This window comes from Scyliorhinus torazame, chromosome 6, assembly GCF_047496885.1.
Source record: "Scyliorhinus torazame isolate Kashiwa2021f chromosome 6, sScyTor2.1, whole genome shotgun sequence".
In the NCBI taxonomy this organism is placed as follows: Eukaryota; Metazoa; Chordata; class Chondrichthyes; order Carcharhiniformes; family Scyliorhinidae; genus Scyliorhinus; species Scyliorhinus torazame.
The window spans coordinates 126,813,384-127,101,741 of NC_092712.1; the positions used below are offsets into that span (position 1 = coordinate 126,813,384).

The 288,358-nt window shown below is 47.8% G+C and overlaps 3 protein-coding genes and 1 long non-coding RNA gene across 4 annotated transcripts; 3 read left to right on the plus strand and 1 right to left on the minus strand.

Annotated features, from left to right (window-relative positions):
- Positions 1–56,406: 56,406 nt before the first annotated feature.
- LOC140425007 (uncharacterized) lies at positions 56,407–75,650 on the plus strand. Its single transcript, XR_011947742.1, has 2 exons — positions 56,407–56,527; positions 75,269–75,650. It is a non-coding gene; the product is annotated as an uncharacterized lncRNA (long non-coding RNA).
- A 2,121-nt stretch (positions 75,651–77,771) lies between these two features.
- LOC140425003 (serine/threonine-protein phosphatase 6 regulatory ankyrin repeat subunit A-like) lies at positions 77,772–206,658 on the plus strand. Its single transcript, XM_072508772.1, has 23 exons — positions 77,772–77,939; positions 94,949–95,053; positions 95,154–95,194; positions 95,303–95,383; positions 102,005–102,119; positions 106,794–106,876; positions 109,829–109,892; positions 119,422–119,490; positions 127,002–127,142; positions 143,390–143,501; positions 147,041–147,067; positions 147,735–147,809; positions 153,830–154,031; positions 163,162–163,249; positions 166,384–166,498; positions 167,748–167,967; positions 174,652–174,739; positions 174,833–174,916; positions 177,672–177,817; positions 183,099–183,181; positions 186,602–186,684; positions 203,211–203,302; positions 204,418–206,658. Exons 6-23 carry the CDS (start codon positions 106,810–106,812, stop codon positions 204,702–204,704), a joined length of 2,043 nt encoding a protein of 680 aa, XP_072364873.1. The 5' UTR covers positions 77,772–77,939; positions 94,949–95,053; positions 95,154–95,194; positions 95,303–95,383; positions 102,005–102,119; positions 106,794–106,809; the 3' UTR covers positions 204,705–206,658.
- Positions 206,659–222,165: 15,507 nt separating this feature from the next.
- LOC140425008 (biotinidase-like) lies at positions 222,166–282,729 on the minus strand. The gene is made up of 3 exons (XM_072508775.1): positions 282,347–282,729; positions 238,396–238,545; positions 222,166–224,124 (listed from the first exon to the last, which is right to left on the minus strand). Exons 1-3 carry the CDS (start codon positions 282,557–282,559, stop codon positions 222,958–222,960), a joined length of 1,530 nt encoding a protein of 509 aa, XP_072364876.1. The 5' UTR covers positions 282,560–282,729; the 3' UTR covers positions 222,166–222,957.
- On the plus strand, positions 252,086–257,850 carry LOC140425009 (uncharacterized). Its single transcript, XM_072508776.1, has 2 exons — positions 252,086–252,452; positions 255,535–257,850. The coding sequence occupies exon 2, from the start codon at positions 255,557–255,559 to the stop codon at positions 256,772–256,774; it is 1,218 nt and encodes a 405-aa protein (XP_072364877.1). The 5' UTR covers positions 252,086–252,452; positions 255,535–255,556; the 3' UTR covers positions 256,775–257,850.
- Positions 282,730–288,358: the final 5,629 nt, after the last annotated feature.

Sequence of the window (288,358 nt, forward strand, 5' to 3'; positions counted from 1 at the left end):
TCCCTCCAGGGCTTTTTCATGCCCACTTCTAGCTTTCCTAAGTCCATTTTTGAGTTCCTTCCTGGCTACCTTGTAACCCTCTAGAGCTATGCCAGATCCTTGCTTCCTCAACCTTACGTAAACTTCTTTCTTCCTCTTGACTAGAAGCTCCACTTCTCTTGTCATCCAAGGCTCCTTCACCTTACCATTCCTTCCTCGTCTCAGTGGGACAAAACTATCCAGCACTCACAGCAAGTGCTCCTTAACCAACCCCCACATTACTGTTGTGCATTTCCCCAAGAACAACTGTTCCCATTTTATGCTCCTTAGCTCCTGTCTAGTAGCAGTATAATTCTCCCTCCCCCAATTAAATATTTCCCATACTGTCTATTCTTATCCCTCTCCATGACTATGGTAAAGGTCAAGAAGTTGTGGTCACTGTCACCGAAAGACTCTCCAACCGAGACGTCTGACACCTGGCCTGGTTCGTTGCCAAGCATCAAATCCAATATGACCTCCCCCCCCCTAGACAGCCTATCTACATATTGAGTCAGGAATCCTTCCTGTACACACCTGACAAAATCTGCTTCATCCAAACCATTTGTACTAAGGAGGTTCCAGTCAATATTAGGGAAGTTGAAGTCACCCATGACGACTGTTACCTCTGCACCTTTCCAAGATCTGCCGCCCAATCTGTTCCTCCATCTCTCTGCTGCTATTGGAGGGTCTATAGAAAACTCCCATTAAAGTAACTGCTCCTTTCTTGTTTCCACCCATGCCGACTCAGTAGGCAAACCCTCCTCGACTACCTCCTTTTCTGCAGCTGTGATGCACTCCCTAATTAATAGTGCTACTCCCCCTCCTCTTTTACCTCTCTCCCTATTCTTCTTAAAACATCTAAACACCGGAACATCTAACAATCATTCCTGTCCCTGTGAAATCCATGTCGCCGTAATGGCCACAACATCGTAGTTCCAAGTACTGATCCATTCTCTAAGTTCATCTCCCTTATTCCTGACACTCTTTGCATTGAATCAGACACACATTAATCCATCCTACTGAGTGCAACTTTGTCCTATCAACTGTTTTTCCTTGTTCACAGACTCGCTGCATACTATTTCTGCCTGTTCAACAGCTACCCTATCCTCTGATCCATAGCTCTGGTTCCCATCCTCCTGCCAAACTAGTTTAAACCCTCCCGAAGAGCTCGAGCAAACCTCCCACCCAGGATATTGGTGCCCCTCCAGTTTAGGTGCAACCCATCCTTCACGTACAGGTCCCACCTTCCCCAAAAGGTGTCCCAAAGATCAACATATCTGGAGCCTTCACTCCTGCACCAGCCCAGTAGCCACGTGTTCAGCGTTCTCTGTTCCTTGCCTCATTAGCACGTGGCACCGGTAGCAATCCTGAGATCATTACTCTGCTCATCCTGCTCTTTAGCTTCCAACCTAACTCCTTAAAATCACTTTTTAGATCATCATCCCTTTTCTTAGCTATGTCGCTGGTGCCTATGTGCACCACGACTTCTGGTAGCTTACCCTCCCCCTTAAGAATTCTGTAGACTCGATCCGTGATATCCCTGACCCTGGCACCCGGGAGGCAACATACCGTTGTAAGGTTTTCGGGCAATTCGGCCTTTTTGGACTGCCCAAGGATAAAACCCAGAGACTGTAAACTGACTTTTCAGCCAAGAGAACGTAACCAGATTTCCCAGCAGGCTTGATCCGCTGAGCTGAGTAGGGGCATAGGTATTTACAAACCCCCCCCTAGGAGCTACAAGGAAGAAGGAGCCAGACAACGAGATAAGATTAACACACAGACAAAGGGGCACGGGAATACACAGGGGGCCTGCCTACAAGCAGGACAATGGGATGGTCATAGCCCCATGCAGATGTAAATGACTTGGCCTCCACCAGAGCAGAATCCAATTAACACCCCATCAACATAGCAAGGTGAGAATAGCAGCCATCTCCGGAGCAGCTGGAAGACTTTGAAAATCTTCACAAGAGAGCTTAACCTTGTTATCCCAAAAAGCAGACTGTCTGGGCTCAGTATATTGCGCTGGAAAAGCCCCTTGAAGATAAACGGCAGAAAAAACCAAGTTGGAGGCGGACCTGGGGGAGGTACTCCAATCTTGACAGAAGCCACCGGCAGGAACTCACTGGGTGGAGGGGGCGGAGTCGGCGCCAAATTCAAATCGCGGCAGGTCTGCCTGGCTGGAAGGAGCGGACCTGCGAGGAAAACCCGGAAGCGAACAGCTCTGACCGGCTCAAAGGGGGCGGGACCAGCGGGAACTTTAAACTTGGACCGATACAACGCAAAGGGGGAGGAAAACCCGGAAGTCGACAGCTCTGACCGGCTCAAAGGGGGCGGGACCAGCGGGAACTTTAAACCTTACCAATTCAATGCAAAAGGGGCTGGCCGAACACAGGAAAAGGCCAGGTAAAACGGATATAAAAGGGGCTGTGTTTCGATTGAGGGTCTCTTGGCTTGACCTCTCCACCTTTGACTTGACCTCCTGCAGCCTGTGACTGTAAGTACCCTGCAGCAGCTTGCGAAACTCCCTTGACCTTGATAGTGGTAGAGGCTTTGGGGAAGGGGACTTGATTTGTGTTCTGTGTCATTGCTAAAACTGTGTAACAATAAGATTTTACGTTGTGTCCGTTATAGTACTTTCTGAATAGACTTAGTTTGTGTTAGAGTTTAAGATTTTATTATAATTTCTTCTGTTTGATGATTTTGACCTGGGTTTTGCAATAAACCTTGATTTGCTGATAATTGGAGTCGTTTAAATTCTTCAATCTCTCACCAGCGATCTCTGACCAAGTCATTGTTAAGATATTCCTCACCTTAATTCCGGGTTCGAGAATCTAGGGTCATCTTCAACGATTCACTCAGGACAGGCTGCTGGTTAGGTAATAAACAGCAGTGTCCTATTCTCTCTCTTGGGAAAGCTACTCCAGCGAAGTAGGAACCGGGTGGGTGTTGCACCACCGGCAAGAGAGAGAATCACCTGGGCATTGGTGGGGGTCTGGATATCTGTGTGATATAAGCCTCAGGCTTCCGGTTAGGGATAAACGGCAGGCTTGATTCAGTGCTCTCTCCCGTGGAGGTGTCCCAGTGCGGCATCCCCTGGCCTCTGAAGTTTCAGTGCCAGCTGGAGAGAGACACACACAGATACTCAAACCCCAGATATCGGCCCAGTAGTGGAGTAGCAGAGATGGCACCCTCTACACCGTCCGGGAGTCTCGTTCGCGACCACAGAATCTCCTATCCGTTCCCTTAACCACTGAGTCTCCTATCACTATCGCTTTTCTATTCTCCCTCCTTCCCTTCTGAGTCACAGAGCCAGGCTCAGTGCCAGAGACCTGGCCACGAGGGCCTTCCCCTGGTAGGTCACCCCCCCCAACAGCATCCAAAACTGCATACTTGTTTTGAAGGAAAACGGCCATGGGGGATTCCTGCACTGTCTGTCCATTCCCTTTCCTTCCCCTGAATGTAACCCAGCTACTCTTGACCTGAACCTCCCTGTAACTCCTCTCGATCACCCCCTCTGCCTCCGTGATGATCCGAAGTTCATCCAGCTCCAGCTCCAGTTCCCTAATCTGAAGTGCTGGGTGCACTTCCCGCAGGTGTAGTCAGTGTGGACACTAGTGGTATCCCTTACCTCCCACACCCTACAGGAGGAGCATACTTAACTTCCATCCCCTCTGATCTGAATTCACAAAGAGATTTAAAAGGGGGAAAAAAATAATGATTATACACCCATTAGGACCTTTAAAAAAACAACTCTTAACTTTCAGAATGTAGCTGAGATTCTGCCCTGTGAACCAGCTGGAACTCCATCCTCCGACTGTGCTTGCAGTCAGCTGCACTCTTTGTAAATTCCTGGCTCCCCTCATGTTCTTTGAGGAAATGTAGGAAATGAAAGGAGCACCTTGCTCCCTGCTACCTAACTCTCTCAGTCACCTCAGTATACAGGTTTGTCTCCTGTCACGATGATGTGACCTGCACATGAATGAAATTAATCTGTAGGTTCACTTGCTGGCCAAACACACACTGAACTGTTTAAAAAATACTTTTTAAAGCCAAGAAAGGATGCTGAGTAAAGATGGCTGCGACAAGTCACCTGCCATCTGGTGCTGCTGGTGACCAGCTTCTGAATGTTTACATGCAGAATTACAGTTCAGACGACCAGCCAGCAGAAAATACAACTTGCGTTCCACTCAAGTGGGATGAAAAGTAACAGACTCTTAACAAACTCCCTAGGGAGCATGGAAGAGCCCATCTCCTATTGACCTTTACAGTATTAATCTTTAAACATTTCTTTTTTTTAAAAATATTTTTTTATTCGCCTTCTTTTTCACATTTTTTCCCAACAATAAACAATAATCAGTAACGAATGTAATGTCAATCCCCATATCAATAACAACGATCCCATCCTCCCACCAAACCCCCAAATATTAGCCCGCATGTTAACATAAACAAATGACAAAGAGGAATCACCCATAGTCACCATTAACACATACAGTCCCCTCTCCCCCCAACCCTCCCAGCCCCCAAGCCCCCTAATGTTCGATGTGTTCCAATTCTCGAAAGTGCATAATGAATAATACCCATGAATTATAAAATCCCTCCATCCTTCTCCGCAGTTAAAATTTGACATTTTCAAGTGTCAAGAATTCCAGCAGGTCTCCCCACCACGCCAGGGCACAGGGTGGAGAGATCGAGCGATCAACGAGGCGAAGGCGAAGGCTACAACATCTGCCTCCGTGCCCGTTTGCAATCCTGGCTGGTCCGACACCCTGAATATGGCCTCCCGAGGGCCCGGGCCCAGTTTCACGTGCACCACTTTAGAGATTACCCTGAACAACTCCTTCCAGTAATCCTTCAGCTTTGGACAGGACCAAAACATATGAACATGGTTTGCGAGAACCCCCCCCCCCCCCCACCTGCAGCATTCACATACATCTTCTACCCCCTCAAAGAGCCAGCTCATCCTCGCCCTTGTGAGGTGCGCTCTATACACCACCTTCAGCTGTATCAGCCCCAACCTCGCACACGAGGTGGAGGCGTTCACCCTCCAGAGCACCTCACACCAGAACCCCTTCTCCATACCCTCTCCCAACTCTTCCTCCCACTTTGCCTTGATCCCTTCTAGCGGTGCCTTCTCCTCCTCCAAGATAGACCCGTAAACCGCCGATATCACCCCCTTCTCCAGTCCCCCTGTCGTCAACACCTCCTCCAGCAATGTGGAAGCCGGCTCTGCATCTCCTTTCTGGCAAAGTCTCGAACCTGCATGTATCTAAATATTTCCCCCTTCTCCAGCCCATACTTTGCTCCCAGCTCCTTCATTCCTGCAAAACAACCCCCAAGAAACAAATCTTTTAGTGCCCTTCAAACATTTCTGAGATGAGACATCAAAAATGTAATTGCCAGTTCTGAAACACAATAACACCAAGAGAAATGGTCATCAAATTCCTCTGGAATATACAGCCAGCCAGAACTACGAGAGAGAGATTGCAGGAAAGATTTCAGCAGAGGAAACAGGTTGAAAGCTGGGTTCTCTCCCTCTCTCTCTCCTTTGGAATAACTGGTTCGAGAGGTCAACTACCATAAACCTACTGGCAAACCAAGATCTCGTAATAATTGCAACATCTTCTACATCTGACAGCACCCAAGAAACCAGTCAACATAAATAGGCCAGAACATTTAACATCTATGCCTCAAGGACAATCAATGGATACTTAACTGTATACTCTTTTACCTTTCTTATTTCGCTGCTGGATCCCTTGTTGTTTGTAGTATAAATTAATGATGCGAATGTAGGAAGTATGATAAGAAAGTTCACAGATGACACAAAAATTAGCGGTGTGGTAAATAGTGAGGAACAGGGATCACATAGATGGGCTGGTTAGATGGGCAGAAGAGTGGGAAATGGAACTTAACCAGGAGAAATGTGAGGTGATGCATTTTGGGAGGACTAACAAGGCAAGGAAATATTACAGTCCCACACCTACTACCACCGAGAAGGACATGAGCAGCAGATACCTGATAACCCCCATCACCTGAAGATTGCCCTCCAAGTCACTCACCATCCTGACTTGGGAATATATCGCCATTCCTTCACTGTCGCTGGGGCAACATCCTGGAACTCCCTCCCGAACAGCACTGTGGGTGTACCTACACCTCAAGGACTGCAGTGGTTCAAGAAGGCAACTCACCACCACCTTCTGAAGGGCAACTAGGGATGGGCAATAAATGCTGGCCTAACCAGCGACACCCACATCTGGTAAATGAATAAAAAATACATTTTAAAAATAAATGGTCAGACCGTAGAAAGTACAGAGGATCAAAGCGATCTAGGTTTGAATGTACACATAGCTCTGAAGACAGCAGGACAAGTAGATAGATGGTTAAGAAGGCCTATGGGGGGGGCGACATGTGGCGCAGTGGTTAGCACTGGGACTGCGGGGCTGAGAACCCGGGTTCGAATCACGGCCCTGGGTCACTGTCCATGTGGAGTTTGCACATTCTCCCCATGTCTGCGTGGGTTTCATCCCCACAACCCAAAGATGTGCCGGTTAGGTGGATTGGCCGCGCTAAATTGCCCCTTAATTGGAGAAAATATAATTGGGTACTCTTAATTTATTTTTTAAAAAAGCCTACGGGATTCCTGCCTTATTTAAAAAATTCTATGAAATAACCGAGGCATTGAATATAAGAGCAGGGAGGTTATGCGGGAGCTGTATAAAATGCTGGTTAGCCCCAGCTGGAGTACTGTGTACAGTTCTGGTCACCACACTATAGAAAGGAAGTGATTGCATTGGAGAGGGTTCAGAGGAGATTCACCAGGATGTTGTTGCCTGGGCTGGAGCATTCCTTTTTTGAAAATATCAAGGCTTTTTATACATATATGCAAAATATCAGAAGAACAATACATCAACCGAAACAAACAACCACAAATCCCCTACCTCCCCTGATACCAACACCCCACCAAATCCTGCCTTCCAATTTTTACCCCCTTACCTCCCAAACACCCCTCCTTGCTGACCCCTCAATCCTCCTTGAAAAAAATCAATGAAAATGATTTCCACCTCCGAGCGAACCCCTCTGCCTTCCTCCTCTGATGCACTATCTTTTAAAAAAATTAAATATGTTTATTCAAATTTTTTCAACAGAATTCTTAACAAACCCCCCCCCCTCGGCAACAAAAAGAAGGAAACACGAACACAACAATCAAAAATTATACAAAACTTATACATTGGGTTTCCCCATATACAGTAACCCCCCCATATGACATTCAAAAGTACCATAGGGAAGCCCCCCCACCCACCCGAATTCCCCCCCCGAAAGAGAACTCCCCTCCCCCCCCACCCTTGGGTTGCTGCTGCTGCTGACCTCCTCCTAACGCTCCGCGAGATAGTCTAGGAACGGTTGCCACCGCCTGAGGAACCCCTGCACAGACCCTCGTAAGGCAAACTTTATCCTCTCCAGCTTGATGAACCCTGCCATGTGCTTGATCCAGGCTTCCACGCTAGGGGGCTTCGCGTCTTTCCATAATAGCAAGCTCCTCCGCCGGGCTACCAGGGACGCAAAGGCCAGGATACCGGCCTCTTTCGCCTCCTGCACTCCCGGCTCGTCCGTTACCCCAAATAGTGCCAGCCCCCAACTCGGCTTGACCTGGACTTTCACCACCTTGGACATAGTCCTCGCGAAACCCCTCCAAAACCCATCCAATGCCGGGCACGACCAGAACATATGGACGTGATTCGCCGGGCTTCCCGTGCACCTCCCACATCTGTCCTCCACCCCAAAGAACCTACTCAACCTCGCCCCTGTCATATGCGCTCTGTGAATAACCTTGAACTGTAATAGGCTGAGCCTGGCACAAGAGGAGGAAGAATTAACCCTACTCAGGGCATCAGCCCACAGACCCTCATCTATCTCCTCCCCAGCTCCTCCTCCCACTTGTCCTTTAACTCCTCCACCGAGGCCTCTTCCTCTTCTTTCAGCTCTTGGTAAATCGCCAAAACCTTGCCTTCTCCAACCCATACACCCAAAATCACCCTGTCCTGGATCCCCTGTGCTGGGAGCAGCGGGAATTCCCTCACCTGCTTCCTCACAAACGCCCTCACTTGCATGTACCTGAAAGCATTTCCCGGGGGTAACCCAAACTTCTCCTCCATGCCCTAGGCTTGCAAACGTCCCATCTATAAACAGGTCCCCATTCTTCTAATCCCTGCCCGATGCCAGCTTCGAAACCCCCCATCTATCTTTCCCGGGACGAACCGATGGTTCTCCCGAATCGGGGACCAAACCGAGGCTCCCACCTCGCCCCTGTGTCGTCTCCACTGCCCCCAGATCTTCAATGTCGCCGCCACCACCGGACTCGTGGTGTACCTTGTCGGCGAGAGCGGCAGCGGTGCCGTTGCCAGCGCCCTCAGGCTCGTGCCCACACAGGACGCCATCTCTAACCTCTTCCACGCTGCCCCATCACCCTCCATTACCCACTTACGGATCATCGCCACATTGGCAGCCCAATAATAGTCGCACAAATTCGGCAGAGCCATCCCTCCCTGTCCCTGCTACGCTCCAGAAACACCCTTTTTACCCTCGGGGTCTTATTTGCCCACACGAAACACATGATGCTCCTACCTACCCGTTTGAAAAAGGCCTTGGGAATCATAATGGGAAGGCACTGGAACACAAAGAGAAACCTCGGGAGGACTGTCATTTTAACCGACTGCACCCTGCCCGCTAGCGAGAGTGGCAGCACATCCCATCTTTTGAAATCCTCCTCCATCTGCTCCACCAACCACGTCAAATTGAGCTTGTGCAGGGCCCCCCAATTCCCAGCCACTTGGATCCCTAAGTACCGAAAGCTCCTTTCCGCCCTCTTCAACGGTAGCTCATCTATCCCCTTTCCCTGGTCCCCTGAATGCACCACAAAGAGCTCACTTTTCCCTACATTGAGCTTATACCCCGAAAAGACCCCAAACTCCCTTAGGATCCGCATGACCTCCACCATCCCCTCCACTGGATCTGCCACATACAGCAACAGGTCGTCCGCATACAGCGACACCCGGTGTTCCTCTCCCCCTCCGACCAATCCCCTCCATTTCCTGGACTCCCTTAGTGCCATGGCCAGAGGCTCAATTGCCAATGCAAACAACAAGGGAGACAGGGGGCACCCCTGCCTCGTCCCTCGGTACAGCCGGAAGTACTCCGACCTCCGCCGATTCGTAGCCACACTCGCCACCGGGCTCTGTATAGCAGCCTGACCCAGCTGATGAACCCCTCCCCAAATCCAAACCTCCGCAGCACTTCCCAGAGCTACTCCCACTCCACCCGGTCGAAGGCCTTCTCCGCGTCCATAGCTGCCACTACCTCCGCTTCTCCCTCCACCGAGGGCATCATGATCACATTGAAGAGCCTCCGCACATTAGTGTTTAGCTGCCTGCCCTTTACAAATCCCCTTCTAGTCCTCATGAATCACTCCCGGGACACAGTCCTCAATTTTCGTAGCCAGCACTTTTGCCAGCAACTTAGCATCCACATTGAGGAGCGAGATCGGTCTATACGACCCACACTGCAGTGGGTCCTTGTCTCGCTCCAGGATCAGAGAGATCAGCGCCCTGGACATTGTTGGGGGCAAGGTTCCCCCCCTCCGTTGCCTTATTGAACGTCCTCACTAGCAACGGGCCTAGCAGGTCCACGTATTTCCTGTAAAACTCGACCGGGAACCCATCTGGTCCCGGGGCCTTCCCCGCCCGCATACTCCCCAATCCTTTAATCAGCTCCTCCAGCCCAATTGGCGCCCCTAAACCAGCCACCTCCTGCTCCTCCACCCTCGGGAGCCTCAGCTGATCAAAAAAACATCTCATCCCCACTTCCCCCGCTGGGGGCTCAGATCTGTACAGGTCCCCATAGAAGTCCCTAAACACCTCGTTTATTCTCACCGCACTCCGCACCGTATTCCCCCCGCTATCCTTAACTCCACCTATCTCTCTCGCTGCCTCCCTCTTACGAAGCTGGTGTGCCAGCATCCGACTCGCCTTCTCCCCATACTCATACGTCGCCCCCTGCGCTTTCCTCCACTGTGCCTCTGCTTTCCCTGTGGTCAACAGGCCGAACTCCGTCTGGAGGTTCCGCCGCTCCCTAAGTAGTCCCTCCTCGGGGGCCTCTGCATATCCCCTGTCCACCCTTAAAATCTCCCCCACCAACCTCTCCTTCTCCCTGCCCTCTCTCTTCTCCCTGTGGGCCCTGATGGAGGTTAACTCTCCCCTGACCACCGCCTTCAGCGCCTCCCAGACTACCCCCACCTGCACTTCCCCATTGTCGTTGGCCTCCAAATAGCTTTCAATGCACCCCCGCACCCCTCCTCATCCGCCATTAATCCCACATCAAGACACCACAGCGGGCGCTGGTCCCTCTCCTCCCCCAACTCCAGCTCCACCCAATGCGGGGCATGGTCCGAGATGGCTATGGCCGAATACTCCGTTCCCTCCACTTTCGGGATTAGCGCCCTACTCAAAATTTTAAAATCTATCCGGGAGTAGGCTCTATGGACATGGGAAAAGAAGGAAAATTCCCTGGCCAGCGGCCTGACAAACCTCCATGGATCCACTCCCCCCATCTGGTCCATAAACCCCCTAAGCACCTTGGCCGCAGCCGGCCTCTTACCCGTCCTGGACCTAGAACGGTCCAGTGCTGGGTCCAGCACCGTGTTGAAATCCCCCCCCCACCATTATCAAGCTTCCTACCTCCAGGTCCGGAATCCGACCCAGCATGCGTTTCATAAATCCGGCATCATCCCAGTTCGGGGCGTATGCGTTCACCAGTACCACCCGCACCCCCTGCAACCTACCGCTCACCATCACATATCGACCTCCATTGTCCATTACAATATTCATTGCCTCAAACGACACCCGCTTCCCCACCAGTATTGCAACGCCTCTGTTCTTCATATCCAGCCCTGAATGGAATACCTGTCCTACCCATCCCTTCCTCAGCCTAACCTGATCTACCACCTTCAAATGTGTCTCCTGGAGCATAACCACGTCTGCCTTCAGTCCCTTTAAGTGCGCAAACACCCGGGCCCTCTTCACCGGCCCGTTCAGGCCCCTCACATTCCAAGTTATCAGCCGGATTGGGGGGCTGCTCGCCCACCCCCACTGCCGACTAGCCATCTCCTTTTCTAGGCCAGCCACGTGCCTGCGCCTCCCGCACCCTCCAGTCCCCCAGGCGGCGGAACCCCGCCCCGACCACCTCTCCTACTTCCAGCTCCCCTTTGGCCAATGCAGCAGCAACCCTATTCCCCCCCTCCCCCCCCCTCCCCCCGCTAGATCCACATCTAGCCATTTTGCTCCCCCCATAACACTCCCATAAGTCAGCTGACTCCTGCTGACCCCGGCCTCTCCCGCCATTCCATCGACCCCCCCAGTGTGAGAATCCCCCCTCCCCCCCTGGCAGTCAGTGTGCGCTCCTCTCCAGCAGCGCCCATTCCCCCCCCGGCCCCCACCCCCGTCCTTCCCTAGCGCGGGAAAAAGCCCGCGCTTTCCTGAGCCAGCCCCGCCCCCTCTGGCGCAGCTCCTTTTACAGCCTTACCCCAATTCACCATCCCCGGGCCTCCACTCCCCCTCTTCCTTCGTGGGGGTCTGCCCCTCCAACACCGACGCCCACACTATCCCAAAATCTCCCCATCAGATCCATTCACCCATCCCCATCCAGCAGTCAAACCAAGGGAACATTCCCTAAACGTAATAAACACAGTAAACATCCCCCCACAACAAACCCTCAATTTGAGTCCAACATTTCAATCCGTATAAAGCTCCATGCCTCATCAGGCATTTCAAAATAGTGGTGCCGATCCTGGAACGTGATCCATAATCGCGTTGGCTGCAGCATACCGAACTTCACCCCCTTTCGATGGAGCACCGCCTTAGCCCGATTGAAGCCAGCTCTCCTCTTAGCCACCTCTGCACTCCAGTCCTGGTAAATTCGGATCTCCGTGTTCTCCCACCTGCTGCTCCGCTCTTTTTTTGCCCATCTCAGGACACACTCTCTGTCCATAAAGCGGTAAAACCTCACCACTACAGCCCTTGGCGGCTCGTTGGCCTTGGGTCTCCTTGCTAGGACCCGATGAGCCCCATCCAGCTCCAGGGGCCTCGGGAAAGCTGCCGCGCCCATCAGCGAATTGAGCATCGTGCTCACATATGCCCCGGCATCGGGCCCCTCCACTCCTTCAGGGAGACCCAGAATCCGAAGATTCTTCCTCCTCGACCTATTCTCCAGGTCCTCGAATTTTTCCGCCCACCTCTTGTGCAGCGCCTCGTGCGCCTCCACCTTCACCGCCAGGCCCAAGATCTCGTCCTCATTCTCCGAGGCTTTTTGCCGCACCTCCCGAATCGCCGCCCCTTGGGCCTTCTGGGTCTCCACTAGCTTCTCAATCGCTGCCTTCATTGGCGCTAGCATTTCTGTCTTCAGCTCCTCAAAGCAGCGTTTAAGGAACCCCTGCTGCTCCTGCGAACACTGCGCCCATGCTGCTTGGTCTCCACCCGCCGCCATCTTGCTTTTCCTCCCTCGCACTTTTCGCTGCTCCAAGATCACTTTTTTCACCGCTCCTGATCCAATCCATATAATGTCGGGGGGACCTTGCTGTCACCTTCCCACACTGGAAGCCGTCGAACAATTGCCGTTGGGGCCCCTCTAGAGAGCCCAAAGGTCTGTTCCTGGCGGGAGCTGCCGAGCGTGCGACCTACCTAGGCATAGCCGCAACCGGAAGTCTCTGGTGCACTATCAATTACGACGAGACGAGAGTAGTGAGTAATCGAGGCTTTATTAAGGAGAGATGTGTGGCCTCCTACAGCTGCTGCCACAATGGCTGCAGTTCGGTGAGCGCACACATTTATACTCCGCCTACTGGGCGGAGCCAGCAGGCAGGGATCTACCCCCGTACCTGTAGTATAGGAGACTTACCGTATCACATCTCATACGTGCACTATATACAACAGTGGTGACTACCACATTCACCCACTGTTAAAAAGAGTCCAGCGGGGGTGGTGGAAAACTATTTACATGGTATGTGAGCATTTTTAAAGTGTACAGTTCTGGAAAAGTTCACAAATTTAGCCGGTCAGGTGCCTTGATCCTCCGTTGCGAGCGCCGCAGTCCCGGTGGCGATGCAGGTACCAGCTTGGTCGCCGGTGACTCCGGGAGCGTGTAGTCCTCATCTTCATCCCCGGGTGGAACCAATGGGAGGACGGATCGTCCTGGAGCGGGGGCTGTGGTGAGATGCGCTGGGGGGAGGATGGATGGCACCGGGGCAGTTGGGGGGGGGGGGGTGGGGGGGGGACACAGCTGGTGCCAGGTCCCTGAGGGAGACTGTGTCTTGTCGGCCGTCGGGGTACGCCACGTAGGCGTACTGTGGGTTTGCATGGAGTAGCTTTACCCTCTCGACCAACGGGTCCGCCTTGTGGAGCCGCACGTGCTTGTGGAGGAGAACGGGTCCTGGAGCTGCCAGCTACATTGGGAGAGAAACCCCGGAGGTGGACTTCCTAGGGAAGGCAAGGAGACGTTCATGGGGGGTTTCTTTAGTCACGGTGCAGAGGAGCGACCGGATGTAGTGGAGGGCGTCGGGGAGGACCTCCTGCCAGCGGGAGACTGGGAGGTTTTTAGACCGCAGGGCCAGCAGGACGGCCTTCCAGATCGTCCCGTTCTCCCTCTCAACCTGTCCGTTTCCCCGGGGGTTGTAGCTGGTGGTCCTGCTCGAGGCAATGCTCTTGCTGAGCAGGAATTGACGCAGCTCATCACTCAGAAAGGAGGATCCCCGGTCGCTGTGGACGTAAGCGGGGAAGCCGAACAGAGTGAAGATGCTATTGAGGGCTTTGATGACTGTGGCAGACGTCATATCGGGGCATGGGATGGCGAAGGGGAATCTGGAGTATTCGCCAACAATGTTAAGGAAGTACGTATTTCGGGACGAGGGGAGGGGCCCTTTGAAGTCCATGCTGAGACGTTCAAATGGACGGGAGGCCTTCACCATAGATTTCATAGAATTTACAGTGCAGATGGAGGCCATTTGGCCCATCGAGTCTGCACCGGCTCTTGGAAAGAGCACCCTACCCAAGGTCAACACCTCCACCCTATCTCCATAACCCAGTAACCCCACCCAACACTAAGGGCAATTTTGGACACTAAGGGCAATTTATCATGGCCAATCCACCTAAGTTGCACAACTTTGGACTGTGGGAGGAAACCGGAGCACCCGGAGAAAACCCACGCACACACGGGGAGAACGTGCAGACTCCGCACAGACAGGGATCCTAGCCGGGAATTGAACCTGGGACCCTGGAGCTGTGAAGCAATTGTGCTAACCACTATGCTACCGTGCTGCCCCAGGTGCGCACAGTCTGGCCGGTAGAAGTGCGGTTTGCACTCCGCACAGGCCTGGCAGTCTTTGGTGACCGCCTTGACTTCCGCAATGGAGTAGGGGAGGTTGCGGGCCTTAATAAAGTGAAAGAACTGGGTGACCTCTGGGTAACAGAGACCATCGTGTAGGGCCCGGAGTCGGTCCACTTGTGTGCTGGCACATGTACCTCGGGATAGGGCATCGGGGGGGCTCGTTGAGCTTCCCAGGGCGATACAAAATCTCGTAATTGTAGGTGGAGAGCTCGATCCTCCTCCTCAAGATTTTATCATTTTTGATCTTGCCCCGCTGTATATTATTGAACATGAAGGCAACGACCGTTGGTTAGTGAGGAGAGTGAATCTCCTGCCGGCCAGGTAATGCCTCCAATGCCGCACAGCTTCAACGATGGCTTGGGTCTCCTTTTCGACGGAGGAGTGCCGAATTTCGGAGGCATGGAGGGTGCGGGAAAAGAATGCCACGGGTCTGCCTGCCTGGTTGAGAGTGGCGGCCAGAACGACGTCTGATGCATCGCTCTCAATATCAAAGGGGAGGGTCTCGTCAACCGCGTGCATCGCGGCCTTGGTGATGTCGGCCTTGATACGGTTGAAGGACTGGTGACCCTCGGCCGTCAGGGGGAAAACTGTGGAGTGAATGAGTGGGCAGGCCTTGTCCGCATAGTTAGGGTCCCACTGGGCATATTATGAGAAGAACCCCAGGCATTGTTTGAGTGCCTTGGGGCAGTGGGGGAGGGGGAGTTCCATGAGAGGGCGCATGCGATCGGAGTCAGGCCCTAGGACTCCATTTTGCACCACTTAGCCAAGGATGGCTAAGCGGTTGGTGCTGAACACGCACTTCTCCTTATTATACGTTAGGCCGAGTAGCAAGGCAGTGCAGAGGTTGGGGAGGACGTAGAGCCGGAAGTTGCTGAACTCTACGCCGTGGATGGTGAGGGTGGCGGTTCAGTACTCCCAGATCTCCACGGAGTGGGATCCGGGGCCAGGGAGATGCGTTGGGTAATGGGGTGTACTGCAAGGGAGCAGCGCCTTACCGTATCGGGGTGGATGAAGCTCTCCGTGCTACCTGAGTCGTGAAGGCAAGGTGTCTTGTGGCCATCGGCTTTCACCTTCGCTGTTGCAAGGTTATGTGGCCGGGACTGGTCGAGCGTGATGGAGGCGAGCTGCAGCTGGTGTTGGTGGGCCCTGGGCTGGTCGGCGGCGGTTGCGGGCGATGAGTGGCCCAATGAGGTGCCCAACGAGCAGGGGTCCTGAGGTGCCGTCCAAAATGGCGCTGAAGATGGTGGCGTTAAAGATGGCGGTGCCCACAGGCCGAACGAGGTCTGGGAGGAAGATGGCGGTGCCAACGGGCCGCACGAGGTCTGATGAAGGGAAGATGGCAGCACCCACGGGCTGCACGTGGGTTGCAGGGGCAAAAATGACGGTGCCCACGGGTCGCACGTGGGGGTGCAGGAACAATGGGGCTGGTTACAGCGGCGATCGACCGGGCCTGGCACACCACAGCGAAATGTCCTTTCTTCCCGCAGGCCTTGCAGAGTGCGCTCCACACTGCGCAGCGCTGGTGGGGGTGTTTTGTCTGCCCGCAGAAGTAGCACTTGGGCACCCGGGGTTGGCTGGCTGCCGCACGGCGCAGGCTTGGGGTTGGCTGGGGGCGGTCGCTGGTGGGGTCCCCGATGTCCAGGATGGGGTCGCCGTGCGGTCGGGGGCGTACACTTGTACATTACGGGAGGCGACCGTTAGCGAGGTCGCGAGTTTCTTGATCGCCGCAAGGTCGAGCGTACCCCCTTCTAAGAGGCGCTGGCGGATGTAAGCCGACCCTATGCCCGTAACAAAAGCAGCCCTGATTAAGAGTTCGGAAAGCTGAAAGGCCGAAACTGCCTGGCAATCGCAGTTCCTCGCCAGGGCGTGCAGGGCACGCCAGAAATCTTCCAATGACTCACCGGGGAGTTGTTGCCCTGTGGACAGGAGGTGCCTGGCATAGAGTGTGTTGATCGGCAGTGTGTAGTTCTCTTTCAGAAGCGGCATGGCCTCAGTGTAGTTGGGCGTATCCCGGATCAGAGGAAAAATATCGGAGCTCAACCGTGTGTACAGGATCTGTAGTTTCTGTGCCTCTGCGGGTGGTTCTGTGGCTGATCCAATGTCGGCTTCAAAGCAAGCTAGCCAGTGGTCGAAGGCCGACGTGGCGTTGTCTGCTTGAGGGTGCAGCTGCAGGCGATCTGGTTTGATGCGAAGGTCCATCGCTGTAAAATCTCTGCGTAATAAATTGATGCACTATCAATTATGAGGAGACGAGAGTAGTGAGTAATCGAGGCTTTATTACACAGAGATGTGTTGCCTCCTACAGCTGCTGCCGAAATGGCTGCAGCTCGGTGAGCACACACATTCATACTCCGCCTACTGGCAGGGATCTACCCCGTACCTGTAGTACAGGAGCCTTACCGTATTACATCTCATACGTGCACTATATACAACAGTGGTGACTACCACACCCTCAAAGCGAGCTTGATTTTCTCGAACCTCAGGAATTCTGCCAGGCAACTCACCCACACCCAGAGTCCGCCAACATAGCAAAATCCATCTCCAGGCTTTCAGGGAGGCAAAGGCCAATACATCGGCCTCCCTCCCCCACTGGTCTCCCAGATCTTCTGACACACCAAATATCGCTACCTCTCGACTCGGGGCCTGCCCCACACTCAGAACCTCGGACATAAGATCCGAGAAACCCTGCCAGAACCCTCTCAGTCTTAGACATGCCCAGAACATGTGGATGTGATTCGCAGGCCCCCCCCGCATAGCGTCCACACCGTCATGTGGTCCCTATGCACCACTTTAAATTGGATGAGGCTTAACTTTGCACTTGACAAGGACGCGTTCACCCTCCGCCCACATCCCGAACCGCAGCTCCCCTCCCAGCTACTCATCTCACTTACATTTGATCTCCTTCACTGGAACGGCCTCCCTCTCCATCAATTCCTTGTATATATCCCACACCCTCCCCTCCCCAATTTAATCATCTGACAACAGCTTATCTTGTAACACTGGAGACGGCAGCCCTGGGAAGGACGGCACGTCTCTCCTCTCAAAATCCCTCACCTGCAGGTAGCTGAAGCAATTCCCTATGGGCAGCTCATACAATTCCTCTAACTCCTCCAGCCCTGCAAATTTTCCCCCTATAAACAAGTCCCAAAAATACTCGATCCCCACCCGCTGCCAACCCGAAACCTCGCGCCTAGTCCTGCTGGCACAAACCTATGGTTGCCACATATTGGTGCCCACAATGACATGTCCTCCAGTCTCAAATGTTACCTGCACTGATCCAACATCCTTTACACCAACACCACCACTGGGCTCATGGAGCACCTGGCCGGCGAGACGAGGTTCCACTAACAGAGCCCTCAAACTCGGTCCCCTAGATGACGCCGCCTCCATCTGCCCCCATTCCGACCCTGTTCCAGAGCTCATTTCCTCACCATCGCAATATTCACCACGCAATAGTAATTTATCAAATTCGGCAACGGCAGCCCCCACCCCTCACGTCCCCACTCCAAAAACACCTGCCTCACCCGCGGGGTCTTCCCTGCCCACACATACCCCAAAACTATACCGTTAACCTTCCTAAAAAAGCACTTGGGGACAAAGATATGGAGGTTCTGGAACACGAACAGGAACCTGGTCAACACTGTCAATTTCACTGTCTGCACCCTCCCAGCCAGCGACAACGGCAACATATCCCACCTCTTAAAATCTGCCTTCATCCGTTCCACCAATCGAGTGAAGTTCAATCGGTGTAGCTGGGCCCAGCTCCTCATCACCTGCATTCCTAAGTACCTAAAGCTCGTCCCCACCACCCTGAATGGCAACTCCCCGAGACTCTTCTCTTGCCCTCTGGCATTAATCGGGAACACCTCGCTCTTTTCCATGTTCAATTTATACCCAGAAAACCAGCCAAATTCCTCCAAAATCTCTATAATCCCTCCAATGTTGCCCATCGGGTCCAAGATATGTAACAACAAATCATCTGCATATAGCAAAACCCTATGCTCTGCCCCCCACCCCCCCCATCCCCCCTCAATCCCTTTCTAATCTCTGAGGGCCATTGCCAAGGCTCTATCGCCAAGGCAAAAAGCAACGGGGAGAGCGGACACCCTTGTCTCATCCCACAATGAAGCTCAAAGTACCCTGCCACCGGTGCCTAGTACAACAGCTGGACCCAATTCACAAATTCATGCTCAAACACAAACTGCCCCATCATCTCAAACAAATACGCCCACCCCACCCAATCAAAAGCCTTCTCCATGCCCACTTCCACCGCCACTTCCACATCCTGCCCCTCCGAGGGCATCATAATCACGTTAAGAAGCCTGCGCACGTTTGCCGACAACTGCCTTCCCTTCACAAATCCCGTTGGGTCCGTCCCTCTCACCCCCAGCACACAGTGTTCAATTTGCGATGCTAAGACCTTCGGCAACAGTTTAGCATCAATGTTCAACAAGGATATTGGGCGGCATGACCCGCATTGCTCTTGGGCGGGATTCTCCGAGCCGGAATCGCAATCGACGCGAGGGCAGGAAATGGGTGTCAGAGCCAAGATTGGGTCCGACGGCGCTCCCGCGATTCTCTGGTACCCGGAGAATTGCCGCCAATCAGGCGCGCGCAGTCGACGCGGCGCTGGCCGGGGGCCATTGAAAATGTCCTCCGTAGCGAATCTCCAATTGCAGCTGGCCAAGTTCCCGCTGGTTCTCTCATGGTTCCACCTGACGGGCACTCAGTGTGGCAGCTGCGAACTCAGTCCGTGGCCGCCCTAGTGGAGGGCGGAGTGATCATTCACCCGGTGGGAGGGGGGGGGGGCACAGGATGGCCAGGGTTCCGATCGGGGACCACCGATCCGCAGGCGCGCACGATCTGTGGTGGGGGGGGGGGGGGGCTATCTTCTTGGTGCTGGTCCGTGGTGTGGGTTGGCCATGTCGCGCGGGGCAGCCAACACAGGCCGATGCCGTGCGCACGCGCAGACCCTCGGCCGGAGGTGCAGGGCCCTGTATCGGCAGCCGGAGTTACGAGGAGCATTCCGAGGCCCTGCTCGCCCCCTGCAAATCGCAGAATAACCCTGGGCTTACTCCAGAGTGATTCACCCGCGTTTTTCTCTGGGCGTGGGGACATAGCCCCATTATTGGAGAATCCCACTCCTTATCTTTCTTTAAGATTAGGGAGATGGAAGCCTGTGACAATGTAGGGGGAAGCTCCTCCCTGTCCCTCGTCTTATTATGCTTCCTCGCCAGCAGTTGCCACAGCTCTGCCCCAAACGTTTTATAAAACTCTACGGGGAACCGATCTGGCCCCAGGGACTTCCCTGCCTGCATCATACCCATGCCATCCCTCATCTCTCTCAGGCCAATCATGGTCTCCAGGCCCTGAACCCTCTTCCCGTCCACCTTGGGGAACTCCAACCCATTCAGGAACCGGCTCCACGTCCACTATTCCCCCATCGGGAGCTCTAACTCATACAGCATCCTATAGAAGGCATTGAATGCCCCATTCACCCCCTCCAGGTCCGTCACCACTTTCCCCTCTCACCCCTCACCCTATCAATCTCCCTCACCACTGCCTGCTTCCTCAACTGGCGGGCCAGCATCTGACTCCCCTTCTCCCCGTACTCATGCGCTGCCCCTCTGGCCCTCCGTAACTGCCCCATCGCCTTCCCTGTGGACACTAATCAAAACTCCATTTGTCTTTCCCTTATCAGCCTTTCCTCTGGCGCCACCGAGTACCTCCGATCCACCCTCGGAATCTCATCTATCAACCTTGCCCTCTCCTTCCACTCCACCCTCTCCCTATACGCTCGAATCAAAATAAATTCCCCCCTGACTACCGCCTTGAGTGCCTGCCACAGCGTGAGGGCTGTGACCTCCCCCATGTTGTTCAACTCCACATAGTCCCGAATGACAGCCCTTACCCGCTCACACATCCCCTCAGCCGCCGGCAGCCCCACATCTAACCTCCACGGCAATATTTGGGCCTCCCCCTGAACCACCCGCAAATCTACCCAATGTGGCGCGTGGTCTGAAACCACAATCAGCGAATACTCAGAGATGGCCACCCCAGCCAGCTGCGCCTTGCCCATCACAAACAAATCGATCCGGGAGTACACCTGGTGCACCTGGGGTAGTATGAAATCACCTCCCCCCCTTGGCCTCCCAAACTCTACAGGTCTGCACCGTACCCCACCCCCCCACACATACACAACCATGCGCTCCATGAACCCCTTTAACTATTTCATCACCGCCGACACCCTCGATGATTTAGGATTTGATCGATACAGACTTGTGTCCAGGACCGGGTTGAAATCACCCCCCCACTACCCCCGCCCTCATAATCATCCGATGCGTGTCCAGGTGCGGGATCTTCCCTAACATCCACCTCATAAAGTCTACGTCATCCCAATTCGGGGCAAACACATTCACCAGGGCCACTGGCATCCAATCCAGCTTCCTACTAACCATCACATACCTACCCCCCGGATCGACAATGCTCCCCACCTTGAAAGCCACCTTCTTATTAACCAACACCGCCACCCCCCTCATCTTCATATCCAACCCTGAGTGGAACACCTGCCATACCAGCCAACCAGTCGCCACCTGCCGGCGGAGCATCAAGTGGTCCACCCAGGGCAATGCCCACTGTAGCCCCTATGAGAGTGCCAGACAGGGGCCTTGGAGCATACCGCTGGCATGGGCAGTGCCAGCCAACAGTACCTTTGCAGCACGGACAGGTGCCAGGGCCAGAGTCCCCATGGTGCCTGGCACTGTCAGGCCCGGGGTGTGGGGATGGGGTGGAGGAACATGCAGTGGCAGAATCCCGAGTGCCAACCAGGCACCATGCAGCTCGTTGGACCTGGTTGGGCCTGGGGTTACACATAATGTAGACATGTTGGCCTTTCACCTCCTGCAGACAATGGATAATGGAATTCAACCAGCAATGGTGGCCTTCCTCCTAGTCGCTGCAGCCCTGGGGGATGCCCTGCAGCTGTACGAGCTGCAGCAGCAGAGCGCGCAGCAGAGGGACAGGTGGCAGCCGCACAGGATGGAAAGCCAGTCGACCAACAGGCCGAGGATGGTGAGGCTCCGCATGAGGCCTCATGTGTACCGGCAGCGTGTGTCATTCGAGGGCCTGCCGGACCGGGCATGCCGTCGAAGGTTCCGGCTGAGCAGGGAGACAGTGCGACATATCTGCCCCAGAACATGGTGCATCTGGCACCGCAGGGGTATGGAGGAGGCACCTGTTCCCGGTGGTCGTCAAGGTGACAGTCGCCCTGAACATTTACGCCACATTGTCCTTCCAGGCATCAAGTGGGGACCTGTCCTGGATCTCACAGAGCTCAGTAGACAGGTGCACCCGTGCCGTACCGGAGGCCCTATATGCCCGGTCAGCACAATACATTCATTTCAATGCGTGATGCACGATCTATTGCACAAAGACTGTGGACTGAGTCCACCAGGATGCCACGACAGTGGGGTTCGCCACCATCGCTGACATGCCACAGGCCCAGGGGTTGATTGACGGGACGCGTGTTGCAGCTGCAGGTGACAGGCCGCTCTACTCAAAATGAAAAGGGTTCCACTTGATGAACATGCAGCTGGTGTGTGACCATCAGATGAACATCATGCACATCTGCGCCTGATACCCGGGCAATGTGCACGGTGCCTTCATATTGGCACATTCGACAATTCCAGACATGTTCAAGGTGCCCCACCCGGCTGGGGGGTTGGCTCCTGGGTGACAGGGGTTGTCCACTGCGGTCTTGGCTGATGACACCTATCCGTAGGCCATAGACAGGTGCCAAGACCCGCTACAACGACGCCCATACAGCGACCAGGGGTGTGATCAAGCGGTGCTTCGACCTCCTGAAGATGCAGTTCAGGTGCCTGGACCGCTCTAGATGGGCCCTCCAGTATGAGGCTAAAGGTAGCTTGCATTGTGGTGCCCAAACGAGGTGAGTGTCTCCTGGTTTGTGGAGGGTGTAGAAGACAGCTGTGACAGGAAGTCAGTGTCATCCCCGGACTCGGGCTCCGGAGTGTCTTGGGTCTCTTGTCGAGGGCTGCTGTCCATGCTGCTGACATCTTCACTGCTCGGCACACGGGATGGGGGGGCTCTGGCTGTGGCAGTGGCTGGGGGCAGGGGACACCAGATGGAGTCGTCCCATCACCAGCAGGTCCTGCAAGACACATGACAAGACACATGATTAGACCACGGGCTGGGGAGAAGTCGATGTGGTCGGGGTGAGGGTAGTGTGGGGCTGAGGGTGAGTGGGAGGGCAGCTTCTCGAGCTTGGAAGGACTGGTAGACAAGTCCAGCAGGAATGGGGCCCGGTACATACAGATGTGGGACATATGAGGAAACAGGTGCCATCCTTTCCTGACCTGTCGCCGCCGGGGTTGCAGGACAAGGTGGTGTCGAAAATAGAGGTTGCTGAAGTCAGGGTGTCGGAGATCTACTGGGCATGAATGGACTGGGAGGGTGTGCCGATAGGAGAAGTTAAGCGGAAGTGGGAGGAAGAGCTGGGGAGGGTGTTGGAGGCTGGGTTATGGGAGGAGGCTCTGAGGAGGGTGAATGCGTCCTCTTTGCGCACTAAGTATTCAATTTAAAGTATTCCACAGGGCGCATATGATGGTGGCCAGAATGAGCAGGTTTTTTGAGGAGGTGTAGGATAGGAGTGGGCGGTGCGTGTGGGGGGGTGGCGGGGGGGGGGGGGGGGGGGGGGTGCGCCGTGAAACAAGTCCGCACGTTTTGGGCATGTCCAAAACTGGAGGGATTTTGGCGAGGATTCACTAACGTGATATCGGAAGTGCTGAGGGTGAAAGTGTTCCAGAGTCCAGAAGTGGTGATTTTTAGAGTGTCGGACGACCAGGGTGTCCAGGGAGCGAGAGAGGTCAAAGTCTTGGCCTTTGCCTCCCTGGAAGCCCAGAGACGGATTCTGTTGGAACGGGGAGACTCGGGGCCACCAAAACCGGGGGTGTGGGTGAGCGACCTCGCGGAATTTCTTAGATTGGAATAAAATCAAGTTGGTATTGTGAAGGATTGTGGAATGGTTTGCTTGGAAGTGGAAACTGTTTATTGACTTCCTCAAGGATAGTTAAGATGTCAGCAGGGGGAGGGCCGGGCGGCGGTGGTGGTGGGGGGATCATTCAGTTCCACCTGGGAGAGGCACTTGGGGGGCCAGCATTTAACCTCTCATGCAAAAGGGGATGAGATGATGTTATTCACCGGTGAGCCTCGATGGATTCCGTTTGACAGTGGGACGTGGGGTGAGGAGGGGCATTGTGATCAGAGTCTATTGCGTTTCTAGCTTCATCAAACTTCCAAAACTCAGAAATTCTCAGAAAAGGTATTTAGACAGCAATCAGGAGCGAGGGACTTTGCTGATTCTCTCCCAGTCCTACTCCGCTCATAGGTCAACTTTAATGAGAGTAGTTCAGCGCAAAGCATGGTAGCACAGTGGTTAGCACTGTTGCTTCAAAGTGCCAGGGTTCCAGGTTCGATTCCCGACTTGGATCACTGTCTGTGCGGAGTCTGCACATTCCATCCGTTCCTGCGTGGGTTTCCTCCGGGTGCTCCGGTTTCCTCCCACAAGTCCCGAAAGATATGCTGTTAGGTAATTTGGACGTTCTGAATTCTTCCTCCGAGTACCCGAACAGACGGCGGAATGAGGCGACTAAGGGCTTTTCACAATAACGTCATTGTGGTGTTAATGTAAGCTTACTTGTGACACTAATAAAGATGATTATTATTACTAATTAGGTAATCAGCACAGACTGGAGTTCAGACTTTGAATTGTCATTACCCCTGGATTGACTCAGAGACAGTCGATAAATCCAAGTGGGATTTTACACCACTTGATTTCTCAGTTTTAAAATGCACTTGATTTGCTGAAGGTTTCCATTTACTTTCAATGTTATCAGCTCTTTATCGGGATAAAGTACAGGACAGGTTCATTGTGGAGCATAATCACCAGCAATGGATGTGTTCGGCTGTCTCTCTGCTGGAAGCTCTGTGTAATAGGCTGCAGCTTACCCAGATTGTTTAGTTTTTAATTCCAACTAACTTAACCCACAGAAAATCAGGAATTGTTGGATACACTCAGCAGGTCAGGCAGCATCTATGGAGAGAGAAACAAGATAATGTTTCAGGGCAATGACCATTTTGTTAATACTCCATCATGACTTTTAACACCTGAAACATTAATTCGACATTTCTCTCCACGAATGCAACTGTTTACTGTTTGTATTTCAAGATTGCCAGCATCCTTTTTTTTTAAGGTTGTAACCCATTAATTTATATGTCAAGCTGTGTGATACGACCATCAATTCACACGAGACGGAGAGTTGAAGTGAACAGTGGTTTTAATCAGCTAGAACTGTGCCTGCCTGCGACTGCTCTGCACGGAGAGCCGCCTGCAGGGCAGATCTATATACCTCTCCCGAGGGGGCAGAGCCAGGGGAGCACAACCTGTTGAATCCCAAATTTCTTTCCTCTGTCAGTCTGGCCTCAATAAAAGTCGAGATGGATTTGCAAGTAAAAAGAAGTTATTTTATTCAGCTTGCAAGCTACCTAGTCCACAGTGATACAGATAACATGTTGCTGTCTGCAGCCCCGGGAACTAAGTGTAGGTCCCAGACAAAGAGATCAGTACTCATACATTCAAATGGCATCAAGTTTCACATACTCGACACCCATAGGTCATCCTATGTCCCTCCTGACTTGTTTGATCTATTCTGATTGGCTCACTTCCAATCCCTTTCTCCGGCCCCTATCAATGCAGCATCACTCTCATAGACACACCTCTTCCTGCTCTTTCCATGCGGTCTAAAATCCTTTGTCTCTACCTGCCAGAATCAAAGTGGCTTATTTCTACATTACATTAACTAATATCTCTAAAGTAACTATTTTATATCACATTCGTCATTCCCTCCTTTTATCATTCCATGATAACCGAACTATCCAATCCATAGCTACGGTTCCTCATCTAAAAAGATCCGTCGCTGCATTTCCAATTCCTGTCTTAGCCCCCCTTCATCTGCTTCACCCTCATGGATTTTAACAGTTAAATTTTTTTGGGCGGTGATTGGGGCGTTGATCTGATCCAGTGCACCCCGCATTCTACCCATCACACATTTAAGGATGGCCAGGCCCACAAAGATGCAGCCGATAGCTACCACTAGATACATGGCCATATTTATCAACCAGTCCTTCCATCCTCCAAATCCCCAGTTACCCCAAGAGCCAGGATCCTGCATCCCGTCCAAGTGATCCCGTATGCGATCCATAAATTTAGTGATGTTAGCGGTCAAGTCCTGAACTCCCATGATACACTTGCCCTGTACTATGGCGCATACCCCACCCTCACGGGCCAGAAGATAGTCAAGAGCATACCGGTTCTGCATTGCAAACAACCGTAGCTGAGACAATTCCTTGGTTATTGCCCTGAGGGCTCCCAAGGTTTACTACCCGGGTTTTCCTCAGTTTGGCCTTAACTTAAGTGTATCTCCCGGTAACCTACGTTCTAGCTGTACTTCCCTTCTCATACGCCCCATCCTCTCTCTAGTCCCTTTCACTTCCTCATAACCTCTTCCTACGCTCTTCTGACAGCCTGATTTTACCTTTATTGCACCACTCTTAACACATCCAAAATCGAATTTACATGTATTCCAAAAACAAGGCAATGTCCATATAATGTTCCCTTCCCATCGCCGGGACCGGTGCAACTGCTTCATGACTCCTGCATTCTCCTTAACTTTGATGACCTTCCATGAGTCGATACCATGTCCTCGTATATGGGGGCAGCGAAGAACATCACCTTTGCAGAGGTGATGTAACCTTGTAGATTGGTTGGGGCTACACAGATACATAATATTCCCCTTTTCCATGTCCATCGCCAAAAACACGCCAAGCGAAGTGAGGCCAAATATCAGACAGATGATGCGTAGCCACTCCATCATGCTCCACACCTGTAAAATAGCACTGGAGAAGGGAGGCAGGTTAGTATCCAACCTTTTACAGTAGTGGAGATGGACTCAATTTACAGTGATGTAGGTGGACCCAAGCACTTCGCCCCTCCACTTTAACTGCTGTGGGGGTGGTAAGGAGAACTTGGAAGGGCCCGTCCCATCGCGGCTCCGACCCCTTCCTAGTCCAATTTTTGACCATGACATAACTACCGGGCTGGACTGAAAGTGAGCTAGGTACTGGGGGCAATGGCTGGTGAGCCGCGCGGACCTGGCCATGGAGTTCCTTGAGCACTTGCGTGAGGGCTAGAACATAGGTGGTAATTTCTTCAGTCATCTGATGAAACTGAACCAGTCTGGGAACATGCAGGCTCCAGGGAGTTCTAAGGGGCCTGCCATAAAGAATCTCGGCGGGAGAAAGCCGGGCCGGTCCCGCAGGTGTAACCCGCAGCTGGAAGAGGGCAACGGGGAGCAACTTAAGCCATGTCAGTCCCGTGTCTGCTCTTAATTTAGCCAATTTAGTTTTGAGGGTCTGATTGTGTCTCTCAACCAACCCGGCCGCCTGCGGTCTGTAAACACAGTGTAACTGCTGGCGTATGCCCAACTGGGAGCAAAACTCCTTGTTAATTTGTCCAATAAAATGAGGCCCATTATCAGAACTTAACTGAGCTGGTATACCGTACCGGGGAATGATTTCCCTCATCAAGACTTTAACCACAGTAGCAGCTTAATTATCGATAGTCGGATACACCTCGACCCATCTGCTGAACACATCCACAATGACCAAAACATATTTATAACATTGACACCTTTCCAACTCAATGTAATCCATTTGGAGCGTCTCAAAGGGACCACTGGGCAACGGGGTTTGCCCCTTCCCACAAGGGATACCTTTTCCGGTGTTATATTGCTGACAAATTGTGGTAGTATGTATTGGGGGTCATGTGGGACTGGAAGCCCTAATGTCATTGGCTGACAGATCCCGGGTCCTGGTTGGTCGTTGACCTCAAGCTCCGCTCTGAAGGCGAAGTATAAGAAGCCGGTGTCTTCCCCCGCATGCCAGTTTACTATCGGGTTGCTGGGGAACAGACACGCTTAATAAAGCCTCATCGACTTCACTCTATTCGTCTCACGGAGTCTTTGTGCGCTACAATTTATTAAGCGTGCCTAAAAAGGACTATGGAGCTCAGGATCATTCCAGAATGCCTGAGGATCAGCCCCCACGCAGTGAATGCGGCAGCAGCCTTCAAACACTGGCAGACTTGCTTCGAGGCCTACATCAGATCGACCACAGGCCGAGTCTCAGACGAACAAAAACTGCAGGTCCTGCACTCGAGGGTGAGCACGGAGATTTTCACCCTCATTGAAGACACCGACGATTTCCAGACGGCGTTCACAGCACTGAGAAATCTCTACGTTCGCCCAGTTAACCAAATCTACGCTCGCTACCAGCTCGCGACAAGACGGCAAGCTCCCGGAGAATCGATGGACGAGTTCTACGCCGCGCTGCTGATTTTGGGACGAGCCTGCAGCTGCCCGTCGGTGAATGCAAACGAACATACGGACATGTTAATGCGCGACGCTTTTGTGGCAGGTATGCAATCCTCCCAAATCCGCCAAAGACTTCTAGAAAAAGAGTCGCTAGGACTCTCAGAGGCCCGGGCCCTAGCAGCCTCCCTAGACGTGGCCGCGCGTAATACCCGCGCCTACGGCCCCGACCGCGCGGCAGGCCATTGGGCCCCGTACGTACCCGTCGCGGCAAACCCCCTGCCCCCCCCCCCGGACACCCCACAGGCTTGCGCAGTCCAAACGCCGAGTCGCACCGGGGGCGCCCGCTGTTATTTCTGCGGCCAGGCGAACCACCCCTGACAACGCTGTCCGGCCCGCGCAGCCATCTGCAAAAGCTGCGGGAAAAAGGGCCACTATGCGGTGGTGTACCGATCCCGCGAGGTCGCCGCCGACCCGGGGCCACAGGGAGCCCTACAAGCAGTCTATGCGTCCCAACCCCCCCAGCACGCCTTGTACGACCCGCAGGCGCAGCCGCTCTGGGTCCCGACCACCGCGGCCCCGGGAGAACTGGGAGCCCTGCACGCCGCCTACGCTCCCCAACCCCCCTCCCCGCAGTCCATGTACGACCCCCCGCCGGCGCTCCCGCTTTGGGTCCCGGCCAACACTCTCCACGGAGAGCAAGGGGTTTTTCGCGTCCCGAACGCCACCCTCACCCCCGTCCCGCGCCCCACGCCTGACCCGCCGGCGCCACCTACCTGGACCCCGACCACCGCTGTCCCCGGTGAGGAAGCTCCTCGCGCTCCTTGCGCTCGCGGCCCCACGCCTGACCCACCGGCGCCGCCGACTTGGGCCCCGACCACCGCTGTCCCCGGCGAGGGAGCTCCGCGCGGTCCTAGCGCCCGCGGCCCTGGCGCTCGCAGTGAAGGAACTCCGCGCGGTCCTAGCGCTCCCCAGACCCCCCAGCACACCATGTGCGACCCGCAGACGCCGCCATTTTGGGTCCCGACCACCACGAGGGGAGGAGGGTCGCCGTTGTGCGACCCGCAGACGCCGCCATTTTGGGTCCCGACCACCACGAGGGGAGGAGGGGCGCCGCCATCTTGGACCGCCCCCGACCTGTACGACGCATGGGGGCGGCCATTTTGTCCACCCCCGACGCCATCTTGTGACCTCCCAGCCACGTGCGATGTATGGGGGCGGCCATTTTGTCCATCCCCGACGCCATCTTGGACGGCAACAACGGACCCCACCCCACTACTACAACCACGGCTCGCTTCGGTTACGCTCGATCAGGCTCGGCCCCGGACTCTCCAGACGACGACGACAACGGTCCTAATTAACGGCCACGAGACGCCATGCCTAGTCGACTCCGGGAGCACGGAAAGTTTTATACACCCCGACACGGTAAGACACTGTTCCTTAACTACCTACCCCAGCGCACAAAAGATTTGCCTAGCTGCAGGATCCCACTCCGTACAGATCCAGGGATTCTGCATAGTTACCCTAACGGTACAGGGGAGGGAATTCAAAAACTACAAACTTAACGTCCTTCCCCAACTCTGTGCCCCCACCTTGCTGGGCTTAGATTTCCAATGTAACCTACAGAGCTTTACGTTTAAATTCGGCAGCCCCATACCCCCACTCACTATCTGCGGCCTCGCTACCCTCAAGGTGCAACCCCCATCCTTGTTTGCGAACCTCACCCCGGATTGCAAACCCGTCGCCACTAGGAGCAGATGGTACAGCGCCCAGGACCGGACCTTCATTCGCTCCGAAGTCCAGCGGCTACTAAAGGAGGGCATAATCCAGGCCAGCAATAGTCCCTGGAGAGCGCAGGTGGTAGTAGTGAAGACAGGGGAGAAACAAAGGATGGTCATTGACTATAGCCAGACCATCAACAGGTACACACAACTAGACGCGTACCCTCTCCCCCGCATATCCGACATGGTCAATCGGATTGCCCAGTATAAAGTCTTCTCCACCGTGGACCTCAAGTCCGCCTACCATCAGCTCCCCATCCGCCCAAGTGACCGCAAGTACACAGCCTTCGAGGCAGACGGGCGATTATACCATTTCCTACGGGTCCCTTACGGCGTCACAAACAGGGTTTCGGTCTTCCAACGGGAGATGGACCGAATGGTTGATCAACATGGGTTACGGGCCACGTTCCCGTACCTCGACAATGTAACCATCTGCGGCCACGATCAGCAGGACCACGATGCCAACCTCCAAAAATTCCTCCAGACCGCCAAAGCCTTGAACCTCACGGACAACGAGGACAAGTGCATTTTTAGCACCGATCGGCTAGCCATTCTGGGCTACATAGTGCGCAATGGGACAATAGGCCCCGACCCCGAACGTATGCGCGCACTCATGGAATTTCCCCTCCCGCACTGCCCAAAAGCCCTGAAACGCTGCCTGGGGTCCTTTTCGTACTACGCCCAGTGGGTCCCCCAGTACGCAGACAAGGCCCGCCCCCTAATACAGACCACGACCTTCCCTCTGTCGACAGAGGCTTGCCAGGCCTTCAGCCGCATCAAAGCGGACATCGCAAAGGCCACGATGCGCGCCATCGATGAGTCCCTCCCCTTCCAGGTCGAGAGCGACGCCTCCGACGTAGCTCTAGCTAAAGCCTTAACCAAGCGGGCAGACCCGTGGCCTTCTTCTCCCGAACCCTCCACGCCTCAGAAATCCGCCACTCCTCAGTGGAAAAGGAAGCCCAAGCCATAGTGGAAGCTGTGCGACATTGGAGGCATTACCTGGCCGGCAGGAGATTCACTCTCCTCACTGACCAACGGTCGGTAGCCTTCATGTTCGATAATGCACAGCGGGGCAAGATTAAAAATGACAAGATTTTAAGGTGGAGGATCGAGCTCTCCACCTTCAACTATGAGATCTTGTACCGGCCCGGAAAGCTGAACGAGCCGTCCGATGCCCTATCCCGCGGCACATGTGCCAACGCACAAATTGACCGCCTCCAAACCCTCCACGAGGACCTCTGCCACCCGGGGGTCACTCGGTTTTACCACTTCATCAAGTCCCGCAATCTCCCATACTCTTTAGAAGAGGTCCGTACAGTCACAAGGGACTGCCACATCTGCGCGGAATGCAAGCCGCATTTTTTCACGCCAGATGGAGCGCACCTGATTAAGGCTTCCCGCCCCTTTGAACGCCTCAGTCTCGATTTCAAAGGGCCCCTCCCCTCCACCGACCACAACGCATATTTCCTTAATGTAGTGGACGAATACTCCCGCTTCCCCTTTGCCATTCCCTGCTCCGACATGACCGCGGCCACAGTCATTAAAGCCCTGAACAGCATCTTCACGCTGTTCGGTTACCCCGCATACGTCCACAGCGACAGGGGGTCCTCTTTCATGAGTGACGAGCTGCGCCAGTTCCTGCTCAGCAAGGGCATAGCCTCAAGCAGGACGACCAGCTACAACCCCCGGGGGAACGGGCAAGTAGAAAGGGAGAATGGCACGGTCTGGAAGGCCGTCCTACTGGCCCTACGGTCCAGGGATCTCCCAGTTTCACGGTGGCAGGAGGTCCTCCCGGACGCTCTCCATTCCATCCGGTCGTTATTATGTACAAGCACTAATCAAACGCCTCACGAGCGTCTCCTTGTCTTCCCTAGGAGGTCCTCCTCTGGAACGTCGCTGCCGACCTGGCTGGCGGCCCCAGGACCCATCCTGTTCCGAAAGCACGTGCGGGCACATAAGGCGGACCCGTTGGTCGAAAGGGTTCACCTCCTCCACGCAAACCCCCTGTACGCCTACGTGGAGTACCCCGACGGCCGACAGGACACGGTCTCCCTGCGGGATCTGGCGCCCGCCGGCACCACGCACACCCCCCCCGACACCATCAACCCAACCGCCCCCCTTCCTGCCACCGCCGCACCCCGCGACCGCCCCCTTCCCAGGAGGATCAGTCCCCCTCCCCTTTGCACCGACAGCTGAAACCGTGCGGCTCCCGGAGGCGACAGCGCTGGTACAAGCACCACCACCACCGCCGGGGCCGAGGCGATCGACACGGACGACCAGACCGCCCGACCGACTCGTGGCGTCGATGTAAAACAAAGATGGACTGTCCAATGAACATTTTGTTTTTCCTATATCCTCTGTAAATAGTTGTAACAGGACGATACTGTCCAATACTGTACTACCATGTAACTGTTCTATCCTCCCAGGACCAGCCCTGTAAACCCTTACCACCATACGAAGCATCACCCCGCCGGGTTCATTTTTGACAAGGGGTGAATGTGGTAGTATGTATTGGGGGTCATGTGGGACTGGAAGCCCTAATGTCATTGGCTGACAGATCCCGGGTCCTGGTTGGCCGTTGACCTCAAGCTCCGCCCTGAAGGCGAAGTATAAGAAGCCGGTGTCTTCCCCCGCAGGCCAGTTTACTATCGGGCTGCTGGGGAACAGACACGCTTAATAAAGCCTCATCGACTTCACTCTATTCGTCTCACGGAGTCTTTGTGCGCTACACAAATCAAACATGGATTACTGATACTTTGGGCCAACCCCTGCATTTTAGGGTGCCACCAAGTGTCCAGCAACAAATCACTAGTCCCTCAAGCCCCACAATGAGTTGCAAAGTGTACACATTCAATGACCCATAAAGGCAGCACATCAGACATACAAGTCTGATGTGCAGGCGTGGTCCATAAAGAGGAAACAGAATCATATGTACAACCTAACCTTTTCCACATTTGTTTATCACTCTCAGGAGCGTCCTCCTGTAACCTTATGACGTCTTGGATGGTTGGCATTGACTTGTCAGAAGCAGACATATTTATAGTAGATCGTTTAGTCTGACTTAACATCTTCGGCACCATCACTTGCTGAATTTGCGCGGCTGTTCGCGCTGCACAATCTGCTCGTTCATTACCAACGTCAACTGGGGTTGTACCATTCGTGTGGGCAGCGCATTTAATAACGGAAATCTGCGCGGGCATAAGGAGGGCCTGCAGTAGGTCATTAACTAAACCCCGGCGGGATATTTGACTACACATAATCATGTCAGGTTGTTCTGACGAAATGTCACTCAAATCGCCCCTTATTGTGGTAGTTTCCTGAATCAAGGCTAAACAGTCGTGGCCAGGTGCGTCTTCATGGACAGGGGGACCACTAAGAAAACAGGCTGGATTGATAGTGGTACAGTATTTAAATGTCAGACGTGGATTGTTCAAAAGGTATATCTCATACCTATTCTGACGAGCTGCGGTCTGATGCTGAGTCTGCAGTTGCCTCAGTAGTGCGATGACCGAGTGGGAGCTATACACCGTAATATCCTGTTGGAGGGTGAGAGCATGTAACGGCTGTGCGATGGCATTGATTGAACGTAAATCCTGTACTAATCGGTACTGGTCTGGTTTGGCTGGTTTAGGCACAGCAAGTATGGGGGTGTTACATTCTGATTGGCAAGGGACCAAAATACCCTGTTTCAACAGCTCTTGAATTAATTTATCTATTGATGGAGCAGCTTGAGATTTCAGGGGGTATTGTCGAATGGAAGGTAGCTTTACATGATCCTTAATCATCACCTTAATAGGTGTAACATTTGTCTTTCCCACTTGTGATGGGTATTCCGCCCAGACCTGTGGATTGACATATTCCAACACATCATGTCCCCTGTGATGCTGCAGTCGAGTGTTAATCGTTTCAGGGACCTCAAAATATTTTATGGTAGTGCCGTCCGGCATGACTTGAAGTGCGTAGTCTGTTGGATCCGAATGATCCACTGCCCTCCTGACCATTCGCCCCATATCCCTGGCATGGTACTGGTCATGGACCTGACGTGTAATATGAGGGCTTACCGAAGCTGACTGTGGCAGATAAATGTGGTGATATTGTAACAAAATCGGCTGTACCTTCTTTTCCCGTGACTGTGGCTGTAACCTTGACTGGCCATTCGGTCTCAAGTAATGGCCGGTATTTGTCCTCCAACTCCCTGTTTCGTCCAGTTCTGTCATCGGCCAGGGTAACGTGATGCAGTGACTGTTCAACGTCTAACGTCCACCACTGGGGGGTGATAGAAATATAGCACTGTTGTCTCATCCTCCATGATGTAACCGTTACCCCCTCATCTCCGCATTCTAGCTGTAGCTGGAAGATACACAGTAAATCTCGGGCCAACAAGTTACAGTCCAATCCAGTAGTCACTACAACCTGATGCTCTGCAGACTTATTCTCGTAAGTGACTGTCTCAGGTTCAGAAATAGGATACTCACACACCTGTCCTTGGAACCCTGACAATTGCTGCGTGTGGTCGGATAATGGTAATTTAAGTGCTGATTGCACAGAAGACATGGCTGCCCCGTCCTCTTCTTCCAGTAGACCAATGGCCCCTCAGAGGGGGCTGCGGTTGTAGAGCTGTTGATTCGTTCGGTGGGCCATAAAAAGGGGGTGAGGGTCCCTTTGGGTGGGTTTGGTATCCTCCTCTTCGCTGATCCACTCACCCAAAGTCACTATATTGGGGCTCCTGCTGGTAAACTACCATTTCTGCCGCTTGTTGGGGTCGCAGATCATCCTTTTTCATTACATACTCAGTCTTAACCTTTGTAACTGAGCCTCCTTCTTGGCCTACACCCTCCTTCCAGTAAAATCTGACTGCCCTTGCCATCTGGGAAGGGTCGTTCTCTGTCCAATTCATGTTATTACATTTCACAGCAGTAACCACAGAAGGTGGTAGGCAATGCATTAACATAGCACAGTATTGAGGGGAATTCTGACCATTTTGATACAGCAAATCGCCTGACTGCCCCCGGTAGATTTCATTAAAACGCTCCAGAAATTCCTCTGGCTCTTCAGTCTTCTTAGGTTTTAGGTCTAAGATAACAGAAAGATTTATGGGCCTTTGAAATGTGCTATTCAACGCATTCAAGATCTGTGTCCTTCTATCGTCGTCTAACGCATAGGCCTGCTGGAGTGCGGCATGACTAGCATAATTCAGGTGGTTAAGATAATTGCGGTACTCTGCTGGGGTTAAAATCTGCTGGACTAGGGCCCAGAGGTCCCTTGAATCAGCTTGATAAATTGAGATGGTCGTTCTCAAGGAATCCACGAAGGCAGCAGGAGATTTTTTTCTATCTGGGATTGTAGCCATAATAGCCATCATCTCACTGGGTGTCCATGGGAAGTAAACGTCTATCGTGGGGTTCGCTCCCGCAGTCACTGGGTCGGGGTTTCGCATCTTCCTAATCGGTAACTGTCTCCGAATGTCACCAGGGGGCACTCTAGCTATTTCCCCTGGTTGTTCCAAGACTTCAACGTCTCTCCCTGTCACTAGGGGGAGTTCTTTCTCTTCAAAAGAAGTTGTTTCAGCTTCCTTTGTTCCCGAATCTTGTGGTTTCTCCTTAGTTTGGGGAGACTTAGGTGATATGCTTAATTGTTTCTGGTGAGCGTCAAGCCCCTCTCTCGCTGTCCGAGATCTTGTCCTAGAGCTAACTGGGCTTGTGGGACAGAGTTCCTTTTGCTCTTCCGGTTGTGAAGTTGGTAAATCAGGACCCACACTATCACCCAAAAGGGCTTGACTTTCTGGCATATTTGGAATCTGGGGAGCAATGACTGGGTATATATTATTGTACTCTGGTGGTTCTGGAATGAGCGCAGACCATGCTATGGGTGCAGACGGAACTTTTACTGACTTTTCCAAATTATTGAATTTTTCTTCTTCTGTCAATTCAAGGCCAGCCATTGAACTACGTAGCTCATTTCTTGTGTGACCCGTGTCCTTCCTCTACTTGCGCTTTTTTTAAAAAACTTAAAACTGTTTGAAAATTCAAATTGAATTACTGCAACTTGCAAGCTTAGCTCTGATCTCAACTCAGAACTAAATTTACAATTTGCTTAACACAAACTTGTACAACATTTACAACTTAATTATTTCTTTATCTTAACAATTTTTCTTTTAACAAGTTTTTTTTCTTTTACATACACATAAGTATTAGCAAAATCAACTATCATTTCCAGATTTACACTTTTTAAAATGGTGTACATGATCTTCTTTAAGTTTCTATTAATCTCCAGATAAAATGAGATAAACCTAATTTCAAGTAAGTAAAACTTAAGATTCTGGCAATTTCAATCAATTGCTTTCGAAAATAATAACTTTTATCAAAGAGGTGGAGAAACCCACTGGTTTCCTTTAATTAATTCAAAACGTAACTTTGCTGGTGTTCACTGACTCAAAGGAAAGGTATCCGATTACACTACAGACTGGTGCTGTTATCTCAAGGCCTGAGTGAGAAGCACTGTCTGTCTTTTACTTTGCCTGCTGCTATTAACCCTTTGAGAGACTTCTGCTTCAACCAATATGCAGCATTCCCCACAATCTCAACTAGTCCAGGAGGGGCTCTTTTAAATTGATGCTGAGGCGCTCAAAGGGCCGGGATGCCTTTACCAGGTGGGCCTTGCCTGGTCGATAGAAATGCGGCTTACACTTCGCGCAGACTTGACAGTCCCTGGTCATGGCCCTGACCTCCTCGGTGGAGTAGAGCAGGTTGCGGGCCGTGATGTAGTGGATGAGCCGGGTGACTCACGGATGGCAGAGGTCGTTGTGGATGGCCCGGAGTCGGTCATCTTGCGCCCTGGCGCATGTGCCGCGGGACAGGCATCTGGGGGCTCATTGAGCTTCCCAGGACGATATACGATATCGTAATTATAGGTGGAGAGTTTGATCCTCCACCTCAAGATTTTATCATTCTTGATCTTGCCCCGCTGTGTGTTGTCGAACATGAAGGCTACCAATCGTTAGTCGGTGATGAGGGTGAACCTCCTACCAGCGAGGTAGTGCCTCCAATGCCGCACAGCTTCCACAATGGCTTGAGCTTCTTTTTCGACTGAGGAGTGTCGAATCTCGGAGACCATAAGACCATAAGACATAGGAGCGGAAGTAAGGCCATTTGGCCCATCGAGTCCACTCCACCATTCAATCGTGGCTGATTTCAACTCCATTTACCCGCTCTCTCTCCATAGCCCTTAATTCCTCGAGAAATCAAGAATTTATCAACTTCTGTCTTAAAGACACTCAACGTCCCGGCCTCCACCGCTCTCTGTGGCAATGAATTCCACAGACCCACCACTCTCTGGCTGAAGAAATTTCTCCTCATCTCTGTTCTAAAAGACTCCCTTTTATTCTAAGGCTGTGCCCCCGGGTCCTAGTCTCCCCTGCTAATGGAAACAACTTCCCTACGTCCACCCTATCTAAGCCATTCATTATCTTGTAAGTTTCTATTAGATCTCCCCTCAACCTCCTAAACTCCAATGAATTAAATCCCAGGATCCTCAGACGTTCATCGTATGTTAGGCCTACCATTCCTGGGATCATTCGTGTGAATCTCCGCTGGACCCGCTCCAGTGCCAATATGTCCTTCCTGAGGTGTGGGGCCCAAAGTTGCTCACAGTATTCTAAATGGGGCCTAACTAATGCTTTATAAAGCATCAGAAGTATATCCCTGCTTTTATATTCCAAGCCTCTTGAGATGAATGACAACATTGCATTTGCTTTCTTAATTACGGACTCAACCTGCAAGTTTACCTTTAGAGAATCCTCGACTTGGACTCCCAAGTCCCTTTGCACTTCAGCATTATGAATTTTGTCACCGTTTAGAAAATAGTCCACGCCTCTATTCTTTTTTCCAAAGTGCAAGACCTCGCACTTGCCCACGTTGAATTTCATCAGCCATTTCTTGGACCACTCTCCTAAGCTGTCTAAATCTTTCTGCAGCCTCCCCACCTCCTCCATACTACCTGCCCCTCCACCTATCTTTGTATCATCAGCAAACTTAGCCAGAATGCCCCCAGTCCCGTCATCTAGATCGTTAATATATAAAGAGAACAGCTGTGGCCCCAACACTGAACCCTGCGGGACACCACTCGTCACCGGTTGCCATTCCGAAAAAGAACCTTTTATCCCAACTCTCTGCCTTCTGCCTGACAGCCAATCGTCAATCCATGTTAGTACCTTGCCTTGAATACCATGGGCCCTTATTTTACTCAGCAGTCTCCCGTGAGGCACCTTATCAAAGGACTTTTGGAAGTCAAGATAGATAACATCCATTGGCTCTCCTTGGTCTAACCTATTTGATATCTCTTCAAAGAACTCTAACAGGTTTGTCAGGCACGACCTCCCCCTACTAAATCCATGCTGACTTGTCCTAATCCGACCTTGCACTTCCAAGAATTTAGAAGTCTCATCCTTAACAATGGATTCTAGAATCTTGCCAACAACCGAGGTTAGGCTAATTGGCCTATAATTTTCCATCTTTTTCCTTGTTCCCTTCTTGAACAGGGGGGTTACAACAGCGATTTTCTAATCCTCTGGGACTTTCCCTGACTCCAGTGACTTTTGAAAGATCATAACTAACGCCTCCACTATTTCTTCAGCTATCTCCTTTAGAACTCTAGGATATAGCCCACCTGGGCCCGGAGATTTATCAATTTTTAGACCTCTTATTTTCTCTAGCACTTTCTCCTTTGTGATGGCTACCATATTCAACTCTGCTCCCTGACTCTCCGGAATTGTTGGGATATTACTCATGTCTTCTACTGTGAAGACTGACGCAAAGTACTTATTTAGTTCCTCAGCTATTTCCTTGTCTCCCATCACTAGATTACCAGCGTCATTTTGGAGCGGCCCAATGTCAACTTTTGCCTCCCGTTTGTTTTTAATGTATTTAAAGAAACTTTTCCTATCATTCCTAATGTTACTGGCTAGCCTACCTTCATAATTGATCCTCTCTATCCTTATTTCTCTCTTTGTTATCCTCTGTTTGTTTTTGTAGCCTTCCCAAAGACGTTGAGGGTTCAGGAGAAAAAGGCTACGGGCCTGCCTGCCTGATTAAGGGTAGCGGCGAGGGCGACCTCTGATGCGTCGCTCTCCACCTGGAAGGGGATAAAAACAAAGAACAAAGAACAGCACAGGAACAGGCCCTTCGGCCCTCCATGCCCGTGCCAACCATGCTGCCCGACGAAACTACAATCTTCTACACTTCCTGTGTCCGTATCCCTCTATTCCCATCCTATTCATATATTTGTCAAGATGCCCCTTAAATGTCACTATCGTCCCTGCTTCCACCACCTCCTCCGGCAGCGAGTTCCAGGCACCCACTACCCTCTGTGTAAAAAACTTGCCTCGTACATCTCCTCCAAACCTTGCCCCTCACACCTTAAACCTGTGCCCCCTAGTAATTCACCCCTCTACCCTGGGGAAAAGCCTCTGACTATCCACTCTATCTATGCCCCTCATAATTTTGTAGACCTCTATCAGGTCGCCCCTCAACCTCCGTCGTTCCAGTGAGAACAAACTGAGTGTATTCAACCGCTCCTCATAGCTAATGCCCTCCATACCAGGCAACATTCTGGTAAATCTCTTCTGCACCCTCTCTAAAGCCTCCACATCCTTCTGGTAGTGTGGCGACCAGAATTGAACACTATACTCCAAGTGTGGCCTAACTCAGGTTCTATACAGCTGCAACATGACTTGCCAATTCTTATACTCAATGCCCCAGCCAATGAAGGCAAGCATGCCGTATGCCTTCTTGACTACCTTCTCCACCTGTGTTGCACCTTTCAGTGACCTGTGGACCATACACCTAGATCTCTCTGACTTTCAATACCTTTGAGGGTTCTACCATTCACTGTATATTCCCCACCTGCATTAGACCTTCCAAAATGCATTACCTCACGTTTGTCCAGATTAAACTCCACCTGCCATCTCTCCGTCCAAGTCTCCAAACGATCTAAATCCTGCTGTATCCTCATCGCTATCCGCAATTCCACCAACCTTTGTGACGTCTGCAAACTTACTAATCAGACCAGTTTATATATACTACGAACAGCAAAGGTCCCAGCACTGATCCCTGCGGAACACCACTAGTTACAGCCCTCCAATTAGGAAAGCACCCTTCCATTGCTACTCTCTGCCTTCTATGACCTAGCCAGTTCTGTATACACCTTGCCAGCTCACCCCTGATCCCATGTGACTTCACCTTTTGTACCAGTCTACCATGAGGGACCTTGTCAAAGGCCTTACTGAAGTCCATATAGACAACATCCACTGCCCTACCTGCATCAATCATCTTTGTGACCTCCTCGAAAAACTATCAATTTAGTGAGACATGACCTCCCTTTCACAAAACCATGCTGCCTCTCACTAATACGTCCATTTGCTTCCAAATGGGAGTAGATCCTGTCTCGAAGAATTCTCTCCAGTAATTTACCTACCACTGACGTAAGGCTCACCGGACCGTAGCTCCCTGGATTATCCTTGCTACCCTTCTTAAACAAAGGAACAACATTGGCTATTCTCCAGTCCTCCGGGACATCACCTGAAGACAGTAAGGATCCAAAGATTTCTGTCAAGGCCTCAGCAATTTCCTCCCTAGCCTCCTTCAGTATTCTGGGGTTGATCACATCAGGCCCTGGGGACATATCTACCGTAATATTTTTCAAGGCGCCCAACACCTCGTCTTTTTGGATCTCAATGTGACCCAGGCTATCTACACACCCTTCTCCAGACTCAACATCTACCAATTCCTTCTCTTTGGTGAATACTGATGCAAAGTAATCATTTAGTATCTCACCCATTTCCTCTGGCTCCACACATAGATTCCCTTGCCTATCCTTCAGTGAGCCAACCCTTTCCCTGGCTACCCTCTTGCTTTTTATGTACGTGTAAAAAGCCTTGGGATTTTCCTTAACCCTATTTGCCAATGACTTTTCGTGACCCCTTCTAGCCCTCCTGACTCCTTGCTTAAGTTCCTTCCTACTTTCCTTATATTCCACACAGGCTTCGTCTGTTCCCAGCCTTCCAGCCCTGACAAATGCCTCCTTTTTCTTTTTGACGAGGCCTACAATATCTCTCGTTATCCAAGGTTCCTGAAATTTGCTGTATTTATCCTTCTCCCTCACAGGAACAAGCCGGTCCTGAATTCCTTTCAACTGACACTTGAAAGTCTCCCACATGTCAGATGTTGATTTACCCTCAAACATCTGCCCCCAATCTAGGTTCTTCAGTTCCCGCCTAATATTGTTATAATTAGCCTTCCCCCAATTTAGCACATTCACCCTAGGACCACTCTTATCCTTGTCCACCAGCACTTTAAAACTTACTGAATTGTGGTCACTGTTCCCGAAATGCTCCCCTCCTCAAACTTCTACCACCTGACCGGGCTCATTCCCCAATACCAGGTCCAGTACAGCCCCTTCCCTAGTTGGACTGTCTACATATTGTTTTAAGAAGCCCTCCTGAATGCTCCTTACAAATCTGCCCCGTCTAAGCCCCTGGCACTAAGTGAGTCCCAGTCAATATTGGGAAGTTGAAGTCTCCCATCACAACAACCCTGTTGTTTTTACTCTTTTCCAAAATCTGTCTACCTATCTGCTCCTCTATCTCCTGCTGGCTGTTGGGAGGCCTGTAGTAAACCCCCAACATTGTGACTGCACCCTTCTTATTCCTGATTTCTACCCATATAGCCTCACTGCCCTCTGAGGTGTCCTCCCGTAGTACAGCTGTGATATTCTCCCTAACCAGTAGCGCAACTCCGCCACCCCTTCTACATCCCCCTCTATCCTGCCTGAAACATCTAAATCCTGGAACGTTTAGTTGCCAATCCTGTCTTTCCCTCAACCAGGTCTCTGTAATGGCAACAACATCATAGTTCCAAGTACTAATCCAAGCTCTAAGTTCATCTACCTTACCTGTAATACTTCTTGCATGAAAACATATGCACTTCAGACCACCAGACCCGCTGTGTCCAGCAACTTCTCCCTGTCTGCTCTGCCTCAGAGCCATACTGGCCCTATTCCCTAGTTCTCCCTCAATGCTCTCACCTTCTGACCTATTGCTCTGGTGCCCACGCCCTGCCGTCCACCGCGCACATCGCGGCTTTGGCAATATCTGCCTTTTTAAAAAAATATCTATTTATTAAAGTTTTTTGGCAATATCTGCCTTGATGCAGCTGAAGGCCAGGCAGGCCTCAGTCGTCAGTGGGAAGATAGTGGCTTTGATCAGTGGGCGGGCTTTGTCCGCATAGTTGGGGACCCACTGGGCACAATACGAAAAGAACCCGAGGCATCTTTTCAGGGCCTTGAGCAGTGGGGGAGTTGCAGGAGCAGGACCGTTGCATACGGTCGGGGTCGGGCCCTTGGACTCCGTTTTCCACGACATAGCCGAGGATGGCCAGTTGTGTTGTGCGGAAAAAGCATTTCTCCTTGTTATAAGTGAGGTTGAGGGCTTGGGCGGTTTGGAGAAACTTTTGAAGGTTGGCATCGTGGTCCTGCTGATTGTGGCCGCAGATGGTGACGTTGTCCAAGTACGGAAATGTGGCCCGCAGCCAGTACTGGTCCACCATTCGGTCCATCGTTTTTGGAAGACCGAGACCCCGTTGGTGACGCCGAAGGGGACCCGGAGGAAGTGGTAGAGGCGGCCGTCTGTCTCAAAGGCCGTGTAGTTACGATCCTCCGAGCGGATTGGGAGCTGGTGGTATGTGGACTTCAGATCTAACGTGGAGAACACCCGGTAGTGTGCAATCTGGTTCACCGTGTTCGCTATCCGGGGAAGGGGGTACGCATCAAGTGCGTGTACCGGTTTATGGTTTGGCTGTAGTCTACAACCATCCGGTTCTTCTCCCCAGTCCTGACGACCACCACCTGGGCTCTCCATTGGCTATTACTGGCCTCGATGATCCCTTCCCTCAAGAGCCGCTGGACCTCGGACTTGATAAAAGTCCTGTCCTGGATACTGTACCGCCTGCTCCTGATGACGGGTTTACAGTCGGCGGTGAGGTTCGCGAAGAGTGGGGAGGGGGGGTCGACCTTTAGGGTCGCGAGGCTATATACAGTGAGAGGGGGTAGAGGCCTGCCGAACTTCAGGGTCAGGCTCCTGAGGTTGCACTGGGAATCCAGTCCCAACAGGAGAGGAGCGCAGAGATCGGGGAGGACATCTAGTTTAAAATTGGTGTACTCGGCGCCTTATATCGCGAGGTTCGCGACACAATACCCCCGGATCTGCACTGAATATGATCCAGACACAAGGGAGATTGTTTGGGATGCGGGGGAAATTTGGAGAGAACAGCGCCTTATCTTGTCTGGATGTACGAAGCTCTCCGTGCTCCCGGAGTCAAAGAGGCAGGGCGTTTCGTGCCCATTGACCCGGACGGTCATCATCGAGTTCCTGAGGTGCTTGGGGTGTGACTGGTCGAGGGCGCCCGTGCTGAGTTGCAGGTAGCCGGCGTGGTTGGAGGTGGTGGGGTGGTCCCAAGGTGGCTGCCCCCGTTGGTCGCACGAGTTGGGCGACGATAAAGATGGTGGCCAAGATGGCGGCCCCCGTCAGTCGCACGTGTCGGGTGGCGATGAAGATGGCGGCCAAGATGGCGGCCCCCATGAGTCGCAGGTGTTGGGTAGAGTCAAAGATGGCTGCCCCCACGGACAGCACGAGGCAGATGGCGTATCCGGAGGGGGCGGTGCCGGCAGGCACGCAGCCATGCTGCGGGGTCTGCGGGGTCTGCGGGCCTGTGAGTCTGAAAGTTGGGCGTGTGATTTAGAGATTTTGATCTGGCCAGGCAAACTTTGGCAAAGTGTCCTTTCTTGCCACAGTCGCTACAGGTCGCGTTCCGAGCCGGACAACGCTGCCTGGGATGCTGGTGCTGGATGCAGAAATAGCAGGGCAGCTCCCCGGGTTGGACAGGCAGCCGCGCAGCACAGGCCTGGGGCACCCTCTGGTCGGGTGTCCACGAGGGGGTCGTGTGGTCGGAGGGGAAAGCATTGAGGCTCTGAAAAGCTACTTCTAAGGAGGTGGATAGTTTTACCGTCTCTTCTAGGTCGAGGGCGCCCTTTTCGAGCAAGCGCTGTCTGACATAGTTGGACCGGACGCCAGCCACATAGGCGTCCCGGACGGCGAGTTCCATGTGCTGTGAGGCCGTGACGTCCTGGTAGTTGCAGTTTCGCGCGAGTACTTTCAGGTCGCATAGGTATTCCTCCAGCGATTCCCCGGGGCGTTGGCGGCAAGTGGTGAGGAGATGCCGCATGAACACTTCGTTCACCGGCCTCACGTATTGCCTTTTCAGGATCACGACCGTGTCTGCTTACGTGGTCACTTCCTCGATCTGCACGGAGATTCTATGGCTCACCCGGGTGTGGAGGAGGCTCAGTTTCTGTTCCTCAGTGACGGAGGGCGAGGAGGAGGCGGCGGCCTGTGGGTCGAGTTCCAGTCGATCAGGTTTGAGGGCTGCTTCCATCGTGATGTTGTAGCTGATTAAATTGATGCGACCATCAATTCACACGAGATGGAGAATTGAAGTGAACAGTGGTTTTAATCAGCTAGAACTGAGCCTGCCTGCGACTGTTCTGCACTGAGAGCCGCCTGCAGGCAGCAGATCTATATACCTCTCCCAAGGGGGTGGAGCCAGGGGCAGAGCCCACAAGGACACCAACATAGTACAATGTAATGTAATACAGTGGCGAATGGTTGCCGTAATACATTCACCACACCGTGGAAGCTTCCAAAGTGCAAACTGGACTCAAAAGGGTTATCTTTGACTTTGGACATTAGAGTAAAAGGCCCCAACATTTTTTTTTAAAGTGGGTGGGGGTGATGGTAGTGTGGGGGTGAGGGTGGTGTGCGGTGAGAGTGGGGGTGAGGGTGGTGTGGGGGTGAGGGTGATGTGGAGTGAGGGTGGGGGTGAAGGTGGTGTGGGGGTGACAGTGGGGGAGAAGGTTTTGTGGGTATGAGGGTGGCGTGAAGGAAAGGGTGAGGGTGGTATGAGGGTGACGTGAGGGTGAGGCTGGGGTGAGGGTAAGGGTGAGGGTAGTATGAGGGTGAGGTGAGTGTGAGGGTGGGGTATGGGTGAGTGTGGGGTGAGGGTGGGGTGAGGGTGGGCTGAGGATGAAGGTGGGGTGAGGGTGGAGTGAGGGTGAGGGTGGAGTGAGGGTGAGGGTGGGGTGGGGGTAAGGGTGGGTTGGGGGTAAGGGTGAGGGGAGGGTGGGGTGAGGGTGAGGGTTGGGTGGGGGTAAGGGTGGGGTGGGGGTAAGGGTGAGGGTGGCGTGAGGGTGAGGATGGGGTGAGGGTAAGGGTGGGGTGGGGGTAAGGGTGTGGTGGGGGTAAGGGTGAGGGAGAGGTGAGGGTGGGGTGAGGGTGAGGGTGGAGTGAGGGTGATGATGGAGTGAGGGTGAGGGTGGGGTGGGGGTAAGGGTGGGGGTGGGAGTAAGGGTGAGGGTGGGGTGAGGGTGAGGGTGGAGTGAGGGTGAGGGTGGGGGTAAGGGTGAGGGTGGGGTGAGGGTGAGGGTGGGGTGAGGGTAAGGGTGAGGGTGAGGGTGGGGTGAGGGTGGGGTGAGGGTGGCGGTGAGAGTGGGTGAGGGTGTGGTGAGGGTGGTATGAGGGTGGGGTGAGGGTGGGGTGAGGGTGGCGGTGAGAGTGGGTGAGGGTGTGGTGAGGGTGGTATGAGGGTGAGGTTGAGGGTGGGGTGAGGGTGGCGGTGAGAGTGGGTGAGGGTGGGGTGAGGGTAAGGGTGAGGGTGACGGTGAGGGTGGGGTGAGGGTGGGGTAAGGGTGACGGTGAGGGTGGGTGAGGGTGGTGTGAGGGTGAGGGTGAGGGTGGCGGTAAGGGTGGTATGAGGGTGAGGTTGAGGGTGGTGTGGGGGTCATGTTGGAGGGGTTGACACACATGGCATGGGGATCCGCAGCTCAGCGGGGTCTCACTTCCTCGCCCAGAACCGATCTCCACCCCGGCAACTTCCCTTTCCTCGGGCAGCCGACCACGCCCAAGGCCCTCTGCTGAGCCGCAGTGAGGGCCGCAGGTCCAGCGGTCCCCCTCCTGATTTCCCCCGCTCCCGGCGATTATGTGCGGCTTTCTCTTGGGGGGGGGAGGGGGGGGGGAGAGGGGGAGTGGTGGAACCAGAAAAAGAAAGTGTGAGACAGTCTGATGCACAATCAATACTCTTGAGACCACGAGGAGTCATATCGATTCAGCTTTAATCAGATAGAACTGTACCCAGCAGCGATGTTGTAGAAGTGGAGGCTGCTGGGATGGCATTGGTCCTTATACCCCGCCTCTCAGGGCGGGGCTATGTACATTGCCCAATGGTAGACCCCGCAGTCTAGCCAACGGTCATTCCCCTCTCAGGTATTGCAATACCTGGTATTACCACATTCACCCCCTGTTAAAAAAAAGAGCCAGCGGGGTGATGGCCAGTATTACTGTCGCCTTTTCATGGTAGGACCAGGTATTGTAGGTACCATGCTGTCAAGGGTTGCAGAGAAAGTTCTTGTGTTGTTTATTTTCTTCATGGTGCTGCAATCAGACGATCGGGCGGCCTGGTCGTCCTACTGGAGCGTCTAAGTTTTGCCGGCGATCCTGGTGAGTGCCCAAGGCGGTAGTGACTCCGGGAACATGGTGTCTTCCTCCCAGGCAGTTTCGTCACCCCTAGGCGGCGCTGTAGGGTCGAAAAATGGGCAGGAGGAAGGGGTGCCTGTAGGGGGCGTCGGTGCCTGCTCGGCTCTGGGTCGGGGTTCTGGCGGCAGTACTGACCCTCCGGTCATGTGCGGTGGGGGGGGGGGGGGGGGCAGTGGCTCGGGCGCGCGTGGGGCTCCGGCGGGCGCCAGGTCCCGAAGGGAGACCGTATCTTGGCGTCCGTCGGGGAACGCTACGTAGGCGTACTGGGGATTGGCATGCAGCAGGTGGACCCTCTCGACCAACGGGTCCAACTTGTGCGCCCTCACATGTTTCCGCAGCAGGACGGGTCCGGGTGCCGCTAGCCAGGTGGGGAGTGAGGTCCCAGAGGAGGACTTCCTGGGGAAAACCAGGAGACGTTCGTGAGGTGTATCTTCTGCCTTTCCGTGGGGGTGTCGGCAGCCGTATCGAGGTAGCTCTGGAAGCATGCCAGCCAATGCTTAAAAATCGCGGCGGAGTTTTCTGCATGCGGGCTGAGCTGAAGGCACGTCGGCTTGATGCGGAGGTCCATCCTTCAAAAGTACTTATCTGATTAAATTGATGCACAATCAATACTCTTGAGACCACGAGGAGTTATATCGATTCAGCTTTAATCAGATAGAACTGTACCCAGCAGCGATGTTACAGAAGTTGAGGCTGCTGGGACGGCATCGGTTCTTATACCCCGCCTCTCAGGGCGGGGCTATGTACATTGCCCAATGATAGACTCTGCGGTCTAGCCAATGGTCATTCCTCTCTCAGGTACTGCAATACCTGGTATTACCAACCAGTCCAATGCGTGCAGCCCAGTGGGTGGGTAGCTGGTGGCATCAGTAGCCAGGGCACCCTGCCATGATGGTCGGTATGGGAGCAGGGTGGGGGTTCGCCTTCCCTCCAGCAAGGAGATGGGGGGGGAAGGGATCGGCTTATGGGTGTGTGGGACAGGGTTAGTGCTAGGGGCACGGTGCTGTCTACTCACCCTGGCCGGCATGAGGAAGTCGTGCAGTTTCGTCTGGCACTGCTGGCTGGTCCGGATGGTGTTACTGGTGGAGCTCTGCCACCTGCACCCGGGCATGGCAAATGGAGGTGGCAGGTAGGTTCCTTCCCGGGGCAGGATAGAGGGTGGCGTGCTTCACCTGGGGCTAGCCAGAGACTTTTCCCCAGGGCGGAAATGGCTGTCATGAGGGGACATAATTTTAAGGTGATTGGAGGAAGGTATAGGGGAGATAGAACATAGAACATAGAACGATACAGCGCAGTACAGGCCCTTCGGCCCACGATATTGCACCGACATGGGAAGTCAAAAAACAAAAGCCATCCAACCTACACTATGCCATTATCATCCATATGCTTATCCAATAAACTTTTAAATGCCCTCAATGTTGGCGAGTTCACTACTATTGCAGGTAGGGCATTCCACGGCCTCACCACTCTTTGCGTAAAGAACCTACCTCTGACCTCTGTCCTATATCTATTACCCCTCAGTTTAAGGCTATGGCCCCTCGTGCTAGCCATTTCCATCCGCGGGAGAAGGCTCTCACTGTCCACCCTATCTAACCCTCTGATCATTTTGTATGCCTCTATTAAGTCTCCTCTTAACCTTCTTCTCTTGAACGAAAACAACCTCAAGTCCATCAGCCTTTCCTCATAAGATTTTCCCTCCATACCAGGCAACATCCTGGTAAATCTCCTCTGCACCCGTTCCAAAGCTTCCACGTCCTTCCTATAATGAGGTGACCAGAACTGTACGCAATACTCCAAATGCGGCCGTACCAGAGTTTTGTACAGCTGCAACATGACCTCATGACTCCGGAACTCAATCCCTCTACCAATAAAGGCCAACACACCATAGGCCTTCTTCACAACCCTATCAACCTGGGTGGCAACTTTCAGGGATCTATGTACATGGACACCGAGATCCCTCTGCTCATCCACACTTCCAAGAATTTTACCATTAACCAAATATTCTGCATTCCTGTTATTCCTTCCAAAGTGAATCACCTCACACTTCGCTACATTAAACTCAATTTGCCACCTCTCAGCCCAGCTCCGCAGCTTATCTATGTCCCTCTGTAACCTGCAACATCCTTCCGCACTGTCGACAACACCACCGACTTTAGTGTCGTCTGCAAATTTACTCACCCACCCTTCTGCGCCCTCCTCTAGGTCATTTATAAAAATGACAAACAGCAACGGCCCCAGAACAGATCCTTGTGGTACGCCACTTGTAACTGAACTCCATTCTGAACATTTCCCATCAACCACCACCCTCTGTCTTCTTTCAGCTAGCCAATTTCTGATCCACATCTCTAAATCACCCTCAATCCCCAGCCTCCGTATTTTCTGCAATAGCCTACCATGGGGAACCTTATCAAACGCTTTACTGAAATCCATATACACCACATCAACTGCTCTACCCTCGTCTACCTGTTCAGTCACCTTCTCAAAGAACTTGATAAGGTTTGTGAGACATGACCTATCCTTCACAAAGCCATGCTGACTATCCCTAATCATATTATTCCTATCTAGATGATTATAAATCTTGTCTCTTACAATCCCCTCCAAGACTTTACCCACAACAGACGTGAGGCTCACCGGTCTATAGTTGCCGGGGTTGTCTCTACTCCCCTTCTTGAACACAGTACGAAGTCTTACAACACCAGGTTAAAGTCCAACAGGTTTGTTTCGATGTCACTAGCTTTCGGAGCGCTGCTCCTTCCTCAGGTGAATGAAGAGGTCTGTTCCAGAAACACATATATAGACAAATTCAAAGATGCCAAACAATGCTAGGAATGCGAGCATTAGTAGGTGATTAAATCTTTACAGATCCAGAGATGGTTTTTAAAGAGGTGTGAATTGTATCAAGCCAGGACAGTTGGTAGGATTTTGAAGGCCAGATGGTGGGGGATGAATGTAATGTGACATGAATCCCAGGTCCCGGTTGAGGCCGCACTCATGTGTGCGGAACTTGGCTATAAGTTTCTGCTCGGCGATTCTGCGTTGTCGCGGGTCCAAAATGGTCCAAAATCAGTTGCATTCTTGGACACACTCGTCTCCATCAAGGACGGTCACCTCAGCACTTCGCTTTACCGCAAACCCACGGATAACCTCATGATGCTCCACTTCTCCAGCTTCCACCCTAAACACATTAAAGAAGCCATCCCCTATGGACAAGCGCTCCGTATACACAGGATCTGCTCAGACGAGGAGGAGCGTAACAGACATCTACAGACATTGAAAGATGCCCTCGTACGAACGGGATATGGCACTCGACTCATCGATCGACAGTTCCAACGCGCCACAGCGAAAAACCGGACCGACCTCCTCAGAAGACAAACATGGGACACAACCGACAGAATACCCTTCGTCGTCCAGTACTTCCCCAGAGCGGAGAAACTACGTCATCTTCTTCACAGCCTTCAACACGTCATTGATGACGATGAACATCTTGCCAAGGTCATCCCCACAACCCCACTACTTGCCTTCAAACAACCGCGCAACCTCAAACGAACCATTGTTTGCAGCAAACTACCCAGTCTTCAGAACAGTGACCACGACACCACACAACCCTGTCATGGCAATCTCTGCAAGACGTGCCAGATCATCGACATGGATACCACCATTACACGTGAGAACACCACCCACCAGGTACGCGGTACATACTCGTGCAACTCGGCCAACGTTGTCTACCTCATACGCTGCAGGAAAGGATGTCCCGAAGCGTGGTACATTGGCGAGACCATGCAGACGCTGCGACAACGAATGAACGGACATCGCGCAACAATCACCAGGCAGGAATGTTCCCTTCCAGTCGGGGAACACTTCAGCAGTCAAGGGCATTCAGCCTCTGATCTCCGGGTAAGCGTTCTCCAAGGCGGCCTTCAGGACCCGCGACAACGCAGAATCACCGAGCAGAAACTTATAGCCAAGTTCCGCACACATGAGTGCGGCCTCAACCGGGACCTGGGATTCATGTCACATTACATTCATCCCCCACCATCTGGCCTTCAAAATCCTACCAACTGTCCTGGCTTGATACAATTCACACCTCTTTAAAAACCATCTCTGGATCTGTAAAGATTTAATCACCTACTAATGCTCGCATTCCTAGCATTGTTTGGCATCTTTGAATTTGTCTATATATGTGTTTCTGGAACAGACCTCTTCATTCACCTGAGGAAGGAGCAGCGCTCCGAAAGCTAGTGACATCGAAACAAACCTGTTGGACTTTAACCTGGTGTTGTAAGACTTCGTACTGTGCTCACCCCAGTCCAACGCCAGCATCTCCACATCACCCCTTCTTGAACAAAGGGACCACATTTGCTATCCTCCAGTCCTCTGGCACTATTCCTGTAGCCAATGATGACATAAAAATCAAAGCCAAAGGCTCAGCAATCTCTTCCCTGGCTTCCCAGAGAATCCTAGGATAAATCCCATCAGGCCCCGGGCACTTATCTATTTTCAGCCTGTCCAGAATTGCCAACACCTCTTCCCTACGTACCTCAACGCCATCTATTCTAATAGCCTGGGTCTCAGCATTCTCCTCCACAACATTCTCTTTTTCCTGAGTGAAAACTGACGAAAAATATTCATTTAGTATCTCGCCTATCTCTTCAGACAACTTCCCATCCCTGTCCTTGACTGGCCTTACTCTTACCCTAGTCATTCTTTTATTCCTGACATACCTAGAAAGCTTTTGGGTTTTCCTTGATCCTACTTGCCAAATACTTCACATGTCCCCTCCTTGCTCGTCTTAGCTCTCTCTTTAGATCCTTCCTCGCTACCTTGTAACTATCAAGCGCCCCAACTGAAACTTTACACCTCATCTTCACATAGGCCTCCTTCTTCCTCTTAACAAGAGATTTCACTTCTTTGGTAAACCACGGTTCCCTCGCTCGACGCCTTCCTCCCTGCCTGACCGGTACGTACTTATCAAGATCACGCAGTAGCTGTTCCTTGAACAAGCTCCACATATCCAGTGTGCCCAACACTTGCAGCCTACTTCTCCAACCTACCCCTCCCAATTCATGTCTAATGGCATCATAATTGCCCTTCCCCCAGCTATAACTCTTGCCCTGCGGTGTATACTTATCCCTTTCCATCACTAACGTAAACGTCACCGAATTGTGGTCACTGTCCCCAAAGTGCTCACCTACCTCCAAATCTAACACCTGGCCTGGTTCATTACCCAAAACCAAATCCAATGTGGCCTCGCCTCTTGTTGGCCTGTCAACATATTGTGTCAGGAAACCCTCCTGCACACATTGTACAAAAAAACGACCCATCTAATATACTCGAACTATATCTTTTCCAGTCAATATTTGGAAAGTTAAAGTCTCCCATAACAACTACCCTGTTACTTTCACTCTTATCCAGGATCATCCTCGCCATCCTTTCCTCTACATCCCTAGAACTATTTGGAGGCCTATAGAAGACTCCCAACAGTGTGACCTCTCCTTTCATGTTTCTAACCTCAGCCCATGCTCCCTCGGAAGATGAGTCCCCCATCTAGCATCCTCTCCGCCACCGTAATACTGCTCTTGACTAGCAGCGCCACACCTCCCCCTCTTTTGCCTCCTTCTCTGAGCTTACTAAAACACCTAAACCCCGGAACCTGCAACATCCATTCCTGTCCCTGCTCTATCCATGTCTCCGAAATGGCCACAACATCGAAGTCCCAGGTACCAACCCATGCTGGCAGTTCCCCTACCTTATTTCGTATACTCCTGGCATTGAAGTAGACACACTTCAAACCACCTACCTGAACACTGGCCCCCTCCTGCGACGTCAAATCTGTGCTCCTGACCTCTATACTCTCAATCTCCCGTACCCTAAAACTACAATCCAGGTTCCCATGCCCCTGCTGCATTAGTTTAACCCCCCCCAAAGAGCACTAACAAATCTCCCCCCCAGGATATTTGTGCCCCTCAGGTTCAGATGTAGACCATCCTGTCTGTAGAGGTCCCACCTTCCCCAGAAAGAGCCCCAGTTATCCAGAAATCTGAATCCCTCCCGCTTGCACCATCCCTGTAGCCACGTGTTTCATTGCTCTCTCTCCCTATTCCTCATCTCACTATCACGTGGCACGGGCAACAACCCAGAGATAACAACTCTGTTTGTTCTCGTTCTGAGCTTCCATCCTAGCTCCCTGAAAGCCTGCCTGACATCCTTGTCCCCTTTCCTACCTATGTCGTTAGTGCCAATGTGGACCATGCCTTGGGGCTGCTCCCCCTCCCTTAAGGACCCGGAAAACACGATCCGAGACATCACGTACCCTTGCACCTGGGAGGCAACATACCAAACGTGAGTCTCTCTCGCTCCCACAAAATCTCCTATCTGTGCCCCTGACTATCGCGTCCCCAATTACTAATGCTCTGCTCCTCTACCCCCTTCCCTTCTGAGCAACAGGGACAGACTCCATGCCAGAGGCCCGTACCCCATGGCTTACCCCTGGTAAGTCCCCCCCCCCACAAGTATCCAAAGCGGTATACTTGTTACTCAGGGGAACGACCGCAGATGTCAGAGGTAGGTTCTTTACACAGAGAGTGGTGGGTGTGTGGAATGCACTGCCAGCGGAGGTGGTGAAGTCAGAGTCATTAGGGACATTTAAGCGACTCTTAGACAGGCACATGGACATCAGTAAATTGAAGGGGTGTAGGTTAGGTTGATCTTAGATTAGGATAAATGGTCTGCTCAACATCGTGGGCTGAAGGGCCTGTACTGTGCTGTACTGTTCTATGTTCTATGTTTCTCCATCCCGTCCAGGAGGGTCTCCAGCTCAGCATCCGTGAATGTTGGCGCCGCTCTCCTCGCTGCCACCTTGTTGGCTGGGATGGTGTGTGTGGGGAGTGAAGTGTGTTATGCGGCTGCAGCTTGTCAGCCGCCTGAGTATCAATTGGGGTGGCTTTAATGGTAAATCCCATTGACAAGCAGCAGGAAGAGAGAATCTCACCGCCAGCGAATGGCGTACTGCTGCGAAACACCCGGCTGGGGGACTGGAGAATCTTTCCGAAATGCTTTCTACTGGTTAGTGAAGCTGTAGTTACTGGCAAATTGCAGCATTTTAAAATATTCTTCATGTCAGAAATTGGAATCTTAAATAAACAAGAATTTTCTGAATAATATAACATCCCCATAAAATCTTTCTAAAAAGGCAATAATTTTTAAACAGTCTGTGGAAACAAGCATGGTCACTTCGTTTAGCCATGCTGACATTATTAAGTTGTTAGGGTGGTGTCCTATGTACCGCCTTATTTCCCAAATGTTTAAAAAATACCAAGATGACGTTCAGCAGCATGTAAACAGAAAAGCTGACCTTGTGCAGAGTGATGGACAAGATGGGTGGTTTTTGCTGGTCAGAATAGTTCCAATAGGTGATTGACACTGGGTAAGCTACCAGTCCCCCAAAAGGATATTGCAGTAACTTGGCTCCACCAGTTAGTCACAAACAACGAACATTTATTTACACAACATGCTATTTACAGAGTATTGCGGCCTCCATGCTATCAGTCTGCCTCGTGGATTGAACTGAGCAAAAGCCTGCACACTATTCGGGGGATCCCATGAGCTAGGTACCGACTGGACGAGCGGGTCACATGAAGATCGCCCCTTAAAGGGTTCAGCTACTACATGTATGTATGAGGATGTCATACTGAGTTGCCGGGGAGGATGCAGATCTTGTTGGGCAGCTGCCTTCTTCAGATTGAAGTTGAACCAGAGGAGGAGGAGGAGGAAGATCAAGGGAAGAGTTGCCTAACACTTCGACTGAAATCAACACACTGCCAACTGCTCCCAACTGTTATAGTTCATATACTTCTGTTTAGTTAATGTATCATATCTAAACTGTTGTTTCTTAATAAACTGGCTTAAACTTCCTTGTGACTAGTTGTCTGCCTATTTTGAACCCCATGAGATCTTATACTCAGTCCTCATTGTAACTTCCCCAAAGTTTTCAGTTCATGCATTTCCCTTGTAGAGACTGCATGAGATAAAACAGTTTTGGTGTGTAATACAGTTTGTAGCAAGCTAACATATCTGAAATAAAAATAGAAAATGCTGGATAAACTCAGCAGGTCTGGCAGCACCTGCGGAGAGAAACAGAGTTAACATTTCAGATCTAAATGGCCCTTCAGTTCTGTAGAAGCTGCCAGACCTGCTGAGTTCATCCAGCATTTTCTGTTTTTATTTTAGATTTCCAGCATCTGCAGTATTTTGCTTTAAGTTGAGTCGATATATCCATCCTCTCTCTTTAATGACTTAATGCAAGTAAGCATTCAGCTGTTTTAGTTAGCAGTTTTCTGTCCTCTCTAAAATATGAATTGAAGCTAGAAATGTCATTCGTCTGTCTAAAACAACAGCTATTTAATATCTAAAATCGTGGAAGAGGATTAATTACTGGAATGGATGCCAAAAGGAATGGTTGAGCCAGGACACTGGCTCATGAGAAGCAAATAAAGGCTGCATCTGAAAAGACGCAATGAATATAATGAGCTGGACGTCTTCCTCCTAAATCCATTTAATAATCCTGTGAAATGAATTCTGGGGAACAAACAACCCAAAAAACTGTTCCATGTACATGTGTAATCAGATCCAGAGTTCAGATCAACAACAATTCAATCTGTAGGAAGGGCTGGAAGATAAATTTGTAAAATATCCCCTTCGATGGGATGATTATTGGAGGCATGGAATGCACAATTATAATCCCAGTGCTGCCTTGCACGTGCAGTTACCAAAATAATTTGAGTCCAGTTTGATCAGCACACCCAACAAAGCTTCCACATCTCCCAACTTTCCTCACCATGCTCCTCAACTATCTTGTTTTAATTGCAATATTTCACCATCAGATGGTGCAGCTGAGAAATAAATTGTAGAACTGAAAACCTCCCATAATGAAAACTCAACTGGTTTGTTGGTTCTGTAGAAAAATAATCCCAATCACCGACGAGCCTAATGGCGCACTCAGAGGTACGATGTTCTTCAGATTCTGATCTACTGTTTGAAGTGATAACTCTGCTCTTACTCCCAGTCTATCAGAATTAGTGCTGTTGCTTCAAAGAAAATTAGAATAGAAATGCGTAAATTATAAGACGTATGTGTTATTTTAATCAAAACTATATAAAATATTCAAAACTGTCAATATATCTACATGTTCAGAAGAAATGGTTCTATGATTGAAGTCATAAAACTGGCTGGTTAATTGGTGTTTTAAAATTATAATGGCAGTATTCATTAATCTGTATTTATATTTTCAGTGAATAATGTCGGTTTTCTATATATTCATTGGGAACATCTGTTTTAAATATTGTCTACAAAGACAGAGAATAAATTCTGAGATTTTCAAAGTCTGTCTGGTCTGGGTATCTGTGAATGGCATTTTGCCTGTGATTAGTGAGTCATTCAGTCATTGATATATCAGTGAGTGGGTTGGAGAGAGTGTATAAATTGGAGCAATTCTACACATTGAAAATCAGAGGCAGCAGGGCCTTAGCTAATAAACAAGTTTCAATCTCCGAGACAGGTAACAAAGTGTCTTTCTTTTCTTATGCATTCCTTATTTGTTTCAATGTCTATTATCTGCCTTCAAATTCCTCTGTGCAAAAATTCAATTTTTAGCATTATCTCATTGTGCTAATATGAAATGTAGATCTGTTATACTTGGCCGTTGTGAAATATATATTACAATTGCTCCCTTTTATTAATATATTTGTGTTAATTCACCCAATTAGAATATTGCATATATATGTATATTATGATGGTACAATATTCTAAATAGGTGGATTATATAAATATATTGGTATGCTCATTTGTATTCTGCTTTGTGCAATGCAAACATTTAATTTTGTTTCAATTCTTTTTCTCTATTTTATCAGCGCAGTTATAACTGGCAAATATCATTAATTTATAAAAGTTTGCATGTTATCCGTTCAGGTTGGGGAATATTATAGTCCAGGAGGTCCTGTTACTGATTTGAATAACATTTCATTCACTGCATTTCAGTCCTACAGCTGATCACTTGCAATTTCTAAATTCTACATATTTAAAAAAATGTCTTGTGCTTTAGGGTGAAAAATATTCAGCTCCTCATTATCTGTGCATCCATTTTCCTGCTGGTATGTCTGACTGCGGAGCCAGTCATCACTGAAGGTGGATAGAAATCTTTAGATGAACAACAAAATAAGGACCTGGTAAGTAATGTGCAGCCCTGAAATGTCAGGATGGAAATGTAACTTTACTCAGAAGACTTTACATTAGATTGAGATTAAATGAGAAAGGAAGAGTAACTCAAGATGATACAGTTGAGGATTGAAATGTTTGGTGTTAACGTTATGACCCAATTGTATCCTCCGTAATCTCACTAAAAAAATAAATACTGTTACAATTTATATTCACAGCAGCAAATTTCAATATTTAAAAGTGACATTCTACATTTTTTTCAAATGCATACAATGGGGAAAGGTAATTAAGCCAGTTTAACAGGCAATTCACTTTTATTTTACCAATTTTACAAAGTATGTATAGGAACCAAGGGGCTTTAAAACCTTGCCAGGTTTATTATGGCATTCAACTAGCAGGAGGTCAGTACTGCTACCAGACAGTAGTTATTGTGAATGCTAACCTGGTTTGGCAGGTAGGTTGGAACAGCATTGGCATTGACAGAGACAATCAGGAGCAGAAACAAATTTGCCACACAGAGGGACAGACCAGTTCAATGCCACCTCAGACGTAGCACGTGTGAATAGTGTAGGTGAGGAGAAAGGTCCTGGAAAATGAGTGCAGCTATTTTTTCATGGGCATCATTCAGTCAGGCTTTGAGACCTCCAGTGAGAAGGAGTATCAGAGAGGTAGAGAGAGCTGCAGTCACCAGGTGTCGGACAACGGCAATACCAGGACCACCTGTTGCTCTTATTAGCCTTAGTTTTATTAGCTCTAATTCTGTCACCTTTGCTCACGAGTCACCAGGTATCTTTCTGATAAGGCCACGTGGTTCAAGCTCAAGTAATGATTAATAATGCAGCACACCGCTTAGTAAAAGTTAAATCAATGATCATTTATTATATACAGCAATAAATACTTATACAATAATCCTACTTCTAGTCTACTACCTACCACTAAAGGCCAATACTTAACTTTGGAATTGGCCCACCAGGTCAGGGAAACGAATGGTCTTTCGAATTGGGTCTGAGCCTGCGGGATTCAAAGCTGGTACAAGTTGATAGTCAGGAGCACCTATCTGGTAGCGATCGCTGGAGTAAGACTTACTGTTTTCTTTGTCGAAGGGTCTCGAAGGTTGCGAGCAGGAAGAGAAGGGGCGATCTGAACTTGGCCCCTATTTTTATAGTCCCCAGGGGCTTCCCGCCTCTCGGGCGGACCTCGGACCTGGTTCCAAGTGATTGGACTTGGTCCCAATCACTTGGTTCGATATGCTCCAATAATGGGGCGATTCCTTGATCGGGGGGTGGTCGCCTACCTACCTTTGTCACAGCTCCTGCTGGCGCTGAAAGGTCTGGATCGGCTTTATGTTGCTAATGTGTAGCAATTGTTCCCGAGGATGGCTGCTTAATATGCAGATGGCTGGGTTGTTGTGATGTTGATGGCTGCAGGTATCGGTTTGGGCCGACTTCCCCAGAGGCGAATACACTGTTTTACCTGCAGCTGTCCGTTTGAGTCCTGTTGGCTGATTTTCCCATCAGCCTCTTTCGTTCGCCATTTTAGATCGGGGTTTGACCATTCTAATCGGGAATCAGCCATTTTAGGAGACTACACACCGGGAACATTAGTCTCAAAGGGGACACTAAGGAGGAGAAGGTGGAGGGTGAACAACCAGCCTCTTATGTGCAGATGAGGTACCTGCCAGAGCGGATCAAATCTCTGATTAGCATTCTTCTCTCCAAAGAGAATAGTTTCAATCTTTCTAACCTATCCTTATAACTGAAGTTTCTCATCCCTGGAACCAGTTTGTAAACCTCTTCTTGCACTTTCTCCAATGTGTTCACAATGTTCCTATAGTGTAAGAACCTGAGTTGTACACAATGTTCCAGCTGACGCCAAACTGGAGTGTTGTAAAAGTCCAGCATAATGGAAGAAATCGAACAATTACTGTTGCTTTGCAACATTCCACATTTATTGGAGAACAGGGGGGTTGCAAAGCGGCAAGTATTTACAGAAATTGTATCCCGAGTATAGATGTTGCCCCTCTGAAATCACCATATGGTGCTGCCACTGTGCTGCAGTTAAGATGGAAACAAGCTGTTGACCTTGGCACCCTGTGGTTTTCGATGACTTTACTGAGCTCCGGCAAGCTGAGGGACATCTGAACATGGGCAGAACCCTACTCTGTCATTGTAGTTACATGAGGCACCAGTGTCACTGACAGAGGAGCTCAGGAACCACTGTCCACAGCACGAGCACCCTGGCAGGTGAGCCCAGAGTGGAAGGTAGCCACTCCTCTTCCATTTCACTCCTCTACATTTCCCTCCTTGAAGAGTCTGAAGAACTGGTGAAGACTCCAGGAACCTCACATGACCAGACCAACCTTTCCCTCCCCACCCCCCACCAGCCATTTCTCCCGAGAACCCATGGAAATTGCTATGGCATGCACGCCTGCATTCACTGACTTGTCTGCTGGATAAGGTTCTCCATGAGGGTCTCCAATGTCTTAATGGATGAAGTTAAGTGTGCACATGCCTGAGACATGGCTGCGCCCATTGCCTGGATAGACCCTGTCATTGTCCGCACGTGGGTGCACGTAGCCGCTGAAAATTCTGGAAATGTTTCAACACCTCATGCCACAGCTCCAGCATCTACTGCCTGATGATGACTCCAGAGGCAGTTCATCAACTTGGGTCTGAACATGGGCCTGGCTGCCCACAGTTCTCACACTGCCAGCAGGCCTGGCTGTCACAGCCTCCGTGTGCTTCTCGAGTGCATCTGTGCTGAATCTCCATGTGAATGGATACCACCAACATAAGAGTATCTGCACTGGTAGAGGGTGTAGGGAAAATTATACGATGATGCAACCTCTGAGGCTCCAGCCTGCGGCCACGCAGAAACAGCAGTGCAGGCATTAACTTTCACGGAATGGGAACCTTCACACTATCTAGCCTCCAGAAAACAATGTTACTGTGCCAATGATTGAGTTGCCAAGATTACATTCAACTCCTAGACAAATATAGACCTGTAGGATATTCGATGCATGATGCACTCATGTTGGCAGCTTGCATGAGGGTCATTAACCCACTTATGGTACTGCAGCGTGCATTGAGGGATAACTCCAAGACCACTGACCAGCCCCCCCTCCCATTATCATCTCCGTCCAGACTTGCTTCATCTCCTGAAGTCTTCACCTCCTCCTGGCCCAGAAGAACATGACTACATCCTTGCCCCAGCAGCCTGGATGGGAACTTGCAGGGAAACATCGCTGAACCTTGTGGCCACCCTGAGAACAGAATTGTATCTGTGCCATGCTGTTTCCAGTGTTGGAATAGGAAATGTGTACCCACCTACGCTCTGTTGCTTTTTTGCTGGTTCCCATGTGATTACAATGAAAATTAAAAGATTTCACCCCTACTGTTAGTTGACAATCAAGCAGGTATGATTGAGCTACAAAACAGCCTGTTGATTAAATAGGGGGGCTCTTCATCACGATCATAACTTTCCTGTCCATCACTATTACCAATTAACATAAGGGCACAGGATAGCATGCATTTTCAAATTTAAGTTTCACTTGTAAGTATTTTGTAATACATTGGTTACACTTTGTTCATGTGTGCATCATTGTTGTTTGTTGACACTAACTTAGAGACCTAAATGTACTGGCACACCCTCATGGTTGGCACACAATTACGGTTTCAAGGGAATTAGGGCATTTCTTTATTGTGGAATTAAAAATGTTGTGTTTTTAAGTTCACTTTTAATTGAACGTTCATGTTCGTGTTCAGTGTTATATTTGCCACTCTGGGGGGCATGGTGACTTGTCGGCTCAGTTGGCCCTCCCTCCTATGCACTGTAAAGGGCGTTATTGGAGATCCCTTTCAACAGGGCTAAGTGAATTGTCGAAGGTGAGCTCAAGGTCCTGGATGGACTCTGCCAGCCAATATCCTGACATGGACACACTTGAACATTACTGACACCGTCCTTTAGGCCCCTCATTTTCTTACCTTGCCTGACTTTTTCCACCATCCCTAATTATATGCAGGATACCAGACTCTTCTTTCTTCCACTCCGCCATGCTGTCAACCTCACCACACACTATCTCCCCTCTGTTCACTGTCCTTCCCTTGCTGGTCGTGGCCCTCCAGGCAAGCTGGAATTCTGCTCCTCTCCCTTGTGGTGTAGAGTTCAATGAGGAAATCTGTTGCCTTCAGACAAAACTGCACAAAGCTGACTGGTGCGCAAAACCTTGAAATGAACATGAACCAGGTGCCACAAGGCTCTCCTGTGCCGTTAACTTTATCTTGAACGTAGATGTCATTTAAAAGAGGTTTTATATTAATAAGTATTCATGCTATGAAAATGTATTATGTGTGGGAATCCACTAGCTAATGGAGGACGGTCTGACACTCTGCAAATACACCACCTTGTATCTCAACCCACAGTCAGGAAATCAACAGTTTGGCTCCTGTCAAGTTCAGTCACCCGGCATGCCACGTTACCCAGTCTCGCAGGCTCGATTACATCTCCCTCCCTGGATCTTCCCTCAGCCATTCCTCGATAAACCATCTTCTTCGGGGCTTCAATAGGTGTTGATTTATGGGAGGATTGATTTGTCAGAGCACTGCAGCCCTTTCCACCACTTCCAAAGCCAGTAAGACTTGGAAGTGAATGGGACTGGTCCGAACTGGGCTTATATATTTCCAGTTCAGACGACTACCAGTCATTTCCAAGTTTCCCTGTTTTGTTTCCCTTTCTCATGGCGTGATGTCACTCTGCCACCTCCTGGCAGTTATTGGCCAATTCATACTGTGTGGCTAGCTCCGAGTGTGGACATTGGGCCCCCTGCCCTCCCAGAGGTCGAAGTGGCAGCGTCTCCTAATTAGTGTAGGCAAAACTTACATTTAATTGCATTTTTGTTTTATATTTGGCTGGAATTATAACTGGACTATTCAGAAGACAGCTGTTCAAATGTGTGGAGAACAACAATGATAAAAGTACTCCTCTCTGAGCATTTAAAATTGTGCTAAAGGTGGGTTTGAGAAGTGTCCACTTGGAGATGGGGGACTGTGTGGATCCAATTTGAAAGCACAATGTTCAGCATCATTCTGAAACAATCTCTGCTAGGGAATCTCAGTTTACGTCTCCTGGATCCAGTTTGAGACCTGAGTGCGTGACGCCACAACAAGTTTAGGTTAGTGCAAAGCTAATTTGCGTTATGAATACATCTCGGCAGGAACAAGGCCCGGTTGTTGGAACTGATTTGATATTTAATCTCTGTTGTGCCCTCAATAATGACGCTAGAGAATAAAGCGGTAAAGAAGGCTTTAATAAGCTAAGAACTAGCCTGGTGCCGTGACGGGTGCTTACTGGGTGCCGCCCACAAGGCGGCCCCTTATATACAACTCCCAGGTGGGCGGAGCTGGAGGCGGAGTACCCCAGGGTTCCAAGCCCGGTCTGAAAGGGGACATCACCTTACATGATGATAAGGGTACAGTAATACAATAACCGTTCATCACATTCTCCTCAAATGTCTTGCCACTGATGAGAAAAACTAAATAAGTCTCAATCAATCTGATAAATCTCGAGCATAAACCACACCGTGACAATATTTAATTTCCCTGAGCCGTCTTCAAGAATCACCAAAGTTATGCCACCAGTGATGTTCAACTAGTAACAATTTGAATTGTTTTTTATTTGTTCATGGGATGTGGGCATCGCTGGCTGGATGAGAATTTATTGCCCATCCCTAATTAGTTAAGCAGCTGCGAGTCAACCACATTGCAGTGGGTCTGGAGTCACATGTAGGCCAGACCAGGTAAGGATGGCAGATTTCCTTCCCTAAAGGACATTAGTGAACCAGATGGGTTTTTAATGACATGGTCACCATTAGAATTTTAATTCTAGAATTTTATTGAATTCAAACTTCGTCATCTGCCGTGATGGGATTCGAACCCGGGTCCCCAGAGATACTGAGTCTCTGGATTACTTGTTCAATGACAATACCACTACACCACTGTCTACCCACTACATAGAAGATATAATTACAAAGTTTATATTGTGTACATTAGATTTTATATTCCATTAAAAAGTAATACCACTAGTCAATTAATAAATTGTCCCTTTATCCCAAAAATTGGGTTGGGAATTGTAAAAGAATTAGAACCATAGAAAGGTTACGGTGCAGAAAGAGGCCATTCAGTTCATTGTGTCTGTCGGTCAAAAAAGAACTAGCTGAGCCCCCCAACCAGGCTGATCACCTGCAATGTCAGGGGACTAAATGGGCCAGTTAAAGGGGCACGTGTGTTCGTGCATTTGCGGGCTCTAAAGGCAGACGTAATTATGTTGCAGGAGACACATCTGAAAGTGTCTGACCAGACTAGGCTAAGGAAGGGCTGGATCAGCCAGGTCTTCCACTCGGACTTGGATTCTAAATCCAGGGGGGTAGCAATTATGATCAATAAGCGGGTTCAATTTGAGGCGGAGGGCGTAGTCGCAGACGGCGGGGGCAGATTCCTTATGGTAAGGGGCACGCTGGAGGAGAGAAGAGTGGTGCTGGTGAACATATATGCGCCGAACTGGGACGACATTGACTTTATCAAAAGGGTGCTGGGGAAGATCCCGGACCTAGACTCACGTAAGTTGATAATGGTGGGGGGGACTTTAATACGGTCCTTGACCCGGGGCTGGACCGGTCATATCCCAGAACGGGCAGACTCCCAGCAATGGCAAGGGAGCTGAAAGGGTTCCTGGAGCAAATGGGGGCTGTGGACCCATGGAGAGCCAGACAGACGATGGGAAGGGGCTACTCGTTTTATTCGCATGTTCATAAAGTATATTCTAGGATTGATTTTTTTATCGTGAGCAGGGACTGTGTAGGGGAGGTAAAGAATACGGAATACTCGGCAATCACTATCTCGGACCATGCCCCGCACTGGGTGGACCTGCAGGTCGGGGGGGGGCGAATTACCAACGCCCGCAATGGAGGTTAGACGTAGGACTGTTGTCGGAGGAGGGGATATGTGAGAAACTTCGGTAGTGTATGCAAAATTACTTGCAGGTGAATGATACGGGGGAGGTTTCAGCAGCAACCCTGTGGGAGGCGCTGAAGGCAGTAGTGAGGGGGGAGCTGATCTCAATTCGGGCTCACAGGGTCAGGGCGGACAGAGCAGAATTGGACATATTGGTTAGGGAAATTCACCAGTTAGACGAGGAGCATGCGGGGTCCCCGGGGGAGGACCTACTCAGGGAGAGACGGAGATTGCAGCCCGAACTGGGGGTGCTATCCACGGGTAGGGCCGTGGAACAACTTAGGAAGGCGAGGGGAGTGGTGTATGAGCATGGGGAGAAATCCAGTAGATTGCTAGCGCAGCAACTCAGGAAGAGGGAGGCGGCCAGGGAAATAAGTAAAGTGGTTGATGGGGAGGGGAGCAGAGTGGAGGACCCGGCAGGACTGAATAAGGTATTTCGAGACTTCTATAGTAAGCTGTACACTTCAGAACCCCCGGAAGAGCCAGAGGAGATGAATAGGTTCCTGGATGGACTAACCTTCCCAAAAGTAGGCAGGGGACTAGTGGACAGGCTGGGGGCCCCGATTAGAGCAGAGGAGGTATTGGGGGGCCTAAAGGCCATGCGGTTGGGGAAAGCCCCGGGACCGGATGGATACCCAGTAGAGTTTTACAAGAAGTTCTCGGAGATAGTGGGACCGGTCCTGACAAGGGTTTTTAATGAGGCAAGGGACAGAGGGACCCTGCCACCGAAGATGTCGCAAGCCACCATCTCACTGATACTGAAGAGGGACAAGGACCCGGAATCCTGCGTGTCATACAGGCCCATCTCCCTGATCAATGTGGATGCCAAGCTCCTGGCCAAGGTTCTGGCGATTAGAATTGAGGACTGCATACCGGAGGTGATTGGGGACGATCAGACAGGGTTTGTGACAGGCATGCAGCTGACAGCTAACTTGAGAAGATTGCTTAATGTGATCATGATGCCCTCGACGGGCAAGGAGGTGGAGGTAGTGGTGGCAATGGACGCTGAGAAGGCTTTCGACCGGGTGGAGTGGGGCTATTTGTGGGAGGTGCTTGGATGGTTTGGGTTCGGGGAGGGACTGGTTAATTGGGTCAGACTATTGTACCAGGCCCCAAAAGCTAGCGTTAGGACAAACAGGATAATGTCAGATTATTTCAGACTACACCGCGGGACCAGACAGGGGTGCCCACTCTCCCCGTTGCTGTTCACGCTGGCCATAGAGCTGTTGCCGATGGCGTTGAGAGCTGCGAAGGGGTGGAAGGGAATGACTAGGGGGGGTGGGGGGAGGGGGGGGGGGGTGGAACATAGGGTCTCTCTCTATGCGGACGACCTGCTCCTGTACGTGTCGGACCCACTGGCCGGGATGGAAAATATACTGGAAACATTGAGGAAGTTTGGCCGGTTTTCAGGGTACAAATTAAATATGGCCTAGAGTGAGATGTTTGTGGTGCAGGCAAGGGGCCACGAGAATAGACTGAAGGAGCTGCCATTTAGGCTGGTGGAGGAAGGTTTCCGGTACTTGGGGATACAGGTGGCACGGGACTGGGGCAGGTTGCATAAGTTAAATTTGACTAGGGTGGTGGAACAAATGAAGAGGGAGTTTCGGAGATGGGATGCACTCCCGCTGTCACTGGCGGGGAGGGTGCAGACTGTAAAGATGACAATCCTCCCTAGATTTCTGTTCATCTTCCAGTGCCTCCCGATCTTTATCCCACAGTCCTTCTTCAAAAGGACTGGCAAAATCATCATGAGCTTTGTCTGGGCGGGAAAATCCCCGCGGGTGAAGAAGGCAATGCTTGAAAGGAGCCACAGCGAGGGGGGACTGGCATTGCCGAGTCTGATCAACTACTACTGGGCGGCTAACATAGCCATGATAAGGAAGTGGATGGTGGGTACGGGGTCTATCTGGGAGCGAGTGGAGGCGGCTTCGTGCAGGGGCACCAGTTTGGCAGCCCTGGCCACGGCTCGCCTACCGCTGTCGCCGGCCAGGTACTCCACCAGCCCGGTAGTGGGGGCGGCCCTGCGGATATGGGGCCAGTGGAGGAGGCAAGTGGGGGGGGGGGGTTGGGTGCGTCTGTCTGGGCTCCAATATGTGATAACCATCGATTCGCCCCCGGGAACATGGATGGAGGGTTTCGAACATGGCGACGGGCGGGGGTGGGGAGGGTGGGCGATATGTTCCTGGAGGGGAACTTTGCGAGTTTGAGGGACTTGGAGGAGAAATTTGGGCTCTTAAGGGGAAATGACTTTAGGTACTTACAGATGCGGGACTTTGTACGCAGACAGGTCCCATCCTTCCCACGCCTCCCGCCAATAGGGATCCAGGACAGAATAGTCTCTAGAGGAGAAGGAGGAGAGGGTAGAGTCTCGGATATCTACAAGGTGCTCATGAAGGGCAAGAGTCCCAGGCGGAGGAACTGAAACTCAAATGGGAGGAGGAGCTTGGCGGGGAGATGGAGGACGGGCTGTGGGCGGAAGCCCTGAGTAGGGTAAACTCAACCGCAACATGTCAGGCTCGGCCTGATTCAATTTAAGGTCGTTCACATGACGGTAGCTCGGATGAGCAAATTCTTTGGGGTAGAGGACAAGTGCGCTAGATGCGCGGGAGGACCAGCGAACCATGTTCACATGTTTTGGGCATGTCCTAAGCTTAGGGGGTACTGGGAGGGATTTGCGGGGGTCATGTCCCGGGTGCTGAAAACAAGGGTTGTGATGAGTCCAAGGGTGGCAATTTTCTGGGTTTTGGAAGACCCGGGAGTCCAGGGGGAGAAAGAGGCAGATGTTCTGGCCTTTGCTTCCCTAATAGCCCGGGCGGCGAATGCTGCTGGCATGGAGGGACTCAAAACTCCCGAAGACCGAACTATGGCTTTCGGACATGTCAAGTTTTCTGGGTATGGAAAAAAATTAAGTTCGCCTTGAGGGGATCTGTACTGGGGTTCGCCTGAAGGTGGCAACCATTCATCGGGAGAGTGAACATCAGCAGGGGGGAGAGGGGGAGGAAGGGGGGAGGGAGGGGGGAGATTTGAGTAGAGTAGGAGGGATAAATAGGTGGGTCGTGTTTAGGGGAGAGGAGCGGGCATGTGCAGTATGGTTTGATTGAAGTATTGGTTTTATATTGATGTTAGCACATTTCTGTTATCTGTAACTGTTTACAATGCCAAAAAATACCTCAATAAAATTGTTTGTTGAAAAAAAAAGTAACTAGCTGCTTATTTTAATGCCAGTTTCCAGTACCTGGTTCATAGCCTTGCAGGTTGCAGCACTACAGATGCAGATCTAGATCTTAACTAAGTGAGTGTTTTATAATAATAATCATTATTGTCACAAGTAGGTTTACATTGCAATGAAGTTACTGTGAAATGCCCCTAGTCGCCACATTCCGGCACCTGTTTGGGTACACAGAGGGAGAATTCAGAATGTCCAAATTACCTAACAGCACGTCTTTCGGAACTTGTGGGAGGAAACCGGAATACCCGGAGGAAACCCACGCAGGCACGGGGAGAACATGCAGACTCCGCACAGACAGTGACTTAGCCGGGAATCCAACCTGGGACGTTGGCGCTGTGAAGCCACAATGCTAACCATTGTGCTACCGTACTGCCCATACCGTTTCAGCCTCAACCACCAACTTAGGCAATGAATTCGAGACACGCCTCTGGGTGATAGGTTTTTCCTCATATCCCCTCTAATCCTTAATTCTATGCCTGTTACGTATGTTCAAGGCTGAGGCTGAGATAGACAAGTTTTTAATCAGTAAGGGAATCAATGGTTATGGGGATAAGGTGGGAAAGTGGAGTTGAGGATTATATTAGCTCAGCCATGATCTCACTGAATAGTGGAGCAGACTCGATGGGCCGAGTGGTCTACTTCTGCTCCTATGTCTAATTGGTAATTAATCCCTCAGTTTGGGGAAACATGTTTTTCCTGTCTATCCTGTTTATGCCCCTCATAATTAGTTATTTACTGGAATTTGCATTGATATTAATATCGACAATTATTTCTGTAATAGGATAAAATCTTAACAGAATTTCAATTAATATTAAATAAATTAATATTCAACTAATACTAACACGTAATAATAATAATCTTTATTATTGTCACAAGTAGGCTTACATTACATGTATTTGGACTATGGCTTTAATCAGTAAGACTACATTATTTTTGAACCCTGCAAAATGCATAAGAGATTATATTCATGCATGCTGCACTTTAATTTTTCTTCAAAAACGCTATAAAATCTATGATTAGTCATAATTTTCTGCTGATCTCAACTCGAGTCTAGAAGACTATAGTTTAAAAAAATCAGCATCTTTCTTGCTAAATTATCAAGTCTGATGATGAATGTGGAGTTGAATTCGATGATCAGCCCTGCAATTGGTGAATGGCACAGCCGGCTCAGGCCAAATAACCTAACCTAGCTCCTATTTCTTTGCTGTCTCTGACACCAATCATCTCAGTTCTTTAAAAACATTTTACAGTGTACAATCTGTAACCACTAGTAACCACCACATGAATACTGAGCCCACTTTTTAATTCACATTTTTGTGTGAAAAATATTCTTTTCTTTTCACACGTACATGCAGACATCATTGGCCTGGATTTTGTGGCCTTTTGCATTACAATTTATGATAATTTGAGCCATTTCTGCATGGTGCCGTCTACAGCAATCTGGGACCTGTGTGAGCAGGACAAGCCACTCATGTCTCTTCAATCAATTCAATTGAATAATCCTGACTGAGACACACAGAATCTAAATCAAATAAGTTTAATTGTTTTATTCAATGTAAAATCATGAACAGAAAGCAAACATAGAGAGGGAAAGAAACATGAGATTAAGGAAGAAAGGTTAAAAAATTTTTTTTTAATATATTAAAAAATTCTGAATCATTAAAAACTTCAAAAAGTAAATTTCAGCATTAATAATTGTTTGGTAGTAATTAAGACTTATCACACGATTAGAAAATCACGTTAACGACTTCCGGTTGCGGCTATGCTGAGCTAAGTCGCACGTTCGGCAGGTCCTGCCAGAAACGGACATTTGGGCTCTTTTTAGGGGCCCCAGCGGCATTTGTTCGACGGTTCCCAGTGTGGGAAGGTGACAGTACGATTTCCCCGGCACTGTATGGATTGGACCAGGAGTGGAGCGGTGAAAAAGTGATTTTGGTGCAGCGAAAAGTGCGAGGGAGGAAAACAAAGATGGTGGCAGAAGGAGACCAGGCAGTGTGGGCGCAGTGGTCGCAAGAGCAGCAGGAGTTTCCAAGCGCTGCTTAACGGAATTGAAAGCAGAGCTGTTGGAGCCGATGAAGACTTCGATCGACAAGCTGGTCGAGACCCAGAAGGCCCAAGGGGCGGCGATCCGAGAGATGCGGCAGAAGGCCTCGGAGAATGAGGACGAGATATTGGGCCTGGCGGTGAAGGTAGAGGCGCACGAGGCGCTGCATAAGAAATGGCAGGAGAAGTTTGAGGACATGGAGAATTGGTCGAGGAGGAAGAACCTGCGTCTGGGTCTCCCGGAGGGAGTGGAGGGGTCGGATACTGGAGCATACGTGGTCATGATGCTGAACACGTTGATGGGCGCGGGTGCCTTCCCGAGGCCCCTGGAGCTGGATGGGGCCCATCGAGTCCTGGCGAGGAGGCCCAAGTCTAAAGAGCCGCCGCGGGCGGTATTGGTGCGGTTCCACCGCTTGGTAGACAGGGAGTGTGTCCTAAGATGGATAAAAAAGGAGCGGAGCAGCAGGTGGAAGAATGCAGGGGTCCGTATATACCAGGGCTGGAGCGCGGAGGTGGCCAAGAAGAGGGCCGGGTACAATCGGGCTAAGGCGGCTCTGCATCGGAAGGGGGTGAAATTTGGGATGCTGCAGCCGGCGCGACTGTGGGTCACGTTTAAGGACCGGCACCATTACTTTGAGATGCCGGAGGAGGCGTGGACCTTTATCCAGGCCGAAAAGTCGGACTGAGGGTCGGTTGTGAGGGGATGTCGTGGGGGGGTTACTGTGCTTTGGGGGATGTTGGGGGATGTTCTGTTCTGTACTGTTTCCTTGGGTGCTGGGTGGGGTAGGGTGAAATGGTTCGAAGTGGGGGTTTTGTGAGAGTGTGGGTGTTGGTGGTTGGAAAGATGGGCCCCCGTTGGGGGGGAAGGGAAGATGGGAGGCCCGAGGTGGGGGAGCTGGGATTAGGCCGCAAAAGGGAGCTGCGCCAGAGAGGGCGGGCCGGTTTGATGGAAAGCGCAGGCTTTTTCCCGTGCTAGGGAAGGAAGGGGGCGGGGCCGGGGGGGAAGGATGGTGTTGGAGTGAAGCGCCCGCTGATTGACAGGGGGGGGGGAGGAGACTACCACACTGGGGGGGGTCGATGGAGTGGCAGGAGTGGCCGGGGTCAGCTGACTTACGGGAGTGCTATGGGGGGAGCAACGCAGCTAGGGGGGACCTAGCTGGGGAGGGGGGGGAGGGGCAGGGGGGAACTGGGTTGCTGTTGCATTGGCCAACGGGGAGCTGGAGCTCGGAGAGAAAGTCGGGGCAGGGGTCTGCCGCTTTGGGGAATGGAGAGTGTGGGAGGCACGGGCACGTGGCTGGCCTAGAAAAGGGGATGACTAATCAGCAGGGGGTGTGGGGGCAGGAAGCCCCCGGATCCATCTGATAATTTGGAATGTGAGAGGCCTGAATGGGCTGGTCAAGAGGGCCCATGTGTTCGCGCACCTGAAGGGGCTGAAGGAAGATGTGGTTATGCTCCAGGAGACGCATATGAAGTTACTGTGAAAAGCCCCTAGTCCCCACATTCCGGCGCCTGTTCCCGTAACAGCCTCCCCGAATAGGCGCCGGAATGTGGCGACTAGGGGCTTTTCACAGTAACTTCATTTGAAGTCTACTTGTGACAATAAGCGATTTTCATTTCATTTCATTTCATATGAGGGTGGCAGATCAGGTTAGGCTGAGAAAGGGGTGGGTAGGGCGGGTTTTCCACTCGGGGTTGGACGCAAAGAATCGAGGGGTGGCGATTTTGGTGGGGAAGCGGGTGTTGTTTGAGGCGCTGAACATTGTGGCAGACAATGGAGGTAGGTATGTGATGGTGAGTGGTAAGCTGCAGGGGGTGCGGGTGGTATTAGTGAATGTATATGCCCCGAATTGGGACGATGCCAGATTTATGCGGCGCATGTTGGGCCGGATTCCGGACCTAGAGGCAGGGAGCTTGATAATGGGCGGGGGGGGGGACTTTAACACGGTAGTAGATCCAGCATTGGACCGCTCCAGATCCAGGACGGGTAAGAGGCCGGCGGCGGCCAAGGTGCTGAGGGGGTTTATGGACCAGATGGGAGGAGTGGACCCATGGAGGTTTGTCAGCCGGGGGTCAGGGAATTTTCTTTTTTATCCCATGTCCATAAAGCCTACTCCTGGAAAAACTTCTTCGTTATGAGCAAGGCACTAATCCCAAGTGTGGAGGACACGGAGTATTCGGCCATAGCCATCTCAGACCATGCCCCGCATTGGATGGAGCTGGAGCTAGGGGAGGAGAGGGACCAGTGCCCGCTGTGGCGCCTGGATGTGGGCTTGCTGGCGGATGAGGATGTGAGCGGGTGGATCCGGGGGTGTATTGAAAGCTATCTAGAGGCTAACGATAATGGGGAGGTGCAGGTGGGAGTGGTCTGGGAGGTGCTGAAGGTGGTGATTAGGGGAGAGGTAATCTCCACTAGGGCCCACAAGGAGAGAAAGGAGAGGAGAGAGAGGGAGAGATTGGTGGGGGAGATTTTAACGGTGGATAGAAGGTATGCAGAGGTCCCCGAGGAGGGACTAATCAAGGAGCGACGAAGCCTCCAGGCCGAGTTCGACCTGTTGACTGCCAAGAAGGCAGAGGTGCATTGGAGGAAAGCGCAAGGGGCGGTGTATGAGTACGGGGAGAAAGCTAGCCGGATGTTGGCACACCAGCTTCGGAAGCAGGAGGCAGCGAGGGAGATTAGGGGGGGTTAGGGATAAAGGGGGGAACACGGTGCGGAGTGCAGTGGGAATAAATGGGATATTTAGAGACTTTTATGAGGGGCTGTATAGGTCTGAGCCCCCGACCGAGGAGGGGGGGGGGGCGGGATGCGTCGATGTTTGGATCGGCTGAGGTTCCCGAGGGTGGAGGAGGAGCAGGTGGCTGGGCTTGAGGCACCGGTAGGGCTGGAGGAGCTGACTAAGGGGCTGGGGAGTATGCAGGCGGGGAAGGCACCAGGGCCAGATGGGTTCCCGGTGGAATTTTACCGGAAGTACATGGACTTGCTGGGCCCTTTATTAGTGAGGACTTTCAATGAGGCGAGGGAGGGGGGCCCTACCCCCGACGATGTCCAGGGCACTGATCTCGCTGATCTTGAAGTGGGCCAAGGATCCATTACAGTGTGGATCGTATCGGCCAACCCCGCACCTCAACGTGGTCGCGAAGCTGTTAGCGAAGATGTTGGCTACCATAATTGAGGACTGTGTCCCAGGGGTGACTCAAGAGGACCAGACGGGTTTTGTGAAGGGAAGGCAGCTGAATACCAATGTGCGGAGGCTCCTTAACGTAATCATGATGCCTGCAGTGGAGGGGGAAGCGGAGATAGTGGCGGCGATGGATGCGGAGAAGGCCTTCGATAAGGTGGAGTGGGGGTACCTTTGGGAAGTGTTGACGAGGTTTGGGGTCGGGGAGGGCTTCATTAGTTGGGTTAGGCTACTTTACGAAGCCCCGGTGGTGAGTGTGGCCACGAATCGGAGGAGGTCGGAATACTTTCGGCTGTACCGGGGGACGAGGCAGGGGTGCCCCCTATCCCCCTTGCTATTTGCATTGGCAATTGAGCCTTTGGCTATGGCTTTAAGGGAGTCCAGGAACTGGAGGGGCTGGTCCGGAGTGGGGGGGAATACCGGGTATCGTTGTATGCTGATGACCTGTCACTGTATGTGGCGGACCCAGTGGGGGGGATGCCGGAGGTGATGCGGATCCTCAGGGAGTTTGGGGACTTTTCCGTGTATAAGCTCAATGTGGGGAAGAGTGAGCTCTTTGTGGTACACCCAGGGGACCAGGGAAGGGGGATAGATGAGTTTCCATTGAAGAGGGCGGAAAGGAGTTTTCGGTACCTGGGGATGTGGTACCAGGAGCTGGGGGGCCCTACACAAGCTCAACTTGACGCGACTGGTGGAGCAGATGGAGGAGGAGTTTAAAAAGTGGGATATGTTGCCACTGTCGTTGGTGGGTAGGGTGCAGTCGGTGAAAATGACGGTGCTCCCGAGGTTCCTTTTTGTATTCCAGTGCCTCCCCATCCTGATCCCTAAGGCCTATTTTAAGCGGGTCAGCAGGAGCATCATGGGGTTTGTGTGGGCGAAAAAGAGCCCGAGGGTGAGAAGGGTGTTTCTGGAACGGAGTAGGTACAGAGGAGGGTTAGCGTTGCTTAATCTGTGTGGGTACTACTGGGCCGCCAATGTGGCGATAATACGCAAGTGGGTAATGGAGGGGGAGGGGGCGGCGTGGAAGAGGCTGGAGATGGCGTCCTGTGTGGGCACGAGTCTGGGAGCGCTGGTGACAGCACCGCTGCCGCTCCCGCCGACAAGGTACACCACGAGTCCGGTGGTGGCGGCGACTTTGAGGGCAGTGGAGATGCCACAGGGGTGAGGTAGAGGCTACGGTTTGGTCCCCGATCCGAGAGAACCATCGGTTCGTCCCGGGGAGAATGGATGGAGGGTTCCTGAGCTGGCACAGGGCAGGAATTAGAAGGATGGGGGACCTGTTTATAGATGGGACGTTTGCGAGCCTTGGGGCGCTGGAGGAAAAATTTGGGCTTCCCCCCGGAAATGCCTTCAGGTACATGCAGGTAAGGGCGTTTGTAAGACGGCAGGTGAGGGAGTTCCCGCTGCTTCCAGCACGTAGGATCCAGGATAGGGTGCTCTCGGGGGTGTGGGCTGGAGAAGGCAAGGTCTCGGCGATCAACAGGAGATGCAGGAGGAGGAGGAGACCTCGGTGAAGGAGCTAAAGGGTAAATGGGAGGAGGAGCTTGGGGAGGAGATAGATGAGGGTACATGGGCGGATGCCCTGGATAGGATTAATTCTTCCTCCTCTTGCGCCAGGCTTAGCCTGATACAATTTAAGGTTCTTCACAGAACGCATATGACAGGGGCGAGGCTGAGCAGGTTCTTTGGGGTGGAAGACAGGTGTGTGAGGTGCTCGGGGAGCCCAGCAAATCACGCCCATATGTTCTGGGCGTGCCCGGCGCTGGATGGGTTCTGGAGGGGCGTTGCGAGGATGGTGTCTAAGGTGGTGAATTAAAAAAAAAAAGAAAATCACGTTTACATAAATGGATAAACCCTAACTTTTTCTGGTATGCTTATCGGGTATTTAATGGGTAAGTACCCCAACTTCATACCCTTCATGTGTTTCAATGCTGAGTCTATCAGTGAAGTACCATTTACTCCATAATGGTGAACGCAGAGAGTTCCACTGTTATTTCCATTGCTAAGTTTGGACTAGTGGGCTTAATGTTATTTACAATCCGCAATGATATAGAGTTATAAGCATTATTCAGATTTATTAGGATGAGTACATCCTCCTTTGAATAGGATGCTCCCCATAAGGCGTCCCAGCAACTAAAGATGAGTTAAACCACGACTTCCACTGAATAAATTTGGTCTTCGAATTTGATTGGAGTTGCTCCTGCTGACTTTGGAGGATTGTATTTTCAACAGCGTATGTAGGGCACTTAAGTTTGAATACAATAAATATTCAATAAGCTTTGATTGATTAAATATTTAATAAGCTTGAATATAATAAATATGAAACATTTTCCCCCAGAAAGATTGAAAGCAATTCACTACATTATACAGCTGACCAGTGACTGCGAGTATCTGATTTCAAACCACATTGGTCTGTCTACCCATTGTCCAAGGAACATTATTGAAAAAGGAGCTGTAAGAAAACAAACTACCTTGGTCAAATTATAAATAAACACAAATTTGCAAGGCCAATCTTATAGAATAGAGCAACACAAGAGGAATTTGTATTCTCTAAGAGGCTTTAGATATCAGTCAATTGACCAACACCAGTGCGATAAGTTAAAAAGAGGTCTGCTGTGTTTTGGAAGAAGGACAAACTTGCATTTTATAGCATCATTCACAACATCAGGATATCCTTGAATAGTTTAAGGGAATGATTTACATTCACCTGTTAGGTAGAGGGAGCCTCAATTTAACATCCCATCTTAAAGACAACACCATAACAATACACCACTCCCTCAGCAGAATGGCATTCTAGTGCATGAGTGTGGTAGCCTCGGTTATGGGCTGAAGTCACTGGAGTGGAACTTGAACCCACAACTTTCTGATCTAAAGGTGAGAGAGTAATCAATAAGCCATGACTTCTACCTATATTGAATATTATAGTTTCAGACTTAAAATTGTGCAAAGAAAAATCATGCACTAAGCAAATCTGTCTAAAAATCTATTTATATTTACAAAAGGGTGACAAGCCCTTCTGACACACCGATCACCCTATCATTACCTCAGCTTGGAAAAGGCAAATGATATCCATGATAATAAAAGTCACACATAACTATTAACTAATCACACTTTCAACTGAAGGCATCAATTTTGGATTGTTTGTTTGACATATTCCCTCGACTTTTCATCAGCAATTTGTGAGAAATCTGGTGGCATTCTAATTCCCCAAAACTAAATCTTTGTAAAGATTGTGAAGTATTTAGATTTCATTGTTTGTCTGTATAAAAATATTCATTTCTTTCTCCTCCGTAACAGTTTTTCCGAATCCTTCAGTCCTATTTCACTGGCAGAGGGATGAATCTGGGGCTCAGCAGAAAAGAAAAGCTTCAAGGGACATACGGAAGCAAAATCGGTTCATACGCTGACAAATCCAACAACAATTTGTACAATAAAGACAACTTCACTGTTTAAATATCTGAAAGAATATATTGGAGTGTGTGTGCAATAAATATCAATGGATTTTCAGACTGAACAAGTATAATCCTGTCAGATTCAAGCGGAGTTTCTATAGAAGTAGAGAACAAATAAATTGGTGTATGTGAGCATTTGTTGTTTATTTAGCAAAGGTTGCACTCTGATGGAATTATTAAAGCTACATTTTCAGCCAAAGTATAATAAAAGAAGTTCATCAATCAAAGTCGACTTCTTTAGTTTTGAACTGGTCATAATAAATCAATATGTACATCATTTAGATATTGGAGTTTGTTACATACTGCTGTTTGAACATTGCTTGTTAGTGTTCCGGTCACCTCAGCAGTTGAATTCGGAATTCCTCAATCCTATTCATTAAGGTACCAGATAAAATGCATCTTGAAGTGGTTTTATTTTATACAAACTGATATAATCAAAAATATTTGTATTCTATCATCTAGTATTCTCCTACTAAATGACTGTATTATAATAATTATACTTTCCTGGTGCAGTTTGTTAGAATAGTTAAAAGTTGGATCTCTTTCCAAAATTTCCCTAGTCAATTCTGTTTCTTTCTTCTTCCTCCGCAGCCTTTTCAGAAACATAGTTTACCTTACCAAATCTGTTATGTAGAAGTGAAGCCATAGTTATATATGTTTATGCAGTAGGGAAGACAAAATGTAACTTAGGTAAAGTACCTCACCACCACTTTGCTTGCCTCCTGTAACTAAATTCTCAGACTGCTTGACCGACATCCACTACTGATGAGAAAAATTTGCCTCCAATTACACATTGGGAAATTGAAGCCATTATTTTTGGCCCTTGCTCCAAACTATTTTCCCTAGCTACTGACCCCATTCCTCTCCTTGGTAGCCGTTTGAGACTAAAACACACTGTTCACAATCTCAGTGTCATATTTGATCCGGAGATGAACTTCCAGCCACGTATTTGTGCTGTCACTAAGACCACCTATTTTCCACCTCCATAACATCACCCATCTTCACCCTACCTCACTTCATCTGTCACTGAAACCCTCAGCCATGCATGTGTCATCTCTAAGCTTGACTATCCCAACACACTCCTCCATGGACTCCCATATTTAACATATGTACACCCGAGGTTTACATTGCTGCCCATACCTTAACTTACACCAAGTCAAGTTCAGCTATCGCCCCCGGGCTCACCAACCTACATTAACACCCAATCAAGCAATCACGATTTTAAAATTCTCAGCTTTGTTTACAAACCCCACCATGGCTTCATCCCTCCCCAGCTCAAAAGCTCCTCCAGACGTTAGACACTCCCAAGATATCCGCGCTTCTTTGGCCTCTTCCGAGTGCTCCTGAGCTTAATCGCTCCTTGTCCCTGAACTCTGAAGTTCCAGGGCGGCACAGTGGTTAGCATTGCTGCCTCATGGCGCCGAGGTCCCAGGTTCGATCCTGGCCTGGGTCACTGTCCGTGTGGCGTTTGCACATTCTCCCTGTGTTCGTGTGGGCTTTGCCCCCACAACCCAAAAGATGTGCAGGGGAGGTGGATTGGCCACGCTAAATTGCCCCTTAATTAGTTACTCTGAAACATTTTTTTTTAAACCTCTGAAGTTCCCTCCCTAACCTCCTCTGACACTTTTCTTAGTGAAGATACTTCTATCTCTGACCAAGCTTTTGGTCATCTCGCTCCTTATGCGGTTCGGTGTTATATTTTGTTTTATAGTGCTCCTTTGAATTGCCTTGGAAGGTTTTTATTATGTTAAAGGTGCTATAAAAATAATTTGTTATCTTTTAATTCACCCTTTTCCAGCTGAGTTTCTCTCCCCTCATCTCCACGCTTTCCCTCTCTCTCCCAGTGTTCTGCTCTTTTGTTTCCCCTTCACTCCCTTTTGCCCTCTGCAGGGGAAGGTGAACGTGAAGAAATCCCTTTAAAAAAAAAATCAGGGCAGCGACTGAGGCAGTCCTTTTAAGACCAAACGAGAAAAGTCTTCAAGGAAACCACTCCAGCAGCTGGACCGTGTATATTATTGCTGGGACTGTTTGCTCCAGACAGCAAGTTGTGCCAGTCCAGTGGGACTCAGCAATACCAGGTGCTACGATTAAGTAGCAGCCCAAACCATTTTCCCGCCAGCGAGGTAGAAGCGGAACACTGGGTCATCTGTCGGCCTGCAATTTTGCAGACACATCCAAATCCACCGCATCTGGCAGAATTTCAAAACGGCAATTAAAAAGAAAAACTTGTTGCTCAAATATTATTGCTCAAATATTCCCCTTAAAAAAATAAGCGTCCAACAGGAAGTCTATCCTTGCCCGAGCCGTCGCTTCCTCCTTTGCTGGGGTTGGTCCTGCAGCTTGTCAGTCACGGCACTGCAGTGATTTAGCCCTGTCTTTAGGAGCTGGCAAACGCTTTCTTCCTCTACTTGCCCCCAGAGCCTAGGCTGGAAATGGCAGCGCAAGAGGGAGGCGATGGGCTGGAGTTAGAGGAACTGAGCGGAGCCCAGGTTATAGCAAAGGCACTGAGAGATCAGGTGAGGAGTAGCATTCACCAATATGGAGACGAAAGCTGTCAACCCCCACTGGAACAAATGAAGCTGTTCTTCTCGGAGCGAGCTGTACCTAAATGTTGTAACTAACTCGTTGAATTACATTAATATCAGTGCTCTTGCGCTAATCAGGAAATCACAACAACATTGCCCCAGTCTCAGCTCCAGAACTTGAACTTATCCTTCCATCACCTCACACAACATACATTTCAGGCCTGTGACTAATCACCAGATCACTTCTGATGATAGGTCACAGATCTGAAACATTGGCCTCTTTCTTTACAGATACTGCCAGGCCTGTTGGCAATTTTCTGTTTCCATTTCAGATTTGCTTTTGTGTTTGGTCTTTGAGCTGCTCAATGATATGTAGTCCCTTGTTCCTCCAATACCTGTATGTTCTGAGAGGAATTGCTATTGCACATCCCACTCAATTCACTCTTGTGACTTTGGATTGGATTTGAGCCTTTCAAAGCTGCTGGTGCAGCAACCAAATTGGATTGGTTGATAAGATGACAGGGGGTTACTATAGCCCCCTCCCCCCCCTCCCCTCTAAATTCCAGCCTATTAATCCCTGACTGTTCCAGACTTGGATGTGGAAGAACCCATGAGAAAGTTTGGACAGTGGGACTTTATTGAAAAGCAAGTTGATTTAGGCATAGGAGGAGATAATCAGTCTGGTATTAACATTGCAGATCAAATCAAATCCCCCAAAACATGGTGAAACCATAAAACACCCCCACATATTGAGTCATCTTTATTCCCCGAACCTCAGCCAGTCCAACAGATGGCTACAGGTGGATATGCCTGTTTTCTTGGGACCCAGTTGATCATTTCTCTGTTATTTAATGCAGTATCGGAGCCGGTCCTCCTCCTCCCTCTTTCTCTCTTGTGTATGTGATCTGAAATTGGGCACAAGGGACACAATATAAACATTTACAGATTACACCAAAATAGGGAGACTTGTTCGTGTGAAGAAGATATAAATTACATCAAGAGGACATTGGCTGGCAGGCTGAATAAAATATACCAGATTAATTATAATGTTGGAAAATGTGGCATGATACTTTTTGTTTGGGGGGTGGGTGGAATAAGGAGAGGAAATATATACAATGGTAAAATTTGGAAAGGGACAGAGAAGCTCAGGGGTTTAGGTACACAGATCTCTAAGAATTGAAAAAGTTGATAAAGCTGTTCTAAATTAACAAATAAGCAGTGGGATTGTAGGTATAATGAATATGGACAATCTATCTATAATAAGGGGTTGGGTAACATAATGATTATGTTACTGAACTAACGATCTAGAGGCATGAGTTCATATCCCAACACAATATTTGGAATGGAATGAATCTGAAAAAGACAATTAGTATCTGCATTGAAGGCCATGAAACCACTGGGAAGCACTCATCTGCTTCACGGATGTCCTTTGGAGGAGGAAACCTGCCCTACTTACCTAGTCTGTCCAATACGTGACTCCAGATCCACAGTGATGTTGTTGGCTCTAAACTAGCCTATGAATGGCCCAGAAAGCCACTCAGTGTAAAGGGATGGGCAATAAATGCTGGTCTTGCCAGTGACACCCATATCCTGTCAATAAATGTAAAGGAAAAAGATTGTTTAGGCCTCAATTAGAATAATAGCTTTCTCCCTTTTAGGAAGGACAGTAAAGCCTTAGAGTACTTTGAAGAATTTCATTCACTAAGCTTATACCAAGGAAAGAGAATTTCTAGTTATAGAAACATTGAAAATAGGTGTAGGAGTAGGCCACTCGGCTCTTCGAGCCTGCACCACCATTCAATATGTTCATGGCCGATCATGCAAATTCAATATCCCACTCCTGATTTCTCTCCATATCCCTTGATCCCTTTAGACGCAAGGGCAATGTGCAGCTCCCTCTTGAATATTTTCAGCGAACTGGACCCAACCGCTTTCTGTGGGAGAGAATTCCACAAGTTCACAACTTTCTGAGAGAAGAGGTTCTTTCTCATCTCTGTCCTGAATGGCTTACCCCTTATTCTTAGGCTGTGACCCCTAGTTCTGGACGTCCCCAACATCGGGACCATTCTTCCCGCATCTAGTCTGTTCCAGTCCCATCAGGATTTTACATGTTTCTATGAGATCCCCTCTCATTCTTCTAAACTCCAGTAAGTACAAGCCCTGTCAATCCAGTCTTTCTTCATATGTCAGCCCTGCCATCCTGGGAATTAGTCTGGTGAACCTTGGCTGGACACCCTCAACAGCAAGAATGTCATTCTTCAAACCAGGAGACCAAAACTGCACACAATACTCAAGGTGTGGCCTCACCAAGGCCCTGTACAACTGCAGCAAGACATCCCTACTCCTATACTCAAATCCACTCGCTATGAAAGCCAGCATGCCATTAACTTTCCTCACCTCCTGTTGTACCTGCATGCCAACCTTCAGCGACTGTTCCACCATGACACCCAGGTCTCGTTGCACTTCCCCTTTTCCTAAACTACCACCATTCAGATAATAATCTGCCTTCCTGTTTTTGCCACCAAAGTGGATAACCTCACATTTGCCCACATTATATTGCATTTGCCAAATATTTGCCCACGCAGCTCATCTGTCCAAGTCACCCTGCAGCCTCTTTGCTTCCTCCTCACAGCACACACTGCCCGGACCGGTAGCTTAGTGTCATCTGCAAATTTGGAGATATTGCATGCAATTCCTTCATCCAAATTATTAATGTATATTGTGAACAGCTGGGGTCCCAGCACTGAACCCTGCTGTACCCCATTAGTTACTGCCTGCCACCCTGTTCATTCCCAGTCTCTGTTTCCTGTCTGCCAACTAGTTCTCTATCCACGTCAATACATTGTGAGCTGGTACTGGGGTCCTTTTCATTAGAACTAAGAATGGTAAAAGCAGATATGATACATTTTTTCATGATTACGGGTGTTCTCAGGTAGCTAGGGTAAAATGATTTCTACTGGGTTGGGTGAGGGTATAAATTGAAGATCATTACTGGAAAAAGGAAAGGAAAGGTTAGGAGATACGCCTGTTAGGGCATGGAAACTTGCATTAAAAACTGGTGGAAGCATAATCTAATAGAAAATTTAAAAGGAAATTGGATAAAGAATTGAAAGAAAAACAATTTCAAGAGGGAAAGGGCAGGAAATGAGGATAAATATGTAGCTTTGCATAATTTAAATGGTATGCTGACGATTCAAGTCATGGTTTAAAAGAATGCATGGAGAGTGTAGAAGTGTTGGTTTCTAATGATTGGTGATAAAGGCCTTAGAACGATAAAAGTTTATTGTTAACCCTGCGCAGCTCTTACATGCTGTGTGTCTGCCCCGCGCTCCCTGAACCCGTGCGCTATCGACACGTGAATGTACCCGCGTCATTCCAGCTTCCATGTGACCATCCGGTCTACATTTTCTCCATTAATGTTGGGCCAACCGGTAGTGCTGAGGTGTAACAGTCTAAGAGAACAGTCATTGAATGTAAACTATTTACAACATACAAATTGAACAGGTGAACAATATGTAGCTATTTACGTTGTGTGAAACACTGATTGGACTGCTGCAGCTGATGCATAGCCAATCACGTCTCCTTTCCCCCCACTTTAAAAAACATAGGCTAGTTGTAGACTAGTCCATGACATAGTCCTGGAACCCTGTATTTGGTTTACTCATGCACCCTGAGCGGGTGATTGCGGCAGTTGCCTGTGCTGGAGATGTTGTCGGGTTGGTGTCCTCAGCATGGATGGCATCAGGCCTCCTTCCAGTGTAACCAGTGGCTACAGGGCTTGCTGTAATGGCCTCTGGAAGTGCCTCCATTTCCATTGGTGTAAAGGGCCTGGATTCCAGGCTGGATGCATGGGGTACGATGGTGGCTGATTGTGCTAATTCGGGAACCTGCTGTAGGTGATATCGGTTTCCTATGCAATGGGCACTATCTGAGGCAACCACATAACTGTTTGGTTGCAGGACATGGCTGGGTACCACGCCAAATTTGTCATGGCTGTGTGTGGTCTGGATCCTGACCTTTTGACTAGGTGCTAAAGGACAGAGTCTGTGATCAGTCCGATCATAATAGCTCTTTCTCCTAAGTTGGCGCTACATGAAGACCTTGGCAATGGGGATGGTGTTCCTGGTGCGCCAGGCGAACATTCACTGCACTGACGAGGCAGACCTTGTCTTGACACATTTCACATGCTGAGACGTACAGCACAGAAATCTGTGTGGACTTGGACACATTTCTCAAGTAGGTGCTTGGTTGAATGTACCACTCGTTCCGCCAGGCTTTTGCAACGTGGGTACAGGGGGTTCCTCGTGATGTGCTCAAAGTCACATGTCTCACCAGAGACAAAATGGTGAGTGTTGTCCATCATGGGCACAGTGGTTAGCACTGCTACTTCACAGTGCCAGGGATTCTGGCCTTGGGTGACTGTTTATGTGGAGTATGCATGTTCTCCCTGTGCCTGCATAGGTTTCCTCTGGGTGCTCCGGTTTCATCCCACAGTCCAAAGAAGCCCATTTACTTTTTAAAAAATATATATTTTATTCAAATTCCCCCCCCCTCTCCCCCCTGGGTTGTTGCTGTTGCCTTCCCATTTCCTTTATTGTTCTGCGAGGTAGTCAATGAACGGTTGCCACCGCCTGGTGAACCCTTGAGCCGAACCCCTTAATGCGAACTTTTTCCGTTCCAGTTTTATAAACCCTGCCATGTCATTTATCCAGGTCTCCACGCCCGGGGGTTTGGCTTCCTTCCACATAAGCAATATCCTTCGCCGGGCTACTAGGGACGCAAAGGCCAAGACATCAGCCTCTTTCGCCTCCTGCACTCCCGGCTCTTCTGCAACCCCAAATGTAGCCAACCCCCAGCCTGGCTTGACCCGGACCCCCACCACCTTCGAAAGCACCTTTGCCACCCCCACCCAGAACCCCTGCAGTGCCGGGCATGACCAAAACATGTGGCTGTGGTTTGCTGGGCTTCTCGAGCATCTCCCACACCTATCCTCTATCCTGAAAAATTCACTGAGCCTAGCTCCGGTCATATGCGCCCTGTGCAAAACCTTGAATTGTATCAGGCTTAGCCTGGCGCACGAGAACGACGAGTTTACCCTACGTAGGGCATCAGCCCACAGCCCCTCCTCAATCTCTTCCCCCAGCTCTTCTTCCCATTTCCCCTTCAGCTCATCCACCATGATCTCCCCCTCGTCCCTCATTTCCCTGTATATATACGACACCTGACCATCCCCCACCCATGTCCCTGAGATCACTCTATCTTGAATCTCCTGCGTCGGGAGCTGCGGGAATTCCCTCGCAAATGCTCTCAGTTGCATGTACCAAAATGCATTCCCTTGGGGCAACCCATATTTTTCCGTCAGCGCTCCCAGACTCGCAAACGTCCCGTCTACGAACAGATCTCTCAGTTGCACAACCCCAGCTCTCTGCCATGCTCCAAATCCCCCGTCTATTCTCCCCGGGACAAACCTATGATTATTTCTTATCGGGGACCGCACCGAGGCTCCCGTCCTTCCCCTATGTCGTCTCCACTGCCCCCAAATTTTTAGCGTTGCCACCACCACTGGACTTGTGGTGTATTTCTTCGGGGAGAACGGCAACGGCGCCGTCGCCAGTGCTTGTAAGCTGGTTCCTTTGCAGGACGCCATCTCCAATCTCTTCCACGCCGCTCCCTCCCCTTCTCCCATCCACTTACACACCATTGAGATATTGGCGGCCCAGTAGTATTCACTTAGGCTCGGTAGTGCCAGCCCCCCCCCTATCCCTGCTACGCTGCAAGAACCCCCTCCTCACTCTCGGGGTCTTCCCGGCCCACACAAAACGCATGACACTTTTCTCAATTTTCTTGAAAGAAGCCTTCGTGATCATCACCGGAAGGCACTGAAACACAAAAAGGAATCTCGGGAGGACTACCATTTTGACCGCCTGCACCCTACCCACCAGTGACAGGGGCACCATGTCCCATCTCTTAAAATCCTCCTCCATCTGTTCCACCAAGCGTGTTAAATTAAGCCTATGTAAGGTTCCCCAACTCCTGGCTATCTGAATCCCTAAGTACCTGAAATCTCTTATTACCTTCCTCAGCGGTAAATCATCTATTCCCCAGCTCTGCTCCCCCGGATGCACCACAAACAACTCACTCTTTCCCATATTCAATTTGTACCCCGAAAATTCCCCAAACTCCCTGAGTGTCTGCATTATCTCAGGCATCCCCTCCACTGGGTCCGCAACATACAGCAATAAATCATCTGCATACAAAGATACCCGGTGTTCTTCTCCTCCCTTGAGTACTCCCCTCCACTTCCTGGAGCCCCTCAGTGCTATGGCCAGGGGCTCAATCGCCAATGCAAACAGTAACGGAGACAGGGGACACCCCTGCCTCGTCCCTGTATGAAGACGGAAGTAGTCAGACCTCTGCCTGTTCGTGATCACACTCGCCACCAGGGCCCTGTACATCAGCTGTGCCCATCCAATAAACCCTTCTCCAAAACCAAATCTCCTCAGCACCTCCCACAGATAATCCCACTCCACTCTGTCGAATGCTTTCTCGGCGTCCATCGCCACCACTATCTCCGCCTCCCCCTCTGGTGGGGGCATCATCATTGCCCCTAGCAACCTCCGTATGTTCGTGTTCAGCTGTCTACCCTTAACGAACCCAGTTTGATCCTCGTGGACCACCCCCGGGACACAGTCCTCTATCCTCGTCGCCATCACCTTGGCCAGGAGCTTAGCATCTACATTTAAAAGGGAAATGGGCCTGTAGGACCCACACTGCAGCGGGTCTTTATCCTTCTTCAAAAGGAGCGATATCGTCGCCTCCGACATAGTCGGGGGCAACTGCCCCCTTTCCCTGGCCTCATTAAAGGTTCTCGTCAACAGCGGGACCAGTAGGTCCATATATTTCCTATAAAATTCCACCGGGAATCCGTCCGGTCCCGGGGCCTTCCCCGCCTGCATGCTTCCAATCCCTTTCACTACTTCCTCCGTCTCAATCTGTGCTCCCAGTCCCGCCCTCTCCTGCTCCTCCACCTTCGGGAATTCCAGCTGATCCAGGAAACACCTCATTCCCTCCTTCCCTTCCGGGGGCTGAGCCTTATATAACCTCTCATAGAATGCCTTGAACACCCCGTTCACTCTCTCCGCTCCCCGTTCCATCTCTCCCTCCTCATCTCTCACCCCACCTATCTCCCTCGCTGCTCCCCTCTTCCTCAATTGGTGGGCCAGTAGCCGACTCGCCTTCTCTCCATACTCATACTGTACACTCTGTGCCCTCCTCCACTGTGCCTCTGCCTTACCCGTGGTCAGCAGGTCAAACTCCACATGTAACCTTTGTCTTTCCCTGTACAGTCCCTCCTCCGGTGCCTCTGCATATTGCCTGTCGACCCTCAAAAGTTCTTTCAACAATCGCTCCCTTTCTTTACCCTCTTGCTTCCCTTTATGTGCCCTTATGGATATCAGTTCTCCTCTGACCACCGCCTTCAACGCCTCCCAGACCACTCCCACCTGAACCTCCCCATTGTCATTAAGCTCCAAGTACCTTTCAATACACCCCCTCACCCTTAAGCATACCCCCCTCATCCGCCAATAAGCCCATATCCATTCTCCAGAGTGGGTGCTGTTTTTTATCCTCTCCTACCTCCAGGTCTACCCAATGTGGAGCGTGGTCCGAAATGGCTATGGCCGTATATTCCGACCCTGTCACCTTCGGAATCAGTGCCCTTTCCAAGACAAAAAAGTCTATCCGTGAGTATACTTTGTGAACATGGGAAAAAAATGAGAACTCCTTACTCCTAGGCCGACTAAATCTCCAGGGGTCTACCCCTCCCATCTGCTCCATGAAGTCCTTGAGCACCCTGGCCGCTGCCGGCCTCCTCCCGGTCCTGGACCTCAACCGGTCCAGCCCTGGATCAAGCACCGTATAGAAGTCTCCACCCATTACCAACTTTCCCGCCTCCAGGTCCGGGATACGTCCCAACATACGCCTCATAAAATTTGCATCATCCCAGTTCGGGGCGTATACATTCACCAGAACCACCAGAATCACCCCTTGCAATCTGCCACTCACCATCACATATCTACCCCCACTATCCGCCACTATGGTCTTTGCCTCAAACAGTACCCGTTTCCCCACTAAGATAGCCACCCCCCTATTCTTCGCATCTAAACCCGAATGAAACACCTGCCCCACCCATCCTTTACGTAGTCTGACCTGGTCTATCAGTTTCAGGTGCGTCTCCTGCAACATAACCACATCTGCCTTTAATTTTTTTAGGTGTGCGAGTACCCATGCCCTTTTAGTTGGCCCGTTCAGCCCTCTCACGTTCCACGTGATCAGCCGGGTTGGGGGGCTCTTTACCCCCCCCCCCCTTGTCGATTAGCCATCCCCTTTTTTAACCCAGCTCCTCACCCGGTTCCCACGTACCCGTATATCCCCCCGACGGTGCCCTCCCGCCTCGACCATCCCATAACAGCTCCCCCTTCTCCTTAGGAGCAGCAACCCAGTTAACCTCCCCCCCTCCGCTAGATCCCCCTCTAGTGTAGTTGCACCCCCCATGTTGCTCCCAGAAGTCAGCAAACTCTGGCTGACCTCGGCTTCCCCCCTTATCCTCGGCTCCCACTGTGCGAGGCACCCTCCTTCCTGCGTCCCTGTTCCCGCCATAATTACCATAGCGCGGGAACAAAGCGTTTCCCACTCGGCCCCGCCCCTAATGGCCGGCGCCCACAGTTCCTCATGCTCCCCCCCCCCCCAACATGGGGAAGAGAGAAAAGTTACAGGATCACAAGATTAACAAATTGAAAAATCATCCCCCCCCCCCCCCCCCCCTTCTGCCGTCTCAAAGTAGTGGTGCTTCCCTTGGTGTGTGACCCACAATCTCGCCGGTTGCAACATTCCAAACTGGACCTTCTTTTTGTGAAGCACCGCCTTAGCCCGATTGAAACTTGCCCTCCTTCTCGCCACCTCCGCACTCCAATCTTCCATTGGGATACGCGGATCACCGCGTTCTCCCACCTACAGCTCCGAGTTTTCTTCGCCCATCTGAGAACCGTCTCTCATTGTAGCGGAGAAACCTCACCACTATAGCTCGAGGTATTTCTCCAGCCTTTGGTATTCGTGCCAAAACTCGATAAGCTCCCTCCACCTCCAAAGGGCCCGTCGGGGCCTCCGATCCCATTAGCGAGTGAAGCATCGTGCTCACATATGTCCCGACGTCCGCCCCTTCTGCGCCTTCGGGAAGACCCAGGACTCTTAAATTCTTCCTCCTTGAGTTATTCTCCAGCGCTTCCAACCTCTCCACACACCTTTTATGCTGTGCCACGTGGGTTTCTGCCTTCACCACCAGGCCCTGTATTTCATCCTCGTTTTCAGCAGTCTTTGCCTTCACGACCCGAAGCTCCAGCTCTTGGGTCCTCTGCTCCTCTTTTAGTCCTTCAATCCCCTGCAATATCGGGGCCAACAGCTCCTTCTTTAACTCCTTCAGCTCTTCCACACAGCGCCGCAGGAACTCTTGCTGCTCCGGGCCCCATAGCAAACGGCCACCTTCCGACGCCATCATGCTTTGAGCTTCCCTTCCTTGCCGCTGCTCCAGAGGATCCTCCGCAATCCGGCCGCTATCCTCTCCCTTTTCCATGCGAGTCCGGGGGGATTCCCTTCTGGTTTACCGCACAGTGTTTTTGCCGTTTAAATTGCTGTTGGGGCTCCTATCAAGAGCCCAAAAGTCCGTTCCAACGGGAGCTGCCGAAACGTGCGACTCAGCTGGTCATTGCCGCACCCGGAAGTCCCCTCTAAAGCCCATTTACACTATTCCCTTATCGTCCATATGTCTATCCAATGACCATTTGAATACCCTTAGTGTTGGCGAGTCCACTACTGTTGCAGGCAGGGCATTCCACACCCTTACTACTCTCTGAGTAAAGAACCTACCTCTGACGTCTGTCTTATATCTATCTCCCCTCAATTTAAAGCTATGTCCCCTCGTGCTAGACATCACCATCCGAGGAAAAAGGCTCTCACTGTCCACCCTATCCAATCCTCTGATCATCTTGTATGCCTCAATTAAGTCACCTCTTAACCTTCTTCTCTCTAACGAAAACAGCCTCAAGTCCCTCAGCCTTTCCTCATAAGATCTTCCTTCCGTACCAGGCAACATTCTGGTAAATCTCCTCTGCACCCTTTCCAATGCTTCCACATCCTTCCTATAATGCGGTGACCAGAATTGCACGCAATACTCTAAATGCGGCCGCACCAGAGTTTTGTACAGCTGCAACATGACCTCATGGCTCCGAAACTCAATCCCTCTACCAATAAAAGCTAACACACCGTACGCCTTCTTAACAACCCTCTCAACCTGAGTGGCAACTTTCAGGGATCTATGTACATGGACACCGAGATCTCTCTGCTCATCCACACTGCCAAGAATCTTACCATTAGCCCAGTACTCTATCTTCCTGTTATTCCTTCCAAAATGAATCACCTCACACTTTTCTGCATTAAACTCCATTTGCCACCTCTCAGCCCAGCGCTGCAGCTTATCTATGTCCTTCTGTAACTTGTAACATCCTTCCGCACTGTCCACAACTCCACCGACTTTAGTGTCATCTGCAAATTTACTCACCCATCCTTCTACGCCCTCCTCCAGGTCATTTATAAAAATGACAAACAGCAGTGGCCCCAAAACAGATCCTTGTGGTACACCACTAGTAACTGGACTCCAGTCTGAACACTTCCCATCAACCACCACCCTTTGTCTTCTTCCAGCTAGCCAATTCCTGATCCAAACTGCTAAATCTCCCTGAATCCCATGCTTCCGTATTTTCTGCAGTAGCCTACCGTGGGGAACCTTATCAAACGCTTTACTGAAATCCATATACACCACATCAACTGCTCTACCCTCATCCACCTGTTTGGTCACCTTCTCAAAGAACTCAATAAGGTTTGTGAGGCACGACCTACCCTTCACGAAACCGTGTTGACTATGTCTAATCAAATTATTCCTTTCCAGATGATTATACACCGTATCTCTTATAAACCTTTCCAAGAGTTTGCCCACAACAGAAGGAAGGCTCACTGGTCTATAGTTACCGGGGTTGTCTCTACTCCCCTTCTTGAACAAGGGGACAACATTTGCTATCCTCCAGTCTTCTGGCACTATTCCTGTTGACACAGATGACTTAAAGATCAAAGCCAAAGGCTCAGCAATCTCCTCCCTAGCTTCCCAAAGAATCCTAGGATAAATCCCATCCGGCCCAGGGGACTTATCTATTTTCACCCTTTCCAGAATTGTTAACACCTCCTCCTTGTGAACCTCAAGCCCTTCTAGTCTAGTAGCCTGAATCTCAGTATTCTCCTCGACAACATTGTCTTTTTCCTGTGTGAATACTGACGAAAAATATTCATTTAGCCCCTCTCCTATCTCCGCGGACTCCAAGCACAACTTCCCACTACTGTCCTTGACTGGCCCTACTCTTACCCTAGTCATTCTTTTATTCCTGACATATCTATAGACAGCTTTAGGGTTATCCTTGATCCTACCTGCCAAAGACTTCTCATGTCCCCTCCTGGCTCTTCTTAGCTCTCTCTTTAGGTCCTTCCTAGCTAACTTGTAACTCTCGAGTGCCCTAACTGAACCTTCATGTTGCATTGATGTTGGTGACATCAGTCATTTCTGGTGGATTTGATTCCTCTTCTTTGCTTCCTTGGTACTCCTCTTCTAGAGTCATTTCAGGTTCACTTGAATCATCATTGATTTCTTTGTGCTCCTCTTCTGGAGTTATTTCTGGTTCATTTGAATCACCTGTGGTTTCTTGGTGCTCCTCTTCTGGAGTCAAAATCTTCACAATTTCATTTTGTTGTGGGTCCTGGTGCTCTTCTGGAGTCAAAATCTTCAAGATTTCTATTGACGTGGTCTCTCTGGACTCTTGGTGCTCCTCTTCTGGAGTCAAAATCTTCAGGATTTCATTTTGTTGTGGGTTGTGGTGCTCCTCTTCTGGAATCAAAATCTTCAAGATTTCTATTGACGTGGTCTCTCTGGACTCTTGGTGCTCCTCTTCTGGAGTCAAAATCTTCACGATTTCAATTGACGTGTTCTCTCTAGACTCATGAGTAGCCCTCGTCTGATTGTTGAGTGCTTCTGTGCAGACGAGCTGAGGTCTGTCAGTCTCGCTGTGATCCTGCACATCCTGTATGGGAATTGTGATTTCTTCGTCACTTGTCTCACATACAGTGGGTAGACATTCAGTGTCTTCTTGTTGGTTAAATGAGCTGGGTAGACTTTCATAGTCTTCTTCTGGTGGCTCAAATAAGCTGGGTAGACTGTCATAGTCTTCTTCTGGTGGCATGGACTTTGCTATGGAGTCTTGAGTTGCATCCATTTTGGAGTCTGTCAACGAGCTCTCTGTGGAGGCTTGTATCGCTCTCTGTGGAGTCTTTCATTGCTCTCTGTGTGGAGTCGTGCAGTGATCTCGCTGTGGAGTCTTTCATTGATCTCTGTGTGGAGTCGTCTTCTTCTTGGGTATTTGACAGGTTGCCATCATCCAATGTATCGACGATCTGCCATGGCGTCATGGTATTGGATTCATCTACCATGAGTAGAGTCGTGTTGAGCTGTGCAACCGTGTTGCTGATGCTGTGATCAGCATATCCGAATAACTCAGCCATGTCTGAGTAGTATTGTGTGTATTGTTCGATAGACAAATCATCTTTTTGTTTCGGACTTGTCATTGTGCTCTTCATGTTGAGTGGTGCAGACTGCTTGTGCCAGGGTGTTGTAAAAGTTATTTTCAACTGCTGGTGTAAGTTCAGGCATTGTTCTGTCTTTTGAGGTAAGAAAATTGGGTTTTGCAGCTTTAAATGTCTTTTTCTCAATTTTCGTGCATTTCCTTTTTAAGTGGGCGTGGTCCGGGTCCTCTGATGTCATGCCGCTTGTGACGTCATGCGCAGGGCTCGATTGCGCATGCGCAATCCAAGTTTCCTTTACTGTGCGCTCTTGTCGCAACTGCGCATGCGCAGAACACTGTTTTGCCGGCTTGCGTCTTCGCATGGGCGTACTGGCCAGAACGCTCTCGCTCAAGATGGCTGCCAATCAAAAAGTGCTGTTGCATCGAGTGAGATTCTGCCTCTGCCCCGTGGTGAGTATTCGTGCCATTTTTACGGATGTTGTTTAGACTCAAAGTATTGATTTTATTTTTGTTCATAAGCAAGGCATTTTTGTATAGCGATTTCTAATGTTAAATACTTTTTTTTGTGAAAGTTCTTCCCTCAAATTATTTTCAGATAGTCCATAAATGAATTGATCCAATATTATAGCATCTCTGAAATCAGCATAATTAGAGCCTTGTGCTTGTACTTGGAGGTCTGTAATAAAATCAGTGATGGGCTCACCGTTACTCTGGCATCTATGCCAAAAGATAAACCTTTCCAGCATCTCACCAGACTGACTTTTACAGTGTTCTTCAAATTTTGCGATAATCACTTTAAATTTAGTTTTGTCTTCACCTTCCAAGAAATTAAAGGAGTTATATATCTCTATAGCTTCATGTCCTGCTCGTCCGAGTAGTATTGCTATTTTCCTGTCTTCAGAGACCGTGTTTAAATTATTAGCTGCCATATATACTTGGAATTACTTAAGTTACCATCAGTTTTCAGCTGCATTGATACTTGAACGTGGTCCATCGAATCATTTAGTTGTCGAGGATCCATCTGCTGCGAAGTCTTCCACAGTCGAATATCCGGTCTGAATTTTCTTCTCTTTTTTGTCTAACCTAATCTAACTAGTTCTGTTAAAGCCAACACGCCTGGTACCATGTTTTGTTACCTGTGTGATAGGTAACATGCGCTACTCAATCCTTGGTTAATGGTGAGGTGTCTGAATATCGATGAAGAAGACTCGAACTCGTCCAGTAGTAACAAAAGGTTTATTGAGTAACTATAACAATAATTGCTTGAGTTCTTTACTTTAACTTTGATACTAGTGATAAGGTTAACAAGATGTAACTACAGTAACTATACGTAACTCCACTAGCCATCTGAACTAATCTGATACTGCCCTGGTCACAGTGCACCCAAGAGAGAGGAAGAGATACACAATGTGGTGCTTTTTATACCCCTGTTGGTCCAGCCCTCTAGTGATGATGTGGTGCTACTGATTACACATTAACCCCTTATGTACTTGCACATACAGAGATCATTACACTCTGCACAGACTGTGACCCAAGCCGGGAATCAAATCTGGGACCCTGGAGCTGTGAAGCCTCAGTGCTAACCACTGTGCTACCATGACGCCGATATAGGTAGCTTCCCAATGACGTTGCAGTTGAATATGACTTTATATTCCATCATTTCTGGGTCGTAGTGCTGCAGAGTGTGTACATCTGGACTAATATGGATTAACGCCAGTGTGGCTTTACATTCTGGTCGACAATATGAAATTGGAAACTGCCCTGTGTGCAATGGAGAGTGGCCACAGCTTCCATGCAGGTGCTTTTCCCACCATACGCAAGGAGTTCCACCTGGGTGTTAGGATCTGCTGTTGCATATGGGTCTGTTTCCTGCAACATTTGCCTGGGCAGAATGTACATTGCTCCAGTGCTGATCCTTACTTTTAATTTTGCTTTGTTGCAGGCATTGTTTAAGCTGCTGAAAATCTCACCCTTCTCCGTGATGGTGCTGACACTCTCACAGCAGTGTTGCTGGAGGCTCAGCGTCTTGGTTGCTCTGATTGAGCTGCAATTCGTTTACTTTGTTCATGCTTCGAACCTTGTAGGAGTATCTGGCTGCATTGTGGCTGGTGGCATAGGCAGGCTGCTGTGATTTTGATCTGCGGCATATTGCAAAATAGTTCCACTTCCCAGATTTGTGGCAGCTTTTACCAAATGCCAAACATGCAGTTCTGTTCTGCGAGTGATGGCTGCCAAGTTGGGACAGGATGTGCCCTGTACCCCAAGAATTTCTGTTTTTCTTCTTAACTCTTTCCTGCATGTTTCTGACTCCTCAGTCAGCATGCTGACGCTGATTGCAAGGTTCGATCTTTCTTGCGAAGAAGCTGCTTGTGAACAAAATCCCTATCAACCCCACACACAACGTAATCTCTCATGAACTCGTCGGTAAGGGTGCCAAGCGCACAATTATTTGCTAGGATTTTTAGAATCGATTCATCAAATTGTTGGCTGGTAGCATTAAACATGTGTCTATCCAATATATTGTTTCTTACTGGCATGCAAATGTGCTTGAAATCTTTTAACAATATCTCGGGTCCTCTTTCACCTCCTCCATGTAGAAAACAAAAGATTCAAATTCCTCGATGGTTTCGGGGCCCACTAAGTTTAATAAAGTGTACGTCTCTACCTTCTTGGATTTGTCTGATAGACCGGCATCCCAGTATATACGCTACCCTTTTTCAAATTTTGCTCAGTTGTCCGCAATGATTTTGTCGAAAATGAACAGATCGATGTACCAGGGCAGGCCAAAAGCTAGGCGCCCTAAGGCGAATAACTCACCTGACCCCCCAAAGCCTGTCCACAATCTACAAGGCACAAGTCAGGAGTGTAATGGAATACTCTCCACTTGCCTGGATGAGTGCAGCTCCAACAACACTCGAGAAGCTCGACACCATCCAGGACAAAGCAGCCCGCTTGATTACTATCCCTTCCACAAACATTGAATCTCTCCACCACCGCCGAACAGTGGCAGCCGTGTGTACCTTCTATAAGATGCACTGCAGTAACTCACCAAGGTTCCTGTGACTGCATCTTCCAAACCCACGTTCACTACCGTCTAAAAGGACAGGGGTAGCAGATATCGAGGAACCCCACCACCTGGAGATTCCCTTCCAAATCACTCACTACCCTGACTTGGAAATATATTGCCGTTCCTTCTCTGTCGCTGGAACTCCCTCCCTAACAGCACAGTGGGTGTACCTACACCTCAGGGACTGCAGCGGTTCAAGAAGGCAACTCACCACCACCTTCTGAAGGGCAACTAGGGATGGGCAATAAATGCTGGTCCATCCAGCGACACTGACATCCCGGAAATGAATTTTAAAAAATTCTGCCAACACCTGACACCAGGTAGATGTGTTGGGTTCTAATGATTAGTTGCCAAGGAATTCGAACAATAAATGAGCACTCTTACATGCTGTGTGTCTACCTGTGCTCTGGGAAGAACTCATGCACTGCCAACACATGACTCCTTATTTACCCGTGTCACCCGTGATGATTAGACAGGGTAGATTCAGAAAGAATGTTCCCGATGGTGGGGGATTCCAGAACTAGGGGTCATAGTTTGACAATAAGAGGTAAACGCTTTAGGACTGAGGTGAGGAGAAATTTCTTCACCCAGAGAGTGGTGAATCTGCGGAATTCATTACCACAGAAACTAGTTGAGGCCAAGACGTTGTGTAATTTCAAGAAGGCGTTAGACATAGCTCTTGGGGCTAAAGGGATCAAGGGATATGGAGGAAAGGTGGGATCAGGTTATTGAACTTGATCACCAGCCATGATCATAATGAATGGCGGAGCAGGTTCGATGGGTCGAAGGGCCTCCTCCTTCTTCTATTGTCTATGTTCCTATGTATCCCAGCGTTCACGTGACCACCTAGTCTACAGAGAGCAAAACCACTGGGTGCATGGGAACGGTTCAAGAGAAAACAATGCATTTGTGTTAACTGGTGAGCAAATCTAGAATTCAGTTAGACAATCCATTGAATAAAAGTCTCCCCAAACTCTTATCACCTCCATTATTCCTCGCACTCCGTCGAAGGAACAGCACTAAATCACCAGTACATGGTGAAAAGTATTATTATAAACCTTCCACTCTGAGGTTAAGGATTGATGAGATTCTCTGTAGCTTTAACTTGATTGGTTCCAGTGCAGTTGCACAGGATACCAGAAAATCTTCTAAGATTACACCTGTGAACTAAAGAAAATATTTCCCTCTTAAATTCACACCAAAGTTGTCCAATGAAATTCTAATACCCCGAAGGCCACACTTTATTTTTCCTTCTGCAGGATCTTCGGTATATGTTTGGGATTGTTGGTGTCCCAGTGGTAGAAGTCGCCATGGCAGCTCAAGCCGCAGGAATTAAGTACATAGGAATGAGAAACGAGCAAGCTGTAAGTAATATTCTTTGTACTTTCTGTCACTACTTTGCATGGTCGACTCAAAACAGAATATGTTAATATTTTGCTGGCTGTGTTTTTTCTATCTAAACAGGCTTGTTACGCAGCATCTGCAGTGGGATATTTAACAGGAAGGTTAGTCTCTCAACAGTTGCCTTTTAATTTCATGTCTTTGCCGTTGTCTGCATTTAATCATATTTTATGGTACCTGCCATTTAAAGGTGACTGTTTGTTCTTTTTTAGGCCAGGTGTTTGCCTTGCAGTCTCTGGCCCAGGTCTCATTCACGCACTTGGAGGAATGGCAAATGCAAACATGAACTGCTGGTAACTTCTGGGAACTGTTACAGCTTAGAGTGTGTTTTTCTAATTTGTTTTGTGAAAGATACATTTGCAAAAGTTACAATTCTGGGAAGTCAACTGACAAATATTTATTTGAACTGATTAATTTGAAGGCATGGCGCAACATTCATTGGCAGTGGTGATTATCCCAGAAAGCTCTGCACAGATCAGGGATCAAACCTGGGGCTTCATGATCTATAATATACGATTAAGTTCCATGCTGGACAGCAAATTACAAACAGAACAGTTTTTGGAAGACTGATGGAGAACTTAGCGATTGTGATTCGAACAGAAATGTATTTTTGTATAAAAGTTTCTTAAGAGATATTGTAATGCAACTCTTCAAGCTAGTGTCAGCAAGAAGTGATGGTGTTTTATTTGCAGCAAGGTGTGTTTTACAAGGGGCGGGGGGGGGGGGGGAGGGGGTGAGGATAAGACCGAGGGATTACCAGTAACAGTGGGGAGGTGGTGGCCTGATCCATAAACCCAGGATAATGATTTGGGGACCTGGGTTCGAATCCCACCACGGCAAGTGGTGGAATTTAAACTCAATAAAATACCTGGAACCAAAAGTCTAATGATAACCATAAAGCCATTGTCGATTGTCATAAAAACCCATCTAGTTCATAATGTCCTTTAGGGAAGGAAATCCGCCATCTCTATATATGACTCCAGACCCACAGCAATTTAGTTGACTATTAAGTGCCCACTGAAATGGCCGAGCAAGCTACACTGGGAAACCCAGCCTTATCGACCCTTTGTATCGAAATGCAAAGTCCTCCTTACTTAACATCTGGGGGCGTGTGCCAAAGTTGGGAGAGCTGTCTCACAGACTAGTCAAGTAACAGCCTGACAGTCATACTCAGAGAATTATACCTTTTAAACACCACTATCATCATTCCTGCTGTGGCATAAAGTCAGGAGGGAGTTGCCCTGGCAGTCCTCAACCTCACCTCTGAATCCCATGAAGTCTCATGGCTTCAGGTTAAACATCGGCAAGGAAACCTCCTACTAATTACCATGTACCGACCACCACCAGCTGATGAATCAGTACTCCTCTATGTTGAACACCACTTGGAGGAAGCCCTGAGGGTGGCAAGGGCGCAGAATATGCTCTGGGTAGGGATTTCAATGTCTACCACCAAGAGTAGCTTGGTAGTACCACCTCAGACTGAGCTGGCTGGGTCCTAAAGGACACAGCTGCTAGACTGAGACTGCAGCAGGTAGTGAGGAAACCAGCAAGAGGGAAAAACATTCTTGACCTCATCCTCACCAATCTGCCTGCTGCAGATGGTTGATAGCTTTAAGTTCCTGGGGGTCACCATCACCAACAGTCTGTCCTGGTCCACTCACGTTGATGCATGTCTTACACCGTCGCAACCATTGCCTCCACCGCGGACGCCACCCGTGCGGTGTCAGCCTGGGTGGCACGCATGACCGGGACCACTCCCAGCTCCTGGACGCGGGTGGACTCCTCCACCTGCGACTGCAGCCGCCGCAAGCCGCCCGTCACCCTCTTCGCTCGTCTCCGGGTCGGTGGTTGCATCGGATCTATGTGTGGGTGTGGTAACTCCAGGAACCCGGGATCCATCTGGGCGGCAGATGTTCGCTTGGGCTGGGCTGCCCTCCGACCGCCCGGCCCCTCTGCTGCTCCTACCTCCACCTGCTGTACCGGGACGGCTGTGTTGTGCGCACCAGTGAGTGTACCAGACGCCTCAAGTGCCTCAGAAGTGCCCAACCGAGGTGAGTGTTTCTGCGATGGTGGAGGGTGTTGGTGACAGCAGTGGCGTTGTGTCGTGCTCTTCGTCCCACTCTGAGTACATGGCACTTTGGGGTGGGGGTTCGTCTCCACCCATCCACTCTGGGTCACTGTCCGGTATTTCGTCTTCCTGGGTAGTGCTGTCCCGGGTAGGGGTGTCCTGGGCAGTGCTGTCCTGGGCAGTGGTGTCCCGGGCAGTGGTGTCCCGGGCAGTGGTGTCCCGGGCAGTGGTGTCCCGGGCAGTGGTGTCCCGGGCAGTGGTGTCCCGGGTAGTGGTGTCCCGGCTCGGATGTGATGGGCCTGTGGCTGCCCCCCTCGTCGCTGGGTGGTCGCTCCCGCACGTGACGGGGGTGTCGTCTCCCTGTTGCTCCAGGTCTCTCCGTCTCCCGTGGTGTGCGAGGGGCATCCTGCGGGCGTCGCATGCTGGAGGGTGCGGGTCTCTCCGTCTCCTGTGGTCTCCGAGGGGCATCCTGCGGGCGGTGTGCATCTGCGGGGATGGGTGCCTGGACGTTTGGTCCTGCGATACACAATGACGCATGCATGGTTAGACATCAGGCAGTGGTCAGGTGATACGGGGGAGGGGGATATAGGGGAGAGGGGATATGGGGACGGGCTGTCGGTGGCTCACTTGCTGGTGGGCCCCCGACCTCTGCATCAGCAACCTCCCGGTCGTCAGGTCCGCCAGCCAGTTCCAGGGCCCTTTCCTCGTGTACGGTCAGTGGCCTCTCATCAGCGGGCCCTCCTCCAGTCCTCACATGCTCCCTATTGTTGTGTGCGCGCTTCTCCTGTCGGGGGGGGGGGGGGCAGGGGTAAAAGGCAACAGTGTTAGGCAGGTATATGAATGCACGCCATCGGTTGCGCGTGCATTGCAGAGGTTAAGGTTAGGGCTGGATTCACTTGGGGATATGGGGGGGGGGGGATATGGGGGAGGGGGGATATGGGGGAGGGGGGGATATGGGGGAGCGGGGATATGGGGGAGGGGGGGATATGGGGGAGGGGGGGGAGATGGGGGAGGGGGGGATATGGGGAGGCTCACCCTGCCTGCTCTGACGAGGTCGTTCACCTTCTTGTGGCACTGGGTGCCTGTCCGTGGTGTCAGGGCCACAGCGGTGACGGCCTCTGCCACTTCCCTCCACAGACGCCGGCTGTGGCGTGGGGCAACTCTGCGGCCGTGCCCGGGATACAGGGCGTCCCTCCTCTGCTCCACCGCGTCCAGGAGCGCCTCCACATCGCGTGACTCGAACCTCGGGGCTGAGCGACAGCCAGCCATCCAGTCGGGTGTTGCGGTCGGGTGTTCCGGTCGGGTGGGGGGGAGCAGCGCGGCCTTATGAGCTGTCACGCCGTGCAGCGCGTATGACGCTGCACGGCATGAACCACTGCGCAAGCGCGGATCCCGTTACGTCGCTGCTAGCCCATTTCGGGCCGGAGACTATCGACCCATTTGTCTGACGTGACGCAAGTGGGATTTGCGCCGATCGGCGGACTTTCCGCCGATAACGGAGAATTTCGCCCCTCGTCTCCTGGGTGAACAACGAACAACTCGCTCTTCCCCATATTGAGCTTATACCCGGAGAAATCCCCAAACTCCCTCATAGTCCTCATCACCTCCGGCATTCCCCCCCACCCGGTCCACCACATTTAACAGCAGATCGTCCGCATAGAGCGACACCCGATGTTCCTCCCCACCCCACACCAGCCCCTTCTAATTCCTCGATTCCCTCAATGCCACGGCCAGGGGCTCAATCGCCAGCGCAAAGAGCAGGGGGGACAGGAGACACCCCTGCCTCGTCCCCCGGTGTAACCGAAAATACTCTGACCTCGTTCTGTTCGTGCCCACACTTGCCACCGGGGCCTCCTACAGCAACTTAACCCACCTGACAAACTTCTCCCCAAACCCGAACCTTTTCAACACCTCCCACAGGTACCCCCACTCTACCCTTTCAAAGGCCTTCTCCGCATCCATTGCCGCCACTATCTCCGCCTCCCCTTCCACCACAGGCATCATTATAACATTCAAGAGCCTCCGTACATTTGTATTCAGCTGTCTCCCTTTCACGAACCCCGTCTGATCCTCGCGAATGACCTGCAGAACACAGTCCTCTATCCTCGTGACTAAAATCTTCGCCAACAACTTTGCATCTACATTTAGGAGTGGGATCAGCCTGTATGACCCACATTGTAGGGGATTCTTGTTCCACTTCAGGTTCAAGGAGATCAGCGCCCGAGACATCATCGGGGGCAAAGCCCCTCCTTCCCTTGCCTCGTTAATGGTCCTTACCAACAGAGGGCTCAGCAGGTCCGCATACTTCTTATAAAATTCGACCTGGAACCCATCTGGCCCCGGTGCCTTCCCCGTCTGCATGCTTCCTATCCCTTTGAACAACTCCTCCAACCCAATCAAAGCCCCCAGCCCCGTCACCTGCCCCTCCTCCACCCTCGGGAATCTCAACTGGTCCAGAAGGCGACCCATCTCTCCCTCCTCCAGTGGGGGCTCGGACCGATACAGTTCCTCGTAGAAGTCCCTGAAGACCCCATTGATATCCACCCCACTTCGCACCATGCTCCCTCCCCCATCCTTAACTCTCCCGATCTCCCTAGCTGCCTCTCGCTTCCGAAGCTGGTGCGCCAGCATCCGGCTCGCCTTTTCTCCCTATTCATATACCGCGCCCTACACCTTCCTCCACTGCGCCTCCGCCTTACTGGTGGTCAACAGATCGAATTCGGCCTAGAGGCTGCAGCGCTCCCTAAGTAATCCATCCTCCGGGACCTCCGCGTACCTCCTGTCCACCCTCACCATCTCGTCCACCAGCCTCTCCCTCTCTCTCTTCTCCCTCCTCTCCTCATGGGCCCTAATGGAGATCAGCTCTCCCCTGACCACCGCCTTAAGCGCCCCCAAGACCACCCCCACTTGGACCTCCCCATTGTCATTAGCCTCCAGGTACCTCTCTATGCACCCTCGGACTCGCCCGCTCACCACCTCGTCCGCCAGCAACCCCACCTCGAAGCGTCACAGCGGGCGCTGGTCCCCCTCCTCCCCCAGCTCGAGGTCTACCCAATGCGGAGCGTGATCGGAAATGGCTATCGCCGAGTACTCTGTATCTTCCACTCTCGGAATCAGCACCCTACTCATAACAAAAAAGTCAATCCGGGAATAGGCCTTGTGGACATGGGAGAAGAATGAGAATTCCCTGGCCCCTGGCCTCGCAAACCTCCATGGGTTCACCCCTCGCATCTGATCCATGAACCCCCTCAGCACCTTGGCCGCCGCCAGCCTCCTACCCGTCCTAGATCTGGAACGATCTAGTGCCGGGTCCGGCATGGTATTGAAATCCCCCCCCCCGCCCCCATTATCAGGACCCCTGTCTCCAGGTCCGGAATCTGGCCCAACATACGCCGCATGAAGCCCCCATCATCCCAATTCGGGGCGTATACATTGACCAACATCACCCGCTCCCCCTGCAGCTTGCCACTTACCTCCCCCCAGCTAGGTCCCCCCTAGCTGCATTGCTCCCCCCATTGCACTCCCGTAAGTCAGCCGACTCCTGCTGATCCCGGTCACTCCCGCCACTCCCTCGACCCCTGCCCCGAAAAACAAAGAACCAACAAAGAACCCCCCCCTCAAAATACGACACAACAATCCCCAACCATCCCTTCACCGCGGCCCCCCCCGCTCCTGACCCTCAGTCCGAGTCCAATGTTTCGGCCTGGACAAAGGCCCACACCTCCGGGGATTCAAAATAATGATGTCGGTCCTTATAGGTGACCCACAGACGCACCGGCTGCAGCATGCCGAACTTCACCCCCCTCCTGTGCAGCACCACCTTCGCCTGATTGTACCCGGCCCTCTTCTTCGACACCTCCGCGCTCCAATCTTGGTAGACCTGGACCTCCGCGTTCTCCCACCTGCTGCTCCACTCCTTCTTGGCCCACCTTAGTACGCACTCCCGATCAGCAAACCGGTGGAACCGCACCAGCACCCCCCCGCTGCGGCTCGTTGGGCTTGGGCCTCCTCGCCAGCACTCGGTGGGCCCCCTCCAGCTCGAGGGGCTTCTGGAAGGACCCCGCTCCCATCAGCGAATTCAGCATGGTGACCACATAGGCCCCCACGTCCAATCCCTCCGGGAGGCCCAAGATCCGCAGATTCTTCCGCCTCGACGGGTTCTCCATCTCCTCGAACCTCTGCTGCCATTCTTTAATGGAGTGCCTCATGCACCTTCACCGCTAGGCCTAGGATCTCATCTTCGTTCTCAGAGACCTTTTGCCGGGCCTCCCGGATCGCCACCCCTTGGGCCGTCTGGGTCTCCAGCAGCTTATCGATTGACTCCTTCATTGGCGCCAGCAGATCCGCTTTCAGCTCCGTAAAGCAGCGCAGAAGAAACTCCTACTGCTCCTGCGCCCACTGCATCCACGCTGCCTGGTCTCCACCCGCCGCCATCTTGGTCTTCCTCCCTCGCACCTTCTTTTGCTTCACTGCCACTTTTTTGATCGCCCCACTCCTGGTCCAAGCCATACACTATTGGGGGAATGTTGCTATCTCCTTCCCACACCGGGAAACGTCGAGCAAGCGCCGTTACGGGCTCTAAAAAGAGCCCAAAAGTCAGTTTCTTGCGGGAGCTGCCAAACGTGCGACTTAGCTCTGCATAGCCGCAACCGGAAGTCCTTGATATGATTTTATGATGAGAGAACAGATTATGACATTGGTATTAACTTTTTTTTAAGCTAGTGCTAAACTGTACATCTAATGAAGTATTATCTGCCTTATTCAAAACATCCATTAAGTAGTAACAAAATGCAGTTTTTGCAAGTTTAAACATGCTTCTAATGATGGATTTATTTTTCTCCTATAGGTGCAGCAATAGATTGTGAAGATAAGAATGGTAATACTCCCTTGCATATAGCTGCTCGTTATGGCCATGAACTTCTTATAAACACACTAATCACCAGTGGAGCGGACACAGCAAAGTGAGTACAAATTATTGACGTTGCCACTACTTGAACGTGCATCATATGTGAATTTGATGGACAGTGGTAGACAGTTCAACTGTAAAAGCATCAGAGCTGAACCCAACCTTGTCCAGTTGACATGTCCATGTGCGGTTTTGTTGAGCATTTCCCGTCACTGCTGAGGACTAGGACTCTCTCGCTCCCTCTCTTGCTCCCTCTCTCTTACCCCCTCGCTTGCCTCCTCTCCCGCCTCCTCGCCCTCTCTCTCCTGGGATATCCAGCATAGCCATCTAAGGTCTTTTGTAACCCCATCACCATCTTACAGAAATTCAGTTTAGTGAGTCTTGTTTCAGAACATGATATCTCTATTCTTCAAATGATTCTGTGAATCTTCTGTAAATGCTCTTCGAAATAGATGCCTAAAATTGCAGGTAACACAGACTAATATTTTTTTAAAATATTTTGTCAACTAGTCTCGTAGTTTAAAGAATTGTAACTGTGTGTTGTGATTTACTAAAACATCTATAAATCAAGGTGCCTGTTGAGAAGAGCATAAATGAATGATCTCAGTTCACATACTGGAGTTGGTTGCTCCATGTATTGATATTAGATAACTGCAGTTTAAAGAACAAAGGGCGGGATTCTCCAACCCCCCAGCGGGTCGGAGAAACGCCGGGGGGGCGTGAATCACGCCCCCGCCGGCTGCCGAATTCTCCGGCGGCGAGGTCTTGGCGGGGGCGGGAATCGCGCTGCGCTGGCTGGCGGCCGCTGACTGCGGCCCCCCCCCCCCCCCCCAGCCATTCTCCGGCCCGCGATGGGCCGAGTGGCCGCCCGTTTTTTTTGCCGGTCCCGTCGGCGTAAATTAGAGTAGGTCCTTACTGGTGGGACCTGGCGGCACGGGCGGTCTCGGGGGGGGGGGGGGCGCATCTGGCCCCGCGAGGTGCCCCCACGGTGGCCTGGCCCGCGATCGGGGCCCACCGATCCGCGGGCAGGCCTGTGCCGTGGGGGCACTCTATTATTCCGCACCGGCGGCTGTAGCAGTCCGCCATGGCCGGTGCGGAGACGAAGCTCTCTGCGCATGCGCTGGGATGACGTCACCACACGCTGGCGCTCCCGCGCGTGCGCCAACTCGCGCTGGCAGGCGGAGGCCCTTCGGCGCCGGTTGGCGTGGCACCAAGCGCCTTCCCCACTGGCCGGCGCGGTGCAAACCACTCCGAGGCCGGCCTAGTCCCTGAAGGTGCGGAGGATTCCGCACCTTTGGGGTGGCCCGATGCCGGAGTGGTTCACTCCACTCCTTCCCACCGGAGATGCCCGCCCCGCCGATTACGGCAGAATCCCGCCCCAGGAGGATATATCTTGGTCAAAACTTTTGAGTGCAATTCAAGTTTTAAAAGCTTTGTTCTCTGAAGTAGCCTAATCTTCATTGGAAGGAAGACATTTTACATTTATAGACTTTTACTACTTGCGATTAAACAAACTTTGAAACTTCCTTAATTAACCATTTAAAAGTTCTAAGGGTGTTCGTTAGCATTGTTTTATTTTTAATAGCAAAAAGACGAGCAGCAGCTCCCATGCAATTTTGCAATGGTGTAGGTGCCCTGAATGCTGTGTTTAAATACAAGGACACCACCATCATGTTCATACGTAGAATATAGAAGCAGGAGAAGACCATTCAGCCCTTCAAGCTTGCTCCTCCATTATGATCCTGGCCTATCGTCAAGTTCAATACCCTGATCCAACCTACGCCCATAACCCTTGATCACTTTAGCCCCAAGTGCGATATCTAATTCCTTCTTGAAATTACACATTTTGGCCTCAACTACTTTCTGTGGTAGTGAATTCCACAGATTCACCATTATCTGGGTGAAGAAATTTCTCCGCACCTCAGTCCTTATCCTCAAACTACGACCCCTAGTTCTGGACATCCCCACCATCGGGAACATTCTTTCTGAATCTACCCTGTCTCATTCTGTCAGAGTTTGAGAAGTTTATATGAGATCTCCTCTCACTCTTCTGAACTTCAATGAATATATCCCTAACCGACTTAGTCTCTCTTCATATGACAGTCCCACCGTCCCACGAATCAGCCTGGTAAACCTTCGCTGCACCACATCCATAACAAGAACATCCTTCCTCCGATAAGGACACCAAAACTGTACACAATACTCCAGGTGTGGCCTCACCATTGCCCTATACAATTGCAGTAAAACATCCCTATTCCTATACTCAAATCCTCTCGCTATGAAGGACAACATACCTTTTACCTTCTTTACTGTCTGCTGTATCTACGCGCTTACTTTCAGCGACTGATGCAGGAGGGCACCAAGGTCTCGCTGAATATCTGCCTCTCTCAATTTACACCCATTCAAATAATAATCTTCTTTCCTATTTTTGCTGTCAAAGCGGATAACCTCACAATTTATCCCATTATACTGCATCTGCCATGCATATGCCCACTCATTCAGCCTGTCCAAATCCCGCTGAAGTATCTCTGCATCTTCTTCACAGCTCACCCTCCCACCCAACTTTGTATCATCTGCAAATTAGGAGATAATACATTTAGTTCCATCGTCCAAATCATTAATATATAATGTGAACAGTTGGGGTCCTAGCACAGATCCCTGCGGTAACCCATTTGTCACTGCCTGCCAATCGGAAAAAGATCTATTTATTCCAACTTTTCTGCTAACCAGCTTTCTATCCAGCTCAAAATACTACTTGTAATCCCTTGTGTTTTAAGGTTATATATTAATCTGCTATGAGAGACCTTGTTGAAAGTCTAATAAACCACATCGACTGGTTTTCCCTGGTCAGCTCTACTAGTTAGATCTTCAAAGAATTCTAGCACACCTTTGTGACTCTACATTCCTTAAATGTTCAAGACCTTGTTTCTCTTGTCCCTTTTTTGAACAGAAACCAAACTCTTGCCAGCATCCTGCATGGTCTATAGCACAAAGCAATCCAGCTGCAGCTTCTTTATATCCCCATCTTTAGCAGCAGCTGTTATTTTTTTTAACTGCAAAGTGTTAGACTGCCAATGAATTTTGTTTTGAATTTCTCTCCCCATGAACCAGGTCTCATGGGCATTTCTCTGAACTGAAGTGATTACCATGACTTCTGTTTCACTTGCCAAGTTTCCTTTGGCAGCATCTTCCAAACCCACGAGGGGCAGGACGTTTAGGGGGTGGGAGGAAAAACCTTTTTATTCAGAGGGTGGTGGGAGTTTGGAAGTCGCTGCGTGAAAGGGTGGTGGAGGCAGAGTCCCTCAAAACATAAGTATTTAGATATGCACTTGTGATCCCAGGGCATATCGAAGCTATAGGCCAAGTGCTGGAACATGGGATTAGAATAGTTAGCTGGTTGTATTTCACTGGCGCTGTTGCGTTGGGCCGAAGGGCCTTTTCTATGCCTTATGATTCTATGACTCTATGGCACTACCACCTAGAAGAACAAGAACAGCAGATACCTGGGAACTCCACCACCTGGAGGTTCCCCTCCAAGGCACTCGCCACCCCGATTTGGAAATATATCACCGTTCCTTCACTATTGCTGGGTCAATTTCCTGGAACCTCCTCCCTAACAACACTGTGGGTGTACCTATACCACGGGGACTGCAGCTGTTCAAGAAGGCAACTCACCACCACCTCCTGAGGGCAACTAGGGACGGGCAATAAATGTTGGCCTAACCAGCGACTCCCACATCCCGTAAATGACTTTTAAAATTGGAGGGAGCATTTTAAAACTCAGCCTTCCTGTAAAACTCAGCATTCATGGCAGTATATAGATTTCTATAGAAGTATGTGTGTGCGTTATCTGCACTTATTAGTCACAAGCTCTTTGCTTTACATGTGCCAGATAATTTAATATATTAACAATTAAGAAACTTTAATTTCTGAAGCCAGAAGCACATTTGGAACAACTATTCACTGAGGATTGCTTTTTAAAAAATAAATTTAGAGTACCCAATTAATTTTTTCCAATTAAGGGGCAATTTAGCATGGCCAATCCACCTACCCTGCACATCTTTGTGTTGTGAGGGCGAAACCAACACACACACGGGGAGAATGTGCAAACTTCACATGAACAGTGACCCAGAGCCGGGATCAAACCTAGGACCTCAGCGTGTGTGACTGCAGTGCTAACCACTGAGCCACCCGTGCTGCCCCACTGAGGATTACTTGTAGGGGATTACTCCTGCAAGCAGTATTACTAATGAAGAAAGAATTTATATTTATGTAGCAAGTAATCACGTTTCTGAAAAGTATCCATGGCATTTCATGTAACGATACAATTGTTCTGTATCCGCTATTGTGACACTAGCTAGATGCTGATTCAAGTACAGTGTTGTGATTTCATTTGTTCACAGGCTGAGTACATATTGCATTCTTTCCAATTGTATATCTTCAACTATGTGTGTTACATTTTAATTAGTATGTATATAGTTTTCTTGCATTTTAATCTATGTATTTGCCCAGATCTCGTTTTAGCAAACAATATGGGAACTGAGAGAAAGATCATTGTACGATAACTTATAATCAGATATTTAAAATCTCAGCTTTTGATTCTGCAACTTATTTTGATTTTGCTAAAAAGGATTGTGAAGATTTTTATTTAGGAAAACAGTTTTTAATTCTACGAGTAATGTGATTTTTGAATAAATTAAACTTTTAAAAAATTCTGTTTTTCCTCTAGCCGGGGTATTCACGGAATGTTTCCACTACATCTAGCAGCCTTAAGTGGCTTTTCTGATTGCTGTCGAAAGCTGTTGTCCTCAGGTATTTGTACTAAAGTTAAACTTTTAGCTACAAATTGGTGCTTAGGCCCCAATGATGATCATTTAGCCCCCTCCCGCTGCCTTTACAGCCCTCAATGCTGGTTCTTTTTTTTCCAAGCACATTCAAATGCGTCAACATAGCGCAAGACAAAGTACATACAGCTTGTTCAATTTTCCCATCATTAATCCCCCCCGCCCCCCCCCCCAAAAACAATTCCTCAAACACGGATAGAAACAGCCTCCATCACAAGTAAAACCCCTCCTTCTACCCCCTCGGAATGAACTTTTATCTTCTCCAGATGCCCCATACACAAAGTTAGCAATTATCCCCAAGAACCCGCACACACGCTAGCATAACCAATCATAAACTGAACACAGGCACAGAAAGATATAACAATGTACAAAATGTGCAAAAAGGTTAAACAAAGTGTACAGGATATAAAAGATACAAAGGGTACGCAAAGTACAAATTTGTCCAAAAACATACGGATGGTACACAAGTCCCTTACTCAGCCCTACCCCAACCCATGCTCCTTAACAAAGCCATTCACCTCCTCCGGCATCAAGAAATAATTTTTGCGACCGTCAAAAGTTACCCAAAGTTTGGCCGGATTCAGCACACCAAACCGTTGTGCCGGAAAAGCACAGTTTTAGCCCTATTAAACCCTGCCTGTCTCTTGGTCAGGTCAGCACCAATATCCTGGTAGATCCAAATTCGGTTTCCTTCCCAGCTGCAGTCCCGACTTGCCCTGGCACACCTCAAGGTCTTTTCTTTGTCCTGGAACTTGTGCATACACAATCACCACTCGTGGTGGCTCCCCAGCCCTCGGCTTCTACCTCGACCTGTGCGCCCCACCTCCAGGGCCTTGTCAAAATCTCTCTCCTCCACCAACTTGGCAAACATCTGTGCGACGTAGCCCGTGGCATTCGTTCCCTGCACTCCCTCCGGCAGGCCCACTCACAAAGATTTTGCCACCGAGACCTATTCTCTTGGTAAACCAACCTTGCGTGCTACACCTTACGGATATCACCCAGAATTGCCATCTCCGCCTCCAACTACGCATTCTGGTCAGACACCACCTTTTCCACCTCCTGGATCATCGCTCCTTGCGTCTCCAAGTGCTCTCCATCCGATCCAGGGTCCCGTGAAGCGGTGCTACTGCCACCTCAATCACGCTTACCAGTCTCTCTGCATCTCCTTTCGTTGCTGTCGAAATTCCCCCTTAATAAAACTCATCAACTGTTCCATCAGCTGTTTAACCGTCGGCGACGTCCCTTCCACCTGCGTCATCTTCCCAACTTGTGCTCTGCCATGAGTCTTCTGCAACTCCTGGGCCAGGACTCTCACCGACTTTAACTGGGTTCGATAGCCCGTAGACATTCCAATCCGGGGGAGCGACAATCACTTTCCACTCTCCTCACACTTTATCCATCAAAATTCCCCTTTAATCGGGTAAAAAGGACCAAACTGACACTTCCAGCCAGGAGCCACTTTGTGTGCGGCCGATCAGACCATGGCCTCCACCTGAGATCCCCTATGCTGATTCTTAAAGCAAAGATAATCAAGAATGTGGGAGTAGAAATCCTTCTCAGGTGGTGCAAAATGAGCAGTATCGAACCAACAACCCATAAAAAGCAACCTCTGATATTTGAAATGAAAATCGCTTATTGTCACAAGTAGGCTTCAATGAAGTTACTGTGAAAAGCCCCTAGTCGCCACATTCCGGCACATGTTCGGGGAGGCTGGTACAGGAATTGAACCGTGCTGCTGGCCTTCCTTGGTCTGCTTAAAAGCCAGCGATTTAGCCCAGTGTGCTAAACCAGGCCCTTAAATGAAAATCGCTTATTGTCACATTATTTAATTCTATTGCAGTCAATTCTGCATATTTCTGATAATGCTGTTTCCTATAACGCTCATTTTGCACTGCCGCATGAGACTAATTTCTAACCCATGATAAGTGTACATTACCTTTTCAAGTTAATTCCAATGCTCTTGCAGTCTATATATTGTTTAAAGTTGAGCATGAGATCCCAATTCTGCTTGCTTCACTTCAGTTGGTTCCTGCATAATCAGGTGGCCATTTTTATGATGTGGAATCAGGAGTTCGTTGGTTAGCGCAGCGCCGAGGTCCCAGGTTCGATCCCTGCTCTGGGCCACTGTCCGTGTGGAGTTTGCACATTCTCCCCGTGTTTGCATGGGTTTCACCCCCACAACCCAAAGATGTGCAGGGTAGGTGGATTGGCCACACTCTAAATTTAGAAAGAAAAACAGGAGTTTGTTAAAAAAGTTACCCGCTTCACCTCCCAAAGACTTCCACTCCCCCAAACCACATACATTTCTTTGTTTACTACATTAAATGAAGACTAAGTAAAATAAAAGATAAATACCCCAAAAAGTCATGCACAAGTATGTCTGAATATTGCATGTAGTACACCTGGAAATGTTTAATGAATCTGAATTCCTTGTCTGCTGCAAACTAGTTATTGGACTGTAGAAACTTGGTGTTGTCACTTGTTTATTAGAAGAAATTGGGAATTTGCTGAAAATAAATCCCCCTTGACTGTTACAACTGCTATATACTGATTACCTTAACATAAGTAATTTTCCCTCCAAACTTCGACCACTACCCTGATCACATGTCATCCAATCAAAGTTCTATATCTTGTATACTGTGAGGTAACATCATGTTAAGTGAATATCAGACTACCAGTGAAGTGTGTGGATTGGGATTGTCAGTTGATTATTTGAAACAATTGATGCGAATAATTTTCTAATTTTTTGACAATGTAAAAAGTTGCTTTCAATCTTTTTACACTGTCGCTATTGTTAGATTGTGTATGTTAAACAAGACCCTGCTTAGCACCAGTTCAGCTTTAAAGGTTCTGCTGACAATTTGGCAGAAGAGATGAATGTTCCTTTTGTGGTTTCACAAAAACCTTATTCATTTTACAGGCTTTGATATAGACACCCCAGATGAATTTGGCAGGACTTGTCTTCATGCAGCTGCTGCTGGAGGGTGAGTAATGATCTTTTTGCTTTTTTTTGAGTAAGTAGCATTGAGCCATCAACAGCGCTGTCGATAACCATAATTATATCCCTATATCTCATGGAGCAGCAGTTGGAAAATACTAACAGCAAACACCATTATCTGTGTCTGAGATGGGCAAATTACAACGTGAATGCAAATGAAGTACTGCTGTCAAACATGATCTTGATCAGGAAAGCTTACATGAAGGCATCTTGCTATGCAAAGCTTTACTGTTTTCTTCCAGTTCAATGACTCTGCTGCCATATTGGAAGATCACACTTGCACGCAGTCTTGACTTTATTTATAGTCAAGTAACATAATTTATTATTTTAGTTTATTAAAGATACTGTTTGGACAAACTTAGTGACTGTAAAAAATTGTCTTGTGCTTTAAAATTGCTAATAATTTGAAGGCATTTAAATGAATTCTGGAGATTCCAATGGCATTCTACGAATATCATTGTGAAGATATTTGGAGTGGTTCCCCCAAGGCTTTATGGGTTATTAAGTCATACGTGAATATCCCAAGTTATCCTTTTTGATTCCAATTCTCTGTTCTAGTACCTGATTTTAGCCAGGACAAAAATAGGTTGTTACATTTGGCAGTAGTTCAAAAGAGAATTGGATGTGGTTCCTACCCCTCAGCAATTCTTGTCTTGGGAAGCACCCTGTCCTAACTTAACCATGGATAATGGCCATTTAGAGAAATTACACCAGGTCATCATTTATTTCCATGTAAATACATAAGAGTCTCCATCTCTTACAGCAGGCAGGTTTGTGCTAATACTATTTTCTTGTTATAAGCAATGGCTTGTATAACGCAAACACAGTCTTGTTAGTGACCCAATACCAGTGGCTTGCTACTGATAGACAACACCGATCAACACAATTCCATATCTCTCCATCATTCACCTACAACATACACGGCAGTGGCAGCATCTTTTAATGACCCAATGTGTCCTGAATCATCCAAATAAATTAATTACTCATTCACTTAATTCCTCATTGACGATTGCATAAAAAGCTCTGGACACCAGCAGCAAATTATAAGAACGATACAAGAATTTTGCTCTGAGGTAATACACTGCCTGATTTGACCATTAGCATTTGGTCGTTAATTTTTCCCAATGAAATGTTTAAATACCAATGCATGTTGTGAATGAAGTGTTACATAGAAAATAAGAGCAGGAGTAGGCTATTCAGCCCCTAGAACCTATTCTGCAATTCAGTATGATCATGGCTGATCCTCTATGTCAACCCCAAACTCCCACGCTATCCCATTTCCCTTGACACTTTTAGAATCTAGAAATATATCTATTTCCTTCCTTAGTATATTCAGTGACTTGGCCTCCACAGCATGCGGTAGAGAATTCCACAGGCTCACCACCCTCTAGGTGAAAAGGTTTCTACTCATTTCAGTCCTAAATGACCTACCCCGTATCCATAGACTGTGACCCCCAGCCAAAGGAAACACCATTCAGTCTGTCCAGTCCTGTCAGAATTTTATACATTTCAATTAGTTGCCCTCCTAAATTCCAGTGAATACAGGCACAGGTGGGGCGGCACGGTGGTTAGCACTGCTGCCTCACGGCGCCAAGGACCCGGGTTCGATCCTGCTCTGGGTCACTGTCCGTGTTGAGTTTTCACATTCTCCCCATGTCTGCGTGGGTGTCACCTCCACAAACCAAAGATGTGCAGAGTAGGTTGATTGGCCATGCTAAATTGCTCCTTAGTTCAGAAAAAAAAATAATTGGGTACTCTTTATAAAAAAATTCTTTAAAAAAGAATACAGGCCCACTAGACACGATCCCTCTTCATAAGACAGGAATCAGCCTGGTGAATCCTCGCTGCACTCCCTCTATGATGAATGAAAGTATATATTTCCTTAGATAAGGAGACTAAAACTGCACACACTACTCCAGGCGTAGTCTCACCAAGGCCCGATGCAGCTGCAGTATGACATCTTTGCTTCTGTGCTCCGGTTTTCCTACAATGAAGGCCACCGTTTGCCCAACAAACTGCTTGCCCTACCTGCATGCTTGCTTTCAGTAACTGATGTCCTAGGACACCCAGGTCCCTTCCGTCAACATTTCTCAATCTATCACCATTTAGATAATATTCTGCTTCTCAATAACTTGACATTTATCCATGATATACTCCATCTGCTATGCATTTGTCCACTCACTCAACTTGTCTCAATTACCTTGAAACCTTTTAACGTCGAGCTCATCACTCACATTCCCAACAATGTTCATGTTATCAACAAACGTACTTTTGGTTCCCTCATCCAAATCATTGATGGATATTGTGAATAGCTGGAGCCCAAGCACTGATCCCTGCAGTATCCCACTAGTCACCGCTTGCAACTGTTACAACCCCTGGGCTAGTGCACGGTCAATTCCAGCTCCATTTGACCTGGAGTCGCAACACAATTGAAATTAACAATTCATTCTTAGAAAATACCCAAAGTCTTTGGTCTTTGGCTGCCCAATAACTACTGTCACCAGGTTTGTAAATTTAATCACAATTAATTTTTATTAATAACAATAACTGAGTAAATAGGCAGCAAATACAACTGGCGAAGTATCTAATTCCTAACTACCCCTCTTTAACTCATCCCACCCTCTATATATGTGTATATATATCGATACATATATTATATACACACACACACACATACATACAGACATGCAGAGGAGAAAGGGGGGTATGAAGAAAAATAAAAAGGATAAAAGTCTCTGTTTCAGATGAATGTCATCCTGTGCACCTTTCTTCAGTCTAAGCCTACAGTTAGAGGTTTTTGCTTTCAGAGTGTAATGGTGTTCACTGTAAATTCACACGGTCTCAAAAGCCTCTGGAGAAAAAGAGAGAGAGACAGCAGCGCACAGCTACTTCTCTCAGTATCCAGGACCTGACTTGTCCCTGGTTCTCTGAAAACCATCCCACATGGGTAGGACCCAATCACCGCCTGTCACCAGGCAGAATACAGTATTCTGTATTCATAAGACAGCACGGTAGCATTGTGGATAGCACAAATGCTTCACAGCTCCAGGGTCCCAGGTTCGATTCCGGCTTGGGTCACTGTCTGTGCGGAGTCTGCACATCCTCCCCGTGTGTGCGTGGGTTTCCTCCGGGTGCTCCGGTTTCCTCCCACAGTCCAAAGATGTGCGGGTTAGGTGGATTGGCCATGCTAAATTGCCCATAGTGTCCAAAATTGCCCTTAGTGTAGGGTGGGGTTGCTGGGTTATGGGGATAGGGTGGAGGTGTGGACCTTGGGTGGGGTGCTCTTTCCAAGAGCCGGTGCAGACTCGATGGGCCGAATGGCCTCCTTCTGCACTGTAAATTCTATGATACTATGAGTATTCGGTCAATTCATTGGCTACCAGCGAACCAATCGATCCGAATCCCTCCGATCTCTCGGATGCCAGAAAGTCTTGAGTTTTTCTGTTCGAACGCTAAACCTCCAAAGCACAGTCCCATTTAGCAATTTTTGAGTTCCTCACTTGCTCTGCTCGACTTAAAGGTGTTATATGTCCATTGAATATCCATGGATCTAAATGATAATGACTAAGTAAAAGAGATGGGAAATAAGAGAATTAACAAGACGGGCCCTTGCATTACTTTAAAAAGATTTATTCATACCTACTCTGCTTTCTGTCTGCTAACCAATTCTCAATCCATGCCAATACATTACTCCCAGACCTGTGCACTTTAATTTTGTACATTAACCTCTTTTGTGGAATTTTATTAAAACCTTTCTCAAAATACAAATACAAGGGCGGAACAGTGACACAGTGGTTAGCACTGCTGCCTCACAGCGCCAAGAACCCGGGTTCACTTCCAGCCCTGGGTAACTGCCTGTGTTGAATTTGTACATTATCCCCATGTCTGCGTGGGTCATTACTTTATTGGGTGCAAATGATTTTATTATACTAATTTCTTTCAATTTCTCTCACCGTCCCTTAGTTCCTTAGCATTTCTGGGAAGTTATTTGTGGCTTCCTCCATGAAGTCACAGCTAATGTAGTTGTTTAATTGTTCTGCCATTTCCTTGCTCCAGTTTCGGACTGTAAGGGACATACGTTTGTCTTGACTAATCTTTTTCTTTTTCTTTACTTCTAGAAGCTTTTACAGTCTATTTTTATGATACTTACAAGTTTACTCTTGTACTCCTCTCTTTTTTTAAAATAAATTTATCGTACCCAATTTTTTTTTCTCCCAATTAAGGGCCAATTTAGTGTGGCCAATCTCCAATTCAGAATGTGCAAACCCCACACAGACAATGACCAGGGGCTGGGATCAAACCCTGGTCCTCAGTGCCGTAGGCAGCAGTGCTAACCACTGTGCCACCAGTCACCCTAGTCCTCCCCTCTTAATTAATCTCTTCGTCCTACTTTGCTGAATTCTGAATTGCTCCCAATCCTAGAGTCATACTAGAAAGATCCCTTCAGCCCATCACGTCTGCACCGTTCAGAAACAACCAGCTAAGTACTCTTATCCCATTTTCCAGTACTTGGCCCATAGCCTTGTATGTCTTGGCATTGCAAGTGCACATCCCCTCTAAACCTCCTGCCCCTTAACTTCAATCTATGACCCTTGGTCATTGATCTCTCCACCAAAAGAAAAAGCTTCTTCCTCTCTACTCTTTCTTTGTCCCTCATTTTATTCATCTCTATCATTTCCGCCTGCAGTCTCCTCTGCTCCAAGGAAATCAATCCAGTCTATCTAATCTTCAGAACCAAAACTCTCCAGCCAGGCAACATCCTGGTCAATCTCCTTTCCAGTGCTATCACATCCCTCGGGCTTGCTCCTTTTCTAGCAACTTTATAGGACTCTTTGGATCTATATTATCCTTGTTATGTTGTGCAATACGATTGGAGTAATTAATGACCTCATAGTGAAGGTGCCAGTGGGTAGCAGTGACCATAATATGATGGAATTTTACATTTGGTTTGAAGAAGAGAGGAGTGAGTCTGAGACTGTGTTTTAAACTTAAATAAGGGCAATTATGAGGGCATGAAAGCTGAGCTGACTAATGCTGAGAAGAAATTTGATAAAGTGCCACATTGACTAAAGTGATTTGGCAAATTAGGTTATGGGATAGATCAATAGAGATGCAGTGGCAAACATTTAAGGCGATTTTTCAGAATGTACAGAATAGATACATTCCAATGAGTAAGAAATAGTTGAAGGGGCAGACTCACCATCCCTGGTTAATTAGAAACATTAAAGATCATATATTTAAAGAAAAACATCAAATTGACAGGTGGCAGGTCAGAAGACTGGAATGAATATAAGGAACAGCAAAGGATGACTAAAAGATTGGAGGTAAAAATTAGAGAACGAGAGAAAGCTTGCCAGAAATGTAAAAATAGATAGAGCTTTTATAAATATTTAAAAGAGGAAAGAGTTAACAAAGTGAGCATTGGTCCTATAAAAAGTGAGTCTGGAGAGTGGAAAACAAGGAGAGCTGATGAATTGAACAGGTATTTTGCATCCGTCTTCGCAATAGAGGATACAAGTAACATCCAGAAACATCTATAAATCAGGAAATGAAAGGGAGTCACTGGACAATTACAGTCACCAGAGAAGTGGTACTGAGTAAATTGTTGGAGCTGAACATCTGTCATAGGGAAAATGTTAGGAGCTATTATTTTTTTTTATTATTTAAAAATTTTTTTTTAGAGTACCCAATTCTTTTTTTTCCCAATTAAGGGGCAATTTAGCATGGCCAATCCACCTAACTTGCACATTTTTGGGTTGTGGGGGCGAAACCCACGCAAACACGGGGAGAATGTGCAAACTCCACACAGACAGTGACCCAGAGTCGGGATCGAACCTGGAACCTCAGCGCCGTGAGGCCGCAGTGCTAACCCACTGCGCCACCGTGCTGCCCAGAAGCTATTATTAATAAGTTATAGCCGGGGCATTTGGATAAACTCATGGTAATCCAGAGAAGTCAACCTGGTTTTGTGTAAGGGAAATAATGTTTAACCAACTTATTGGAGTTATTTGAGGAAGTAACATGCTGTAGATAAAGAGAAACCGGTGGATGTGCTATACTTAGATTTCCAGAAGGCATTTGATAAAGTGCCACATTGGAAGTTATTGTAGAAAATAAAATCTCATGTTTATAGAGGTTAACATATTGGCATGGATACAAGATTGGCTAGCTAACAGAAAGCAGAGAGAAGGCATAAATGTGTCTTTTTGGCAAGATGTAACGAGTGATGTGACACAGGGATCAGTTGAGGGACTCAACTGTTTGCAGTTTGTATAAATAACTTGGATGAAGGGGTGGATGGGATGAGAAAGTAAGTTGTGAAGAGCACATAAGGAGGCCACAAAGGGACATAGATTAAGTGAATGGGCAAAGATCAAGCAAATGGAGTATAATGTGGGAAAATGTGAAGTTGTCCATTTTGGCAGGAAGAATAAAAAAGAAGCATATTATCCAAATGGTGAGAGATTGCAGAGCTCAGGTGCTGAGGGATCTGTGTATATTAGTGCATGAATCACAAAAGGTTAGTATGTAATTAGGAAAGCTAATAGAGTATTAGCGAGGGGAATTGATTATCGAGGTTATGCTTTAGTTATACAGCGAGCTCATGAGATCACAGTTGAAGTACTGTGTACAGGTAGGTGAGGTGGTGGCACAGTGGTATTGTCACTGGATCAGTAATCCAGAGACCCAGCATCATGTTCTGGAATCCAGGTTCAAATCCCACAACTGCAGATTATGAAATTTGAATTCAATGAAAGTCTGGAATTAAGTCTAAAGACCATGAAGGTTAATTCCAGAACTGAAGGGGTTGGATTACGAGGAGAGGTTGAGTAGACTGGGACTGTACTCGTTGGAATTTAGAAGGATGAGGGGGGATCTTATAGAAACATATAAGATTATGAAGGGAATAGATAGGATAGATGCGGGCAGGTTGTTTCCACTGGCGGGTGAAAGCAGAACTAGGGGGCATAGCCTCAAAATAAGGGGAAGTAGATTTAGGACTGAGTTTAGGAGCAACTTCTTCACCCAAAGGGTTGTGAATCTATGGAATTCCTTGCCCAGTGAAGTAGTAGAGGCTCATTCATTAAATGTTTTTAAGATAAAGATAGATAGTTTTTTGAAGAATAAAGGGATTAAGGGTTATGGTGTTCGGGCCGGAAAGTGGAGCTGAGTCCACAAAAGATCAACCATGATCTCACTGAATGGCGGAGCAGGCTCGAGGGGCCAGATGGCCTACTCCTGCTCCTAGTTCTTATGTTCTTATGAAACCATTGTCATTTGTTGTAAAAACCCATCTGGTTCACCAATGTCCTTAGGGAAGGATATCTGCCATCCTACATGTGACTCCAGACCCACAATAATGTTGTTGACTCTTAAATGCCCCCTCAAGGGCAATTAGGAATGGACAATAAATGCTGGTCCAGCCAATGACACTCATGTCCCATGAATAAATTATTTATTAAGGAAGAATGTAAATGCATTGGAAGCAGTTCAGACAAGTCTAATTGGAATGGGTGGATTGTTTTGTGAGGATTGGTTAGTCCGGCTAGGCTTGTATCTGCTGGATTTTGGAAGAGTAAAAGACAACTTGATTGAAACATAAGATCCTCAGGAGTCTTAACAGGGTTGATGTGGAGAGAATGTTTCCTCACGTGGGAGAATTTAGAACTAACGGGTCACTGTTTAAAAATAAAGGGTCGCCCATTTAAAACGGAAATGAGGCAAAGATATTTCACTCAAGAGTTGTGAGTCAGAGTTTTTACAGCACGGAAAGACATGATTCAGCCGATCTTGTCCATGCAGGCCATCAAACACCTATTTACTCTCATCCCATTTTCCAGCACTTGGTCCGTAGCCTTGTCTGCTATGGCATTTCAAGTGCTCATCTAAATACTTCTTAAATGTTGTGATGGTATCCATCTCTACCATTCTTTCAGGCAGTGAATTACAGATTCCCACCACCCTCTGGGTGAAAAGGTTTTTTCCTTACATCTCCTATAAACCCCCTAATCATTACCTTAATTCTCTGCCCCCTGGCTATTGACCCCTCCACTAATTTTAATAATCTTTATTGTCACAAGTAGGCTTACATTAACACGGCAACAAAGTTACTGTGAAAAGTCCCCAGTCACTACATTCCAGCGCCTGTTCGTGTACACAGAGGGAGAATTCAGAATATCCAAATTACCTAATTGAACTTCTTTCGGAACTTGTGGGAGGAAACCGGAGCACCCGGAGGAAACCCATGCAAACACGGGGGAAGAACGTGCAGACTCCGCACAGGCAGCGAACCGAGCCGGGAATCGAACCTGGGATCCTGATCTGCTGTGAAGCCATAGTGCTAACCAATATGCTACCGTGCTGCCCACTAAGGGGAAAGGTTCCTTCCTCGCCGCCCTATCTAGACTCCTCATAATTTTATACAGCTCAATCAGGTCTCTTCTCTCCCCCCCCCCCCCCCCCCCCCGCCGCAGTGTTTGGAACTCTCTTCCTGAAAAGGTGCTGGAAGCAGAGCCTTTGAATATCCTTAAGGTTGACATGGAAAGATTCATGGTAAGCAAAGGGGTGGTAGGATATTGTGGGTGGGCTTGACGCAGATTTGAGGTTACTATCAGATCAGTCATTATCTTACTAAATGGCGGAGCAGGCCAAGGAGCTGAATGGCCAACTCCTGATCCTTGTTTGTACATTCATATGTCTGTTACTTCCTTAAAGCACATTATTATGTCACTCTGTGATCTGCATTGTTCTCATGACAATGACCACATTTCTATAGGCTGTCTTTGTATTTGTATGGTGACATTCAAGTAAATGTCACTGAAGTCTCAATATTATTTCATAGTGTGGAGCCCAATACTGCAACCAGTACTATAATTGAGGACTTATTGCAGTCTGACATAGCCTTATCATTACCTCTTGGTTCTATATTCCATATCTGCTTGTGATAAAACATTTTGTTTTAAGCCTTACCAGAATGCCTTTCTGATATTAATGAACTCTGCATGTGCTCTAAAATCCCTCTCCATAGTATTGACGATACTTTCATTTAGATTAGAGCATAATTATTGCAATTTTTTAAAATTCAAAATGCTTCATACTCACATTTAATATAACACTGGTTCTATCTGCCAACTTTGAGATAATCCCCTGATCAAATAAATATCCTTTCTTTAGACCTTCTAAATAATTAATTGTATTCTTTTTTGGTATTATTTGCAAATCTGAACCCACAATGCACCCCATCAGGGGAAAAGGCATTTCAAAATACAATGGTATTATAAGTTTTAGAAAAATAATGATTCAATAAGAAACTGTTAATGTAATAATTAGCAATGGCAGGATAGGCAACAGTTACATCTGTTGGAAACAGTTGAGGTTGGAGTGTTTATTATTAGAGTGCATAAAATGCTATGCATGGGCAGGATTTTCCACTCAATCTGTGCAAGTTCCGGCTCATGTGGTTGCTGAATTTCAATATAGTTTGGTAGTTTAACTTTGATTTTCATTTTTTTTAGAAATCTGGAATGTCTAAATCTGTTGCTCAACAGTGGAGCTGATTTCAACAAAAAGGATAAATTTGGACGGTAAGAAATGAAGCTGATTTCTAGAAGAATCCATTATGCAGTTGAATAAAATTTGGAAAAATTCCTTTATGAATTCTAAGATTATATTAAAGTTGATGCTCACTCCAAGCATACTTATGAAGGCGTACCTGCCTTCCTCTTGTGTCACTATCTGTCCTTTATTTTGGCACAAATTTCCTCATACCAGATTGTTTACTGTTCCTTTTTCCTTTCCAATCCACTAAGCTCGTTGCTGAGCATGGGCCTTGGAGGCCTTAGTTCCCAGTGCTGTTTTGCTTTGTCTTTGCTTATAAACTTAATGGCACATGCCTGTGTTTCTATTGATCTTGGTCCTGTCAAGTCACATCTAGTCATGTTCCTGAAGAATAGTTTGTTTTAGAGGCTGGTGTCATGACCGCATGAAAGACATTTCCTTGAAGTGGACTGTGAGCTAAGAATTTGTGTGTATGTAGTCCCCTTTTAATTTGAGTGGGGAAGGCAATGGAGTACTGGTATTGTCACTGGACTGGTAATTCAGAGGCCCACGGTAATGTTCTGGGGACCCGGGTTTGAATTCCAAGGCGGCAGATATTGAAATTCAAATTCAGTAAATTATTTAATTAAGAGACTAATGGTGATGATGAAACAACTGTCGGTTGTCGTAAAATCCCAACTGGTTCATTAGTGTCCTTTGGGAAGGAAATTGCTGTCCTTACCTGGAGCCTATATGTGACTCCAGATCCACAGCAATATGGTTGATTCTTAAATGGTCTAGCAAGCCACTCAGTTCAGAGCAATTAGGGATGGGCAATAAATGCAGACCCAGCTCATGAATGAACAAAACATTTTTTTAAATAACCCAGCAGACAAGCTTTAGTCTCAGGTAAGATAAAGGTTAGTTTATTACAAAACTACTGCTAGTAGTTACTTATGAAAATGTGAGAATGTTCTTAACTAAAATACGGATACAAAGATTGAAATGTTGTTAAGAAAAACGAGACACTAACAATGAGACTTCAAACTAATCTCTGTGAGATAGTGTTGGTCGAACTTCTTTCCAAAGTGAAAGGGTTGAAACTTGAGGTTTGGTTTAGCAACTGCGATGAATTCAGTAGTTGAAGTGTTGGAGTTTGCCTTTGCAGGTGGACTCAACAAGCAGAGCAGTTATTGGGAGTGGGTGAAGGCTCCTGTTTTCACTCCTACAATACTGCAGGTGGTGGCCCTTGGTATCTTTATTTAACGACAGCAGCCTGATAATTGTTTCTGGAAATTTTCCTCGATTCCTGTCACGAAGTAGTTTCAGTTTTAAAGTCCCTCCCTTATGATGTTCAATGGTGTTCTCTTGGGCTGGCAGCTTCCTGCCTTATATTATGAAGCCCAAAGGTGGCTGCTCCCAAACTGACAAATAATGCTTCCAAATTAAGTATTGGCCATTCAAACAACTTTTCTTCAAACTGGGCCTTTTCATTTAGGTCCTTATCAGTTATTGTCTTGTTTCTGAAAGAAGAACAGCAAGTGGAAGGATCTCATTTGCACTTGTGGAACACTCATTGTGATCCCTCTTGAGATAAGCAGTTTGATAAGGTCGTGACACCAACCCAGAAAGTTGCCAAGTTATCTGTCCGCATTCATTATGAGGGGTACGATAGCACAGTGGTTAGCACAGTTGCTTCACAGCTCCAGGGTCCTAGGTTCGATTCCGGGTGCTCTGGTTTCCTCCCACAGTCCAAAGATATGCAGGTTAAGTGGCTTGGCCATGCTAAATTGCCCTTAGTGTCAAAAAGGTTGGGTAGGGTTACTGCGTTATGGGGATAGGGTGGAAGTGTGGGCTTAGGTAGGGTGCTCTTTCCAAGGGCTGGTGCAGACTCGATGGGCTGAATAGCCTCCTTCTGCACTGTAAATTCTATGATTCCCTTTGTGAGAAAATGTTCTTTTTAATTTTTTTTAGCAAACATGGGCTTTTCAAACACTTGTCCTTAAAATCTATACTATCATTACCTAGTCTTCTACTTGATGGGGACAATTAGATTTTCCTTTGGATTCATGATCCCCATATATTATTAATATGTTTAGTGCCTGATGAGGGTGGTGATTTTATTCCCTTGAGAGCATTAATTTAAAAAAATTAAGAATTCTGAATATGATACTTAAAGTTATGAAAGTTTGGGAATGAGATGCAGCTTTTGCAGTGTCATTTCCCGGTGTTACCAGTTGTCTGTCACATCTATTGCGTGGATGTTTGAACACAGGAAGCCAATTCCGACATGTTTAGATCCCAGCTGATGTTATAACTTGGTGGAAAATCCCAGAATGGAAACCTGGCTCAAAGCCGTAACATTTACTTTTTGTTTTATAAAACGTGGAAAACAGAGTCACAGGACCGATAATTAGTTTTAACAAGAAAAATATTAATTAAACATGAAAAATTGGATTATAATACAATATTCTTTTTTCTGTCCCCTTAGTTTAACAAATACATACAAATTTAAGGATCAACATGGATGGAAAAGTACATCTTCAGCTGCAATGCTCTCATTAACACAAAAAATCCCTGTTAAGCACACCGGATGATTGTGGTCAAATACACACCTGCTCCGAATCCATTTTAGTATCTGGTTTTCTCATCAGAGTTCACCCAGATGATTGTCACATGAGAGTTTCCACACTCCACTCCCAAAAACACACTTTAAAATCTTCTCTCATAATAATGCCTTCCCACGGCAGTTTAGATTCTGAAATCCAGCCTAGGTTTTACAAAGGACATTTTGAAAGAAATCTTTCCATCCACTATGGGGCGGTACGGTGGCACAGTGGTTAGCACTGCTGCCTCACAGCTCCAGGGACCCAGGTTAAATTCTGGTGTCGGGTGACTGTCTGCGTGGGTTTCCTTGGGGTGCTCCGGTTTTCTCCCACAGTCCAAAGATGTGCAGGCAAGGGGATTGGCCATGTGGGATTGGCCATGCTAAATTGCCCCTTAGTGTCCAAAAGATTCGGTGGGGTTACTGCGTTGCAGGGATAGGGTGGAGGCATGGTCTTAAATAGTGTGCTCTTTCCGAGGGCCTGTGTGGACACGATGGGCAGAATGGCCTCCTTCTTCTACACTGTAAATTCTATTAACAGCAAATAGAGTCCAAGATTTCCCACCAACTCCTTCAGGATTTCTTTGTCTTGACTGTTATGCAAACTGCTCACAATTGCTTCAACTCTCGATTCCTAGACTATTAAACTAATATCAAACGTTTCATCCACCTCTGAAGTCTACTGTATCAAGTTAAATCTAGTTACTGCAATTGTCTCTCTAACTCGGAACACTGTTTACTTTTCCTTCAATTCCTCACAACAATACCTTGGTCTCTGTTCACCTAACTCCAGACTTCTTAGTACGAAGTCTTACAACACCAGGTTACAACACTCGTACTGTGCTCACCCCAGTCCAACGCCGGCATCTCCACATCATGGCTACCATCGACACCGCAAACTGCCGGCTCAAAGTGGAGAGGATCTCCAGGAAGATCGCGCATATAGACACTGACTCGTACTGTGCTCACCCCAGTCCAACGCCGGCATCTCCACATCCAGACTTCTTAGACAGTCTTTCTGTCCCAATTTCCCAGTTATCTGTACTGTAACTAGTACTTTAGAAGCCCGCCTCTTTGCAGTTCCCATTCTGTCCAGTCTTTATTTTGGCAGAGTGAAGAGATGTTCACTCCCTGAGATCTAGTTTTCAAGTGCTCTCAAATTACATAAACTAAAACTAAAAGTTTTTTTTACAAGCACCTCCAGTCAGCAACAGCCACATGCTTATGTTGTGTGTTTATTTTTCACGCTGTAGCCCTCTCTAAGCACAAGAGGGGTGACACAGTAGCACAGTTGCTTCACAGCGCCAGGGACCAGATTCGATTCCCGGCTTGGGTCACTGTCTGTGCGAAGTCTGCACCTTCTCCCCATATCTGCGGGGTTTCCTTCGGGTGTTCCAGTTTCCTCCCACAAATCCCAAAAGACGTGCTTCTTGGGATAATTGGACATTCTGAATTCTCTCTGTGTACCCGAACAGGTGCCGGAGTGTAGCGACTAGGGGCTTTTCACAGTAACTTCATTGCAGTGTTAATGTTAGTCTACTTGTGACAATAATAAAGATTATATTACATAGAAATACAGTTGGCACTTAACCAACTCCCACGGATACAAACACCTTTGTCCAGCGTGAATTTAACTATAGGTTTTGCCCTTTCAGGCACAGAAACATTAAATTAAACACACCTAAAACTATACCTTATTTCTCTTGTTTACCAATACAAATATAAATCCCCTAAAACTACATTTGTTTTCCTCACAAGCATTGTTAGGCTACAATCCCTTTCCTAATTATAACTTAATAATTCACATACATCTGATTACCAGGATGCTTAAGAACACAACCTCTTGGAAGCAAATCAGGACTCAATTTACCCTCTTGGGGAGTTGAGAAAGATCCCTGGCAGCATTCAAAGAGACAGGATTTTTCCTTTTGTACTGGTCAGCCAACATCATTAAAAAATGATCACTTGGTCATTTATTTCATTGTGGCTTGGGTCTAATTTTAAAGTGTCTTGAAATTACATCATCTTAAAGGCACTGAGCAAATATAAGTTGTTGCCCTTTGTGAGACCTTGTGCAAATTGGCTGCTGCGTTTTCTACGTTGCAACAGTAAAGAGCTTTGGAACAGCCTGAGGCCATCAAAGGTGTTTTATAAGTGCAAGTTTTTATCTTAAAGTAAAGTTCCATCTACATAGCAATGGGTCATATTTACATCTTTGGTTGGAAGGAATATTCTGTAGATGTTTCATGAAAAATATTAACAAAAAAACACTCGTATTCAATATTTAGGCCGTTGTGTATGTGTTACTTAAAATTGCACCCATAGAACTATAGAATCCCTACAGTGCAGAAGGAAGTCATTCAGCCTATCGAGTCTGGATCAACCCTGTGAAAGAGCACTGTACTTAGGCCCACTCCCCACCCTATTCGCGTAACTCCACCTAATCTGCACATCTTTGGACTGGGAAGAAACAGGAGAACCTGGAGGAAACTCTCACAGACACGAGGAGAAAGTACAAACTCTACATAGAGCGTCATCCAAGGCCGGAATTGAACCCAGGCTCCTGGCGATGTGAGACAACAGTGCTAACCACTGTGCTGCCACGCATGTCAAAGTTATTGTTCCAGATTTATATTTACAAAGAGGAAGAAAACCACTGTTTTCAAACATGTTGTTATCTCTTGCTTTAGAAACAGGATGATTCCCAGTTACCAGTCCAAATTGTTTTTGTTTAATTTATTACGAATCCCACTTCTGTTTTTCTGAATAATTTTGTCATAACTATGTAAGCTGTACAAATGAGTAAAAGTTTTAGATTATAAGCCTTCCTCTTTCTTATGAATGCAATTCTCTATCAACTCACTTTTATAATTGTGTTGTCTGTTTGATCTTGCTATTTCTTTTCTTCAAATAAAGTGAGGTTACTGCTAGCATGAATCCTAATTACCTTTTTTAAAAATAAGAGTAGTCATCTACTTCACCAATTTGAGGCTTTGTCTTGTGATTTGATTAAGGTATGAGAATTGCATGACTAATTTTCTATATTACGTCAGTGATGTGTCATGCATGGGGGTTGAGACTCATTCTCAAAGCACCTACCCCTATACTGCAACTCTTTCTGCTCTTCCATCTGATTGCAATGGACCACCTTTGCTCTGCAGTTCACTTTCCGCTCTTTCCTGGTGTAGAATCTTACTCAAACACTCTCTTCCAGCTGCATTACTAAGCTCTGACCTCCTACTTCCCTTGTCCAAGGAGTCAGACCATCAGTACACTAGCCCCGTTTTCAAACCTGGCCAACCCTCCTTGAGGCTCAGGAACTTGGAACAAGAAAATGGCAAGAGATTAGAAAGATGGGTGGAGTGGGAGCCTGGTTTGGTTGTTAGGTCTCCTGCTTAAGGAGACCTATCAACCAAACAGCAAAATAATGGAAGACCATACAACTCTTGAGACATATACTTTGTTAGTTATTTTCCTTTCCCTGGTGTGGGGTTTGCATATTTTTTGAAAATAGAATGTAGCCAATATACTATTCCTTGATCATAATGCATCTGTCACTGTCCTGTCAACAAAGAATTGTAAATATAATACTATGTTTCTCCACATTCTTATTCATTTGGGTAAAAACCATTGGAAGAAAAGAATATCCAGCGATAATTTGTTAAAATAAAAAAGATTTATGACTTGTGTTATCTCCCATATTTTCATGTTTTTGGACTATTTATTTGAAATTATTTGTTTTATTTTTTACAATTGATACATTTTATCATGTTCTCTATGGTTGTGTGATCAGATGATCGCAGAAAACAAAACTTCATTTCATTCACTCAATATAATATACTCTCCCAAGAAAATGAGGATCAGGGGAGAAGATAGGATTTTTTTTACGGTCCAGGGAAGTTAGATGTATGAAAAATATTCGAAGCTGGCTTTGAGGATCCATGATACAATTCAAAATAAAACTTGGGTGCCTTTGTTTATCTAATGAGGCAAGTGCAATGATGGAATGGTTTGTTAGCATGGACAGATGAGGTAGGATTTAAGGACCGGCTTAATTCCTTAAATGAGGATAGAACAAGAACAAAGAAATATACAGCACAGGAACAGGCCCTTCGGCCCTCCAAGCCCGTGCCGACCATGCTGCCCGACTAAACTACAATCTTCTACACTTCCTGGGTCCGTATCCCTCTATTCCCATCCTATTCATGTATTTGTTGAGATGCCCCTTAAATGTCACTATCGTCCCTGCTTCCCACCACCACCTCCGATAGCGAGTTCCAGGCACCCACTACCCTCTGTGTAAAAAAAAAAAACTTGCCTCGTACATCTACTCTAAACCTTGCCCCTCTCACCTTAAACCTATGCCCCCTAGTAATTGACCCCTCTACCCTGGGGAAAAGCCTCTGACTATCCACTCTGTCTATGCCCCTCATAATTTTGTAGACCTCTATCAGGTCACCCCTCAACCTCCGTCGTTCCAGGACTATTTGTTCGTTATTAGTTCATTGTACAGGCTTAGAAGGGAAGGCTGGATGGACTAAGCATGATAATGTTACTATTAGGAAATACCTAGCGTGACACTGAGTTATGGATATCAGTAGGCTGCAGAGATAGCTAGGGGCTAGCTATCTCAAATCTCTATTGGAAGATGTCTATAAGTAATTAAGTGAGGATAGGATTGAGCTCATCTGATGGTATCCAGACAGTCGCACATAAAATGGCTACTTGTGCAAGGTGTTTTATAATTGCCAGTGCCTGTGGAACTATATCCCCAAAAATCATTGTCTTCATGAAAAGGGAAAATAAGAAAAATATGGCAGGGCAAGATGTTTTCATGAAAAGGGAAAAGAAAAATATGGCAGGGCAAGCTGGTTAGAAGAAGATCTTCAAGATGTGGCTGAAAAAATATGTAGACGGGTATTTACTCAACTCTTTTCTGTCTATTCCTGTAAGGACCTCACTGCATTATGCTGCTGCCAACTGCAACTACCAGTGCCTGTTTGCTCTTGTGGGATCTGGGGCCAGTGTAAATGACCTTGATGAAAGAGGTTGCACACCGCTTCACTATGCAGCAGCATCAGACACAGACGGAAAGTAAGTAATGCAGGCTGATTGAAAACTGGCAATGACAAAGCTCACTGTTGATCTTTATTGTGTATTGTCTCTTCCTCAAGGCTACAGCTACTCACCGTTTCCCTTTTAAATAAAATAAAAGAAACTAATGACAGGTTTTATATATTTGGAGTATTTTTGAATGCTGGTTTGGAATTGGTTGAATGTACTTGCAAAGTTATAAATTGAAGGTGTAATATAACTATTGATTGGAGGTCCTGGTTTGTAAATTACCGAACAAGATTGATAGTCTCTTGTTAGTAGATCATTTATTTGGTCAATACTCTACCTGGTCTTGAATCAGATCCTTGGAAAGGACAAATTAAGCTTTAACTGTGTACCTTTGTCAAGTCCTTTTCTCTCAAAGGACTTTGAATTTCACCTTTCCTCATTCAAGTTTAGTTATTTTGTCAGTTGGTTTGTGCCGCATTGTTGTCCAAAAGAACATAGGAGTTAGGGGGAGAAGTAGGCAATTAAGCCCTTTGAGCCTGCTGTGCCATTCAATCAGATCATGGCTGACTTCTTCCTGGTCTCAAAGCCACCTCCTTCCCTGTTCCCCATATCCTTTTAACCCTTTTTTAAAATCAGAAATATATTTATCTCCCTCTTGAAAGCATTTAATTTTTCAAAAAATATATTTATTAAAGTTTTTTACCAACACAATTTTTTCCCCTTACAAACAATAACAATCCCCCCCCCCCCCCCCCCGGGTAACAAAATAACACAAAATCGCACTGAGCAAGATATATACATGGCAAAATGGTATATTTATATAGCTTTATAGACTGGCTCTCTCCCGCACGTGCCAGTTTCCCCCGCCCTTCATGTTATCTCCTGCTCATCCATCCCCCCCAAGCAATCCCCCATCCCCCCCCCCCCCCCCCCCCCCCCCCCCAGGGTTGCTGCTGCTGACCGATCTTCCTCTAACGCTCCGCGAGATAGTCTAGGAACGGTTGCCACTGCCTGTAGAACCCCTGCGCAGACCCTCTCAAGGCAAACTTAATCCTCTCCAGCTTTATGAACCCAGCCATGTCGTTTATCCAGGCCTCCAGGCTAGGGGGCTTCGCCTCCTTCCACATTAGCAAGATCCTTCGCCGGGCTACTAGGGACGCAAAGGCCAGAATGCCGGCCTCTTTCACCTCCTGCACTCCCGGCTCGTCCACTACTCCAAATATTGCTAGCCCCCAGCTTGGCTTGACCCGGACTTTCACCACCTGAGATATTGCTCCTGCCACTCCTCTCCAGAAACCCTCCAGTGCCGGGCATGACCAAAACATATGGACATGATCCGCCGGACTCCCTTGAACACCTTCCACATCTGTCCTCTACCCCAAAGAATCTACTCAACCTCGCCCCCGTCAAGTGCGCTCTGTGGACCACCTTAAATTGTATCAGGCTGAGCCTGGCACATGAGGAGGAGGAATTAGCCCTACCCAGGGCATCAGCCCATAAACCTTCCTCAATCTCCTCCCCCAGCTCCTCCTCCCATTTACCCTTCAACTCTTCTGCTAGCGCTTCCCCCTCTTCTTTCATCTCTTGGTGTATTGCCGAAATCTTGCCCTCCCCAACCCATACACCCGAGATCACCCTGTCTTGAATTTCTTGTGCCGGGAGCAACGGGAATTCCCTGACCTGTGTCCTCACAAAAGCCCTCACCTGCATATATCTAAATGCATTTCCCGGGGGTAATTCAAACTTCTCCTCCAGTGCCCCTAGACTCGCAAATGTCCCGTCAATGAACAGGTCCCCCATTCTTCTAATCCCCGCCCGATGCCAGCCCTGGAACTCCCCGTCCATCTTCCCCGGAACAAACCGGTGGTTACCCCTGATCGGGGACCACACCGAGGCTCCCACTGGCCCCAGATCCTTAACGTTGCCGCCACCACCACCGGGCTCGTGGTATACTTTGATGGCGAGAACGGCAGCGGTGCCGTCACCAACGCCCCCAAGCTCGTTCCTTTACAGGATGCCATCTCCATCCTCTTCCATGCCGCCCCCTCTCCCTCCATAACCCACTTGTGGATCATCGCCACATTTGCTGCCCAGTAGTAGCTCCCTAGGTTTGGCAGCGCCAACCCTCCTCGGTCCCTACTGCGTTCCAGGAATACTCTCCTTACCCTCGGGGTCTTATTCATCCACTCAAACCCCATAATACTCCTACCTACTCTCTTGAAAAAGCCCTTGGTGATCACGATGGGAAGGCACTGAAACACAAACAGAAACCTCGGAAGGACCACCATTTTGACCGACTGCACTCTACCCGCCAGCGAGAGCGGTAACATGTCCCATCTTTTGAAGTCCTCCTCCATTTGGTCCACCAACCTCTTCAGATTCAGTTTATGTAGGGCCCCCCAACTCCTGGCTATCTGGATCCCCAGATACCGAAAACTCCCCACCGTCCTCCTCAGCGGTAGGTCCCCTATCCCTCTTTCTTGGTCCCCTGCCTGTAATACAAAAAGCTCACTCTTCCCTACATTGAGCTTATGGCCCGAGAACTCCCCAAACTCCCTCAGAGTCTGCATGACCTCCACCATCCCCTCCATTGGGTCCGCCACGTACAGCAACAGGTCATCCGCGTATAGCGACACCCGATGCTCTTCTTCACCTCGGACCACCCCCCTCCATTTATTAGACTCCCTCAGTGATATGGCCGAGGGTTCGATCGCCAATGCAAACAACAGGGGGGACAGGGGGCACCCCTGCCTCGTTCCTCGGTACAGCCGAAAGTACTCCGACCTCCGCTGGTTCATCACTACACTCGCTCTGTAAAGGAGCTTAACACAGCTGATAAACCCTCCCCCGAACCCAAACCTACGCAGCACCTCCCAGAGGTACTCCCACTCTACTCGGTCAAAGGCCTTTTCCGCGTCCATAGCTGCCACTATCTCCACCTCTCCCTCCTCCGATGGCATCATTATCACGTTTAAGAGTCGCCGTACATTAGTGTTTAATTGCCTGCCCTTTACGAATCCCGTCTGGCCCTCATGAATCACCCCCGGGACACAGTCCTCAATCCTCGTGGCCAGCACTTTTGCCAATAACTTAGCGTCCACATTGAGGAGCGAAATCGGCCTGTACGATCCACATTGCAGTGGGTCCTTGTCTCGCTTTAGAATCAAGGAATTGTCGGGGGCAGGGTCCCCTCCTCTCTTGCCTCATTAAAGGTCCTCACCAGTAGCGGGGCCAACAGGTCTACGTACTTTCTGTAGAACACCACCGGGAACCCGTCCGGCCCAGGGGCCTTCCCCGTCTGGATACTCCCCAAACCCTTGCTCAGCTCCTCCAACCCGATTGGTGCCCCCAAACCAGCCACCTCTTGCTCCTCCACCCTCGGGAACCTCAGTTGGTCTAGGAATCGTCTCATCCCCTCTTCCCCTACCTGGGGGCTGGGATCTGTCCAGCTCTTCATAGAAGGCCTTGAATACCTTATTTATTTTCGTTACACTTCCATCTTTGATTCCCCCTATTTCCCTCGCTGCCGTCCTCTTAAGGAGCTGGTGTGCCACCATCCGACTAGCCTTTTCCCCGTAGTTGTAGGTCGCCTCCTGTGCCTTTCTCCGCTGTGCCTCCGCCTTTCCCGTGGTCAACAGGTCAAACTCCGTCTGGAGCCGTCGTCTTTCCCCCAGTAATCTTTCCTACGGGGCCTCTGCGTATCTCCTGTCCACTCTCAAAATCTCCCCCACTAACCTCTCCCTTTCCATGCCCTCTGTCTTCTCCCTATGAGCCCTGATGGAGATTAGCTCTCCCCTGATCACCGCCTTCAACGCCTCCCATACCACCCGCACCTCCCCGTTGTCATTGGCCTCCAAGTACCTTTCGATACACCCCCTCACCTTCCCACACACCACCTCATCTGCCAGCAGTCCCACATCCAGCCGCCACAGCGGGCATTGGTCGCTCTCCTCTCCAAGCCCCATTTCCACCCAGTGCGGGGCGTGGTCCGAAACGGCTATGGCCGAATATTCCGTCCCCTCCAACCTCGGGATGAGCGCCCTGCCCAGAACAAAGAAATCTATCCGGGAGTATGCTTTGTGCACGTGGGAGAAGAAAGAAAATTCCCTGGCCTGCGGTCTTGCAAACCTCCATGGGTCCACTCCCCCCATCTGATCCATAAACCCCCTGAGCACCTTGGCCGTCGCCGGCCTCTTTCCCGTCCTTGATCTGGAGTGGTCCAGTGCTGGGTCCCGCACTGTATTGAAGTCCCCTCCCATTATCAGGCCTCCTACCTCCAGGTCCGGAATGCGCCCCAACATGCGCTTCATGAATCCAGCATCATCCCAGTTCGGGGCGTATACATTTACCAACACCATCCACGTCCCTTGCAACCTACCACTCACCATCACATATCCCTGTCTAGCTTTTTTGCTCCCCCCATATCACTCCCGTAAGTCAGCTGACCCCGGCTTCCCCCCCGCCGTCCCTTTGACCCCCCCCTCCCGTGTGGGAGTCTCCTAATCAATATACGTTCCTTCGTTCCCCTTCCCGCCTTTCTTCCCGCACGCGGGGAAAAAAAAACCCGCGCTTTCCAAAGCCTGCCCCGCCCCCTCTGGCGCAGCTCCTGTCACGGCCTTGTCTCTCTCTCTCTCCCAGCCCATATAACATTCCCTGCGCGTGATTGCCCCCCTATATACAACAACCATCATACTTCAACCCTCAAACACCCCCCACCCTCACAAACCCTCAATTAGAGTCCAACTTTTCAGTTTGTATGAAGGTCCACGCCTCTTCAGGCATTTCGAAGTAGTAGTGTTGTATGTAACCCACAGTCGCGCTGGCTGCAGCATTCCAAATTTCACTCCTTTCCGATGCAGCACCGCTTTGGCCCGGTTGAAACCCGCTCTCCGCTTAGCAACCTCCGTGCTCCAGTCCGGGTATATTCGGACCTCTGCATTGTCCCACTTGCTGCTCCGCTCCTTCTTGGCCCATTTCAGGACCTTCTCTCTGTCCGTAAACAGGTGAAATCTCACCACCATCGCCCTTGGCGGCTCATTTGCCTTGGGCTTCCTCGCCAGCACCCGGTGTGCCCCGTCCAGCTCCAGCAGCCTCGAAGGGGCCTCAGCGCCCATCATCGCCCCGATCATTGTGCCCGCGTATGCCGCGGCATCGTCGCCCTCTACTCCTTCTGGGAGACCCAGGATCTTCAGATTATTTCTCCTCGACCTGTTCTCCAGGTCTTCGAGTCTTCCCGCCCACGTCTTGTGTAGCGCCACGTGCCGCTCCACTCTTACCGCCAGGCCCAAGAGCTCGTCCTCATTCTCACTCACTCTTTTCTGGACCTCCTGGATCTTCACCTCGTGGGCCTTCTAGGTTATCCCTAGTCCTTCAATTACCGCCAGCATAGGCGCCAGCATCTCCTTACGCAGCTCCTCGAAGCAGCGCTTGATGAATTCCTGCATCTCCTCTTTGTCCCCGGCCACCGCCATTTTGCTTTTTTTCCCTCGCTTCTCCCGCTGCTCCAATGCCGCTTTTTTGGCCGTTGCACTTTGGGTCCGGTCCATAAAAGTTGGTAGGGGACCTCTATCTTCTCTTCCCCACGGGTTGTCTGTGAAAAAAATTCCGTTGGGGCTCCTCTAGCGAGCCCGAAAGTCCGTGATCGCGGGAGCTGCCGAATCGTGCGGCTTAGCTCCATATAGCCGCAACCGGAAGTCTTGAAAGCATTTAATGATTCGGTCTACACCGCACTATGGAGCAGCGAGTTCCACAATTTCACTACCCTCTGCAAGATGTAGTGCCTCCTCATCTCAGTTTTAAATCTACCGCCTCAAACTATGTCTGTGACCTCTTGTTCTAAATTGCCCACAAGGGGGAACATTTGGTCCACATATAGTTTTAGTATTTTATGTACCTCTATCAGATCCCCTTTCATCCTTCTAAACTGCAGTGAGCATAAACCCAAACTGTTTGTCTCCTCATATGTCAACCCTTTCATCCCTGGAATGAATCTGGTGAACCTCCTCTGAACTGCCTCCAATGCCACCACATCCTTCCTCAAATAAGGAGACTAAAACTGGACACACTACTCCAGGTGTGATCTCACCAACACCCTATACAATTGCAATAACACTTCTCTACTTTTGTACTCCAGTCTTTTTGCAATAAACGCTAATATTCCATTTGCCTTTCTTATTATATTTTGCACCTGCATACAGACTTTTTGTGATTCATGAGCAAAGACACCCAGATCCCTCTGCCCAGATGCATTTTGAATCTGCTTTCCATTTAGTTAATAATTTGCATGACTATTGTTTTGGCCAAAATAGTTAACTTTGCATTTAAGGGCTGGTTTAGCACAGTGGGCTAAACAGCTGGCTTGTAGCGCAGGACAAGGCCAGCAGCGCGGGTTCAATTCCCGTTCCAGCCTCCCCGAACAGGTACCGGAATGTGGCGACTAGGGGCTTTTCACAGTAACTTCATTGAAACCTACTTGTGACAATAAGCGGTTATTATTATAATTATCCACATTAAACTCCATCTACCAAATTTTGGCCCAATCTCCTAGCCTATCTATATCTGTCTGTAAAACCTGTATCTCCCCTTCACTGCCTGCTTTCCCACCTATTCTAGTATCATCCGCAAATTTTGCTATGTTACATTCTGTCCCTGCTTGCAGATCACTTATATAGATTGTAGACAGTTGAGGTCCGAGGACTGAACCCTGAGGTGCCCCATTAGTTACCGTTCGCCAGCCAGAGAAGGATCCATTTACCTGACCCTCTGCTTTCTGTTAGTCAGCCAATCCTCAGTTCAATCTAGTATTCCACCTAAACCCCCTGCGATCTCACCTTCTGGATCAATCTTTTATGTAATACCTTGTCGAACGCCTTCTGGAAGTCTAGATATACCACAGCCACAGGTTCCGCATTATCCACCTTGCTGGTTACGTTCTCAAAGAATTCAAGCAAGTCAAGCATGACTTTCCTTCATAAAACCGTGCTAACAATGATGGATTGAGCTTTGTCTTTCCAAATGTTTAATCATCACCTCCTTAATGATTGATTCCAGCAACTTCCCCACCACTGAAGTCAAGCTAACAAGCATGGGGCTGGTTTAGCACACATGGGGCTGGTTTAGCACACATGGGGCTGGTTGAGCACACATGGGGCTGGTTTAGCACACATGGGGCTGGTTTAGCACACATGGGGCTGGTTTAGCACACATGGGGCTGGTTTAGCACACTAGGGGCTGGTTTAGCACACTAGGGGCTGGTTTAGCACACTAGGGGCTGGTTTAGCACACTAGGGGCTGGTTTAGCACACTAGGGGCTGGTTTAGCACACTAGGGGCTGGTTTAGCACACTAGGGGCTGGTTTAGCACACTAGGGGCTGGTTTAGCACACTAGGGGCTGGTTTAGCACACTAGGGGCTGGTTTAGCACACTAGGGGCTGGTTTAGCACACATGGGGCTGGTTTAGCACACATGGGGCTGGTTTAGCACACTGGGCTAAAACGCTGGCTTAAAGCAGACCAAGGCAGGCCAGCAGCACGGTTCAATTCCCGTGCCAGCCTCCCCGAACAGGCGCCGGAATGTGGCGACTAGGAGCTTTTCACAGTAACTTCATTGAAGCCTACTTGTGACAATAAGCGATTTTCATTTCATTCATTTCAAGTTAAGCTATCGTTTCCTACTTTTTGCCTCTCTCCCATTTTGAATAGGAAAGTTACATTAGTATGTTTCCAATCCACCGGGGCCTTTCCAGAATCAGGGTTTTTTGAAATATCATAACCAATGCATCCACTATCTCTGCCGCCACCTCCTTTAATACCCTAGGGTGCAAGCAGTCGTGTACTGGAGACTTATCTGCCTTTAGTTCCATTAATTTATTCAATACCTTCTCCCTTGTAATGGTTCTTGCACTACGTTCCTCTGCCTTAACTGCAGTTCTTGGAAACATTTTATTATCCTCTACCGTGAAGACAAAGGCAAAATATTGGTTCAGTGCTTCCCCCATCCATGTGTTCCTCATTATTACTTCACCAGTATTGTCCTCTAATGGGCCTAGATTTACTTTACCTATTCTCTTCCTCTTTATATACTTGGAGAAGCTCTTGGTATCAGTGTTTATGTTTTCTGCTAGTTTCCGTTTGCAGTTCGTCTTAGCTTTTTGATTCTATTTTTAATAGGATTTTGCTGAACCCTAAAGTTCCCCAATCCTCCAGCTCACCACAAGCTTTTGCAGTATGATACCCCCTAGTTTTTACCTTTATGTCCTCCTTGACTTCCTTGTTTAGCCATAGAACATGTTTATTTCTTTTACAATTCCCCTCAGGATTATACTTTAATGGAGAAGTGTTAAATATCTCCCTGAACATCCGCCTCAACCATTCCTCAACTACCCTTCCCTCAATTTTTTGTGCCCAGTTTACTTGGGCAACTCTTTCCTCAGGCCTGTATAATTACCTCTGTGCAGTGCTAAAACTCTAGTATGGCACTCCACTCTTGCTCAATCTGAATTTGAAATTTTAGCATGCTGTGATCACTCCTTCCAAGGGGATTCTTGACGACAAGAGTATTTATCAATCCTTCTTCGTTACGTAATACTAAATCTAAAATAGCCCACTCCCTGATTGGCTCCATAACATATTGCTCGAAGAAACAATCCCTCAAGCATTCAATGAAATCTCCCTCAAGGCTACCCGTGCCAATTTGATTAATCTAGTCAATATGCATGTTAAAATCACCCATCATTACCATTGTGCTCTTCTCACAAGCCCTCATTATTTCTTAGTTTATAATGTGCACCACTTTGAAAGTATTGCTCGGGGGCCTGTAAATTACTCCTACCAACAAGCTTTTTTTCCTTGTTTTTTATTTCCACCCATATTGATTCAATATCTTGGCCCTTAGTGCCAATGTCATCAGTGATCCCCACCAAATCATGCCCATTTGCTTCTATTTGTGCCGTCAGCTGATTGACCGTATTCCGAATACTGCATGCATTTATTTAGGTACAGGTTTTTTTAATATGTCCTACTGATTTGCACTAATCTTTTTACACATTCTGACCTCTATCATTAATCGCTGATAATACTTGGCCTCATGCCCAACTTTCACTCACCCAGTCACCTTACATTTTAATTTTTTTACGTAGTCGTTAGATTGGCCCTGCCTGTTCATTCTATTAACCTCTATCTTCTCCTCACATGCTAACCTGCTGCCCTGGTTCCCATTAACCATTATACTTCTTGTAGTTTTACTCTTCATTGACCCCCCATTTGCTAGTTTAAAGTCCTTGTGACCACCGTATTTATCTTTTCCACGAGAATACTGGCCCTAGATCGGTTCAAGTGTAGACCCTCCCAACGGTACAGATCCCTCCTATCCCATTACTGGTGCTAGTGCCCCATGAAATGGAACCCCTCTTTCCAGAACCACTCCTTTAACCACGTGTTTACTTCCCTTATTTTCCCATTCCTATGCCAATTTCTACATGGCTCGGGTAGTAATCAAGAGATTATAACCCTTGAGGACCGGTTCTTTAATTTTGTTCCTTGTCCCTGATAACCCCCAAACAGGTCCTCTTGCCTGAGAGCTGTGTACCAAGTTGGTTTTGCAAGTAGTGTTTTTAAATTGCCTCTTTCAAAGCTTCCTGTAGATAAACTAGCAGTTTGACGTGATTTCCTGCAATATAATAGCTGCTGTGTGTGCAACTTTGGTCATTTGCACGTGAAAGCTTAATTTTATGTTGTGTATTGTAGAATTAGTACTTTTGTGCACATTTGTGTCCGACTGTGAAAGCTGTCTTTCCTTTCCTGGCACATCGAACTATTTAAGGCACAACTTAGTAATGACTGAATAAATGGGTTGCTTTATTGATTTACTGTACTATATATAATCAGTATATTGAATACTTTTTTCAGCGTTGTATCCTTCAACATTGTTTTCATTAATTTTCTTCAAAAAATTCAAAATGTGAATATAGGTTACAATAATTGGAAGTTTATTTTGATTGTTATTGTTTTCTTGCCAATTCCGAGCACATCAATTGCCAGCTTATTTTATGTTAAAAAAAAAATCACCAAGCTGACTAAATTGTCTTTTTTTGGGGGGGTGAGGGTGATTTCTTTTTCAAGAAATTTAGAGAACAGAATACTTTCACGTTATGAGCCTGCTGCCAGCATTGAGTGCTCCGAAGTCAGTACTCGTCCTTGAGGGTTAGCAGCTGGCCAGTTGGGTTAGGAGTATGATTCCTGATTTGCGGTTGCTCATGGAAATTGGCAAGAGGTCCCAAATTGAAATCCTGTCCTAGCTTTTGTTTGCCATCAATATAAGATAGTCACCAAGAAATCCAACCGGGAGTTCCGGAGACACCACTTTACCCAAAGAGTGATGAGAACGTGAAGTTGCTATCACAGGGAGTGGTTGAAGCGAGTAGTATAGATAAATGCTCGTCTAGCTTCCAGCTTCTAATTACATTTATGGTACAATTTTGGTACTGCTTTTCTTCAGTAAAATTGGTGACCATATTCAGCTTTTTATTTTTTAAAAACCCAATTGACCTGTTTAATACAATATAGTTGATGGGCAGGTGGTTAAGACTTTGGACTTGAAATCTAATGGGGTTTCCCCGTGCAGGTTCGAGCCCTGCTCACAGGGAATTCATGAAGTAATTAAACAAAAACTTCAGACTGAACATTGCATTTATTTTGTCAATTTGATTTCCAGCACCATCTAAATTTCTGACCTAGACAAAATATCGATATATAACATTATAACCTGAAACTAAAAATTGATTGCAATAAAGCTGCTGAATTTAATTATAAAATTGGCAGTGTTAACAATTCCTACAAGAGCTTGAATCTGCTCCGGTCTTGCCTTCTCTCGCATAATGGGGCTTGAGGTCCATTTGTCCCCATGTTAGAAATTTCCTGCTTCTGAGAAATGCTGGTTTAGCACAGTGGGCTAAACAGCTGGCTTGTGATGCAGAACAACTCCAGCAGCGCAGGTTCAATTCCCGTACCAGCCTCCCCGAACAGGCGTCGGAATGTGGCGACTAGGGGCTTTTCACAGTAACTTCATTGAAGCCTACTTGTGATAATAAGCGATTATTATTAAATTATGTACATGAGAAAAATATAGTTTTTACTTATGTGGGACCGGTTGAGTTTACCAGGCTGAGCTTCAGTTGCCACCTCTGGAGCAAGTAAACATAACTAACTTTGTAATGGAGTTTAAAGCGCCATCATGTGGAAGAAAACACATCAGCAGCTATTTGTGGGCTAGGTACTTGAGCATCATCAGTTCAAGCCATACAGAATGTACCATCTGGCCAGCAATCAGAGGTTGATATTTGTTATAGAGCAGCACAGAGAGACGGCAAGAAACCAATCTTGTGTTTTGGGAGCACTGAAAAATGGTCATGGGAACAGGAGTAGGCCAGTTACCCCCAATGAATGAGATCATGGGCAGCACGGTAGCACACGTGTCTTGCACTGTGGCTTCACAGCGCCAGGGTCCCAAGTTCGATTCCCTGCTGGGTCACTGTCTGTGCGGAGTCTGCACGTTCTCCCCGTGTCTGCATGGGTTTCCTCCGGGTGCTCCGGTTTCCTCCCACAGTCCAAAGACGTGCAGGTTAGGTGGATTGGCCTTGCTAAGTTGCCCTTGGTGTCCAAAAAGGTTAGGGGTTATTGGGTTATCGGGACAGGGTGGAAGTGAGCGGTGCAGACTCGATGGGCCGAATATCCTCCTCCTGCACTATATGTTCTATGACTGCTCTGCGACCTAACTCCATACTCCCTTAGTTCCAGACCTGTTAATATCTTTGCTAACAAAAACATATCAGTCTCAGATTTTAAAATTGACTGGTTTGCTATCATCAGTTGCCATTTGCAGAAAAGAGCTTCCAACTTCTACCACCTGTTGTATATAAAAGTGCTTCCTAATTTCACTCCTGCATTATCTGACTGTTAATTTTAAGATGTGCATGCTGGTCATAGATTCCCCAACCAGCAGAAATAGTTTCTTGTCATCTATCTTATCTGTTTCCTTTTCCTGAAACAGGAACTTGAAACTTGGAAATGCAGTACACAGTAAGATGGGTAATAGCAGACATAAACTGGTAAAATAGTTATTCACACACAAATGAAATTTAACATGTCAGTGTCAAATTATATATTTTAGTAGAAAGGACGAGGAGGGACAATATAAATTAAATGCTATAATTAAAGGGATGCAGGAAGACGATCCTAGGGACTAAGTAAATAAACCTTCAAAGGTGGCAGGATAAGTTCAGAAGGCTGTTCCTTTAAAGAAAGACATACAGGATCCTGTCATCATATACACCAGTATATCATGGTGCAGACACACACACTGATGGACACACAGTGGGACCAATCAACACACACAACACCGCAGCCAATCACCAGTTAGAGCGCACACACTATAAAGACAGGGGGCATCAGAGTTCCCGCTCATTCGAGCTGCAGCTTCCTAGTAGGACAGAGCTCACAGCCTGCAGCACAGACATTCACCATGTGCTGAGTGCATCGACTGGTTAGGACAAGGCAAAGGTCTTTAGTTAAAGCTAGTATCGTGTTAATCCACAGTGAGAGTATGTTAAACTGTTAATGACTCAATAAAATAGTGTTGCACTATTTCAAGTGTTGGTGACCTGTATGTGTTCCACGGATCCAGAGCGGCCATCACAACAGATCCTTGGCTTTATAAATAAGAGGCAGTTATGCTGAAAACTCTTACCAATCATTGGTTAAGCCCCAGCTGCAGTATTGTGTCCAATTCTGGGCACCACATTTTGAGGAGGTGTCAAGTCTTTGGGGGGGGGCGCAGATATCTGCTACAATGGTTTTGTGTGCCTGTCTGTCTGTGTGTCCACTAAGGGCATCTTTGGTGTTTTGGGATAATTTTTATGCACAAGAACCCCATTCCCACTCACCTATAACTAAATATAACCTTAACTAATAACCCCCCTAACAGCTGACGGTGAGTAGCTCATTGAAAAAGGAAATGAATGCCTGCCATCTCGAGTAGAACCCCTTCTACCCCCCCCTCATGCTGTACTTGACCGTCTCAAGGTGTAGGAACACCATTAGATCTCCCAACCAAGCCGAGACACTGGGTGGAAAAGGAGAACTCCACCCCAGCAGAACTCGCCTCCAGCCTATCAACGAGGCAAAGGCGAGGGCACCTGCCTTCACCCCCTCTGCAGCACCAGCATGTCCGAAACCCTGAAAATGACCACCAACGGACAAGACTCCAGCTCAATCTCAAGAATCCCTGACATGGTGTTAAAGAAGGAGACCAAATAGCTTACAAGTTTAGGATGTGACCAGAACATATGGGTCTGATTCATCAGACCCTGAGAACAGCATTCGCACCTATCCTCCACCCCGAGAAAAAAAACACTCCTTGCCTTGGTCAGATGCACCCTGTGCACCACCTTGAACTGAATCAAGCTGAGTCTAGTAGAAGAGACGGTTGAGTTGATCCTGTGAAGAGCCTCACACCACACCCCTCCCTCAAAAAACAAACCCAGCTCTACCTCCCACTTCTTCCTCAGCTCATCGAACGGTGCCGCTCCACCAACAGGATTGGGCCATAAATTTCTGAAATCTTTCCCATACTCACTACGGCCAAAGATAAAATCTTATTCAAGACGGAGGTCAAAGGCACCAAAGGAAACAAAGAGATTTCTTTACACAGGAAATTGCACACCTGAAAATACCTAAATAAATTAGACCTTGGAGTTGGAATTTATTCATCAGCTCCTCAAACCTGACAAACCTACTCTCAGCAACCATGTCCCCAAATACCTCCAGCCCCACACTTGCCCAGGACCTGAACTTCAAGTCTAAGCATGATGGCGAAAACAATGGTTCTAGAGTTAAGGGGTTGCCAATAATATGGAGCCAAGCTTGATATGTTGCCTAAGCTGCCTCCAAATCCTCGGTGTGAACACCACCACCAAACGTGTCTCCTGGAGTGATTCTCCGAATCATCCAGTTTGACACGCAGTATTATTGCAATGATGATCTTTATTAGTGTTACATGTAGGCTTACATTAATACTGCATACTCACCAGGTCTGGTAGTATCTGTTGTAAGGACCCTCCTGTTAATCCCTGTTTGTCTCTTGTTTATTCCATTTATTTTCTTTTGTTTTGGCTTTTATAATGTTTGCACCTGGACAATTAATAGGACCAACACCTTTAAGTTGGACTTCACCTTTAATTTAAAAAAAAAAAAGGAATCCAGGGGGATGTGCTGGCATCGTTGATGAGCCATCTGAATAGACTTGGCAGTCGCCCAATGTGCTATGTACTTTGCCGGGCTCTTCAATTATATTGGTGCTGACCATTCCGGAGTGTTCTGCCAGGGACAGAAAGACTTCATCTGTTTTTTTTTGTTTTGGTTTGATCAAGGAGCTGGCAGGTCAAAGCCGTGATCGGTCTCTCTTACCTGATGGACTCTGTGTAAAGGTTCAAAGTCGAGACCATTCTCTCTCTACAGTCAGATAGACCTGCAAGGCTGCAGGCAGGGTCAGTTGTTTAAAGAATCCTCTTGAAAATTTCATGAGGGGAACTCTGTTTTTTCTTAGTAAAGCCATGCGACATTCTGGTGGAGCTGGAACAAATACGAATTACATAGGCCTGAGGCGGATCTTCTGAGTGAAGACCCAGGTTAATAAAAGTGAATGTGACTCCCCAGGGGGAATACCACAGTTTGGGGATTTGGACTGAATGTGCCAGTCAGAAGATCCTTGTTAGCCATCCAACCGATGGTTCTCAATCGCTCCACATACTGGAAAGACAGTCAGCTGAAAAAACAACTTTGATGTCCGAACCATGGGCACTCATCTAACATCTCACATTAATCCTCTTTTACTTTTCCCCTCCCCCTCCCTCTGCATGTGTATGTCTTGTGTATGTTCAGGTAGAGGGCGGAATGGTATTTGGTGAGGGGGGGGGTAGTAGTAGATTGGCTGGTCATTTTGTATTGTAATTATTGCATGTCTTATCTCTATCTTTTTGTTATGAATAAACAGTTGTTGTATTTCACTTACAAACCTGGTGCCTGTAAGTCATTGGAGCAGTCATGGGCCAAAAACAAATTACTGGCTAATTCAGCCCAAGGTCTCGTAACACTGTCGAGAGAGCAACAGGGTTAACGTTTTGAGACAAATATAACTCTTCAGAACTGAACCTTTTGAACTGAACAGAGTTCTGAAAAAGAGTCATGTTCATCTCGAAAGGTTAGTTTTGCTTCTCTCTCCACAGATCTGCTAAATACTTCCAGCACTTTGTGTTTTTATTTCAGAGTACTTATGTTTATGGTGTGCCATTATTTCTGAAAATAATTAAGATACTCTTATTTAAATCTCATTTGTTTTGGTGTGAGCAATGTATTTTTGACACATTTTGGGGAAGTATGTTCAGCTGGGGAAACTTGGAATTGTTTGCAACCAATAACTGAGAGCAGCAGTTAACTCGGGGTAAAGGGGATATCTGGGACGGGATTCTCCGCGAACCGGCGGGGCGGGCCACTCCGGCGCCGAGGAGTGGCGTGAACCACTCCGGCGTCGGGCCGCCCCGAAGTTGCGGAATCCTCCACACCTTCAGGGGCTAGGCCGGCGGCGGAATGTTTGGCGCCGTGCCGACCAGGGCACGGAAGGGCTTGGAGCTGCGCCAACTGGCGGCAAAGGGCCTCCACCAGCCGGCGCGAGTTGGCGCATGCGCGGGAGCGCCAGCGTGTTCTGGCATCATCCCAGCACATGCGCAGGAGTGTTCTTCTCCGCACCGGCCATGGCGGAGGTTGACAGCAGCTGGCGCGGAGGGAAAGTGTGCCCCACGGCACAGGCCCGCCTGCGGATTGATGGGCCCCGATCGCGGGCCAGGCCACCGTGGGGGCACCCCTCGGGGCCAGATCTCCCTCCCCCCCCCCGAGGACTCTGCAGACCGCCCGTGGAGCCATGTCCCGCCGGTAAGAACCTGTTGTGATTTATGGCGGCGTAATTTAGTGTTTATAAGTGCCTTCTGTACAATTTAGAGCAAACTGATAAGTGCCTTGACTTTCCATTAATAGATATTTTGATGAAAAGTCATTGACCTGAAGCATTTACTCTGTTTCCTTTCCCAGATACTGTCTGATGAGTATTTCCATAATTTCTGTTTGATATATTGAAAATTGAAAAACTTAGACTTTTTCAAGGGATGTGTTGGTGTTCATTTAAATTTACTTCAAGTTGCAACTCACAATAGCTTTCTTCACCATACTCAGGTGCCTGGACTATCTGCTCCGAAATGATGCAAATCCTGGAATTCGAGATAAACAGGGTTATAATGCAGTGCACTACGCTGCTGCCTATGGGCATCGTTTATGTCTTGAACTTGTAAGTCTGTTTAACTTGGCTAACTTTAAAATTAAACTAAATGTTTTCAATAGATGTTGCAGAATGAATTAGTGACGTAAGCACCACTTGCTTAGCAATAACCTGTTTACTGGTACTCAGTGTGGATCGCTCAGCCCTAGCCTCATTATTGCATTGGTTCAAACGTGGACCGAAGGGGTGAAGTCCAGAGGTGAGGGGAGAGTGACTGCTCAATGGGAATTGGGGAAAACTCTCCACTGGTTGGAGTCATACCTTTTAAAAGTTTTTTTTCCAATTAAGGGGGCAATTTATCCCCTGCACATCTTTGGATCGTGGGGGTGAAACCATGCAGACTCAGGGAGAATGCGCAAACTCAACACTAACAGTGACCCAGATCCTCGGCACCATACTCTGCACTCTACTCGCTGTACACACATGACTGCGTGGCAAAATTTGGTTCCAACTCCCATCTACAAATTTGCTGACAATACGACCATAGTGGGCCGGATCTCGAATAACGATGAGTCAGAATACAGGAGGGAGATTGAGAACCTAGTGGAGTGGTACAGCGACAACGATCTCGCCCTCAATCCAGCAAAACTAAAGAGCTGGTCATTGACTTCAGGAAGCAAAGTACTGTACATACCCCTGTCAGCACCAACGGGACCGAGGTGGAGATGGTTAGCAGTTTCAAATTCCTAGGGGTGCACATCTCCAAAGATCTGTCCTGGTCCACCCACGTCGACGCTACCACCAAGAAAGCACAAGAGCACCTATACATCCTCAGGAAACTAAGGAAATTTGGCATGTCCACATTAACCCTTACCAACTTTTACAGATGCACCATAGAAAGCATCCCATCTGACTGCATCACAGCCTGGTATGGCAACTGCTCGGACCAGGACCGCAAGAAACGTCAGTGAGTTGTGAACACCGCCCAGTCCATCACACGAACCTGCCTTCCATCCATTGATTCCATCTACACCTCCCGCTGCCTGGGGAATGCGGGCAGCATAATCAAAGACCCCTCCCACCCGGCTTACTCACCCTTCTAACTTTTTCCATCGGGCAGGAGTACAAAAGTCTGAGAACACGCACGAACAGACTCAAAAACAGCTTCTTCCCCACAGTCACCAGACTCCTAAATGACCCCTTTATGGACTGACCTCATTAACACTACACCCTGTATGCTTCATCTGATGCCGGTGCTTGTGTAGTTACATTGTATACCTTGTGTTGCCCTATGTATTTTCTTTTATTCCCTTTTCTTCCCATGTACTTAATGATCTGTTGAGCTGCTTGCAAAAAAATACTTTTCACTGTACCTTGGTACACGTGACAATAAACAAATCCAATCCATGAGGCAGCAGTGCTAACCATTGTGCCACCGTGCCGCACCATGGTTGTAGTCATACCTAACACGAAGGAAGATGACTGTGGTTGATGGAAGGTCAATCGTCTCAGTTCCAGGATATCACTGTACGAGTTCCCCTGTGTAGTGTCTTATCTGCTTCACCAATGACCTTCCTTCCATCATAAACTCAGAAGTGGGGATGTTCACTGATGATTGCACAACGTTCAGTGCATTATGTGACGACTCGTATTCCAAAGCAGTCCAGGTCCAAATGCAGCAAGAACTGGACAATATGCAGGCTTGGACTGACAACTGGCAAATAACATTTGCGCCACGCAAGTGCCAGGCAATGACCATCTCCACCAAGCGACAATCTGACCTTCGCCCCTTGACTTTCAATGACATTACCATTGTTAAATCCCCCACTATTAACATCCTGGAGGTTACCATCGACCAGAAACTGACTAACCATATAATTATCGTGGCTACAAGAGCAGGTAAGAGGCTAGGAATCCTGTGGTGAGTAACTCCCCCTCCTGACTCTCCAAAGCCAACCACCGTCAACAAGGCTCAAGTCAGGCGTGTGATAGAATACTCGCCACTTGCCTGGAGGGGTGCAGCTCCAACAACATTCAAGAACCTTGAGACCATCCAGGACACAGCAGCCTGCTTGATTACTATCTCGTCCATAAACACTCATTTATTCCACCACTTAATACACTGTGATAGCAGTGTGTACCATCTACAAAATGCACTGCAGGAACTTGCCATGCCTCCTTGGACAGCACCTTCCAAACCCATGACCACAAACATTTAGAAGGACATGGGTAGCAGGCACATGGGAAAACCACCACCTGGAGGTTCCTCTCCAAGAATACACATTCTGATTTGAAATTATATCACTGTTCCCTTCACTGTCACTGGGTCAAAATCCTGGAACACAGACGACAGTGGTTCAAGAAGGCAGCTCACCACCACCATCTCGAAGGCAGTTCAGAATGAGCAATAAATTCTGGCCTAACCAGTGATGTCCACATCCCATGAATCAATAAAAGAAGTAATTTTGGAAGTAACGATTGGTTAAGTCCCATATAACCTTTTGCTGTGGAACAACCTTGATTTGAATATTTGTATGTGGACTTCAGTATGATCCCACCACCAAAAATATCACATCAGGCTTTAACGAATAAAAAAATGTTTGTTATTTACATTCCCAAAGCTCTTCACAGCCAATGGATTACTATGAAGTGTAGTCACCACAGCAAATGCAGTAAATAAATGGATGAATGATTAGATAATCCATCTTTTGGTGATGTTGGTTGAGGGAGGGATGTTAGTCAAGATACCAGAAGAATACTTTGTTGTTTTCAAATATGTGATTTTTTTTTTTTTGTACATGAATAAAAAACTGGGATTTTAATTCAAAGTCACATCCAGAGATGTGCCATTCCCGTGGTGGCACACTGGCTGGGATTCTCCATTCTGGGGACTATGTGATGTTCTCCCGCAGGAGGTAAATTAGAACTGATTTGCGCCCCTAGGAGTGCAAATCAGGAAGCAATTCAGTACCCTTCGCCGTGCAGACTTATGCATGGCGAGGAATACAAGGGACATCACCCCCAAGACCTGCTGGATTGAGGGACATCTCCCCAAGACCCCCATGGTATGGCTTTTCTAGAAAAACGGAGAGAGATGTTCTCCCTCTCACCTTCTGAACCAATTGCTTCTAGCATAGCTGTGAGAGCTGCTTTCCCTCTCACTAGTATCCAACTGCAATCAAATTAGCTAAACTAATTACAATCTACCTTACAGGGCCCCAGTTGCTATGAAACCACTGCTGGTGTATTTATTCTCACATCATAGCTCTCTTTAAGCATAGTAGAAACACAATTGAAACTTAACGAACTCCCACACATACAAAACACCTTTGTCCAGCATGAATCTAACTATAGGTTTTACCCTACCAGGCAGAGAAACATTAAATTCAACACACTTAAAACTGTACCCTATTTCTAATGTTTACCAATACAAATCTAATTACCTTAATTTTTTCCCTTTGTTTTTCTAACAGTATGTACATTGGAGTTAAAGAATTGCTCATGTAGCTACTTGATTACTTTTAGTTTTTATTGTGGGATGGGAGGGTGTTGCTTATAACTTTTAAACTTTGCCATTTAATAATTTGTTTTATTTTTAACTTCTCCAGATTGCAAATGAAACTCCTCTAGATGTAGTAAGTCATTACATTCATTTTGTATCTTGTGCCCTAATGGTTTATCATTTAATATGCCATTGCCTTTAATACATAGATGTAAGATTGTGACAATTATGTATTCAGTTGTGTACATTTAAAATCCAACATTAATTGCTCCCCTATTTCGGTTCTATTTTACTTTTGAATACATGAGTCAGTTCAATCTTTTATATTTGCAGGACAGGAAAGCTCTAAAGGCTTAGATTGCATATATATCAACGGTTACAATATTTGTTTAATTTGCATCAGTATCCCCATCATGACGAGAAACTGCATGGAAAGGCATTGCTTACAAAAATGTGTTGAGTTAATGTGTACAGTTTTATTTGATTTTGCCTCATTTACTGACAACCCTGCAGAAAGGTGAGAAAAGACCATATGCAAAATTATTAGGCCAGTCTGAAAAAAGGATTTCTTATACTCTTCAATAGCCCTCGGTGACAAAAATTTAGCCACCTTGGAATTTATAATCTCCATGGCTTTTCAGTCTCCCTTGGTTAGGTCACTTGTGTTATGAGGTTTTATATTAGCTCTGGGTTGACATTTTCCTATCTTAAGATTGAATACATGCTGCCATGTCCTGGAACTTTAGTCAGATGTGTTTTTTGACGTAATTATTTTTAAAGTATCTTATCTATTTTATTAGCTGATGGAAACTTCAGGTACAGACATGCTGAATGATTCTGATAACAAGGCGCCCATCAGTCCTTTGCATTTGGCTGTAAGTAGAAAATACTTCTATAAATGCTTGATGTGTATCTGGACTGTGTACAAACATTCTAGTCAGACTGCTTAGCTAGTTACTCATGTCTAGCAATAGGTTGTAACCGTTATGTGATTTGGGGTATTTTTAATCTCTACTACTGCTGTTTTCTTATCATAGATCCATTGAGCATAATGCAATTTTATGTGTTTTTTGAAAATGCATTTTTTTCAAATTTTTTTGACTCTGGTGGTTTTCATAGTGGCACGAGGTTTATTCTGTTCAATGTGGAAGAAAGGTTAGAAACATAGAAAATAGGAGCAGTGAGCCTGCTGGGCCATCAACATGATTATGACTGATGACATTCTAGATTGCTGGTTTTAAGCCTAATTATAGAATCCCAACAGTGTAGAAGGAGGCCATTCGGCCCATCGAGTGCTCTGACTCTCCGAAAGAACACCCTACCTAGGCTCAATCCCCCATCCTATCCCCTTAACCCCACCTAATCATTGGACACTATGGGGCAATTATATCATGTCCCATCCACCTATTCTGGTCATCTTTGGACTGTGGAAGGAAACCGGAGGAAACCCACACAGACACGAGGAGAATATGCAAACTCCACACAGTCACCCAAGGTCAGATTCGAATCCGGTCCCTGGTGCTGAGAGGCAGCGATGCTAACCACTATGCTACCATGCCGCCCACACCACCATATTCCCGTGCTCTCCCTGTATCCCTAGATGGTTTAGAGTCTAGAAATCTATCTCATTCCTCCTTAAATATATTCAGTATCTTGGCCACCACTGCCTTCTGTGGTAGAGAAATTCACAGGTTCACCACCCTCTGAGTGAAGAGGTTTCTTCTGTCTTCAGTCCTAAATGGCCTACCCTGTATCCTGAGACTGACCTCTTCTAGAGCCCTCTCCCCTTCACCCCCCCCCCCTCCCTCCCTCAGCCAGAGGGAACATGAACCCTGCATCTAGTCTGTTGAATCCTGTCAGAATTTTATGTTTTACTTCCAGTGGCAGAGATGAGCTGATAAGGTCGCACACAAGGTAGTTCCTGTTTGGAGGCTTTGGATTTGGCCATTTCTGCCCGGTTAATGGCAGTTTTGTTGGAGATTGTGCAAAATAAGTGGTAAAGCAGAAGTGGGGGGGAAGAGCTAGGAATGGAATTGGGATGGGGGATTTGGAGTGCAATTATGCACAGGATGAGTGCGATGTCAGACTGTGCGAGGATGAGCCTGGTCCAGTTGAAAGTGGTGCATTGGGCCCATGTGAGGCAGGCTCTATTGAGCAGGTTCTTTCCAGAGGTAGAGGATAAATGCAAGAGATGTGGAGGGGGGCCGGGAAACATGTCAAGATGTATGTTTCGGTAATGTCCGAGATTTGTGAGTTTTGGAGCCCAATTTTTGAAGCACCATTGGAGGTCTTGGGGATGAAGATGTCATGACCGCTGGTGGTGATCTAGAGTGTCGGAGCTGCCAGAGCTACTGGAGGGGAGAAGAGCCGAAGTTGTGGCCTTCAACACTCTGATTGCCTAGTGGCGGATTTACTGGGGTGGAGGTTGATGGAGTCACCGAGGGTGGCGGCGTGCTTGGGGGATGTGGTGGAGTGCCTGAAGGTAGAAAAAAATTTAGATCACTCTCGGGAGGGTCAGAGAAGATGTTCTTCGTAAGATGGAGGATGTTCTTGTTCCTATTCGAGGACGTGTTTGTCGCCGGGGTGTGTGGGGAATTAAGAGGTCGCTGAGGAGATTGTGGAGGCATTGGTGTTGATCTTTCAGGAATTACTGGAGGCAGGAAGGATCCCAGAGGACTGGAAAGTGGCTACGGTAACACTACTGTTTAAGAAGGGAAGGTGGCAGAAGACGGGAAATTATGGCCGGTTAGTCTGACTTCAGTCATTGGTAAGGTTTTAGAGTCCATTGTTAAAGATGAGATCGCGGAGTACTTGGAAGTGCATGATAAAATAGGACTGAGTCAGCACGGCTTCGTCAAGGGGAGGTCATGTCTGAAAAATCTGTTAGAGTTCTTTGAGGAAGTAACAAGGCCGTTGACAAGGTGCCGCATGGGAGACTGTTAAATTAGTTAATAGCCCATGGTGTTAAGGGTAAGATCCTGGCATGGATAGAGGATTGGTTGACTGTCAGAAGGCAGAGAGTAGGGATAAAGGGGCTTTTTTCAGGATGGCAGCCGGTGACTAGGGATGTGCCTCAGGGGTGGGTGCTGGGACCACAACTTTTCACAATATGCATTAATGATCTGGAGGAAGGAACTGAAGGCACTGTTGCTAAGTTTGCAGATGATACAAAGATCTGTAGAGGGACAGGTAGTATTGAGGAACCAGGTGGGCGGCAGAAGGACTTGGACAGGCTAGGAGAGTGGGCGAAGAAATGGCAGATGGAATACAACGTGAAAAAGTGTGAGGTTATGCACTTTGGAAGGAGAAATGGAGGCATAGACTATTTTCTAAATGGGGAGATGCTTAGGAAATCAGAAGCACAAAGAGACTTGGGAGTCCTTGTTCACGATTCTCTTGAGGTTAACGTGCAAGTTCAGTCGACGGTTGGGAAGGCAAATGCAATGTTAGCATTCATGTCGAGAGGGCTAGGATACAAGACCAGGGATGTACTTCTGAGGCTGTATAAGGCTCTGGTCAGACCCCATTTTGAGTATTGTGAGCAATTATGGACCCCGTGTCCAAGGAAGGATGTTGTGGCCTTGGAAAGGGTCCAGAGGAGATTCACAAGTCTGATTCCTGGAATGAACAGCTTGTCGTATGAGGAACGGTTGAGGACTCTGGATCTGTACTAGTTGGAGTTTAGGATGAGGGGGGATCTTATTGAAACTTTGAGGATACTGCGAGGCCTGGATAGAGTGGATGTGGAGAGGATGTTTCCACTTGTAGGAAAAACTAGAAGCAGAGGACACAATCTCAGACTAAAGGGACGATTCTTTAAAACAGAGATGAGGAGGAATTTCTTCAGCCAGAGGGTGGTGAATCTGTGGAACTCTTTGCCGCAGAAAGCTGTGGAGGCCAAATCACTGAGTGTCTTTAAGACAGAGATGGATAGGTTGTTGATCAATCAGGGGTTATGGGGAGAAGACAGGAGAATGGGGATGAGATAAATATGAACCATGATTGAATGGCGGAGCAGACTTGATGGGCCGAGTGGCCTAATTCTGCTCATGTCTTATGGTCTAAGTGGAGAAAAAAGGGGCAAATTTGTTAAACTGTGTGGATTGTGATATGGTATTGAAAGTTGATGTGTTTTGTGTACTTTGGTTTGGAATAAAAATATTTTCTTTCAAAACAAACAATTTGATACGTTTAAATGAAATACTATTCTGGAGTCGTGCCTGGCACAGCGAAGGTGGTTGCTGGGGTTGGAGGTCAATTATCTCAGTTTCAGGACATCACTGCAGAGTTCCTCAGGGTCTCAGGGTAGTGTCCTAGGCCCAACCATCTTCAACTGCTTCAATGACGTTCCATCATAAGTTCAGAAGTGGGAGTATTCGCTGATGCCTGAACGATATTTAGCACCATTTGTAACTCCTCAGATACTGAAGCAGCCCATCTAAATGTAACATGACCTGGACAATATCCAGGCTTGGGCTGACGAGTATAATTTGTGCCACACAATGACTATCTCCAAAAAGAGATAATCTAATCAACACTCAAGAAGCTGGAAACCATCCAGGCCAAACACCCTGCTTGATTGCTACTCCCTCCACAAACATTCAATCCCTCCACCACCAAAACAGTGGCAGCAATGTACCATCTACAAAGTTCCTGTAGGAACTCATCAAGGTTCCTTAGGCAGCACCTTCCAAACCAAATATCACTACTATCTGGAAGGACAAGGGCGGCATATACCTGGGGATACCCTCCCACCTCGAGGTTCTGCTCCAAGTCACTTACCAACCTGACTTGAAAAGATAATCCGTTCCTTCCCTGTCATTGGGTCAAAATCCTGGAATTCTCTTCCTAACAGAACTGTGGGTGTACCTACACTTCAGGGACTGCAGCGGTTTAAGAAGGCAGCTCACCACCACATTAAGGGGAACCAAGAATGGACAATAAATGCTGGCCTAACCAGTGACATCCACATCCCTTAAATATTTGCTACACTCTCTATGGCAAGTATTTCCTTTCATGGGTAAGGAGACCAAAACTGTTCACAATGCTCCCAAATGTAGTCTCACCAAGGTCCTGTACAACTGCAATTAGACATAGAATCATAGAATTTATCATAGAATTTACAGTGCAGAAGGAGGCCATTCGGCCCATTGAGTCTGCACCAGCTCTTTTGAAAGAGCACCCTACCCAAGCCCACACCTCCACCCTATTCCCATAACCCAGTAACCCCACCCAACACTAAGGGCAGTTTTGGACACTAAGGGCAATTTAGCATGGACAATCAACCTAACCTGCACATCTTTGGACTGTGGGAGGAAACATGAGCACCCGGACGAAACCCACGCACACACTGGGAGAACGTGCAGACTCCGCACAGATAGTGGCCCAAGCCAGGAATCGAACCTGGGACCCTGGAGCTGTGAAGCAATTGTGCTAACCACTATGCTACCGTGCTGCCCTTGCTCTTGTACTCCAGTCCTCTTGCAATGAAGGCCAACATACCATTTGCCTTTGTAACAGCTTTTTCCTACTGAAGTAGATAACTTCACACTTATCCACTTTATACTGCATCCACTTTGTATCTTGTCTAAATTGTCTTGAAGCCCCTTTACATCCTCCTCACTGCTCATACTCCCACCAAGTTTTGTCAGCAGACTTAAAAATATTACATTTGGTTCCTTTATCCAAATCATTCATATATATTGTGAATAGCTGGGGCCCAAGCACTGATCCCTGGGGACTCCACTAGTCACCACCTGTCACTCTGAAAAAGACACCTTTGTTCCTACTCTGTTTCCTGTCTACTAACCAATTCTCAATCCATTCCAGCACTTTACCCACAACCCCATGCTCTTTAATTTTGCACACCAACCTCTTATGTGGCACTTTCTCAAAAGCTTTCTGAAAATTCAAAAACACATCTACTGATTCACCCGTGTCCATTCGGCTAGTTATGTCGTCAAAAGAAAGCTTCAGTAGGTTTGTCAAACACGATTTGACAGCACGGTAGCATTGTGGATAGCACAATTGCTTCACAGCTCCAGGGTCCCAGGTTCGATTCCGGCTTGGGTCACTGTCTGTGTGGAGTCTGCACATCCTCCCCGTGTGTGCGTGGGTTTCCTCCGGGTGCTCCGGTTTCCTCCCACAGTCCAAAGATGTGCAGGTTAGGTGGATTGGCCATGATAAATTGCCCTTAGTGTCCAAAATTGCCCTTAGTGTTGGGTGGGGTTACTGGGTTATGGAGATAGGGTGGAGGTGTTGACCTTGGGTAGGGTGCTCTTTCCAAGAGCCGGTGCAGACTCGATGGGCCGAATGGCCTCCTTCACTGTAAATTCTATGATAATTTATGATTTCCCTTTCATAAATCTGTGTTGACTTTCTCTAATCCCACTGATATTTTCTAAGTGTCCTGTTATCATATCCTTTATAATAGACCAGCATTTTTCCCACTACTGATGTTCGGCTAACCGTTCTGTAATTCCCTGTTTCCTCCCTCCTTTTTTAAAAGTGTGGCTACATTTGCCATCCTCCAATTGACCGGGACTGTTCCAGAATCTACAGAATTTTGGAAGGCGACAAGTTTTGTGATTTTTGTACATTGCTTGTCATTTTAAAGCAATTGTGAAACCCTATGACTTGGCTGATTTAGCTGAATTGCTGTTAATTAAAAGGCAGATGAGTTGAGCTATTTTGTTATTTTTAGGCTATTTTACTGGTTCAGCATTGGAAAATAGCTCTGAAGTTTTAAACATTTTTTAAGGATTGTTTTCTCTCTTTTTAAGTGCAGATTTTGTTTTTTTGACTTTAAAAAAAAAAACAGTTGTACTTTTTTTTGTCTGTTTAAATTATATATTTTTACTTTGAGCAAAATATATTTTATTCTGTCCTTTCGTAGGCATACCATGGGCACCACCAGGCTTTAGAGGTACTGGTACAGTCTCTCTTAGATTTAGATGTGAGAAATAATAATGGACGTACACCATTGGACCTGGCAGCTTTCAAAGGACATGTAGAATGTGTGGACGTGTTAATCAATCAGGGAGCATCCATTCTTGGTAAAGATTTTGTGACTAAAAGAACTCCAATTCATGCTGCAGGTATGTACAAACTTTATTGCTAGGTATTTTTTAAAAATTGAGCAAAACAACCAGATTTTCATCATCATAGAAGTGTTTGTGAAAAGTTTATATTTATGCTATCACGTACAAAGTTACTACAACAGGGAATATATGAATATTAGAACAGCAAAGGCAATTCACATTCACTGCGCTCAATTATTTTAGATCTGGTGCAACCACGTATGTCCTTTATGTACCCTTTACCCATGCAATCTCCCGGGAAGTGAAAAACAAAAAATTGGAGACAGATAACTTGTTGCTAATTTAAGAAAACATCCAGGAAAGTTCCCTTGAACCCTCAAAAGACGAGGCAGTAAGAGACTATAATAATCCATTAATCTTCTTCATCCCAAATAGCTAACAACTTAGTTTCTAAGGTGGAAATGTCCACCATTCAGGAACTTATCAGGTTCCTTTTTAAAGAAATGAAGCAAATCCATAACTAGAGGGACTGATTCTTTGTAGACAAAGCAGCCGATAAATAAAATGTTGCATATAATATCTAACCTAACTCTATGGAATTTATGTACATGTCCTTTATCATTTTAAATACCTCAACCAACCATGTCCCTCGTCAGCCTGCATTTCTCCGACAACTTCAACTTTTGAAATCTGTTCTGTTCATGAAGGCCTCTAAATCTAGTTGTCAAAATCTTCATTTACTTCAAAGCGTCAAAATCCTTCAAACTGATTCCAAACTGGTTGTGATACTCGTGTAGATTTAGCAAGAACGTTGTATTTTGAAAATTGAATTTACTGGATGTGGGTGTCACTGGCTAGACCACCATTTATTGTCCATCCCTAGTTGCCTTTGAGAAGGTGATGGTGAGCTGCTGCCTTGAACCACTGCGGTCCCCGAGTACACCACACTGCTGTTAGGGAGGGAATTCCAGGATTTTAACCCAATGACAGTGAAGGAATGGTGATATATTTCCAAGTCAGGATGGTGAGTGGCTTGGAGGGTGTGGTAACACAACCCCTTAAGGGGGCTCGCCTGGCAAGCCACGTGACCGGCTCTGGGCCAATTACACAGGAGCATGTAAACCCCAGCCGATAGAGAGTTAATGCGAGGTCCAGGGAGCAGGGGCCCAGGCAGTGTGGACCCCAAAGCCAAAGAGATAAGACCCCATCCTATTGTCTCCTGTGCCTGTATATATAACGCAGAATCGCCGAGCAGAAACTTATAGCCAAGTTCCGCACACATGAGTGCGGCCTCAACCGGGACCTATGTTGCATTACATTCATCCCCCACCATCTGGCCTGCGAAATCCTACCAACTGTCCTGGCTTGACACAATTCACACCTCTTTAACCTGGAGTTACCCCATCTCTGGATCTGTAAAGATTTAATCACCTGCTAATGCTCGTATTCCAAGCATTGTCTGGCATCTTTGAATCTGTCTATATATATGTTTCTGGAACATACCTCTTCATTCACCTGAGGAAGGAGCAGTGCTCCAAAAGCTAGTGACATCGAAACAAACCTGTTGGACTTTAACCTGGTGTTGTAAGACTTCTTACTGATCTCACCCCAGTCCAACGCCAGCATCTCCACATCATGTGTATATATAACAGCCTCTGCCTTTCGTTAGTAAACCCTTTTATTACTACTGGAAAAGTCCGGAGTGTTGTCTCAAGCCACCACGGGGGAATTTCCAGATGGTGGTGTTCTAGATGATGATGGTTGTGGGTTTGGAAGGTGCTGTCTCAGGACCCTTGGTGAGTTCCTGCAGTATGTCTTGTAGATGTTACACACAGGTCCACTGTTCGTCGGCGATGGAGGGATTGAATGTTTATGAAATGGGTGGCAATCAAACGGGATGCTTTGTCCTGGATAGTGTTGAGCTTCTTCTTGGAGCTGCACTCATCCAGGTGTTTAGAGACCATTCCATTACCCTCCTGACTTGTGCCTTGTAGATGGTGGGGGACATCAACTTTGGGACATTAGGAGGTGAGTTACTCACCATAGGATTCCTAGTCTTTGACCTTTGGCCACAGTATTTATAAGGTTAGTCCAGTTCAGTATCTGGTCAGTGGTAACCCCCAGGCTGTTGATAGTGGGGGATTCTGTGATTGTAGTGCCTTTGAATGTCAAGTGGTGGTAGTTAGATCCTGTGTTGTTGGAGATCGTCATTGCCTGGGCCTTGTGTGGTGAATGTTGTTTGCCACTTGCCAGCCCAAGTCTGGGTATTGTCTGGGTCTTGCTGCATTTGGATATGCACTGCTTCATTATCTGTTTACACACGAATGGTACTGAATATTGTGCAGTCATCAACCAACATCCCCACATCTGACCATATGATGGAAGGAAGGTCACTGATGAAGTAGCTGAAGATGATTGTGCCTAGGACACTACTCTGAGGAACTCCTGCAGTGATGTCCTGGAGCTGAGATGAATGACCTCCAACCAGCACAACCACCTTCCTTTGTGCCAGGTGTGACTCCAACCAGCAGAGGGTTTTCACCCTCATTCCCATTGAATCCAGTTTTACTAGGGCTCCTTAATGCCACACTCGTTCAAATGCTGCCTTAATGTCAAGGGCAGTCACTCTCCCCTCACCTCTGGAGTTCAGCTCTTTTGTCCATGTTTGAACCAGGACCGTAATGTGGTCAGGAGCTGAGTGACTGGCAGAACCCAAACTAGGCGTCAGTGAGCACAGTATTGTTGAGTAATTGCCACTTTATAGCACAATCGATCATGCCTTTCATCACTTTACTAATGATGGAGAGTAGACTGAGTAGAGTAATTAGCTGGGTTGTATTCTGCTTTTTGTGTAACGAACATGTCTGGGCGATTTCCCACATTGCCGGGTAGATTTCAGTGTTTTAATTGTACTGGAACAGCTTGGCTAGGGGCACAGCAAGTTCTGGAGTACAAATCTTCAGTACTATTGGCCAGAATATTGTCAGGGCCCAAAGCCTTCGCAGTATTCAGTGCCTTCAGCTGTTTCTTGATTTCATGTGGAGTGAATCAAATTGTCTGAAGACTGACATCTGTGATGCTGGGGATCTCTGGAGGTGGTTGAGGTGGATCATCCATTCAATACTGAGTATAGTGTTCAATTCTGGTCGCCACACTACCAGAAGGATGTGGAGGCTTTAGAAAGGGTGCAGAAGAGATTTACCAGGATGTTGCCTGGTATGGAGGGCATTAGCTATGATGAGAGGTTGAATAAACTCGGTTTGTTCTCACTGGAGCGACGGAAGTTGAGGGGCGACCTGATAGAGGTCTACAAAATTATGAGGGGCATAGACAGGATGGATAGCCAGAGACTTTTTCCCAGGGTAGAGGGGTCAATTACTCGGGCGCATAGGTTTAAGGTGGGAGGGGCAAGGTTTAGAGGAGATATACGAGGAAAGCTTTTTACACAGGGTAGTGGGTGCCAGGAACTCGCTGCCGGAGGAGGTGGTGGAAGCAGGGACGATCGTGACGTTTAAAGGGCATCTTGACAAATACATGAATGGGATGGGAATAGAGAGATACGGACCCCGGAAGTGTAGAAGATTTTAGTTTAGACGGGCAGCATGGTCGGCGCAGGCTTGGAGGGCCGAAGGGCCTGTTCCTGTGCTGTACTTTTCTTTGTTCTTTGTACTTCTTGCTGAAGATTGTTGCAAATGCCTCAGCCTTGTCTTTTGCACATATGTGCTGGGCTCCTCCATCATTGAGGATGGGGCTATTTGTGGAGCCTCCTCCTCCAGTGAGTTGTCTTCCACCATTCGCAGCTGGATGTGGCAGGACTGCAGAGCTCAGATCTGATCCATTGATTGTTGTATCACTTAGTTCTGTCTATTACTTGCTGTTTATGCTGTTTGGCACATGTTACATGTAGCTTCAACAGGTTGACACCTCATTTTTAGGTATGCCTGGTGCTGCTCCTGGCAAGCCCTCCTGCACTCTTCTTTTAACCAGGGTTGATCCACTGGATTGGTGGTAATGGTAGAGTGGGGAGTATACTAGGCCATGAGATTGTGGTTGAGTACAATTCTGCACACCTTTTGAGCTTTCCCAATTTTAATTGCTCCACCTTCAGCTCCCAAGACTCTAAGCTCAGGAATTCTCTCCCTAAATCTCTATCTCCCTTTGCTCGTTAAACCCTACCTCTTTGACCAGCTTTTGGTCATAAGCCCTAGTATTGCCTATGTAGCTCAGTGTCAAATTTTGTTCAGTGTTCCTGTGAAGCACTGTGGGACATTTTACTTCAGAAAGACACTATATATTTTTCAGTTACATCATCCATACATTTAGAACATAGAACGATACAGCGCAGTACAGGCCCTTCGGCCCACGATGTTGCACCAAAACAAAAGCCATCTAACCTACACTATGCCATTATCATCCATATGCTTATCCAATAAACTTTTAAATGCCCTCAATGTTGGTGAGTTCACTACTGTTGCAGGTAGGGCATTCCACGGCCTCACCACTCTTTGCGTAAAGAACCTACCTCTGACCTCTGTCCTGTATCTATTACCCCTCAGTTTAAAACTATGTCCCCTCGTGCCAGCCATTTCCATCCGCGGGAGAAGGCTCTCACTGTCCACCCTATCTAACCCCCTGATCATTTTGTATGCCTCTATTAAGTCTCCTCTTAACCTTCTCTCCAACGAAAACAACCTCAAGTCCATCAGCCTTTCCTCATAAGATTTTCCCTCCATACCAGGCAACATCCTGGTAAATCTCCTCTGCACCCGCTCCAAAGCCTCCACGTCCTTCCTATAATGCGGTGACCAGAACTGTACGCAATACTCCAAATGCGGCAGTACCAGAGTTTTGTACAGCTGCAACATGACCTCATGACTCCGGAACTCAATCCCTCTACCAATAAAGGCCAACACTCCATAGGCCTTCTTCACAACCCTATCAACCTGAGTGGCAACTTTCAGGGATCTATGTACATGGACACCTAGATCCCTCTGCTCATCAACACTTCCAAGAACTTTACCATTAGCCAAATATCCCACATTCCTGTTATTCCTTCCAAAGTGAATCACCTCACACTTCTCTACATTAAACTCCATTTGCCACCTCTCAGCCCAGCTCTGCAGCTTATCTATGACCCTCTGTAACCTGCTACATCCTTCCACACTGTCGACAACACCACCGACTTTAGTGTCGTCTGCAAATTTACTCACCCACCCTTCTGCGCCCTCCTCTAGGTCATTGATAAAAATGACAAACAGCAACGGCCCCAGAACAGATCCTTGTGGTACGCCACTTGTAACTGAACTCCATTCTGAACATTTCCCATCAACCACCACCCTCTGTCTTCTTTCAGCTAGCCAATTTCTGATCCACATCTCTAAATCACCCTCAATCCCCAGCCTCCGTATTTTCTGCAATAGCCTACCGTGGGGAACCTTATCAAACTCTTTACTGAAATCCATATACACCACATCAACTGCTCTACCCTCGTCTACCTGTTCAGTCACCTTCTCAAAGAACTCGATAAGGTTTGTGAGGCATGACCTACCCTTCACAAAGCCATGCTGACTATCCCTGATCATATTATTCCTATCTAGATGATTATAAATCTTGTCTCTTATAATCCCCTCCAAGACTTTACCCACTACAGACGTGAGGCTCACCGGTCTATAGTTGCCGGGGTTGTCTCTACTCCCCTTTTTGAACAAAGGGACCACATTTGCTATCCTCCAGTCCTCTGGCACTATTCCTGTAGCCAATGATGACATAAAAATCAAAGCCAAAGGCCCAGCAATCTCTTCCCTGGCCTCCCAGAGAATCCTAGGATAAATCCCATCAGGCCCTGGGGACTTATCTATTTTCAGCCTGTCCAGAATTGCCAACACCTCTTCCCTGCGTACCTCAATGCCATCTATTCTAATAGCCTGGGTCTCAGCATTCTCCTCCACAACATTATCTTTTTCCTGAGTGAATACTGACGAAAAATATTCATTTAGTATCTCGCCTATCTCTTCAGACTCCACACACAACTTCCCATCCCTGTCCTTGACTGGCCCTACTCTTACCCTAGTCATTCGCTTATTCCTGACATACCTATAGAAAGCTTTTGGGTTTTCCTTGATCCTACCTGCCAAATACTTCTCATGTCCCCTCCTTGCTCGTCTTAGCTCTCTCTTTAGATCCTTCCTCGCTACCTTGTAACTATCCATCGCCCCAACTGAAACCTCACACCTCATCTTCACATAGGCCTCCTTCTTCCTCTTAACAAGAGATTCCACTTCTTTGGTAAACCACAGTTCCCTCGCTCTACGCCTTCCTTCCTGCCTGACCGGTACGTACTTATCAAGAACACGCAGTAGCTGTTCCTTGAACAAGCTCCACTTATCCAGTGTGCCCAACACTTGCAGCCTACTTCTCCAACCTATCCCCCCCAAGTCACGTCTAATGGCATCATAATTGCCCTTCCCCCAGCTATAACTCTTGCCCTGCGGTGTATACTTATCCCTTTCCATCACTAATGTAAACGTCACCGAATTGTGGTCACTGCCCCAAAGTGCTCTCCTACCTCCAAATCCAACACCTGGCCTGGTTCATTACCCAAAACCAAATCCAACGTGGCCTCGCCTCTTGTTGGCCTGTCAACATATTGTGTCAGGAAACCCTCCTGCACACGTTGTACAAAAAACAACCCATCTAATGTACTCAAACTATATCTTTTCCAGTCTATATTTGGAAAGTTAAAGTCTCCCATAATAACTACCCTGTTACTTTCGCTCTTATCCAGGATCATCCTCGCCATCCTTTCCTCTACATCCCTAGAACTATTTGGAGGCCTATAGAAAACTCCCAACAGGGTGACCTCTCCTTTCCTGTTTCTAACCTCAGCCCATACTACCTCGGAAGATGAGCCCCCATCTAGCATCCTCTCCGCCACCGTAATACTGCTCTTGACTAGCAGCGCCACACCTCCCCCTCTTTTGCCTCCTTCTCTGAGCTTACTAAAACACCTAGTGTTTAGTTCTGAGAACTATTGCTGCAGTAAATTGCCTGATGTTACATTCAGCTTGTGTTCTGCTCAGCACCACAAGATTTAAGTTGCTTTTCAACAGGCAGGTCAAGAGATTTGGGATGTTTTTACCATCATCTGTTAAGAAATGAAAGCCTTAATGTCCACAATATTAAAAGCATTGCAGAGCTATCTGATACAGTCACAACCTGTCTCGAAATATGCCATTGTACCTGTAAGTGGAGCACATAATTTAAGATAAGCCAGGTGACCAACTATTACTTTACCCAGCGAAGGAATTCGTCTCAAATGATTGCAGTTAAAGATTCCGCAAGGATTTAAAAAAAAAAATATATATATTTATTAAAGTTTTTTAACACAATTTTTCTCCCTTACAAACAATAACCACCCCCCCCCCCCCCCCGCCGTAACAAAAAAAACGAGAAATCGCGCAGAGCAAGATATATACATGGCAAAATGATATATTTACACAGCTTTGTACACTGGCCCTCTCCCGAACTTTGAAAAAAAAGTTATCATTGTTTTGAAAATGTTGCTGTTTTTCAAAGGAAACAAACCAGCTCAATGAAATTACCATTAGAGATAAGTTGGAAGTTCCCTTCCAAGTCACTCACCATCCTGACTAGGAAATATATTGCCGTTCCTTTACTGTCGCTGAGGCAAAATCCTGTAACTCCTTCCCTAATAGCACAGTAGGTGTACCTACACCACATGGACTGCAGTGGTTCAAGAAGGGAGCTCACCACCACCTTCTGAAGGGTATATAGGGATGGGCAACAAACGCTGGCCTGGCCAGCAAAGCCCACACCCCGTAAAAATTAATTTTTAAAAACAGGTTGGGGAGGTGTTCGGTGCATCATTGCAATAATAATAATAATTGCTTATTGTCAAAAGCCAGAAGTACTGTGAAAAGCCCCTAGTCACCACATACCAGGTTTGGGGAGGCCGGTATGGAAATTGAACCTGTGCTGCTGGTCATGTTCTGCATTACAAGCCAGCTGTTTAGCCCACTGTGCTAAAGAGATTCTGTAGAGCATCCGAATCAGGAGAGGAGTGTGCCACTCGGCTCCTCGAGCCTGTTCTGCCACTCAATAAGATCATGGCGATCTGATTGTAACCTCAACTCCACATTCCTACCTACCCCTGATAATCTTTCACCCTGTATTAATCAAAAATCCATCTAACTCTACCTAAAAATAATGATAGGCCCTGCTTCCACTGCCTTTTGAGGAAGAGAATTCCAAAGACTCACGACCCTCTGAAAGAAAAACATTTCTCCTCATCTCTGTCTTAAATGAGCGGTGACTCATTTTTAAAAAGCGATCACTAGTTCTAGATTCTCTGACAAGAGGAAACATCTGCCCCACATCCACCCTGTCGAGACCCCTCAGGATCTTAAAGATTTTGATCAAATCACCTCATACTCTTCTAAACTCTAGTGGATGCCAATCTAATCTCTCCAACATTTCCTTATAAGAAAACCTGCACATTCCTGGTATTAGTCCAGCAAACGTTTTCTGAACTGCGTATTTACATCTTTCCTTAAGTAAGGAGACCAATGCTGTACACAATATCCAAGATGTGGTCTCACCAATTCCCTGTACAACTGACGAGTAACCGTCCTACTTTTGTAATCAATTCGCCTTAGCTTTCCTGATTACTTGCGTCTGTGATCGATGGTATGTATTGTTTTAAATTGTGCTGGTGATGTGGGAAGTGGAAATTAAGACAGGGGAACCGATCATGACTGTTTTCCCTGAGTGGTGGTGTTGCAGCTCAACTCATCCCAGTAAATGGTGAATATTCCATCACAAAAATGGCACAGAAGCTTTGAGGAGTCAGAAGGCAAGTCATTTGATACAAATTCCCAGCTTCTGCCTTTCCTAAAGGATTTAGATGGTGGGGCCTCAGTGATGGTGGTGCCATTGAAATTCCAGTCATGTTGTTGGACTTTTTACTCGTTGGCAATTATCATTGCGTAGCATTAACTTGACTTGAGTGATATGGCACATGTCAGCCCAAGACTGGATTTTTAGCTGCTTAATTTTCCAAGTTGTGAATTAAGCTGGGATGTTGTAGCAATTTTGTAAAAAAAAATTGCAAATGATACAACACTTTGCACATGAATCATTCCATTTAATATTTTTTTTACATTCTCAGCAACAAATGGCCACTCAGAGTGCCTACGGCTCCTAATAGGTAATACTGACCTCTACACTGCAGTGGACATTCAAGATGGAAATGGACAGTAAGTAAAATAAAATATTTCTACTGCATGTTCTATTGGAAAGGTAGACTTTTTTGGAGTAGGTTAAAGGTACTTGGAAGAATTGAATTGTATTGACGTTTAAGGAAAAGATTACCATGGGAGAATGATGAGAACAGAAAAAAATAGTTTTATTTAATGTAAATTGCTTTCTCTTTATGGCCATAGATTATATATATTAAATGCCTAAGCTTACACTGAGTAGCCACTCTGTAGCTGGCGGCAGGCCAAATTTTGGTCATAAAATTGCTTTTACTATAAATATATTCAGCAAAATATTCTTTGCAGCTAAGGACTGCTTCATGGAATTAGTTGTTCTCCCTTGATAGCTGAGTTGATTAAATCACTGAGTACCTGAGCAATACAGGCAGCAATAAATCACGCCTGAGTTAGCAGATGTCTGGTGGAGTGGAGGTTGGGAGAATTAAGAAATTATCTCGGCCCGTTAATGAAATAGTAGCTCTGTTGGAAGTGCATATGCATGTTAGGACACATGGAGTTGTAATGTTCCCTTCCCTCTCAATCAAATGCTTACCAACTTTATTAGTATAAAAAATACATATAAAAAACTGACCATTTGGAAAAAGAGCAAGCACTTTGGGGGAGATAGTGGTGTACTGGTAATCTCATTAGATTAGTAATGCAGATACAGAGGTAAATCCCTTGCAGCCATAACTTCAAATCCCATTACAGCAGTTGGTAGAACTTAAATACAATTTATAAAAAGTCAGGAATTGGCAATCTAGTCTCTGTAATGATGACCATAAAATATTATTGACTGCTGTAAACACCCATCTAATTCACTGATGGGAGGGAAGGAAATCTGTCTTACTCACCTGGTCTGGTTTTCTTGTGACTCCAAGCCTACAACAATGTGGTTGAGTTTTAACTGCCCTCTGAAATGGCCATGCAAGGGCATGTGCAGCAAAGGCTGGCCTAGCCATGACACACATTCCATTAAAGAATACATTTTTTTAAACTTTGGAAACCGTACTGCAAAATGACTTGAGGAGGAGTGATAGGAAACAATAGAAAACTTGAGCAAAAATAAATAGACTTGGAAGGCGAAAAACAGAAGTTGTAGAAAGTGGAAGCGTTAAGTACATTTGTCTATCCTTCTCGAAATCCTTTCAATTAAGTATAAACAGCATTGTGTACACATTTTAAAATGCTTATTCAATCACACTTGTAAAAGAAACATACTTTCCAATCTCCAATCTTGTTTGTTCATTGGCATGTGTACTAATAGGCTATTTTACATTGTGATTGTGTATTTAATCTATATAAATAGGCTAGCAACTGTTTCAGCAACTGATAGAACCGCACTTGTTGGAAAAAGCACTGGCAATATGACCATTATTGTTGCTGTTACTGCATTTTTAGATGCATCAGTGGACATGCCGAAAGCTTAAATAGCAATTTTATGGTCAAAGAGAGAACTGCATATGCTGGTAGCTGGCTTACGGGACAAATCTTTATCCGATGCTTGGCATTGGACCAATTCATATTATTTTATCATTATAAATCATATTTAAAGCTTATTATTTGAGAGGTATAGCGACACAATAATGAAAACTATGCACGTGATTCAGCGATGGCGCGAAGCTGTGCGTACCTGGTGACTCCCGGGAGAGGCCCAAATCGGGCTCCTCACCAGCTGATAGCGAGTCGCCCGACTTGCTCCACCTGGCCGATATGGATCTCTACCTCCCTGCGCAAGATCCAGATATGGCGGAACTCGATGGCTGCGCCTGCGAGACCCCGCCAGGGCAGCGTTTAGTACTGGCCCACACAAACTTGCCAGCAGGAAATCTCCCTGAAGTGTGGCCTCGCGGGGAGAACCTCCCCGAAGCCCCCAAAAAACCGGCAAAGTGCAGTTGAATAGCGGGCTGATTCTCAGCCCTGCAGCCGGCGAGAATCACCCTGCCAAACCCACCCAAAAGCCGACTTTAATCTTTGTCTGCTGAATCGCGCCATATATTGCCAATAATTAGAATCATATCATAAAATTTACAGTGCAGAAGGAGGCCATTCGGCCCATCAGGTCTGCACCGGCTCTTGGAAAGAGCACCCTACCCAAGACCAACACCTCCACCATATCCCCATAACCCAGTAACCCCAACCAACACTAAGGGCAATTTTGGACACTAAGGGTAATTTATCATGGCCAATCCACCTAACCTGCACATCTTTGGATGTGGGAGGAAACCGGAGCACCCGGAGGAAACCCACGCAGGCACGGGGAGGATGTGCAGACTCCGCACAGACAGTGACCCAAGCTGGAATCGAACCTGGGACCCTGGAGCTGTGAAGCAATTGTGCTATCCACAAGGCTACCGTGCTGCCCCAAGGTCACGTGTTAAGCAGTTATTTTACCTGTTTTACTTTTAAATTGCTTTATAGATGTTGAAATTAAAAGGAAATTTTTCCCCAGTCGTGTATCACTTCTGGTAAATTCATTTTTTTCTTTTTTTTTCTTTTATTCATTTACGGGATGTGGACATCGCTGGTTAGGCCAGCACTTATTGCCCATCCCTAATTGCCGTTCAGAAGGTGATGGTGAGTTGCCTACTGCAGTTCCTTTGTGCCAGGTGTGACTCCAACAAGGGAAGGGTTCTCCTCCCCCCCCCCCCCCCCCCCGATTCCCATTGACTCCAGTTTAACTAGGGCTCCTTGATGCCATATTTTGTCAAATGCTGCCTTAATGTCAAGGGCTGTCACTCTCACCTCACCATTGGCATTCAACCCTGTTGTCCATATTTGAACCAATGCTGTAATGAGGTCAGGAGCGGAGTGACCTCGGCAGAACCCAAACTGAGCGCCTGTGAGCAGGTTCTTGCTGAGTAAGTGCTACTTGATAGCACTGTTGATGACTCCTTTCTTCACTTTGCTGATGATAGAGAGTAGACTGATAGGGTGATGATTGGCTGAGTTGGATTTGTCCTGCTTCTTGTGTACATGTCTATTTTAATTTTATTATCAATATTCATAATATGCACTCAAAATACATAAAATGAACTGATTTCTTATGCTAAATGTTTGCCTTAAAAAAAAAACTTGACTACATAATTAAATTTGGCATATAACCATAGTTTGAATTGCTTTCTTTGTTATAGAACTCCTCTGATGTTGTCAGTTTTGAATGGACATACGGATTGTGTATGCTCCCTTCTTAAGGGTGCAAATGTAGATGCCAAAGACAAATGGGGGAGAACTGCATTACACAGAGGGGTGAGTACTTTTTGATGGTTTGGCTCTTAACTTATTATATAAACATGAACTCGAATTCCACTCACGAGTCGGCTTCCACAGCCACAACAGATGGTGCTCAGTGCAGATGTGACGTATGCCCTGGGCGCAGTCCATCGTCTCCCAAGATGGACAGATGCCATCATTCATTCAAATATGAACTAATCTGAGATGCTTTTGAAGGAGGCTACTGTTGCTACTAAATAACACAGCGCAGTCTCAGCTCCTGGATGGTTTGTATTTCTAACTGGTTTTAGTTGCTGAATCACAGTAAAGAATTAAGAATGAACAGGCAGGCAAATAAATTGAATAATAGTCATTTTGTTGTATAGGACTTGAATATTGCTGATAAAAAAAGATTTGTTGAAGCTTTTCATCTTGCACTCATCAGGACAATTTGCAAGAATACCAAGTTGTAAAGGGAACAACAATTTATACTGCATGAGAAGCAAGTGGGCTCTGATTGGCATTGCCATAGAACTGCACCAGGAACTGACAGTTAACTGACAAACTTTGATTAAATTTAAACCAGGCAGGTTGAGTCTGATTGGCCACTGACAACGTGTCTCTTCTTTCAGTAAAACTTTATAATATAATTGGATTTACTGTAACTATATTTTACAAAACTGGTTTTATGAGTATTTGAGGTATGAAAAGTCTCAAAACCTGGAAATATCTTTTTGGGGGAAAATGCATAATGTATAAAAAGCCTGCATGGTTTCGATCACCGAGAATAGAAATGTTGTGTATAGCAATTGTCTGTTTTGAAACCATTTTATGGCACATTGGCTCTGACCGCTGAACTAGCTCTTGCTTTCTTAGTTAGCATATACTTTGTCAGCAAATCAACTTCATAGTAACTTAGTGGCATTATTGCATACACTATGGAATCAAATGCATGTTTTCTCAGTCCATGGGCTGCTTGAAGATAGACAGTGTTCCAGCACCATAACCAAACTTTATTTTGCTGTGCTAACACAGAATTAAAGAGGTACATTTTATTTTTAAAAGAATGAATAAAAATACCATTGGAAAAATGTAAACATACCGGACTTGGTTTTTTTATATACGGTTGGTAGTTTTCATAAATTGTGTTGTGGTTACTTCAGCAAGATGAATTTATTCACACAAGAACCAGGTAGATTGAGAATGTTATTTATCTTCTCCTTCAAAAACAGCACAGTTTTATATGTTACACAATTGGAGTTATTGTAAAACTTTTGTTTTATAGGCAGTAACTGGTCATGAAGAGTGTGTGGAAGCTTTACTTCAACACAACGCTAACTTCTTAATTCGGGACTGCAAGGGTCGCACATCTCTGCACTTGGCAGCTGCTTGCGGACATGTAGGAGTACTTGGGGCATTACTTCAAGCTGCATCCTCAATGGATATTGTTCCTATAGTTTCAGACAATCATGGTTACACACCTCTGCACTGGGCTTGCTACAATGGTAAATAAGTTCAATTTATATCTGTGGACTGCAAATAAATTATGTTGATTTACAGTTTACGTTCAAAACCAACAGCAAGAAATCTTCTAACTTCTGTATTACAAATAACTGAATCATTGGGCAGTTCTGAAATTACTCTCTTTACAGAAAATGTATGCTCCCATTTGCCACCTGTCTTTTGCAGTTCAGGAATTCAATTGTTAATCTTAATCTTTGTTCCTCTATACCATATATACATTGCTAATTATTTCTGCCTTCATACTCATGTCCATTATTTTTTAATAGTACCTGCACTTTGGAACCTCTCAGGTTTCTGATAACTATCTCTTCGCTATTTGCCCTTTTGAAGAATATCATTAATTGTCCAATGCAATAGTACTTCCATTTTGTGTATGGCTTAAAAGTTGGTGGGGTTTTTTTGTCGTCAGTTTTTCTGTCTCCGGGCTCTGGGGTTGCTTTGGGTTTCAGAGCTCCAGTGGCAGCTGGAGTCACTGGCACATCTGCAAGGCTGAGAACTTTGTGGATAACACGTTTAGAGGTGTGGTCACATCACAATTTAGGAGCATGGAGGCAGAAAGGGTGACTGTCAGGCAGACAAAGAGGCTGGTAGTGCAGCGGTTCCTTGCAGTCCGTTCACTAAGTGGTTTCCCTTTTGGATACTGGTTGGTTCCTCGAAGGAAGCTTTCAGGGCCAAGTTTCTGGCACCATGATTGGTTCAGCCATAGGGCAGGGGAGGAATAAAGGAAGAGCAGTAGTGATAAGGGGTTTGTTAGTTACGGGAACAGGCAGGTGTTTCTGTGGCCCTAGGCATAACTCCAGGTGGTATGTTGCCTCACTGGTGCCGGGGTCAAGGATGTCACGGGGCATCTGCAGGACATTCTTCTGGAGGAGGGTGAACAGCCAGAGATTGTGGTCCACATTGATATGAATAACTTGGGTAGGAAAGGGAAGGTGTGGGTAGAGTGCCTTGTCTCTAACTTAACAAAGGAGAGGGATGATATGGATAATCTAGTTAGAGGAGGGTTGTGAAATATTAATAAAATAAGGATGGGGCGGTATGTGGCGCAGTGGTTAGCACTGGGACTACAGCGCTGAGGACCCGGGTTCGAATCCTGGCCCTGGGTCACTCTCTGTGTGGAGTTTGCACATTCTCCCCATGTCTGCATGGGTTTCACCCCCACAACCCAAAGATGTGCAGGTTAGGTGGATTGCCCACGCTAAATTGCTCCTTAATTGGGGGAAAAAAAAAATAATTGGATACTCTAAATTTATTTTTTTAATTATTTTTTTTTTCCCCCCACTTAGAAATGAACAGATTAATCCGGGATAGTTAGTATGGTTTGTTAGGGAAAGGTAATGTCTTACCAACTCCAACAAATGTTTTGAGGAAGTAACGAAGATTGATGAGAGTATTGCAGTGGATGTTGTCTACATGGATTTTAGTAAGGCATTTGACGAGGTCCCACATGGCAGAATGCTCAGAAAAGTAAAAGCCCATGGAATACAGGGGAATGGGCAAATTGGATCCAAGATTCATTCCGTGGCAGGGAGCAAAGGGGAATGGTCGATGGATAGTTTTGCGAATGGAAAGTGGTTTCCAGTGGCTGTCTACAGAGTTCAGTGTTTGGTCCTTTGCTGTTTGTTTATATATTAGTGATTTGGACTTCAATATAGAAGGCATGATTGGGAAATTTGCAGTTGACACAGAAATTGACCCTGTAGTTTACACTGAAGAGGATAACTAATGTCTTCAGAATCAATCAAACCATTGATATAAGTGTGCGGCGGCAAATGGAATTCGAACGTTCGGTGGCACAGTGGTTAGCACCGCTGCCTCACAGCGCTAAGGACCCGGCTTTGATCCCAGCCCCGGTCACTGTCTATGTGGAGTTTGCACATTCTTCCTGTATTTACGTGTGTCTCACCTCCACAACCCAAAGATGTGCAGGCTAGGTGGATTGGCCATGTTAAATTGCCCCTTAATTGGAATTGGGTACTCTAAATTTTTTTTTTTTAAATGGAATTAAATCCAAAGAAGTGTGAGGTAATGCAGTTTACAAGAATGTTGCCGGGGCTTGAAAACTGGAGCTATAAGGTATTAGGAAAACAAAAGTAACTTTAAGGGATTTATATTTGTATTGGTAAACAGTTAGCAATAAGATATAGTTTTAAGTGTGTTAAATTTAATGATGTTGTGCCTGGAAAGGTAAAACCTATAGGTAGATTCACGCTGGGAAAAGGTATGTGTGAGGTTTGGTTAAGTTCCAGCTGTGTTTTTCTTGTGCTTTGAGAGGGGTATAGTGTGAAGAGTAAATAGGCCAGTAGAGATATAGATTCCCTTCAGTGCAGAAGGAGTTCATTTGGCCCATTGTAAGACCATAAGACATAAGAGCATTCAATCATGGCTGATATTTTCTCATCCCCATTCTCCTGCCTTCTCCCCATAACCCCTGATCCCCTTATTAATCAAGAACCTATCTATCTCTTGTCTTAAAGACACTCAGTGAATTGGCCTCCACAGCCTTCTGCGGCAATGAATTCCACAGATTCACCACCCTCTGACTGAAGAAATTCCTCCTCATCTCTGTTTTAAAGGATCGTCCCTTTAGTCTGAGATGGTGCCCTCTGGTTCTAGTTTTTCCTACAAGTGGAAACATCCTCTCCACGTCCACTCTATCCAGGCCTCGCAGTATCTTGTAAGTTTCAATAAGATCCCCTCTCATTGAGTCTTCACCGACCCTCTGAAAGAGCACTCTATCTACGCCCAATCCCCCACCCTATCCCAATAACCCTGCACATGGATCATGGCAAATCCACCTATCTTGCACATCTTTGGACACTTATTTAGCATGTGGGTGTTGCGTAGCAACTGGGGCCTTAAGGTAAAGAAGCTTTAAGTTTTAGTTACAACTGAATTTGTCGGCATTTGGAGATAGGTAGTGAGAGAGAAGGCAGCTCTGCCAGAAGCAGTTGACTTCAGCAGGCTGGAGAGGGAACATCTCTTTCAGCTTTGCTAGGAGAAAAGCCATGCCATGTTATGATGGTTCAGAAAACAAGTGCAGAGATCTGAAGAGCCGCTAGGTAAGGAAACTAGAGAAATGCAGAGACGTTTTCAAAAAGCCAGAGGTTAAATGTATTAGAACAGAGCACTTTAAGATAGACAACTGCAAAGAAGGCCAAGGACACCAGAAAGATATCTGAAGTGATTTTCAGGTTTGTGAGATTTTACTACAGCCTGTGGAACTTTAGGTGAAATAACTATGGAAATCGGGGGCTGGACCTCTGAGTTTGTGTAAAAGCAGTTAAAACAAAGGAAACCTAACAGGGGTTAGTGTAAAATCCTGACTGGATTTGCTGTTAAAATTGGACCAGAAGCTTTGTTTAAAAGACACTCTTGTGACAATCTGGGGAATTCTGAGGAGAAATCCACAGACAGTAATTTGGGTTCAAAGCATGTATTTGACCGCAGTCGTCATGTGTGATTAAAAGGGACTTTTTGTGTTAATGAGACCATTGTAGCTTAAGGTGTATTTTGTAATTCATTTTAATCTTTAAATCTGTGAGGATTTGTTAAGCTGAGTGGAGAGTAAAAGAGTATAGTATTATTCAATTTTTCCATGTTTAATGGGCGGCATAGTGGTTAGCACTGCTGCCTCACAGGGACCCAGGTTCAATTCCGGCCTTGGGTCACTGTCTGTGTCGAGTTTGCATGTTCTCCCCATGTCTGCGTGGATTTCCTCCGGGTGCTCTGGTTTCGTTCCACAGTCCAGAGATGTGCAGGTTGGGTGGATTGGCCATGTTAAATTGCCCCTTAGTGTCCAGGGATGTGCAGGTTAGATTATGGGGTTACAGGGATAGGGCTGGGTGAAAGTAGGAGGGCCGGTACAGACTCGATGGCCAAATGGATTCCTTCTACACTGTAGGAATTCTATGATTCTCTATTAATAAATATTTTTTCTTGCTGTTGAAACCAATTTGCGGCCTGTTCCTCCAGTTTAAAAAAAAAACATAAGTTACAGCCTTTCGAGCCAGAGTTCCATTCTGGAATCTTCCCGTCAGTTAAAACATGGGGCTGTAACAGAGGAAAGATTGGATAAACTAGGATTGTTTCTCCTCGAACAGAGGAGGCTGAGTGGTGAGGTGTAGAAGATTATGATGGACCTAGATAGAGTTGACAGGAAAGACCTGTTTCCCTTAGCAGAGGAGTCAATTATTAGGGGCACAGATCTAGGGATTAGAGGAAACATGAGGAAAAACGTCTTCACCCAGAAGGTGGTGGGTGTCTGGAATTTGCCGCCTAGTTTGATTGTGGAGCAGAAACCCTCATCTCATTTAAAAGATACCTTGATCTGCACCTGAAGTGCTGTAACCTGCAAGACTACGGACCAGGTGCTGGAGTTGTGGAATTAGAATATATGGCTAGTTTTTTTTATTTTCTGGCTGGTGCAGACATGACCTCTTTCTATGTCATAACATTTCTATGGTCTGAACTTGCATGCTTGCTCATCCACCTCAAATGTAACTCGTCTCTAACCATTGTCTATAACCATCAAAGTTAGCTCTGTTTATCTAGTGCTTCTGAATTTTAAAGAACTGCACAAAACTGAGCAGTACTATGCTGCCAAAAGGATAGAATTTGAATAGTTGTCTTAACTGATTGCTGTTATGGTCACCATGTAAATCAGCAAATGACCAGGCATTTTCCAAACTTGTTCAATGTAACATTGTCCACCGAGAAAGAAATTTTTTAAACTGCTTTATGAACTTTAAAAATATATATATCGAAGACTATACAATTTTTTTTCCAGTTAAGGGGCAATTTAGCGTGATCCTGCGCATCTTTGGGTTGTGGGGGTGAGACCCATGCAGACACGGGGAGAATGTGCAAACTCAATACAGACTGTGACCCGGGGCCAGGATCGCACCAGGGTCCTCTGCGCCGTGAGGCAGCAGTGACTGTTTTATGAACTTGTGTTATCAAGGAAACATTTCTTATAAATTACCTTGAAAGCTGTCATTAAAATTTAGCACGAAACATAATGCAGTATTGCTTGTTTGAATGAATGTGTTCATTAATACTCTACTTCCAAGGTCTCAATCACAAACCAAGCCAACTCTATACACTTGCTTGTATCCCTCCCCACCCACACTGCCCATCAAACTCTACTTCTTTGAAAGATACACTTCCCCAAATCACATTTTCTTCTGATATGACTTAGTTTTTTTGAGTACAAGGAATGCAGACATGAATGAATCCCGCATGTCACTGGTTTACTAGATCCGCCCATCACCATAATTGGGCCACATTAAATACTATGGGCCTAATAGTGGTTAGCACTGTGGCTTCACAGCTCCAGGTTCCCAGGTTCGATTCCCGGCTTGGGAGACTGTCTGTGCGGAGTCTGCACGTTCTCCCCGTGTCTGCGTGGGTTTCCTCCGGGTGCTCCGGTTTCCTCCCACATGTCCAAAGATGTGCAGGTTAGGTGGATTGGCCTTGCTAAATTGCCCATACTGTCCAAAAAGGTTAGCTGGGGTTACTGAGTTATGGGGATAGGGTGGAAGTATGGGCTTAAGTGGGGTATTCTTTCCAAGAGTCGGTGCAGACTTGATGGGCCAAATGGCCTCCTTTTGCACTGTAAATTCTATGTAAGTTAGTCTATGTAATTCTCCACTGCTAAAGCCACTGCGTTCCAGGATTCTTCTGAGAACAAAGATAACGTCAAGCTTCTTTTCTCCATTACTATCTGTCTTCCATGGAAGGATCAAATCATGAAGTCACTTGTTATAGATCTTTTTTTGTTATTGTGGAGATTTTCCATCTTCCCAACAGAAGTTAGCCATGGTCATTCAAGGAGTAAAAATGAAACTTTGTTATAATAATAATAATGGTTATTATTGTCACAAGTAGGCTTACATTAACACTGCAATGAATTTACCATGAAAAGTCCCTAGTCGCCACATTCTAGCGCCTGTTCGTGTACACGGATTGAGAATTCAGAATATCCAATTCACCTAACAGCACGTCTTTCCGGACTTGTGGGAGGAAACTGGGACACCCGGAAGAAGCCCACGCAGACACAGAAAGAATGTGCAGACTTCGCACAGACAGTGACCCAAGCCGGGAATCGAACCTGGGACCCTAGCGCTGTGAAGCAACAGTGCTATCATGTTTAGGTTGTTGCTCAGAATTGATCTCTTGAATTTTCACCATATCTAAAACACCCATTTATTTTTAATACTCTTGGAATTTGTTGTGACTTCTTACTAATGACTGGTATATCCTTTATACAGTATTTTATTTCCCTTAGTCCTGCAGGAAATATATACAAAAAAGCTGAATACCGCAATTTTCCTCTTTTACTTGGATATTAAATCCAAGATCATACAGGTACAAATATTTTTGTATGGATCTGTTATTGCAATGCCCCGTGCCTAATACTTTCAACAATTAAAACTGGGCGACAAACAAAACTGAAAATAATATCATGTATAATTATACAGCTGATGCTATAATTATATAGCAAACTACAAAATAGAAAAGAATCCCAAGGTGCCTGGTAGTCTACATGACTAAATGTTTTTCATTCCTGGTGTGCTTCCTTGAGAGAACTCTACAGTGTTTCTGTACAATCTGAAACAAGAGTAAAGAGTAAATGGTCTAAAGTGTTTTCTTCTCTTCATTAGGTCATGATACCTGTGTAGAACTTCTGCTGGAACAGGAGTTTTTTCAAAAACTGGATGGCAACTCTTTTAATCCATTGCACTGTGCTGTGTAAGTTTGTTTTCAAATCCATTATGATTTGAATTATTACAAAAGTGTCCAATTAAACATATCTTTTAACTGATAATTTTTTGTTTCTTTCAGAATAAATGATAATGAAGGTTCAGCAGAAATGTTAATAGACATTCTTGGTGCTAGCATTGTCAACTCTACAGATGGAAAAGGAAGGTAATGGAATGTTAACTTTACAATTCTCATTTCAGTCCCCATAAGCCTTTGAAAACTGTAAATCCTGTTGGCTATTAAATGTAACCAATCTCCATTTTGCTGAGTTAGATTCTCGACATTCTTGTTCACAAAGATCAAACAGAAAGGAAAATGAAGTTTATGTGGAGATTAAGATGGTAATGCCAATACAAAATTGTGACTTAATCCAATAGAGTATCTAAAAGCTGCCTTTTTCCTCTTGTAGGAGCTTTCTCACAGGCTAGCCAAGCAAAAGTCTGACAATCATCTTCACAGAATCAGAGCTTACAGACAATGTCCTCGATATCACCATCCCTGGATATGTCCTGCCCAACGGCAGGATAAACCCGTTGGAGACGGCAACACAGTGTGCAGTCGGAAGGGAGTTGCGCTGGGAGGCCTTAGCATAAACTCTTGACTCCATGAAGTCTCTTGCTGTTACGCCAAACATGGCCAAATAACATCTGCTTATTACTACATACCCCCACCCCTACGCAGCCTTTGCCTGATAAATCAGTACTCTTCCATGTTGAACATCACTTGGAGGAAGCATTGAGGGTTGCAAAGGCGCAGAATGTACTTTAGGTGTTGGACTTCAATATTCATCACCAAGGGTGACTCGGTAGCACCAGTGCTGACCGAGCTGGCCAAGTGTTAAAGGACATAGGTGCTGGACCGCACCTGCCGCAGGTGATGAAGGGGAAAAAACACTTGACTTGGTTCTCACCAACCTGCTTGTCACAGAGCACCTGTTTATGACAGTATCTTTAGGAGTGACCATCGCACAGTCCTTGTGGGGATGAAGTTCTGTCTTCACATTGAGGCTACTCTCCATTGTGTTGTGTGGCATCACCACCATTCCAAATTGAATAGATTTTGAACTAGCAACTCAAGATTGAGCAACCATGAGGTAATTGTAGTCAACCACAATCTGCAACCTCATGGGCCAGCATATCCCCCGTTCTGCCATTACCACCAAGCCAGCGGGTTAACCCTGGTTCAATGTCGAGTGCGGGAGGAAATACCATGAGAAGAGCCAGGCATACCTAAAAATGAGGCATTAACCTTGTGAAACTACAATACAGGACTACTTGCTTACCAAGCAGCATGCAATAGACAGAGCTAAGCAATTCTACAACAAATGGATCCGCTCTAAAGTCTGCAGTCCTGCCACATTCAGCCATGACTGGTGATGAACAATTACACACTTCACTGGAGGAGGAGATCCACACATATCCCCATCCTCAATGATAGAGTAGCCCAGCACATCAGTGCAAAAGATAAGGCTGATGCATTTGCAACAATCTTCAGCCAGAAGTGTTGAGTGGATGATCCAACTCTGCCTCCTGCAAAGGCTCCTAGCATCACAGATGCCAGTATTCAGCCAATTAAATTCACTCCGCGTGATAACAAGAAACGGCTGATGGCACTGGATACAACAAAGGCTAGGAGTCCTGACAATGTTCTGGCAATAGTACTGAATATTTGTGCTCCAGAACTTGCTGTGCCTCTAGCCCAACTGTTCCTGTACAGCTACAACACTGGCATCTGCCCAGTAATGAGAAAATTATCCAGCTATGTCCTGTATACACAATGCAGGATAAATCCAACCCAGTCAACTACCGCCACGTTGGTTTAATCTCAATCATCAGTAAAGTGATGGAAGGGATCATCAGCAGTGCTACCTACCAAGTGGCACTTGCTTATCAATAACCTGCTCACTGATGCTTATTTATGTTCTTCAAGGGCCACTCACAAGGTTAATGCCTCATTTTTAGTTATGCTCTTATCACAACCTTGGTTCAAACATGCACATAAGAGCTGAATTCCAGAGGTGCGGCATGGAGCATCATTTGACTGAGTATGACATAAGGGAGCGGAGTCAATGGGAATCGGAGGGGGAAACTCTCCGCTGGTATGAATCTCACACAGCACAATGGAATTTATTGGAGGTCAATCATCTCAGTTGCAGGACATCACTGTAGGTGTTCCTCAGGGTATCAACAGCCTGGAGGTTACCATTGACCAGAGACTTAACTGGACTAAACATATAAATACTGTGGCTACAAGAGCAGGTCAGAGGCTAAGAATCCTGTGGCCAGTAACTCACCATCTGATCGCCCCAAACCTGTCCACCATCTACAAGGCTCAGGTCAGGAGTGTGATGGAATACTGTGCTCTTGCCTGGATGAGTGCAGCTTGAATCATAGAATTTACAGTTCAGACGGAGGCCATTCAGCCCATCGAGTCTGCACCAGCTCTTGGAAAGAACACCCTACTTCAGCCCACGCCTCCACCCTATCCCCTTTACCCAGTAACCCCAGCTAACCGTTTTGGACACGAACGGCAATTTATCCTGGCCAATCCACCTAACCTGCACACCTATGGACTGTGGGAGGAAACCAGAGCACCCGGAGGAAACCCACCCAGACACGGGGAAAATGTGCAAACTCGACACGGACAGTGGCCCAGGGCCGGGATGCGAATCCAGGTCCTCAGCGCCATAGTTAGTCCCAGTGCTAACCACTGCGCCACGTGCCGCTTGCGTCTGATATTTCTCAGCTTTCAGCAAGCTAGACTGTATTTCAACTGGACCAGGTGATTTGTTAACTTTAAGTTCTCGGACAAGATATTACATTTGTTTCCCAATGATTGAAATGTAACCCATCAAGTAATTCATCCTTCGTAATGATGGAGCAATGAAACAATTATAACTTGGCTATTTTATTCGCTGCAGAACCCCTCTTCATGCTGCAGCTTTCACAGATCATGTTGAATGTTTACAACTTCTACTCAGCCATAATGCTCAAGTAAATACTGCAGACTCAACTGGAAAAACTCCAATAATGATGGCAGCTGAGAACGGGCAGACTAACGCTGTTGGTGAGGATATTATTTGTTCATTTATTTTATCAAGGAAGTGGTGCACATTAGAATCAATGCCAGGATCTTTGATCCAGTAGATTATGTGCAGTTTGCTTAACTGAACCTTGCTGAAATTATTCCCTTATTAAAACAAGCAATTTACTTCACAATTGTGGTCTTTTTTCAGACCTCCGTTAACTTCACTTTACTTTCAAAGGCGTTTGATTAAAGTGCCACATTTTAGACTTGTCAGCACAGTTGAAGACCAAGGAACAAAAGGTGCAGTGGCAGCATGGATATGAAATTGGCAGGAAGCAATAGTGGTGATCAGATGTTGTTCGGGCTGGAAGAACATATACAGTGGGTTCCCCATGACCCAGCCTTGGATCATTGCTTTTTGTGATATATGTGAATAACGTGCATTTGGGTACTGTTGCTCGTTTTAGCCTTCGTTTAATTGCTCTTGTTCTATCAGCTTTGCTCTCGAGTCGCCAGGTATCTTTCTGATACCGCCACGTGGTTCAAGTCCGAGTAATGGATCAATAATCCAACACACCGCTTAGTAAGAGTTAAATCAACGCACATTTATTATATTCAGTAATCAATACTTATACCTTAATTCTACTTCTAAGCTATTTCCTACAACTAACAGGCCAATACTTAACTTTGGAAATGGCCCACCAGGTCAGGGAAACAAATGGCCTTTCGTATGGGTTCTGAGCCTGCGGGATTCAAAGCGGGTACAGGTCGATAGTCAGGAGTGCCTATCTCGTAGCAAGCGTTGGAGTAAGACTTACAGTTCTCGCGGCTGTTGTAGAAGATCAGCAGAAGGGTCTCGAAGGGTGCGGAGAGGAGAAGAAAGGTGAAGAAGGGTCGATTTGAACTTGGACTCTATTCTTATAGTCCCCAGGGGCTTCCCGCCTTTCGGGACGGACCCTGTACCTGGTTCCAAGTGATTGGACTTCGTCCCAATCACTTGGTTCGATATTCTCCAATGCTTGAGCGATTCCTTGATCGATGGGCGGTTTTGGGGGGGTCGTTCACCTCTCTTTGTGTAGGCTCCTGCTGGCGCCGAAAAGTCTGGGTTGGCTTTGTGTGTCTAATTTGTTGCACATTGTTCCCGGGGATTGCTACTTAATATTCAGATGGCTGGTGTGTTATGCTGATGGCTGCAGGTATCGATTCTGTCTGGCCTCCCCAGAGGTGAATACACAGTTTTACCTGCAGCTGCCTGTTTGAGTCCTGATGGCTGATTTTCCCATCAGCCTCTTCCGTTTGCCATTTTAAATCGGGGTTTGGCCATTCTAATCGGGAGTTAGCCATTTTAACTGGCTACAGTACACAGGGCACAACTTCAAAACTGGCAGATGACACAAAACTTGGAAGTATTATGGACTGTGAGCAGGATAGGGATAGATTTCAAGAGGACGCATGCTGATGGAATTGACTGACATGCCACAGGTGACATTTATTGCAGAGAGTTGTAAAGTGATACATTTTGATGGAAAGAGGAGAAGAAATATTAAAAAAAGGGGTGTAGGAGCAGAGGGACCTGGAAGTATATTTATGAGGGCAGGCCAGATTGTGAAAATGGTTTGGATAAAACATACAGAAATCGGGACTTCAATGGAGGGGTAAGAGTGCAAAAACAAGGGAATTCTGACAAACTTGTATAAGAACATAAGAACTAGGAGCAGGAGTAGGCCATCTGGCCCCTCGAGCCTGCTCCACCATTCAACAAGATCATGGTTGATCTTTTGTGGACTCAGCTCCACTTTCCGGCCCGAACACCATAACCCTTAATCCCTTTATTTTTCAAAAAACTATCGATCTTTATCTTAATAACATTTAATGAAGGAGCCTCAACTGCTTCACTGGGCAAGGAATTCCATAGATTCACAACTCTTTGGGTGAAGTAGTTCCTCCTAAACTCAGTCCTAAATCTACTTTCGCTTATTTTGAGGCTATGCCCCCTAGTTCTGCTTTCACCCACCAGTGGAAACAACCTGCCCGCATCTTTCCTATCTATTCCCTTCATAATTTTATATGTTTCTATAAGATCCCTCCTCATCCTTCTAAATTCCAACGAGTACAGTCCCAGTCTGCTCAACTTCTCCTCGTAATCCAACTCCTTCAGCTCTGGGATTAACCTAGTGAATCTCCTCTGCACACCCTCCAGTGCCAGTACGTCCTTACTCAAGTAAGGAGACCAAAACTGAACACAATACTCCAGGTGTGGCCTCACTAACACCTTATACAATTACAGCATAACCTCCCTAGTCTTAAACTCCATCCCTCTCGCAATGAAGGACAAAATTCCATTCGCCTTCTTAATCACCTGTTGCACCTGTAAACCAACTTTTTGCGACTCATGCACTAGCACACCCAGGTCTCTGCACAGCAGCATGTTTTAATATTTTATCAATTAAATAATAATCCCTTTTGCTGTTATTCCCACCAAAATGGATAACCTCACAAAATGCTGATTTGGTCACAATGGATATCTGGGGTGGGATTCTCTGATCCCCCGCTGGGTCGGAGAATCGGCGGGGAGTGGCGCGAATTCTCCAGCACCAAAATTTTGGCGGGGGCGGGAATCCCCCCCCCCCCCAGCAATTCTCCGGCCCCCGATGGGCCGAAGTCCCGCCGCTACCATGCCAGTCCCGCCGGCGTGAATCAAACCACCTCACTTCCGGCGGAACTGGCGGCGCGGGCGGGCTCCGGGGTCCTTGGGGGGGGGGGCGGGACGATCTGGCCCCGGGGGGTGCCCCCACAGTGGTCTGGCCCGCGATCGGGGCCCACCGATCCGCAGGCGGGCCTGTGCCGTGGGGGCACTCTTTTCCTTCCGCCTCGGCCATTGCCTCCGCGATGGCCGATGCAGAAGTGACCCTCCCTGCGCATGCGCGGGGATGATGTCAGCAGCCGCCGACGCTTCCGCGTATGCGCGGCCTTCCGCCGACCGGCGAGGTCCCTTCAGCCCCAGCTGGTATGGCGCCAATGCCCTTTCCCGCCAGCCGGCAGCGCGCCATCCACTCCGGCGCAGGGCTAGCCCCTCAAGGTGAGGGCTTGGACCCTAAAGGTGTGGAGAAATCTGCACCTTTGGGGCGGCCCGGCACCGGAGTGGTTCCCGCCATTCCATCCCGCCGGGACCCCCCGCCCCGCCGAGTAGGGGAGAATCCCGGCCATTGTATCTAATTTTGTGCACCACACTTTAGGAAAAATGTGAAGGCTTTGGAGAGGGTGCAGGAAAGATTTACCAGAATGATTTTGGGAATGAGGAACTTGTTACATGGATAAATTGGAGAAGCCTTAAGTGTTCACTTTAAAATCCTGGGGGGACAGGAATTTACCGCAAGTTTCCGGACCCTGACATTGGGATGAAATTGGTGTCCCGAGGCCCCGTTTGTTGACATAGAGACTAGCTCAGCGATTCTATCGTATGCTATCTCCTAATTGATCACCTTCAGGTTTGCCATCCAACTAAGCATGGTGGAAAAACTGCAGATGCTGCTCGCCCAGTCAGATGGCTCCGCATCTCTAAAGCCATGGCAGCCTGCCTGGGAGAGGTCTCACTGAGGCATCTTGGGAATAGAGACGTCCCTTCAACATAGTATATAAAGTTAAAAATCCAAGGATCAAGAAAGCAGGTCCCTCTGGGTGGTCACTGGGATAGGGGCAACCTTTGTTGCCTGCGGTTCCCTCTGTGGGTAATTGAACTGCCAGTTCTGATGTCTGCAGCCTTCCCATGCGCCAGCTATGGGGCTGGTTTAGTACGGGGCTAAATAGCTGGCTTGTAATGCACAAGAAGGCAGCAGCGCGGGTTCAATTCCCGTACCGGCCTCTTCGAACAGGTGCCGGAATGTGGCGACTAGGGGCTTTTCACAGTAACTTCATTGAAGCCTAATTGTGACAATAAGCGATTATTGTTGTTATTATTATTATTACACTAATGGCGAGCGTGTGGGGAGAATCATCCTAATAGGGGCCTTAATCATTTAAATCTGCTGCTCACCTGCATTCGCAGGCAGCCAATAGGCATCAGTCCCAACGCTGGGAAGAGGCGGGAATGCCTCCAGGAGCTGAGCTGATGCTGCTCCTTGATATTTTCCCAGGAAAGTCCTGCCAGGGATGTCTAGATTAAGTAGATAGAGAAAAACTGTTCTCACTGGTTTGCAATGCTTCTATTTAAGGTGATAAGCAAAAGAACCAAAGGTGACACGTGGAAAAGTGTTTTTGCTCGGAAGTGGTTATGATCTGAATGCACTTCCTGGAAGGGAGGTTGGAGGTAGATTCCAAAGTTACTTCATAGAATCCCTACAGTGCAGAAGGAGGCCATTCGGCCCATTGAGACACCCACCCTCCAAAAGAACACCACAGCCCACTCCCCGCAGTATCCCCGTAACCTCACCTAACCTACGGGTCAATTTTAGTATGGTCAATCCACCTAACTCACACATCTTTGGACTGTGGGAGGAAACAAGAGAACCCGGAGGAAACCCATGCAAACACGAGGAGAATGTGCAAACTCCACGCAGACAGTCACCCAAGGCCGGAATTGAACCCGGGTCCCTGCCGCAATGAGGCAGCAGTGCTAACCACTCTAAAAGAGATTGAGACAATCACTTGAAGAGAAAAAAATTGCAGGGGGTGGGCATAGCTGAATTGCTCTTGCAGAAAGATGGAATGGACTCCACAGGCCACTCAGCCAGTTCTTTTGTACTCTTTACTATTTTGTGATTCTTTGGGAAGATGATTGCAAAATGCATAATATGGGAATTTGTTACTTTTCTTGAATAGCCCTATATACCATTTGACTTCAATACTGGGTAGTAATTATATTGTTTATAAACTTACTTCAGCTATTACTGTGTTTTTAATTGCAATGTGTCGAACATTAATTATCATCTGTATCCAAGTCTAAAAGTCTGATTACCATAGCCAGAAAGGGGCACACTGGAGGATTAAACATGTAATTTTTAAAATTCATTTATGGGATGTGGGCGTCGCTGGCTAAGTCAGCAGTTACTGCTCATCCCTAATTGCCTGTGCTTTAACCCAGATATTAAACAATTTATAGAAGTGGTGTCGGGGGGGGGGGGGGGGGGGGGTGGAGGGTTGTGGTTGATTATTGGATGTGTTGTTCTGATATTCTGTGTATATTTGTTAAATGCCTTGAATAAAAAACAAATTTAAAACAAATCCAGTGTGATAAATGGGAGTCTTCACGAGTGGAGTGCTCATTTTAATGCAGTCTTTGTGCTGAAATTTAAAATAATGGGTATTTGCTGTTTTATTCTAGAGGTATTGGTTGGCAGTGCAAAGGCCAACCTTATTCTGCAAGATATGAACAAGAACACAGCCCTCCATTTGGCTTGCAGCAAGGTGAGTGTCAAAAATTTTATAGTGCTGGTCATTGGTAGGTGTTTCATATTTTGTCATATAAATATGCAATTGTAATTAAGTGTTCCCTGGTCACTGGCTGAGGCTAAAACAAACTGTTTGCAACCGCACCATCCAGTTTCAACACTGAGCTGAGCTTTTAACCCCATGTCCACTCCATCACCAAGACTGACAACTTCCATCTCCAAAGCATCATCTTTCTCCACTGCTACTTCAATTCATCTCCTGCTGAATCTTCCACTCATGCCTTTGTTATCATCTCCAATGTTGCCATGACTACCATTTCCAACCTTCACATACTTGAGATCGTCCTCCAAAAATCTGCTATCCATATCCTTACTATCACAAAGTTCTGTTTACTCATCACTGTTCTCGCTGACCTATCGTCAAACCATTTTTATATACTTCGAGGGGACCAGCAAGATAATGAAGGTTGAAAATATAGAATAAGGGCAGCTTAGAGATCAAATTTGCGACAGTCACATCTTGTGGCAGCTGAAAATGAAAATCGCTTATTGTCACAAGTAGGCTTCAAATGAAGTTACTGTGAAAAGCCCCTAGTCGCCACATTCCGGCGCCTGTTCGGGGAGGCTGTTACGGGAATTGAACTGTGCTGCTGGCCTGCCTTGGTCTTCTTTCAGAGCCAGCGATTTAGCCCTGTGCTAAACAGCCCCTAAACAGCTGTGAGTTGAACGGTTGCACAAAAGGTGACTCTCCCCTAGAAACCTTTATATACACCTTTTAACCCGGTCAAACGGGCACCAAAACTGCAAAAGATTCCCCAGCTTAACTCCTATCTACCACTTAACCGACCAGGATGCCATGAGCCAGCAACCAGGCCACAAAAACGGAAAATGTAGGGAGAGGAAACCCACGACCCAGAACAGGGCGACCCACCAAGTGGCCCAGAATCGAGCATGGCAGACCCAACAGGATTGCCAATGCCGGCCCAACCGATAATGGAAAAGCTGATGGAGTTTATCACAACGGAACTCCAGAAGCACAGAGAAGCAGTGAAAAAAGACCTGATGGTGACAGTGAGGTCAGCAGTAGAGTCTATGTTGGCCTCCACAAAGAGGTGGACGAACACCACCAGCTCTGAATATTTTCTGCTGTACAGAGGCATGAGGCAGGGATGCCCGCTGTTGTTCGCGCTGGCAATTGAGCCACTGGCTATCGCTCTTAGATCAGTGAAGGGGTGGACGGGCATCCAAAGAAGAGGCAGGGAGCACAGAGTTTTGCTCTATGCTGCTTTCTACGTCTTGAACCCCATAGCCAGCCTGGGCAAGGTAACGGAGCTCCTGAGAGATTGCAGAAAACCTTCTCAGGATACAAACTAAACCTGAGCAAGAGCACACCTAATTAGGACATGGATGAACGGGTTCTTCCCGGAGGTGGAGGACAAGTGCGAGCGATGTCAGGGCAGCCCGGCCAACCACACTCACATGTTCTGGTCCTGATCCAAACTCGGCGGGTTCTGGACAGCCACCTTCGAGGCCTGTCCAGAGTGGTGGGAGTGAAGATGGAGCCATGCTCATTATTGGCTGTCTTCGGGGTATTGGAGCATCCAGAGCTCTTTGTGGGGAGGAGAACCCACGTCCTGGCATTCGCATCCCTGATTGACCTGCGGAGAATCCTGCTTGGATGGTGGTCAGCCTCAGGCTGGCTATCCAATCTAGTGGAGTTTCCAAAACTAGAAAAATTAGAATTTGGGATCAGGAAAGGTTCCACCACATGTGGAAAAAATTCACCAGCCTCTTCGAAGGTTCGAAGACCTATTCGTGCCAGCAACTAGAGGGGTGCCAGAGCTCATCTCCTGCCTCACTCCGTCCTGGGGTGGGATACTCTCTGGGAACCTGCCACATCATGCCATAGAGGTAGCTCGCACCATAGATACACTATGCTGGTCACTGAAATGTAAATAGACCACTTATTTATTTTGTTGTGTTTTTTTTTCTCTCTCATTATCACTTGCTCTGTTTTTGTTTGACAGCAATAATGTAAATTTTAATCACATGTGTAATAAAATGTATTTGTAACCTCAGTTATGATCAATGCAACTGTACGATTGAACTGTATTATGGCTAGACGTACCTGTCATAAATGGAAAAACTCCCAATAAAACATTTTTTTTTTAATTGCCACAGGTGCGTGGTAGATTGCAGCTGACACTACATCAGCAAAATGCTGACTTCAGTAAGGTCATGGTGCAACCTCATAACCAGAATTATTTCATTTCAAATTAGAGGGCTATCATAAAATTGTCATACGATTTTTGCTCCAATGTAAAAGCTGATACCTACAAAGGTGGTGTGAGCATGGAGTCACTTGGAGTCAGAGTTGCTGTGGCAACATGGGCCTTTACATGCATGTGAGAGTCTGGTATAGGAAGTGATGGTGGAGGTTCATGCATTCTTTCCATCACATGGCTGACCAGAAACATCATCTGCTGTGCAGCTTTCCACTGGCCTGTGTTGGAAGGATTTTCAGGTTGCTACTCAACCTCTTTGGCTGCATTATGAACGCATTTGGTTATCAGGTCATGGAGTGGGACCAGAACCTGGAGCTTCTGGGCCATTACCCACTACTTCACAAGACATCCTTCCTATAACAAAGTTTTTTTCCCCCCATTTTTACAGGATGTGGACTCTGTTGGCTAGGCCAGCATTTGTTGGCCATCCCTAAATAATTCTTTTCCTGACAAAATATTTTTTTCCAACTAAGGAGCAATTTAGCGTGGCCAATTCACCTACCCTGCTCATCTTTGGGTTGTGGGGGTGAGACCCACGCAGACATGGGGAGAATGTGTAAATTCCACACGGACGACAGTGACCCGGGGCCAGGGTCGAACCTGGGTCCTCGGTGCCGTGAGGCAGCAGGGCTAACCACTGCGCCACCCTGCCGCCCTATCCCTAAATAATTCTAAACTGGTAATTAAATTCAGATTTATCTTGCTGGGTGTGAAATGTTGGAATAGTTCTAAGTTCTCTGATGAGTTGATTGTTTCACTTTTGAGAGGGTGTAGTGAACTACAGCAAGTTACAGAATTAAAACTCCTTTGTTCTTTCTCTCAGTGCCTAAGGTTCTGCATTATTAGAAGCGTCTAGTCATTCTTGTTCCAAACTTGAACGGTTAAAGAAAATAGCTGGAAGTAATGAGGGTAGGAATTTATTGAACTGGTGACTAAAAATTATGAATTAAAGAAACAACTGACATTTTCGGGGCTGCAAGATTGAGTAAATTTATTCTTTTTAGACAGTTTGTGAGATGAATCATATGATGTATTATTTGATAAAATACCTAAGCATTCTTACAGTTGTTCGTCTATGTTACAACTTCTTTTGTTTTTGCTAAAAGATTTATAATTTTTTTTAAAAGCAACATTTTTCTCTTACGTTTTAGGGTCACGAAACTAGTGCCTTGTTAATACTAGAGAAGATTATGGACAGGAGCCTCATAAATTCAACCAATACTTCATTGCAAACGTAAGATTTTTTTTGGGGGGGCGGGGGGGGAACAACCAAATTCTTGACTTCTCTAAAGGCAGACTTATTTATAGGCTGATTTTTTAAAATTTGTTTTTGGGATGTGGGTTTTGCTGCCTGGGCCAGCCTTTATTGCCCATACCTGAGGGCATCTGAGAGTCAAGCACATTGCTGTGAATCTCATCACACACAGGCCAGGCCAGATAAGGATGTCAGATTTCATTTCTTTTTTAAAAAAAATATATTTTATTGAAGTTTTTCAAACAAAGATTTTCCATTTTTACAACTTAATAAAGGAATATACATTAAACGTTATTTAAATAATATATTAAACTAACGACAGATGGAAAAAGAAATAAACAAAAAGCAAATATCAACAACTAAGAAAAAACAAGAACACAGAATAATCCCCCCCCCCCCCCCCCCCGGGTTGCTGCTGCTGTCTTTTCTGTTTTTCCATTATCGTTCCGCGAGATAGTCAAGGAACGGTTGCCACCGCCTGGTGAACCCCTGAGCCGATCCTCTTAACGCATATTTTATTCGTTCCAGTCTTATGAACCCTGCCATGTCGTTTATCCAGGCCTCCACGCCCGGGGGCTTCGCTTCTTTCCACATAAGTAGAATCCTTCGCCGGGCTACTAGGGACGCAAAGGCCAAGACGTCGGCCTCTTTCGCCTCCTGCACTCCCGGTTCTTCTGCAACCCCAAATATAGCCAACCCTCAGCTTGGTTTGACCCGGACCCCCACCACCTTTGAGATCACTCTTGCCACACCCTCCCAGAACTCATGCAGTGCTGGACACGACCAGAACATGTGAGTGTGGTTCGCCGAGCTTCCCGAGCACCTCCCACTCCCGTCATATGCGCTCTGTGTAGAACCTTAAATTGAATCAGGCTAAGCCTGGCACACGAGGACGAGGAATTTACCCTACTTAGGGCGTCTGCCCACAGCCCCTCCTCAATCTCTTCCCCCAGCTCCTCTTCCCATTTTCCCTTCAGCTCCTCTACTACCGCCTCCCCCTCGTCTCTCATCTCCCTCTATATTTCGGACACTTTACCTTCTCCAACCCATGCCCCTGAAATCACTCTATCCTGGACCCCTTGCGTCGGGAGCCACGGAAATTCCCTCACCTGTCGCCTCGTAAATGCCCTCACTTGCATGTATCGGAAAGCATTCCCTGGTGGCAGCTTATATTTTTTTTCCAATGCTCCTAAACTCGCAAACGTACCATCCACAAACAGGTCCTTCAGCTCCCTAATTCCTGCTCGCTGCCAACATTGAAATCCCCCATCTTTCCTCCCCGGGACGAACCTGTGGTTATTCCTTATCGGGGACCACACCGAGGCACTCATCACTCCCCTATGTCGTCTCCACTGCCCCCAGATCTTCAAGGCCGCCACCACCACTGGGTTTGTGGTGTACCTTTTCGGAGAGAATGGTAGCGTCGCCAGCGCTTTTAGGCTCGTTCCCTTACAGGACGCCATCTCCAACCTTTTCCACGCCGCACCTTCTTCTTCCCTCATCCACTTACAGACCATCGACACATTGGCGGCCCAATAGTAGTCACTCAAACTCGGCAGTGCCAATCCCCCTCTGTCCCTACTGCGCTGCAGGACCCCCCTCTTTACCCTCGGGGTCTTTCCCGCCCACAGAAAGCTCATAATGCTCCTGTCTATTTTTTTGAAGAAGGCCTTTGTAATCAGTATGGGGAGGCACTGAAACACGAAAAGAAACCTCGGGAGGACCACCATTTTAACCACCTGTACTCTGCCCGCCAATGACAGGGGCACCATATCCCACCTCTTAAAGTCCTCCTCCGTCTGCTCTACCAATCGCGTCAGGTTAAGTTTATGTAGGGTTCCCCAGTTCCTGGCCACCTGAATCCCCAGGTATCGAAAATTTCTTGCTACCCTCCTCAGCGGCAGAGCATCCATCCCCCTGTCCTGTTCCCCAGGGTGCATCACAAAAAGTTCGCTCTTTCCCATATTTAATTTGTACCCCGAGAACTCTCCAAACTCCCTGAGTATCTGCATTACCTCTGGCATCCCCTCTACCGGGTCCGCCACATATAGCAGCAAATCGTCTGCATATAGTGACACTCGATGTTCCTCTCCCCCTCTAAGCACCCCCCTCCACTTCTTAGAGTCCCTCAGCGCTAAGGCCAATGGTTCAATTGCCAACAGGGACAGGGGGCACCCTTGTCTTGTACCCCTATGTAATCGGAAGTATCCCGATCCTTGCCTGTTTGTAATGACGCTTGCCACCGGGGCCGCGTACAAGAGTCTAACCCATCTAATGAGCCCCTCCCCGAACCCAAATCTCTTCAACACCTCCCACAAATAGTCCCACTCCACCCTATCGAATGCCTTCTCTGCATCCATCGCCACCACTATCTCTGCCTCCCCCTCCGGTGGGGGCATCATCATCACCCCCAGCAACCTTCGTACATTGGCATTCAATTGTCTCCCCTTAACAAACCCTGTCTGGTCGTCATGTATCACCCCTGGGACACAATCCTCTATCCTTATCGCCATCACTTTGGCCAGCAGTTTGGCGTCAACGTTTAGGAGGGAGATGGGCCTGTATGACCCGCACTGCAGCGGGTCTTTGTCTCGTTTCAGAATTAGCGATATCGTCGCCTCCGACATTGTCGGGGGTAATATTCCCCTTTCCTTAGCCTCATTAAAGGTTCTCGCCAAAAGTGGGGCCAACAGGTCCATATACTTCCTATAAAATTCCACCGGGAACCCATCTGGTCCCGGGGCCTTCCCTGCTTGCATATTCCCAATTCCTTTGATCACCTCATCCACCTCAATCTGCGCCCCCAGACCTGCCACCTCCTGCCCCTCCACCCTCGGGAGCTCTAGCTGGTCCAAAAAGTGTATCGTTCCCTCTTTCCCCTCCGGGGTTGGGACTTATACAGCCTCTCATAGAATGTCTTGAACACCTTGTTCACTTTCCCTGCTCTCTGCTCCATCTTTCCCGTTTCGTCCCTAACTCCTCCAATCTCCCTCGCCGCCCCCCTCTTCCGAAGTTGTTGGGCCAGCAGCCGGCTCGCCTTTTCCCCATATTCATATTGTATCCCCTGTGCCTTCCTCCACTGTGTCTCTGCCTTTCCCGTAGTCAGCAGGTCAAACTCCGTCTGTAATCTTCGTCTTTCCCTGTATAGCCCTTCGTCTGGGGCCTCCGCATACTTCCTATCCACCCTCAAAATTTCCCCTCCTAATCTCTCTCTTTCTTTACCCTCTTATTTCCCCTTGTGGGCTCTGATGGAAATCAGCTCTCCTCTAACCACCGCCTTCAGCGCTTCCCATACAACTCCCACCTGGACCTCCCCATCGTCATTGACCTCCAGGTATCTTTCGATACATCCCCACGTCCGCCAGCAGTCCCATGTCTAATCGCCAGAGTGGGACCCCTCCCCCCCCCCCCCCCCCCATTAACAAGTTTCCCACCTCCAGGTCCGGGATACGTCCCAGCATTCGCTTCATGAATCCCGCGTCATCCCAGTTCGGGGCATATACGTTCACCAGCACAACCGCCTCACCCTGCAATCTGCCACTCACCATCACATACCTGCCCCCACTATCCACCACTATGGCCTTAGCCTCGAAAGATACACGTTTCCCCACCAGTATTGCCACCCCTCTGTTTTTCGCGTCCAACCCTGAGTGGAATATCTGTCCCACCCATCCTTTCCTTAGTCTAACCTGATCCGCCAACTTCAGGTGCGTCTCCTGGAGCATAACTATGTCCGCCTTCAGTCTCTTTAAGTGCGCAAACACCCTTGCCCTCTTAATCGGCCCATTTAAACCTCTCACATTCCACGTGATCAGCCGGGTTGGGGGGCAATTTACCCCCCCCGCCCTCGTCGACTAGCCATCCCCTTTTTTAACCCATCTCCTCCTCCTCACCCAGGTCTCACGCACCCGCCTGTCCCCCAGACGGCGCCCTCCGTCCCGACCACCTCGTCTTGTATCAGCTCCCCCTTACTCTCAGCAGCAGCAACCCAGTTAACCCCCCCCCCCCCCCCTCCCAGATCCCCCTCTAGCTTGATTACTCCCCCCATATTGCTTCCGGAAGTCAGCCAACTCTGGCTGACCTCGGCTTCCCCCGTTCATCCTTTGACCTCCCTGAGTGTGAGGCTCCCTTCCTTCCTGCGCCCTTTTTCCCGCCATAGTTTCCATAGCGCCATATTCCAAAATACCCGCGCCTTCCTCTCGGCCCCGCCCCTAATGGCGCAGTTCCCTCATTCCCCTTCCCTGTCCCCTTTTTCCACCGGCGCCCAGATTTCTTCATGTCCCCCACATCGGGGGAGAAAAATTCCCCGTCCAACATTATTATACATTAGCCCTCCCCTCTCCCCACTTTACATTTCTGTGCCACCACCTCGCTACCCTTCTCCGGGCATCAATTTCTCAAGTCTAGTCCAATTTCTCTTCCTGAATGAATGTCCATGCCTCCTCCGCTGTCTCGAAGTAATGGTGTTTGCCCTGATGTGTGACCCACAATCTCGCCGGCTGCAGCATCCCAAATTTGACTTTCTTCCTATGGAGCACCGCCTTGGCCCGGTTGAAACTCGCCCTCCTTCTCGCCACCTCCGCACTCCAGTCTTGATACACGCGTATCACCGCATTCTCTCACTTGCTACTCCGTGTCTTCTTAGCCCTGCTCAGGACCATCTCCCTGTCCCTGTAGCGATGGAACTTCACCACTATTGCTCTTGGTGTTTCCCCTGCCTTTGGTCTTCTCACGAGGACCCGGTACGCTCCCTCCACTTCCAGGGGGCCCGTTGGGGCCTCAGCTCCCATTAGAGTATGGAGCATCGTACTCCCATACGCCCCAGCATCAGCTCCCTCTGTTCCTTCGGGGAGACCTAAAATCCGTTGGTTCTTCCTCCTCGAGCTGTTCTCCAGGGCTTCCAGCCTTTCTATGCACCTCTTGTGTAGTGCCTCGTGCGTCTCCGTTTTTACCACCAGGCCCTGTATCTCGTTTTCGTTCTCGGCTGCCTTTGCCTTCACTCCACGAGTTCCATCGCCTGGACCTTTAGTGTTTCCTTTAGTCCCTCGATTGCCAGTAACATCGGCACCAGCACCTCTTTCTTGAGCTCCTCCACACATCGTCGGAGGAACTCCTGCTGTTCCGGGCCCCATACCATCTGGGCTCCCTCGGCCGCCATCGTGCTTCTCCCTTCCCTTCTCTGCTGCTGCTCCAAAGGATCCTCCGCAATCTGGCCGCTACTGTCGCTCCTTTCCATCCACACCCGGGGGGGACTCCTTCCTTTGTCACCTCACACTGGGTTTGGCCGCAAAAAATTTACATTGGGGCTCCCGATAAGAGCCCAAAAGTCCGTTGAAATGGGAGGTGCCGAAACGTGCGGCTTAGCTGGTCATCGCCGCAACCGGAAGTCGATTTAATTTCTTAAAGGACATTGGTGAACCTGTGAATTCTGTCTGTATATTTAAAGTTTTCTGATGTCATCTAATGAATATTCAAAATGAATTAACAATTATTTGAAAAAACATAATTCTGGTGTACAGGCAGTGGTAGGAGTTCAGTGTACAGCTGCTTTTAGAATTTTGCCCAAATGTATTCACTACAACAGCTATGTACAGAACTGGTAGGCATACAAATGGTTTATTTTCAGATCTTAGCCTCTGTTCCCATTTATTTGGACAGCAGCTCTTGGTGATGATTCTGCCATCCCCATTGATCTGTCCTCTGGACCCATCTTTTGTTTCTTGGCCTATCGTCATTCCCTTCAGTTATCTGATCTCTTCTCAATTCCATCCTCTCACAGACCTTCCTTTTTATTATGTTCCATCCATGCGCTACCCCTTTCCTGCCCTGCTTCTATTTGCTTAAAATGTGCAGTAAGTCTTAACTTTTTTTATTTTTAATGGAAGGTCATCAACCTGGAAAACTAGCTCTCTCTCCTCGGACAGGAACATAGTAGCAAGAGCAGGCCATTTAGCCCCTCAAACGTATGCTACTGTTCAGTGAGGTCATGGCAGATCAAAGTCCATGCACTCACCTTTGCCATACAACTGGTAAAAGTATTAATCTTAGATTTAACAATTCATCTAAAATCCATTGCGGTTCGAATTCCATGTGTGTGTGTCTCGTTTCCTGTGTCTCACTGGCAGAAACTCTTGTCTGGCTCTGATATTTACATTATTAGACACACACACCGCCCCTGTTTGCATCATCTTTCCTCATAACAACCTTTACAATCCAGGTATCATTCCAGTAAATCTATGTTGCAATCCTTTTCTCGGATATGATGTCCAGAACTGCTTGTGAAACTCAGTGTTGTCTGGACTTTGCATTGCTGAAGCATGACATCTACCCCCTTGTGCAGAAAACCCAGCAATCCGCTCACCTTTTTGATTAAATTGGTACAGTGACAGAAAATAGAATGTCTGCGAATGCCTGCCCACTATGCCAATTCTGTCCCTTGCTACTTGGCCATTTCCTAACAAGATCTAATAATTGCACTTGATTCCATGCGCAACAACTTTAGTTAGGCACTTTATCCGTTTCTTTCCAGGTCATAAAAATAACATGCATAGATATTCACCTGGCCATTACTGCAGGCATTTTCAAAAGATTCAGTCAGATTCATCACCCTGCTCTTTACAACTCCTTGCTGGCTGTCTGATCAGCTGTAAGTTTTTCAGGTGTGCAGCATTCTTCCCTCCATTATAGGTTCTAGCAATTTCCAGAAAATGGATGTTTGGCTAATTGGTCTACAACTCCCTGATTTCCTTCTATCATCTTAATAGCGGAGCGTGTGCACAATTTTCCATTCTAATGCAACAATGTCTGAATCTTCAGAACTTTTGAAGATTATGGTTGGAACATCTGTACTGTTCTCACCAATTTATTTTAAATCCTGGAATGGGAATCATCTGGTCCTAGGAAATTGTCATACTTCAATGTCATTATTTTCTTCTTTGATCTTATTTTATTTATTTTTAGCACGTCCCTGTCCCTGATTCAGTATTTGTTTCTTGGAATGTCCAGCATTCTGACCTCTACTAAATACTGACAAATTAATTATTCAACACGTCTGCCATTTCCATATTTTTATCGCCAGTATCACTGCTATCAGTTTACAAGGAGTTCACAATGGTCCTGTTTGCTGCATGAGCATCTAATCTTTACATTTTTATCACTTCACGGCTGTTGCCTGGAATCGTATACACAAATCCCACAATGGTCTTAAATCTATTCCTATTTCTTAATTACCTGGTTACGTCTTAATATATCCTCTCATACGATTGAAGTGATTGCTGGTCCAGCCAGCGACGGCCATATCCCATTAAATAATTTTTTAAAAATGGTTAGTTGCTAAGGCAACTCCATCCTCTGCACAATCTTTCCTGTAGACATTAAAACACAAGAACATACCCTTTTAACCTGTTTATTTAGTTCAGTTGTGACCACCTTGCATCCATATTTTAATGATGACTCCAATGTCGTACAGTAAGTTAAATTTGTAACTGCAGTTATTTCAATTGGCCATTATAATCTGTATAAATGAACATTTGCGCCATCCACCTGAATCTATCCTTCTGCTGCAATGATTTACACTCATTTTTTTCACCTAGTTTAATTACTTTTGTTTTCTCTTTTACCTAAAACACATTTTCTGACTGTTACCCTGCACTTGTCCCTTTTGTTTGATTTGAAACTGTACTGAATAATGCCTTTTTCAATTGAGCCTTATCCATTTACTAGTTTCAATTCATTTTGACTGCCTTATTTATCTTTTCAAAAGGACCCTAGTCCCAGTCCACTTCAAGTAGAGCTTGCCCCCAATGAAGTAGTTCCTTCCTGTTTCAGTACTGATGCCAGTGCCCTATGAAATGGAACCCCTCTTCCCACTTGCCACTGGCCACATGTTTACTTCCTTAATCTTCTTATCCCTGTGCTGGTTTGCCCAGGGGTCAGGTGGTAATCCAGAGTTGTTAATCCTTATTTAGCTCCTTGTTCTTGGTACTCTTCTAATAGGACCACTTATCTATTCTTCTCCGTGTTATTGACCCGATCAGGGGTCACAACAGTTGGAACATTGCTCTCAGCCCTTCTGCAGACACTAGGAGATATCCTTAACCCTGGAACATACAAACTAAGAGCAGGAGTAGGCTGCTTGGCCCATTGAGCCTGCTCCATGTTTCAAGAAAATCATGGCTGATCTGGTTGTAAACTTCCACTCCACATTCCCACCTACTCCCGATAACCTTTCACCCCTTTTTCTATTCATGAATCTATCTAGCTCTGCCTTAACATTCAAAGACTCTGCTTCCACTGAGCCCTTGAGAAAGAGCGTTCCTAACACTCATGAACCCCTGAGGAAAAAAAGTCGTCCTCATGTCTGTCTTAAAGGGTAACCCATTATTTTTGAACAGTTCCTCCGAGCTCTAGATTCGCCCACAAGAGGAAACATCCTCTTCACATCAACCCTGCCAAGTCGCCTCTTACTCTTCTAAATTCCAGCGGATACAAGCTTAGCCTGTCCAATCTTTCCTCATAAAATAACCCTCCCAATCCAGCTATTAATCTAGTAAATCATCTCTGAACTTCCAATGCATTTACATCCTTCCTTTAAATAAAGAGACCAGTATTGTACACAATACTCCAGATGTGGTTACACCAAATGCCCTGTATGACTGAAGCATAACATCTTTATTTTTGCATTCCATTCTCCTCACAATAAATGACACATTCTAATTAGCTTTCATAATTACTTGCTGTACATTTTTACTAACCTTTTGCGATTCATGCACTAGTATTCCTAAACCCCTCTGCATCTCAGCTCTGCAATCTCTCACCATTTAGACAATATGTTTCTCTTTTATTCTTCCTGCTAAAGTGCACAATTTCACATTTTCCCACATTCTACCCCATTTGCCAGATCTTTGCCCACTCACTTAGCCAATAACCCATTAAAGCCTCCTTGTGCCCTCTTCAAAACTTACTTTGCTACCTATCTTTGTGTCATCTTCAAATTTAGCAACCCTATCTTTGACTCCTTCATCCAAGTCATTTATATGAATGGTAAAATGTTGAGGCCCCAGCACTGACCCCCGTGGGGCTCCATTGTCACAAATTTCCAATCAGAGAAAGACCCATTTATACCTGCTCTCTCTTTCCTGTTAGCTAGCCAATCTTCTACCCATGCAAATATGTTAAACCCTACACGATGACCTTTTCTTTTCCACAATAACTTTTAATATGGTATCCTGTCAAATGCCTTCTGAAAATCTAAATGCAATACATTCACTAGTTTCCCTTTATCCACAGTACACCTTATTACTTCAAAGAACTCCAAAAAAATTGGTTAAACATGATTTCGCTTTCACAAAACCATGTTAACTCTGCTTGATTACCTTGAATTTATCTCAGTGCCCTGCCATAACATTTTTAATAATAGCTTCTAACATATTCTCTATGACAGATGTTAAGCGAACTGGCCTGTAGTTTACTTCTTCCTGTCTCTCTCACTTTTTGAATAAAGGAGTCAAATTTGCTATATTCCAATTTAATGGGACCCTCCCCGAATCTTGAGAATTTTGGAAAACTGAAACCAGTGCTTCAACTATCTCACGAGACACTTCCTTTAAGAGCTTACATTGATATGCATCAAGTTCCAGGACTTGTCAGCAAAGACCCTGATGGACAGTCACTAGACAGGCAATATGACCTTCAGAACACCACCTTTTGTGATCAAAGTGTATCGTATTGATCCCCATGACTATACTGTCACCTACCATTACCAGAGTGTGCTTCTCATTCCTCCACTTGAATGGCTTCTAGTGCCATGGATAATATGTGCATCCACCCTGCAGACTTTGTCTTGATCCGCACAGGTAATAAGAACCATTTACCTTTTGGATAATGGCGAAAACCATGGCTCGCTTGGCAATGCACCTGCCATCTCCATACCTTTTTTAAAAATTAATTTACGGGATGTGGGCACCGCTGGCTAGGCCAGCATTTATTGCCCATCTCTAATTGCCCTTGAGAAGGTGGTGATGAACTGCCATCTTGAAGCACTGAAGTCCCTGTTTGAATGTAAACCCACAATGCTTTAAGGGGGGACGTTTCAGGATTTTGACTCAGCGACAGTGAAGGAACCCGGATAGATTTCCAAGTCAGGATGGTGAGTGGAACGGGAACTTCCAAGTGGTGATGTTCCGATGTGCCTGCTGCCCTTGTCTTTCGAGATGGTAGAGGTTGTGGGTTTGGAAGGTGCTGCCCAAAGAACTTTGGGGAATTCCTGCAGTTCATGTTGTAGATGGTACAGACTGTTGGTAATATTCACCAGTGCTGGAGGGAGTGAATGTTTGTGGAAGGGGTGGGGGGGGGGTGCCAATCAAGCAGGCTTGATTGTGTTGAACTTTTTGAGTGCTGTTGGAGCTGCGTTTATCCAAGCAAGTGGAGAGTATTCCAGCACAGTTCTGACTTGTGCCTTGTGGGTGGTGGTTACAGGCTTTGAGAAGTCAGGAAGTGAGTTGCACGCTGCAGGACTCCTAGCCTGTGACCTGCTCTTGTAGCCACAGTATTTACATGGCTCATTCAGTTCAATTTCTGGTCAATGGATGTTGAGTGTGGGGGATTCTGTGATGGTGATGCCATTGAATGTCAGGGGGTGTTGGTTAAATTTTCTCTTGCTGGATTCTATCTTCCCTGACTGCAAGCCGCACCCATTTGTTCCCGATCACAAAAAAGATCTGTCCCAATTCCTGACCTGGGGGCATGTCTGCCTTCTGAATCAAAGTATCCAGGTAACTCTTGCACCTCCCTGATGCCCCACAATGTCTACATCTTTACTGCAGTTTGACAACTCTTGAGGTGAAGTTCCTCCAGATGCAAATATGTACTGCAGATGTGGTTTTCTGGGATGACTGTGCTTTTCACAAACTCCCAGATGCCACCACCTCTCGCAGTCCTCCGCTGTTGTGATTTTCTTTAATTCATTCAAGGGTTGTGGGCTTTGCTGGGGAACCAGCATTTATTGCCCAGCCCCAATTGCCTTGCATGAGCAGAAACCTCTTTCAATTCAATTCAGTGACATCCCCCCATTCGCAATTACTTTTTTCACAAACGATCTTGTACACAGGATCTCCCATTGCGGCCTCAAATCTTCACCCATCCACAGTACCTGTACTGTACTGCAAATGAAATAATATTGGCGTTTAGAAGATAGAAAAACCAAACTTCCACTAATGTACACTGTGTATGCATTGTCTGTAACTGCACATGAGTTGCTGTGATTTGCAGGGTACAACCATTCGTGACCAGTATTTCAAAGTACAGATACAGGACTAAAAATGAGATTTGGGTGCAGATAATATCCCAGCTGAGTTACAGGTAGCTCTCGAATTAGTAGAATATGGTTATATCTGGGACCCATAGTCCTATCTAATGCCTGGTTGAAGGATCAGTCTCGGCTGCTGTGTGTTTCACTGTGGAGGAGGACTGGGATGTTGGATGATTTTTTGCCAATTGGACATTTTGCCAATCTGGGCACTTGTCCAGTGAGGCCATGCATATCATAGAATTTACAGGAGGCCATTCGGCCCATCGAGTCTGCACCGGCTCCTGGAAAGAGCACCCCACCCAAGATCAACACCTTCACCCCATCCCCATAACCCAGTAACCCCACCCAACACTAAGGGCAATTTTGGACACTAAGGGCAATTTATCATGACCAATCCACCTAACCTGCACATCTTTGGACTGTGGGAGGAAACCGGAGCACCCGGAGGAAACCCACGCACACACGGGGAGGATGTGCAGACAGTGACCCAAGCCGGAATCGAACCTGGGACCCTGGAGCTGTGAAGCAATTGTGCTATCCACAATGCTACCGTGCTGCCCCGAAAATGAAGTTACTGTGAAAAGCCCCTAGTCGCCACATTCCGGCGCCTGTTATGGGAAGCTTCAAATGAAGTTACTGTGAAAAGCCCCTAGTCGCTACATTCCGGCACCTGTTCAGGCAGGCTGTTACGGGAATCGAACCGTGCTGCTGGCTTGCCTTGGTCTGCTTTCAAAGCCAGCGATTTAGCCCTGTGCTAAATGGGGTGTCTATCCCAATAACAAGATGGAAACAAAGTAAAGGAGAGTCCCTGCTCCTGATCACTATCCAGTGATCCCTGGGTGAGAGAGAGGGAGGAGATCAGCTTGGGTTCCTGCTCCTGATCACTATCCAGTGACCCCCGGGTTGGAGAGAGAGGGAGGATTCAGCCAGTGTTCCTACTGCTGATCACTGTCCAGTGACCTTGAGTTAGAGAGAGGGGGGAAATCAGCCAGGGTCATCAATGTTTTTGGATCGTTGCAAAGCCATGTCCCTCCATATCCCTGCAATCTCCTCCATCCTCACCAACCTCTGAGATATCCGCGATCCTCAAATTCTGGCCTCTTGTGCTTTCCCAATCATAACTGATGGGCTGTCTTCAATTGTCTGGGCCCCAAGATCTGGAATTTCCTTCCTAAAGTGCCTCTCCTCTGAAAACATTCTCCTTGTTTAAGACGCTCCTTAAAGAACATAAAAACTAGCAGCAAGAGAAGGCTTTCTGGATTCAATAAGATCATGGCTGATCATTTTGTGAGTTCAGATCCACTTACCCGCCTGCTCATCATAACCTTTAATTCCTTTACTGTTCAAAAATCTATCTATCTTTGACTTCAAAACATTCAACGAGATAGCCTCAACTGCTTCACTGGGCAGGGTATTTTCCAGATATACAAACCTTTGGGTAAAGAAGTTCCTCCTCAACTCAGTACTAAATCTGCTCCCCCTTATTTTGTCGCTACGCCATCTAGTTCTAGTTTCACCTGCCAGTGGAAACAACCTCCCTGCTTCCCTCTTAAGAGCTTAAGAACATAAGAACTAGGAGCAGGAATAAGCCATCTGGCCCCTCGAGCCTGCTCCTCCATTCAATAAGATCTTGGCTGATCTTATTCCCTTCATAATTTTATATGTTTCTATAAGATCCCCCCTCATTCTTCTAAATTCCAATGAGTTTAGTTCCAGTCTCTCCTCATATGCCAATCCTCTCAACTCCGGAATCAACCTTGTGAATCTCCTCTGAACCCTCCAGTACCAGTACATCCTTTCTCAAGTAAGGAGACCAAATCTGTGCACTGTACTCCAGGTGTACAAGATGGCGGCGGGGGTGGACAAAATGGCCACCCCCATGCGCCGCACAGGGCTGGGGGGTCCCAAGAATCGGCGCCCCTCCTCCCCTCGTGGTAGCCGGGACCCAAAATGGCGGCGTCTGCGGGTCGCACATGGGGCGCTGGGGGGGTAGGGGAGCGTTTGAAATGCGCAGGACTCCTTGTTCTCCGGGGACAGCGGTGGCCGGGACCCAAAATTGCTGCGCTTGCGGGTCGTACATGGGGCACTGGGGGGGTTGGGGAGCGTTAGAAACGCGCAGGAATGCTTCTTCTCCTGGGACAGCGGCGACCTCCCGGGACCGGCACACAGCCGCGAAATGGCCCTTTTTCCCGCAGCTCTTGCAAATCGCTGCGCGGGCCGGGCTGCGCTGCCGGGGGTGTTTCGCCTGGCCGCAGAAATAGCAGCGGGCTCCCCCGAGACGACTTGGAGTCTGAACCGCGCAAGCCTGTGGGGGGGGGGGGTTTGTCGCGACGGGGGTCCACGGAGCCCAAGGGGCTGCCACGCGGTCGGGGCCGTACGCGCGGGCGTTTCGCGCGGCTACATCCAGGGAAGCTGCAAGGGCCCGTGCCTCAGAGTCCCAGCGACTCTTTTTCCAAAAGTCTTTGGCGGATTTGGGGAGAGTTCATACCTGCGACAAAAGCATCGCGCATCAACATGTCCATGTGTTCAATCGCGTTTACTGGCGGGCAGCTGTAGGCCCGTCCCAAAATTAGCAGCGCGGCGTAGAATTCGTCCAGCGATTCTCCGGGACTTTGCCGTCTCATTGCGAGTTGGTAGCGTGCGTAGATCTGGTTCACTGGGCGAATATAGATGCTCTTTAGTGCTGCGAACGCTGTCTGGAAATCCTCTGCGTCTTCGATGAGAGGGAAAATTTCCGGGCTTACCCTCGAGTGCAGGACCTGTAGTTTCTGGTCTTCTGTGACCCGGCCGGGGGCCGTTCTGAGGTAGGCCTCGAAACAAGTCTGCCAGTGTTTGAAAACTGCTGCTGAGTTCACTGCGTTGGGGCTGATCCTCAGGCATTCCGGGATGATCCTGAGCTCCATAGTCCTTTAAGCACGCTTAATAAATTGTAGCGCACAAAGACTCACGAGAGACGAATAGAGATGAAGTCGATGAGCTTTATTAAGCGTGACTTGTTCCCTGCAGTTCAGTAACAGACTGGCCTGCGGGGGAGAACTCCTGGTTCTTATACTCCGCCATCAGGGCGGAGCTAGAGGTCAACAGCCAACCAGGACCCGGGATCTGTCAGCCAATGACATCACGGCTTCACAGTCCCACATGACCCCTAATGCATACTACCACACTCACATTACCAATATTGTACTCCATCTGCCAGACCCTTGCCCACTCGCTTAAACTATATCCCTCTGCAGACTTTCAGTGTCCTCTAAATACTTCACTCTACCACTCATATTCGTGTCATCTGCGAACTTTGACACATTACACTTGGTCCCCAACTCCAAATCATCAAAACTTACCTCTTTGACCAAGTTTTTGGTCATCTAACCGAATATCTCCTAATGTGGTCATATTTTGTTTTGTGATGCCCCTGAGAAGCACCTTGAGATATTTCATTGTTAAAGCTGCTGTATAAATACAAGTTATTGGTGTAATTCACTCAACTTGGCTAATAGGTTTTGGTTCAGAATGTACCTGATCTGCTGAGTGTTTCCAGCATTTTCTGTTTTTATTTCAGCTTTCCATATCTGCAGTATTTTGCTTTTGTATTTGCTAGACAAATAAATAGCAAAGATGGATGGAAAGGCTGCTAACAGAATGGAAATCTTCAAGGAAGCTCAGTTTTAATCATCACATTTTGCAATACCTTGTAAGTTGTGTTTATCCATTAATAGAAATTGATCTGGTTGGCAGAATGCAGGGGGAAAGAGAGAACCTTGTTCCCTCATTACCAGGCATTCTGGCCGACAGTCCTTGGCAGATGAAGCGTCCAATACTGAAGTCCTGAATCTCAAGGAAGACCCGAGGGTGGCTACCGAAGTGTCTGAATACTGTTGGGTCTCCCTCATGGAACTGCCGGGTTCTCCCGCTGATTCTCCAACCATTGGGCGAGACCTCCATCAGGCCAATTAAATCCAACCCAACATTTCAGGTCAATGACTTGCTGGATAATTCCAGCATCCTTTAGTTTTCATTTTAGACTTCCAGCATTGTATTATTTTCCTTTCCTTCCTGCTAAGGGCAAGGCACGTCTAAATGTTTTGAGGAAGCAACAAGAAGGGTCGTTGAACATGTAATGTGTTTTATGTAGTCAACATGAACTTTAGCCAAGCTTCTGATAAGGTCTCAATGTGGTAGACTGGTCAGAAACGTGAAAGCCAATGGGGTCCAAGGCAGAGTGGTAATTGGAGCCAAAACAATGAACTAACAAGAAGCAAAGGTTAATTGTTGATGGATGTTTTTGTAACTGGAATGCTGTTTTCAGTGGGTCCTGCAGGTCTCAACACTGAGTCCTTTGCTTTTTGAGGTATTTATCAATGACTTAGGCTTGAGCATGGGGACATGATTAAGAAGTTTGCAGATTATGCAAAAGTTACCAGTGTGGTTGATGATGAAGAAAGCTGTCAACTGCAGGAAGATATTAATGGACTAGTGAGGTGGGCAGAGAAATGTGAGAAGAAAGCTAACATGGCAAAGGAATACTCAATAAATGGCAGGATACTGCAAAATATATAGGACAGATGGACCTTGGAGTGCATATATACAGATCTCTGAAGGTGACTGAGCAACTAGATGAAGGTGCATATGGGCTACTTACCATTATTAGCTAAGGTATAGTATGTAAGAGCAGGAAGGTTATGTTGGAACTAGTTAGGTCACAGATGTGTCCTGAACTGGAGAATTCTCTGTGATGGAAGATTGGATAGGCTAGAATTGTTTTTCAGTGGAACAAAGGACGTCGAGCAGAGACCAAATTGTGGGGTGTAGATAGAGTTGATAGGTGGGCCTTATTTCCCTTGGTTCAGAGAACGTTTAGGGGCTGTTTAGCACAGGGCTAAATCGCTGGCTTTGAAAGCAGACCAAGGCAGGCCAGCAGCACGGTTCAATTCCCATAACAGCCTCCCCGAATAGGCACCGGAATGTGGCGACTCGGGGCTTTTCACAGTAACTTCGCTGAAGCCTACTTGTGACAAGCGATTTTCATTTCATTTCATTTTTCACATAGAGTTAGGGTAAGAGGATTCAAAGGCAATTTGTTTCATCCCAGTCTATCTCTCTGAAGTGTTTTGGGGCATTTTTCTACATTAAAGGTGCTATTTAAATATAAATGGTTGTTGTAATGGCTCACGATACAACTTGTAGTTTTCTGTTCCCACAGACCACTGCATGTTGCTGCACGCAATGGGCTAACTGTAGTTGTGCAAGAGCTTCTGAGCAAAGGAGCTAGTGTACTTGCTGTAGATGAGAATGGTAAGTTTGTGTTTACTTTCAATTCATCTAATTTATGAAATAAAATGAAAGTACATGTGTGATGAGCTTTGGAAACTAACTACTTCATGTCAATGACTGGAGTTGCAGAAATTTATAGGGTATTAGTAATTGTGTACTTAGTTACCATTATTTTTTTTTTTTTTGCAAAGATCAGCATTTAAAATTATTTAAACAGTTGTTTACTTTTTCGTTATTAACTGCTAAGTGATTGTACCCATTAAGTCTCATTTATTCCACATTGCTTCTGTGAATTTTATTACAGTTGTGTGAACATTTTTTGTTGCCTGTTAATGTTAATGGCCTCTGACGCTTTCCTCAGTTTCGAGCCATTCTTCAAAACTGGCCAACGCTTTATCATTGCATTCCTCCTGTTCCTTCAGTTCTACACTGAAGTGTCAGCCTAGGTTGTGTGTTGTCAGGCCTCTGGGATGGGACTTAAAACTACAACCTTCTGACTCGGGCGAGAGTGCTACCACCAAGATAAATTATCGATCTTGTCTGGCTGTTCGTCCCCCTCGCACTTATCCAGGAATTTATTCAGGATGACACTGAACCTATAGCTGTGCCTATTACTTTAAGGCATCTTAAACTGGTATTAGATTGACAGTGCCAGCAATATACCTACAATGATATTCAGGTATAACTCTAAGAGGAAAGATTTTGCTCTTGAAACAAGTTATTTCCTCTATATGCGAAAACAAGGCTTCAACCAACAAATCTTCCAGGATTTGTGAAGCAAGGTGCCTGGTCTATCTTACCTGATGATTTCAACAGTCTGCCTCACTGGTACAGCCACTCAGCACTGATGCTGTACCTCTCATCTACGTACTAAGTTTATTTATCTCCTTTTTCCCTTCCTGTCAACTGCAAATTGTTACAATGGTCAATGTTGCAGTCTTGTTTTTAATAGTTTCATCACAGTTCTATCTTGTTGCTGTATGAAATACAATAAAATTTCACGTGTACTTTGCACATACTAACTTTTTTAATTAAAATGATTGTACATAACTCACCAGTAATTGTATTGTTACTACTGTTGGTAAAGGTGTGGAGTAAACTATGATTAATGTGATTTTTAAAACTTGCTGTTTTAGGTTACACGCCTGCATTGGCTTGTGCTCCAAATAAAGATGTGGCAGACTGTTTAGCCCTTATTCTGGCCACCATGATGCCTGTTTCATCCAGCAGCACTTTACCCACTCTCAGTTTTAATGCCATTAATCACTACAGTAATCCTTCAAAGACTGTGTCCTTTGACTCTCTACCGATAATGAGAAGTGATCATAGCTCTTTCTGCAGTTTGAACAGTATAGGCAGGGAAGATGTTTACCCTTATACTGAAGATGATGAACTAAATGATTCGGATTCAGAGACCTACTGAATACACTGACTTGAACTTTCATGATGAAAGCCTTTGGAGCTTGCCCACAGGTGGATGTTTTTTTTAAAAAAATGAGCGCCTTCTGAACTCACTCAGCCAAGCGGAGCAAATACATTATAGGTTTAAAGTTGAATTTATCAAAAAAGAAGACACAAGAATGCAGGTCTATGGAACAAGAAACTACAGACAAAGTCAATGGATGCCAATGTTACGTTATTTTAATGCTCTTTATTTCCAGTGCCAGGATCCATTTTAACCACATACACTGGTTAATGGTTTGAATGAGAAGACCGTACAATGCTGGATGGGATAGCACTACCTAGAATTAATGGGGATAGCTGATCAAAACTTCCTAACTCTTAGGCATTACTGAATCTAATGAAGAAAATGGTGTAAAAAGATTGGTGTATATCACATCATTCACTTGCATGATGATTTGCCAAAGGGACCAAACAAATTGATTTTTAAAAAAAAGATCTTATGTAAAAGTGAAACAACAAATATTTAGAGAGCTGTAATTAACGATCTCTCAAGCTGCAACTTTTAAACTTTGCTTTAACAGTATTAAAGTAAAATCGTTCAGATTTTGATGTACATCTGTTGATCAACTCTAGGTCTTACTAGTTTTGCATGGATATAGTAACGGCATTGTGGTACGGTGGGGGGGGGAAGAGAAGAGAAAACTGGAACCTATTTTTGAACCAACACAGATGCCCCTTAGTTTGGCACAAGACCAATGGACATGGTGAAGTCAGGGTGATGGATAATTAAAATCTACCAAGTTATTGTGGAGAACTACTCATTCTTTTTGCAGTTTTTTCAACCCTTAGTTTTACCAGTGTATTTTATTATATATCTGGTATTTTTAAATAGATTTTTAGATGTGGAAACCAACAATGGCACAAGTCTCAGAAAGTAAGATTGCCTGGACTTTGCAACGTAGTGGATTTTCGTTTTTAATTGACATTCACCTTTTAGATGGTTAACTGTTTTACAGTTATTTAAGTCACATTTGTACAATTGTATGCTTGGTTTCCGATTTCTTCAGTGCCTTCATTGTTGTCTGTTTCATTCTTGTGGATGTACATTCAAGGAGGGAGATGTATGAAGTTTTTAGTAGGTGAGACCTTTTCTTTTCAGCACCCCATTTGGCATAGCCAAATATTGCAACCTGTTGCTTAATTGCTTCCACAATCGATTTGAACAGCTTTGACAGGGATTGGGGAAGAAATCATCTGGAATGTCATGACGGGCATACATTTTCAGTTGTATCAGGCAGTATTTTAATTCTGTTTTTCACAACTGAAGCATGTTAGCACTGCATTTGGTTCTGTAATGCCAGAAAAGGCTTTCCTGTTACCTGCCCAAATGGATAGATATCGATTGTTTTTCTTTTAAAACACTACTTGGTACAAATTAGTTTTGTTAAAATAGTGCTCCTGAAATGTATTGTATTTAGTTCATTTGATTCCAAACAGCAGGCCTGGAGAGCACAATAAATGGCTGAATTTGATTCAGTTTAATCCTTTTAAATCACTACATTCTTAAAAGTTTATTGTTGCATTTCATTCAGCAGTTTCTTTACTTAGTTGTATAATGTCAACTACTGTATAACTTTTACCTATTTTGCCACTTTTTTTTAGTTGGTGTGACTTCTCAGCAGTCTTGGGTAAAAGCCCTAAAAAGAACAGTTCCATCAAACCATGACATTTTAATAACTGGAATCCTTTAAAGTGCAAACTGATTTCTCAAAATGTTGAAGTGTGAAATGGGACAAAATCTGTGCTGTTTTAATGTACTTCTGATTTGTTTTATTTTCTTTTGAAGAGGTTAAGATTATAGCATGTATATAGAAATTGTGACTGCTTGGTTACCGACCTGCATTCTTTAAATACATTGCTGAGATTATTGTATATTTTATGGATAATAAAACACAAATGTGAGTTGTATGTAACTAAGTGTTATATCATGTGATTTTATGATAGTAGTTAGAAATTAGCTAGATTTAAATCCTCTGTGCTTTGATACATAAGATGGCAACACCCAGCTTTACCCTCCAGCACCACATTTGACTCTACCTGTAGTTTCACAGCCCAGCCGTCTGTCTGCAATTGCCACGGATGACATAGGAGGTTCTTTAGCTCAGCATTGTTTATCCTGATCATTCTGTTCAATTCCCCATTCATTTAACTCCAGTTCCAATGTATTTTTAGCTAATTTCTAAGATTTAACCTTGAATGTAGAGCTCCAGCATCTTTTTTGACATTAGAATGCACGTGAAATTTAAAACTCCGCTTGTTTCCACCTTCGTTGTGCAGCTTATATATTGTAACCTCTCTCTCATCAATACCTAAAATCTAATTCATCCAGAAATCTGCTGCGTATAAGAATGCTTTCTTTCTCCGATAGTGCCACAGACCTCGCTTCCATTAGCTTTCAGCGCATTTATTCCAAAATATTGATGTTTATAAAATTTGTTCATGGGATGTGGGCATTGCTGACTCTGCCTACATTTATTGTCTATATTACCCTAATTGTCCTTGTTCAGAGGGCATTTCTGTGGGACTGCATGCAGTCCAGACCAGGTAAGGATGGCAGATTTCCTTCCTTAAAGGATATTAGTGACCTAGATGGGTTTTTATGACCATCAACAATGATTTTTAATTCCAGATTTCTTTTATCAAATTCAGATTTCACCATCTGCCCTGGTGGAATTTGAACCCAGGTTCCCAGAGCATTACCCTGGATTTCTAGATGATTAGTCGAGTGATATACTGTGCCACCAGCTGTCCTATTTGCAAATAATTGCATTGACTTATTCAAATTAAGTCTCCAACATCCTATGGCCCCACGTTCTTAACCATCAACACAGGCAGTTTGATCCTGGTCTATTCAACAGCAGCCCTTTCTCAGCTCCAGCAATGCTCCTAGAACTTTCCACCATCATGCCTCTGCACACTGACATTCTTTTCCAAAGACCTCCTGCTCGCTTCGTCTTGTAATTTCTTTCCCCATTTTGTAATATCTCAGTCCAACCTCCATAAGCTCTGTAAAATCAATCTCTCCAACCCTTTGGTAACCTCTGCCAAGTCTTCAGAGACTAATGTTCTTTTATTTTTTGTTTTGGAAGCACTTTGAGCCACTTGGTTCCCTTGAAATATTGTAAGTACACTTAAAAGAAAGGACTTGAATTTATATGGCATGTTCTGACATACAGCAAGGATGAACAAAGAGCAGAGGTAAGTGACCAAATAATCTGTTGTTGACGGTGCTGGTTGATGGATAAATCTTGGTCAGGGTGCCAGGAGAGTGCCGTGGGATATTTTGTGTCCAACTGAGAGAGTCAAATGTAGTTTGACAGAATCGTTAACACGCTAATGAGCATTGTGGGAGGGGGCTAAATATATAAACAGTATGAGAACAGCAGAGACCAGAACATAACTGGCAAAAGACTCAAAAACAGACCATTAATATCCACTGAATGTTTTTTTTAAAAGCTATGGCACACAGCAGTTGATTATGTATTACTCTTTTATGGGATGCGCACATCCCTGGCAAGGTCAGCATTTGTTGCTCATTCCAAATTGCCCTTCAGAAGGTGGTGGTGAGCTGCCTTCATAAACCACTGCAGTTCATATTGTTGTAGGTACACCCGCAGTGCTGTTAGGGAGGAGATTCCAGGAGTTTGCCCCAGCAGAGTGAAGGAATGGTTGAGAATGTGTGGCGCGCAGGGAAACTTGCAGGTCGCAATGTTCCTATACATCTGCTGCCCTTGTCCTAGGGGATGTAGGTCATGGATTTGGAAGGTGCTGTCGAAGGAGCCATGGTGAGTTGTTACAGCATATCTTGTAGATGGTACACACTGCTGCCACTGTGTGCTGATGGTGGAGGGAGTGAACGTTTAAGGTGATAAATGGGTTGCCAAACTTCCTACGAAAGGAGACAAGGACGTACCCACAATCGCCACGACAGACATTACTGGACGCAAGCATCCTAGATAAAGGGAATTGTAGCGACATGTATGACCGACTGGTAGAAAGGGCCGACACCATACCCGACGCAACAAGAAAGAAATGGGAGGAAGACCTGAGGATTGAAATAGGGTGGGGATTCTGGAGCAAAGCACTGCATAGGGTCAACACGTGCGCAAGGCTTAGCCTGATGCAACTAAAAGTGGTACATAGCCCACTTAACAAGAACTCGTATAAGTAGGTTTTTCCCGAAGATGGAGGATAGATGTGAACGGTGCCAAGGTGTCCCGACCAACCACGCTGACATGTTCTGGTCTTGCCCCAGACTTGCTGGGTACTGGACAGCCTTCTTCGAGACAATGTCCAAAGTGGTGGGGATGAGGCTGGAGCCATGCCCAAAAGTGGCGGTCTTTGGGGTATCAGACCAGCCAGATCTATTCCTGGGGAGGAGGGCGGACGCCCTTGCCTCCCTGATTGCCCGGCGTAGAATCCTGTTCGGCTGGCGGTCAGCAGCAACACCCAAAGCTGCAGACTCGCTGTCCGACCTCTCAGAATCTCTCCAAATGGAGAAAATCAAATTCGCCATCCATCAGAAGACGGCTTCCACAGAACGTGGGAGCCATTCACCCAATTGTTCCGTGACCTATTTGTGGCCAACGAACGAGCATAAGAATAGTCAGGTAGCCAAGAATCAGGGGAAAGTAGCCAAGGCATGAGAGGCAGGGATGGACCGGGGAGGGGGGGGAAGACAGCTAAACCCAAGAGAAAAGAAAGGCGAACCACAGGAGATGGGGAAGGGGGGGAGGGAGGGGAAGAGGGAGGAGACGGGGAACAATAGAGGTGGGGGGGAGGCAGGGGAATGATAGCCGGAAGGAGGGCACGGGAAACGATAACAAACTTGGCATCTACAGGAACAGAGAGCAAGGAGAATCCGGACAGAAGACGGGACAAACTCTGAAGCGGAGGTGAACGGGAGACGACAACGGCAGCGAACAACACCACCACCAGATCCATTTGCATACTGCCCTCTAATTATTTCTCCAGCACCCAAATGTATATGTACCTCCCCAGTTTCCCCCCCCCCCCCCCACCCCACACACACAGACAAACAGATGCCTACTTATGTGGTAAAAATAATATTGCCAATTGTACAGAGTTGCTGAACTAGTGCATAATACCCTACCAGTTTTTTTTTGTTTGTTTGTGTGTGCTCTTTTATATATATTTTATTCTATGTACAAAAGGGTAAATATACTTTGTTCAAAAACCCAATAAAAAACATTTATAAAAAAAATAAAGAAATGGGTTGCTGATGAAGTAGGATGCTTTGTCCTGGATTGTTTTGAGTTTCTTATGTTGTTGGAGTTTCATCATCCAGGCAAGTGACACTTCCATCCCACTCCAAACTTGTGCCTTGGAGGCAGACTTTGGGGAGTCGGTAGGTAAGTTAAGAATTCCTAGCCTCTAATCTGCTCTTGTTGCTACAGTGTTCGTGTGCTGACCAAGTTAAGTCCCCAGGATGAGAATGTTAGGGGAGGTTCAGCATGGTAATGCTGTTTAATGTTAAGGAAAGATGACTAGATGCTCCCTCGTTGGGAATGGCCATTGTCTGGCACTTTTGTGGTGCAAATGTTACTAGCCAATTATCAACCCCGAAGCCTGAATGTTGTCCAAGTCTTGCTGTATATGGACAAGGACTGCTTCAGTACCTGAGGGTTGTGAATGTTACTGAACACTGCAATGATCATGGAGCATTCCAATCTCTATCCTTATGAGAGTGGGACTGTCATTAATGAAGCAGCTGAAGGTGGAGCTAGAACACTACCCTGAGGAACTCCTGAAGCAATATCCTGGGACTGAGATGATTGGCCTCCAATGACCATAATCATCATCCTTTGTGGTAGGCATGACTCCAACCAGTAGAGTTTTCCCCATGATTACCATTGATTCCGGTTTTGCTATGGCTCCTCGATGCCATACTCATCAAATGCTGCCTGGATATCAAGGGCAGGCACACACTCATCACCGCTGGATTTCAGCTCTTGGGTCTATTTTGGACTACGGCTGTAATGAGGTCAGGAGCTGAGTGGCCCTGGCAGAACTCTCCAATATAAACAAATAAAATGACAATTCATATATTTTGTACCTACCTGTTCTACTCTGCCTTTGCTTAAATTTTATGATTTATGCATGCTTGCATAATGCTGCCACCTTGTGAGCAAGCGAGCAAATTGAAAATTGCAATGTAATGAAGATGGCTGGGATGTAAAGGACAATTTCTCTCAGCATGAACAATCAATCATGGTGGCTAAGAAGGTCAATATCACAACAAAAAGTTAATTTGCCTGCAATTGACTGAAGGCATCACCCAAGCAAAACTTTGCTGAGCCAGTGAAAATTTTGTCGTGTGTTGGATGAAAATGCTAAAGGTTATACAGTTCAATAGTGATGCTTGTATTAGCAGCAGGTTAGAGAAGGTTCATGAGGCTGATTCTGGTGATGAAGGTCTTGCTAATGAGGAATGGTTGAGCAGGTTGAGTCGATATCCTACAAGTGCCCATACTGTCAATTCCCTTTAGATCAATAATCTGTCTAAGCTTTGAATATATTCAATGTCCTAGCTTCCACTGCTGCCTGCAGCAGAGAATTCCAAAGACCTGTGAAAGAAGAAATTTGAACCTCCATCTTTACATTGGAGACCCCTGTTTTAAACTGTTGCCCCGAGTTCTAGACGTCCCCATGAGGGGAAACATCATCTCAACATCTACCCTGTCAAGCCACTCACAACTCTTTATTTCAATAAGATCACCATATTAAAACGTGGTACAGCAGTAAGCCAGAAACCCACAGTAATGGCCGCGGGACCTGAGTTCAAAGGCAGTTGGTGAAATTTGAATTGAATAAAAATCTGGAATTAAAAGTCTAATGATAACCATGAAACCATTGTCGATTGTCACAAAAATCCATCTGGTTCATTAATCTCATTTAGGGAAGGAAACCCTCCACCCTTACCTGGTCTGGTCCACATGTGACTCCAGATCCACAGCAATGTGGTTTACTCTTAACTGCCCCCCCCGCCCCCCAGGGCAAATGGTGTATCTGTTCACTTCAGATACTTTCGATCAGTTCACTTACCAAGTGCCTTAATAGCAAGGAGAACAAAGGGCAAACAAATATAAATTCAACAATCTTTATTAAACACACAATTAACCCATAAATTACACAAAATATATAATACGAGAAACACCCAAGATTTGGTTATACTACCCGCAAAGATGGAACTGTGGGTTTGGTTCTCGAGTCCCTCTGGTCCATCGTCGCGAAGGTGGTTCTCGCATGCTGTTTCTTCCTTCGTTCCTTTCCTGGTCAGTCGTCTTGATTTCCTCTGCGTGGAGTCTTTGCTCCTGATGAGCCTTGGGTGCCTGTTTTTATCCCCCTCCCTTCACGCTCTTTTGCCATTTTCTCTAACTTTCTGCCAAAGATGCCTCGGGAGAGGGTCTCAGCAACCAATGGTCCAATTAATGATCGTTTGACAGGACACCTGAGCATGCCCCAGGTGTCCCATCTCAGGTGGTGTGAGCCGCACATGGCCTGTTTCCATATAAGGTACAATTCTGGGTGACAAAGTCTGGGCTAATAGACCTGTGCAAATTCTTAACAGGGAGGGTGAGACACCAGAGGTCGTGGTGCACATAGGCACCAACGACATAGCTAAGAAAAGGGATGAGGATCTAAAAAGTAAATTTAGGGAGTTAGTTTGGAAGTTAAAGAGCAGGACGAGCAGAGCAGTAATCTCAGGATTGATACCGGTGCCACGTGCAAGTGAGGCAAGGAACAGAGTGAGAGTGCAGCTGAAAGTGTGGTTACACGGCTGGTGCAGGAGGGAAGGCTTCAGATATGTAGATCATTGGGATACTTTATGGGGAAGGTGGGACCTGTATGTGAAGGATGGGTTGAACCTAAACTGGAGGGGCACCAATATCCTGGGCAGGAGGTGTGCTAGAGCTCTTCGGGGGGGTTTAAACTAGTTCTGTAGGGGGGTGGGAAACACAGCTACGGATCAGAGGATAGGGTAGCTTTTGAACAGTGAGCCTTACTTCTGTTGTGGGCAAAATCTTGGAAAGGTTTATAAGATATAGGATGTATAATCATCTGAAAAGGAATAATTTGATTAGAGATAGTCAACACGGTTTTGTGAAGGGTAGGTCGTGCCTCACAAACCTTATTGAGTTCTTTGAGAAGGTGACCAAACAGGTGGATGAGGGTAAAGCAGTTGATGTGGTGTATATGGATTTCAGTAAAGCGTTTGATAAGGTTCCCCACGGTAGGCTACTGCAGAAAATACGGAGGCATGGGATTCAGGGTGATTTAACAGTTTGGATCAGAAATTGGCTAGCTGGAAGAAGACAAAGGGTGGTGGTTGATGGGAAATGTTCAGACTGGAGTCCAGTTACTAGTGGTGTACCACAAGGATCTGTTTTGGGGCCACTGCTGTTTGTCATTTTTATAAATGACCTGGAGGAGGGTATAGAAGGATGGGTGAGTAAATTTGCAGATGACACTAAAGTCGGTGGAGTTGTGGACAGTGCGGAAGGATGTTACAAATTACAGAGGGACATAGATAAGCTGCAGCGCTGGGCTGAGAGGTGGCAAATGGAGTTTAATGCAGAAAAGTGTGAGGTGATTCATTTTGGAAGGAATAACAGGAAGACAGTACTGGGCTAATGGTAAGATTCTTGGCTGTGTGGATAAGCAGAGCGATCTCGGTGTCCATGTACATAGATCCCTGAAAGTTGCCACCCAGGTTGAGAGGGTTGTTAAGAAGGCGTACGGTGTGTTAGCTTTTATTGGTAGAGGGATTGAGTTTCGGAGCCATGAGGTCATGTAGCGGCTGTACAAAACTCTGGTGCGGCCGCATTTAGAGTATTGCGTGCAATTCTGGTCGCCGCATTATAGGAAGGATGTGGAAGCATTGGAAATGGTGCAGTGGAGATTTACCAGAATGTTGCCTGGTATGGAGGGAAGATCTTATGAGGAAAGGCTGAGGGACTTGAGGCTGTTTTCGTTAGAGAGAAGAAGGCTAAGAGGTGACTTAATTGAGGCATACAAGATGATCAGAGGATTGGATAGGGTGGACAGTGAGAGCCTTTTTGCTCGGATGGTGATGTCTAGCACGAGGAGACATAGCTTTAAATTGAGGGGAGATAGATATGGGACAGATGTCAGAGGCAGGTTCTTTACTCAGAGTAGTAAGGGCGTGGAATGCCCTGCCTGCAACAGTAGTGGACTCGCCAACACTAAGGGCATTCAAATGGTCATTGGATAGACATATTGACGATAAGGGAATAGTGTAGATGGGCTTTAGAGTGGTTTCACAGGTCGGCGCAACATCGAGGGCCGAAGGGCCTGTACTGCACTGTAATGTTCTATGTGCTATGTTCTAAATAGTATGCAGCGAGTCTGTGAGGAAGGATAGACAGTTGATAAGGCAAAGTTGCACACATGGGTTAAAGTGTGTCTTGTTTCAATGCAAGGAGTGTCAGGAATAAGGGAGCTGAACTTAGAGAATGGATCAGTACTTGGAACTTCGATGTTGTAGCCATTACGGAGACATGGATTTCACAGGGGCAGGAATGGTTGTTAGATGTTCCGAGGTTTCGATGTTTTAAGAAGAATAGGGAGGGAGGTAATAGAGGAGGGGGAGTGGCATTGTTAATTCGGGAGTGCAACACAGCTGCAGAAAAGGAGGTAGTCGAGAATGGTTTGTCTACTGAGTCGGCATGGGTGGAGGTCTGAAACAAGAAAAGTACAGTCACTTTATTGGGAGTTTTCTATAGATCCCCCAGTAGCAGGAGAGAGATGTTGGAACAGATTGGGCAGCAGATCTTGGAAAGGTGCAGAAGTAACAGGGTTGTCATGTTGACTTCAACTTCCTTAATGTTGACTGGAACCTCCCTACTGCAAATGGTTTGGATGGAGCAGATTTTGTCAGGTGTGTCCAGGAATGATTCCTGGCTCAATATGTAGATTGACTGACTAGTCGCGAGGCCATATTGGATTTGGTGCTTGCCAACGAACCAGGCCAGGTGTCAAATGTCTCGGTGGGAGAGCATTTCCCGTAACAGCTTCCCCGAACAGGCGCCGGAATGTGGCGACTAGGGGATTTTCACAGTAACTTCATTTGAAGACTACTTGTGACAATAAGCGATTTTCATTTCATTTCGGTGACAGTGGCCACAACTCCTTGACCTTTACCATCGTCATGGAGAGGGATAGGAACAGGCAAGATGGGAAGGTATTTAATTGGAGAAGGGGGAAATTATAATGCTATTAGACAGGAGTTGAGGAGCATAAACTAGGAGCAGTTGTTCTCCGGGAAATGCACAACAGTAATGTGAGGGTTGTTTAAGGAGCACTTGCTGTGACTGCTGGATAGTTTTGTCCCACTGAGATGAGGAGGGAATAGCAAGGTGAAGGAGCCTTGGATGACAAGAGAAATGGAGCTTCTAGGGCGGCATGTGGCACAGTGGTTAGCATTGCTACCTACAGCGCTGAGGACCCGGGATCGAATTCTGGTCCTGGGTCATTGTCCGTGTGAAGTTTGCACGTTCTCCCCGTGTCTGTGTGGGTTTCACCCCCACAACCCAAAATGTGCAGAGTAGGTGGATTGGCCATGCTAAATTGCCTCTTAATTGGAAAAAATAATAATTGCGTACTCTAAATTTTTTTAAAAGCGAGAAGTGGAGCTTCTAGTCGAGAGGAAGAAGGAAGCTTACATAAGGTTGAGGAAGCAAGGATCTGGCACGGCTCTGGAGGGTTACAAGGTAGCCAGGACGGAACTTAAAAATGGACTTTGGAGAGCTAGAAGGGGGCATGAAAAAGCCCTGACGGGAAGGATTAGGGGAACCCCAAGGCATTCTACCCTTGTGAGAAATAAGAGGATGATCAGAGTGAGAGTAGGGCCGATCAGGGATAGTGGAGGGAACTTGTGCCTGGAGTCTGAGGAGGTCGGGGAGGTCCTAAATGAATATTTTGTTTCAGTAATCACTAGAGAGAGAGACCTTGTTGCTCATGAGAACAGCGTGAACCAGGTTAATCGACTTGGAACAGGTTGATATTAAGAAGGGGAATGTGCTGGAAATTTTGAAAAGAATCAGGATAGATAAGTCCCATGGGCGAGACGGGATATACCCAAGGTTACTACGGGAAGCGAAGGAGGAGATTGTTGAGCCGTTGGCAATGATCTTTGCGTCTTCACTCTCCACAATGCCCACATCCCATGAAATTTGTAAATTTGCCTACAATACAGCCCTCCCTTCATCATTTGGTTTGTAAATAGTTGAGGCCCCAGCATTTATCCCTGTGGCTCTCCCATCAATACAATTTGCCAACCTGACAATTATTTTTTAAATTCCAATTCGGTTTCCTTTCAGGTAGTTAATCCTCAATCCGTGCTAATAGTTCACCTCCAACATTGTGAACTCTTGTGCAGTAACTTTTTTTAAAGAGTATCTTCGTACCCACACTGTTTTTTATCATTTGGGGAATAGTTAGCGGAGGAGGGGGATGGAGAATTGGCAGAAGGACTCCAGCTCATTTCCAGCTGGTAGAACCATGTTGAATACTCCTGTGGCGAACAAGTCCTGGTGTTGGACTCTAAGCCGGAGCTTCTGGCCCAGTGGTCGGTATGCCACCATTGTACCACAAGACCGCCTATACAACAATTTGTATGTTGGTCCTTATTAAATGAAATAATCCAGGCGAATTAGTCAGGCCAGCACAATAGAAATGGCTGATTTCCATTGTGGGAAAAAAACAAAATGTATTTTGGATTAAAACTGCATTTTAGGTAGCAAGAGCAGCTTACAACTGAGTCTGAAAGAAAGGCAAAAGGTATAGCATAGGATCATCTGACCACTGTAAAGTCAGAAATGGGGATTTTTGCTGATGACGGCACAATATTTAGCACCATTTGCGACTCAACAGATGCTGAAGCAATCCATGTGCAAATGCAGCAAAACCTGACCCCATGCAGGCTTAGACTGACAAGTGGAAAGTAACATTCATGCCACATAAGTGCCAGGCAATGACCATCTCCTACAAGAGAAAATCTAACCATCACCCCTTGATATTCACTGGCATTACTATTGTTGAATTCCCCACTTCCAACATCTTGGGGGTTACCATTGACCAGAATTTGACTAGCCATATAAATACTGTGGCTACAGTGCATGTCAGAGGCTAGGAATCCCGTGGCAGCTAACTCACTTCCTGACTCCCCAAAGCCTGTGCTATCTACAAGTCACAAGCCAGGAGTATGATGGAGTACTCCCCACTTGGCTGGATGAGTGCAGCTCGAACAACAGTCAAGAAGCTTAACACCATCCATGACACATCAGCACACTTGATCGGCACCCCATCTATAAACATTCATTCCCTCCACCACCGATGCACAGTAACAGCTGTGTGTACCGTCTGCAAGATGCATTGCAGGAACTCACCAAGGCTGCTGAGGCAGCAACTTCAAAACCCATGACCAGTACCATCTAGAAGGACATGAGCAGCAGACACATGGGAACACCACCATCTCAAGTTTGTCCTTCCAACCACTCACCATCTTGACTTGAAATATATCGCTGTTCCTTAGGACAGCACGGTAGCATAGTGGTTCGCACAGTTCCTTCACAGCTCCACAGTCCCAGGTTCGATTCCCGGCTGGGTCACTGTCTGTGCGGAGTCTGCACGTTTCCCCCGTGTCTGCATGGATTTCCTCCGGGTGCTCCGGTTTCCTCCCACAGTCCAAAGATGTGCAGGTTAGGTGGATTGGCCATGCAAAATTGCCTTTAGTGTCCAAAAAATGTTAAGTGGGGTTACTGGGTTACGGAGATAGGGTGCTCTTTGTAAGAGCGGGTGCAGACTCGACGGGCCGAATGGCTTCCATCTGCACTGTAAATTCTATGATTCACTGTTGCGGGGTCAAAATCCTGGAATTCCCTCCTAACAGTGTTGTGGGTACACCTACACCATATGGACAGCAGCGCTTCATTAAGACAGCTTACTACCACCTTCAGGGAAATTAGAGATGTGCATAAATGTTGGTCTCTCTTCCCGACATTTCCCGGAGCGCCGCCGGCCTCACTAATGGAGAGAGTTCTTTCGCTCGCAGGGTCGGAGGAAGGGAGCATTTCTGGTATCAATGGACGGATTATGTGAGAGGAAGAGGGGGTTAAGGCCACGTGGCGGAGGAGTTGGGGCCAATGTTGGATGGTGAGGTGTGGAGCTAGGCCTTGTGGAGAGTAAACTCCACATCCTTGCGTACGAGGCTTGGCTTAATACAACTTAAAGTGGTATATACGGCTCACCTGACTAGGTCCAGGATGAGTCGATTCTTTGCATGAGTGGAGGACAAGTGCGAGCGCTGTGCAGGGGCCTGACCAATCATGTGCACATGTTCTGGTCATGTCCCAGGCTTGTGGGTTTCTGGGTCTCCTTCTTTAGCACCATGTCAGCGATTCAGAAAATTGTGCTGGATCCCTGTCCCTTAGTGGCCATATTTGTGGTGGTCAAACTTACCGGAGCTGCAGACAGGCACAGGGGTGGATGTCCTGGCCTTCGCCTCATTGATTGCACTCGAGGCAAGTGCTGATGGGGTGGAGGTCAGCTCCTCTACCCAATGTCTCAGTGTGGCTGGGAGATCTGATGAAGTTCCTATACCTCGAGAAAGTCAAGTATACCATGAGGGGAGCAATTGAAGGTTTTACCGAAGGTTGCATGTAATTCAAAGAGTTGGTCACCGTTAGTTGCTAAAGGGGGGGGCGGGGCGGGGGGCAGGGGGTGGGGTGGTTTAGGTGTTCCTGGAGGGGTGGGGATAGAGCCTGGGGAGATAGTAAGTGGAATTGGGGGGTTGTTATTTTGATTGGTATTGTTTTGTCTTTGAATTATGTATGAAATGAAAATAGTTGAATAAAAATATTTAAAAAGTAAATAAATGTTGGTCTCACCAGCGACATCCACATCCCTTAAATGAACAAACAAAAGATAAAATTAAGGAGTTAAAATCTAACATGTATAAAACATTAGTTTGGATGCAGTTGGAGCATTGTGCATCTACAGATAGGAATGATATAAATACAGGATAAGAGCTGGAACACAATTTATATAGGATGATACCAGGATCTCGCCACACATCTTCTCTATTGTCGAGCACTACACCCCGTATGCTTCACCCGATGTCTGTGTCTATTTATTTACATTGTGTATCTATCATATGTCCTCTGTTTTTCATGTATGGTACAATCTGCCTGGACTGTACGCAGAACAATACTTTTCACTGTAGCTCAGTACACATGGCAAATTTAAATCTAAAGGAGTATGGAATTATAATTATGAAGACAGACCTGAGCAGTTGGTGATCTGATGGAGGATATTTGGATTAAGAAATTATGATGTAGATGCTGATGGAATCTTTCCAACGCTTGGAGAGATGATGGCCAGAAAGAAGGAGCTTGCATTTATATTGTGTGTTTTCATAATCTTGGAGTATCTTAAAGTATTCTATGGCCAATAAAGTGTTTCTGAAGTGAAGTCACTGCTGCTGACATTATCCCAGAGCAGCCTTTAGCACAACCACTTCTTAAACGTCAAGCATAATAATTTTTAACGTTTTTTTTTGTTGTAAATTTAGAGTACCAATTTTCTTTCCAATTAAGGGGCAATTTAGTGTGACCAATCACCTCCGCTGCACATCTTTGGGTTGTGGGGGTCAGACACGGGGAGAAGGAAGGCAGACAGCATTATCAGAGACCCCTCCCACCCAGGCATTGCCCTCTTCCAGATCCGTCCATCAGGCAGAAGGTACAGAAGTCTGAAAACCTGCACATCCAGACATAGGAACAGCTTCTTCCCGACAGCTACAAGACTCCTGAACGACTCCCCCTCGGACTGATCTGTTTCCAGTAAGAACACTATTCACGACGCCCTATGCTGCTCTTGCTCATGTATTTGCTTTGTTTGGCTCCTTGTTCCGCACTGTAACCAATCACTGTTTGTCGATGTACTATTTGTCAATTATTCATTTTTTGTCTACTATGTACGCTCTGTGTACGTTCCCTTGGCTACAGAAAAATACTTTTCACTGTACTTTGGTACATGTGACAGATCAAATCAAATCAAATCTAGGCAAATAGAAATCTTATTATCATCGAATTTACAGTGCAAAAGGAGGCCATTTGGCCCATAGAGTCTGTATTGGCCCTTGGAAAGAACACCCTACCCAAGCCCAAACCTCCATCCTATCCCAGTAACCCCACCCCACCTTTTTGGCACTTAAGGGCAATTTAGCATAGCCTATCCACCTAACCTGCACATCTTTGGACTGTGGACTGTGGGAGGAAACTGGAGCGCCCGGAGGAAGCCCACGCAGACATGAAGAGAATGTGCAGACTCCGCACAGACTATGACCCAAGTCGGGAATCGAACCTGGGACCCTGGAGCTGTGAAGCAACTGTGCTAACCACTGTGCTACCGTGCTGCCCCAAAGTCAATATTAGGAATGGGATTTTGGCTTGGAGTTTCTGAGAAAATGGTTATGTATTGTGGCATATGTTAGGTCCTCCTCGACGCACTGCATTCCATTCGGTCGCTCCTATGCACTGCGACGAATGACACACCCCATGAACATCTCTTTGCCTTCCCCAGGAAGTCCACAGGGGTGTCGCTCCCGACTTGGCTCGCAGCTCCAGGACCCGCACTCCTCCGTAAGCACGTACAACTCCACAAGGCGGACCCATTGGTTGAGAGGGTACAGCTACTCCATGCCAACCCACAGTACGCCTACGTGGCGTACCCCGACGGCTGCCAAGATACTTCTCCCTCAGGGACCTGGCAGCAGCTGGTTCCACACACACACACCCCTCCGACCCAGCGTCACCCTCCCCTCCCCCGGCGCACCCAGCCGCAACCCCCTCCCCCCCCGCCCCCCCAGGACAATCCGTCCTCCCCCTGCCCACGCCCGAGAATGACGAGGATTTTGGCACGCTCCCGGAGTCACCGAAGACCAGACCGACACCGGAATCACCGCCATCACTGCGGCGCTCCCAATGGCAGATCAAGGCTCCGGACCGAATGAACCTGTAACTTGATCGGGACTTTAAAAAAAATATATCATCCTTCTGCATAACTCTCCTCCACCCACGCTTGGCTCAATTTTTTTTCTGTACTTTAAAACATCTACTTGTATATAGTTCTCCACCACCCCCGCCGGACTCAATTTTAACAGGAGGTGAATGTGGTCGTCACCACTGATGTATTTATTAGGTGCTTTGTGGTAAGGCCCTGTACTACAGGTACGGGGGTAATTCCCTGCCTGCTGGCTCCGCCCAGTAGGCAGAGTATAAATATGTGTGCTCCTCGCACAGCAGCCATTTCGCCAGCTGCTGTAGGAGGCCACACATCTTAGTGTAATAAAGCCTCGATTGCATCCAACTCTCATTTTTGTGTAATTGATCGTGCATCAGCGGTATTCTTCCCCCCCCCCACGCCCCCTGCCGGGTGGGAGAATCGCCGGGGCGCCGCACGAATCGCGCCACGATGCCCCGACCCCTGCATGCGATTCTCTCCCCCCCCCCCACCCCCCCCCCGAAACCAGCGGCATATGAATCGCGCCGGGCCGCTCGGAGAATCGCCACAAACGGCGAGCGGTGATTCTCGGCCCGGACGGGCCGAGCAGCCGAGCGGCCGCACGTAAAGGGCCTAGTCCCACCGGCGCCGTCCACACCTGGTCGCTGCCGGCGGGTACTTGTCGCGAAGGCTTGGAGGGGGGGGGGGGGCTCCGTTCCCCGGGGGGGGTGGGGGGGCCTCCGGAGTGGCCTGGTACGCGATCGGGACCAACCGATTGGCGGGCCAGCCTCTCTGTCGGCGGGCCTCCTTTCTTCTGCCGGCGAGCCTGGATCCATCCGCCATGTTTGTGCGGGGCGGCCTGGGGGAGGACAGCCACCGCGCATGCGCTAGTTGGCGCCGGCCCAACTGCGCATGCGCGGGACCCAAGGCACCGTGTCTTTTACGCGGCGCCGGGTCTCTGACGCCGTGCCGAGGCCCCGCCCCCGTGAATCGCGTGTCGCCCCTGCTAGCCCCAGCGAGGGGGGAGAATAGGGGTCTGGGAACGGGCGCCGACGCCGGAGTAAAACACTCCAGTTATTACTCCGCCGTCGGCACTTAGACTCCCGTTGGGAGAATCCCGCCCCCAATCTGAGTTTTGCAATTTTTAATTAATCTAGCCTCAACAGCTTTGGGAGAGTCATATTTTCCTATTCTTTTTGTGAATAATTTCTTCCTGACCCCTGTCAAATGTTACGGTAATGTTGCCTTGTTCTGGATCTCAACCAGAGGAAATAATTTCTCTGTCTATTTTATCAACCCATTTAATCATCTCAGCTACCTTAGTTAAATTGTCCCTTAATCTTCTTTGTGCAAAGGAATACAAGCCTGGTCAGTGCAATCTATCCTCATTCTTTATTATGCTATAGCCCATTAGCCCCAGTAAAGAAAAGTAAAGTCACCATAGTCCCAGATGACCATAGCTGCTTTCCCCTTTAACAAGAAGATCTGACTGACGGTAGATTTAACCTGAGCATTACTACATCTCAGGCGACGGGCAAGGCTGAGAAGACGAGCCTTCACGGAATAACCTTAGATGGTATAGGAATTGAACCCATGCTGTTGGCCTCGCTCTGCACTGCATCACAAACCAGTTGTCCAGCTAACTGAGCTAAACCGTCCCCCATCAGCCCCAGTATCATTCTGGTGAACCTGTGGTGCATCTCCTCGAATAGAAATATATCCTTCCTTGGGTGCAGTGCCTCATTGGGTTGAAACAGTGCTTTATCATAATAATAATCTTTATATTAATGTCACAAGTAAACTTACATTAACACTGCAATAAAGTTACAGTGAAAATCTATATAACTGTTGCATATCTTCCATCCAATATATCTCGGCCTCCTTGAGGTAAAGGTCAACAATCCATTAGCCTATTAAATTATTTTGTATCTGTCCACTAGCTTTTAATGTTTTCTCTACTCGGACTCCTAAATCTTTGTGATTTTCTACAGTTTTTAATTTCATACAAGTCAGTAAATATTCTGCCAACAGCACAGGATTTGATCCCATTCTGGCTGAAGTACACTCAAAGGCAGCTCCTTCACCCGGTCCTCAGGAAAATAAATCATGACACTTTGCCGTGGTTGGGTGAATAATCATCAAGGACCTTCCTTCGAGCAGGGAACTCAGGAAGAAGAATCTTTCTCGTACCACCTTCCATAGAGTGCTGCAGTCACAAGACCTGCTGACATCCCCTGCTTAATCATATAAAAATCATTGTTACTCCACCCTTTGCTATCTGCACGATAAATTTTCATCTCACTAGCCAGAATTTCTGGAAAAATATGGCGTGTGCTGAAATTCCCCCACAACTTAAAGTCTATGATGTCGGAGGCAGTAGCAACACTTTGTCCACAGGTGTCATAACCAGAGCCTGCACACTTCACTAAGGCACATACTTGGAGGTAATAAACGCCATGTACTGTGTGAAGCCCATCAAAGGCTCCTAATGCATACAGATTAGTGGGTGTGTTACCATGTTTGTAGGCTACATGGCAACAGAAGGTGTTGGAACAAACTTGCAGGTTACCTTGCAGCCCTGTCAAAGAAATGAATGTATAATTATCAAACATCATCTTCGCATGAAAAATATCTCCGGCACCATCCATGTGGGACACTGTGGAATTTTTGAACAGATCACTTTGATCCTGCTTTACTCCCCACTTCTGGTCCGGAAGGAAAGTGGATGTTTGGGAATCAGACTGTTCTAGGTTATGATTTTTTATGGATGTAATTATAGGGACATCGGCCACAAGAAGTTTTCCTTCACGACTCTTCATGTTGTAGTAATAGGGGAAATCTAAAGGCGTGTAGATGCCACTTCCTGTCATGTTGTATTCAGGATGATGCTGATTGGCTGCAAGAAGGTTGATACCGAATGCAGCAGCAAATGCTTGGTGAAACTGTACTGCGGATAAGAGTGGCAACTGGTTCATCCAGGCTGTGGGAAATATAATTTGTTTTATACCATAACGCTCAATTAAACTTACTGCGGGCTCATAGAACAATATATCAAAGCAAGTAAAAATGCCAAATTTTCCAGCAAAGGGTGTATCAAAGATGACGTGTTGCAATGTCTTAGGTGTGTCATAAGCAACTTCAAAGTAAAGGTTCCATTTCTGGTATTTGGCTATGAGAGTGCCTTCAGCATCAAAAACCACGTTTGTGTTAAACTGATATCTTCCATCCGGTGGGCACTTAGGGTCACTAAGCTCACAGGCTTCTCTTTCCCCCATGTTTGTTATCAAGTACATACTGCTGTTTCTTGCCATACAGCTCAGTTGATAAAGGACCTACAATAAAACAGAAAATTCAATACATTTTGTGATGAATATAGATTTCATTTCAACAGAATTAAAGAACTGGGATCCATTTTACACTCTTCTCTGGGGGAAAAAAATCTCATCCCTCAGTAAAGAATGTTTAAAGCAGTAGATTTACTGAACACAAAATTGTGACTTATTCCACTCCTGATGTTCAGGGAACTATGCAACAAATTTAAGATGGATGCCCTAGGAAGGGGGAGAAAGATGAAACAGTATAGTTGAACACAGTCCTGAGTTTAGAACAGTGCTTTATGATGCTCGGGAGGCAAGATGACTCCTGTGATACGTTACAGGTGAGAAAATCAATCCATTTCCAATTCATGTTACATCTGAATTGCTGCATTGAATTGCTATTATTTTGGTTTGTGTATAGTCTAAAATTTAGCAGAATAACTCCAGAGTAACAGTAGACCGTTAACAATTGCTGAATCATAGACAAAACATATTTCAGATATAGAAAAGTGAGATAGCGGTAGCAAACATTGCAGTGTTAAAACAAGATTTTGGATTAATATATAAAGGGCAGCACAGTGGCGCAGTGGGTTAGCACTGGTCCCTCACGGCGCCGAGGTCCCAGGTTTAATCCCGGCTCTGGGTCACTGTCCGTGTGGAGTTTGCACATTCTCCCCTTGTTTGGATGGGTTTTGCCCCCACAACCCAAAGATATGCAGGGTAGGTGGATTAGCCACACTAAATTGCCTCTTAATTGGAAAATATGAATGGGTACTCTAAATTTTTAAAAAATATATAAATGGACCTTTGTAAGATGGTTGAATAATAATACACACCTACACAAATTATGTGCAACAGCAACAACTTTATAAAGGTTAAAAAACAATGCAGCCTTGCGCCATTCTTGCCACCTTTGAGTTGAACTGTGTATGAAGCTGTGCATTGAAGTTTTCATACTTCATTGTAATCTGACTTTATTCCCATGACTGTAAACTGTACAAGTAAAACCAAAATTCTGTACCACAACTCCGCAATCATAAACTAGTACAAATGTGAGCATTTTTGTTCGACATTAGTAAGTTTACCTTTGATAACTGATGGAAGTAATGGCAGGTGGATTTTAACGTGGTTCCACGTAAGCTAATGCACAATGGAAAATAAAATGGAAAAATGGTACACGATAAAAAGACAGGTGGACATAACTGACGACTGACCAAGAAATAATGGTCAGTATGAAGTGTACAGGAGGTCTAGTGTTGCATCGGGTAGCTTCCCCTGCCTCTGAGCTGGTAGCTTCGGATTTGAGTCCCATCCAAGGACTTGAGGGCCGAGGTGGCATCAGGCTGGTAACCTGTTCCACAAAATTCAAACTATGGGAATGAACATGAGTATGTTCTCTGACTGCCTGCAGGCGCAGAAGAGATGATGGATGGATGAATGGATGATGGATGAACTATACAGCCGAGTACTAGATGTGCCTTCAAGACATTTAAATATAATTTAAATCAAGTCATCTTATCCTTATATGCTTCATTGGTGAGAATGGAGTTGGAATTATTTCTAATACCATTTTTCAGGGTGTGGTCATTGCCGCAATTCTTAGTTCTCAATTTGTTTTTATTCGTTCAGGGAATGTGGATGTCACTGGCTAGGCCAACATTTATTGCCTGTCCCAAATTGCCTTTGAACTAAGTGGTTTGCGAGGCCATTTCAGAGGGCATTTAAGAGTCAACAACATAGCTATGGGTCTGGAGTCACGTGTAGGCCAAACCAAGTAAGGGTGGCAGATTTCCTTCTCTAAAGGACATTCATGAATTTAGCTATCCTTAGTTTTTTGAGGCCACATTCCTCAATCCCAGTGGGAAGCTACGCTAGCAGGGGATATAGACTGAAGAATTGGGACAATCGTTGTAACATATTGACCAAAATCATTCAGCAGCATTGCCATTGTCCTCAAATAGTTTCCCAACCCAGTGATATTAATCATTTTCAGACGGGACTTTCAATCCCGTCTGTAGCAGACGCGCATCAACACAGCCTCTCCAGGATAAGTCCAGCAGGAGAGATGATTTCTAAATGTATGAGTTTTTAAATAAATAATGTGGATTCATGATGGGTAGTTTGGTAAGCTGGATAAGCGGATAAGGTGGGTAGGTGGAGAGAGGTGAGTAGTTAGGGCCAGGGAAGTAGCTGTGTGGTTGGAGGGAGTAGTTGTGTCTTTGGAGGTTTGTTGAGTACAGGTACCTCGGGGAGGTAGTCAGGGATAGTCATGGGCATAGTTGAGTGGTAGTTGCATCAAGTGTAATTAGGTGGTCAAGTCAGGTTGGAAGGGGGGGCATCTGGTTGGTCTGGGGGATTGTCGGGTGGTCGGAGGGTTTGATGATGGTGGGGGATGGGATGTCAGTTATGATGCTGTCATGTGGGAGTACCTTTAAGAAATGGATGTTTATAAATGGCTGTGTATATAAATATCTGTAGTGAGAGTACCTTTAAGAAATGGGTGTTTATTACTGCAGTGATGTCAGATAGTGGTTGGAGCTGGGCTGTCGGTCGGCTTTTTACTTTTGTTTTAGGTTGTTTGCTGCAGGGTGTGTTTTAGTTTTGTTTTCAGTGTTGGAGCTGAAGCCAGACAGAACAGGTGTACTGTTGATCTCTCTGCTATGAAAAGACTATCTCTTGATCATTTGGTGAATTCAGAATTGTAAATGTTCTCAGTAGTGAATGTAAACCTACTGTGCTTCTGTTAAAAGATGTTTATTTTGTCTTCTTGATGTTGTTTGGGAAGTTATTAAGGATTACTTAGTGTTGTATTCTTTAGGGGTTGTATTTGAATTGATGGTTGCTAAGATGTTCATTGTATGTTTTAAAAAGGTTAACTTGAGTTCATAGAATAAACATTGTTTTGCTTTAAAAAATACTTTTCCATTTCTGCTATACCACACCTGTAGAGTGGGCCGTGTGCTACCCATACCACAATCTATTAAAAATTGTGGGTCAGGTGAACTCCATGATACACTTTGGGGTTCTCTAAATTCTGGCCCATAACAAATTGGGGGCTCGAGGGGGATGAAAGTCTATCTATTGGATTGGCTGAGTGAACCTTAAAGACAGTAGCATATTGTGGTTGCATTTCAGGTGTGGTATTCTAGTTTAAGTGGGGAGTGTGTTGTGAACAATGGCTCTTTCAGAGGCTTTGGAGTTTTGGGGGGTGGAGACGGTCACACGCATTACCTTACGAACAGAGACCAAAAGCAGACTGTTAGATTTGGCAAAAACATTGCAGTTTACATTACCTGACAAAATGCGAAACGATTAGGTAATTATGGCGGTGGCTAAGCATTTAAAGTTGCCTGAAATACAGTTTGACTCATTGGAAATGGCAAAAATTCAGTTACAAATTAAACAAATGGAACATGAGAAAGAATTAAAGCAGGTTGAATACGAGAAAGAGGAAAAAGAAAGAGAGAGAGAAAGAGATAGAGAGGAAAAAGAAAGAGAGAGCGAGGAAAAAGAAAGAGAGAGAGAAAGCGATAGTGAGGAAAAAGAAAGAGGGAGAGAGGAAAAAGAAAAGAAGAGAGAAGAAAGGAGAAAAGATAGAATAGCCCGATCAGAACAAAAAGAAAGAGAAACGGAGATACAGATCAGGGAAAAAGATAAAGAGAGAGAGAGAGCTTGAACTTCAGAAAATGGCCATGAAACATGACAGTCAGTTAAAATTGGCAGACGTAAAGGTAAACATACAGTTGGATGATAGTGATGAGGATAGTGAGAAAGAGCGTCAAAGTCGAAGGCTTGGTGGGAATCTATTTAAATATGTCCAAGTATTGCCAAGCTTTGATGAGAGGGAGGTAGAAGCCTTTTTCATTTCATTTGAGAATGTGGCTAAACAAATGAAATGGCCACAGGACATGTGGGTATTATTGATTCAAACAAAGCTGGTAGGTAGAGCTAGTGAAGTGTTTGCATCACTACCGGAGGAGGTATCTGGGACGTATGAGGAGGTGAAAAAATCCATCTTAGGTGCATATGAACTGGTGCCTGAAGCCGACAGATAAAGCTTTAGAAATATATGGAAAGAATTTGGTCAAACATACATGTAGTTTGAAAGGCTCAATCCAAGTAATTTTGATACGTGGATAAGGACTTTGAAAATAGACCAAACGTATGAAGCTCTCAGAGAAATTATACTTTTGGAGGAGTTTAAAAATTCAATTCCTGATGTAGTGAGAACTCATGTGGAAGAACAGAGGGTTAAAACTGTAAGATTAGCAGCAGAAATGGCAGATGATTATGAATTAGTTCATAAATCAAAGCTTGGTTTCCGACATCAGTTTCAGCCTGTGAGAGATAGAAACTGGAGACATGAGAAATACTCAAGTGGCAGAGGCAAAGGTGATCTGATGGGAGATAATAAGGAAAGTGTACCTCAGATTAAAACAGAAATCCAGGAGGGTGGAAAAGAAATGAAAAGTTTCAAATGTTTTCACTGTAATAAACTAGGCCATGTAAAGTCACAGTGTTGGTGGTTGAAGAAAAGCACTGGGAAGGCTGATGTGGTAAAACAGGATCAGACAGTGGGGTTTGTTAAAGTGGGAAAGGAAAGCCCAAGTGAAGCGAAGGAGGTGCAAAAGATTGTACAGCCTGATCAAGAGGTGATTGATAAGAAGGTGCCAGATCTCTTTAAATAATTTACTTGTGTGGATAAAGTTTACTCATGTGTATCAGGAGGAGCAGGTAACAAAGTCACAATTTTAAGAGATGCGGGAGCTAGTCAATCTTTAATGGTAAGAGATGAGGAATTATGTAGTTTGGGAGGAATATTGCCAGAAAAGGTGGTAATATGTGGAGTGGAATTCGGGGTGAGAGGAGTAGTGTTCAATTATATAAGGTAAGGTTGGAAAGTCCAGTGAAGAGTGGTGAAGTGGTAGTAGGAGTAATAGAGAAACTATCTTGTCCAGGAATACAGTTTATCTTGGGTAATGATATAGCTGGATCGCAGGTGGGAGTGATGCCTACCGTGGTTGATAAGCCAGTGCAAAATCAGACAACTGAAGTGTTGAAGGACGAATATCCTGGGATTTTTCCGGATTGTGTAGTAACAAGGTCACAAAGTTACAGGTTAAGACAAGAGGAGAAATCAAAGAGTGAAGATGAAGTAGAAGTGCAATTATCAGAAACTATTTTTGATCAGATGGTTGGAAAAGAACAGGTGGAGGATGAGGTGGATATTTTTAGTTCGGGAAAACTGGCGGAGCTACAACAGAAAGATATAGAAATAAAACGGACGTATCAGAACGCATACATGGAAGAGGAATCTGTGTGCATACCAGAGTGTTATACCCGTAAAAGTGATGTCTTGATGAGAAAATGGAGACCTTTACATATGCAGGCGGATGAAAAGTGGGCAGAAGTTCATCAAGTAGTATTGCCGGTAGGGTATAGAAAGGAGGTGTTGCGAGTTGCACATGTGGTACCAGTGGGAGGTCATTTGGGAATAAGGAAAACTCAAGCTAAAATCCAGAAACATTTTATTGGCCTGGACTACATAAAGATGTAGTTAAATTTTGTCAATCATGTCACACATGTCAAGCGATAGAGAAACCTCAAGCAGTGATAAAACCAGTGCCCTGAATACCCTTTCCAGCATTTGAGGAACCTTTTACACGGGTCCTAATTGTTTGCGTAGGACCGCTTCCTAAAATGGAAAGTGGGAATCAATATCTTTTGACGATAATGGATGTGTCTGCTAGGTTTCCAGAGGTCATTCCAGTACATAATATTACAGCTAAAGAGATTGTGGAGGCGTTACTTAAATTCTTTACTAGATATGGACTACCCACAGAAATACAATCAGATCAAGGATCAAACTTTACCTCAAGGTTATTCAAAGAAGTTATGGATAGCTTAGGAATAAAACAATTTAAATCAACTGCGTACCATCCAGAATCGCAGGGAGCATTAGAAAGGTGGCATCAGACATTAAAGACAATGTTGAGGACTTATTGTCACGATTATCCAGAGGATTGGGATAAAGGAATTCCATTTGTACTGTTTGCAATTAGGGATGCACCTAATGAGTCAACCAAATTTAGTCCTTTTGAACTAATTTTTGGTCATGAGGTAAGAGGACCACTTAAATTGATTAAGGAAAAATTGGTGAGTGAGAAATCAGAACTTACATTATTGGATTACGTGTCAAATTTCAGGAACGATTAAATAGAGCAGGTGAATTGACTACACAACATTTAAAAGTTGCACAAAATGTGATGAAACAGGTCGTGGACAAGAAATCCAAAGTTTGTAATTTTGTCAGTGGTGATAAAGTTTTAGTATTGTTACCAGTGGTAGGTGAACCTTTTAAAAACAAGGTTTTGTGGACCTTATCAGATTGAAAGGAAGTTAAGTGAGGTGAATTATGTGGTAAAAACACCAGATAGAAGGAAGACTCACTGAGTGTGTCACGTGAATATGCTTAAAAGGTACTTTGAAAGGGAAGAAGAGAAAAAGGAAGTTTTAATGATTCTAACTCAAAGTGACAAACCAAATCCAGATGACTGTGAATTTGACATACCTCAAATTAAATTGCAAAACGAGGATGTTCTTGAAAATTGGGATAGATTGTTGAGTTACCTTCCAGAGGAAAAGCGAACTGACCTGAAAGAATTATTGATATCACATGGGCGTTTGTAGAGATAAATTGGGAAGTACTAAAATGGCTATACATGATGTAGATGTGGGAAATGCTGTTCCAATCAAACATCCATATAGACTTAACCCTTTAAAATTGGCACAGGTTAACAAAGAGATTCAGAGTATGCTTAAAAATGGCATAATTGAAGTGGCATAGTTGCAGCCAATAGAGCTCACCCATAGTGATGGTACCAAAACCAGACGGTACCCAACGGTTGTGTGTGGAATATAGAAAGGTTAATGCAGTTACAAGAACAAACTCTTATCCGGTCCCACGTTTGGAGGATTACATTGAGAAAGTGGGACAATCAGCTTTTATTTCCAAACTGGATTTACTTAAAGATTACTAGCAGGTACCTTTATCCGAAAGGGCAAAGGAGATTTCAGTTTTTGTGACTCCAGATGGTATATACCAATTCAAAGTTATGCCATTTGGCATGAAAAATGCTCCAGCCACATTTCAACGGTTAACTAACAAAGTTGTTTCAGGATTACCCAATTGTGCGGTATACATCGACGATCTGGTAATTTTCAGCCAGACATGGAAAGAACATTTAAAACATCTGATGGAGTTATTCGATCGACTTCAGGAGGCGGGTTTGGTGATAAACCTAGCCAAAAGTGAATTTGGAAAAGCCCAAGTCACTTTCCTTGGCCATACAATCGGACAGGGTCGAATGGTCACACAGGATGTGAAACTAACAGTTGTTGAGGAATTTCCGATACCCTGAAGATGAAGGGAAATAATGCAATTTCTTGGCATGAGTGGATTTGATCGAACATTTGTGAAAAGTTTTTGTAGCGTGATTGCACCACTGATGGACTTGCTGAAGAAACGTCAAAAAATTCAGTGGACAGCGGACTTTCAACAGACATTTGACGGCCTGAAAACTGTGATAACCAATAGTCCTGTGTTGGACAATTACAAGGGACTCTGCGATCAGATTGAACTAAAGTATCTGACTTTAAAGAGAAATGTCGAGGCGTAGAGAAATGGACAGATCGTGCAGAGACCTTCTTGTTCAAAGAGACTGTCAATCAGGAAGGATTTTAGTTGGAGGAAGAAGAACAAAAATGGACTATATTATTATATCTGTTTGCGTGTGTTTTTTTTTGAAACAATAAAGTATATTTACTGTGTGCATTTCTTAAAGGATCGCGAAAAGGTGAAAAATGAAACCATCTTGAATTTGATGGTTTGTTTGTTTTTCTTCAGGGAACGTGTCATGCGAGAGTATTTTTAAGAAATGGGTGTTTATAAATGTGTGTGTACATAAATATCTGTAGTGAGAGTACCTTTAAGAAATGGGTGTTTACTACTGCAGTGATGTCAGAGAGTGGGTGGACCGGGGCTTTCTGTCAGCTTTTTACTTTTGTTTTAGGCTGTTTGCTGCAGGGTGTGATGTACTTTCGTTTTCAGTGTTGGAGCTGAAGCCAGACAGAGCAGGTGTATTGTTGATCTCTCTGCCATGAAAAGACTATCTCTTGATCATTTGGTGAATTCAGAATTATATATGTTCTCAGTAGTGAATGTAAACCTAATATGCTTCTGTTAAAAGGTGTTTCTTTTGTCTTCTGGATGTTGTTTGGGAATTTATCAAGGATTACTTAGTGTTGTATTTCTTGGGGGTTGTATTTGAATTGATAGTTGCTAAGATGTTCTCTGTATGTTTTAAAAAGGTTAACTTGAGTTCATAGAATAAACATTGTTTTGCTTTAAAAAATACCTATCCATTTCTGCTGTACCACACCTGTAGAGTGGGCCGTGTGCTCCCCATACCACAATCCACAGTTGGATACTGTTATAACCTGCCTGCTTACCACTGGCTGGGGACTAATGGCAATCCCAGAATCCTTTGGGAGTATGAGCTTCCCCAATGAGGGGGGCGGAGAAATCATTAGCAGATTTCCTGCATAAATAAAGTTGGTCAGTTTGGAACTAGCTAGAGGAGAGTGAGCAGCAACGGAAGTTGCTGCTGCTGTTGTATACATATGTTATTATAAATAAATGTTATTTCTTTCTATCCTTCAACTCGTGCTGGATTCTTCGTGGCCCTCACAAAACTGGCGACGAGGGATAAAGGGAATAGCTGTCTACACTGCTGAAGTCACCTCCCTGGATTTTTGTTGGATATAGGTCGGAAGTTGTTTTCTATTACACCATGCCTCTGTATGGACGTTTGGATGTTTTTGATGCTGCGCTGGAAAGCTGGAACCAGTACGCACAATGGATGCGTTACTATTTCCGGACAAACAACATCACCGAAAACAAGCGGCAGGTGGTCATATTGCTCACCGCCTGCGGCCCGCATACTTTTGGGGTGATTAGGAGCCTTACGTACCCAGCTGCACCGGACACCAAAACGTTTGATGAACTTGTGAACTTAGTGGGGCAACATTTTAACCCAACCCTGTCCACGATAGTCCAACGTTACCGGTTTAATACTGCTGCGAGGACCCCAGGAGAATCCCTTGCCGAGTTTCTATCCAGGCAACGCAGGATTGCGGAGTACTGTGACTATGGTGAGACCTCGTCAGAAATGTTACACGACTGTTTGGTTTGCGGTATTAACAATGCGGCCACCCAGAGAAAGTTGTTTGCTGAGCCAACATTGACTTTTCAACAGGCCATTCAAATAGTATTGTCCCGAGAGAGCTCAGAACAGGGAGTGCAGGAGCTACAGGGAATGGAGGTACATGCATTGGGGCGCAACCCCTTCCATCTAAAAGCGTCCCCCCGCACCCCTGTGGTACCTTGGACGAGGCGACGTCCGGATCGATGCCAGTGGCCATCGGACATTCCTCCCCGAAGGGAGCCTTCTCCAGAACCAATGGATGAGGAGCCATGTCCGTGTCAGACTCGTAGGCGCCGACCCCGTCACGGACGCCGGTCCTGGGGGCGCCAAAGGTGCCGTTGTTCTGACAGAAACTGGGGCCAACCCAGGGGCCGTACCTTCCATGTGGATGAACCTGCGGTGACTACTCCCGAGGACGTGGAGACGGAGGACGACTGCCTGCAGCTGCATTGTGTGGCAGCTCCCCGTGTGGCCCCCATTAAGGTGACAGTACGGATCAATGGTCACCCGCTTGAGATGGAGTTGGACACTGACGCAGTGGTCTCCGTGATCGCCCAGAGGACATTCGGCCACATCAAGCAGGGTATACAGACCCTTACATTAACCAACACACAGGCCAGGTTGGCCACCTACATGGGGGAACCATTGGACATTGCAGGAACTACGATGACCCTTGTTGTTTATGGACACCAGGAGGGGCATTTCCCACTTATCGTGGTGCGCGGCCACGGGCCCAGCCTGTTGGGTCGGGATTGGTTGCGCCATTTGCGGCTGCAGTGGCAGCACATCCTCCAAACAGTTTCTGGAGGGTTGACTGAGGTGCTAGGCCGATACTCAGATGTATTTTAGCCCGGTTTGGGGAAAATAAAAGGGGCCGTAGCCCATATCCAAGTCGAACCAGGAGCCACGCTGCTCTATTTCCGGGCGCGCCCGCGCCTTACTCCTTGCTCGAGAAGGTAGAAGGGGAGCTCACTCGTTTGGAGACTTTGAGTATTATCAGGCCCGTCCGTTTCGCTGACTGGGCAGCACCAATTGTACCTGTAATGAAGCCAGATGCCACAGTTCACTTGTGCGGCGACAATAAACTTACAGTGAATACGGTTTCCCGACTCGACTGATATCCAATGCCTCGCATAGAGGATCTCTACGCGAAGCTTGCAGGCAGACTCTTGTTCACAAAATTAGATATGAGTCACGCCTACCTACAGTTGGAGCTGGACCCTGCCTCATGGCCATATGTAATGATTAATACACACCAGGGCCTGTATGAATATACACGGTTGACCTTTGGAGTATCCTCTGCCTGCGCTATTTTTCAACGCATCATGGAGGGCATTTTGAGAGGTTTATCACGTGTCGCTGTCTACTTAGATGACGTTTTGATTACAGGGAAGTCGGAGCAGGAACATTTGGAAAATTTGGATGCTGTCCTTAGACCCTTTTCGGAGGCTGGAGTCCATTTACGTCGCACAAAGTGCGTATTTCAGGCAAAGGAAGTAGTCTACCTAGGTTATCGGGTGGACCGCGAAGGTTTGCACCCCGTCGCAGAGACGGTGCGCGCAACTCAACAGGCCCCCGCCCCGACTGACACTTCGCATCTTCGTTTTTTTCTCGGCCTCGTAAACTATTACTGGAAGTTCCTCCCCAATCTGGCAACTACGCTGGGCCCGTTGCACCTTTTGCTAAAGAAGAATCACACCTGGGTTTGGGGTCAGGCGCAAGAAACCGCTTTCCGGCGGGTGAAACAACAATTGCCGTTGTCTGGGTTACTAACCCACTAGGATCCTGGAAAGCCTTTGCTCATCACATGTGATGCATCCCCGTATGTATTGGGGGCGTCCTGTCCCACAAGATGGAGAATGGGGCCGAGCGGCCGATAGCTTTCGCCTCCCGCACATTGACTGCAGCGGAAAAAAAGTACGCGCAGATCAAGAAGGAGGGTCTGGCGGTGGTCTTTGTGGTGAAACGCTTCCACCATTTCACTATCATGACTGATCATAAGCCTCTGCTGAGACTTTTCCTAGAGGATAATCCAATACCGCCCATTGCTTCCGCACAGATCCAGCGCTGGGCTTTGTTGCTCGCTGCATACGAGTATTCTCTGGAGCACAAACCAGGTACGCAGATAGCAAATGCCAACGCACTGAGCCGATTGTCTTTATCAACTGGCCCCATGTCGACCCCTACGACCGGTGAGGTGGTTGCAACCATAAAATTTATGGACACCTTGCCTGTCACGGCATCACAGATCCGTTAGTGGACCCAGACGGAGCCAGTCCTGTCAAAGGTTCGGCACATAGTCCTGTATGGTGGGCAGCATAGACAGCTCCCAGGCGAGATGCGGGCATTTTCCTCCAAGCTGTCAGAATTCAACGTGGAAGATGGCATCCTCTTGTGGCGGACGCGTGTGATTGTCCCGGGAAAAGGCCAGGAGCTGATACTAAGAGACTTGCACAATGGGCATCCAGGTGTGACCAAAATGAAAATGTTGGCCCGGAGTTATGTCTGGTGGCCAGGCCTCGACACCGACATTGAGAAGGTGGCCTTAAACTGCTCCATTTTCCAGGAGCACCAGAAGCTTCCCCCCCCACATCACTGGGAATGGCCAGGGCGGCCTTGGTTACGTTTGCATGCGGATTTCGCCGGCCCTTTTCAAGGATCCATGTTCCTTCTATCAATCGATGCCCAGATGGAGATAGAGACGCCGAGATGACGGAGGCAGCAGACTCCGACTCCGAGATGGAGACACAGGATGCCTCAGAGGGGGAATCCTCAGGCCCACGGGCCGTGGATGTACAACCGTTACGCCATTCATCACAGAGGTGCATTCTCCATCTCATTACATGCCGCCCGATCCAGCGCCTCATGCAAATGGTGTCTGGCCTGCGGCAAAACGAATCCGACGCCCTCCTTCGCCAGGGTCTTCCTTGGACTATGCGGGGGAGGGATGTTATAACCTGCCTGCTTACCACTGGCTGGGGACTAATGGCAATCCCAGAATCCTTTGGGAGTATGAGCTTCCCCAATGAGGGGGGCGGAGAAATCATTAGCAGATTTCCTGCATAAATAAAGCTGGCCAGTTTGGAACCGGCTAGAGGAGAGTGAGCAGCAAGGGAAGTTGCTGCTGCTGTTGTATATATATATGTTCTTGTAAATAAATGTTATTTCTTTCTACCCTTCAACTCGTGCTGGATTCTTCGTGGACCTCACAAAAGATACCACAGTTGTGGGTCAGGTGAACTCCATGATTTGGGGTTCTCTAAACCCTGGCCCATAACAATGCTCAGTTGACTTACCAGATAATAAACTGTCTAACATTTCCACTGTAAATACATAATTAAGTCTCACGTATCTGACTCAAGTCTCCATGCTATATCCGGATTGGTGACTTTGGTGGAGGGTCCCAGGCAGCAAGGACACAACCGATTAGAAGTTTAAACTCCCTGGGTTATTACAAGGTAAGTCTGCACATCAGGACTTCCAACGACATCCAACTTATCTCCCATTTCCAAAGATGCAGGGACTCGAAGGTTTGGGACATTATTTCCAAAATGCTGTTCCAGTAGATAATCCCCCTCCCCTCAAAGTTAACTCCACTACTTATCATTTTCAAGGAAAATTTGATCGACCCACGATTGAAACCCTTCGCCCAAACTCCAGAACATCTTGAAATCGCGATAAATAAAGCCTTGAGTGTACCTTAAAACAAGAGTCCTAATTATAAGTACAGATTCTGAAATATGACCCCCCCCCCCCCCCCCCCCCCCACCAATATATGGTAAAATCCTCAAATCCTATTAATTGAAGCAGAATTTGATTCCTTCAGTCACCATAAACCACCAGGTCAGTATACGGTGTGTGGCTTGAGAAATCCTAACTTCAGAATAATTTCAAAATGGATTGGGAGGGTTCAAATAGGAATGATAAGACTGTTTCAGGCACTCCGAGCGGAAAATGGCAGATTGCATAGCTGTAAATATGCTATCTAACTTGGGCAGTGAACAAAGAATGAATGCCAGCATTAAATGAGCAGCTCTCAAATGAGTGCTCAGATCAGAAGAAAATTTTCTCCATAAATAATGGAATTGCGAATCAGACTCCTACAAAACCAAAATAATGTCACTTTCAAAAGACAATTCGGCAAGTAACTGGATAGCAATGAGAATGAAAAACTTGAGAATTGTTAATTTTTTTTAAATTGCAAATGTTAGAAATATAAAATAAAAACAAAAATGGTGGAAGATACACAATAGTCAGTCCACGTGCTAAAGAGGGAAGAGAGGATTGTTATGGGAGTTTTTCTTTGAGATTTTAGTGTACCCAATTAATTGTTTCCAATTAAGGGGCAATTTAATGTGGCCAATCCACCTATCCTGCACATCTTTGGGTTGTGGGGGCGAAAACCACGCAAACATGGAGAGAATGTGCAAACTCCACACGGACAGTGACCCAGAGCCGGGATCGAACCTGGCACCTCGGTGCAGTGAGGTGCTTCCGACTGCTCCTCCGTGCCGCCCGTTTGTTACGGGAGTTGACCATTCATAAGAAAGGCCTTTTCAGCCAAATTAATAAATGAAATATTTTGGGCAGTTTTACAAAATTGCACTCAAATGAAAAATCTCATGCTGTAAGTGCCTATTGGAATCTCTGTGTTTGATTCCTGTCCACTAAAAGGAATGGATGGAAAGAAGCAGAGGGAGCACAGCTCAATTCCATGTGTACATTTTTGGGGGGTAGGCCTCCATATCACAAACATGATTGAGGAAACTCACCCCATCGAAATAAAAATGATTTAAAAAATGCAAATGTTAGTATTTAGTTCATAAGCACAGTTCGAGAGAGAATAGTGCTGTGAAAGTTAGAGTATTCCAATCAGACGTTGGAACCTTTGCCAAGTACTCTGGGTAAATTGGCATCACTGTTGGCCAAATGCTCATCCTGAAAGTTCCAAAAGAAACACAAGAATTCCTAAGATGTAACAAGATACTTAAATTAAGTGCAAACGTTGTTTGGCACCTACCTCTGTATCAGTATATTCTGTTGGATGCAGACAGGGATTCCATTGAACCACATTAGGATCTGGAATCGGCTCCAAATATGGAAATATAGAAGTTCTGGTAAACTGAAAACCATGGAGACCATCTTCTGGAAATACAATTATCTTAACTCCCTGCAGTAAAGATCAAAAAGAATAATTTCATGCATTAACATGGTTGCAATTATTCAGAAAATCTAATATGTACGACTAACGATCGGTTTGTCAGGACAGTGTTTTGCAGGATGGTGCTAATATAGTCCGTTATACATTGGTGGGATAATGCTGATGTTGTACTGTGCTTACTGTGGTAAACCACTGTTGCATCTCTATTAGGTGATGTATGGTAGGACCTGTACTACAGGTACGTTGGTAGTCCCTGCCTGCTGGCTCCACCCAGTAGGCGGAGTATAAATGTGTGGGTCCTCCATGCTGCAGCCATTTTGCCATCTGCTGTGGGAGGCCACACATCTTGGAGCAATAAAGCCTCAGTTGTATTCAACCCTCGTCTTTGTGCAATTTATCGTGCATCAATTTATTGCTCTAAGATTTTCAAAAGATGGACCTCTGTATCAAGCCGGATCGCCTGCAGCAGGATCCGCATTCAAGCGACGCCAAAAAGGACTTTCAACACTGGCTAGCTTGTTTCGAGATGTACATCAACTCGGCGCCCACCCTTGTCTCGGAGGCTCAGAAAATATAGATCCTGTACTCAAGGTTGAGCTCTAACGTCTTTCCCGCTGATCCAGGGCGCGCCAAACTACGCCGAAGCCATGACGCTACTCAAAGAAAATTACGCTCAGAAGACGAACATGCTTTTCACCAGGCACTTATTTGCCACTCGCTCTCAACTCCTTGGTGAGTCCATAGAAGACTTCTGGCGGGCCCTAATCCCACTCGTCCGGGATTGTGACTGTCAGGCCATTACGGCCACGGAACATTCAAACCAACTTATGCCGGACGCGTTTGTTACGGGGATTGGGTCGGACCTCATACGCCAGCGACTGTTAGAAGGGGCCACACTCGACCTAGCAGAGACAAAGAAGCTAGCGCTCTCTATGACAGTCGCCTCGCGCAACATTCAGGCCTATACCCCCATCCGCGCAGCCCACACCTCCTACGCATCGTGGACCCCACAGACGGCCACCCCAGCGGGGGCCTCACCCAGCCAATATGCCTGCACCACGCGCCAGCCAGCGAACACCGGGGGTCCCCGATATTACTTTTGCAGCCAGCAGAAACACCCCCGCCAATGCTGCCCGGCCCGCACTGCCCTTTGTAAGGCTTATGGTAAGAAGGGGCACTTCGCCGCGGTGTGCCAGGCCCGTGCAGTCGCCGCTATCGCACCCACCCTACTCGTTTACGGACAATGGGTGCCGTCACCTTCACCTCCACGGAACACACGCGGCCAGTGGGCGCCGCCATCTTCTCCCCCTCCGACCACGCACGGCCAGTGGGCGCTGCCATCTTCCCCTCTGCGCAACACGTGTGGCCCATGGGCACCACCATCTTGTTCAACCCCAGCCACGTGCGGCCCATGGGTGCCGCCATTTTGTCCTCCTCAAGATCTTCAGGTGCCGCCATCTTGTCTCCCCCACAGCACATGGGCACCGCCAGCGTTCCAGGACTTGTGCCCCCTGGGCACCCCATCATCCAACACCAGCGACGACCAACCACGACTCGCCTCAGTGACCATTGACCAGTCTCGTCCGCACAACCTGGCCATCATATCGACCAGCGTTAAAATCAACGGACACGTGACCTCGTGCCTGCTGGACTCCGGGAGCACCGAAAGCTTCATCCATCCAGATACAGTAAGGCGCTGCTCCCTCGCGGTACACCCCGCCAACCAAAGAATCTCCCTGGCATCCGGATCCCATTCCGTGGTGATCCGGGGTGCTGTACGGTCACACTCACGGTTCAGGGCATAGAATTCAGCGGCTTCCGCCTCTATGTCCTCCCTAGCCTCTGCGCTGCCCTACTACTCGGCCTGGACTTCCAGTGCAACCTCCAGAGCCTCACCCTCAAATTCGGCGAGCCCCTACCACCCCTCACTGTGTGCGGCCTCGCGACCCTAAAGGTCGATCCGCCTTCCCTCTTCGCAAATCTAACCTCGGATTGCAAACCCGTCGCCACCAGGAGCAGACGGTCCAGCACCCAGGACAGGACCTTCATCAGGTCCGAGGTCCAGCGGCTGCTTCGGGAAGGCATCTTCGAGGCCAGCAACAGCCCCTGGAGAGCCCAAGTGGTAGTAGTTAAAACTGGGAAGAAACACAGAATGGTCGTGGACTACAGCCAGACTATCAATCGGTACACGCAGCTCGACGCGTACCCCCTCCCACGCATATCTGATATGGTCACTCAGATTGCACAGTACCGGGTCTTCTCATCGGTAGACCTCAAATCCGCCTATCACCTGCTCCCCATTCGTAAATCGGACCGTCCATACACCGCCTTCGAGGCCGACGGTCGCCTCTATCACTTCCTCAGGGTTCCTTTCGGCGTCACCAACGGGATCTCAGTATTCCAAAGGGAGATGGACCGAATGGTCGACCGGTACGGTTTGCGGGCCACCTTTCCGTACCTAGACAATGTCACCATTTACGGCCATGATCAGCAGGACCACGATGCCAACCTTGCCAAATTTCACCACACCGCCACTCTCCTAAACCTCACTTACAACAAGGAGATGTGCGTGTTTAGCACGACCCGCTTAGCCATCGTCGGCTATGTGGTCCAGAGCGGAGTTCTGGGGCCCGATCCCGACCACATGCGCCCCTCATGGAGCTCCCCCTTCCCCACTGCCCCACGGTCCTCAAACGCTGTCTGGGGTTCTTTTCATACTACGCCCAGTGGGTCCCAAACTATGTGGACAAGGCCCGTCCACTCATACAGTCCACCCATTTTCCCCTGATGGCCGAGGCACAACAGGCCTTCACCCGTATCAAAGCCGATATCGCCAAGGCCGGGATGCACGCAGTCGATGAGACAATTCCCTTTGAAGTAGAGAGCGACGCATCAGACGTCGCCCTAGCCGCCACCCTCAATCAGGCAGGCAGACCCGTGGCATTCTTTTCCCGCACTCTTCATGCCTCAGAAATTCGGCACTCATCCGTCGAAAAAGAGGCATAAGCTATCGATGAAGCTGTGCGGCATTGGAGGCATTACCTGGCCGGCAGGAGATTCACTCTCCTCACTGACCAACGGTCGGTAGCCTTCATGTTCAATAACACACAGCGGGGCAAGATCAAGAATGATAAAATCTTGAGGTGGCGGATTGAGCTCTCCACCTACAATTACGAGATTTTGTATCGCCCCGGCAAGCTCAACGAGCCCTCAGACACCCTATCCCGCACAGGTAGACCGACTCCAGGCCCTGCACGACAGCCTTTGTCACCCGGGAGCCACATGGTTGTACCATTTTATAAAGGCCCGCAATCTACCCTACTCCGTCGAGGAAGTACGGACAATCACCAGGGCCTGCCAGGTCTGCGCGGAGTGCAAGCCGCACTTCTACCGGCCGGACCGTGCACGCCTGGTGAAGGCCTCCCGCCCCTTTGAGCGCCTCAGCATGGATTTCAAAGGGCCCCTCCCCTCCAACAATCGTAACACGTTTTTTCTCAGTGTGGTCGATGAGTACTTCAGATTCCCCTTCGCCATCCCATGCCCCGACATGACGTCTGCCACCGCCATCAAAGCCTCAATACAATCTTCGCTCTGTTCGGCTTCCCCGCCTACATCCACAGTGATGGGATCCTCATTCATGAGTGATGAGCTGCATCAGTTCCTGCTCAGCAGGGGTATCGCCTCCAGCAGGACGACAAGCTATAACCCTCGGGAAACGGACAGGTAGAGAGGGAGAACGGGACAGTATGGAGGGCCGTCCAACTGGCCCTACGGTCCAGGAACCTCCCGGCATCCCACTGGCAGGAGGTCCTCCCGCTGGCAGGTGGTCCTCCCCGATGCACTACACTCCATTCAGTCACTGCTGTGCACCGCCACTAACAACACACCTCATGAACGTCGTCTTGCCTTCCCCAGGAAGTCCACAGTCCACTGTCGCTCCCGACTTGGCTCGCAGCTCTTGGACCAGTACTGCTCCATAGGTACGTCCGACTCCACAAGGCGGACCCGTTGGTGGAGAAGGTGCAATTGCTCCATGCAAACCCTCAGTATGCCTACGTGGCGTTCCCCGACGGCCGCCAGGATACTGTCTCCCTCAGGGACCTGGCACCAGCAGGTTCCGCACACATACACCCCCCCGGCCTGGCACCACCCTCCCCTCCCCCCGGCGCTCCCAGCAGCAACCCCCCCGGGACCATCCGTCCTCCCCCCGCCCACGCTCGAGGATGAAGAGGATTTTGGCACGCTCCCGGAGTCACCGAACATCGGGCCAGCACCGACATCGCCGCCACCACTACGTCGCTCCCAGTGGCACATCAAGGCCCCGGACCGGTTAAACATCTAACTGGTCCACTGGACTTCAAAAGACATTTGTTTTTCTCTCAAATATTGTAAATGTAAAACCCATTTGTTGTATATAGTTCTCCACCACCCCCGCCGGACTCAATTTTAACAGGGGGTGAATGTGGTAAACCACTGTTGCACCTCTATTAGGTAATGTATGGTAGGACCTGTACTACAGGTACATTGGTAGTCCCTGCCTGCTGACTCCACCCAGTAGGCGGAGTATAAATGTGTGGGTCCTCCATGCTGTAGCTATTTTGCCAGCTGCTGTGGGAGGCCACACATCTTAGAACAATAAAGCCTCAGTTGTATTCAACTCTCGGCTTTGTGCAATTGATCGTGCATCACTTATCAAGCCCATTCCCATGTCAAACTAACAACTATTATAACCAACATCAGTGGCACTGCCCCATACTAAGTTACGCATCAATATGAGGCAGCAAAATGGTCATGAATGTCGCTCAGGCTGGGAACCAAAAGCAACATTTTAAGAAGTGGGGCATTTGCAGTATGCACTGACCCTTTTCTGTCAAAAAGTAGAAAATCGTTACACTTTGCATGCTGGATCTCTCATATGATCAATGGTTCAAGTCCTTTTTCTTTATTTCTTTATGCGATGTGGGGTCACTGGCCAAACCAGTATTTAATGCCCATCCCTAATTGTTCTTGAGAAGGTGGTGGTGTTCTGCCTTCTTGAGCGCAGCAGTCCACGTGGTGTAGATGGTGCTGTTGGAGAGGGAGTTCCAGTATTTTCACTCTGACAGTGAAGGAAGTGCGATATTGTTCCAAGTCAAGATGGTGTGTGAATCAGTAATGGAACACTTGAATATCCGGGGAGATTGTTAAATTCTCTCTTGTTGGAGGTGATCATTACCTGGCACATGTCCGGTACGAATGTTACTTGCCACTTATCAGTCAAATGCATCTGGACAGGATTACCTCAGTGTCTGAGGAGTCAGAATGGTGCTGAACATTGTGCAGTCCTCTGTGAACATCTCCACTTCTGATCTCACGAAGGAGCGAAGGTTATTGATAAGCAGCTGAAGATGGTTGGACCTAGGACACTATCCTGAGGGACTCCTGCAGTGATATCCCAGGCCTGCAATGATTGACCTCCAACAACCACAACCATGATCCTTTTTGCTTGGCATGATTCCAACTAGTGGAGAAGCTACCCCTTGAGTCCCATTGACTTTAGTTTAGCTGGGGCTCCTTGATGCTATACTCGGTCAAAGGCAATCACTCTCACCTCATCTCTGATTCAGCTCCTTTGTCCATGCTGTCAGGAGGTCAGCAGCTGAGCTGGTCTTGTGGAACCTCAGTGAGCGGCTTATTGTGTAAGTGCTGCTTGAGCACTGTCAATGACACTTTCCATCACTTTGCAGATGCTCGACAATAGGCCGATTGGGTGGGAATTAGCCGGGTCGGATTTACCCTGCATTTTGTGGACAGGATATACCTTTTTTTTTTGATAATATTTTATTAAGGTATTTGAAAAATTTATAACAGTAACAAAAACCATGACATCAACATGGTAAAATAACCATTCCCTCCCCCCCAGCCCAATCTTCACACACCTCAACCATACAACAACAATCCGCACCACCACCACTCATCCCCCTCCCACTTGCCCTTAAGCTCCTCCACCGGAGTTTCCTCCGCCTCCAAAAGCTCCTGGTAAATATCCGATACCTTCCCCTCTCCCACCCAGGTGCTGGAGACTACTCTATCCTGTATCCCCCGTGGCGGCCGCAGCGGAAAGGCCGGCACCTGTTTTCTCAGGAAGTTGCCCACCTGCAAATACCTAAACCCATTCCCTGCTGGCAATTTAAATTTATCCTCCAAAGTTTTCAAGCTGGGAAAGCTCCCATCTATAAATAGATCCCCCATCTTTCTAATTCCTGCCCTCTGCCAACTCCGGAACCCACCATCCAGCCTACCCGGTACAAACCTGTGGTTGTTATAAATCGGGGTCCAAATCGATGCTCCCTCCACTCTCTTATATCTCCTCCACTGCCCCCAGATCCTCAGAGCCGCCACTACCACCGGACATGTGGAGTATCAGGCTGGCGAGAACAGCAGAGGTGCCGTTACCAATGCTCCCAAACTGGTGTCTTTACATGACGCCGCCTCCATCCGCTCCCATGCCGACCCCTCCCCCACTACCCACTTCCTGATCATGGCGATATTAGCCGCCCAGTAGTAATTGCAGAAGTACGGCAGCGCCAACCCACCCTCCCCCCGACTGAGCTCCAGCAACACTTTCTTCACTCGCAGGGTTTTACTCGCCCACACAAAGCCCTAAATAATCTTATTCACTGAGGTATGATCAATTTAGCTGGAGACGAAGTTGAATTCAAACTAAGCCTTTATTAGTATCTGAAGTGTGGCCTCCTACAGCAGCTGACGAAATGGCAGCGAGCTGAAGGCCACGCATATTTATAACCCGGCTCCTGGGCGGAGCTAGCATGCAGGGGCCCAGGTGAACCTGTAGTGCAGGTTCTACCGTACACCCCTTAATATAGGAACACAGTGGTTCACCACATTCACCCTCTGTTAAAATTGAGTCCAGCGGGGGGGGGGGATGCGGGTGGATAACTATATACAATTCGCAATCTTTAATATTTACAGAACAGTGTGAAAAAAAAATGTCTCTGGTCATCCGGTGGGCCGGTTAGAGGTTCAGCCGGTCCAGCGCCTTGATCGTCCTCTGGGATCGATGAAGTGGAGCCAGCGATGTTGGTGCTGTCGTGGTCGAAGTTGACTCCGGGAGCGTGCCGAAATCCTCTTCATCAACGGGGGTGGGCAGGGGGAGGACGGACAGTCCTAGGGGGGGTGATGGGGGCGGTGGGGGAGGGGAGGGTGGCACCGGGGGCGGTGTGGGGGGCGGAACCTGCTGGTGCCAGGTCCCTGAGGGAGACGGTATCCTGCCGGCCGTCGGGGAATGCCACGTAGGTGTACTGTGGGTTTGCGCGGAGCAGGTGCACCCTTTCCACCAACGGGTCCGCTTTGTGGAACAGCACATGTTTACGGAGAAGCACGGTTCCCGGAGCTGTGAGCCAAGTTGGGAGCGATACCCCGGATGTGGACTTCCTGGGGAAGGCAAAAAGACGTTCATGTGGTGTATTGTTAGTAGCAGTGCAGAGTAATGAGCGAATGGAGTGGAGTGCATCAGGGAGGACCTCTTGCCAGCGGGAGGCTGGGAGATTTCTGGACCATAGGGCCAGCTGGACGGCCCTCCATACCGTCCCATTCTACCTTTCTACCTGTCCGTTTCCCCGGGGGTTGTAGCTCGTCGTTCTGTTGGAGGCGATACCCCTGCTGAGCAGAAACTGACGTAGCTCATCACTCATGAATGAGGATCCCCTGTCATTGTGGATGTAGGCTGGGAAGACGAACAGAGTGAAGATAGAATTAAGGGCTTTAATGACGGTGGCAGATGTCATATCGGGGCATGGGATGGCAAAGGGAAAACGGGAGTATTCATCGATCACACTGAGGATGTACGTGTGACGGACATAGAAGGGGAGGGGGCCTTTGAAATCCACGCTGAGGCATTCAAAGGGGCAGGAGGCCTTCACCAGGTGCGCACGGTCCAACCGGTAGAAATGCAGTTTGCACTCCGCACAGACCTGGCAGTCCCTGGTGATTGTCCTTACTTCCTCGACGGAGTAGGGCAAATTTCATGCCTTAATGAAATGGTACAACCGAGTGACCCTGGGTGACAAAGGCTGTCGTGCAGGGTCCGGAGTCGGTCTACTTGTGCGCTGGCACATATACCTCGGGATAGGGCGTCTGGGGGCTCGTTGAGTTTGCCAGGGCGATACTTAATCTCGTAATTATAGGTGGAGAGCTCGATTCTCTACTGCAAGATTTTGTCATTTTTGATCTTGCCCCGCTGTGTGTTATTGAACATGAAGGCTACCGACCGTTGGTCAGTGAGGAGAGTGAATCTCCTGCCGGCCAGGTAATGCCTCCAATGTCGCACAGCCTCAACGATAGCCTGGGCCTCCTTTTCGACGGATGAGTGCCGAATTTCAGAGGCATGGCGTGTGCAGGAAAAGAATGCCATGGGCCTGCCTGCCTGGTTGAGGGTGACGGCAAGGGCGACGTCCGATGCGTCACTTTCTACTTTGAAAGGAAGTGTTTTGTCTACAGCGTGCATTCCAGCTTTGGCAATATCAGCTCTGATCCGGGCGAAGGCCTGTTGGGCCTCTGCCGTCAGGGGGAAATGAGTGGACTGTATGAGTGGGCGGGCCTTGTCAGCATAGTTTGGGACACACTGAGCGTAATACGAGAAGAATCCCAGGCAGCGTTTGAGGGCCTTGGTGCAGTGGGGGAGGGGAAGTTCCATGAGGGGGCGCATGCGGTTGGGATTGGGCCCCAGAACTCTGTTCTGGACCACGTAGCCGAGGATGGCTAAGTGGTTTGTACGGAACACACTTCTACTTGTTATACGTGAGGTTGAGGAGAGTGGCGGTGTGGAGAAATTTAGCGAGGTTGGCGTCGTGGTCCTGCTGATCATGGCCGCAGATGGTCACATTGTCTAGGTACAGAAACGTGGCTCGCAAGTCGTACCGGTCGACCATTCGGTTCATCTCCCTTTGGAAGACCGAAGCCCCATTGGTGACGCGAAGGGGACCCTAAGGAAGTGATATAGCCGGCCGTCTGCCTCAAAGGCGGAGTATGGCCGGTCCGATTTACGGATGGGGAGCTGGTGGTAGGCGGATTTCAGGTCCACCGTTGAGAAGACCCGGTACTGTGCAATCTGGTTTACCATGTCAGATATGCGTGGGAGGGGATACGCGTCGAGCTGCGTGTACCTGTTGATGGTCTGGCTGCAATCCACGACCATTAGATTTTTCTCCCCAGACTTAATCACTACCACTTGAGCTCTCCAGGGGCTGTTGCTGGCACCGATGACTCCCTCCTGAAGCAACCGCTGGACCTCGGACCTGATGAAGGCCTTATCCTGGGTGCTGTACCATCTGTTCCTAGTGGCAATGGGTTTGCAATCTGGAGTTAGATTGGCAAAGAGGGAAGGAGGATCGACCTTTAGGGTCGCGAGGCCGCTCACAGTGAGGGGTGGTAAAGGTCTGCCGAATTTAAGGGTCAGGCTCTGGAGGTTGCACTGAAAATCCAGGCCAAGGATAAGTGCAGCGCAGAGGTTAGGGAGGACGTAGAGGCGAAAACCATGGAACTCTACGCCTTGGACTGTGAGCGTGACCGTGTAGTACCCCAGATCGCTACGCGATGGGATCCGGAGGCCAGGGAGATACTTTGATTGGTAGGGTGTACCTTAAGGGAGCAGCGCCTTACTGTATTTTGATGTACAAAGCTCTCGGTGCTCCCGGAGCCCAGTAGGCGGGAGGTCACGTGGCCATTTACTTTCACGCTGGTGGATGCGTTGGTCAGAGTGTGTGGTCGGGACTGGTCAATTACCATGGATGCGAGTCGTGGTTGATTGTCGGGTAGTGAGGCTGCCACAGCGTCGGGGTCCTGAAACGCTGTTGGTCTCCATGTGCTGCGGGTTGGACAAGATGGCGGCGCCCAGAAGTCCTGGGGGTCACAAAATTGCGGCGCCCATGGAACGCACATTGCGGGGGTGGAGCAAGATGGCGGAGCCCATGAAACGCACGTGTTCTGCGGGGGAGAAGATGGCAGCGCCCATTGCTTGCACATGGCCTGGGGAGGAGGGGAGGATAGCGGCGGCCATTGTCCGTGACTGGGGTGGGGTGGGGGCGACCGCTGCCGCTGAGCGGGCCTGGCACACCGCTGCATAGTGGTCCTTCTTCCCACAGGCCTTACAAAGGGCAGCGTGGGGCTGGCAGCGTTGGCGGGGGTGTCTTTGTTGGCCGCAAAAATAGCATCGGGGCCCCCCGGAGATCACTGGCTGGCGCATAGCGCAGGCGTATTGAATGGGTAGCGCCCCCGCTGGGGCGGCTGCCTGTGGGACCCATGAAGTGTAGGAGGAGTGGGCCGCGCGGTTGGGGGCGCAGGACTGTACATTGCGCAGGGCGACCGTCATGGAAAGCACTAGTGTTTTAGCCTCTGCGAGGTCGCGCGTGGCCCCTTCTAGGAGCCGCTGCCTGATAACATACAGAAGCGTCCCTCATAAGGAGATCTGAGTGCTCCTTAGCTGTAATGTCCTGGCAGTCACAGTCCTGAACTAGTGGGATCAGGGCCCTCCAGAAGTCCTCGATTGACTCACAAGGTAGTTGAGTACGCGTTGCGAGCCCGTGTCTTGCGAAGAGCGTGTTCGTCTTCTGCTCATAACTCTCTTTGAGGCGAGTCATAGCATCAGCGTAATTGGGCGCATCTTGGATCAGCGGGAAGATTTTAGAGCTGAGTCTGGAGTACAAGATTTGAATCTTCTGGGCCACTGGAACAGGGGTCGGCGCCGCGTTGATATACGCTTCAAAACAAGCTAGCCAGCGCTGAAAGTCCTTTCTGGCATCGCTTGTGTGTGGATCCAGCTGCAGTCGATCTGGTTTAATCCGGAGGTCCATCTTCTGAATCAGATACTAATAAATTGAGGCACGATCAATTTGGCTGGAGACGAAGTTGAATTCAAACTGAGGCTTTATCAGTCTCTGAAGTGTGGCCTCCTACAGCAGCTGACGAAATGGCTGCGAGCTGAAGGCCATGCATATTTATAACCCGGCACCTGGACGGAGCTAGCATGCAGGGGCCCAGGCGAACCTGTAGCGCAGGTTCTACCGTACAACCCTTAATATAGGAACACAGTGGTTTACCACATTCACCCGCTTGAAAAAGGCCTTGGGGATGAAGATGGGGAGGCACTGAAAGACAAACAGAAATCTTGGGAGGGCCGTCATTTTCACGGTCTGTACCCTCCCCGCCAGTGATAGCGGGAGCATGTCTCATCTCTTAAAGTCCTCTCCCAGTTGTTCTACCAACCGGGATAGGTTTAACTTGTGTAGTACCTCCCATTTCCGGGCTCCCTGGATTCCCAGATATCAAAAGCTCTTCCCTACCATTCTAAGCGACAGCTCCCCTAGTCTCTTCTCCTGCCCTCTTGCCTGGATCGCAAACATCTCGCTTTTCCCCATGTTCAATTTATACCTCCAAAAATTGCCAAATTCCCCCAAGATTCGCATTACTTCCCCCATCCCCTCGAACGGGTCCGAAATGTACAAGAGCAGGTCATCTGCGTATAGCGAGACCCTGTGCTCCACCCCCTCCCGAACCAGCCCTTTCCAGTTCCTAGAGGCTCTTAATGCCATGGCCAATGGCTCTGTGGCCAGAGCAAACAGTAACGGGGAGAGGGGGCACCATTGCCTTGTCCCTCGGTGTAGTTCAACATACCCTGACCTCAGCCGGTTCGTACGCACACTCTCTACTGGTGCCGGATAGAGCAACCGCACCCATTCAATAAAGGCCTCACCAAACCTAAACCTTCCCAGCGCCTCCCACAGGTAATTCCACTCCACCCGATCAAAAGCCTTCTCCGCATCCATCGCTACCACCACCTCCGCCTCCTCTCCTTCTGAGGGCATCATAATAACATTTAGAAGCCTTCGAACATTGGCCTTGAGTTGTCTGCCCTTAACAACTCCCGTCTGGTCTTCCCCTATAACCCCCCGGGACACAGTCCTCTATCCTTGTGGCCAGTATCCTAGCCAGCAGTTTGGCATCCACATTCAGTAGAGAAATCGGCCTGTATGACCCGCATTGTTCCGGATCCTTCTCCCGTTTCAAGATCAATGAAATCGAGGCCTGTGACATTGTTGGGGGGGAGGACTCCCTTCTCTCTTGCTTCGTTAAATGTCCTCACCAGCAGTGGGCTCAATATCTCTGAAAACTTCTTATAGAATTCCACTGGGTAGCTGTCAGGGGCCTTGCCCGACTGCATGCACTCCAGCCCCTTGATTATTTCCTCAATCTCAATTGGGGCTCCCAGCCCCTCCACCAGGTCCTCCTCCACCCTCGGGAACCTCAACTGATCCAGAAATTGCCTCATCCCCTCCACCCCAGCCGGGGGTTCCGACTCATATAATTTACTATAAAAGTCCTTAAACACCTCGTTCACCCCCCTGGGTTCAGGACAGTATTACCGTCTCTAGTCTTTACTTTACCTATCTCCCTGGCCGCCTCTCTTTTCCTGAGCTGCTGCGCCAACATTCTGCTTGCCTTTTCCCCGTACGCATAGATCGCCCCCCCCTTGCCTTCCTCAACTGTTCCACTGCTTTTCCTGTGGTCAGCAGCCCAAACTCCACCTGTAACCTCCGCCGCTCCCTCAGTAGCCCCACGTCCGGGGCCTCCGAGTAACTCCTGTTCACCTTGAGTATCTCCTCCACTAACCTATCCCTCTCAGCCCGTTCCACCTTTTCTCTGTGGGCCCGTATCGAGATTAATTCCCCTCTGACTACTGCCTTCAAAGCTTCCCAGACCGTCGCTGCAGAAACCTCCCCCGTATCATTTGTTTCCAGATATTACATAGATTACATAGAACATACAGTGCAGAAGGAGGCCATTCGGCCCATCGAGTCTGCACCGACCCACATTAATCCCTCACTTCCACCTTATCCCCGCAACCCAATAACCCCTCCCAACCCTTATGGACACTACGGGTAATTTAGCATGGCCAATCCACCTAACCTGCACGTCTTTGGACTGTGGGAGGAAACCGGAGCACCCGGAGGAAACCCACGCGGACACGGGGAGAACGTGCAAACTCCGCACAGACAGTGACCCAGCGGGGAATCGAACCTGGGACCCTGGCGCTGTGAAGCCACAGTGCTAATCACTTGTGCTACCGTGCTGCCCAAATAGTTCTGATCCAGATAGTTCTGGATGGATTTGTTAACCCGCCCACGGACCGCCTCGTCCACTAGCAACGCCACATCCAGTCTCCACAACGGGTGTTGCCCTCTCTCCACAGTAACCCGTGACGAATGTGATATAAAATAGTTACTTTAGAGTTACTAGTTAATGTAATGTAGAAATAAGCCACTTTGATTCTTGCAGTTAGGGACAAAGGAATTTGAGACCGCATGGAAAAAGCAGGAAGAGGTGTGTCTATGAGGGTGATGCTGCATTGATAGGGGCCAGAGAAAGGGATTGGAAGTGAGCCAATCAGAATAGATCGAACAGGTCAGGAGGGACATAGGCTGACCTATGTCCGTCGAGTATGTGAAACTTGATACCATTTGAATTGATTTTGCAGAGATCCCTTTGTCTTTTAGTTCAGTCGTTTTCTGGAATGTAAGAAGCTGGATGTCTCTTACATTTCTGTAAGATGATTCAAGCTTGCAAGCTAAATAAATAACTTCTGTTTACGTGCGAATCCGTCTCAACTTTTATTGAGGCCAGACTGACAGAGAAAGAAATTTGGAGATCTACATTTGGTGCCGAAAACCGGGATTTCTCTGGGCGATCCTGATCCAACTGCGAAATCAGAATTAGACTGATTATGAACAGGAGGACGGGAACAAAGGGCCCTCAATGTAGAAATGGAAAACGACCAGCATTGATTGTTCCCCTCTTCTTATCGTCTGATTAGTCTGGTCACTCGCGGTTGGCACAGAAAGACTGCCTCGACGAAATCACAGGTCAGTCTGGGGATTAGCACTTTAATTGATGGGATTTCATATTGTTGTTTCGGCTTGGGTTAGGGTTTTGGGCTGATGGGACTTTAATTAATGAAGGTTCAGTCTATTATCAGGGTTCAGAGGCTGATGGGACTTAAATAATAAAGGTTCAGTCTATTATCGGGGTTCAGAGGCTGATGGGACTTAAATAATAAAGGTTCAGTCTATTATCGGGGTTCAGAGGCTGATGGGACTTAAATAATAAAGGTTCAGTCTATTATCAGGGTTCAGAGGCTGATGGGACTTAAATAATAAAGGTTCAGTCTATTATCGGGGTTCAGAGGCTGATGTGACTTAATTAATGAAGGTTCAGTCTATTATCAGGGTTCAGAGGCTGATGTGACTTAATTAATGAAGGTTCAGTCCAGTATAACTGTTTTTAAATCTGAAGATGGTTCAACTCTATGTGTGAGTGTTTTAAATATATAGTTGATTAAGCTAAAATTGTCTCCTTGGACTGTAAAGTTCCGAGGTCTAGTTGAGATTGTGAGGAATGCTGCATATTGGTTGAAGCAGAAGTCTCTCAAAGCAGCAGGCGGAGTTGAAAACAGACAGTGCTTCTCACTCAGGCCTTGAGATAACAGCACCAGTCTGCAGTGTAATCGGATACCTTTCCTTTGAGTCAGTGAACACCAGCAAAGTTACGTTTTGAATTAATTAAAGGAAACCAGTGGGTTTCTCCACCTCTTTGATAAAAGTTATTATTTTCGAAAGCAATTGATTGAAATTGCCAGAATCTTAAATTTTACTTACTTGAAATAAGGTTTATCTCATTTTATCTGGAGATTAATAGAAACTTAAAGAAGATCATGGACACCATTTTAAAAAGTGTCAATCTGGAGATGATAGTTGATTTTGCTAATACTTATGTGTATGTAACAGAAAAAAAACTTGTTAAAAGAAAAATTGTTAAGATAAAGAAATAATTAAGTTGTAAATGTTATACAAGTTTGTGTTAAGCAAATTGTAAATTTAGTTCTGAGTTGAGATCAGAGCTAAGCTTGCAAGTTGCAGTAATTCAATTTGAATTTTCAAACATTTTTAAGTTTAAAAAAAAAAGAGAGCAAATAGAGAAAAGAAGGACACAGATCTTGAATGCGTTGAATAGCACATTTCAAAGGCCCATAAATCTTTCTGTTATCTTAGACCTAAAACCTAGGAAGATTGACGAGCCATAGGAATGTCTGGGGCGTTTTAATGAAATCTACCGGGGGCAGTCAGGCGATTTGCTGTATCAAAATGGTCAGAATTCCCCTCAATACTGTGCTATGTTAATGCATTGCCTACCACCTTCTGTGGTTACTGCTGTGAAATGTAATAACATGAATTGGACAGAGAACGACCCTTCCCAGATGGCAAGGGCAGTCAGATTTTACTGGAAGGAGGGTGTAGGCCAAGAAGGAGGCTCAGTTACAAAGGTTAAGACTGAGTATGTAATGAAAAAGGATGATCTGCGATCCCAACAAGCGGCAGAAATGGTAGTTTACCAGCAGGAGCTCCAATATAGTGACTTTGGGTGGGTGGATCAGCGAAGAGGAGGATGAGACAACAGTGCTATATTTCTATCACCCCCCAGTGGTGGACGTTAGACATTGAACAGTCACTCCATCACGTTACCCTGGCCTATGACAGAACTGGACGAAACAGGGAGTTGGAGGACAAATACCGGCCATTACTTGAGACCGAATGGCCAGTCAAGGTTACAGCCACAGTCACGGGAAAAGAAGGTACAGCCGATTTTGTTACAATATCACCACATTTATGGCCACAGTCAGCTTCGGTAAGCCCTCATATTACACGTCAGGTCCATGACCAGTACCATGCCAGGGATATGGGGCGAATGGTCAGCATCTTACCGCAGCTCGTCAGAATAGGTATGAGATATACCTTTTGAACAATCCACGTCTGACATTTAAACACTGTACCACTATCAATCCAGCCTGTTTTCTTAGTGGTCCCCCTGTCCATGAAGACGCACCTGGCCACGACTGTTTAGCCTTGATTCAGGAAACTACCACAATAAGGGGCGATTTGAGTGACATTTCGTCAGAACAACCTGACATGATTATGTGTGGTCAAATATCCCACCGGGGTTTAGTTAATGACCTACTGCAGGCCCTCCTTCTGCCAGCGCAGATTTCCGTTATTAAATGCGCTGCCCACACGAATGGTACAACCCCAGTTGACGTTGGTAATGAACGAGCAGATTGTGCAGCGCGCACAGCCGCACAAATTCAGCAAGTGATGGTGCCTAAAATGTTAAGTCAGACTAAACGATCTACTATGAATGTGTCTGCTTCTGACAAGCCAATGCCAGACGTCATAAGGTTACAGGAGGACGCTCCTGAGAGTGATAAACAAATGTGGAAACGGTTAGGTTGTACATATGATTCTGTTTCCTCTTTATGGACCACACCAGCACATCAGACTTGTATGTCTGATGTACTGGCTTTATGGGTCATTGAATGTGTACACTTTGCAACTCATTGTGGGGCTCGAGGGACTAGTGATTTGTTGCTGGACACTTGGTGGCACCCTAAAATGCAGGGGTTGGCCCAAAGTATCAGTAATCGGTGTTTGATTTGTCAGCAATATAACACCGGAAAAGGTATCCCTTGTGGGAAGGGGCAAACCCCGTTGCCCAGTGGTCCCTTTGAGACGCTCCAAATGGATTACATTGAGTTGGAAAGGTGTCAATGTTACAAATATGTTTTGGTCATTGTGGATGTGTTCAGCAGATGGGTCGAGGTGTATCCGACTATCTATAGTAAAGCTGCTACTGTGGTTAAAGTCTTGATGAGGGAAATCATTCCCCGGTACGGTATACCAGCTCAGTTAAGTTCTGATAATGGGCCTCATTTTATTGGACAAATTAACAAGGAGTTTTGCTCCCAGTTGGGCATACGCCAGCAGTTACACTGTGCTTACAGACCGCAGGCAGCCGGGGTGGTTGAGAGACACAATCAGACCCTCAAAACTAAAAAAATTGAGTCCATCTCCACTACTGTAAAAGGTCGGATACTAACCTGCCTCCCTTCTCCAGTGCTATTTTACAGGTGTGGAGCATGATGGAGTGGCTACGCATCGTCTGTCTGATATTTGGCCTCACTTCGCTTGGCGTGTTATTGGCGATGGACATGGAAAAGGGGAATATTATGTATCTGTGTAGCCCCAACCAATCTACAAGGATACATCACCTATGCAAAGGTGATGTTCTTCGCTGCCCCCATATACGAGGACATGGTATCGACTCATGGAAGGTCATCAAAGTTAAGGAGAATGCGGGAGTCATGAAGCAGCTGCACCGGTCCCGGCGATGGGAAGGGAACATTATATGGACATTGCCTTGTTTTTGGAATACATGTAAATTTGATTTTGGATGTGTTAAAAGTGGTACAATAAAGGTAACATCAGGCTGTCAGAAGAGTGTAGGAAGAGACCATGAGAAAGAGAAAGGGACTAGAGAGAGGACGGGGCGTGTGAGAAGGGAAGTACAGCTAGAACGTAGGTTACCGGGAGATGCACTTAAGTTAATTAAAGGCCAAACTGAGGAAAACCCGGGTAGTATGAATCTCTTCTACCAGATTTACCACCGTCTGTATGGCCAGGGACGGGTTGTCTGCTACCCAAACCCCGCAGCGGTGTCTAGGTTATTTCCTGTTTCACCGCTTTGGGGCACTCCCCAAACGGTGGTTCATTGTCAGCGTTCCGAGCCATTGCCCGAGCACGTCACTCTTCCTTACGATCCAGATTCAGCACCACCGGCTATTTGCCTTCCCCTTCCTCGGGGTAATTCCCATTCACAGTACGATAGGCTGCGACGGTGGAGGGCGTACATACCTAGCCACTTCACTCCCAATAGGGATTCCCGGTCGTACGAGAATTGCTTCAGCAGTGAAGGATATGGCTGTTTGCTGGTAGAGGTGGACACAAATATAACATGTCTGTTTCCCACCTGTACGGACAGGAGGTGCCATATCACCCAGGCGTCTGGCCAATGCGTTTGTTATAACACCACTTGCGTTCCATTGAACGCTGGCCTCCAGCTCCTTTGTGGCTGGGCGAATGTCTCTCATATCACTGTTGGGAATAGGGCTTTCTGCATTGCTGGGCGGCCCGAATGGGCATTTCAAAATTGGATAAACTGGGCTACTGGGAGGTCCTTACGCAACCGATATGCTGATTGTGATGCTAGTCTCCACACGGAACAAGGATACTACTTTTTATTTAATGGTGCGGCGACCAACGTTTTGTCACCCCATTTCCCCGCCGAATTGCTATAGGGACTCTAGTCCCTACCACAGTCCCCTGCCCTTCGGCGTGGAACCTGCATAATCAGTTAGCACGCCGGGCAGTCTCTGCTGAATTTTGCGAAAACTGGAAAAAACCTCAGGTTCTTGCACCCAACCGGGGCCACTCAGCCGGGTGGGGCATTCTGAGCGTATTGACACTGGGAGGTGTGGTGGGTTCCTTGGCTGTTAGTGATCGGAATTATTTTATTTGCGGCCTTACCATCTTGGGAAATGAAACCTTGGGAGCCCTCGGGGCAATAACTAAGGAGTTGTCTCAGCTACGGTTGTTTGCAATGCAGAACCGGTATGCTCTTGACTATCTTCTGGCCCGTGAGGGTGGGGTATGCGCCATAGTACAGGGCAAGTGGATCATGGGTGTTCAGGACTTGACCGCTAACATTACTACATTTATGGATCGCATACGGGATCACTTGGACGGGATGCAGGATCCTGACTCTTGGGGTAACTGGGGATCTGGAGGATGGAAGGACTGGTTGATAAATATGGCCATGTATCTAGTGGTAGCTATCGGCTGCATCTTTGTGGGCCTGGCCATCCTTAAATGTGTGATGGGTAGAATGCGGGGTGCACTAGATCAGATCACCGCCCCAATCACCGAGAAAAAAAATTTAACTGTTAAAATCCATGAGGGTGAAGCAGATGAAGGGGGGCTAAGGCAGGAATTGGAAATGCAGCGACGGATCTTTTTAGATGAGGAACCGTAGCTATAGATTGGATAGTTCGGTTATCATGGAATGATAAAAGGAGGGAATGACGAATGTGATATAAAATAGTTACTTTAGAGTTACTAGTTAATGTAATGTAGAAATAAGCCACTTTGATTCTTGCAGTTAGGGACAAAGGAATTTGAGACCGCATGGAAAAAGCAGGAAGAGGTGTGTCTATGAGGGTGATGCTTCATTGATAGGGGCCAGAGAAAGGGATTGGAAGTGAGCCAATCAGAATAGATCGAACAGGTCAGGAGGGACATAGGCTGACCTATGTCCGTCGAGTATGTGAAACTTGATACCATTTGAATTGATTTTGCAGAGATCCCTTTGTCTTTTAGTTCAGTCGTTTTCTGGAATGTAAGAAGCTGGATGTCTCTTACATTTCTGTAAGATGATTCAAGCTTGCAAGCTAAATAAATAACTTCTGTTTACGTGCGAATCCGTCTCAACTTTTATTGAGGCCAGACTGACAGAGAAAGAAATTTGGAGATCTACACCCGTTGATCCACCCAGTGCGGGGCATGATCCTACACTGCAATTGCCAAGTACACAGTATCCACCACCTTCGGTATTAGCGCTCTGCTCAGAACAAAAAAGTCGATGCGAGAGTATACCTTGTGGACATGTGAAAAAAAAGGAAAATTCCTTTGTCCTCAGCCGTGCAAACCTCCATGGGTCTACTTCCCCCCCCCGCCCCCCATCTGTTCCATAAAACCCTTCAATTCCTTTGCCGCAGCCGGCCTCCTCCCTGACCTGGATATTGACCGGTCCAATTCCGGATCAATGACTGTGTTGAAGTCCCCTCCCATGATCAGTTTATGTGACTCTAAGTCTGGGATGTTACCTAATACCCACCTTATAAATTCCACGTTGTTCCAATTCAGGGCATATATGTTCACAAGTACCACTCGCACCCCCTCCAGCTTCCCACTCACCATTATGTACCTACCCCCTTGTCTGACACGATTCTCACTGCCTCTAATGTCACATGTTTGCTGATCAAGATCGCTACCCCCCTGGTCTTTGAGTCCAGTCCTGAGTGGAACACTTGGCTAACCCACCCCTTCCTCAATCTCGTCTGGCCTGTAATCTTTAGGTGTGTCTCTTGTAGCATTGCCACGTCCGTCTTCTGTTCCCTCAAATGCGCGAACACACGACCGGCCCATTCAGTCCTCTCACGTTCCATGCGATCAGCCTGGATGGGGGGGCTTCCAACGGCACCCCCCCCCCCCCCCCCTGCCAACTAGCCATCACCTTTTTAGGCCAGCCTTGAGCTCGCCCCCCCCCGCTTCCTCGAATCCCCACTCAGGCTGTCGCCGTTCCCGACCTACCATTTGTCCCCTAGTAACAGTTCCTCCCTTATCAGCAAAGCAGCTCCCCCACCTCTCTCCCCCCCCCCCCCAGCAACAACACTAAAAACCCAATCCCCCAAGTCAAGCTTCAGCTTAACACCTGTCTACCCCCCCCCCCCCCCACTGCGTTTCCGAGAGTCAGCTGACCCATGCTGACTCGATAGCTCCCGCCCCTGGCACCAAGCAGTCTGTCTCCCTATTGTACTCTCCTCTCCCCCGCCCCGCCCCCCCCAGCACGTGAATAAACATTTTAAAAGCATCACATTCCCCAGTAAACAAACAACAGAAAAAAATACAGTGAAGAAACAATCACTTTAGAAAAAAATTGTCACCCAAAAAGCAGAACTAAATTCAAAGTCCATCCCCCCCTCTAACAAGGTCCCTACAAGACAGATCAACCTTTAACCATCCACACAGCCCATTATTTCACATAGAGCTACTTAAATTTTTACAATCCAGCACCACAAATCGCTGCCACAGTACTTCTCCAAGGCTTAAGTGTCTTTCAATTCGCCTCCAGCATCATTTCTTTAATAAACGTCCATACTTCGTCTGGCATACCATTCCTCGTGTGTGATCCACAGGCGGGCTGGGTACAGCATCCCGAACTTCACCCCCTTCTTAAAGAGGGTCGTTTTTGCCCGATTGAACCCAGCTCGCCTCTTGGCCAAATCCGCTCCCAGGTCCTGATAAATGTGCTACTCACAGTTCTCCCACTTGCTGCTCCGTTCTTTTTTGGCCCACCGCAAAACATTCCTTGTCCATGAAACGGTGAAAACGTACCACTCTGGCCTTTGGCGGTTCGTTCGCTCTGGGCTTCCTCGCGAGGGCTCTGTGCGCTCTGTCCAATTCCAGAGGCCGAGGGAACGCCCCAGCCCCCATCAACTTCTTCAACATGCCGTCACGTAGGCCCTCGCATCCGATCCCTCACTGCCTTCAGGGAGGCCAACAATCCTGAAATTCTGCCTCCTGGACCTATTCTCCAGGTCCTCCAGCTTCTCCTGCATTCTTTTCTGGCGGTCGTTCATCATCACCACCTTGCTTTCCAGCACTGTTATATACTCCTCGTGCTCGGCCAACTTTTGTTCGACCTCCTGGATCGCTCTCCCGTGGGTTTCCTGATTCTGAACCACTTGATCAATCGAAGCCTTAATCGGGTCCAGCATGTCATTCTTCAGCTTGGCAAAGCAATCCTTGAAAAACTTCACCAGCTGCTCCATTGACCACTGTGCTGTCTCCCCGCGGCCCTTGCCCTCCGCCATGCTGTCCCGTGTTTCCAGCTCTGCTTGCGTCTCCCTTATAGGATTTTGTCGTCTCACACGGCCACTTCTGGTCCAATTCTCCATACACCGGAGGGGGATTTCTCCTTACTGTCTCACTCTTCACTGCTTTATCCCATAAAATCCAAAAAAAAACAGGGGAAAAAGGTCCAAAAGTCCGTTACAGGCAAGAGCTATCAAATGTGCGACCTACCCCTCCATGGCTGCCACCGGAAGTCGTGGACAGGATATATCTAATCTCTTTTCCACGTTGGCGGGTAGATGCCAGTTGTAGCTGTACTGGGACAGCTTGGCTAGGGGCACAGCAAGTTCTGGAGCACAGGTCTTCAGGACTATTGCCGGAATATTATCAAGGCCTTTGCAGCATCCCGTGCTATCCGCCATTTCTTGATATCACGTGGGGTGAATTGAATTGGCTGAAAACTGGAATCTGTGATGTTGGGACCTCAGGAGGAGACCGAGATGGATCACCCACTTGGCACCTCTGACTGAAAATTGGAGCAAATGCCTTATCTTTTGCACTGGTGTGCCAGGCTCCTCCATCATTTAGGATGGAGATATTTGTGAAGCGTCCTCTCCCAGTGAGCTGTTTAATTGTCCACCACAATTCACTTCTGGATGACAGGACTACAGAGCTTAGCTCTGATCCATGGGCTGTAGGATCGCTTAGCTCTGTCTATTACTTGCTGCTTCCACTGTTTGGCACACGAGTAGTCCTGTGTTGAAGCTTCACGGTTGAGACTTCCTTTTTCACACCTGGTGCTGCGCCTGGCATGCTCAGCTGCACTATTTATTGAACCAATAATTGTAGAGTGGGGAACATGCTGGGGTCATGAGGTTACAGATTGTGGTTGAGTACAATTCTGCTGCTGCTGATGGCCCACATCCACTCTACGGGTACCCAGTCTTGAGTTGCTAGACCTGTTCGAAGTCTATCCCATTCAGCACGGTGGTAGTGCCACACAATACAATGGAGGGTATCCTCAATGTGAAGGCAGAACTTCACCTCCACAAGGACTGTGCGGTAGTCACTCCTACCGATACTGTAATGGACAGATGCATCAGCGACAGAAAGATTAATGAGGATGAGGTCAAGTAGGTTTTTCCCTCTTATTGGTTCCCTCACCACCTACCAAAATACAAGTTGTGTTGTTCAAGACTCGGTCAGCTCAATCAGCAGTGGTGCTACCAAGCCACACTTGGTGGTGGACATCTAAGTCCCCCACCCAGAGTATATTCTGTGCTTTTGTCACCCTTGGTACTTCCTCCAAGTGGTGCAGTGGTGTTGGTAACAGGAAATTTCCTTGCCCATGTGTGATCATGAGTCTTCATGGGGTCCAGAGTCGATGAGGACTCCCAGGGCAACTCCCTCCCAACTGTATACCACTGTGCCACCACCTCTGCTGGGTCTACCCTGTTGGTTGGACAGGACATGGCAGGGGGGTGGGCACGGGAGCAATAGGTCAGAAGGTGAGAGCATTGAGGGAGAACTAGGGAATAGGGACAGTGTGGCTCTGAGGCAGAGCAGACAGGGAGAAGTTGCTGAACACAGTGGGCCTGGTGGCCTGAAGTGCATATGTTTTAATGCAAGAAGTATTACGGGTAAGGCTGATGAACTTAGAGCTTAGATTAGTACTTGGAACTATGATGTTGTTGCCATTACAGAGACCTGGTTGAGGGAAGGGCAGGATTGGCAGCTAAACGTTCCAGGATTTAGATGTTTCAGGCGGGATAGAGGGGGATGTAAAAGGGGAGGCGGGATTGCGCTACTGGTTCGGGAGAATATCACAGCTGTACTGCGGGAGGACACCTCAGAGGGCAGTGAGGCTATATGGGTAGAGATCAGGAATAAGAAGGGTGCAGTCACAATGTTGCGGGTTTACTACAGGCCTCCCAACAGCCAGCGGGAGATAGAGGAGCAGATAGGTAGACAGATTTTGGAAAAGAGTAAAAACAACAGGGTTGTGGTGATGGGAGACTTCAACTTCCCCAATATTGACTGGGACTCACTTAGTGCGAGGGGCTTAGACGGGGCGGAGTTTGTAAGGAGCATCCAGGAGGGCTTCTTAAAACAATATGTAGACAGTCCAACTAGGGAAGGGGCGGTACTGGACCTGGTATTGGGGAATGAGCCCGGCCAGGTGGTAGATGTTTCAGTAGGGGAGCATTTCGGTAACAGTGACCACAATTCAGTAAGTTTTAAAGTACTGGTGGACAAGGATAAGAGTGGTCCGAGGATGAATTTGCTAAATTGGGGGAAGGCTAATTATAACAATATTAGGCGGGAACTGAAGAACATAGATTGGGGGCGGATGTTTGAGGGCATATCAACATCTGACATGTGGGAGGCTTTCAAGTGTCAGTTGAAAGGAATTCAGGACCGGCATGTTCCTGTGAGGAAGAAGGATAAATACGGCAATTTTCGGGAACCTTGGATGACGAGAGATACTGTCGGCCTCGTCAAAAAGAAAAAGGAGGCATTTGTCAGGGCTAAAAGGCTGGGAACAGACGAAGCCTGCGTGGAATATAAGGAAATTAGGAAGGAACTTAAGCAAGGAGTCAGGAGGGCGAGAAGGGGTCACGAAAAGTCATTGGCAAATAGGGTTAAGGAAAATCCCAAGGCTTTTTACACGTACATAAAAAGCAAGAGGGTAGCCAGGGAAAGGGTTGGCCCACTGAAGGATAGGCAAGGGAATCTATGTGTGGAGCCAGAGGAAATGGGCGAGGTACTAAATTAATACTTTGCATCAGTATTCACCAAAGAGAAGAAATTGGTAGATGTTGAGACTGGAGAAGGGTGTGTAGATAGCCTGGGTCACATTGAGATCCAAAAAGACGAGGTGTTGGGTTTCTTAAAAAATATTAAGGTAGATAAGTCCCCAGGGCCTGATGGGATCTACCCCAGAATACTGAAGGAGGCTGGAGAGGAAATTGCTGAGGCCTTGACAGAAATCTTTGGATCCTCGCTGTCTTCAGGGGATGTCCCGGAGGACTGGAGAATAGCCAATGTTGTTCCTCTGTTTAAGAAGGGTAGCAAGGATAATCCCGGGAACTACAGGCTGGTGAGCCTTACTTCAGTGGTAGGGAAATTACTGGAGAGAATTCTTCGAGACAGGATCTACTCCCATTTGGAAGCAAATGGACGTATTAGTGAGAGGCAGCACGGTTTTGTGAAGGGAAGGTCATGTCTCACTAACTTGATAGAGTTTTTCGAGGAGGTCACTAAGATGATTGATGCAGGTAGGGCAGTGGATGTTGTCTATATGGACTTCAGTAAGGCCTTTGACAAGGTCCCTCATGGTAGACTAGTACAAAAGGTGAAGTCACACAGGATCAGGGGTGAGCTGGCAAGGTGGATACAGAACTGGCTAGGCCATAGAAGGCAGAGAGTAGCAATGGAAGGATGCTTTTCTAATTGGAGGGCTGTGACCAGTGGTGTTCCACAGGGATCAGTGCTGGGACCTTTGCTCTTTGTAGTATATATAAATGATTTGGAGGAAAATGTAACTGGTCTGATTAGTAAGTTTGCAGACGACACAAAGGTTGGTGGAATTGCGGATAGCGATGAGGACTGTCGGAGGATACAGCAGGATTTAGATTGTTTGGAGACTTGGGTGGAGAGATGGCAGATGGAGTTTAATCTGGACAAATGTGAGGTAATGCATTTTGGAAGGTCTAATGCAGGTAGGGAATATACAGTGAATGGTAGAACCCTCAAGAGTATTGAAAGTCAAAGAGATCTAGGAGGACAGGTCCACAGGTCATTGAAAGGGGCAACACAGGTGGAGAAGGTAGTCAAGAAGGCATACGGCATGCTTGCCTTCATTGGCTGGGGCATTGAGTATAAGAATTGGCAAGTCATGTTGCAGCTGTATAGAACCTTAGTTAGGCCACACTTGGAGTATAGTGTTCAATTCTGGTCGCCACACTACCAGAAGGATGTGGAGGCTTTAGAGAGGGTGCAGAAGAGATTTACCAGAATGCTGCCTGGTATGGAGGGCATTAGCTATGAGGAGCATTTGAATAAACTCGATTTGTTCTCACTGGAACGAAGGAGGTTGAGGGGAGACCTGATAGAGGTATACAAAATTATGAGGGGCATTGACAGAGTGGATAGTCAGAGGTTTTTCCCCAGGGTAGAGGGGTCAATTACTAGGGGGCATAGGTTTAAGGTGAGAGGGCAAGGTTTAGAGTAGATGTACGAGGCAAGTTTTTTACGCAGATGGTAGTGGGTGCCTGGAACTCGCTACCGGAGGAGGTGGTGGAAGCAGGGACGATAGTGACATTTAAGGGCCATCTTGACAAATACATGACTAGGATGGGAATAGAGGGATACGGACCCAGGAAGTGTAGAAGATTGTAGTTTAGTCGGGCAGCATGGTCGGCACGGGCTTGGAGGGCCGAAGGGCCTGTTCCTGTGCTGTACATTTCTTTGTTCTTTGTTCTTTGACATATGCAGGGATAATGATGATGGTGGTATCTGGGCTGATGTCTGTCAGGCATTATTTTGTGAGTATGACTATGTCAGACTGTTGCTTCACTGGTCTCTGAGACAGCTCTCCCAATTTCAACACAAGCCCCCAGTTGTTAGTAAGTCGGACTTTGCAGGATCAACAGGACTGCGTGTGTCATTGTCGTTTCTGGTGCCTTAGCCAATGTCATGTGACTTGTCCCTTTTCATATCTTTTTATTAAAACGGTAAAAAATATATACAAGGCCAAACGGTTCAAACACTAATTTTGTGTTGGAGAAACAGGGTACCCTCCCCTCAGTACCAACGTACGGGGAGGGAGGGTAGAAGACTCTGATTATTAAAACAGTTCACAACACAGTTGTACAAAAAACAAATGGTACAAGCACTAATCTTTGCGCTGGAGAGACCAACAGAAGGGAAAGGAAGTGGGGGGGAAAGCACAGGATAGGAGGGTGGTGGGGAGGGAGGGAGTCGGGGTGTTGGTGGAGGGGGGCCCAATAGGACACTGCCTGAACTATATACGGAGGCAGAAGAAACAAAAGAACCTTCAGTTATGATGTGCCAGATTATGGGAGTCCCCCACGTTGTGTTGTTCACCCTGGGGTAACACGGATTGCACACGATGCAATTAACTGATCAAGCATACACCAAACGAAGGCGTTGGTTCAATAAAAGATTTATTGAACCCTAGCAACAAAACACACAGCTGCCTGTGGGTTGACTCTCTACTACCCTAAGTAAACTAACATTAACTATCTAGACCAGGCTAACTCTGATCCACGTGTTGGAGATGTTGAATGATTTGTACACCCTGACTATCACTATAGCTATCACCAGTGGAAAGAGGCAGAGTGCTGATGCCTTGCGTGTTTTATAGTTGGAAGCCCCCCTCTGGTGTCCTGTCTTGTGATTGGTCGTGTTCTGTTCTGTACATTGATTGGCTCACCTGGGTGTCTGTCACTGCCTGTTTTTACCTCATGATGTGCATGGGTGCATATTATGACATCCCCCTTTTTTTAAAAAAATGTTGTCGGCTGCTTAGAACAGAAACGACATATTTACAAGAGTAACTATATACAAAATCGTTGAGTGGATGGATATGTAAGGTGTCTAGCGTGCAGAAACATAACATCATATATACAGGGAATTATTTATAAGTCCAATCATTGAGGCTGTCGACGGATTCTCTTGGACCGCCTGAGAGGTGGAGGCGGAGATTATGGTGCCTTGACCGGTTGGCATGCAGCCAGGCTGGTGCCTCATGGTGCGAGATGTCCAGGTCGGGCAAAGTGACATCTGGGAAAGTGAGATCCGGTGGTGGCCATGCAAGTTTGCGTAGCGCCCTTCTGTTACGCCTTACAATCGATCCATCCACCATGCGAACCACGAGCGACCTGGGAGCAGCCTGTCGAACCACAACAGCAGGAGCTGACCAGCCGCCACCAGGCAACTGAATGTGAACAGTGTCCTTCGGAGAGAGGAGCGGCAGATCTGCAGCGTGAGCATCAAATGTGATCTTTTACCTGGTTCTGATTTGCTGCATCTTTTGCAACACTGGAAGGTGAACCAGGTCAGGTACATGAATGGCTGGGACAGTCGTCCGCAGGTTACGATTCATTAGGAGCTGAGCCGGAGATAACCCATTGGACAAAGGGGTTGCCTGTATGCCAGAAGAGCGAGATTGAAGTCCAAATCTGAGTCCGCAGCCTTACAGAGCATTTGCTTCACGACGTGGACTCCTTTTTTGACCTTCCCATTAGATTGTGGGTAATGCAGGCTTGAGGTGATGTGCTGGAAGTGGTATTGCTTTGTAAAGTTGGACTATTCTTGACTGAAGAAACAGGGACTGTTGTCGCTCACGTAATCAATAATCAGGACGTAGTCACGCTCGTTGACGTGAAAGAGGCCCACACCAACTCCAGACCACGGCGAGGTCACGAGCTCATGCTGGTGAAGCGTCTCTTTGGGCTGAGCAGGCAGGAACCGCTGGCATGTCACGCAGTTGAGATGTCCTCATTGATGCCGGGCCAATAGACAGCTTGCTGGGCCCTGCGCCTACACTTTTGTCCCTTGTGTATCTGCGTGAGCACCAAGCTCTGGAGGCTGCGCGGAATGACGATGCGATCCAATTTCAGAAGGATCCCCTCGACAACAGTTAGGTCATCCTTTACATTATAGTATTGGGGCATTGCCCTTTCTGCCAGCCATTCGTGAGGTGATGTATGACCCGCTGCAGCAGAGGGTCCTTGGCGGTCTCCTCCCGAATGATGCCGAGTCGGTCGTCGGATGACGGGTGGGTGCTGGCACACAGTTACACCTGCGCCTTGATGTCGTGCATGAAGTCTACCTGCTCACATGGTGAGGTGATGGCACGGGAAAGGGCATCCGCGATGATTAGCTCCTTCCCGGGTGTGTAAACCAGTTCAAAATCATACCTGCGGAGTCGAAGGAGAATGTGCTGGAGCCTGGGTGTCATGTCATTTAAGTCCTTGTGTATAATGTGCACCAGGGGTCTGTGGTCCATCTCCACGGTAAAGGTCGGGAGACCATAGACATAATCGTGGAATTTCACGATGCCAGTGAGTAGGCCCAGGCAGTTTTTCTCAATTTGAGCATAGCGTTGCTCAGTGGACGTCATGGCCTTGGACGCGTAGGCCACTGGAGCCCAGGACGAGGTGTTGTCCTTCTGCAGATGCACCGCCCCAATGTCGTCCTGGCTGGCGTCTGTGGAGATCTTGGTCTCCCTCGCTGGGTCAAAGAAGGCTAGAACAGGAGTGGTGGTTAGCTTCGCTTTCAACTCAAGCCACTCTGCTTGATGTGCGGACAGCCACTGGAAAGTGGTGGACTTCTTCACAAGGTGTCTGAGGGCCGTGGTGTGTGAAGTGAGATTGGGAATGAACTTCCCCAGAAAGTTCACCATCCCCAAGAAGCGGAGGACCGCCTTCTTGTCCTCTGGAGTCTTCATCGTGTTAATTGCCTGGACTTTGTCTGGGTCCGGCTGCACGCCCTGTCGTGGACCAGGTGATGACATCGTCAACATAGACCCGTACACCGTCAATGCCCTCGAGCATTTGCTCCATTATTTGATGAAAGATTTCGGAGGCCGACACAATGCCGAATGGCATTCGGTTGTAGCAATATCTCCCACAGGGAGTGTTAAATGTGCATAGCTTCCGGCTGGACTCATCCAGCTGTATCTGCCAGAAGCCCTTCGATGCGTCCAGCTTTGTAAAATATTTGGCAAGCGCCATTTCACTCGTCAGCTCCTCCCGCTTTGGGATCGGATAGTGTTCCCTCATAATGTTGCGGTTTAGATCCTTGGGATCGATGCAAATGCGCAGTTCTCCCGAGGGCTTCTTGACGCAGACAATCGAGCTGACCCAGTCAGTTGGTTCCGTCACCTTGGATATTATCCCTTGATCCTGGAGATCCCGCAGTTGTGGCTTCAGACGGTCTTTGAGGGGCGCTGGCACCCGGCGCAACGCATGGATGACAGGCGTGGCATCAGGCCTGAGCAGACTGTTATAGCGGTAGGGCAGCGTGCCCATCCCTGTGAACACATCCGGGTACTGCAGTAGGCGCTCCTCAATGTCAGCTTGCAGAGTGTTGTTAGCTGAGGACATGGCATGTACACCCTGAACTAGCTGGAGGTGCTTGCATGCTCGGGCACCAAGCAGAGAAGCCTTGCCGGGCTGGACGATCTCAAACCGTAAAGTGGCCTTGACGGCCCTGTTGGATACTTGCAGGTGACAGGACCCTAGCGCCGTGATGGCATTCCCATTGTAGTCGAGCAACTGGCAGACTGGAGGAATGGTTGGCTGCCTTTGGATACGAGCACGATCTGCTTTGGATATTAGGTTGGCCGAAACACCGGTGTCGAGCTTGAACCGGAAGCTGCAGTTGTTGACTTGTACTGTGGCACGCCACTCGTCCGCATAATCCACATTAAGGATGGGTGTATGTGTTGGTGAAAGTGAGGAGGCATGGTTACGCATGGTGATGATGCCCACTCGATATGTGGACTCCGGGCAGTGGTCCTCTGGATCCGTGACGGGATTAGGTTCCAAGTCCTGCAGCCCTTGCTGCACACTTCAAACTCGTTTTTGTTGGGCCTGGTACCGCTGGCCCCCTGTTGGAGGTGCAGATCTGCACAGAGCAGCATAATGGCCAAGCTTCTTGCAGTTGAGACTTCGCCTGCTTCTCACGGGGCATTGCCGCTTTAAATGGACGGTGCCGCAGTTGGGGCACGTCATAACGTCAACGTCGTGACGTTCGGCGCGTCGTCACGCCTGCGCAGTGCGGTCAGCCGCCGCTCGCACCTGCGCAATGTAGTCTTCGGCCGCTTCGTTTTCCCGACCGTGGTGCGCAGGTGTGGGGGCCCTGGAGAAATGGCCACCTTCATCTCGATGTTCAGGCCCCGCATTTGGGCGATGGCCTGTACACTTTCAGCCTCGTGGGAGGCGAGTTGGTCCTGCTCTGCCGACTTCAGGCGAGAATAGCGACTTTTCGCCAGTTCGTGGACTTTGCACGTCTCGATCGCCACTGGCAGGGTCATATTTTTTATTTTTAGGAGCTGCTCCTGCAGGGCGTCGGAGTGGACGCCAAACACAATCTGATCCCTGATGAGGGAGTCAGCGGTGTCACCGTAGTTGCAGGATTGCGCTAGAATGCGAAGCTGAGTAAGAAAAGATTGAAAAGGCTCGTCCTTACCCTGAAGGCACTGCTGGAATACGTAACGCTCGAAGCTTTCATTTGTTTCGACCTCGCAGTGACTGTCGAATTTTTTGAGGGCAGTATGGAACTTTGCCTTGTCCTCACTGTCGGAGAAAGTGAGCGAATTGAAGATTTGGATGGCCTGGTCCCCCGCAGTAGACAGCAGCAGGGCGATTTTTCGCACATCAGAGGCACTTTCGAGGCCCGAGGCCTCAAGGTATAGACTGAATTTTTGCTTGAATTGTCCAATTTTCAGGACAATTGTGAACCAGGTGGGTTTTTAGGACAATGGGCAATGATTTTCTAGTCACTATTACCAAGACTAGCTTTTAATTCCAGAGTTATTAATTGAATTTAAATTCGATCGGGTGGATTGGCCACACTAAATTGCCCCTTAATTGGAAAAGAATTGGGTACTCTAAATGTTTAAAAAACCAGAGCTCCCTGCATGAATAAAAGTAGAGAAATTAAAATAAAATAGAAGAAGGTTTCTGCTAAAGCTAGATTCATAATTTAGTAGAGAACCAAAGTGGAACTCAAAGTACAAAGAACTAGAAAAGAAAACTTGAGGAACAAAGTTTCTGCAGGAGACTTATTTAGCGGGTAACATAAGAAGGAAGACCAAAAATCTTTCTAAACATTAAAACGTAAAGGGTAATCAAAGGAAGAGATGGGCCACTTGAGGACCAAATGAGAGATAATCTTGGGGCAGCAGAAAGGATGGCTGAGGCACTAAATTAATATTTTATATCTGTCTTCACTGAAGAGTGGATTATGCCACTGTCACAGAAAAGGAACAGGAAATACAGCAATTGTGTCGGATAAAAATAGAGAAAACTCTAGATGGGTTCCTTGCAGGCTATGACATATCGCACAAGGTGACAATGGAAACAACTGCACCTCAAACATTCATCTTGGAGGGCCCCCTGTAGCGCACAATGACTTACGAGAGAGACGAGTAGTGATGAAGTCAACAAAGAACAAAGAACAAAGAAATGTACAACACAGGAACAGGCCCTTCGGCCCTCCAAGCCCGTGCCGACCATGCTGCCCGACTAAACTACAATCTTCTACACTTCCTGGGTCCGTATCCCTCTATTCCCATCCTAGTCATGTATTTGTCAAGATGGCCCTTAAATGTCACTATCGTCCCTGCTTCCACCACCTCCTCCGGTAGCGAGTTCCAGGCACCCACTACCCTCTGCGTAAAAAACTTGCCTCGTACATCTACTCTAAACCTTGCCCCTCTCACCTTAAACCTATGCCCCCTAGTAATTGACCCCTCTACCCTGGGGAAAAGCCTCTGACTATCCAATCTGTCTATGCCCCTCATAATTTTGTATACCTCTATCAGGTCTCCCCTCAACCTCCTTCGTTCCAGTGAGAGCAAACTGAGTTTATTCAACCGCTCCTCATAGCTAATGCCCTCCATACCAGGCAACATTCTGGTAAATCTCTTCTGCGCCCTCTCTAAAGCCTCCACATCCTTCTGGTAGTGTGGCGACCAGAATTGAACACTATACTCCAAGTGTGGCCTAACTAAGGTTCTATACAGCTGCAACATGACTTGCCAATTCTTATACTCAATGCCCCGGCCAATGAAGGCAAGCATGCCGTATGCCTTCTTGACTACCTTCTCCACCTGTGTTGCCCCTTTCAATGACCTGTGGACCTGTACTCCTAGTTCTCTTTGACTTTCAATACTCTTGAGGGTTCTACCATTCACTGTAAATTCCCTACCTGCATTAGACCTTCCAAAATGCATTACCTCACATTTGTCCGGATTAAACTCCATCTGCCATCTCTCCGCCCAAGTCTCCAAACAATCTAAATCCTGCTGTATCCTCCGACAGTCCTCATCGCTATCCGCAATTCCACCAACCTTTGTGTCGTCTGCAAACTTACTAATCAGACCAGTTACATTTTCCTCCAAATCATTTATATATACTACAAAGAGCAAAGGTCCCAGCACTGATCCCTGTGGAACACCACTGGTCACAGCCCTCCAATTAGAAAAGCATCCTTCCATTGCTACTCTCTGCCTTCTATGGCCTAGCCAGTTCTGTATCCACCTTGCCAGCTCACCCCTGATCCTGTGTGACTTCACCTTTTGTACTAGTCTACCATGAGGGACCTTGTCAAAGGCCTTACTGAAGTCCATATAGACAACATCCACTGCCCTACCTGCATCAATCACCTTAGTGACCTCCTCGAATAACTCTATCAAGTTAGTGAGACACGACCTTCCCTTCACAAAACCGTGCTGCCTCTCACTAATACGTCCATTTGCTTCCAAATGGGAGTAGATCCTGTCTCGAAGAATTCTCTCCAGTAATTTCCCTACCACTGAAGTAAGGCTCACCGGCCTGTAGTTCCCGGGATTATCCTTGCTACCCTTCTTAAACAGAGGAACAACATTGGCTATTCTCCAGACCTCCGGGACATCCCCTGAAGACAGCGAGGATCCAAAGATTTCTGTCAAGGCCTCAGCAATTTCCTCTCCAGCCTCCTTCAGTATTCTGGGGTAAATCCCATCAGGCCCTGGGGACTTATCTACCTTAATATTTTTTAAGAAACCCAACACCTCGTCTTTTTGGATCTCAATGTGACCCAGGCTATCTACACACCCTTCTCCAGACTCAACATCTACCAATTTCGTCTCTTTGGTGAATACTGATGCAAAGTATTCATTTAGTACTTCGCCATTTCCTCTGGCTCCACACATAGATTCCCTTGCCTATCCTTCAGTAGGCCAACCCTTTCCCTGGCTACCCTCTTGCTTTTTATGTACGTGTAAAAAGCCTTGGGATTTTCCTTAACCCTATTTGCCAATGACTTTTCATGACCCCTTCTAGCCCTCCTGACTCCTTGCTTAAGTTCTTTCCTACTTTCCTTATATTCCACGCAGGCTTTGTCTGTTCCCAGCCTTTTAGCCCTGACAAATGCCTCCTTTTTCTTTTTGACGAGGCCTACAATATCTCTCGTCATCCAAGGTTCCCGAAAATTGCCGTATTTATCCTTCTTCCTCACAGGAACATGCCGGTCCTGAATTCCTTTCAACTGACACTTGAAAGCCTCCCACATGTCAGATGTTGATTTGCCCTCAAACATCCGCCCCCAATCTATGTTCTTCAGTTCCCGCCTAATATTGTTATAATTAGCCTTCCCCCAATTTAGCACATTCATCCTAGGACCACTCTTATCCTTGTCCACCAGTACTTTAAAACTTACTGAATTGTGGTCACTGTTACCGAAATGCTCCCCTACTGAAACATCTACCACCTGGCCGGGCTCATTCCCCAATACCAGGTCCAGTACCGCCCCTTCCCTAGTTGGACTGTCTACATATTGTTTTAAGAAGCCCTCCTGGATGCTCCTTACAAACTCCGCCCCGTCTAAGCCCCTCGCACTAAGTGAGGCCCAGTCAATATTGGGGAAGTTGAAGTCTCCCATCACCACAACCCTGTTGTTTTTACTCTTTTCCAAAATCTGTCGACCTATCTGCTCCTCTATCTCCCGCTGGCTGTTGGGAGGCCTGTAGTAAACCCCCAACATTGTGACTGCACCCTTCTTATTCCTGATCTCTACCCATATAGCCTCACTGCCCTCTGAGGTGTCCTCCCGCAGTACAGCTGTGATATTCTCCCGAACCAGTAGCGCAACTCCGCCTCCCCTTTTACATCCCCCTCTATCCCGCCTGAAACATCTAAATCCTGGAACGTTTAGCTGCCAATCCTGCCCTTCCCTCAACCAGGTCTCTGTAATGGCAACAACATCATAGTTCCAAGTACTAATCCAAGCTCTAAGTTCATCTGCCTTACCCGTAATACTTCTTGCATTAAAACATATGCACTTCAGGCCACCAGACCCGCTGTGTTCAGCAACTTCTCCCTGTCTGCTCTGCCTCAGAGCCACACTGTCTCTATTCCCTAGTTCTCCCTCAATGCTCTCACCTTCTGACCTATTGCTCCCGTGCCCACCCCCCTGCCATACTAGTTTAAACCCTCCCGTGTGACACTAGCAAACCTCGCGGCCAGGATATTTATGCCTCTCCGGTTTAGATGCTACCCGTCCTTCTTATACAGGTCACACCTGCCCCGGAAGAGCTCCCAGTGGTCCAGATAACGGAAACCCTCCCTCCTACACCAGCTGTTTAGCCACGTGTTAACTGCTCTATCTTCCTATTTCTAGCCTCACTGGCACGTGGCACAGGGAGTAATCCCGAGATTACAACCCTCGAGGTCCTGTCTTTTAACTTTCTGCCTAGCTCCCTGAACTCCTGCTGCAGGACCTCATGCCCCTTCCTGCCTATGTCGTTAGCACCAATATGTACAACGACCTCTGCCTGTTTGCCCTCCCCCTTCAGGATGCCCTCTGCCCGTTCGGAGACATCCTTGTCCCTGGCACCAGGGAGGCAACATACCATCCTGGAGTCTCTTTCACGTCCACAGAAGCGCCTATCTGTGCCCCTGACTATAGAGTCCCCTATTACTATTACTGTTCTGCGCTTTGACCCTCCCTTCTGAACATCAGAGCCAGCCGTGGTGCCACTGCTCTGGCTGCTGTTGTTTTCCCCTGATAGGCTATCCCCCCCGAAAGTATCCAAAGGGGTATACCTGTTCGAGAGGGGGACAACCACAGGGGATTCCTGCACTGACTGCCTGCCCTTTCTGGTGGTCACCCATTTCTCTGCCTGCACCTTGGGTGTGACCACATTTACATAACTGCGATCTATGACGCTTTCCGCCACCTGCATGCTCCTAAGTGCATCCAATTGCTGCTCCAACCGACCCATGCGGTCTGTGAGGAGCTCCAGTTGGGTGCACTTTCTGCAGATGAAGCCATCCGGGACGCTGGAAGCCTCCCGGACCTGCCACATCTCACAGTCAGAGCACTGCACCTCTCTAAAGTCGATGAGGCTTTATTAAGCGAGACTTGTCCCCAGCAGTTCAGCAACAGAATCAAGCGGCGGGGAGAAGCTCGGGTTCTTATACTCCGCCTTCAGGAGTCAACAGCCAACCAGGACCCGGGATCTGTCAGCCAATAGCATCACGGCTTCACAGTCCCACATGACCCCTAATACATACCACCACATTCACCCCTTGTTAAAAAGGAACCCGGCGGGGTGGTGGTTCGCATGGTGGTAGCGGTTTACAAGGCTGGTCCTGGGAGGAAAATTTCGGGCATGTTACTACAGTTTTAGCCCTACACTGGGCTATGTACAAAGTTTGTGAAACTATTTACAATATTAGTAAGAGAAATTTTTTTTTTTTTGTTACAATCCAACAACATTCTTGGTGTCACGCCGATGCCACGAGTCGAGCGGGCGGTCTGGTCTTCCTCGTCGATCGCCTCAGCCCCGGTGGTGGTGCAGGTGCTTGTTCAGGCGTTGTCGTCTCCGGGAGCGTTTCGGTGTTCGTTCCTGTTTCACTCCTGGGCGGGCACGGGAGGAGGACCGATCCTCCCGGGAAGGGGGCGGTCGCGGGGTGCACCGGTGGTAGGGAGGGGATGATCGGTGTCGGGGGGGGTGTGTGTGTTGCCGGTGGGCGCCAGGTCCCGCAGGGAGACCGTGTCCTGTTGGCCGTCGGGGTACGCCACGTAGGCGTACTGTGGGTTCGCGTGGAGCAGGTGAACCCTCTCGACCAACGGGTCCGATTTGTGCGCCCGCACATGTTTCCGGAGCAAGATGGGTCCTGGGGCCGCCAGCCAGGTCGGCAGCGACGTTCCGGAGGAGGACTTGCGGGGGAAGACAAGGAGGCGCTCATGAGGCGTTTGGTTAGTGGTGGTACAGAGCAGCGACCGGATGGAGTGGAGAGCGTCCGGGAGGACCTCCTGCCACCGGGAAACTGGGAGATCCCTGGACAGTAGGGCCAGTAGGACGGTCTTCCAGACCGTGCCGTTCTCCCTCTCTACTTGCCCGTTCCCCCGGGGGTTGTAGCTGGTCGTCCTGCTCGAGGCTATGCCCTTGCTGAGCAGGAACTGGCGCAGCTCGTCACTCATGTAGGAGGACCCCCTGTCGCTATGGATATATGCGGGGCAACCGAACAGTGTGAATATGGTGCCAAGGGCTTTAATGACTGTGGCCGCTGTCATGTCGGGGCAGGGGATGGCGAAGGGGAAACGGGAGTACTCGTCCACCACGTTCAGGAAGTATGCGTTGCAGTCGGTGGAGGGAAGGGGCCCTTTGAAATCCAGACTGAGGCATTCAAAGGGGCGGGAAGCCTTGATCAGGTGCACTCTATCCGGCCTGAAAAAGTGCGGTTTGCACTCCGTGCAGATGTGGCAGTTCCTGGTGACTGTACGGACCTCCTCCACAGAGTAGGGGAGGTTGCGGGACTTTATGAAATGGTAGAACCGAGTGACCCCCGGGTGGCAGAGGTCCTCGTGGAGGGCTTGGAGACGGTCTATTTGTGCGTTGGCACATGTGCCGCAGGATAGGGCATCGGACGGCTCATTCAGCTTTCCGGGACGGTACAAGATCTCATAGTTGAAGGTGGAGAGCTCGATCCTCCACCTTAAGATCTTGTCATTTTTAATTTTGCCCCGCTGTGCATTATCGAACATGAAGGCTACCGACCGTTGGTCGGTGAGGAGAGTGAATCTCCTGCCGGCCAGGTAATGCCTCTAATGTCGCACAGCTTCCACTATGGCTTGGGCTTCCTTTTCCACTGAGGAGTGGCGGATTTCTGAGGCGTGGAGGGTTCGGGAGAAAAAGGCCACGGGTCTGCCCGCTTGGTTAAGGGTGGCCGCCAGAGCTACGTCGGATGCGTCGCTCTCGACCTGGAAGGGGAGGGACTCGTCGATGGTGCGCATCATGGCCTTTGCGATATCCGCTTTGATGCGGCTGAAGGCCTGTCGAGCCTCTGTCGACAGGGGGAAGGTAGTGGTCTGTATTAGCGGGCGGGCCTTGTCTGCATACTGGGGGAACCATTGGGCGTAATATGAAAAGAACCCCAGGCAACGTTTCAGGGCTTTGGAGCAGTGGGGGAGGGGAAATTCCATAAGGGGGCGCATGCGTTCGGGGTCGGGGCCTATTATCCCATTGCGCACTACGTATCCCAGGATGGCCAACCGGTTTGTGCTAAAAACGCACTTTTCCTCGTTGTATGTGAGGTTCAAGGCGTTAGCGGTCTGGAGGAATTTTTGGAGGTTGGCATCGTGGTCCTGCTGATCGTGGCCGCAGATGGTTATGTTGTCGAGATACGGGAACGTGGCCTGCAACCCGTGCTGGTCAACCATTCGGTCCATCTCCCGTTGGAAGACCGAGACCCCGTTAGTGACACCAAATGGGACCCTTAGGAAGTGGTATAGACGCCCGTCTGCCTCGAAGGCTGTGTACTTGTGGTCACCTGGGCGGATGGGGAGCTGGTGGTAGGCGGACTTGAGGTCCACGGTGGAGAAAACCTTATACTGGGCAATCCGATTTACCATGTCGGATATGCGGGGGAGAGGGTACGCATCTAGCTGTGTGTACCTGTTCATGGTCTGGCTATAGTCTATGACCATCCTTTGCTTCTCCCCGGTCTTTAATACTACCACCTGGGCTCTCCAGGGACTATTGCTGGCCTGGATTATGCCTTCCTTCAGCAACTGCTGGACTTCAGACCGAATAAATATCCGGTCCTGGGCGCTGTACCGTCTGCTCCTGGTGGCGACGGGTTTGCAATCCGGGGTGAGGTTTGCAAACAAGGACGGCGGTTCAACCTTGAGAGTTGCGAGGCCGCAGATAGTGAGTGGGGGTATTGGGCCGCCGAATTGAAATGTTAGACTCTGCAGGTTACACTGGAAATCTAATCCCAGTAATGTGGGCGCGCAGAGTTGGGGAAGGACGTAGAGCCTGTAGTTTTTAAACTCCCTCCCTTGCACCATTAGGTTCGCGATGCAGAACCCTTTGATCTCTACGGAGTGGGATCCTGCAGCTAGGGAAATCTTTTGCGTACTTGGATGGATGGTCAGAAAACAGCGTCTTACCGTGTCTGGGTGAATGAAACTTTCGGTGCTCCCGGAGTCGATCAAGCATGATGTCTCGTGTCCATTGATCAGCACCGTTGTTGTCGTCGTCTGGAGCGTCCGGGGCCGTGATTGATCCAGAGTCACCGAAGCCAGTCGTGGTCGTAGTGTCTCGGCGTCTTCTTCGGACCCCGTGGAGCCATCGATGCTGGGGTCCTTTGTTGTCATCCAAGATGGCGGCGTCCATGAATCGCACGCGGCCGGGGGTGGACAAAATGGCCACCCCCATGGATCGCATGTGGTCGGGGGTGGACAAAATGGCCACCCCCATGAATCGCACGTGGCTGGGGGGTCACAAGATGGTGGTGCCCATCCTCCCCTCGTGGTGCCCGGGACCCAAAATGGCGGCACCCGCGGATCACACATGGGGCGCTGGGGGGGTTGGGGAGCGTTTGGGATGCGCTGGGCTCGTTCTTCTCCGGGGATTGCGGCGACCCCCCGGGACCGGCACACAGCCGCGTAATGGCCCTTCTTGCCGCAGCTTTTACAAATAGCTGCGCGGGCCGGGCAGCGCTGCCGGGGGTGTTTCGCTTGCCCGCAGAAATAGCAGCGGGCCCCCCTGGGATGGTCTGGCGCATTAACTGCGCAAGCCTGTGAGGGAGGGGGGGGTTTGTCACGACGGGGGTCCACGGAGCCCAAGGGGCTGCCGCGCGGTCGGGGCCGTAGGCGCGGGCGTTTTGCGAGGCCACATCTAGGGAAGCTGCAATGGCCCGTGCCTCTGAGAGTCCTAGCGACTCTCTTTCTAAAAGTCTTTGGCGGATTTGGGGAGAGTTCATACCTGCCACAAACGCATCGCGAATTAGCATGTCCGTGTGTTCGATCGCGTTCACCGGCGGGCAGCTGCAGCCCCGTCCCAAAATTAGCAGCGCGGCGTAGAATTCTTCTAGCGATTCTCCGGGACTTTGCTGTCTCGTTGCGAGTTGGGAGCGCGCGTAGACCTGGTTCACGGGACGAACGTAGATGCTCTTCAGTAATGCGAGCGCCGTCGGGAAATCCTCTGCGTCTTCTATGAGAGGGTAAATTTCCGGGCTTACCCTCGAATGCAGGACCTGCATTTTCTGGTCTTCTGTGATCCGGCCTTCAAAACATGCTTGCCAGTGTTTAAATACTGCTGCCGAGTTCGCTGCGTGGGGGCTGATCCGCAGGCATTCCGGGGCGATCCGGAGCTCCATAGTCCTTTAAGCTCGCTTAATAAATTGTAGCGCACAATGACTTACGAAAGAGACGAGTAGTGATGAAGTCGATGAGGCTTTATTAAGCGAGACTTGTTCCCAGCAGTTCAGCAACAGAATGAAGCGGCGGGGAGAAGCTCGGGTTCTTATACTCCGCCTTCAGGGCGGAGCCAGGAGTCAACAGCCAACCAGGACCTGGGATCTGTCAGCCAATAGCATCACGGCTTCACAGTCCCACATGACCCCTAATACATACCACCACACCCCCTAGCAATGGGAAACCCCGGAGTGCATAGGCGCAGCCACATGGCGTGCATTATGATGGTGGCCATGTTGGGTGGCCCCTGGACAAAGAGAACCTTGGAATGCTGGGGCGCAGCCACATGGCGAACATGGTGACCATGGTCATCTTGGATGGCCCCCAAATTAAGGGAAACTCCAGAGTGCAAGGGCGCATCCACAAGGTAAGTATGGTTGACCCCGTAGGAGGGAGGGACAGAAGCCCCCCCCCCCCCCCCCCCCACCAGGGCAGAATAGTCACCTGTAATGTCAGGGGACTTAACGGCCCAGTGAAAAGATCCAGAGTCTTTGCCCAACTGAAAAGTCTGAGAGCCGACATAGTCTTCCTAGTATAGTATGGGTTGCCATACTGTTCAATAAGAAACAGCATTTACACCGACAAGGACGATTATGGACCAAGGGGGAAGGTATGTCATGGTTGGTGGTGTCCTGGAAGGGTCACCAATGTTCCTTGTAAACGTGTATGCTCCCAACTGAGACAACGCGAGATTCATGAAGAAAACCATGGTGAAAACCCCTGACATAGACTCACACTGACTTTAATTGTGTGCAGGACCCAAAGACAGACAGATCAAATCTCAAGTCAGGGAAAAAAAATCAAACATGGCAAAGGAATTGAATGTGTCCATGGAACAGATGCGGGCAGTGAACCCCTGGAGGTTCACACACCCAGGAGAAAAGGAGTTCCCCTTCTTCTTCCAGGTACACAGAGTATATACAAGGATATACTTTTTTATAGTGGGAGAAGTGGTGCTGAGTACTCCATAATCATAACCTCTGACCACACTCCACACTACATGGATGTGAGGTTGGAGACGGGCGCAACACATCCCCATGGAGGCTGGACAAGAGCCTCCTTGCCGACAAAGCATTCTGTGAACGGATATCACAGGCCATAGATGGGCACGTTACCAACAACCAGAATGTGGAGGTCTCACCCTCCACATTCTGGGAGGTGCTGAAGACAGTGAAAAGGGAGGAAATTATTGCGTACAATGCACACAAATATAGGAAGGAGAGGATGACCAGGCAGCAGCTGGCCGACTCCATACTGGAGGTGGACCGGCAGTACTCCTCGACCAGGACCACGGAGCTACCAGTGGAGAGAAAAAAACTACAGATGGATTTTGACCTGCTCTCCACTAGGAAATCAGTGCACCAGCTCCACTGGACAAGGGGCTCTTCTGCGAACATGGTGTCAAAGCCAACCACCTGCTGGCTCACCAGCTGAGAAAGCAGGCAGCCGTGAGGGTAATAGCCCAGGTTAGGGACAGTAGCGGCAGACTAGTCACTACACCAGAAAGGGATCATCAAAGCCTTCGCAACCTTCTACCAGGGGCTGTACACCTCTGAGTCCCCCCACTCCCCCAGAGGGACTTGGGGATGAAGCAGTTCCTCAACGGACTGGACATGCCAGTCATGGGAGAAGACAAGTGATGGGGCCTGGAAGCACCACTAGAACTGGGAGATGTCATGGAGAGTATCAACTCCATTCAGGCGGGAAGTCGCCAGGGCCAGATGGATTCCCAGCAGACTTCTACAAAATATTTGTGCCAGCACTGGCCCTGCACCTGCGGGAGATGTTCGCTGTTCGTTAGTAAGGGGCACCCTGTCACCAACTAGCCTCAATATCGCTGATCCCCAAAAAGGACAAAGTCCCGACTGAGTGCTGGTCCTACCGTCCCATCTCACTACTCACTACGCAAAGATCCTGACGAGCCAGCTGGGGAGCTGCGTGTCAGAAGCAGTCGCGGAGAACCAGACGGGCTTTGTCAAGGGCAGGCAGCTAACATCGAACATCAGGCGCCTGCTGAAGATGATGTGACCCCATCCGGGAGAGTACGCCAGAAGTGATCATCTCTCTGGACGCAGAAAAGACCTTTGACAAAGTCGAATGGAAGTACCTCATGGAGGTACTGGAACGGTTTGAGTTCAGACCTGGGTTCACCTCCTGGGTGAAGCTATTGTACAGCGCTCCCGTGATGAGCGTACGGACAAACACCAGCTCTAAATACTTCTTGCTGCACAGAAGCACGAGCCAGGGATGCCTCCATCCCCGCTGCTGTTCGCCCTGGCAATCAAGCCAATGATGGCAATTGCCCTCAGAATGGCGATGGGGTGGAGAGGTATTCAAAGAGGGGCAGAAAGCATAGAGTCTCACTCTACACAGATGACCTTCTCCTTTATATCACAAATTGCCGGACCAGCATGGAAGGGATAATGAAACTCCGAAAGGAGTTTGGAGCCTTCTCTGGTTACAAGCTTAACTTGAAGCGAGTTCTTCCCCGTGAGTCCCCAGGGGGAGGGACAGTGTTGGAGGGACTTCCGTTCAAGCAAGCTTAGATCAAATTCTGATGCCAAATAGCCAACAACTGGACACATGGAGCCACAAATAGAACCTGACAAGTCTGGTGGAGGAAGTCAAAAGGGACCAACAGAGGTGGGTGATGCGACCATCAATTCACACGAGACGGAGAGTTGAAGTGAACAGTGGCTTTAATCAGCTAGAACTGTGCCTGCCTGCGACTGCCCTGCACTGAGAGCCGCCTTCAGGGCAGCAGCTCTATATACCTCCCCCAAGGGGGCGGGGCCAGGGGTGGAGCCCACATGGGCACCAACATGATACAATGCGGTGTAATACAATACAATGGTCCATAAGTAGAGCCCACAAGGGCAACAACATAGTACAATGCAATACAGTGGTGAATGGCTGCCATAATACATTCACCACAGTGGGGCCCACTCCCACTCGCAGGGAGAGTGCAGATGATCAAAATGAACATACTGCCCAGGTTCCTCTTCCCGTTTAGAACACTCCCGATCTACATCCCCAAGGCCTCTGTCAACACAGCCGACAAACTATCAGCACCCTTCTTAGCCTTAATCACCCTCATTTACAATCCTTTTGTCTTTTAGTCTATGACACCTTTGTCAATCTCCACCTATTGTTGGCCCCCTATCGAGTCCCACCGATCGATACCTTCCCCCCCAACAACATCAGTATAAATCTGACCCCATTTCCAGTTATCTCCAGCTTTGACAAAGTGTTACACAGACTCAAAACGTCCGCTCCCTTTTCTCCCCACACTGTCACAATAACACAGGAGGTTGCTATGATCTGGACTACATTGTCTGAAATGGAGCTAATAATAACTTTTTCACAATGGAATTAGATAATTAATTACAGTATTACAGGGATAGAGCAAATTCCTCAACTAGCAACAAGGCCCAGCTCTTCATTCTGTAGCTAGCAGCAGAATAAATTTTCACAGGGGCCTGCCCCAGTAGTGATGCAGAACAAATGGGGGGATGGGGGGGGAACCCCAATACACAACAGAAGTTTACATGAAATATTTTACAAAGTGAAGATTTTGTCTAAATGTTCTTATACCTTTGGGAACATTTTGCTACAAAGTTCTGAGTTTAGTTTCCTTACCACTGTTATTATCTGCTTAGAATGCAGCCATGCGTTAAGAGTAAATGAATGATTTGTGCAGAATAAGCATTTCAAAAGTGACAAATTTGCTTTACCTGTTTGCCCGCTTCATGGACTTGCTCTTGGTAGATGTCCAAGTTCTTTTTCATGTGCTTCAGTGCCTCCTCGCGTGTGGCAGGCGTCTTTGTTTTTGGCCGCAGCACTGCTGTGTGTTCATAGACGGCCGCTTTGTAAAACTCCAGCCCCCATACTGGGATTACAAAGCATTGCCACACCAACAACAGCCACCGCAAGCAAAATGCCTCCATTCCTGAAACTTTGATGTTTCAGTGTAACATTTGGTGGCAACACTGCTCTCTGGAGATTTGTGTGGATATTTATACTTGAAACATTGCTCAACAGTTAACATAAAATGTGTGTTCTGCAAGAGAGATGCAGTCAGAAGTGACCAACATCATCCCTTGTTCATTGTGCAGAATTGGACTCTAGCCTTGCAAACAGTATATCACCTGGATTATCTGAACACCACGTGGAGCAACTGTGGCCATTGACAAACTTTACTGCATATTTAAACAGCTTCTTTATGCTTACCACAGCAGTGGTTCTAGTCACTGTGAAAGTCTTAAGAGTGCAGGATTTTAAAAAATCTCTTTCTATTGCTTTTTGCACCAATTTCAGTAGGACCTTTTCAATATGCTTGGCAGCTGAAGTAAATAAGTGAAGCTGTTATTGTTAATTATTGTCAAGAGGTTTAACTGCGTATCGTGAGAACAGTAAGGAAAAATAAAATGCAGTTGTTGATTCCCTACATGATTATTGTGAATAACAGGCAACAGCTAGTCAACTTCAGAAAACTCATAGTTGCAATAAAATTACATACAATCCTCTTAAATTGAGATCAAGGTTCATGGCCAGTTGTATAAGACAGCACTAAAGCTGGAGACTAAATTGTATAGTACTAAAAGGTTGGCAAATGTTGGATGAAACATGCATACCGACCTTCAAAACTTAGACTGACTGACTAAACAGCTTCAAAACAGCCAATAAATCCCTCAAAGTTTTCAATTCAAAAAGCAGTTATGTATAAATCCATCAAATATATTTGTACGAAAACCCAAATAAAGACCTGTGTACAAGTTCCTTCCCTCAAAGGGACTGAATAAGTAAAATTCCTTTTTATTCTGTTCAATTTCAAGATTTTCATAATAGTTTTGAGATTACATTCCACAATTTCAACTATCCATTGGAAGCTGAAACCCAATGGCCTCATGCACGATATATGAAAAGATACGACACTTAGATTTAGTTCCCCCAATCCCGTGTGGAATGATGGGCAGCAAGACGCTGCCTCTGGCCCCAGTCCATTGTAATTTCTTTCGCTTCAGCCAGGTGGTGCCCTACTCTTGAAGGTCCTCCTTAAATGTACTTCACCAGGTCTCCTTTGGGCAGCCCCATCTTCTTTTATCATCAGCTGGTGTCCATTCTTTTGCCACTCTGTACCTCTAGGAGGTGAAATATATGTTCTGCCATTCTCATACATCTCTCTGCAATGATGTCCTGCCAGCACCTCTGACCAGTTCTCTGCACCACTTCTTCATTGGTGATGTTGACTCTCCAAGTGATGCTCGGGACCTTACGCAGGCAACGGTGGTGAAAAACACCCAACTTACGTGACACCTTTGCTGTTTTCTTCCATGGCTCCCTGGCATCGATTGCGATTGCAACTACTATGGGGATGTAGAGTCGCAGATTCATGGCCGTACAGATGGTGTCGATGCCCCCACTGTGTGGAGTGAATGGAAGATCAATGCTGCTTTGCCAATTCTTGGATGGACATTGATCTTACTCACCATTCCTGAAGATATTGCTTCCTAGGTAGAGGAAATGGTCGACATCCTATATCTTCTGTTGCCCAATGGTGATGGAAGGCCTTGTTGCCATCCAGTCACCAATGCCTTGGTCTTCTCGCAGCTGAGGTGTTGACCATCCTTGGCTAGGTTGCTGATAATGTTCTGAAGCACCTGTGTGATTCTTTGGCAAGCAGGGCGCTGCCGTCTGCAATGCCCAGGTCCATTTGTGGTGTTGCCATGGAATGCCAACATTTGCACCTACCATCGCCTTTATTACGGGCCAAGGTTTAGAGAACCCCAAAGTGTATCATGGAGTTCACCTGGCCCATAACTTTGAATAGAGTTTGGTTATGGGGAGCACAAGGGCCCACTTTACAGGTGTGATGCAACAGAGAATTGGTTTTAAACAAAAAAACAATGTTTATTCTATGAATCCAGTTAACATTTTTAAACACACACAGTAAACATCTTAGCAACTATCAAATCAAATACTCACCCCAAAGAATACCCTCTTCAACTCAGACATCAGGTTTAAATTCTCCACTGAGAGCAGTTATCACTTTTAAATTAGCAAGTGATTTGAAGACATTCCTTTCATGCAGAAATAAATCAGAATTACCCGATTTTGCTGGATGCAGCTCCCAATCTGCAAAACAAAACTAAACACACCCTGTAGCTGCTAGCTCAAAGCAAAAGTAAAAACAGACAACCCAGCTCCACCCACACTCTGACATCACTGCAGCTATTTGATAAACATCCATTTCTTAAAGGTACATCCACTACAGCTATTTGATAAACACCCATTTCTTAAAGGTACATCCACTGCAGCTATTTGATAAAGACCCATTTCTTAAAGGTACTCTCACATGACACCCTCCTCGTGACAAAATCAATAATCAAGGGGAAAGTGAAAGGGAAGCATCATACAGCTTTGCCGTACTTCTGTGATGATGTTGTAGTCTGCAATGTCCGTGCTGGTCTTGAGGCAGCAGCTGAAGTTACAGAATAGGACTTTGAAGGTGTTAATGTATCGTTCTAGGATGTACTGTCTTGCAGTGTACCTTAGTGACTGCCAATTGATGCTAGTGACAATCTTCTTGAGATCAATGAAGTTGATCTCAAGAAGCTTCTGATATTCCAGGCTCTGGTGATCCTGAGCATAGAGGTCTACTCATCGCATCTTCTGCCACCCCAACAACCTGCCTGTCCTTCACGAACGAGGGGCGCAATTCTCCCATCGGGAGACTAAGTCCCGCGCCGGAGTGAAAACTGGAGTGTTTCACTCCAGCGTCGGAGGCTGTCCCAGAGGGGCTAGGAGCGGTGCCACGTCATTTACGCGCACCGGGCCTTGGCGCCGCGTAAAAGCGGCGGCGCATAAATGACGTGACCAGCGCCGCATAAATGACGTCACCCACGCATGCGCGGCTGCCGTCCTCCCCGCAGCCGCCCCGCAAGAAGATAGCGGATCGATCTTGCGGGGCAGCGGAGGAAAGGAGGTCCTCCTTCAGAGAGGCCGGCCCGCCGTTCGGTGGGCACCGATCGCGGGTCAGACCCCTTTTGAGCCACCCACCGGTGCAGGAACCCCCTTCGCCCCCCCCCCCCCCACAGGCCGTTCCCGCACTGTTCCCGCCGGCAGCGACCAGGTGTGGACAGCGCCAGTGGGAACCCGTCGTATTGGGCAGGCCGTTCGGCCGATCCGGGCCGGAGAATCGCCGCTCGCCCATTACCAACGGCAAGTGGCGATTCTCCCAGCGGCCAGCCCTGATTCGCGCCGCGCCGGTTTGGGGGGGTAAGAATCGCGTGCGGGCGTCGGGACGGCGTGGCGGGACTCGCGCGGCGCCCAGGCGATTCTCCCACCCGGCGTGGGGCAGTGGGGGGGGGGGAGAATTCCGCCCCAGTGTGTCTACTCTGCTTTCAGTCAGGGTTATGTCTCTCCAGTTGTTGCAGCCACTGATGTACCCATTTTTGACACCTTTATGAATAGTCCTCACCATCAGTCATCCGGGACAGGTTCTGCAATCCAGATGTTGTTAATTGGTCTGTGAGCTCTGTTGTGACTGTGTTCTTGCCAATTTTCAATAGCTCTGCTGTGCCTCAACAATCCCCGGTGCTTTGTTGTTCTCCAGGCTTTTGATGCCTCTTTGGAGCTCTGATCTGGCAATTTCTCCCAAGCTGATGTTCAGCTGTTGAGCTCTGGTGCCGTCGTTGAACTTAAAAGTGGAGCTGGGATTGGGCAGGTTGAGAATTGCCTGTAAGTGTTCCACCCACCTCACCTTCAGCAATAGCGCCCTGCCATCCTTGCCCTTGATTGGTACAGTGGTGCTTCTCACACCAGTCAGCTTCTGTACAATTCTGTAGTGTCCTGGAGTAATTTGTGTTGCTGCTTCTTGTACCTCTCTGCCTTTTAACTCATTTGTTCTCCACAGCTTTAGCAAGTCTTCTGTACTTCTCTTCATCTTCGCATCTTTGCTCAGTGCTCTTTTCCTGGTACCTCTTGCTCTTTGCCAGCTTTCTTTCATTGATCAACTTCCGCATTGAGACAGTGATTCATCTTTCTTTGTTAGTTCCTCTCCTTTGCCCGATGATTAAGATTTAATTCCCTTGTGTCATGTGAGAGTACCTTTAAGAAATGGGTGTTTATAAATGGGTATGTATATAAATATCTGTAGTGAGAGTACCTTTAAGAAATGGTTGTTTACTACTGCAGTGATGTCAGAGAGTGGGTGGAGCTGGGCTGTCTGTCAGCTTTTTACTTTTGCTTTAGGCTTTTTGCTGCAGGGTGGGTTTGGTTTCATTTTAGTTTTGGAGAAGCTGAAATCACAGCAGGGTGTATATGAATCTCTGCAAGCTTATGAACGTTCATTTGGGATTTTCAAAGTGGTAACTGCTCTCAATAGTGAATTTATACCCGGGGCGAGATTCTCCGACCCCCCACCGGATCGGAGAATCACCGGGGGCTGGCGTGAATCCCACCCCCGCCGGTTGCCGAATTCTCCACCACCGGATATTCGGCGGGGGCGGGAATCGCGCCGCGCCGGTTGGCGGGCCCCCCGCGCAATTCTCCGGCCCGGATGGGCCGAAGTCCCACCGCTAAAATGCCTGTCCCGCCGGCGTAGATTAAACCACCTACCTTACCGGCGGGACAGGGCGGTGCGGGTGGGCTCCGTGGTCCTGGGGGGGGGGGGGGGCGCGGGGCGATCTGGCCCCGGGGGGGTGCCCCCACGGTGGCCTGGCCCGCGATCGAGGCCCACCGATCCGCGGGCGGGCCTGTGCCATGTGGGCACTCTTTCCCTTCCGCCTTCGCCACGGTCTCCACCATGGCGGAGGCAGAAGAGACTCCCTCCACTGCGCATGCGCGGGAATGCCGTCAGCGGCCGCTGACGCTCCCGCGCATGCGCCGCCCAGAGATGTCATTTCTGCGCCAGCTGGCAGGGCACCAAAGGCCTTTTCCGCCAGCTGGCGGGGCGGAAATTAGTCCGGCGCGGACCTAGCCCCTTAAGGTTGGGGCTCGGCCCCCAAAGACGCGGAGCATTCTGCACCTTTGGGACGGCGCAATGCCCGACTGATTTGCGCCGTTTTGGGCGCCAGTCGGCGGACATCTCGCCGTTTCCGGAGAATTTTGCCCCTGATCTTTCTGTTACAAGGTGCTTTTTTAAGTCTTATGGATGTTAAAAGGAAAGTTATGATTACTTAGTGTTGTTTTCTTTGGGGGGTTGTATTTGAATTAATGGTTGCTAAGATGTTCACTGTATGTTTTAAAAAGGTTAACTTGAGTTCATAGAATAAACATTGTTTTGCTTTAAAAAATACTTTTCCATTTCTGCTGTACCATACCTGTAGAGTGGGCCGTGTGCTCCCAATACCACAATCTATTAAAAGTTGTGGATCAGGTGAACTCCATGATACACTTTGGGGTTCTCTAAACCCTGGCCCATAACACTTGCCTGGGGGGACACGTTGGCACAGTGGTTAGCACTCACAACACCAAGGACCGGGGTTTGATTCCGACTTTGGGTGACTGTCTGAGCAGTCTGCACGTTCTCCCAGTGTCTGCGTGGGTTTCCTTCGGGTGATCCAGTTTCCTCACACAGTCCAAAGATATGCAGATGAGGTGGATTGGCCATGCTGAATTTCCCCATAGCATCCAAAAATGTACAGGTTAACTGGGGTTATGGGGATAGGGTGGGGGAGTGGGCCTAGGGAGGGTACTCTTTCGGAGGGTCGGTGCAGACTTGATGGGCTGAATGGTCTCCTTCT

Bases quoted from the DNA above. Each gene is read 5' to 3' on its own strand.
- LOC140425003 (XM_072508772.1), top strand. From the start codon at position 106,810: ATGTTTCCACTACATCTAGCAGCCTTAAGTGGCTTTTCTGATTGCTGT. The intron at 147,068-147,734 runs GTAAGTCATTAC...CTATTTTATTAG, and splicing joins ATGAAACTCCTCTAGATGTA to CTGATGGAAACTTCAGGTAC. The intron at 163,250-166,383 runs GTAAGTAAAATA...TCTTTGTTATAG, and splicing joins ATTCAAGATGGAAATGGACA to AACTCCTCTGATGTTGTCAG.
- LOC140425009 (XM_072508776.1), top strand. From the start codon at position 255,557: ATGATGGAGTGGCTACGCATCGTCTGTCTGATATTTGGCCTCACTTCG.
- LOC140425008 (XM_072508775.1), bottom strand. From the start codon at position 282,559: ATGGAGGCATTTTGCTTGCGGTGGCTGTTGTTGGTGTGGCAATGCTTT. The intron at 238,546-282,346 runs GTAAAGCAAATT...TCTTTACTGCAG, and splicing joins TCCATGAAGCGGGCAAACAG to GGAGTTAAGATAATTGTATT. The intron at 224,125-238,395 runs GTAGGTGCCAAA...GTTTTATTGTAG, and splicing joins CAGAATATACTGATACAGAG to GTCCTTTATCAACTGAGCTG.